General features: G+C 42.8%; 4 protein-coding genes, 1 long non-coding RNA gene and 1 pseudogene across 5 annotated transcripts; 3 read left to right on the top strand and 3 right to left on the bottom strand.

Moving 5' to 3' along the window:
* Nucleotides 1-26212: 26212 nt before the first annotated feature.
* On the bottom strand, nt 26213-30844 carry LOC125085089 (uncharacterized). Its single transcript, XR_007122773.1, has 3 exons — nt 30711-30844; nt 27091-27230; nt 26213-26292 (listed from the first exon to the last, which is right to left on the bottom strand). It is a non-coding gene; the product is annotated as an uncharacterized LOC125085089 (long non-coding RNA).
* A 2351-nt stretch (nt 30845-33195) lies between these two features.
* LOC125085087 (ATP-sensitive inward rectifier potassium channel 12-like) lies at nt 33196-190626 on the top strand. The gene is made up of 3 exons (XM_047703241.1): nt 33196-33243; nt 186816-187100; nt 189199-190626. The coding sequence occupies exons 2-3, from the start codon at nt 186851-186853 to the stop codon at nt 190539-190541; spliced, it is 1593 nt and encodes a 530-aa protein (XP_047559197.1). The 5' UTR covers nt 33196-33243; nt 186816-186850; the 3' UTR covers nt 190542-190626.
* Nucleotides 33842-39552, top strand: LOC125085088 (inward rectifier potassium channel 18-like). Its single transcript, XM_047703243.1, has 2 exons — nt 33842-34464; nt 36648-39552. The coding sequence occupies exons 1-2, from the start codon at nt 34215-34217 to the stop codon at nt 37985-37987; spliced, it is 1590 nt and encodes a 529-aa protein (XP_047559199.1). The 5' UTR covers nt 33842-34214; the 3' UTR covers nt 37988-39552.
* Nucleotides 63755-143666, top strand: LOC125085032 (BSD domain-containing protein 1-like). Its single transcript, XM_047703133.1, is given in 5 exon segments — nt 63755-63847; nt 64274-64826; nt 141370-141801; nt 142614-142814; nt 142817-143666. Coding segments are annotated over 5 exon segments (1896 nt in total). The 3' UTR covers nt 143434-143666.
* A 5329-nt stretch (nt 190627-195955) lies between the features above and the next one.
* Nucleotides 195956-196269, bottom strand: LOC125084536 (keratin-associated protein 19-6-like; annotated as a pseudogene).
* A 35028-nt stretch (nt 196270-231297) lies between these two features.
* Nucleotides 231298-231450, bottom strand: LOC125084486 (keratin-associated protein 20-2-like). Its single transcript, XM_047701806.1, has one exon. The coding sequence runs from the start codon at nt 231448-231450 to the stop codon at nt 231298-231300; it is 153 nt and encodes a 50-aa protein (XP_047557762.1).
* Between the last annotated feature and the right edge of the window lie 56908 nt (nt 231451-288358).

Consider the following 288358-nt stretch of genomic DNA (forward strand, 5'->3'; position numbering starts at 1 on the left):
TGTTACTCTTTCTTCTTTTCATGAACCATCTTGATCTCCAGATTCACAAAACACCAGATGTATTATCTATGGTTACCTCATTATTGGTAACTGTGGAGTGGGTACTCTAACACACGTGTCCATAAAATGATTAAAACTTTCCATGTGGGAGTCACAGTAAAATTTATATATGAAGTGATGAAAACGATAAAAAGCTTTTAGTTTCTCTTTTGACTTTTATCTATTTTCCTCCTATTTTTCTGATAGATTATTTAATGCACCCATTTTTAGCACACATGATTATATCCTATGAAGTTAAGATACTATTCAACATTTCAAATTTTCAAGAAATATCAGGAACTGCACTTGCATTTATTGACCTCTTCTTTAACAATATAGCACATTCCAATTATAAGTGAGGAAAAAACATTTTTTATTTTGTTGGGAGGGAAATGGACACACACTTTCATTATCTGTAGCCATTTTTGTTGCTATTTTAAAGAAATATGACATTTGTATTTCATTCTCAATTCCACGAAGATTGATTGGTTGATTGAAGAACCAATGGTTTAAGACAGGACTGATATTGGAAGTAATACCCTGGCAAAGGCAGTTTCCCTGGAAGGTCAAGTGTCCTTCTACTCTGTGGTATTTAATGGAAAGATTGCCGCATCTCTTGAAAAAAAAAAAAAAAAAAAAAAAAAAAGCTAAAGCACTTTACCAAAGAAACTGAAAGGAGGTGTGGCAGATTTAAGGAATGAATAAGGTTTTCTTTCTGTTTTGGGAGGAGGATTAATCCAAAACTTAGTTTTCCAATTGTATGCTTTGAGACACACTAGCCTAGAACACAGAAAATAAAAGGTCAAATTTTAATATACTCCCACAGAACTGATCCTGCTTCCAGAGTTTCAGTAACTGTCGGTGACAGAAGGGTATCTTCTTATGTGAGGAACAATTGTTTAGCCCACAGCACATTCTATATGAAATATGACTGAACACTCTCCTTATCCTTTTTCCAATTCTGTGCTTATGGGGAAATTTTTATTAGTATTTTAGGAATGCTGTTATTGAGAAGGTGTTACTTCAGGTGAATTATGGCTAATGGTTTTAATACATGTCCTGTCCATGAACACATTAGCAGAGTTAGCGGAGTGGCTTGTAAGGTTTGATCTCTTGCGAATTTGAGCCACATGAATCAGCCTCTTCCAGGCTTTAAGGCATCTATCACCTTCGAGACACCAATACGATTGAGGGGACTTATTAATAAGCAACTAGGCAGTGTTTTGGCTACCTCTCCTTGCTTCCCATCTTCTACCTAATGGCCCTTTACTCAATCCTCTGTAGTAAGTTAACAATCTCTGACCTAAGAAAATATTTAGCCGAGGTTTGAAATGTGTATGTGGCCGTTTTCAACTATGGTTTATTTTGTTCTACTTAACAAAGAAAAAAATATTTTATGAATTATTCTAAGAAGTGTATTTCCCAGGAAAGTAGAAATTGTATGAGCCGTTCTTGCTGTTTAGATAGATGAAATCATATTTATGCTTTTAGAATGTGTATTATTTTCCCAGATGTCCAAAAAATATATGTTTTAAAGACACTTGATTAACGTTATTTCTTTGGTCAACTCACTAGGGGGAAAGGGACGGAATTTTTGAGATAAAAATAATGTACTAAAGAAATATATTTCTTTGAATAAGACCTGTAGTGCAATGCTTCAACAGAACATAGATTTTTATTTTCTTTTTAATGGTTGAGTTATACTCTTGGAAAAGGAATTTATACTGGAAATGCTGACACAACTGTAGCTCCTGTATGGTAGTGTGAACTCACAGCTATAATAATTAAGCAATTAGGCATGACAGAGCGTGTGAATTTCCTGAGATAATCACACCTCTGGGGCATTGCAAGTCATGATCCAAAAATAAGTGTTTTTCATCTCCCAAGGGTGTGATTATCTGATGATAAACCACACCCTTGGAGAAGACTTAAGACACATAAAAATCTTTACTATGAGAAAAAAATGATTATGCTGTTGTATGCAGATGAAGCTGGCCACGGAGACTGCTATGTGTTTGCCACAAATTAATTAAGACTTGCAAATGTACACCACTTTAACGGTATAGGGCATCAATCCCGGGAACTGGTTTGTTTTCTAATTATTGTTGAAATATAGAAATGAGAGAAGCATTCTCCACTTCTCCACTTCAGAAAGAGATGAGTGATTGATTAAGTAAACCATAAAGATATTACCAAGCCTTTTTATTGATTAGTTCTTATAGGTCATATCCTAAGATATGTATCCTAAGACAGAGTCTCTTATTACCTAAATTATTCACTTTGAAGTAATTTGGTCACTTTAGAATAATCAATGACTTCATATAAGAGCATTTTGTATCTTAGCATCCATTCATCATGTATTCATTTATTTCATTCCAATACTTAATAAGTACACATGAAGCAACTATGCTGTAGATAAAAAGGAGCTAAAAACCCATGTCCTGATAATGGAATACAGACAGATAAATAATTGTACTACAGAGAAAAAAATGCCATCATGATGGTGTCAAAAATATGCTAAGAGAGGAAAAGGAAAGTGAGTAATCTCATCTGGGAGTGTAAGAAGGCTCTGTATGAAGAAAATACTTATTCTGGATAAAAAATATAGTAACTACTACTTGCTGGGCATTTACTGTGTGTTGGGCATTATGCTTAGCATTTTTTTAATCTCTTATTTTAATCCTTACAACAGCTCTGTTGAGGTGAATGGTATTTTTATTGTGTTACAGATACAGAAACCAATACTCAAAGTGGTTATATGCCAAACTCAAGGTCAGATAGCTAGTCAAAGACATGCTGGAACTAGAATAATAGGGTTGTCTTCAGAACATGTACTCTTTACCAGTAGACTCTATGGCCAAATATAGCTGCATCTCTGTTGGAGTCCCACATGAGGCAAAGCATTCCAGGAAGAGGGAAGTTAGCACTGAAAGTAGGGAGACTGATAAGAGCACAACATTCCTTGGTCACTCTCTGCAGGTGGAGTTAATGGTGCATGGGTGTTCAGAGTGATAGAAAAAGAGGCTGGAAACTTTGCATTAAATTTGGCCCAAGTTGCAGAGGTTTCAGTGCTTTGCTAAGCAGTTTGCAAGATTGTCCTGAAGGAATCTGCCTCATTGATTTCAAGGTCAGGCAAACTAGTCCGCAAACTGAGGATTCCTTCTCACTCTCATCTACCAAGGTCAGAAGCACTTCTAGGAATCCGTATGATGGTAACTATCATTACAAAAGAGACATGAGTCAGACAGGTCCAGTATTTGCCCTCTTTAGATATAATTGCATACTGTAATCCTGCAGAGCTCGTGTTGGGCATCTTCAAATTTTTCAAAGGAGGTAAAGACAATGGAAAACAAAATTAATTTTGATTTAAAAACTAACCACAAGTTGAATTGTGCATTCAGGATGTAATAGTGGCTGCTCTAGAACCCAATTATAATGGAAACTCTGTGAGAGGTGGGCTCATAGCCAGCCAAATACTACAGAAAAAAGCATAGGAAGAATGTATAAATAAGAAATGTATAAATGTATAAACAAGAATGTATAAATAAGAAATACCCGGTGTTTAGAAAGTAGCAAAGTCTTTGAGAGATAGAAAGCATTACAGCACAAGGGATCTGCCTTTGAGGAGTTTGAAATCTGAGTGGGAGACAAAACATGAACAGTTTTCTGCCAAAATGTCAGGAAAATTAGAATTGAATATTATTAACTATTCCCTGGAGTTTAGATGGAAAACTATGGGCTATTTTTTTGGAGTAGGGAAAATTTAATAGTAAATGCAAGAAGAATCTTTTATTTGATGTCTAAAATGGATCTTCAATTACTATAACTAGGATATAGCATGATATGTTGAGTGTGTCCAGCATGCTTTTTGAATTCTGCAAATCTTACCCATGTAATTTTCTGCCATTACTTTGAGTCTTGAATTTCATTGTCCATCTTGTAAAATATAGGCAATAGTTGCCAAATCACAAAGTGTCTGAGAGTGTATGAAATGGTGTGTATACCCCAGCTTCGTAGCCAGCACCAGAGAAACCACCATTAAATCATAGCTATTCTGATGAGGGTCACGACACTATGTGAAAGTTACTATGCTAGACACTGGGGATTCAGAGATGAATGAAGAATACGTCAGTCCTTTGAATTTGCTGATAGTTGCTAGTTCTTGGGTGCTTTAACAGTCTTTCTTGTTCTGTGTATGTCTCTGTAAACCATCTCTTTGGTAATTGTTTCAATACTTTAGATTAATTCTTCCATTCCATGGTAGGACTCTGGTGGCATTTATCGTTTAATATAAAAATGCCCTTAAAATTATATAAAATATTGTTCTCAATAGCTTATGTTTGGTTAAATCCCCACTTTAGGATGCTATGTGATACTTATCCTAGAGAGTTTTTCCCCCTGTAGACATATGTGGACCTCAGTGGATTCACCATTCCCCTGTCAGATTACACAGAGGACCCTCGTGAGATGAATTTGTGGTTCTGCCAGGGGAGCTTCAAAGACTGCCTTCATCTTTGTTTGTTTGTTTGTTTGTCTGGTGTTTTGGTGGGGGGAGTTAAGAGAGCATGAGACGCGGGGGAGTTGTGGGGGTAGAAGTTGGGGCAGAAGGAGAGGGAAAGAGAGAATCTTAAGCTCCCTGACTCAGGGCTCCATCTCAACCCCCTGAGAGCATGACCTGAGGTCAAATCAAGAGTCAGACACTTATTAACCCACTGTACCACCCAGGTTCCTCAAAGACTACCTTCATCTTAATAGAAGCAACCTCTGGGACATGTTTTGTTTTTTCATGGAGCCCATCTTCTCCATCTGTGGAAACAAAGATAAAATTTTGAAGGAGGGAACTTTCATTCAGTTCTTAACAACCCTACCACTGCCCTCATGACAGATTCCTGAAAACATCAGCACTTACTCTGATGAATTCTGCTCACGATATTCTCTATTCTTTGTATGTTTGCTACGCATATTTCTTTAATACTGTCATTAAGCTTCCCTGAAAGGAAGATATGGCAAAGCCAAATAACAAAGTTAGAACCTGAGATTCCTGAAGAGTAACATTCCAGAAGCTCCAGAAAACTTACTTATTTGGGCTTCTGGAATTCTCATGTAGTCACTGGTATCATTTTAAGAAGCAAATTTTTGGAAAGAAAATGTAAAGCATTTGAAAACCATGAGCAGGTTAATTAGCCAGTCTGAAATATGGCTTGTTCGTGTGTAAAATGAAAATACCACTTAATTTACAGGGTTGCTGAGAAAGTAGAAACAAAATCAGGTAAAGGATATATTCACATGCTGGCACAGACCTGTTCAGCAGTTTCTTACTGTTATGACCATGATTACAATTTCTTAACCTTTCCTGGGGGCTCTGCTTGGATGTATTCCAAACTGGAGCTGTCTCAATAATGCATTTGATGAGGGGAGGAAGGATTGTTTCAATTAATACCAGCTGCCAACCTTACATGAGCCCATAGAATATATCACTCACTATTTTAAGCCCTTATTTTTATTGTCTCATCTACTGATAAAAAGTTTTTGAGTTAGGTTATGTTATTCCCATGTTAGATATAAGGAAACAGGCACAAAGTGGTTAAGTGACTTCCTGTGTTCACATGGCTAGTAAGAATAGGGGTAGGATCTGAGTCCAAGCAGTCTGACTCCAGAGACTGAGTTCCTCACCAGGTGGCTTCTCACTTCCCAAGAATGTGGAGGTCCTCTGGAAGCTGGAGTTGATAATATTGCCTAAGAACAGTAGATCCTGAAGTCAAAATTACTAACTTCAAAATTATGGCTACTTAAAATGATTTCTGGAATAAGACAAATTAAAATATTAATTATACTTAATATATTTACTTGGGTAAACACACATCATTAAGTTATAGGTTTTTTTAAATATTTGTTTATTGATTTGAGAGACACACAGAGAATGAAAGAGAGAGCAGGAGCAGGCGGAGGGGCAGAGGGAGAGAGAGTGGATCTCAAGCAGACTCCCTAATGAGTTCAGAGCACTAGTGGAACTCCATCTCTAGACCCTAAGATAAGGACCTGAGCCAAAACCAGGAGTCAGACACTTAATGGACTGTGCCGCCCAGGCACCCCTAAGTTGTATTTCTTAAGTGCATCTTCAGTGCAAAACCCATGATAGGAAAAACTGTTTCTTTTTTCAGATATGATTTTAGGAAGACCTTGAGGAAAAGTATATATTCAAAAGAATTTAAATTTTCTTCAAATTGTTTAATTAAAGATGAAAATTTTCTTACTTATTTTAGGTCAAGGAATTGTGTGATTAGAAGCTGTATAGGACAAATGATTCTGGGGAAGATTATGGAACCTGACTTTGCATAATCTTTCAATCTATTGCCTTTTTTATTTGCCTAGATCCAGATAAAATATAAGTGTAGTATTATGTAAGCTCTCAGACTCAGAAATAAAGTAATAGTTTAAAAGAGAATTAAGAGATTCTGAAAATCTTACAGAGTTAAATGTCTTGTAGCTATTTTCTCTCAATAGCTATAAGGACTCAAGTACATTTTGTTTTGTTTTTACTTTAAAAGTCAGTGTATAAAAGTAGACAATGTTAAACATTGAATATAGGTTAAGTGAATAAAAGTTAATCTTGTAAAGGGAATACTTTTAGGACATTTAAACAGTATAAATTATTTGAATATAAATTAGTAATTTCCTGGAGCTAAGGGGAAAGGATTCTGGGAAGTAACTGCTAATGGGAATAGGATTTCTTTTTGGAGTAATGAAAATGTTCTGGAATTAGATAATTCTTGGTGACTGTTGGACAACGTTTTGATACCTAAAAAAATAAAAAATAAAAAAAAATAAACAACAACAACAACAACAACAAAAAATCACTGAATTGTACACTTCAAAAGGGTAAATACTATGTAAAGATTTGTGAATTATATCTCAACTTTTAAATAATGCTAAAAAAGTCAATTATCATAGAATCCTCAGATGTGAAATGTAGGCCAGGTCACAGGAATAGAATTTTGGAGCTGGAATCAATAAAGGAAACTTACCACACACACACACAAAGTTCATGAAGCTTAATAAACTGGAAGAACACAATTAATCTGGGGTTACTCATGATTCAAGGGCAATCTATTCAGAATGACCACATTTTCCAAAACAACAACAAAAAATACTCCAGGGGATGAAACAAAGCCCTGACAACACCCACTCGTGGTTAAAAACCCGCAGCGAACTAGAAATAGTGGGGAACTCTCTTGACTTGATAAAGACTAGCTACCACTATGCTAACATCATACTTAATGATGAGAAACTGTAAGCTTTCCCACTAAGATCAGATAAAAGGCAAAATCGGACTTTTAAAAGTCTGTTCCACTGAGGGACATCGCTCCAGAGACTTAACCGGGGTGAAGCCCACGCAGGGTTAGCGTGGCCTCAGGTCCTGCAAGGTCCCAGAAGGATCGGGGGTGTCTGAGTGTCGCAGAGCTTACAGGTATCAGAACGGGGAAGCCGGCTACAGAGACAGAGCCGAGGAGTGAATCTCAGCTCGGGGTTGCCTTGAACCGGTCACAGGCTCGGTCAGCTTGGAGCGCGGCCGGAGGCCAGGGTGATGGGAGTAAATGGGCGCTGTTCTCTGAGGGTGCACTGAGGAGTGAGGCCCCGGGCTCTCGGCTCCTCTGGGCCGGAGACCGGGAGGCCACCATCTTCATTCCCGTCCTCCGGAACTCTACGGAAAGCGCTCAGGGAACAAATGCTCCCGAAAGCGAAACCGAGCAGATTACTCAGCCCGGCCCTGGGTAAGGGCAGTGCAACTCCACCTGGGGCAAAGATGCTTGAGAATCACTACAACAGGCCCAGCCCCCAGAAGATCAACAAGAAATCCAGCCAGGACCAAGTTCACCTACCAAGGAGTGCAGTTTCAATACCAAGGAGAGCAGCGGAATTCCAGAGAAGGGAAAGCAAAGCATGGAATTCGTGGCTTTCTCCCCATGATTCTTTAGCCTTGCAGTTAATTTAATTTTTTTTAAATTTTTTTTCTGTTCTTCTGCCAATCTTTTTTTAACTTTTACCCTTTTCTTTTCTTAACATTTTTAACTAGTTAATCTAATATACATATATATTTTTTTCTTTTTTGTATTTTTTCTTTATTCATTTTCTTTTTTTAAGTGTTTCTTTTTTTTTTCTTCTGAACAATTTTTTTATCCCCTTTCTCACCCTCACGAGTTGGGATCTCTTCTGATTTGGTTAAAGCATATTTTCCTGGGGTCTTTGCCACCCTTTTAGTATTTAACTTGCTCCTTCACATGCTCTTATCTGGACAAAATGACAAGGCGGAAAAATTCACCACAAAAAAAAGAACAAGAGGCAGTACCAAAGGCTAGGAACCTAATCAATACAGACATTGGTAAAATGTCAGACCTAGAGTTCAGAATGACGATTCTCAAGGATCTAGCCGGGCTCGAAAAAGGCATGGAAGGTAGTAGAGAAATGCACTCAGGAGATATAAAAGCCCTTTCTGGAGAAATAAAAAAACTAAAATCTAACCAAGTTGAAATTAAAAAAGCTATTAATGAGGTGCAATAAAAAATGGAGGCTCTCACTGCTAGGATAAATGAGGCAGAAGAAAGAATTAGCGATATAGAAGACCAAAATGACAGAGAATAAAGAAGCTGAGCAAAAGAGGGACAAACAGCTACTGGACCACGAGGGGAGAATTCGAGAGATAAGTGACACCATAAGACAAAACAACATTAGAATACTTGGGATTCCAGAAGAAGAAGAAAAGAGAGGGGAGCAGAAGGTATATTGGAGAGAATTATTGGAGAGAATTTCCCCAATATGGCAAAGGGAACAAGCATCAAAATCCAGGAGGTTCAGAGAACCCCCCTCAAAATCAATAAGAATAGGTCCACGCCCCGTCACCTAATAGTAAAATTGACAAGGCTCAGTGACAAAGAGAAAATCCTGAGCAGCCCGGGAAAAGAAGTCTGTATACAATGGTAAAATATTAGATTGGCAGCAGACTCATCCACAGAGACCTGGCAGGCCAGAAAGAGCTGGCATGATACATTCAGAGCACTAAACGAGAAAAACATGCAGCCAAGAATACTATATCCAGCTAGACTATCATTGAAAATAGAAGGAGAGATTAAAAGCTTCCAGGACAAACAAAAACTGAAAGAATTTGCAAATACCAAACCAGCTCTACAGGAAATATTGAAAGGGGTCCTCTAAGCAAAGAGAGACCCTCAAAGTAGTAGATCAGAAAGGAACAGAGACAATATACAATAACAGTCATCTTACAGGCAATACAATGGCACTAAATTCATATCTCTCAATAGTTACCCTGAATGTTAATGGGCTAAATGCCCCAATCAAAGGACACAGGGTATCAGAATGGATAAAAAAACAAAACCCATCTATATCTTGCCTACAAGATACTCATCTTAAACCCGAAGACACCTCCTGATTTAAAGTGAGGGGGTGGAAAAGAATTTACCATGCTAATGGACATCGAAAGAAAGCAGGAGTGGCAATCCTTATATCAGATCAATTAGATTTTAAGCCAAAGACTATAATAAGAGATGAGGAAGGACACTATATCATACTCAAAGAAACTGCCCAACAAGAAGATCTAAAATTTTAAATATCTATGCCCCTAAACTATATAAACCAATTAATAACAAAATCAAAGAAACACATCAACAATAATACAATAACAGTAGGGGACTTTAACACTCCCATCACTGAAATGGACAGATCATCCAAGCAAAAGATCAACAAGGAAATCAAGGCCTTAAATGACACACTGGACCAGATGGACATCACAGATATATTCAGAACATTTCATCCCAAAACAACAGAATACACATTGTTCTCTAGTGCACATGGAACATTCTCCAGAAAAAATCACATCCTCGGTTCTAAATCAGGTCTCAACCGGTATCAAAAGATTGGGATCATTCCCTGCATATTTTCAGACCACAATGCTCTGAAGCTAGAACTCAATCACAAGAGGAAATTGGGAAAGAACCCAAATACATTGAGACTAAACAGCATCCTTCTAAAGAATGAATGGGTCAACCAGGAAATTAAAGAAGAATTGAAAAAATTCATGGAAACAAATGATAATGAAAACACAACCGTTCAAAATCTGTGGGACACAACAAAGGCTGTCCTGAGAGGAAAATATATAGTGGTACAAGCCTTTCTCAAGACATAATAAAGGTCTCAGGTACACAACCTAACTCTACACCTAAAAGGAGCTGGAGAAAGAAAAGGAAAGAAACCCTAAACCCAGCAGGACAAGAGAAATCATAAAGATCAGAGCAGAAACCAATGAAATAAAAAAAAAATAAACAAAACAAAAAAACCAATAGAACAAATCAATGAAACTAGGAGCTGGTTCTTTGAAAGAATTAATAAGATTGAGAAACCCCTGGCCAGACTTATCAAAAAGAAAAGAGAAAGGACCCAAATAAATAAAATCATGAATGAAAGAGGAGAGATCAAACTAACACCAAAGAAATACAGAAAATTATAAGAACATACTATGAGCAACTCTATTTGACAATCTGGAAGAAATGGATTCATTCCTAGCGACATATAAACTACCACAACTGAACCAGGAAGAAACCCAGGAACAGACCCATAACCAGTAAGGAGATTGAAACAGTCATCAAAAATCTCCAAACAAACAAAAGCCCAGGGCCAGATGGCTTCCCGGGGGAATTCTACCAAATATTTAAAGAAGAACTATTTCCTGTTCTCCTGAAACTGTTCCAAACAATAGAAATGGAAGGAAAACTTCCAAACTCATTTTACGAGGCCAGCATCACATTGATCCCAAAACCAGACAAGGATCCCATCAAAAAACAGAACTCCAGACCAATATCCTTGATGAACACATATGCAAAAATTCTCGCCAAAATACTAGCCAATAGGATTCAACAGTACATTAAAAGGATTATTCACCATGACCAAGTGGGATTTATTCCAGGGCTGCAAGTTTGGTTCAACATCCGCAAATCAATCAATGTGATACAACACATTAATAAAAGAAAGAACAGAACTATATGATACTCTCAATAGATGCTGAAAAAGCATTTGACAAAGTACAGCATCCCTTCCTGATCAAAACTTTTCAAAGTGTAGGGATAGAGGGCACATACATCAATATTATCAAAGCCATCTATGAAAAACCCACCGCAAATATCATTCTCAATGGAGAAAAACTGAAAGCTTTTCAGGTCAGGAACATGGCAGGGATGTCCATTATCACCACTGCTATTCAACATAGTACTAGAAGTCCTAGCCTCAGCAATCAGACAACAAAAGGAAATTAAAGGCATCCAAATCGGCAAAGAAGAAGTCAAACTATCACTCTTAGCAGATGATATGATACTATATGTGGAAAACCCAAAAGACTCCACTCCCAAACTGCTAGAACTTGTACAGGAATTCAGTAAAGGGTCAGGATATAAAATCAATGCACAGAAATCAGTTGCATTTCTCTACACCAACAACAAGACAGAAGAAAGAGAAATTAAGGAGTCAATCCCATTTACAATTGCACCCGAAACTATAAGATACCTAGGAATAAACCTAACCAAAGAGGCTAAGAATCTATACACAGAAAACAATAAAGTACTCATGAAAGAAATTGAGGAAGACACAAAGAAATGGAAAAATGTTCCATGCTCCTAGATTGGAAGAATAAATATTATGAAAATGTCTATGCTACCTAAAGCAATCTACTCATTTAATGCAATTCCTATCAAAGTACCATCCATTTTTTTCAAAGAAATGGAACAAATAATCCTAAGATTTATATGGAACCAGAAAAGACCTGGAATAGCCAAAAGAATATTAAAAAAGAAAGCCATTGTTGGTGGCATCACAATTCCGGACTTCAAGCTCTATTAAAAGGTGTCATCATCAAGACAGCATGTTACTGGCACAAGAACAGACACATAGATCAATGGAACAGAATAGAGAGCCCAGAAATAGACCCTCAACTCTATGGTCAACTCATCTTCGACAAAGCAGGAAAGAATGTCCAATGGAAAAATGACAGCCTCTTCAATAAATGGTGTTGGGAAAATTGGACAGCCACATGCAGAAAAATGAAATTGGATCATTTCCTTACACCACACACGAAAATAGACTCAAAATGGATGAAGGACCTCAATGTGAGAAAGGAATCCATTAAAATCCTTGAGGAGAACACAGGCAGCAACCTCTTCAACCTCAGCTGCAGCAACATCTTCCTAGGAACATCGCCAAAGGCAAGGGAAGCAAGGGCAAAAATGAACTATTGGGATTTTATCAAGATCAAAAGCTTTTGAACAGCAAAGGAAACAGTGAACAAAACCAAAAGACAACTGACAGAATGGGAGAAGATATTTGCAAATGACATATCAGATAAAGGGCCAGTGTCCAAAATCTATAAAGAACTTAGCAAACTCAACACCCAAGGAACAAATAATCCAATCAAGAAATGGGCAGAAGACATGAACAGACATTTCTGCAAAGAAGACATCCAGATGGCCAACAGACACATGAAAAAGTGCTCCACATCACTCGCCATCAGGGAAATACAAATCAAAAGCACAATGAGCTATCACCTCACACCAGTCAGAATGGCTAAAATTAACAAGTCAGGAAATGCAGATGCTGGCGAGGATGCAGAGAAAGGGGAACCCTCCTACACTGTTGGTGGGAATGCAAGCTAGTGCAACCACTCTGGAAAACAGCATGGAGGTTCCTCAAAGTGTTGAAAATTGAACTACCCTATGACCCAGCAACTGCACTACTGGGTATTAACCCTAAAGATACAAACGTAGTGATCCGAAGGGGCACGTGCACCCGGCAGCAATATCTACAATAGCCAAACTATGGAAAGAACCTAGATGTCCATCTACAGACGAATGGATAAAGAAGATGTGGTATATATACACAATGGAACACTATGCAGCCATCAAAAGAAATGAAATCTTGCCATTTGCAATGACATGGATGGAACTAGAGGGTATCATGCTTAGTGAAATAAGTCAGTCGGAGAAAGACAACTATCATATGATCTTCCTGATATGAGGGAGAGGAGATGCAACATGGGAGGTTAAGGGGGTAGGAGAAGAGTAAATGAAACAAGATGGGATTGGGAGGGAGACAAACCGTAAGTGACTCTTAATCTCACAAAACAAACTGAGGGTTGATGGGGGAAGGGGGGTTGGGAAAGGGGGGGTGGGGTTATGGACATTGGGGAGGGTATGTGCTATGGTGAGTGCTGTGAAGTGTGTAAACCTGGTGATTCACAGACCTGTACCCCTGGGGATAAAAATATATTATATGTTTGTAAAACAAAACAAACAAACAAACAAACAAAAATGTATGCTCTGGGAAAGACGGTCAAGAGAATTAGAAGACAAGCCATGGGTTGGGAATATATATTTGCAATAGACACATTTGATAAAGGGCTCTTATCCAAAATATATAAAGAAGTCTTAGAACTCAACAATAGGAAACAAATAATCTAACTAAAAAATGGGCCAAAGACCTGAATGGACACTTCAGTAAAGAAGCCATACAGAGGGTAAGTAGACATAGGAGAAGACATCGCACATCGTATGTCATCAGGGAAATGCAAACTACAATGACGAGATGCCACCACACACCGGTGAGACTGGCCCCTGGTCCAGGGCACTGACCACAGCAGAGGCAGGCGAGGAGAAGGAGAAACAGGATTGTTCATTTCTGGGTTGAATATAAAATGGCACAGCCACTTTGGAAGGGTTTGCTGGTTTCTTAAAAACAAGACATTTCTTGGTCTACCCACCAAAGTGGAAGGCTTACATCCACACAGAATCCTATGTGCAGATACCTACGGCGGCTGTATTCGTGACGATTGCCAAAACTTGGAAGCAACAGAGATGTGCTTCAGTAGGTGAATAGAAAAATAAAGTCTGGCCCATCCGGACAATGGGATATTATTCAGCAATAAAAAGAAACGAGCTCTTAAGCCATGAAAAGACATAGAGAATCCTTAAGTGCCAATGACTGAGTGGAAGAAGGCAGTTGGAAAAAGCCACATGCTGTATGGTCCTAGCCATAGAACATTCTGGAAGAGGCAAGTGGTTGCCTTCTCCGGGGTAGAGAAGGGGAGAGGAATAGATAGGGCACAGGGGATTTCCGGGCCAGTGAAGCTGTTCCATATGCTACCACAATGCTGGACACAGTCATGACACATCTGTTCCAACTGGTAAACAGCACAGCAGCAAGAGTCAGCCCAAAGAGAGGCCGTGCGCTTTGGAGGATTGTGCTGCAAGTGTAAGTTTGTCTGTTGTAACAAAAGTCCCAGCCTGGAGAGTGATGTTGATAACGGGGAGGCCGTGCATGGGTGGGTACAGGGGCTAGATGGGAAATCTCCATACCTTCCCCTCAATTTTGTTGCAAACCTAAAACTTCTCTAAAAACTAGTCTTGGAAAACAGTCTGGGATGCTGAATCCCTGCCCTCCAGTGTCAATGGGCATCTGAGAGAGGCAAAGGTGGCAGGTGCTTACTGGGTTCAAGGACCCAGATGGAGAGTGAGGAGGGTCCTGGAGGCCATGCAGGATTGTGGTGTGTTTCTTTCTATCCTACTCCCTGGGCTGTGGCCGTGGCCCTGCAGAGTGGGTGCAAGCACCTGGATGTACATCAGTCGGGCTGGAGGTGGGTTCAAATCTCTTTCATATGACTTCTCAAAAAAAAAATTTTCTTTGAGGCAAAATTCACGCAACAGAAAATGAACTGTTTAAAGCAAACCATTCAGTGGCATCTAGAACATTCTCAGTCTTGCGCAACTAGTCCCTCATCTTGTTCCAAAACTTTTCCATTGCGAGAGGAAGCCCCGTGCCCGTTGAGGAGTCATTCTGCACTCTGCGAGCCCCACTCTCCACACCACGGGCCCTGGAGGCCACACATCTACTTTCTGTCTGTTTACTGACTCTGGATGTTCATGTCAGGCTTCTCCCACTTAGCGAAGTGTTTCTGAGGTTCAGCCACGTTGTCATGGGGTCAGTACCTGGTTAATTTTATGGCTGAGTGTTGTGCCACTGATGAATGTCCACAGTCCTTGTGTCCTTTAGCGGCTGATGAGCGTTCAGGCTGTTTCTGCCTGTGGCTGTCATGAGTCGCGCTGCTGTAAACAGGTATTTTGTGCGGGGGCTGATTTCAGTCCCCTTGTGTGTACACGTAGGGGAGGAAGGGCTGGGTCAGATGACAACCCTGTGTTTAGGCTTCTGAGGTTATATTATCTTCCCACATTGGAACATCATCTCTGCCCCCCGTCCCAAGCTTCTGCTCATTTCCTTGCTCTCTGCAAACACAGAACTCCTCACGGGATATGTCCCCAGTTGCTTTCCCCAATTTCGCATCTTGGGCTTCGTCCCTGATCTTTATATCTATGACGGCAGTGAAAACTGCTTAGGTCCAGGTCACCTGTGTCCCGCACGGTCACCTCCAGCATTCGTCCCATTCACCGTCAGCACCATCTGGGTCCGCAGCCCTCGCTCCCTGTAGGAAGTCCTGTGTGGCTCCACAGCCGACCCAGTTCCTCGAAGTGTGCTTGCTGGGGTGCCCTCTCCTCCCACACATGGCCTCAGCCATCCCCTCAGCCAGCTCCTGGTTTTGTCTCTAGTCCAGGCCTGCTTTCCCCTTCTAGGCTCAGCCTCCTGCCTGCCCAGCAGCATCTCCCCTGCGTGTCCGTGGGCTCCTTCAAACCTCCATGGCCAGAACTGTGCTCCTACCTTTTACTGACCCTCTGCCCCCTCCTCGGCCTCTCCCCAGGCTGCGGGTGCCCCCCCCCATGCCTCCTAGCGGGGCTGGTGGTGGCCAGCAGGTGGGAGGACCAGCCATGACTCCGACTTCTGGCACAACTGCTTCAGGGCTCAGCCTGCACTCTGGGCTCCTCACTGAGCAGCAGGTGCCCACATATCAGTCTCCGCCTCCTCGGACTATCCTTATGGTAAACCAGGGCAATCTGTGGGGAGTGCCAGGCGTGTGGCGGGTGCCAGGGCATCTCGAAGCAGCTTCCCTCCCCTTTTCCTGAGCTGCAGCAACTTCTGCAGGAAGCACTCCAGGCATGCCACAGAGCTTTTCTGAACCTCAGTTTCCCTGTGTGTAAAATGGGGATAAAAAGCTAACCACTACAGGTCCTAGCAGGGTCTTGGGTCCAAGAGTTCCCACAGGCCCGGCACCTGTCTGGGACTCCGCCTCTGTGTGTGTGGAGATCATGGACATGTGTGTGCTCAGCAGGGCCCTGTCCTGCAGACAGGGCTCCCCAGGGAAGGAGAGTGGGCATGAAAGGCGGGCGGGAGATACAGGCCACCTCCCAACAGGAGCCCCCTCCTTTGGCCTCCCCTCCCCCCAGGCTGCAGCTGCTGAGGTGGGAGGGAGAGGCCCAGCTGATCCCCCACCCCCTAATCAGCCTGTCAGCACTGAGGATCCGGCAGAAGTTCCCCACTAGGGCTGTGTCTGGAGGCTGGGTTTGGAGAGAGTCCCAGCCACCTGGTTCCCCTTGGCCTGGGGATGCTGGTACTGTTGGGATGGGGGTTTTGTGGACCCCTCCCCTCCTCTCTGCTTTCCCTCCCCACAACCCAGTGACCTCAGGAGGCGGAGCCCAGGCTAGTGAGTTCAGACTCTGGGGCCTGGGACCAGGCATGGAGACAGGGTCAGACTGTCCAAATGGCAGACGGTATCGATGGTTTGTGGCCCAAGGTGATGGGGCCGGTTTGGGGGCAGGATAGACAGACAAGGACTGTAGAGATGGGTGGAAGCCTGAAGGTGCATGTGGGCATTGGAGAGGGGCCACGGCCGAGTTTTGTAAGCAGGGGGTAGAGATGTGCGCTGTGACCAGTGAGGAGGGCATGACCTGACGGTGTCGGTGGCAGTGTAGGCAGGTATAGCATACCTGGGCTGGGCCCCCACTTCTCCAGGCTCTGACCCTCAGTAACTGCTGCCCCTCTGGCCCAGAACCCCCACTCTCTGGGGAGGGGCTGAGACCACTCCCAGGCCAGGGATGGGGTTTTAAGCCACCTGCCTTTTATTACCTCCACCGTTCCTCTGCCACTGCTCCCTGTACCGTGGTGCCTGCATTACCCCAACACCCAGGATCTCTGGCTCACCTGTCGCCCCAGGTGGAGGGAAAATGCAGGTTCCTGGGTCTCCAGAAAGGGCATTTACTGGAAGCTTTTGCTGCCTCAGAGCTTTGTGAGTGCTCACACATTGCTCTCACACAATAATCCTGGAAGATGCCTTCCCTTGGTCATGCCCATTTACAGAAGAGGACATGAGGCTCAGGGAGGCTGAAGGGACTTTCTGGGCCTCCAGAGGCTCGTGTGAACCCCCGTCCTGGGGTCTGGCTCTGGCTGATAGATCAGCCCTCAGAAGCCCACAGAAGTCTGGATCTGGGCTGTGGCCCACAGTCTCCAGGGTTCTCAGGCCTTCAATCCAGGCCTCAGTTTCTCCTCTGTCAAATAGTACCTACGTCATAAGATACTCAGGTGGCTTAAATGAAAGAATGTTGTCCTTGGGGCCAAGGTTTGGTGTATAGTATATGCTCAATAAACACAAACTCGCATCATAGATCGTTGTTTTTCTGGACACAGACCCGGAGCCCTTGCTCTGTCCCTGGCCCCGTGCTGCGTGGTTCCGGAGATGGATCAGCTTGAGGCTGAGGGTGGTCAGGGTTGTCTCAGAGAGAAACCAGGGAGAGACCCCAAACCCAGCCTGGGAGCCTGAAGGAGAAGCCAGAGGTGAGTCAGGAGGTGGGCACCTGAAAGTCCCTGAGGACCCCTGGAGTTGGCAAGCCTGGAGAGAGCCCATGAACACACAGTGTGGTTGGTGCTAGGCTCTGTGGGTCTCTTCCCTCCGTACCCCCAGTGTCCAGCACAGAAATGATGCTGCTGTGAATCAGTGGTAGTGAGGAGAATATTTCTCTATGCCAGGCATGGTTCTGAGTGTTCAAAAACTCATTCATCATCACGGCAATCACCTCTTTGTTCCCCTGATGGAGAAACTGCGGTCCAGAGTGTTAAAGCCAGCTGCCCAAGTCTCAAAACGTCTGCAGGCCAAAGCTCCAGTTTGAACGTGGGCAGTGCTCAGTCTGAGACTGTGCACAAGTCCAGGGAGAGGGGCAGCGCAGTCTGGCTTCGGGTGAGGCAGGGTGAGTGGGCCGGGCTCTCCTGGCTGGTCCAGCACCCCTGCACTGTCCTGTGTGTGGTTCCCGCGCAGCCTGACCTCTCTGGGTCCTGGATCTCTGCTGCCAGCGGGGACTCCTGCTCCCCAGATGGGCCACAGTCTTGCTGTCCTTAGGTCCCTGGCGGGCCTGGTGTGGTGGCCTCTCAGGGTCCCCAGCAGGAGATACTGGCCGGGGTTACTCAGAGGTGCCCTGATGTTTGAGTTGAAATGGAAGTGAGGGGCTGGTTGGCTCTCAAGTGCTTGCTGAGGTCAGAGATGAGTCGTGGAACACCTGGATGGCCCTTGTTACCCCAGTCCCATGGGGCAGGAGTGCCATCCTCAGCTCACACAGGGAAATTGAGGCTCAGAGATGGGCAGCCAGGTGCCCAAGACATGCAGCCAGGGAGTCACAGAGCTGGAATCAGAACCCAGAGCAGGTCCACTTCAAAGCTTGTGCAGTCTGGATTCAAGCAGGTGCTCTACCTCGGGCTTTACAAGTAACACAAATGCACAGAGGTGCCTTGCAGACCTCGTGCTGTTGACCAAGTCTTCACATGCCCACCCCAGGCCCTGGAGGCACTGTCAGGGCCCATCTTACAAATGAGGACACTGAGCCCCAAAGAGGGGGCCAGTCTGTTTGTCAGGATTTAGGGTTCTAGGCAGTTCTCTTCCCAAGTGGTCTCAGGAAAAGCCGGAGGTTATGGGATGCCCTGGGAGTGGGCATGGGTTTCCAGACCAATCAACCCAGCCTGATTTTGTTGAGGCCTGGCCTGCCCGGCTGTCCAAGGGGCCCCTTCTCTGTGAGGACGATGACAAGAGGGTAGCGCTATGATTTGAGGGCCCTTCCCATTAGTGCTGTCAACCAGGGCATGGACTTGAGCACATAATTGGTCAAGGTCACCTGCCTGGCTTCCATTCCCAGCTATGTGACCCAGAGTAAGTCACTTCATTTCTCTGAGCCCTGGTGTCCTTATCTGTATAACAGGGATCAAGAGAGTGCCTACTTCAGAGGGCCACACTTGGACTCTGGAGGCCAGATGTGGGGGCTCTGGGGCTGCCCGCCACCGGTAGGTCCCCCTCTGTCTCTGACAGACAGTGTAGCCTTAGGTAAGTGCCTTTGCTTCTCAGTTTCCTCCTCTGTCAATTGAGGCTAATAGCAGAATCTGTCCTGTAGGGCCAGGTCAGGACACAGTTAGGCAGTCAGTGTAAAGCCCCGTGATGTGAGCAGAGGTCCTGCTGCAGTCTCTCAGGCCTGGGCCACCCTGGAAGAGGGAAGGGAACTTCAGATGTCTCCAGCCGCAGGGCCAGAGGTCACTTCCTGGAGGCCACCCCCGTGGGGGGTCCAGCTCCCAGCGGCCTGCGGGGAGCAGATCACTAGCTGTTTCATCCTTTGCTCTCGGTCTGATGAAATATTTATAGCAGGCAGTGTTTTAGAGCAAGTCTAGGCAAGCGTCTGTCGGTCGACCCTCTCAGCATAGGCCATGAGGCTGATGAGCAGGCAGTGGGGATGAGAAGGAGATAGGCGCTCGAGAATAAATCATCGCAGGATCTGGGCTAATGGCCTGGCCGTGGGGCAGCGCGTGCAATTAGTGCACTAATTGTCCAGAGAGGGTGACTTCTGTGTGGGCAGGGCCCAGGGTCTGTCCCCTGGTTTGCAGAGTGCCTGGTGTCAGGGGCGCCCTCTGCTGGAGCTCAGTGGTTCTGAATGTGGGCTCTCCCCATATCTGGAGGTCAGGGCCTGTGATGCCCACCTCATCCCTACTTGCTGTCCTCTGAGGGGGGCTCCCAGGCTTCTGAAGGGGTCTTACACTGGGGATACTCAGCAAGCTGGGCCACATATGGACCTTGGACCAGCGTCTTGGCTCCTGGCAGCACTTGGCTAGCTCAGGGGCTGGGTGGGGGTAGCTGTGAGCAGAACCTGGGGGCTCGGGGGGCTGCGCTTTGCCCCCTTCCAGCCCCCCAGCTCCTTTCTTTTCCCAGCCTTTGTGTTCAGTGGTTTGTTTTTTTTTCCCCCTTTGAACGAAGGCTGTCCCAGCTTAGCCAGCTCCTGCCCTGTTGCCAAGGTGACCAGACCATCTCTGCCATCCCATGGCCACTGCCAACCAGCACTGGGCGAGGGACTATAGTGCATGCACGTGCACCTGCCCCGAGCACACACGCATGTGTGTGCCACACCTCATAAAGCTTGAACATGTATATAACACGTGTGCAAGAGCAGACACGCAGAGACCTATGGCCATGGTGTCCAACCCCTGCACAAACGTCGGCACTCATCGTCCCTGGGAAGGCGCAGGCCCATGTCTGTGTGCACACTGCACATGCAGTAGACCCCACAGGCATCCCTGTGTTCCCACCAAGGAGCAGGGGTGCACCACCCTGTGGGAAACCCCAGCGTGTGGGGCTGTCCACTTCATCCCTCGCACTTCTGCCCACAGCCTAACTCTCCTCTGGTCCCCGGAGCTGTCTGCAGGGGCACTCCTGGGGACGAACACCTCCTAAACCCCTCCTCCCCGGCCCTGCACCCCTTTGCGGGGTGGACAGCCCTTGGGCCACTGCAGCTCCTGCTTCCCGGGAGCACCACAGACCACTTCAGGGACTTCCTTACCCTTTGGGGGGATAACCAAGATTCGAGCTCTAGGCACCAGCAGGCTGGAGCCTAGGTGTCCCAGGAGGGACTCGCTCAGCAGCACCCCTGTGACTTGCTGCCATCCTTCTCCTGCTTTTCCCGCATGCCCAGGATCACCTCCTAAATAAACTTCCTGCTCCTAAATCCCTCCCTCAAGATCTGTTTCTGTGGGGTCGGGTGCCTTCAGATCACTGACACCTCTAGACAAGCATGCACCCAAACCCCGGACCTGATGTCCACACAAAGCTGTGCCCACACACAAGCACCTTCTGTGTGCCGGACTCCGGTCGGAGCACTCGGCACACACTACCTCGGTTAAGTCCCCAGCAGCTGCACCAGGCAGGCTGTAGAATTAGGCCTGTCTGACCGGTGTGGAAATGGAGGCAAGGATTAATCCCACGACTGTATGTCTTCCAGGTGGAGGCAGGGCAAGCTGGAGCAGGCAGGGCCATGACCAGTGTGGGGGGGATCTCCAGACCCCCAGCATCTCCCTCTGGCTGGCAGATGCTGGTCTGAGAATGGGAAGAGAAAGCAGCCTTGTTCCTCCTCCCAGCTGTGGGCGATGCAGCCTGACCTCTGGGCCCATGTGACCTCTCCAGAACACCTCACCCAAGGAGGACGCGGCCCTTCAGCGCTGACTGGCCCATGACTTTGGCATGCTGGGGCTCTCTCGGACCCTGGTTCTTCTTCTAGGGCAATACATGTGTGCAGTGGCTCCTGGTGGTGTGGACAGGCACACACATGGGGTATTACCTAAAAGCTTCAGGCATGGGAAAGCTTTTCCAGGGGTTCTCTCTCAGGCCAGAGACCCACTGGGCACACCTCCCTGCTCCAGGATAGATGCCCCCAAACCTACCTCATCCTCTTGGATGCAGGATCAGAGAGGCCAGTGGCTCAGGGTCACACAGCAGGAGGCAAACAGGGTTCAGACACCAGTGAGCTCCCCACAGCACCAGTCAGCTCTGAGGGAGGGGCAGACAGTGGCTCACAGCCAGGGAAGGCTCACTGTAGGAGGTGGTCCCGAGGCACCTGGAGAAATTGGGGTTTGTCCTAGAAACATTAGGGCCAGGCTCGTGTGGTCAAGTCCAGGGTCTGTGTTTCCATGGCCCTGGAAGGCCTGGGTTCTCATGCCCTCTGTTGTGGACACCAGCCATGTGACCCTGGGCAGGGTGCTCACCCTCTCTGAGTTCATCTCCAGCCTCTCTCAAGAGGCATGATACCATGAACTGAAGCAGCCTAGGTCACAGTGTTGGGCGTGCCTGAAGCATGGTGGGGGTGCCTTTCCTATGTGCTGGGGTTGGAAAAGCATGTGTGAGGATGAAGTTGGGGTACGGCAGCTGTGGGGGCAGCTTTGGGTCCCTTCCTACCCCCAGCTTCAGTCTCATTGTAACACTGGCCCAGGAAGAGCCTGCACCTCACCCAGGACTAGAAGAGGGAAGAAGATGCTGTCAGTACTCTTCTCTGTGTTCCCGAGAATTCCTCAGGTGCATGCTCCTGGGCTGGGCCCCAGAAGGAGTCCCGGGTAACTCTGGGTTTGATCTGGGACATCATAGTTGGATCATAGGCTGAGGCCCCGCCCAGGCTGTCTCAGGCCTCATCTTGGGCCCCCCTTGCTGACCCTCCTCCCTCGGACTGTAGCTCCTTCTTGCCTCCGGCCTGTGCATTTGCTGTTCCCCATGAAGGCCTGGCTTTCTCCCTGCATCCAGACCACACTTCCCCCAGTGACTGGACAGCCTCGGTGCAGCCCGAATCGTCATTTGTTCCTTTCTTTCTGAAATGTCTGTTATGAACCCCGGGAGGGGGCAGGGGCTTTTCACCCCGTTCACAGGACACCCTGTATAGGGCATCTCTGGAGGTGGTGCTCACTGCAGACAGGTCTGGGGAACAGACACATGACTGAGGGAGCGCGATGGCCCAGGCAATGTCACCATGTCACACAGGAGGCCCCTGGCCTGAGCTGGCTGGCTGTGGACGGCTTTGAGGTCTACTTGCTTGGGATAATATTCCTGAATGCACGAGGGAACCCACAGAGGACCACAAAGGGAAGCAGCCATGGGAATTGTTTATCAGCACGGGTGGCCCGGTCATCAGCACGCGGTGGCTTCAGGATGCCTTCAACAGCGAGGGCTGGCGGGGGCCCAGGAGCGACTGCACTTGGCACCGTTTAGCCGACCTTCACTGCCTCCACTTGTCACCGAGGGAGCGGTACATTTTGCAGAGAGAAAAGGGGAAGTTCATGAGTTTTTCCCATCAAGTTCAGAGAACCCTGGATTTCATTTTTATGTCCCAGGGTAGGACCTGCTGGAATGTGCTATGGTGTGGCAGGGACCACATAGCCCTGCACCCCCTTTTCCACACCGCAGTGTCTGACAGACCCCTTGGCTCCCCACTACCCCCTGCCAGGCTCCTTTTTTGGCTTCTGGTGTCGCTGAGCAGCCCTCCTGAGGGCTTAGGGACCAACCGGGGTGTCCTGCACAGTGGCCTCTGCTTCTGTTTTGTGGCCAAAAACAGGGGGAGCAGCGGGGGATCAGGCTTCACTGCAGCCTCAGTGCCGCCTGCCTGGCTGCTCTGGGGAGGAGGGTGTGTGGCTGTGTCCTAGCAGGTGGGAGGATCCCCCGACACCCTGAGGCTTGTCCCGGGGCCTCCCTGCTGCCAGGGCAGAAAGCTGATGTTTCCGGGTCCGTGGGCTTCCCAGAGTTCAGAGTGGGCTGTGATGATGGCAGCCTGGTCCCTGCTCCCTGCGGGCCCCTGCTCCCTGTGGGGCCGTGCTGCTGTGAGAAGTCAGTAGGGGAAGGAGGTGGGAGACTCCCGTTCAGGCCACAGCCTTCTCCCTGAGACGGGATGAACAAGACCCAGAAGAACTTCTCATTGGGCTGATAGGGAAACTGAGGCCCAGACAGGGCAAGGTCCCATGATGAATTGAGACTGAAGGGGTCTTGGGGCGGACCGCCGCCATGCCTGCAGTCTTGTGGTGCGGGCCTTAAGGGTCCTCCTGGGTCACAGTGGCCGATTCGGGAGGGGCCCTCTGAGGCTTAGTCCGTATTGCCCTCCTTAGTCTTCCAGAACCCGACCCCTGTGCTCAGGGCAGTCAGACCCAGGATCTGGCTTCAGGGGGCCCCTGGCCTGGTGGGGAAGACTGGGAGGGACAGGTAGCTGCCACTCAGGATGGTCTGATCAAGGACAGAGGGAAGCACAAGGGGTGGGGGCTTGGAAGTGGGTGTTGAAGGATGCATAGGAGTTTGTGGGAGAATGAGGAAGAGATGGCACTGGGCAGAGGGTCTGGTGTGTGGCAAGGCAAGGAAGTGGAAGCATTTCCTCTGAGCACCACTACTGGGACATGGGTTATTACTGCCACTGGCTGATGAGGAAGAAGAGGCCCCGGGTGCCCCCATCTATCCCACTGCCTGTGTGTCCCCAGCCAAGTCCTCTCTCTTTCTGAGCTGTCCCTGTCCCCTCTCGCTTCCTCTCTTCTCTCTGACACACTCAGCTCCAGCCCTCCCAACCTCCCTCCAGTTCCTTGAACACATAGAGCAACAGTCCAGCCTCAGGGCCTTCTTTCTTGCTGTTCCCACTTCCAGGAACACTGTTCCCACAATCTCTCCTTGTGCCGCTCTCAAGTCAAATGTCACAATTTCCTGGAAGACCTGTAGAATAGTGCCCACCTTGCCTCTGGAATTACTTGCTCCCTCCAACATGTTTTTTGCCTGTCTTGCTCCACTGAGTGTCGGCCCCATGGACCCCGTCCACACACAGTGGAGGCTCGGTAGATGCCTGCTGAGTGAGTAAGTGTTAGGTGTGATTCTTGTGAGGAGGTGAAGGCCCAGGGCCTTGGCAGTGCTCCCAGGCCTGAGCTAGGGTGAAGGGACAGTCCTTCTAGAAAGCCCCCTCTGCTTTCCTGGATACCTGATCATAGAGCTCAGCCTTCCATCTATGCCAGGCCCCTCAGAGGTCTGTCAGGCCGTCCCAGGGCATTTTCTTTTCCCCAAATAAGCCTAATTTGCCAAAAGGGGAGGCAAAAAAGGGGAAGGGGAACAGATGTATCTGTGTCCCCCCAGCAGAGCATTGGAGTCACAGGGGGACTGGGGCCAGGGCTCAGGCTCTGATTCTGCCCAGCCTTATCTAGACAGACCCCGCGTAGTGCCCAGCCTGTTATGAAGAAATGCAGCTCCCAAGGTGGGGCCTTTTCCCTCATGGGGGGAAGGCAGGTCTGGAGGGTTCATTGGGGAGGTGGTGGCTGGAGCAGACAGACACCTGGCTCTGAGACTCAGCTCACAGATGGGTAACTCTGGACATGACCATGCTCCTCTCTGTGCCCTATATACTCCTCTGTCAAAAATGCTTGTGGAACATTCTCTGATGCAATGACAGGTACTCAGCCAAAGCTGGGCACTGGGTTCCAGGGCCCAAGACATGGGAGGACTTGGCAAAGAGCAACAGGGGACCCGGAGAAATCTTGGAAGGTTTTATAGAGGAGGTATCCTTCGTGCTTGAATGCTACACTGAGTTCTGGAAGGCAGCTCAACGCATTCCCCTGGGAGGGGCCCCCTCATGCTGAGGCTCTGAGGCATGGACATTCTTGAGTCATCAGTTGCTGGGGGTCACACGATCTTCAGTGGAGAGCCTACCTCTAGCGCTGTGTTCATTCCTATCCTGTCTTTTTCTGTTGTTGATTTATAAGAACTCTTTGTATATTCAGTGCATCAGTCTTCTTTATAGTAAACATTTTCATTTGCCTTTTTTGCTTATGATGGGTTTTGATAAACAACATTGTAAATATTTTTATGTTGGTAAATTTTCCTGCCTTATCTTTCATGGTCTTCCTTGTGCCAGCCTGTTCTTGTCCCTTTATCTCAGGTCTTTGCTCTCCTGTGAACATGCTGGGTGCTTGGGAAATGTCTGAGACTCCAATTAAGTTGAAGCTTGGAAAGTTACAGCTTTAAGAAAAATAGAGGCCACGGTAACTTTGCTCACTGTGTACCTCCCCCTGGGGTTCCTTCCCATTCTTTCTATCTGTTCCTTCCTTCCTGCCTGGAGTGAGGTCCAGCCCAGGTCCTCCAGCGGCCCATGTCCCCTCTCTAGAGTGAGTTGGAGCTCAGGTATGTGGTGATGGGAGGCAGTGGGGAACAAGGAAATTTTCAGCTGGGCAACCTCCATGTATTAACTTGATGAAACCCCATGAGATGATACCACTACTAATCTCATTTTACAAGTCAGAAGATGGGCTCAGAGAGGGTATATGACTGATCCAAGGTCACACAGGAAGGGACAGAAATAGGATTTGAACCCAGGCCATATTGCCCCAACACATTCTTTCAAGTTTCCTTCTGACACTCCACTGCCCTAGGGATCAAGTCCAAGGTCATTAGTATGGTATCTGGCGCCTCTCAGGTCCTCAGTTTCTTCATCTGTCGGTGTCACGCCTTGGCTCCAGCGCCTACGCACACAGGACTTCTCTGTTAGTAGGATGATGACGCCCCTGTCTGTCTCTCTAAATCCTCTTCAGCCCCAAATCCTTTAGGATTCTGGAATGTTGGGCTTGGAAGGGCCAGCCCCTGGGGGTGTAGATAGGAACAGGGAGGCTCAGAGGTGGGGAGATCCTTGCCCAAGGCCCAGTGTGTGAGGAGCAGAGCCCCATGTGCACCGTGGCCTGTGAGATTCTAGGTGCTACTGAAAGCACTGCGGTCCGTCTCGGGCTGGGCTTTCTCCTGTTGCTCCCTCCAGGAAGCCCCCCTGCCCCCCAACTGGGTTAGCCATCTGTCCTGGGCACTGAGGACTCTGACTGTGGCTCTGAGCCAGCCTTGTTGTGACTGCTGGTCTATTCACTATCTCCCTTGCTTGGCAAGGCAACCCACGAGGGCAGGCATTTGCTGTTCCATCCAAGTCACTGGTGCCCAGCTGAGCCCAGCCTGAGCAGGCCCTCAGGAAGGGCTGACTGTAAGAGGGAGGCTCAGAGAGGGACAGACACCTGCCCCGAGACCCTTTAGGTCCCACATGCTCCTGGGATGGGAGATTCGGGACAGGTCTCTAATGGGCACTCTAGCAGAGAGCTCCCAGGGTCCTCTGTCCTCGGCTACACCTAGAGGCCTGGGGCCAAGGACACCCTGTCTCCCTCCCGTCCCTACCTGCTGTAGAAGGATGTTCTCAAGATAAAAATACCCTCCAAAACATTCCCCAGTGTCTGGCATGACCTGTCGTCCATCCTGGGGGCCAGAGGCTCCTGCTCTGGTTTCACCTTGGGGCTCAGAAGGCAGATGTCCACTTCTGCTGGCCATTTGGCCCAGCTTGTCCCTGGATCAGAGTGTGTAGCCCTGTCACCAGGCCGTGGAGCAGGAGTGGCCTGAGGGTTGCCTGCAGTGGTGGCAGCAGCATCTGCTGGGCACAGAGGAGGGAGGTAGCCAGGCTCCAGACTCTGCCAGCTCCTGGTTCTCCTGCTTCCGGGCTCTTGGGGTGCATCTTGAGAGGGTCACACGGGACTGCGTGGGAGGGCGAGGGATACATATGCCACCTTTCCATCCTCTCGGGAATCTCCATGTCTGCTCTCAGAGCCTGCAAGAGAACCTTCCAGAGAACCCTGGAGGGGATGGCCCTTACCCCAGGTCTGCACCGGGACAGGGCCTCCCTTTGCTCCCCTGACTGTCTGGAGGTAGGTGGGCTGTATCTCTTTTGCAAACAGAGGAGGTTGAGGCCCAGGAAGGGCCCTCTTGAGCTGGGGTCATCCAGGCCTTGGCTTAGGGAATCAGGGCTCACTGACACCCTCGCCCCCTGCCACCCCAGGGAGGACTGAGATCAGGGGTGGTGACAGTTGCCTCCTGCAGGGCCCTGCTATTCCAGGCCCTGTGCCCAGAGCTCACCTCCCTTACCACACTGAATTGCATGGGCACATCCGCTGGGCCGGTGTCATCAGCCCATTTTGTGGAGGATGAAGCTGGGCCTCAGGGATGGGAAATGCCTCGCCTTGTCCCCAGGCAGTTTTAGCCCTGGCCTTGGCTGAGAGACTGGCACTGGCAGGGGGAAGTGGGGAAGCTTCAGGGTCCATCCAGGCCCTGCCCTCGCTGCCTGGCAGTCTGAGGGCCAGTCTGTCCAGTCTGGGCTCGGGTTGCTCCTATGTTATGTGCAAGCCCCATCCCACCCCCAACCGATCCAATCTGGGACCATGCCCATGACTCAGGAAAGCATTTGGTGAACTTCAGAGGTTTGAATTCACATCATGGGCTGCTGTGGTCGTCTCAGGGTAGCAGGTGGAGCACTGGAGAGGGTGTCCAGAGACCTGAGTTCCTATCTCCAAAATGCCACTCACTCAGTGGCTTTGTGATCTTGGGCCAGTCACTTCTCTGATTGGAGCCTCTGTTTCCCTGGAGAATGGGACTAATTTGCCTTCCTCACATGTGAGAACACATGTGATTGGGTTTGTGGGTCTGGGGAAAAGCCCTTTTAGGAACTAGGGCATCAGAAACAAGACTGAGAGAGCCTGGGGCTGGCCAGAGGACCAAACAGGCCCACAGAAAGTGGGGCAGGATGGACTGTCTCACATCTTTCCCCCTAAAAGATTGCCCTGTGACAGCTCATCTTTTGGAGTTCCAGCTCCAGGCGACCCAGGGCAAGTGACTTAGCCTTTGGGAGCCCCAATTTACCTGTCTGTGCAGCCGGGACAAGAAGCCCTCCCTCAAGGTGATACTAAAAATCGGAGTAACTGAAGACAGGAATGGGCCCTCAGGCCAGGCACAGTGTCGGCCCATTCAAGGGGAAGGGCAAAGATCAGGGATTTGGGCACAAGTCTTTGCCATGGAGATTCCCAGTGTGATGTGGGTCTATGATAGAGCCTTCCTGGGCCTCAGTTTCCCCATCACTTCCAGGGTGTTGGGGCTAAGAGAGGAGCCCTGCAGATCCATAGCCGCTGCTCAGGGAATGGTGAGGGATGGGGCAGCAGGGGGCTGAGGACAGGGAGTCTTGAGATCAGAGCCTGGATGGTGAAAAGGAACCAGAAGGACATTCCCTTATGGAGTGAGCAGAGGCCCAGAAGGGGGAAGTGAGTCACGCAAGGTCACACGGCTTGTGACGGGCAGAGGACTTGAACCCAGGTCTGTGTTCCTCTAAACCCATCGCTGTCACCTGCCCCAGGAGGCTTATGATATGGGGGTGACTCACCCAGAGTGCCCTTGATCCCAGCCAGAAAAGCCAGTGCGACAGTGGACGGCAGCCAGCTCAGCTGTGAAGGGGTGGGGCTCTGTGGCCTCGGCGGTGGCTGGGAGGTGGGGGAAGGCGAGTGGGCCTGCCTCTGGAGGCTCACGGAGGGCCCTCCCGCCACCCTGTCCTCCCGTCCACACAGCACAGTGGAGAGAAAAGCAGCGACCCTGTGACAGTGGGACAAGTGAGGCTTCTGGGTTGCTGGGACGACATAGGGTGTGTGTACTCCCTAGGCAAGTGTCTGACAGGTTACCAACATGCACCGATCCGTAGAGACATTTATGCACCCATGCACTCATCTGTAAAGTCATCTGTCCCACTCACCACGCCACTGCATCCACCCACCCACCCACCCATGCGTTCACCTGCTCCTCTCCTCACCTACTCATCCGTCTGTCTAGCATCCGCCATCCACACGCCCGCCCATCTGTCCATCTGTAATCCACCACACACCCACACATGCACCCATAATCCACCCACCCATCCATCCGTCCATAATCCAGCCACAGACACACCCACCTACCTATGCATCATCCATCCATCTATCCATGATCCATCCATCCGTCTGTCCTTCTGTCCGTCCGTGCTTGAACCCTGTGGTTAGCCCTGGGAAGGCTCTGCAGGTGGAGGCTAGGAGCACAGGTTAGGGACCTGAGATCCTCTGTGACCTTGGGGAAATGACCGCATTGCCCACCTCTCTGGAATGAGAACAAGGATGGTTCCAACCCTGTGGCATTGTTGTGAGGATAACATGAGCTAATGTCCCTGTGACACCTACCACAGTGTCTGGCAATCAGTGGGCACTCCGTAATTACCAGCTGTAATTTTCCCCCGGGACCCATCCTGTTCTGCCCTCCACTGGTTCGGAACAGTTTCATAGACAGACTTGCAAGCTGTGAAGGTGTGAGTGTCAGAGGTGTGGGCCAGAGGCCTCTCCCACCTCCCACGGGACCCCGAGGGAAGCAGCAGAAATGTGGGTTTAGGTGGAAATCTCAGACTTTGGAGCCATTGTGGGGAGAGCAGCACCATCTATAGTAATTCGGCTTTGCTCTGTTAACTTCAGGGTCCTGTAGCGACTGATTCCTCTCCAGCTGGGGCCTGGGAAATGGCAGCTGCTGCTGACACAGCCTTGAAGACAGCCACTTGCCTGCTCAGCACTGTTACTTAGAAGATAGGAATCAAGAGGTAAATGGAGGTCACTGATGGGCATCGATCCATCTAGCCATCTGGCAAGCAGACACTCATCTGTCTACTTACCTGTCCCTCTCCCCTCCAGCATCTCCTTAACCCGTTGTCAGCCTAGCTCCACACACCTCCCATCCATCTACCATCCACCCACCTGTGCACTCACCTACCCAGCACATCCAGCTGTCTTTCCTTCCATGTATTCACCCATTTCCCGGCCAGTCACCCACCATCCCAGCCACTCATCCGTGCACCCAAATACCACTGTGTCCTTCCATCCACCACCCATCCATCTGGCCGTCCATCTGTCTGCTCATCTGCCTGCCCACCTACCCATCCATTTCTTCATCCAGCCACTAAGCCATCCACCCAAGTCATTGAATTATTTTCTGTCCGCTGAACCTATTCATCTTCCTGGCTACCACCCATCCCCCCATGCACCCATCAGTCCCCTGACCGCCCATCTGGGCACCTGTCTTTCACCTCATACAACGGCCCATTGTGTTCCTCATCCATCTGCTTCTCTGCGGTATGTTCTCTCCTCCCTTTGTCTGGTCGGTGGGTGTTTCCTCTGAGCCAGGCCTGCTCCAGCCTCTCCCGGCCTCTGAGGTTGGCAACTCTCACACCAGGTAGAAGGTGGCTTCAGGCGTAACAGGAAGAGCCTGGGGCCAGAGGATCCAAAAGGTTCTGTGGTTCCGCTGACCCCTGACAGACGGGAGGAGTCTGAAGAATCCCTTTAGCTGTGATCTGGGGGTCGGAGAACGTGCGGCAGAGGGGCACCACAGCATAACCCATTAGAGGCCTGCTGGTGTGTCCAGACAGGAGTGGCCCAGACTGGAGGGAGGATGTAGGTGATTAGATGGCGGACAGCTTTGAGAAATCAGGAGTCAAACCACACAGGACCTGCTGAGGGAGTGGGTATGGAGGCTGGAGGAGAGAGGAGACCAGGCTTCTGGCTCAGACAACTGGGGAAGTGATCAGGTTGCCAAATGACCCTGGGAGGAGGGACAGGAGAAGGGGGAGGGGGAGAAGGAGGTAGGAGGAGCAGGAGAAAGGGGGAGAGTAAGGATGACAAGGGGCAGGAGGAAGGGGAGGGGAGGAGGGCAAAGGAAGAAAGGAGGAGGGGGCGGGGAGTGGAAGGGAAGGGGGAAGAAGGGGAGAATGAGGGGGAGGAGGAGGGGAACAGGAGGAAGGAAGAGGTTTGGGAGAAGAGGAGGAGCCCCATTGGCCTGTGGTGCTGGGGGACATCTGGGAGAAGAGGCTTGGGTCTGGGGAGGCAGTGTAGACCAGGCACCCAGAGTACGCTTGTCGGGGGCAGGGAGCTGCCCCCTCCAGGAAGTCTGCTCTGGGAGCGCTCGTTCCCTAGCCCTTCTGACATGGGAGCCAAGAGTGGGCCTGCGGCCAGAGAGAGCTTTTGGGTGAAAAGCCTAGTGTCAGTGGTTGGAAATGGAGCAGGCAGGCCCTGAGGTGGTGAGGGCCCGGGGCGCAGGGGGACGAGTGACCATCTCCACTGTCCTACTAGTCTGGCTATTTCTCTCCTTGCACCCAGCATGGGCTTGGCCCAGAAAACCTGCACTGTGTGGGCTCTGAATGTGTGTAGGCCGTGGTGTGCACTGCAGACAAAGGCGGTCTGTGCTCTGGGGAGGGGAGGGGAGGTTGGCCTGGAAGGGGCCAAGGAGATGGTCGTCTTCTACCCCAGTGTGAGAATGGAAACGGTGCTCCCAACCCTCCAGCTCCCATTCACACCATCCCTGGCCTCCTCTAGGACCCCTGGGTGCTCCCCTCGCTCCCTGGCGCCCACCCCCCCACCACCACCAGCAGGCACTAGGCCCTGGCTGGCATTCTCTGCCCCTGCCTGGCCCCGGCTCTCAATTCCGGTGTGACAGAGTCCCAGAGCCCTACTCAGACCCTCAGTCTCCTTGCCTGCAACTTGAAGATTGGATTCATCAAGCTCTCTTGCTAAAGATGTCGGTGGTTCCTTGAGTAGGAGAGTTGCGGAGGCTGTCCTGGGACACGGGAGAGGTGGTGGCAGCTGCCTGCAGGCCAGGCGCTGGCTGTCCCGGAACCATGGGGTCTCCGAGGAGTTTTTTCCCCATCGTAGGCTTTGATCAGGAGGTAGTGAGTGCCCCATTCCATGACATTCCGAACAAGGGCCCTGGGTCAGGGGCGCCTGTGAGGGGCTCACCTCTGCTTTCAGTGTCGAGATTCGGGGCTGTCTGTCTGTCTTACTGGCACACGGTTCGGGGCCTGAAGGACTGAGATTGGAACTCATTGTCAGGCTTGCGGTCGGACCCTGGGGCCTGGGGGCAATGGGGGTCGGTTTCTCTCCCACCTTCTAGACTGGGAACTTGCTGCTTAGGGGCCATGTGGTCCTAGGCAAGTGATTCAGTTTGAGCTACTGTTTCCTCATCTGGAAAATGGGGATAATAGTCATAAGGTTGTTGCAGGGATTAAGTGAAGTCACTGGGGCTCCTCGAACCAGGCTGGACATGCAGAGAGCACACTGCGGGCACTGATCAGTGTGCTCCTCCCTCCAAAGAGCTCTGGCCAGCAGAAAGTCTTGGTGGGGGGGAGCAGCTTCAGCTCCTCCCACTCTTGTAGCTAGTGCTCTCTTGACATCTGAGACTGGGCCCCCACCTTGCCCTCTTTCCCTGCCGGATGTTGCCAAAACCTGAGGTGCCCAGAGCCTCAGGGGACAGGCCATGGGGTGTCCTGCTCCATCCGGAGGCACCTCCCGGTGACTTCTGGGCCCCACCTTTGGGTCATGTGGTTGCTGCCTCTCTAAAAGCTCCCAGCCCAGGCCCTGTTGAGCTCCAAATGCCCTGGTGGCTGGGAGTCTGTCTGTGTCCACAGAGCTGTGGCCGGCAGAGAAGTGGGCTCAAGAGACAGCAGGGCTGGGGACAGCTTCTCCATCTCCCGGAGGTGTCTGGGTCTGCGCACTGCACTTCCCCTTCTCTGCCCGCTGGACTTGCCTCTCTACCCACCTTCAGTGTCGAAGTCACCTCGTCTAGCTCAGGTAGCTCACCCCAGGGCCTCCCTCCCGCTTCCCTCCAGTCAATGCCTCAGGTCCCCACTGGCTGACCTGGGCATCTACCAACAGTGATCCTAACCCTTGCCTTTACTGTCTCATCCAAGCCCACGAATTGCTTTGTGAGTTGAGACAAGTTTCAGCCTTAATTCTCGAATCGATGAAATGGGGAGCCAGTCTCCTTACTTGCTGAGGCCTCTTGTAGCAAAACAAATCTAATAACATTTCTTTTCTGATTTAACTGTATGCATCCACTGAACAGGAATGTAGGCAATAGGCCTGAGTATCCCTGGTTGGGGATGTTGTCCCACATTTCTGAAATCGAGTCTTTAAAGAGCTCAAGGCTGCATGACCTTGCCACACCTGTGTTTGTCTATGTGGAGTGTCCTTGGGATGTTTGTCAAGTTTGTGTTTCTAGGGTTTCTACTCATGGGTCCTCTTCCAGTTCTTTCTTTGTGGAGCAGCATTCACCAAGAGCCTGGGAGGGGCTCCCCACACCCCTAGCATCACATGCAAACACACACACACACACATATGACAGGATGGGGCCATGGAAAGTTGAGGACTGGACCGATACCTGGAGCTCCAACTCTATCTCTAAACCTTAGTTTCTGGGTGACTTTGGACAGTGACTCTGCTCATAGTCTCAGTTGCTAGCTGAGAAACAGGGGGGCAAGTGTCAATGTGAACTTGTTGATTTTCTGTGTGGTTTGAGGAGAACAACAACAGAAGAAGGGTTTCCCAAGCTTGTGTGACACAGTCTGGGTGGGTCCCAGGTGCCCAGGCCAGGGAGAAACACCAGGAGTCACTGCAGTTCCCTCCCTGGCCTGGGAGCTGGCCAGGTGTGGGTCTCCCCAGCTGATGGGAGCAGCGTGCCAGGCTGGGCTCTCTGACCTTTGATTCTTCCGATTCTGTCCCTTGCAGGCCTCGAGCTGCTCAGAGCCCCAGTCGGAGCAGCCATGATGCACTGGATGTCCCTCAAGACATCCAGGTCACATAAACCTGCCCCCTGTGGTCCAGTGGCCTGCCACCAGCATCTAAGTACCTGGGCCCTGGTCTCCTTTGCCTGGAGGGCCCAGGAATCTGGTGCTGAGCCATCTTCTCGGTACAGTACCCGGGGTCCCCACCACCCCCGGCTCCCTGTCTCTTGGCCCAGGCAGAAGCAGCATCCACCATCACAGCCCCAGGCCTCAGTTCCTCAGACCTATGGTGAGGTGGCCAGCTGGAGTAGCTGCGGGGGTCGGTGGCAGTGTGAGAAGAGGCCCCTGAAGAGCCTGACATGCCCACGACAGGAGACCTTGCATTAGCTAGATTGGTTCGAATTTCAGCTCTCTTGCTTATTGGCTGTGTGACTTTGGGGAAGTCACTTAACCTCTCTGAATCTCCATTCATGGTAGAAGTAGTGATGGCAGCCACCTTCTTAGGGTTTTGCAAGGAGAATCTAAGACCATTTGCTAATGTGTCTGGCCTGCTTTCTCTGCAGTTTGAGGAGTGGGCAGTAAGGGCCGTGAGTGTTACATACGAGCCTGCTCTGGGGATTCAGAAGCATCTGGCAACGGAGACAGACCCTAGGAGGGATGTGCAGCTGGCTGCTCATGTGGACTTCTCCCTCACCTGTCTCCCAGGTGTTCGAAGCGGAGGTCAGATGTTGTGCTCCCTCCGAGGCCCTGGCTGCACCTGGTCACACAGACGGGGGCTAAATCCCAGTGTTGCCTCCCCCTGGCTGTGTCGCTTCCTGTTTCTGGGTTTCTGGTGGGTGCTCGGCCACCTGGCTCTGCTTCTGGACCACCTTCCCTGGGACCTTCTTATCTGGGGCCTCATTGTCTTCTGGGCACTTGAGGGCTCCCAGCCTCATCTTAACACTGGCCTCCCGGTGTGATCAGGTGGGGATTTGGGGTGGATGGGGTCCCCAGTGGTGGAGAGGAGTATGTCTGACTCAGCGTCCTGGCCAGGCCAGACGGCTAGTGTTCTCCCCCTCCTTCCAGCTCAGCCCTGCTGAGCCAGGCTGAGGGCCTGAGTGCCTGCAGCCCTGACGCTAAGGGCTAGATGGCCTCAGTGACCACAGCTCCAGGCAGCACCATGGCCTCTGGCCTGCAGGTGCCTCGGCCTGGCACCAACAGGCCAGCCCGGAGCCGGTGAGGCCCTGGGGGAGGGGCCGCTGCCAGCCCGTCTGGGGGCTGAACATGGGGTATGAGCCTGAAAGCAGTGTGTCCAGCTGCAGGTGTTATGCTATGGGACATGCCTGAGAGAGCTTGGTGTGCGTACGTGTGTGTGTGTGTGTGTGTGTGTGCGTTTGCGACAAGCCCACCAAGTGCTCCCCTGAATGGGCCAAGGACAGTGGCGCTCTGAGTGTTTCCCTACATGCTGTCATTTAGAGCTGAGAAAGGCAGTGATGGGAAGGCCACTGGGATGGGGTCAGTCATTGACCTCTCTGGGCACTGACCCGTGGACTCTCTCCTAGTTATGGATGGAGGCTGTGGTATATGGGCGCTGAGAGTGGGTGTCGTTGGTCACAGGGCTTGAGCATCAGGAGGGCATCCTCGGGGCCAGGCTCTGCTCGAGGCCTGGGGGGTGAGACAGCAGTGAACCACACAGCAAACTCACGATGCTCGGGAGGCCAGTAGTCTCATGGTGGGATCGGTGGGTGAGTGCGACCCCAGGCCTGTCCTTCCCGTTACTGTTACTACTGTTACAGTGTCAAAAGTCAGTGCTTTCGGGTTACCGTGAGGACCTGGGTGAGGGGTTACAGTCCCCCATGGGTTCAGGAAGCTGCTCCTGGGCACGGAGGCCAGGGACTGAGGGAGGTGAGGCAGCGGGAGGGTGTCTGGGCCGAGAGTGTGAGGGCCAGTCCTGAGGAGCAGCACACAGGCTTGGAGCTGCGGCGGGTGAGAGGAGGTGCCTGGACCTGAGATCTGAGGGGTCCCGGACTCCATTCATGCAGGCCTCGCAGGTGCCAGCAGAGACTGGCTTTGAGCAGAGGACAGCCAGGCTCCCCCGCTGCCTCTGGACCGGAGTGGGGGCTGGAGCACAAAGGCTGGCGAGGCGGCCGCCGTGCTGGTCCAGGTGGGTGATGACAGGGACTCAGGCCACAGCTGTGGGAGAAGAGGTAGGATCGTAAATACACTTTGGAAGAGGAGCCTTTGGTAGGGGGGCGCTCAGATGGGCTGAGGATGAAGCCAAGGCTTTTGGCCAGAGCTTCTGGGAAGCTCCAGGTCTGTTTTCCAAGCCGAGAAGGAGGGTGGGTGGGTGGCTGAGGAGGGGAGATGGAGAGCTCCATGGGGGGTGAGTTAGGGTGCAGACGGTCACCCGCCACGGCCTAGGGCCCCGGGTGGGGGCAGAAGTCTGGGCCAGGGTGGCCTGTTCCGCCAGCCCCTCTGTCTTCTCTGTTGCAGGAGCCGCCCCCCATGGAACCGGCCCGGGGACAAGCCAGGCACCCCCCATCCCCGGGATAACCTCGGCCGGCAAGGCCAACCCCTACAGCATCGTGTCATTGGAGGACGGGCTGCACCTGGTCACCATGTCAGGGGCCAACGGCTTCGGCAACAGCAAGGTGCACACGTGGCACCGGTGCTGGAACCGCTTTGTCAAGAAGAACGGCCAGTGCTACATCGAGTTCGCCAACATGGATGAGAAGTCGCAGCCCTACTTGGCCAACATGTTCACCATCTGCGTGGACATCTGCTGGAGCTACATGCTGCTCATCTTCTCACTGGCCTTCCTCGCCTCCTGGCTCCTGTTCGGTGACATCTTTTGGGTCATCGCCATGGCACATGGCAACCTGGAGCTGGCCAAGGACCATGGCTGCACGTCCTGCGTGATGCAGGTGCACGGCTTCATGGCTGCCTTCCTCTTCTCCATCAAGGCGCAGACCACCATCAGCTACAGGCTGTGCTATGTGATGGAGGACTGCCTGATGGCTGTGTTCATGGTGGTGGCGCAGTCCATCGTGGGCTGCATCATCGACTCCTTCATGATCGGCGCCATCATGGTCAAGATGGCTCGGCCCAAGAAGCAGGCGCAGACGCTGCTGTTCAGCCACAATGAGGTGGTGGCCCTGCGCGATGGCAAGCTCTGCCTCATGTGGCACGTAGGCAACCTGAGCAAGAGCCACATCGTGGAGGCACACGCGCAGGCCCAGCTCATCAAGCCGCGGGTCACCAAGGAAGGCGAGTACATCCCGCTGTACCAGATCGACATTGACCTCGGCTTCGACAAGGGCCTCGACCGCATCTTCCTTGTGTCCCCCATCACCATCCTGCATAAGATTGACGAGGCCAGCCTGTTGTTTGGCATCAGCCGGCAGGACTTGGAGATGGATGACTTCGAGATTGTGGTCATCCTGGAGGGCATGGTGGAGGCCACAGCCATGACCACGCAGGCCCCCAGCTCCTATCTGGCCAATGAGATCCTGTGGGGCCACCGCTTCAAGCCTGTCCTCTTTGATGAGAAGAACCAGTATAGGATCGACTACTCCCACTTCCATAAGACCTACGAGGTGCCCTCCACACCCCGCTGCAGCACCAAGGACCTGGGGGAGAACAAATTCCTGCTGCCCAGTGCCAACTCCTTCTGTTCCGAGAACGAGCTGGCTTTCCTGAGCCGCAATGAGGAGGACAAGGCAGATGGAGACCAGGATGGGTGCAGCCCCCAGGCCCGGCATGACTTTGACAAACCTCAGGCTGGTGGTGGCAGCCTCAAGCAGTGGCCTTACAGACAGGAGTCAGAGATCTGAGCCACCATGGGCCAATTGCAGCATCCACCCCACCAGGGAAAGGCCCGGTGTCCCTTGAGGGCCCTGGGTTTGAGCAGAACGGGCCAGGTGCCCTGGTTGCAGACTCAGTAGCACTTTAGATGCTTTATGTTTCTTCACAGTGGCCTGGGAAGGTTGGCGGGAGAAGGCAGGACAAAAGCGGGCCGCCGCTGGCCTCAGAGACTGGAGCAGGTGCAGGGAGGTAACCTCTTGGGGTCCGGGCCAGGAGCCAGGGGCTTCTGTCTGAGGCTAGAACTTCTGCCTGCTCAGAGGTGGCTCAGTGGCCATCCGGCCTCTGTGGGTGAAGGCTGGCAGGCTGCAGGGCACCTTGCTAGTTTTTAACTTGGGGAGAAACACTGGTTTTGGCTTTCTCAACCATAGCTTGAGTAAAACTGTTTACAAAAAAAAAATAAAAAATTAACACATGATTGACCAAAAAAAAAAAAATTAATTTCTGGGGATTACAAAAATGGTCAGTGAGAATTCCACTGGTCTGCCGAGATGCGGGTTTTAGATGGGGGCTCCACGAGGTTCCCTGAGGCTGGACAGGCCTCTCCTCCATGAAGGCCGAGTGTGTGCCCGGAGGCGCCGTCCACACAAGCACAAGAGAGGGGCTCATCTGTGGTTCCTTCTGCTCACGGGCAGATTAGATGATGTTTGTCATGGAAAAACCAAGACCATGTTAATGATCATAATAAAAGCTTTCCAGAGTCACAGAGGTAGGGGTAGGGGCTAGGAAAAAACTAGTTTGAGCTTTTTGGAGTTTAACTTTTGTACCTTAGAGGTGCGTCTCAGGGCTGGATATGGGACCTGCCTGCCATGGAGGGCCCGCTCTCCTACTCCCACCAGATTTTCCTGTTTTATTTCTCTCCTTTTCTGCCCGATAGCCTCCACCCTTTCCGCAGTGAGGGGCGCTTGGAAAATGTTGGAGTAGATGGCTCCGTGGGAAGGGAGGGCAGGTTCCCAGATGCCCAGGAAGCAGATTGACCCTATTCCCACAGGACCCCAGTGTAAGTCGTGCCTTAGAGATCCCAAGGGCCAGCCCCGGTTGTTTCTGTTTTACTTGGACCCACCTGTCCTCCCAGCTGCCCCCGATTCCACCACGAAGCCCACACCAGCCTGTGTGTCTTGGCCTGCTGTCTGTACCTGGGGCAGCCTAGGTGAGTGCAGGGGCGTCCCAGCCAGGCTGTCCCCGCTGAAGGGAGGAGGAATGATCTTAGAAGAGGTGTGCAGTTGTCAGCCAAGATGACTGGAAGTGGCGCTTGCATCCTGGCAGCCTCATCAGGAAGAAGTTTGCAGCTATTGGCTCTGCTGGCCTAGAATCAGGCCTCTGGGCCACGGGCTGCCCAGCGTGGGCTTGTTCTTGGTAGAGGACACAGCTGGCGGGGATGGAGCAGGCCAGGCCCTTCCCAGGACAGCTAAGAATTTTGTCCTCTCGAATGACCAGGCCTGTAAGGAAGTCCTTAATTAGAAAGCCCATATGTGTCTCCCCAGCCTGCCAACCTCGGCCTCCCCAACCCATGCCCTCCAAGACAGCTAGGCACCTAGGACCCTGGCCCAAGTGAGGAAACTGAGGCAGACTTCAAGGTCATGCAGTCGGTGGGTGGGTCTTGGGAGGCCGGGAGAGGCCAGGGGCCTGGGGTGAGCGTTCTTGCCTCTCACCTCCTCTTCTACCCAACCCCAGGGCAGCTGGAGACCTGGCCTGAGGTCTGAGGCCTTGGAAGATCTGGGCATGAGCTATCGGTTCCCACCCATAGACACCCCAGGTCCGTGCCCTGAGGGATGCCTGACTCCCAGCATCCTGCTCTAATCTCAGGTCCCAGCTTCATTTCCCGCTGGGGTGCTTCAGGCCGCGGAGGTAGCTCTTTCCTCTCAGGATCTGCTGGAGGGTCCTCAGCTCCTTCCCAGCCAGGGCATTGCTTCCAGCCCTGAGCCTGGCTGGCTTTCTCCATTTCAGCTCTGGGGGGCAAGGGCTCACCTGCCTGCCCCCTCCCAGACTGTCAGGCTGAACGGGGGAGGGATGAGATGGCCTCAGCCACTTGTGGCTGGCACAGGGGCCTGTGTTCTGCTCTGCCTGGCTGCAGGAGAGCCTTAAAGCGCTGGGTGGGGCAGGCTTCCACTGCTACCATCTGGAGCAGAGCCCAGAGCCTCTGGGTCCCCCAAGGCTCCTGCCACCTCAGTGGCTGGGTGCACCTCCTCTCAGGCCTGTCACCCTCCCAGGCCCACACTGGACGGTTCAGCCCCAGACCCTGGGGGAGAGCAGCCCTGAGCTGCCTTTCATCTCTCACCAAAGGCAGATGCTGCGTTTTCAAACTTTTCTGCCCTCTTTTTTTTCCTTCCCTGTATTTATTTATTTATTTATTGCTTGTGCTAAAGACCAAAATAGTCTCCCTCTTTAGTGCACTTGAAACAGGAGGGTGGATGGGAGGAGCCGTGTGTGTCCAGAGCAAGGATTCCGTTGTCCCTGGGGAGTGTGTGCTGGAGGGTGTGTGTGTGTGCCCTTGTATGTGTGAGTGTGTGTGTGTGTATGCATGGGTGTGTGTACATGTGTGTGTGTGGAGAGCACCAACCCTCTGAGTGTGTCACATGCCATGTGTGGTACGTGTGCCAAGCACAGGTGAGTGGGGAGCATTTCTGCACCTGAGTGTGTGTGTTGGGTGTGCGTGTGCATGTGTGTGTGAGTGTACATGGTGTCTGGTCTGTGTGCTGTGCAGGTGTGTGTAGCCATATACTCCCACCCTCACCCTCCCAGGCACTGGGATTTCCAAGAAGGTTCTCGACAGCCAGAACCAGGAAGTGTGGAGGTGGGAGTGGGCCAAGAACATGGCTTCTGGTGCCCTCCTCCCTGACACACTGAGCTGCTTACATGGGAAAGGGGCTGTGCAGGCGTGTGTGTGTGTGTGTGTGTGTGTGTGTGTGTGTGTGTGTGAGAGAGAGAGAGCACCAAGTGTGTGGCATCACATGTGCCATCATCTCATCTCTGTACAAGCATATGTGTGCAATTACAGCTTTGCCTGAGTGCAGGAGCGTGTGGACCCACAGTTCGTGGGAGTGCCATGCAGGTGTGTGCCCATGAGGATCTCCCTGTGTGTGTGAGTCTGGGCTGACGACATGTACGCGGTATGTATGTGTGTATAGGTACACACACGCATAGTTCTCTGTGTATTTGCCCAAAGGGGCATGTGTGTGAGTGTGTGTTTTATATGTGGGTTTGGTGTACTGTTTGCCAAGCTATGGGGCCAGGCACACAGGGTGCAGGACGGACACCAGCTGTGACCATGGGCACAGCTGAACCCAGCAGTCCCGCTGGCCCTGTGCCCTGATTATGTCCACACGGGAATGTGTGGAATGTGTGTGCCGCCATGAGGCTTTTGTGCAACTGGACACGAGGTTCTATCTGCTTATGTGGGTGAGTGCTGTGTACATACGTGTGTGTGTCCCCGTGAACACACAGGTGCACGTGGTGCATTTGGGTGGCGGTGGCGCCCGGCTCCGTGCACAAGCCTGGTGCCTGCCTGTTGGAGGCTGTACGCATGGCACATGGGAGAGCGTGCGGGTCCCAGGAGTGTGTGCATATGAACGTCTGTGGAAGCGATGTATCCACGTGCACTCCTGCACGTGATGCTTGGGACATGGTGGCCACCCCCCTTGCCCTGCTGGTGCTGTGCTCCCCTGTCCCTGACTGCCCGAGGGTCCCGGCGGAGTCCAGGGGGCGGGAGCGGGGGCCTGATGGGACGAAGGCCCCTGCATGGGGTGTCTGCCCTGCTTGAGGTCATAGAATGTCAAATCTATTTGAAATGGTGAAACTGGAGAATTTACATGTTATTTTCAATACATAGTGGTATCTAAAGACATAGACCATGAGACTAGACCACATTAAATGCATTTTGATCTCTTTGAGTGCCGCCGTGTGGAGATGTGAGTTTGAAAATCCCTGCCTGGCATTCTTGGGCTGGGTCAGCCCACTGTGACCCTGGACCTGGGGGGCCAGGATGGGGGTGGGTCCGGCGGGAAAGCTGAGAGAGAGGACAGAGTTCCGCCCACTTGCAGACTCCAGCAAATTCTTCCAGCTGGGACACGCCCCCACGGGCCCCTGTGACCGCACACCCTCTCCCGCACAGGCCCTGGAGTGCGCCCTCCCATCTCCTCATGCTGGATGTGATACTTCCCCAGCTGTGTGACCTTGGGCCACTTCCCTGTCCTCCCTGGGCCCACATGCCCCCCCTTTTACTTCCTTCTGCTGAGATTCAGGGCACGTGTCCACATGCGGCTGCCTGCTGCGTGTGAGAGAATGGTTGCTCTTTCCGAGGACTCCATCGTGGGCGAACCCTGCCAGCAGCCCTGGTTCTCACCACAGTGAAAGGATAGAAAGCAGCGGTGGGCAGGCAGAGGGCCCGAGGACCCTCACTCCAGCCTGGCACAGTGACAGGGAGGAATTGGAGTGGTGTTCTCCCTGGTGAGGCTGGGGTGAGGAGGGCCACAGGGCAAACAGGGGCCACCGGTAGGGACCAGACGACACACAGGGAGGAAGACATGCGAGGCCCATCTAGGGGAAAGGAGGATTTTATCTGTACCAAGCGCTCAGTCTCTAGGGTGTCAGTGGCCTTCTGGCAGAGTCCCAGAGGGAGAAAATTCTTTCCTTTGCCCCAGCTCATTCCCTCACTTGAGAACTTCTCTGCATCAGTGAAGGACCCCAGGGAAGCTTCCTTCTGTGGGATTCAGGGGATGATTCAGTATAAGGAGCTCAGGCAGAGGTGCCATGCAGAGATGAAGGACAGGGGGTCGGGAGGGGCTGGGGGCAGGTCACAATGGCTTCTTGGAGGTTGTTCCTTCAGGTTGAACCTGGAGACAGGAAGACCCTAAAGGTGGTTGGCTTGATCTGGGGGTGGAGGTGGAGATCCCTGCTCCTAGTCCCAGAGCCCTCCTAGATACCCCAGTACTGGAGTTAAGCCAGTTGGGGCCAATGAGCTATGGCTTCACCAGTCCCCCAAGCACTAGCTCCTGCAGACAGGTGTGGGGCCCCAGTCAACACAGAATAAATGTCTATGACTCCAATCAGGCGGCACTGGAGTTCAGCAGTCTTGAGGTACCCGTTGTCCTGCCTGTGACCCTCAGTCAGACCCCAGGTCACTCTCTTGCTTGGTGACCTGTACTGAATTTCTTTTCCCCTGTGCTCTCAGTCTCCCTGTCTATAAAAAAGGGGGGGGGGCGATATTCATAAGATATGCTAGCTCGCACCCTTGTGGAAAGAACAAGAAGGAGCAAGAAAGGACTCAGCAGCCACCTAGCACATACTGGGCCGGAGCCCTAGAGGTTAGGTGGGCGCCCATGAAGGCGGCTCCTGGTTGCAACACCAGCGTTGGTGCAGTGAGCCCATAGTTTACCCTGCGCTTTCCTGCCTCCCTGAGTATGAGATGATTCCAACTCGCAATCTGCTTTAAAAAAGGTAGAAAGGGGGTAGGGGTGGAGAACTTGGTGATGAGCATTTGTCGAGCACTCCCTGAGTTCACATGGGAGATCCCCGAAGGACTGGGTGAAACTGTTTTAGAGGAAATCAGCCGAGGGATACTAAGGGACTTTCCAGGGAGGTGAGTTATCGGATCTGGGATCCGATCCAGGCATGGGTCCCCAAGCGCTCCTTCATTTGATGCCACTGCCCTCCCAGGCACTGAACTGCTCTGGGCCCTCTTCTGTCCCCCAGCGGCCAGTGTTGGGCTTAGCTTCTCAGCCAGTGGAGGGATGATAGCCCTGCTAGAGGGCCTGCCCTGGACTCGGTTTATCCTTCCAAAAGTTCATCTCCTGCAGTGGAGGGACTCAATGACTCGGAAGGGAATCTGGGTTTCCCCTCAGTGTGGAGGTGCCAAGATCAGAGCTGTCTGCAACCCAGGAATAGTGGGAGGCTTCAAAGGGTATACCCCATCATACTACGGCCCACCATCCCCCCAGCACCAGGGTGGTCTTAAAGTCAGAATCAGGCCATGTAACCCCACTGCCTGCCGCCTTCCCTGGCTTTCTGCTCCACTGAAAATAAACCCGACTGCTTTTCCAGCCCCTGAAGTCCTTTTCCATCTTGGTCTGACCTCACCCAGCTAATCCTCTTCTCCCTTTCCCCCTGCCCCTCTCCTCTAGGGTCCTCACCTCCTTATAGTGCTTTGAGAACACTACACTTTCTTCTTCACCCCAGGACCTTTGCATATGTTATTCCTCTGCCCAGAGCATGTCCCCTTCAGTTCTACCTCCTCCTTGTTCCAGCCTAAGCCTTCCCTGTCCCAGGGTAAGGTAATCCATGAAGGCAGGGATTGTCATCTCTTTCACTTGCTGCTGGGTCTCCAGTGCAGGCTGTGGTATGTGCTTCATGTGTATTTGCCTCATGGATGGTTGGGAGGACGGAGTACAGGTCCACTGGGCCTCCTCTGCAGAGGAGTCTGCGGGTCTCACCAACCTACAGCCCTTACTTCTTCCCACTGACCCAGCTTGGGCAGGGCCGACTGTGCCAAGCAATGGCAGTATGGAGCAATCCCTGAGTGGTAAAAGGACACATGCAGGGTGCCACGGGAGGGAAAGCAGGGGAGGCCTGATTAGGGGAACCAAGGTGGGTTCCCCAAGGAAGTGACATTTCTTCTGAGATCTAAGGGATGAGTCATACTTTTCCAAATTTGTGAGGAGTTCCCAGGGAAAGGGGCTGACACAAGCCAAGGCCCTGGGGTGGGAGGGAGCACAAGAAGGAAAAGGAAACAGCTTGCTGGGGGTGGGTTGTGGGGAGGGGCAGGGAAGACCATGGTGGGGCCCAGCCCCCTTTGCTGGTACTCAGCGGCTCTCGGCCTGTGTCACAGCCTCACTGCATCTCCCTCCTGGAATGTCAGCCTCTAGAGAGCAAGCACCATTGTTCTCCCTGGTTCATGGCTGTGCCCAGCGCCCAGAACGTCAAGATCAGGCACCCAGTAGGCGCTCAGTCAGTCGAGTAGTGCTCAATCAACCTGTGGCTCTCCCGAGCTGTGAAAGGACCCATAGGTCAGCAGTCAGCAGGGCTGCTGTCAGCCGTATCCCTGCATGTGGGAGGCTGCAATAAGGCTTGAGACGAGGACTAAACCAGGCCCTGACTTACGCCTCCTTTAAAGTCTGAATAACCTAACAAAATGTTTAGGACGGGAAAACTTGAGTAGCACTGGGAAAGGGTTGGTGCTATGTGTTGTGCGCTCGCCTACGTGACTTCCCACATGCTTGCTAAACAAATGAGAACAATTCGGTTGGGGTCAAAAGTTAGTTGCTGGTCCTTGCTGCCCTAATACTGCTCATAAATTACTTTCAGGTTTGCTGTATCAATACAGAACAATTGTACTAGCATCAGCCGTTTGGTGTCACGAGGTCTGCTTATAGTTAAATGTGAAACTTATTATGGGAACTCGTGGTTGTTTAACTAGACACAGGTGTATTGCTTCTCCTATCACTATATATATGGCCTTAATGCTTTGAATAAACTTAGTACTGTTGGACATCCTCCTCAGTGCTCCTCCTGCCCCCATATCCTTGTCTCTTAATTTCTTTTCACCATCCTCTTACCCTAACGTTCCTGGTCGATTTGTCATGCCGGCCATGACACCTGCAGCAGCAGATCTCCAGCCTTGGGGTGTAAGGACCTGCAGCACCCAGGCTTTTATAGTCTTCTGTGCTATAAAAACAAATTTTATCAAGTAAAATTTTGAAATGCACAAGATAAAACACATAAGGTTGCATTGGAAACCCATTTCCTTGACAGTCATCACCGTATGAGTGAATACATACGTAGTCTGCTAGCAGCTGTTTCTTCCCCAACCGCCCCTGACCGAGAGCATCCCCACCCATGCCCAGGTGGCTTCCCTGCTGCCATCTTCCCTGGGGGATGAGCTCCCAGCAGTACCGAGGGGCGGGGCAATGCGCCCCATTCGGAGGGTGGTGCAATGGCCGCCCTTGGTTGCCTCCATCATAAAAGGAAGGGAAGGCTAACTTTCTCTCAGAGGTCAAGCAACGTGCAAATGTAAAGTCTTCACATTCAAGTGCATGCAGCCTTCATTTAATTCACAGGCCCCAGCTCAGGGCCCTGCAGTTTCCGTTTGGGGACTGGCTTGCTGCTGGGAGGCAGGGAAGGCAAACTCTGTCTGCAAAGGATGTGCGAGTAAATATTTCAGAAATGTGCAGGCTGTGAGGTCTCTGTCGAAGCTGCTGGTGCTGTGGCCATGGGACAAAAGCTGCCGGAGATGGCCTATACATTAATGGCTTCCAATAAAATCCATTAGCTATTGGGAGTGTGTTCCAACAAAACCTCATTTATGGACACTGACATTTGAATTTTATAGTATTTTCCCATGACATGAAATACGACTCCTCTTTTGATTCCTTCCTCCATCGTTAAGAAATGCAGTAACCAGTCTCAGCTGGAGGGCCCACCGATGGCAGGCAGTGGGCTGAGAGCGGCAGGTGCATCAGAAGCCTCACCTTCTGCCACAGCAGGCCTGGGACAGGCCAAACATGTCTCCAACAAGTTCCCAGCTGGGGCTCTGCTGCTGTGGGGACCCCACTCTGAGAATGGCTCTTCCTTATCTGAGGAGATCCCTGTAGTGACAGGGAGATGGAGACCCAGAGGTCTGGGAGTGAAATCCCTACCCTGGGCTGTCATCCCCCTTCCAGGTGGGGATTTGTGAGCCTGGGGTTCCCTACAGAGGTGCCCGTCGGTGATGCAGGAGAGGAAAGAAACGTCTTCTTCCTTCTGTCCTCTTAGGTTCTCTACATGCTGCTCTGCAGGTGAGATGGACAAGAGATGAGTACAGAAAGCAAAGCAGACAGGAGTTTATTAACCCACGTGTTGGACGCACACGGGCAAGTCAGGGTCGAGGAGGTCAAAAGGACACTGACACGGCACCCCAGAAATGTGGTGCAGATAAGGAACTGAGTTCAAGGAGCAGAGGAGTGAGCCAGCAACCTGTCTTGTGGCTCAAGCCAGATTTTTGATGCCCCTTTTCCTCTCCTCATGCCCTGCTCTAGCATCACACTCTTACCTTTTTCATCTCTACAACTTGTTTAGTCCAAATCTGTTTCTCTGTCCCGCTGCTACTGCCTGCTCCAGGCCTCCATCATTGTTTCTTGGATGACTGCTGGTGTCCTCTCTGGCCTCCAGGCCCCTCCTGCTCTTCTTTGCCTGGGCAAGGTGTTTGAGTCCCCCAGCTCTGGGTCTGGGGGCACTGGGCTCCCTGAGCCCCATGGGTCCCCTGAGGCACGTGGGTAGGAGGTTCCGGCAGGTGGAGAGTTTGGCTGGACAAAAAGGAACAGATCAGTGACCTGGCGCCTGGTTCCATCCTCCCCTGACCCTGCCAGCTGTAGCCCCTCCTTGGGACCTGTCTGCAGTCTCACCTCAAGCAGCGATGCTTTCATATGTTGCAGAGAGTTGGGCCGGCCCAGGGGCTGGAGAGCTCTTTCTTTGCCTTCCTGGATCAATGCTGAGATCATTGCTAAGGCCTGGGGCCATTCTCGCTCCTGGCTGAGGCTTGGTACCGAGGTTGGGCTGGAACTCCCAGAGGGCAGCTCTGGGCTGGGGCCAGCCCCCAGGCCAGCTTCTGCAACAGTGCAGTTGCACAAGTGGTACACGACACAAATCCAGTGCTGCCACTCCCAACCGAGACAGCTGCGCAGTCTGAGGCCTGTGGCCTCTCCTTGCTGCCTCGGAGCTCCAGAGGGAGCTGCCCACGGACTCAATGGGGCGAGATCCGCAGCACACGCAGACCATACGCAGTACAGGATGGTGGGGGATGGGGGGCCCAATGGGGCTGATTCTGCAGGTGCCAACAATTTGTGAACTCAGTGATGAGCTAGAACATATTTGAAAGGTGGTACAACCTCCTACCAACACACAGACACACAGATGTGTGCACACACTAGGCACACACACACGCACACATATAAGTGTGATGGAATATTACACAGCCATGAACAAGAACAGCCTCCTGATGCATGGAACAGCGTGGACAAGCCTCAGTTACAATGTCGAATGAAAGGATTCAGACGCAAAAGGACAGATGTTGTTGAAGTCCATCTATATGAAATTCTAGACTAGGCAGTAATCTGTAGTGCTAGACATTAGGACCCTGGTTGCCTGCGGGAGCAGGTGGGCCACTGACTGACTTTCCTGTTGGAGCAGGTGGCTGGAGCTGGACTCGGGGGATAGGCAGTTCCTGCATCGGGAGGAAGGGTCTGACAAGGGGAGGTTCCATGTCCATGTGTCCTGCTCAGCAGAGGGTGGGTTTCACAGTTAAAGTTTGGGGTGAATGATTTGCTGAAGGTCACACTGTCCTGCCCTTGTTGCTTGTCACTGCTGGCAGCTGTCACCCTGGGGGCCGAGCCTGCAAGGGGCAGGCAGAGAGAGGCCAGGAGGCTGGTGGATGGGCTGGGGCTGTGCTGGCTTCTGGTGGAGGACGGGGAGCTGGTGGTCAGAAGGGTGAGTCTGGAGTGACCTGGTGTGGTGAGCCCCTCACTGAGGCGGGTGTGAGGGAAGGGACATATGACACTCAAGACCCTCACTGTTCAGAGACATGGACAGTCTGCTTACCATGAGTTCTGGCCCTCCCAGGAATGACTCAGCACAAACAGCTACTCCCACCCCACCCCCGACCCCTCAGAACGAGGCCCACTTGCCCTGTCCCCATGGAAAAACAGCTGGGCTCAGCCACTGGTACCTGATGGGCAGGTGATGAAAGGTGCATTAGTGAACTCTGCTAAACAGTCTTGTTAGGGGTTGGGGGGGTGGCGGTCCATGAGCCCAGCTCCTCCCTATGAGAGGACCCCAGGGTCCCAGTTCTGAGACACGTGCTCCAAATGGCCATGAGGCCCCAGCCCATGCAGTTCCAGCCACAGAGGTTGAACTGGGCTGGGGTCATTTCTTGAAACTTCTGTTACCCCGCCCCCTGTCCGCCCAGCCAGGAGGCTCCATGGAGCATGGGAAAGTTCAGGTGGCTTGAACCAGGACCCGCTCAGAGGCAGGGACTTTCAGTGTGGCTTTTGTTCATTCATCGGATGGAGCTCCTTCCGCCTCTGGCCCAGGCGGTGATAAATGCCCAAAGGAGGCTGTAAACCAAGTGCGTGGCAGAGGTGAAGTGCAGATGACAGCACCCTCAGCCCTTGGAGAGGTGACCTTCACACCAGCCCTGAAAGCACCCAGATAGTGTGAATGGGCTCTAAAGTCCAACTCCCAGGGTGTGAACCTGGCTTTACCCCTCCCTCTCAGTGTCTCCAGCCCAGGAGCTCATTTCTCTGTGCCTCAGTTTTCTCCTCTGTAAAATGGGGCTGATAATCACAAAGCCATATGAGGATGAAGTAAGTAAGTAAAGCCAGCAGCCCGCAGAGGGGCCGCGTAAGTCTGGGCGCACTCTGTCACTCTCATCGCCTTTATCTGGTGACGAGCACCCATTGTGGGAGTGGCCTGGGGCTGGTGCTCCTGGGCTCGAGGAGCAGAAGGAAGGCAAGGGTGGCTGCAACAGTTAGCTATAGGGACAGAGTTTGACCAGGAGGAAGGATGGGCTGGGATGGGTTCCGCTGATGGGATCCAGTTATGGTGCGAACAAGAAAGGCCCATGAAATGGCTTCTTCTCCAGGAGGTCGCTCCACCTGCCAAGGAGGAAGTGACACAGAGAGGCCAGGGCGGTGGACTCTGGGAGGAGCAAGGAGGGGACTTGGGCCCAGGCTTAGGAGGCTGCATGGTGGTTGGGCGGAGGGGACCCATGGGGACACTGAGGCAACGGCTGACCCTGTAGGTTTTGGTGTGAGCCTCCATCTGGATGGGGAGGAGCAGGCTTGGGCTGGAGGGATGGCATCTCTGGACATTTTGAGATGCCAACAAAGGGCACGGGGACTTTGGAAGGCAGTTTGGCACTTTCTTATAAAGCTAAACCTATATTTAGTATAAGATCGAGCCATTCCTCTTGTACATGCAGCCCGAGAGATATGAAGACTCATTTTCACACAAAAACCTGTAAGTGGACGATTATAAGAGCTTTATTCGTGATTGTCCAAACCAGGAAGACACCCGGATGCCTCTCTCACCTGCATGTGAGTGACCACACCGTGGCCTGTCCCTGTGGTGGAACCATCCTGAGCAGCAAGAAGGAACAGCTGTTTCTCCCTGGTGTGACCTGAGGCTTCCCAAGTGCGTGCTGCTGAGAGACAGAAGCCAGACTCAGAAGATCCTGTGTGTCTGGCATTCTGGAAAAGCCCCAACTACAGGCATGGAAGAAACATCAGTGGTTGCCAGGGCCATGGGGGTGGCGGACCGAGTCCAGGAGGCAGGGCTCCAGTGGGATGGGAGATGATTTTGAGGGGTGACGAAATGCTATATGTCACGATTGTCGATGGACATAGATGTGCGCAATTACTCAAGACCCGCGGGAGTCCACACAATGAGGAGTAAATATAGGTCACTTATACCTTATTAAAAAAATAAATAAAGGGGAAGAAAAAGCAGTTGCCAACCCCACTTGCACACAGAGACATCAATGTGTCAGATTTCGGAGAAGAGATCAGGTCAGGAGATCAAGCCTGGGGACTTGCTGGCGTGTGGATGGGACCGAGTGACCATGAGATGGCAGAGACACGGACGATGCACAGGATGTGCCGGGAGGGAGGGAGGTGCTGAGCATGACCGGGGCCTCCAGTGCACAGCGGGGCCTCCGAGGTGAGTCTTCAAGAGCAAAATGTGTCCCTAGTCACCTCTGCCAGCGCCAGGACCCTCCAGGATGCCTGGGCTTCTGGAAAGAGAGGCCAAGGATCAGGGGCTTCACTTCAGCCTAAGGTCCCCTGGGATATTTAGAAAGCAACTGAAAGTCAAGGGTGACCTACAACTTATTGTCCAAGTCCAAAACCTTTGACAAAGGGAAGGAGGCATGATTACTAATAACTACACGGGGCACATAGGAGTAAAACGGGTGGTTTTGGGCAGAGCAGGGGTGTTGTACACAGAGGTTGTCAAGGCAGGCTGGGGCATCCTCAGTCTTACCCCTGCTCCCGCCATGCCATCCCCTGGGGTGCACAGCCACCCCCCCCCCCCAAGGGACCTGGATATAAGCACGAAGGGAGAAGAGATTCCTATTGCCCCAGCTCAGAGGTCCATCCAGCCTCGGTGGTCCATCTAGAGAGGGGTGCACTGGATCAAAGAGCTTTCAGACCTCCACAGGCTGGAGATTTCTACAGGAAGGCTTTCTCATGGTGCCGTCCCCTACAGGCCATGTGTCCGGGCAAGGTGCTCACTCACAGCATCTCAGAAACTCGCTCTATGAATGGTCTCCCCACTGCACCACTGAACACGGTGCCACTTGCATGTCCCTGAGCACAGCTCACCACACTCACAGAGCAGCTCAGCTCTGCCTTGCTGTGCCTCACACACACACTGACTCCAGCTAACACTGTGTCTCAGGCAAACACGTCACAAAACACAGCTCCTCACGGACACAGCATTAAAGTGGTACACAGAGAAACTGGCAGAGAGACAGATACACACATATACGTAAGACAGACAGAGAGATATTCAGTTAGAGACAAAAAGACAAACAGACTTTATGCCTATGTATACACAGAGATATACGGAAGAAAAATATATAGACAGAGAGACAGAAAAACAGATAATGAGATAAGATAAAGTGACAGGTGGACCTAAGACATAGATAGCCTGGTAGATGGACAGATAGATCTAATCAGAAAGACAGACATGTTAACAGACAGATGGGCAGTACATAGACAGGAACGTGAGTAGGGAGGCACATGTAGACTGACAACTGTAGAGACAGACACACAAAATAGGTAGACATGCAAATACGGACATGTACGTAGAGTCAGACAGACAGAGAAAATAGACAGAGGCCCAGCCATTTGAAGAGATAGATGTTTGTCTATCCATTCTGTCTGTCATCTCTATATGGACTGAGGGAGAAAGATAGCCATACGGATATACGGATGGAAAGACAAGTAGACATGCGGACAAAGACACAGATGGACAGATAAAAAGACAGCCTGGGAGTCATAGAGCTAGGCAGGTAGGCAGCGGTAGATAGAGTTATGGGAAGAGTCAGATTCACAGACTCACAGACTGGTAGGTGGGCAGATACGGATGAAGTCAGAAATACAGATGGAAAGACAGACAGACTGAAAGACAGACAGACAGGGTGAAAAATAGATAAGCAGGCAGAGGGATGGATGGATGGACAGATGGACAGAGAGATAGTCAGAAAGATGGACAGATAGACAAACGGACAGGTAGACAGATGGGCTGAGAGTGGGACAGACGGACAACATGTAGACAAATAGACAAAAAGAGAGAGATTGAAAGGTGGACATACAGACAAATCCATATAGAAAGATCAGCAGATAGAGAGTGAGATAGACAGAAAGACGCATCTACAGACAGGTGAGTAGATAGAAAGGAATAGACTGACAGAAAATGGACAGTCCTATATACAGAAATAAGTAGGCAGGCATACAGACAGAGGAACAGACAGATCCACAGACATACAGATAAACAGATGTACTGATGAAGAGATAGGAAGGAAGACAGACATGAGGGCAGAAATGCAAATAGACATAAAATATCTATAAAGGTAAGTAGTTATACAGACAGACACATAGACAGGTAAAAGGACAGACAGGCAGATGTATATATAGATACAGAAAAACACAGAGAGACAGACAGACGGAAGGCTGGTAGAGAGACAAGTAGATATACAACAGAGATAGATCAATGGGAAGACAGACAAATGGATATTCTACAGGCAGACAGACAGGCAGAGAGATGGACAAATAGACAAGCAGACAGAAAGATTGGCAAAGAGATGACCAGCAATACAGAAAGATAGGCAGATAAATGATCAGAAGGACAGAAAGGCAGGCAGACAGGCAGGCAGACAGAGAAATACTGAGAGACAGAATGACCTATTGACAGATATGCAGACAGAGAGACAAACAGAAACTAACTGAGCGACGGTAGATGGACAGAAAGAACTAAAGATTGAAAGGCAGATAAATAGAGAGCAAGACAGACCGGTCGTCAGGCAGACATAGAGGCAGGCAGGATGCACAGAAGCACCTCGGGACTTGCTCTCCAGCCTCCTCACAATCCCAGATCTGCCTGGGCCCCTCCTGGGATTGACTTGTCTGCTCTTCAGAGGCCGAGCGGACACCTCAGAGGATCCCTCCCATTCACAGCCTGCTCCGAACTCACCTGTACTTGCTCCCGCAGCTTCTGATCACCTTTCAGCTGAACTCTCTCCTGGACTGGGTCCGGCCAGCAGGGTAGGCCGGTGGGCCCCATGCCCCGGGCAGGACCCTACCGCCCAAGGGCAAAGAACCCTGAGTCCCTTTCCCTGAGCTGGAGAAGGGACCTTCTAGGTGAGTGTGGATACAAACAAAACAAACCCAGAGGGACTCTGGAAATCCGGTCTGGCATCAGCATCTGGAGTGCAGGGGCGGGGCTGCAAGTCAGAGCAGAGCGGGTGATGCAAGAAAAGCATACACTTCAAGCTTCATAGAAGGAAGAAAATGTGCATGGATTATGAATTAAGGTTTCTATTGACTATATTTCCATTAAAATGCATAATTATTGAAAAATTTAACTGGCAGGACTTCTGACTTAAAGGACATTTTGATTTCTGCTTCTTAAACTTTATCCTTGAGTTAGAGAAAGTGACCTTGTCATGGTAATGACTCCCCTCCTGGTCCTCTCGACAAGTTCTAGAAGCTGTTGATTGGTTCTTGGCTGAAATGGCTCAAGGGTGACAATCTCTATGTCTGTACTCGTGGGCTTTGGGGAGATGGACCAGAAAAGAGATGGGTGCACTCTTACAGACGGGAAGTAATTTGTTGCATTTAAACAACAGATCAGGGCTTGGGCCATAGGCCTCCGTGTCTTTCAGCAGCTCTGTATCCACTCTGTTCTCTCCACTCTCTGCTTTGGTGGTGCCTGGACAATGAGGACGTGCTCTGGGTCCTCACATCTACATAGAGCCACCCTCACCCAATGGGGAAATGCCCAGTGCAGGAGAATATCCTGCCGAGAGAGAGAGAGAGAGAGAGAGAAAGCAACACAGAGTCAATGCCACTTTGATCGTTCAGGTGGAAACAAGTAACTATTCGGGTCATGAGTGTGTTCTGGGACAGTGTGGGCTGCCTGGTCCAGCAGCTTCTGTGTCATCCTGGCTGTGTTTCTATTTGTGTGTTCTTGTGTGTGTCCCCTCTGTGCGTGTGCTTTTGCCTGAACCAGGTGGACATTCTCTGGTTCCGGGGCTGAAAATCTCTGTGCCTACACAGACAAGATCATGTGACAAGCATTTAGAATATGAAGACTTTGTCAGTTTGAATTGTGTTTGGACGTGCCCCATGTTGCATGCTTTCTTCCTTTGCGACTAGGAGGGCTTGTCACTGAGGCAATCTGTTCAAATGGTCAGGAGAAGCCGCTCCCCCAAGAGGAGTCACTACTGAACTCCGCTATTAACTGAGAATCTTACATTCTGGATGAAATGTTGCAGAGTTTTGATCAAGTTCAAGTGGCATGAAGAGCAGAACAGTGTAGATCTGAAATCTTCTATGGGATCAGAATACTTTCTGTTTTTTAAATATTTGACGAAGTGCATATACAGCAAACGTTTCATATTTTTATTTATTTTATTTTTGCTGATTTTGTGGGTTGGGAGATTTTGACAAAAATTGTATCCTAAAGCCGCGTTCTTGGAATGTGTCCAAACAAGGGCTCCCAACGCAAACCAGAAGAGGACAGCAAAACACTAGTCACTAGACTGTGTTCCTTGATCTGGGACTGGAAATCAGCAGCAGGCTTTCCTGCCTCTTTGGTTCTTGTGCATTTGCTTGATTAACATAACTCCAGGACCTGCAGCAGGTCCACACATCTTTAAGGAACATACCAAGCCTTTTGTTTTTACCATGATATTTCTCAGCAATGGGATATCAGAGGATATGGCTAAGTTATTCAAACCAGGGTGGAAAAAATAACAAAAACCCACTCCAAATTAATTTTACTAAAGATCCAGTGGAGCCAGAATGAATCATATAAATACAGAATGAATATCTTACTGAAATTACCAATTTTAAGCTTATTTTCTCCATGTATATTGCATTATTTGCTAAGTTCTGCATTCACAAAAATACATGTAGTGTTCAGAGAGAATGATATTTGAAAGGGAAATGATCAAAGTGTGTCTCAACTAGTTATCACAATTGACAATTGTCACCAGGACCATGGCTTCTTTACCCAAATGCGGGCAACAAATGTATATGTATTAATTAACATTTAATGTGCAAAAATAGAGCTGTTATCTCAAATGTAATGTGAGATAGTTATGAACACATTTAAAAAAATTTAAGACTCCTGAATAGGAAGGAATAGACTGACCCATAGGAAAAATGTCATTCGTGTTTCTCTTTCTTTTCTTTTCTTTTCTTCTTCTTCTTTTTTTTTAGATTTTATTTATTTGAGGGAGAAAGATTGAGAGCGCACGCATGAGAAGGGCGGAGGTGTACAGGGAGACAGAGAGGCATACTCCCCGCCAAGCAGGGAGCCTGATGACTGGGGATCGAGCCCAGGACACTGAGATCATGACCTGAGCCCAAGTCAGGTGTTTAAAAGACTGAGCCACTCAGGATCCCGTGTCTCTTTAAACGGAGAAATTACAAAGAAGTGTTTCCTTTAAAACTAGCTAAGGGGCAATAACGTCTGTTTCCACCAATGTTATTTGCTATTGTGCCAGAATGTAGCTGAATGCAAAGTTAGGAAACAAACAGGAGGAATCAAAGCTACAACAGTGATGCAAAAACACGTTAGGTCCTTCTTTATTTCCGGTTTGTTCACTCAAGGTCATGCCTGTGAAATGTAGCAATAGCTCATTTCCTCATTACTCTGCACTGTGCTAATATGTCAAATGATGATAATATGTCCTCTATTACTGATACAAAATTGCTTTGTGTGTGCCTTTTCTAGCTTTTAACTACTTGCACAACTTTCAGCGGACATGAGCTGTAATCTCTGTTGGTCTGTATCATAGGAGGCGTGCTGTGTATGTTTAGACTTCAAGATCCTGCCTTTTCCACTTGTGTGAGGTTTCAGAAGTACTGAAATATTGGTAAGGAAAATCCTAGATTTCAGTACCAGGAACTGTAGATTACCCTGCTCACACAAGGGATCAGAGCTATCACTTTGCAAGGACCCTACAAAGTATCCACAGATGGTGGATGAGTTTCCAGTCCTCCCACAGGACCGCGCGAGGTGTGGACAGCATGTGGCCCACAGAGGAGCCTCAGGCCAAGCGCACAGCTGCCACAGGTGGACCTCAGTAGCTCGGCGGGCTCCGTCCTGCTGTGTCTGGCCTCAGCTGGGGAGTCCATGCAAGGACCGCCTGCCTTGGAAGGGTGGGCTCATGGCAACATGGAAGCCCCAGATAGAAGGCAGGGACACTGGAGGATTTCTGAAACACAAGAAACATACATCTACTGCTCTAGGAGAATGCTTGCCTGTCTTCAGGAGAATTCCAAGTTTGCACAGAAATGAATGGAACTTTTGGGAAATGATAGAAGGAATGACTGCATAGTTAGCTTTGAGGTCCACACCTGATACGACATTTCTTATTGTGCTGCTGGGCTCCATGGGGCCTCCTGCGATCAGGGTAGCCAGGAGACAAGATAGGAAGAAAGAATGTTTTCAAAAAAATGTTTCCCTCATGAAAGTTTATAGTCTGGGGGCGCCTGGCTGGCTCAGCAGAGGAACCTGTGACTTGGTCTCAGAGTTGTAAGTCTGAGCCCCACATTGGGCTCAATGCCTTGAGATATGCCGTGATGGGACAATGGAAACCCACATTTAAATTTTAATTTAAAATTAAAATTTAATTTTAGGGGGAGGAGTCAAGATGGCGGAGAAGTAGCAGCTGAGATGACTTCAGGTAGCGAGAGATCAGCTAGATAGCTTATCTAAAGATTGCAAACACCTACAAAACCAATGGGAGATCAAAGAGAAGAACAGCGACTCTAGAAACAGAAAATCAACCACATTCTGAAAGGTAGGACTGGCGGAGAAGTGAATCCAAAGCGATGGGAAGATAGACCGCGGGGGGAGGGGCTGGCTCCCGGCGAGCAGTGGAGCAACGGAGCACAAAATTGGGACTTTTAAAAGTCTGTTCCGCTGAGGGACATCGCTCCAGAGGCTTAACCGGGGTGAAGCCCACGCGGGGTCCAAGAAGGATCGGGGGTGTCTGAGTGTCGCAGAGCTTACAGGTATTAGAACGGGGAAGCCGGCTACAAAGACAGAGCCAAGGAGTGACTCTCAGCTCGGGGTTACCTTGAACCGGTCGCAGGCTCAGTCAGCTCGGAGTGCGGCCGGAGGCCAGGGCGACGGGAGTCATTGGGCGCTGTTCTCTGAGGGCGCACTGAGGAGTGGGGCCCTGGGCTCGCGGCTCCTCCGGGCCGGAGACCGGGAGGCCGCCATCTTCATTCCCACCCTCCGGACTCTACCGAAAGCGCTCAGGGAACAAAAGCCCCGAAAGCAAACCCGAGCGGGTTACTCAGCCCGGCACCCCGGGTAAGGGCGGTGCAACTCCGCCTGGGGCAAAGACGCTTGAGAATCACTACAACAGGCCCCTCCCCCAGAAGATCAACAAGAAACCCAGCCAGGACCAAGTTCGCCTACCAAGGAGTGCAGGTTCAATACCAAGGAGAGCGGCGGAATTCCAGAAAGGAGAAAGCAAAGCCCGGAACTCATGGCTTTCTCCCCATGATTCTTTAGCCTTGCAGTTAATTTAATTTTTTTTCTCTTCTTCTGCTAAATTTTTTAAACTTTTACCCTTTTCTTTTTTAACGTTTTTTAACTAGTTTATCTAATATATATATATATATATATATATATATATATATATATATTTCCTTTTTATATTTTTTCTTTATTGGTTTTTTTTTAATTGTTTCTTTTTTTTTTTCCTGAACCTCTTTTTATCCCCTTTCTCCCCCCCTCACGATTTGGGATCTCTTCTGATTTGGCTAAAGCATATTTTCCTGGGGTTGTTGCCACCCTTTTAGTATTTTACTTGCTCCTTCATATACTCTTATCTGGACAAAATGACAAGGCGGAAAAATTCACCACAAAAAAAAAGAACAAGAGGCAGTACCAAAGGCTAGGAACCTAATCAATACAGACATTAGTAATATGTCAGACGTAGAGTTCAGAATGACGATTCTCAAGGTTCTAGCTGGACTCGAAAAAGGCATGGAAGATATTAGAGAAACCCTCTCGGGAGATATAAAAGCCCTTTCTGGAGAAATAAAAGAACTAAAATCTAACCAAGTTAAAATCAAAAAAGCTATTAATGAGGTGCAATAAAAAATAGAGGCTCTCACTGCTAGAATAAATGAGGCAGAAGAAAGAATTAGCGATATAGAAGACCAAATGACAGAGAATAAAGCAGCTGAGCAAAAGAGGGACAAATAGCTACTGGACCACGAGGGGAGAATTCGAGAGATAAGTGACACCATAAGACGAAACAACATTAGAATAATTGGGATTCCAGAAGAAGAGGAAACAGAGGGGAGCAGAAGGTATATTGGAGAGAATTATTGGAGAGAATTTCCCCAATATGGCAAAGGGAACAAGCATCAAAATCCAGGAGGTTCAGAAAACCCCCCTCAAAATCAATAAGAATAGGTCCACACCCCGTCACCTAATAGTAAAATTTGCAAGTCTTAGTGACAAAGAGAAGATCCTGAAAGCAGCCCGGGAAAAGAAGTCTGTAACGTACAATGGTAAAAATATTAGATTGGCAGCAGACTTATCCACAGAGACCTGGCAGGCCAGAAAGAGCTGGCATGATATATTCAGAGTACTAAATGAGAAAAACATGCAGCCAAGAATACTATATCCAGCTAGGCTATCATTGAAAATAGAAGGAGAGATTAAAAGCTTCCAGGACAAACAAAAACTGAAAGAATTTGCAAATACCAAACCAGCTCTACAGGAAATATTGAAAGAGGTCCTCTAAGCAAAGAGAGACCCTCAAAGTAGTAGATCAGAAAGGAACAGAGACAATATACAATAACAGTCATCTTACAGGCAATACAATGGCACTAAATTATATCTCTCAATAGTTACCCTGAATGTTAATGGGCTAAATGCCCCAATCAAAAGACACAGGGTATCAGAATGGATAAAAAAACAAAACCCATCTATATGTTGCCTACAAGAAACTCATCTTAAACCCGAAGACACCTCCAGGTTTAAAGTGAGGGGGTGGAAAAGAATTTACCATGCTAATGGTAAGAAGAAAGCAGGAGTGGCAATCCTTATATCAGATCAATTAGACTTTATGCCAAAGACTATAATAAGAGATGAGGAAGGACACTATATCATACTCAAAGGAACTGTCCAACAAGAAGATCTAACAATTTTAAATATCTATGCCCCTAACGTGGGAGCAGCCAACTATATAAACCCATTAATAACAAAATCAAAGAAACACATCAACAATAATACAATAACAGTAGGGGACTTTAACACTCCCATCACTGAAATGGACAGATCATCCAAGCAAAAGATCAACAAGGAAATCAAGGCCTTAAATGACACACTGGACCAGATGGACATCACAGATATATTCAGAACATTTCATCCCAAAGCAACAGAATACACATTCTTCTCTAGTGCACATGGAACATTCTCCAGAATAGATCACATTCTTGGTCCTAAATCAGGTCTCAACCGGTATCAAAAGATTGGAATCATTCCCTGCATATTTTCAGACCACAATGCTCTGAAGCTAGAACTCAATCACAAGAGGAAATTGGGAAAGAACCCAAATACATGGAGACTAAACAGCATCCTTCTAAAGAATGAATGGGTCAACCAGGAAATTAAAGAAGAATTGAAAAAAATTCATGGAAACAAATGATAATGAAAACACAACGGTTCAAAATCTGTGTGACACAACAAAGGCAGTCCTGAGAGGAAAATATATAGCGGTACAAGCCTTTCTCAAGAAACAAGAAAGGTCTCAGGTACACAACCTAACCCTACACCTAAAAGAGATGGAGAAAGAACAAGAAAGAAAGCCTAAACCCAGCAGGAGAAGAGAAATCATAAAGATCAGAGCAGAAATCAATGAAATAGAGACCAAAAAAAACAATAGAACAAATCAACGAAACTATGAGCTGGTTCTTTGAAAGAATTAATAAGATCGATAAACCCCTGGCCAGACTTATCAAAAAGAAAAGAGAAAGGACCCAAATAAATAAAATCATGAATGAAAGAGGAGAGATCACAACGAACACCAAAGAAATACAGACAATTATAAGAACATACTATGAGCAACTCTACGCCAACAAATTTGACAATCTGGAAGAAATGGATGCATTCCTAGGGACATATAAACTACCACAACTGAACCAGGAAGAAATAGAAAGCCTGAACAGACCCATAACCAGTAAGGAGATTGAAACAGTCATCAAAAATCTCCAAACAAACAAAAGCCCAGGGCCAGATGGCTTCCCGGGGGAATTCTACCAAACATTTAAAGAAGAACTAATTCCTATTCTCCTGAAACTGTTCCAAAAAATAGCAATAGAAGGAAAACTTCCAAACTCATTTTATGAGGCCAGCATCACCTTGATCCCAAAACCAGACAAGGATCCCATCAAAAAAGAGAACTCCAGACCAATATCCTTGATGAACACATATGCAAAAATTCTCACCAAAATACTAGCCAATAGGATTCAACAGTACATTAAAAGGATTATTCACCACGACCAAGTGGGATTTATTCCAGGGCTACAAGTTTGGTTCAACATCTGCAAATTAATCAATGTGATACAACACATTAATAAAAAAAGAACAGAACCATATGATACTCTCCATAGATGCTGAAAAAGCATTTGACAAAGTACAGCATCCCTTCCTGATCAAAACTCTTCAAAGTGTAGGGATAGAGGGCACATACCTCAATATTATCAAAGCCATCTATGAAAAACCCACCGCAAATATCATTCTCAATGGAGAAAAACTGAAAGCTTTTCCGCTAAGGTCAGGAACATGGCAGGGATGTCCATTATCACCACTGCTATTCAACATAGTACTAGAAGTCCTAGCCTCAGCAATCAGACAACAAAAGGAAATTAAAGGCATCCATATCGGCAAAGAAGAAGTCAAACTATCACTCTTCGCAGATGATATGATACTCTATGTGGAAAACCCAAAAGACTCCACTCCCAAACTGCTAGAACTTGTACAGGAATTCAGTAAAGTGTCAGGATATAAAATCAATGCACAGAAATCAGTTGCATTTCTCTACACCAACAACAAGACAGAAGAAAGAGAAATTAAGGAGTCAATCCCATTTACAATTGCACCCAAGGCTATAAGATACCTAGGAATAAACCTAACCAAAGAGGCTAAGAATCTATACACAGAAAACTATAAAGTACTCGTGAAAGAAATTGAGGAAGACACAAAGAAATGGAAAAATGTTCCATGCTCCTAGATTGGAAGAATAAATATTGTGAAAATGTCTATGCTACCTAAAGCAATCTACACATTTAATCCAATTCCTATCAAAGTACCATCCATTTTTTTCAAAGAAATGGAACAAATAATCCTAAAATTTATATGGAACCAGAAAAGACCTGGAATAGCCAAAGGAATATTGAAAAAGAAAGCCAAAGTTGGTGGAATCACAATTCCGGACTTCAAGCTCTATTACAAAGCTGTCATCATCAAGACAGCATGTTACTGGCACAAAAACAGACACATAGATCAATGGAACAGAATAGAGAGCCCAGAAATAGACCCTCAACTCTATGGTCAACTCATCTTCGACAAAGCAGGAAAGAATGTCCAATGGAAAAAAGACAGCCTCTTCAATAAATGGTGTTGGGAAAATTGGACAGCCACATGCAGAAAAATGAAATTGGATCATTTCCTTACACCACACACGAAAATAGACTCAAAATGGATGAAGGACCTCAATGTGAGAAAGGAATCCATCAAAATCCTTGAGGAGAACACAGACAGCAACCTCTTCGAGCTCAGCCACAGCAACATCTTCCTAGGAACATCGCCAAAGGCAAGGGAAGCAAGGGCAAAAATGAACTATTGGGATTTTTTCAAGATCAAAAGCTTTTGCACAGCAGGGGAAACAGTGAACAAAACCAAAAGACAACTGACAGAATGGGAGAAGATATTTGCAAATGACATATCAGATAAAGGGCTAGTGTCCAAAATCTATAAAGAACTTAGCAAACTCAACACCCAAAGAACAAATAATCCAATCAAGAAATGGGCAGAGGACATGAACAGACATTTCTGCAAAGAAGACATCCAGATGGCCAACAGACACATGAAAAAGTGCTCCACATCACTCGCCATCAGGGAAATACAAATCAAAAGCACAATGAGCTATCACCTCACACCAGTCAGAATGGCTAAAATTAACAAGTCAGGAAATGACAGATGCTGGCGAGGATGCGGAGAAAGGGGAACCCTCCTACACTGTTGGTGGGAATGCAAGCTAGGTGCAACCACTCTGGAAAACAGCATGGAGGTTCCTCAAAATGTTGAAAATAGAACTACCCTATGACCCAGCAATTGCACTGCTGGGTATTTACCCTAAAGATACAAACGTAGTGATCCGAAGGGGCACGTGCACCCTGAATGTTTATAGCAGCAATGTCTACAATAGCCAAACTATGGAAAGAACCTAGATGTCCATCAACAGACGAATGGCTAAAGAAGATGTGGTATATATACACAATGGGATACTATGCAGCCATCAAAAGAAATGAAATCTTGCCTTTTGCGACGACATGGATGGAAATAGAGGGTATCATGCTTAGCGAAATAAGTCAGTCAGAGAAAGACAACTATCATATGATCTCCCTGATATGAGGGAGAGGAGATGCAACATGGGGGGTTAAGGGGGTAGGAGAAAAAACAAGATGGGATTGGGAAGGAGACAAACCATAAGTGACTCTTAATCTCACAAAACAAACTGAGGGTTGATGGTGGATGGGGGGTTGGGAGAGTGGGGGTGGGATTATGGACATTGGGGAGGGTATGTGCTATGGTGAGTGCTGTACAGTGTGTAAACCTGGCAATTCACAGACCTGTACCCCTGGGGATAAAAATGTATTATATGTATATAAAAAAATAAAATTAAAAAAATTAAAATTTAATTTTAAAATTAAATCTTAAAAACAAAATATGGTCTAGAGGATGTACAATGAAAAGTAAAGTCTCCCTTGTTCCCACCCAGAGGTAGCCAGGGGAGATGGCTGGCACACACTGTGCCCCCATTCCTCTTCCTCAGTTCAGCCTTCAAGCCCAAGAGATCTGTGAACCCCCGAGGGTGGAGAACGAGGGAGTCAACCCCTCCACAGCAGCTCTGCAGTCCTGATTCATGCACTGGGCGGTGGCCCAACAGAAGCTGTGCGCGTGCACAGGGGTTCCTGCACGCGCGCTCATTCCTCAGGTTCTAAGTTCCAAAGCTGTGTCCTGGCAACAGGCCGTCCTCCAATTACCCCTCAAGTTGGCAACCTCGCTCATTCCTAGCAGCTTGCAGAAGGTACTCTGTGATCCTGGAGACCCCTCGCTTTCTTCTGGGGCTCCTCATATCCATCTGCAGGTGGGGCTGCCGGGTGAAGGTGATGTTGTTGGCCTCCGGATCATAGCTGTCCTGCCGCTGCCGCTGAGAGTCCATCGTGGACATGGTCATGCCCTGTGTGCTGCAGAAGCGGGTTGTCACTGGGCTGCTGCCCTCAGCACGCAGTAATGTCTATGATATCTCCACAGGGGAGAGGGTGTGAAGAGACCCAAGAAAGAGCAGCAAAGGGATGGCCCAGCTGAAGGGAGACCCTGCACTTACAGAGGGGCAAGAGACTCACAGAAAGGACCCTAAAGGTGCTGGGGCCCCACAGGGGGCATTTAGGCCCTTGGGGGTCCAGGGAGGCCTCTCTTCCTTTGTGCCCAGGCCTGGGCCTCTGTAGAGAGCCGTCCCCTGGAAGAGAGCTCCAAAGACCCATGCAGTAAGAAGTCCCAAGCTTCCATAGGAGCTCCTGCCGCATCGAAATGCCATCACGAGTTCCTACAGTTCCACCAGGGGCTGCCACCTGGTGCAGAGGAGGAGGGGTCTGGCCACAAGTCAGGCCTCGCGGCCCCTGAGGGCCCCCAAAAAAGTCATCCAAGAGAGCCCTTTGTGTCCTGCCAGAGTGCCTGCACTTTGCCAGAAGAAGAACCAGCTGGAAAAGGATGCCAATACCACCATCAGGCAGAAGACAACGCAGAGGAACTGCTCATCCCCAGCTAACTGTTCCGGGCCCCGAAAATGCAAGGTTTGTCTGCTGCCACACAGGCGAGGGGAGCCTCTGAGGCTGAAGTCACCCCATGAGCTGGGGTTTCGAGTGACTGCTGAGGACCTGGACTGGGAAAAGAGAGCTGCTTTCCAGTGCATCCAAGATGCTCTTCGAGGGGACACAGAGGCCACCTGCAGCTGTGGCCCAACTTGGCCATCCAGTGCCTTGGTCCTGTCTGCTGCAGTGGCTACTCCCCTGCCAGCCTCTGACACCCAGGTCACCTCCATGGACTGCTCCCCTTCTTCCCAGCCTCTCCTCTTGTGGTCTCACCCTGGCTGCAGTGGGAGCAACTTTGCATCTACCCAGGCCCTCTCGATGCTGTCCAGGGGCAGCATGGCCTCACTCACAGTCCCCCCAGGGCTGCCTGTGCTGCCCGGGGATAGTGGAAACCCGGGATCCACTGCACAGGCCCCATTCGGGGCTGTTGGTGTGCAGTGGCCCAGAGCCACCGCCCTTCACAGCTCTCCCCCACATGGACAGCCGGTAGCTCAGGCTTCAGACCCACTCCAGGCCCTGAGCACAGCTCTAGCCCAGCTATCCTTGGGCAGCAGCACCCAGGCAGGTTATGTGGTTCCCTTACCTGTATCTGCCTCCCGGGGCACCTGTGCCAGTTCCTAGCCAGATTCGATTACCTCCCCTGCTGTACTCGCCCCTGGTGCAGCCGCTACCCCTGCCTTGACAGCTGTACCCCAGATGCCTGGCACTGTGTCCCATGCTGGGCCCAACAGCCAGCAGCCCCGCCCTCCAGGTGGCAGCACAATGCCAGCCCCCATCAGCATGGGGCTTTCGGCAGCACCCCCATGTTTGGGGAGAGGAGATGATGTTGCAGATCTGTGCTCCAGTTTTGGGGCTCTCAGCATCACAGCAGGAATGAGCAGGTCCCCAAGTGGCCTGCAGGGCTCCAGGACAAGCCTGGGCCCGAACATAGGGGGCTGCCCATGCCAGAACACCCTGTCGGGGACCGCTGGAGCTAGCACGATGAACCACCCTGTGTCAGGAGCCCCGAGTGCCCCTCCCTTCAGTCACATTCCCAGGCACCTGACCAAGCAGAGGTCCAGCTCAGATGGCGGCAGCACTGCCAGCAAGGCCGCCTGTGGGGCGGGGGTGTCCTGGCCTCTTCTCCTAGCGGCTCTGCCTTGCTGGTCAGCACGGCCCAGAGCAGCCTTGCCACCAAGACCCCCTCATCCCCTGCCCAGCGCTTGATTAGACGTAAAAGAGCTGCACCGTGCAAGAAGTCATCTTCCTCCACATCACAGCCCAAGAGGAAGAGACTCAGCTGAGCCAATAGCTTCCTGGAGAAGTAGCCGGTGTTGCACTTCCTTCCAGGTGACACCAGTGCAAGACTAGTGTGGAATGGGAGACACAAAGCAAGCCCAGTCCAGCAAAACTGGGCTCTCAGCCTGCCAGCCAACATTGGGGAAACTTCCCAATCCCTGACCCACCATTTGAAGGAAGGTGGGGGCTTGAGGCCTCGTCTGTGATCCCAGGGCCATGGGCCTTGGGGACAGTACACGGAGATCCATGTCCCTTTGGCCTCCAGTCCCACAGCTCCCGGGACTCCTGCCGCTGCCCACAGGTTTCCCCTCCCCTCTCCCCATGTTCTTCCCAGAACCTTTAGGTAGTGTTCATTTCATTAAAGCCTTGTTCTAGTTTCTCTGCATAGCTCTCCTGAGTCTCTTCTGTGGGTCAAGTGTGCAAAAGTTGGGAGTCGAATGGGTGCTGGCATGGGAAGCCAGACGCCATCGTTTCCAGGTTCCCGTGGCCCAGCAGAGCGGGCAGGGCTCGAAGAACGGACCCTTGAAGAGTGAGAGTAGGTTTTCAGTTTCAGGGATGGGCCTGGGAGAACACTGGCCTGGGGAGGGCAAAGTGGGGAGACTCACCCTTGCCTATTGGAAGCGCTGCTTCTCTCCCACTGGGGACGCCACAGAATCTTTTTGCTTCACAGCCCTAGGGCAACGTAAAGACACTCCTGGCCTAGAGTATGGGTCTAACATCAAAGATTGTGGCTCAGGGCACCTGGGTGGCTCCATGGTTTAAGCCATTGCCTTCGGCTCGAGTCATGATCTCAGGGTCCTGGGATCAAGTCCCACATCGGGCTCTTGGCTCAGCAGGGAGCCTGCTTCGCTCTCCCTCTCTCTCTCCCTCCCTCCCTCTATCTCTCTACCTACTTGTCTACCTCTCTGTCTGTCAAATAAATAAATAAAATCTTTTAAAAAAATCTTTGTAAAAAAAAATATTGTGGCTCAGAGCAAAGGAGGACAGTTTTGCCTTGAGGCTGTGACAGCTCACTGAGCGCTGAGTGACATCCCACTTCACACAAGCACCAGGCCTCCCTCAATGCATCTCTTCCCTCTGCCAGGCATTCGGGGTGCTGCTTCCTGATGGCACTGGGGAGAAGAATGAGGAACAAACAAGTCACCTGGGAGAGGGAGGGATGACAGCTGAAAGGACTGTCACACCAAAAAAACTCCTCAGTCCCGTATTTATTAGATACAAGATCACAACCAACAAAGGAGGAGGTTATACATTAGTCATGGGTCTTGTAGGTCAACCAGAAGGCATGGGAGTCCTGTGTCAACCATAGTCTTTTAGGTAAACAGAGTAGGGTGTGCCTGGCCCAGCAGCATGGAATTTATAGTTGAGCAAGCACACATAAAGGGATTATTCTACCAGCAGGCTGTCATGAGGCAGGGGAGACAACGGAAAAGGGAAACAGGCAATGTTCCACTCTGAGTGCCCAAGGCATGCCCAGCTGCTGGACTTCAAGGACGTGTATACTCCTCTCCATTGGAGGCCTGCTGCTAGTACAGGTTTTCTCAAAGTCATCTTCAAGCATGCTTGCATGACCAGTACAATTTCTCATTAGAAATTGTAAGCAGCCTATCATTCTGAGGGATGGTTACATTTCACCCTTTTTGTTAATGCAGAAGCAGCAAAATCCATTTTGCAAGTTCTTGAACCATTAGTCGTCAGAAGGATTTACATGAGCATCTGAGGACTAAGCGTCAAAAGACTATAGCAATAAAAAGTGTCATCATTCCACCTATAATGCCAAGACCAGTTTTTTGATCCAAGCAAAGGGGTTTACATCAGACAGAATATCATTAATCCTTTGTGTGAAACTCACTCTTGGAACTGATTGTAAGGATCGCAAGGAATGCCCCAAATAGTATCTTGAAGCTGTTTAATATCCACAGTTAAATTACCGCCATAATGACTAGTAATATGGTGAAATCTTGTTCCACGGTATTTCTGATTCATTATAGGTGTAGGGAGTAACACAGAAGGAAGAAACATTCTAATCACACAGAAGGTGAAGGCTTATATTTGGAAGATCCTCTCTCCTATATATATTAAGACTTCTTCTAAGTCAGAGACTCTTTCATGAAATCTTTGATCTAGGACAGTTTGTTGATTCCAAGCCTTGCTAGCATTCTCGTGCCATTTTTGCACAAATTGTGTGGTTCGTACAGTCTGATGCAAGGCCATTCTCGCAATGGTAGCCATAACAGTAATGGCTATAATTCCTGACACCTTTATTGCTCTCCTCATTGTAAATTACAGAGGCTTTGTGCCTGAAATGGAGACACAGAACAAATGGTTTTGTTATATTCTGTTATATTTCTATTTCACAGAAATAGAAAACAAAGGAATAACCCAAAGAAAGTAAAAAATACCCTAGATCAGTGAATAAATTTGATGATGTGTTTTTCTAATTTTTCAATAGCTTTCTTTTTATAGCATGCTTAAAACATATTGTAAACATAAATATAATCTTATTTGTTTATCAGTGATATTTCAAACATAGGGATATTAAGACAATATTAGATTAAATATTGTCTTAACTCTCCAGTTATTTTAGTCCATGAACATCCATTTTTAATCATATATGTTGCTTTGGAAATTTAACAACTGAACTAAGAAAAAAACTATGAGTTTTTTCAAAAAAGTGAATATTTTGTTGGAAAAAGAACACTAGAAAAGTTGTATAGTATTATATACTAAAATCTTATCTCACAAAACGTACCAACTTAAAAATTTTTTAAAATTTAAAAGATTTAAAAAAAATTAAAAATGCGCCTGGGTGGCATTAAAAGTCTCTGCCTTCGGCTCGGGTCGTGATCGCAGGGTCCTGGGATCAAGCCCCACATTGGGTTCTCTGCTCTGCGAGGAGCCTGCTTCCTCCTCTCTCTCTGCCTGCCTCTCTGCCTTCTTGTGATCTGTGTCTGTCAAATAAATAAATAAAATCTTTAAAAAATTTAAAAGATTTCTTTGATACTTTTATTTGTAGCTTCTTTTTATGAAAAATTAATTAAAAGTTACAGGGAGGGTTTTTTCACATGTACTTTTAAAAATAACAGAGACCCCAGAAAATAATTTTGAGATCTCCTATTCAAAGATATTTAAAGATTTCAAATTTCCTGGGACCAAATAAGAGAAGACAGCAAGATTCTTATATTTCTTAAAACCAGATCAATCAACCATCATTCCATGATGTGTAAATCACAAGTTCCAGAGTGCTAGATTAAGAAATGGATCCTTCTACCCTGAATTTTCTCTCTAATAGATATAGATCATAATTTCTTTGTCTACATCATAGTCTTCCAGCATCATGTATATGTTTAGAGGTTACTGTTACTCAATAACTCTATCTTCAGCATATAGAACTAAAGCATCAGAGCTCTTGATAGATGAAAACTAAAGATCAATGTTAAAACCATTGATATTTCACTTTGCAAAACTTGTCCGTGGGAGGGAGTGAAATATTTTTTTCCTTAAAAAAAAAAAAAACTTATTAACATATAATGTATTGTTTCAGGAGTGCAAGTCTGTGATTCATCAGTCTTACACAATTCACGGCACTCACCACGACACATACCCTCCCCAGTGTCCATCACCCATCCACCCCATTCCTCCCATCCCACTACCCTCCTGCAACCCTGAGATTTTCTGTTTTCTGAGAGTATGAGTGTCTTATGGTTTGTCTGCCTCTCTGGTTTCCTCTTGTTTCATTTTTTCCCTCCCTTCCCTTATGATCCTCTGTCTTGTTTCTCAAATTCCTCATATCAGTGAGACCATATGATAATTGTCTTTCTCTGATTGACTTACTTCTGTTAGCGTAATACCTTCTAGTTCCATCCACGTCATTTCAAATGGCAAGATTTTGAGGGTTTTGATGGCTGCATAGTATTCCATTGTGTATATATATATATATATATATATATATATATATATATATATATATATATATATATATACCACATCTTTATCCATTCATCTGTGGATGGACATGTAGGCTCTTTCCATAGGTTGACTATTATGGAAATTGATGCTATATACGTTTGGGTGCACATGCCCCTTCGGATCACTACAACTGTATCTTTAGGGTAAATACCCAATAGTGTGATTGCGGGGTTGTAGAGTAGCTCTATTTTCAACTTTTTGAGGAACCTCCATGGTGATCTCCAGAGTGGCTGCAGCAGCTTGCATTCCCACCAACAGTGTAGGAAGATTCCCCTTTCTCTGCATCCTCGTGAACATCTGTCATTTCTTAACTTGTTAATTTTAGCCATTCTGACTGGTTTGAGGTGGTATCTCACTGTGGTTTTGATTTGTATTTCCTTGATGCTGAGTGATGTGGAGTGCTTTCTCATGTATCTATTGGCCTTCTGGATGTCCTCTTTGTAGAAATGTCTATTCAGGTCCTCTGACCATTTCTCTTTTTTAATTTTTTTACTAACATGTAATGTATTATTAGCCCCAGGGGTACAGGTCTGTGAATCACCAGGGTTATACATTTTACAGCAGAGAGTTAAACATTTTACCAGGGAAGAACCTGGACATTCTTGACTTGGGAAAATGCTTCTACTAAAATAACAGCTTGTGGTCTGAGAGTGCTTTGGGGAAAGCAGCATACAATTTACTTTTATTTACTTATTTATTCATCTTAATTTTAAGAATATTATATTTATTTATTTGAGAGACAGAGAGAGAGCATACAAGCTGGGGAAGTGGTAGAGAGAGAGGGAGAAGCAGACTCCCCTCGGAGCAGGGATCCCAATGTGCGACTTGATCCCAGGACCTCAGGATCATGACCTGAGCCTAAGGCAGAGGTTTAGCCCACTGCACCACCCAGGTCCCCCCACAGTTTACTTTTTGATAACCAACCAATAACAAATAAAACCTTGAGAGGACTTTGGTACATGGAGAATTACCTTATGAGTCTTTAAATTGGAGTTTAAAATTTCCAGGGAAGTATTATTTTACAAATAGGTTAAATATCTCTCTCATACTGACTACTCAATAGGCAACTTAAAGTTTAGTGAACTGTATGGCCGATCTATTAATGGAAGACTCACCAGGAAGAGTAGGACCAGAGTAAGATACACAAGATTCTGTAATGAAAGAGAAAGCGGAAAGAGGTCATGAGCAGAACAATGGGCATTGGTGACAAGGGAGAAACACAAAACACAAAACTGAAAGCATTTTCTATGCTGATACTATACTAGGAACTAGGTACATCATCTAATCCTACATAGGTTCTATAAGAAATGGATGGTAAACTCATTTTAAAACTGAGGAAATTGATACTCAATAAGATTATATAATTTGTTCATGATTTTCCAACCAGCGCTGACTCAAAATCTTCATATTTTCAATTGTTCCAAGGGAGGAAACTGGTATATTGAACAGGGGAATATCTGGTTTTGTGTTGTGTTATGCTGTTTTCCTGTTATTGAGCTGTAGTGTTAGGGCTGCCATGATTCAGAACTCCAGCTAGTGACTCCAGGAGACTGCAAATTCACCAGACTTTGTTCCCCACTTTTCATGACAATGGTTTTATGCCCATGAGTTTCTCATGCTCATTGTCTCCCACGTCTTTATATTTTTCTTCTCTTCCTATGCCAGTTTTCTACATTTTCATAGTAATGACAATAATCTGTCTTAAATATGTATCCTACTAGCAACCTCCAAAGTATGTTAATACATATGGCCTTTGATCCATGTGAATAGGACAGCCATTTTCCCCCCATTTTGCAAAGGGAGAAAATGAAACTCAGAAAGATTAAGCAACTTGCCTAAAGCCACCCAAGTAGGAAGTGGCAAACCATGGTTGATCCCCCTCCCCCACTTTTTAAAAATTCCTATTCTATACCACTGCCTTTTTTTGTACCTCAGGCTCATGTCAGTCCTTTCAGAGTTTCTTAATCCCACAGAATACATTTAAGACCTTGGAAGTGACCAAAACATCCTGAAGCATCTGAGCCAACTTTATATACCTAGTGGGGTTAAATGCAAAACAAACAACAACATCAAAAAAATCATACCTCTTTTTAGCTGTGTGTAATAGCCAGATGGAAATCTGAATTCTGTTGAGCAGATATGAAGAGCACTCTTGACCAGAGCCATTTTAAACTCTGTCCATCTCACATTGGGTCACTTTGGTAAGCAGAAAGGTACTGAGGGGGAAAAATTCTGTTTAAAGAGAATTTTGTTTTGAAAGCATTTAAAATAATTTGGTAAATCGTTTAGTGTGGCTATGACATTATGACCCAATCGGAATCTCTGAGCATATTTCTTTCCTAACATATGATAGAAGCCAATTCTTGAGTACCCTCCTAGGTTCAAAGTGGCTTGTAAAACTGAATATCAATAATGAAGTTATAAATTCAGTATTCCAAACCCTAACAAAAGCCAGCCACAGTAATTATAGAACAGAACTAAATTATATACATATGCAAATTATACACATATATAATTAACATATAATAATTAATAACATATATAATATAATTAAAGAGTCTGAAGAGTTCTCAAAATGACATGGAAGCTGGGAATAGAAAGATGACCTATGAAGAATAAGAGGACACATGTTCCAAGCACAGGAAAAATCTAAAAAAAAAAATACAAAACCAAAAAAACCACTTAAACCTCCCTCAAACATACAGCTTTCAACATACCCACTATGAAATTCTGTTCTGCTCTGATTCCCTTAGGTGATGCCTGCTTTGAAGGTCTTACTGACAATGAAGGCAAATGGGTCCCCCTTTTCGCATTGACAGGTAGCCCGATAGCCCGATACCATATGTTAACAAGCACTACCAACCTCTGTGCTGTTCTACTGCTCCAAACCCCTCTGGGTGCCACACTGTGTTGGGGCAGAGATGAGTCTAAAGAGAAAGTCATCACACCCAAATCATGATGTTGTCAGGATCTTCTCACTGTACTCTGGAAAACACTACATTAAGCTGCTGATAGCAACGTAAAATTCAGCAGGGTTAAAGGATCTATATTCTGATTGTCCTCTGGCTCTATGAAAATAGCTCATATGATACTTTGTACATGAGTCTCTTTTTCATATGTAAATATCAGGAGAGAGAGAATCCAATAAATAAACCTTAAAATATTTGAATTACTTGGACTGTAAAGCTAGACAAGTTTACATTCTGAAGCAGCATGAGTTTATATTCCGATACTATTTGTTTTTACAGATAATATTGATATTGGGTTTTCATATCAATATTATAGCGCAGAGGAGTGCAGTGTCATATATGAGCACATAATTGTCTATTTAAAGAAGTATGCATTTGCATTTACTAATACCTTGTATGCCATATGCTTGATTCTTTTTAAAAGAAAAACTCTAAATAGCAGAGGCTCTTATTTTTTCAATAATTCTTGAAAATAATACTTCTAGGCTGATAAATTTGATCAACACCAAACAGTACAGCATGAAACTTACACACAATCTAACGCTTGTGTTTCTAAAAGATACTGTTCAATTTATGGCATGTTCCATATGAGGGCCAGGATACACAGAGCCTCCTAAAACAGTCTCTGAGATTTAAAGCTCATACTATTTCTTATGGACTTGGTTTGCCTGGCATTTATAATTTCCATTTATTGCTTCCTTAATAGCCTGGGCATGACCTTATAATTTGTAACCTTTTCCTTTTCCTATTTAGGGCTTTAAATGATTTGCACATAACATCTTTAATTGACACCTCAGTGTGACATCAGCAAAATAGAGAGGATGGATAGCACAATTCACAAAACATTATCCTTGCAACTACATTTCTAATACTTTGAAAAACAAATGAGCAGAACACACTTGCTTTTAAGCTTTTCTTGACAATCTTTTCTAGAAGGCTGATCCTAGTACTCAAATTCCAGTATTCAAATCTTGTGCACCAAAACTATAAACAAAGACTTTTCACTTCAACCCCAAATTCAGCAAATTTGGGGAATAGGAATACTTTTCTTCAAGTAAGTTGAGAGTACAGTTTTGAGACTAAGAGGCAAGAGTAGAGTTGAGAAAGTATAATCCATCTTTACTTGGAATTAATGAGATGGAAGGCAGATATTATCATCATATGCTTCTAGAGCTCCTAGGAAACTTAGAGACCACAAGACCAGTCCTCTCAATACTGAGGACACTGAAGCCTGATAGCTTTCTTAGCATCAGAGAGTTTCTAATGGTAGTTGGGACCACTCAGGCATTCCAACTGCAGGTCTTATGTGTTTTCTACTACATCAAGCTCTTTTCTTACAGAACCTGATCTAAAATAATCAAAGCAGATGTAAAAAATATATATCAACAAATATAAAGATCAGTGGGGGGAAATGGCACAACGTGAGAGAGGAGTAGTGAATGATTAAGATGTTTTATTTTATGAAAGTGAGGAAGAAGAGGAGGCAGTTCCAGTGATGAGCAGTAACAGATATTAAAGACAACTTATATCATTTAGGTCCCTCATCCTTTATTTTCTTTTCTTCTGATACTTAAATCCCCTCAATAAATCCTATCAATATCATTCCATTATATCATTAATATGTAGTCACCCAAATCATACCTGAATCCATTTGGTGATGGAGAATATACTGTTTCAGAGGCATGCATTTCATCTGACTTAACCCAAACCAATTTCCTTTCAAGTTCTTTCCTTGAAGAAAAAATACTTCTAGATTGGGGAGGGAAGTGATGATAACCACTTGATGTTTGGATTAATTTACTCTTCCTATAATGGAAAAAAATGTATCTGAATCTAATATAAACACAAAGAATTTGCTATCCTTTAGGATGAAACATGCAAATCCAAAAAGTGAATTAAAATGATCTTTTTCAACTTTTCCACTGTAAAGTATGGCACTTGTATTAGGTACTTTATCAGTTTCCATGATAGCCTTGAAATATATGATTATATATATATATATTATATATATAATATATATATATATATATTATATATATATATAATCAAATGATTTAAAGAAGTTAATGGCATCAGTAGAAATTTGGGGCTATAGCTAAGGTTCTTTCCTTGCATTACAATGTCACAAACCTTTAGTATCTTTGAACCAAATAATTCTTCAATCTAAAAAAAATTCAAGAGTCTTATTTACCTTCTAGTAAAGCAGTCATTTAGCATGAACTGTTCAATGGTAAAATAAGATATTCTATAGAAAGTACAGATGGATGAATGATAAGTACTAGCATGAATGAAAAACATCTCAAGGCAAAAATGCAGAAGCCATACATAATAGAAAAAGATGTTTATGGAACACAATCAATGACCTTGTCTTGAATTCTGTGTCTGAAAGAGAAATGTTCTTAGTAGACGCTTCAATTAGAGACCGTATTTTGTCTACCATCACTGCTAAACTTTCCATGGAGTCAGATTTAAATTTGAGTAAGTCAGATTTCACCTTTTAGTTAATTTTGATCCATGCAGTATCATAAATGCAAAGCCTTCAAGTTATAATAATACTCTTTGAACTATTATTGTTTAATTTTAACTATCCCAAGTTTATTGTTTTCGGTGTCTCAATATGACCACATGCATGTAGATCAGAGATGCCCTTTCCATGTATATATATGCACATATGTATATGTTATCATACATAACACGTATCATTAATTTACTATACTGTGCAATGTACTACAATGGTTCTTGCTTTAAGGAATAGCAAAGTAACCCAGCATACCTCAAAAGAAGAAATAGAAAGAAAGAAAGAAAGAAAGAAAGAAAGAAAGCTAAACAGCAATCCCCACCTTGAAAAATAAAAAGATTAAGCAATGTACTGTGTATTTGGAAAAACAAAGGCAATTTAGGAGTATTTTTTACACCTCAAAACTACAGATAGAGCAAAACCACTCATGATTAACTCCTTTAGCCTACTGGAGCCAACTCAGCTTATGGGAGATGATCAATAAATTCTCAGAAATTTGGGGAGCAGGTTATTAAATATAGCCATTATTAAAAAAGTAAATTGAAGCTCACAGTTGAATAAGGTATCAAAAACAAAAGTGATAGAAACTAAAAATTCATAATTTCCTAATTATTTTGCTACCTTTTACTACTATCAATGTACTTGGCGTGGTTTAATTTTTTTAATTTTTAAATTTATTTTCAGTGTAACAGTATTCATTGTTTTTGCACCACACCCAGTGCTCCATGCAGTCCGTGCCCTCTCCAATACCCACCACCTTGTTCCCCCAACCTCCCACCCCTCGCCCCTTTAAAACCCTCAGATTGTTTTTCAGAGTCCATCATCTCATGGTTCACCTCCCCTTCCAATTTCCCTCAACTCCCTTCTCTCCATCTCCCCTTGTCCTCCATGCTATTTGTTATGCTCCACAAATCAGTGAAACCATATGATGATTGACTCTCTCTGCTTGACTTATTTCACTCAGCATAATTGCTTCCAGTCCCGTCCATGTTGCTACAAAAGTTGGGTATTCGTCCTTTCTGATGGAGGCATAATACCCCATAGTGTATATGGACCACATCTTCCTTACCCATTCGTCCGTTGAAGGGCATCTTGGTTCTTTCCACAGTTTGGTGACTGTGCCCATTGCTGCTATAAACATTGGGATACAGATGGCCCTTCTTTTCACTGCATCTGTATCTTTGGTGAACAGACACCTTTCCAATGAAGACATACAAATGGCTATCAGACACATGAAAAAATGTTCATCATCACTAGCCATCAGAGAGATTCAAATTAAAACCACATGGAGATACCACCTTACACCAGTTAGAATGGCCAAAATTAGCAAGACAGGAAACAATATGTGTTGGAGGGCATGTGGAGAAAGGGGAACCCTCTCACACTGTTGGTGGGAATGAAAGTTGGTGCAGCCACTTTGGAGAACAGTGTGGAGATTCCTCAAGAAATTAAAAATAGAGCTTCCCTATGACCCTGCAATTGCACTACTGGGTGTGGTTTAATTAGATTATTATACCAGCCCCAGGGAAACACCATACAATCATGTGACACTGAACATCTCTTTCTGACACCTCTTTCATTGCTTTTATTTGGTGCCTTAAAAGCGACCATGGTGGGGATTCTTACAGCACAGAAACCAACCTAAGCTGCAATGCAAGGTGTTTTATCCCCCTCCATCCCAAAGGCAGCTGTTGCTAAACATTTAAAAGCACACCACTGATATTCTGAACAGGGATGAATGTAGCTTAGTGGCTCACAACACAGCCTCTGAATCTGATCTTGTCCATTAATATCTCTGTGCTCTTGCACAATTTTCTTAAATAAGTAGTGGCCTAGTCTCTTCATCTGTAAAATGGTTTATAAATCTTTTGAAGCACTTAACACTGTGTCTGGATTGGAACTTTAATTGACCAGTAAATGCTAACTGTAATCACTATCAACAACAAGATGGAGCAATGAACTACAGAATGGGCCAGTGGATTTAATCTTATGTTCAAGAGAACTAGTAAAATAGACAAATTAGTTTTTTTCATAATTTACTTAGTTCTTTATATAGAATTGTATGCCTTAGGAGCCAGCGTATAGGGAGAAATCAATTGCATTCTCTGAAAAACCTACAAAGAAGAGGGTTTTTATACTTGTATAAAAACATATATGCTTTCCTAATATTTATTTTTTTTATTTATAGGGGTAATCAGGAAGTGATTAGTTCAAGCAGTGGAACATAAGATGGTAACGTTTAAGGCTTGAGAAAATAACATAAGTTAAAAAAAAAACCAACCCAGTAAGGTGGAATAAGTTTTAAATTTGTAGATGGACATCTTCCAAGATGTAAATTTATTACAACTTGAGACTAGAATTATCACATCATGAACTTTCTCTGATTATACTCTTCTCTTTTTTACCAAGAGATTCCATTTCTGTATTTTAATTTCAGAGTCAGAATGACTGTCATATGTGAACTACACTTTTAGAGTGTTCTGAATTCCATTTGTTACAAAAAGGTAAAAAAAGAAAAATTGAGCAACAGGATATATATGCTGCAGGCCCTCCAATCTGGACAAAAGATAGGACCCTTGAATTCCCTGTAACATGGCTTTGTGATGATGCCAGTGAGGTCACCCAGTTCTCTTTGCCTGAAAACCTCAAATGCAGTCAACCCAGCTTCCCAGTTCTGTAGTTTTTCCTTGACAGTGTGAATCCTACTTCTGAATTCAAATTGGGGAAGTGGGTTAGTAAGTATAAAGTATAAATTCCTCAGTGTAAGTTTAGAGCTAGAAGGGGTTTTCTGCAAGTGATTGTAGGAGGGACTGTCTGTAAGGAGATAAAATCAGTCAAGAAGTTCAAATCATAAATGGGGAAGGCACCAATGCACATCAAATTTGAAAAACAAAGTATGGCTTTAAAAGGAGAAAATAGTGGAAGAATTTGTGGGTAAGACATGAGAGACTAGAAGACTTGCAGAGTATAGGAGTTTTGATGGTTGAGAAACTTGTCCATAAACTTAAAGTTTATCTGCTTCCCAACAGTGGTGGGAAGGTGGACAGTATTGCTTAAATGATCTGGGCCAAATGTTCTTATTCTCTTTCCTCCTTTTAAGGTCTGTTTCTAAGCAATAAAACTTGGAAGAATTTTTCGATCTATTTCCATGATGCTGACTGTCTCACCTGGTGTCTGGAATATAAGAGTTATCCATTAGATGAGTATTAAGTGAATTTTCACTAAAGTATAAATGATTCATAACCAAATTCCATAGGAATTTATAAAACTAAAGGGAGTGAGAGGTGTTGGAGAGGGTTTAAAGGTCTAAAATCACATGCAGCCTCCTACTACCGTGGTGGAATCTCAGGTATTCAGAAGCAGAAGGCCAGCATACATTTTGAAATGAAAGATCATGAATTCACCTATTTAGCCAAGAGATTAATGATAAGTTGCTGCACCCTAACTTCATCAAGCCAATATCATTGCTCTCCAGAAAATAACACAATAACGACTATGTCAAACATAGAGATTCTGAGGATACCTGTGTGGCCCAGGAGGTTAAGTGTCTGACTCTTGATTTCAGCTCAGGTCTTGATCTCAGGATGCTGAGTTCACGCCCATGCATTGGAGCAGAAAGGAAGGAAGGAAGGAAGGAAGGAAGGAAGGGAGAATAGAAGATAGGGAGGGAGTTAGGGAGGGAGGGGGGTGAAAGAGAAAGAAAGAGAAAGAGAGAAAGAAAAATAAAGGAAGGAAAAGAGGGAGGGAGAGGGACAGAAAGAAAGGACATAGGGATTCTGGACCCATTTGACTGCTTGTCATCTCTAGATTGGTCTTATAATCTCTATTTTAAAAGATAAATAACGAAATTTTAAAAAAAGATAAATGATTAAATTATGAGCAGCATTCAAATTTATAGGTATATGCCTTCATGCTCCTTCCACTACACCATGTTACTCGTACACTATCAAGAAATAGAAAGGAGAAACTATATGGAGTATTTTTGCCATAAGCCATGCAGTTTCTGTTAACATTCTGAGAGTGATCTATATTGAACACCATTAACGTGTACCTGGATCCCATTAATGTGATTTCAAAGACTTAACTCAGAAGAAAAAAAAAAGCACATTTAACAATTCATGCCAAAAAGTGACAGATCAGTGAATAAAGACTCAGCTAAATGGAAAGGACATGTGAGGACAATATCTCTAAGGCTCTGTGATATGATGACAGAAACTCACTTGAGTTTGTTTTTGGCCATGAGTGATCAATGTAGTTTTATCAATACATTTCCTCTGGGCAAATTTAAAACTATTTCTCAGACATCTATGTGTTCATGCATGTACATATTTGTCTATGGACACATATGTGCATAATTGTACCTATTTATCTATCCCCATAGTATGTAAAGATATATGTTTGTATGCCTGATGTGTTGTTAATGAATATTGGCCAAATTAACATTCTGACTCTTAGAGCAGTAGTTCTTAAGTATTTTTTGTGGATTTTAAGTTTTGAGATACATGTGATTTAACCAAAGTGCCCTTTTAAAAGCAGGTATTACTGGGGGAGGAGTCAAGATGGCAGAGAAGTAGCAGCTGAGACTACTTCGGGTAGCGGGAGATCAGCTAAATAGCTTATCTAAAGATTGTAAACACCTACAAATCCAACGGGAGATTGAAGAGAAGAAGAACAGCAATTCTAGAAACAGAAAATCAACCACTATCTGAAAGGTAGGACTGGCAGAGAAGTGAATCCAAAGCGAAGGGAAGATAGACCGCGGGGGGAGGGGCCGGCTTCTGGCGAGCGGCGGAGCAACGGAGCAAAATCAGGACTTTTAAAAGTCTGTTCCGCTGAGGGATATCGCTCCAGAGGCTTAACTGGGGTGAAGCCCAGGCGGGGTCAGCGCGGCCTCAGGTCCCGCAGGGTCGCAGAAGGATCGGGGGTGTCTGAGTGTCACAGAGCTTACCGGTATTGGAGCGGGGAAGCCGGCTACAGAGACAGAGCCGAGGAGTGACTCTCAGCTCAGGGTTGCCTTGAGCCGATCGCAGTCTCGGTCAGCTCGGAGCGCGGCCGGAGGCCAGGGTGATGGGAGTCATTGGGCGCTGTTCTCTGAGGGCGCACTGAGGATTGGGGCCCCGGGCTCTCGGCTCCTCCAGGCCGGAGACTGGGAGGCCGCCATCTTCACTCCCGTCCTCCGGACTCTACGGAAAGCGCTCAGGGAACAAAAGCTCCCGAAAGCAAACCCGAGCGGATTACTCAGCTACTCAGCACGGCCCGGGTAAGGGCGGTGCAACTCCGCCTGGGGCAAAGACGCTTGAGAATCACTACAACAGGCCCCTCCCCCCAGAAGATCAATGGGAAACCCAGCCAGGACCAAGTTCACCTACCGAGGAGTGTAGTTTCAACACCAAGGAGCGCGGCGGAATTCCAGAGGAGAAGAAAGCAAAGCACGGAACTCATGGCTTTCTCCCCATGATTTTTTAGCCTTGCAGTTAATTTAATTTTTTTTCTTTTTCAATTTTTTTTCTTTTTCTTTTTCTCTTCTTCTGCTAAATTTTTTTAACTTTTACCGTTTTCTTTTTTAACGTTTTTTAAATAGTTTATCTAATATATATATATATATATATTTCCTCTTTTTATATTTTTTCCTTATCAGCTTTCTTTTTTAAATAGTTTTTTTTTTCTTTTTGAACCCCTTTTTATCCCCTTTATCCCCCCTCACAATTTGGGATCTCTTCTGATTTGGCTAAAGCATATTTTCCTGGGGTTGTTGCCACCCTTTTAGTATTTTACTTGCTCCTTCATAAACTCTTACCTGGACAAAATGACAAGGCGGAAAAATTCACAACAAAAAAAAGAACAAGAAGCAGTACCAAAGGCTAGGGACCTAATCAATACAGACATTGGTAATATGTCAGATATAGAGTTCAGAATGACGATTCTCAAGGTTCTAGCCGGGCTTGAAAAAGGCATGGAAGAGGGGCACCTGGGTGGCTCAGTGGGTTAAAGCCTCTGCATTCGGCTCAGGTCATGTTCCCAGTGTCCTGGGATCGAGCCCCACATCGGGCTCTGCTCTGCAGGGAGCCTGCTTCCTCCTCTCTCTCTATCTGCCTGCATCTCTGCCTACTTGTGATCTCTGTCTGTCAAATAAATAAATAAAATCTTTAAAAAAGAAAAAGAAAAAGAAAAAGGCATGGAAGATATGAAAGCAACCCTCTTGGGAGATATAAAAGCCCTTTCTGGAGAAATAAAAGAACTAAAATCTAACCAAGTTGAAATCAAAAAAGCTATTAATGAGGTGCAATCAAAAATGGAGGCTCTCATTGCTAGGATAAAAGAGGCAGAAGAAAGAATTAGCGATATAGAAGACCAAATGACAGAGAATAAAGAAGCTGAGCAAAAGAGGGACAAACAGCTACTGGACCACAAGGGGAGAATTCGAGAGATAAGTGACACCATAAGACGAAACAACATTAGAATAATTGGGATTCCAGAAGAAGAGGAAACAGAGAGGGGAGCAGAAGGTATATTGGAGAGAATTATTGGAGAGAATTTCCCCAATATGGCAAAGGGAACAAGCATCAAAATTCAGGAGGTTCAGAGAACCCCCCTCAAAACCAATAAGAATAGGTCCACACCCCGTCACCTAATAGTAAAATTTACAAGTCTTAGTGACAAAGAAAATATCCTGAAGGCAGCCCGGGAATAGATGTCTGTAACATACAATGGTAAAAATATTAGATTGGCAGCAGACTTATCCACAGAGACCTGGCAGGCCAGAAAGAGCTGGCATGATATATTCAGAGTACTAAATGAGAAAAACATGCAGCCAAGAATACTATATCCAGCTAGGCTATCATTGAAAATAGAAGGAGAGATTAAAAGCTTCCAGGACAAACAAAAACTGAAAGAATTTGCAAATACCAAACTAGCTCTACAGGAAATATTGAAAGGGGTCCTCTAAGCAAAGAGAGACCCTCAAAGTAGTAGATCAGAAAGGAACAGAGACAATATACAATAACAGTCACCTTACAGGCAATACAATGGCACTAAATTCATATCTCTCAACACTTACCCTGAATGTTAATGGGCTAAATGCCCCAATCAAAAGACACAGGGTATCAGAATGGATAAAAAAACAAAACCCATCTATATGTTGCCTACAAGAAACTCATCTTAAACCCGAAGACACCTCCAGGTTTAAAGTGAGGGGGTGGAAAAGAATTTACCATGCTAATGGACATCAGAAGAAAGCAGGAGTGGCAATCCTTATATCAGATCAATTAGATTTTAAGCCAAAGACTATACTAAGAGATGAGGAAGGACACTATATCATACTCAAAGGAACTGTCCAACAAGAAGATCTAACAATTTTAAATATCTATGCCCCTAACGTGGGAGCAGCCAACTATATAAACCAATTAATAACAAAATCAAAGAAACACATCGACAAGAATACAATAATAGTAGGGGATTTTAACACTCCCCTCACTGAAATGGACAGATCATCCAAGCAAAAGATCAACAAGGAAATCAAGGCCTTAAATGACACACTGGACCAGATGGACATCACAGATATATTCAGAACATTTCACCCGAAAGCAACAGAATACACATTCTTCTCTAGTGCACATGGAACATTCTCCAGAATAGATCACATTCTTGGTCCTAAATCAAGTCTCAACCGGTATCAAAAGATTGGAATCATTCCCTGCATATTTTCAGACCACAATCCTCTGAAGCTAGAACTCAATCACAAGAGGAAATTTGGAAAGAACCCAAATACATGGAGACTAAACAGCATCCTTCTAAAGAATGAATGGGTCAACCAGGAAATTAAAGAAGAATTGAAAAAATTCATGGAAACAAATGATAATGAAAACACAACGGTTCAGAATCTGTGGGACACAACAAAGGCAGTCCTGAGAGGAAAATCTATAGTGGTACAAGCCTTTCTCAAGAAACAAGAAAGGTCTCAGGTACACAACATAACACTACACCTAAAGGAGCTGGAGAAAGAACAAGAAAGAAACCCTAAACCCAGCAGGAGAAGAGAAATCATAAAGTTTAGAGCAGAAATCAATGAAATAGAAACCAAAAAAACAATAGAACAAATCAATGAAACTAGTAGCTGGTTCTTTGAAAGAATTAATAAGATTGATAAACCCCTGGCCAGACTTATCAAAAAGAAAAGAGAAAGGACCCAAATAAATAAAATCATGAATGAAAGAGGAGAGATCACAACGAACACCAAAGAAATACAGACAATTATAAAAACATATTATGACCAACACTACGCCAACAAATTTGACAATCTGGAAGAAATAGATGCATTCCTAGAGACATATAAACTACCACAACTGAACCAGGAAGAAATAGAAAGCCTGAACAGACCCATAACCAGTAAGGAGATTGAAACAGTCATCAAAAATCTCCAAACAAACAAAAGCCCAGGGCCAGACGGCTTCCCGGGGGAATTCTACCAAACATTTAAAGAAGAACTAATTCCTATTCTCCTGAAACTGTTCCAAAAAATAGAAATGGAAGGAAAGCTTCCAAACTCATTTTACGAGGCCAGCATCACCTTGATCCCAAAACCAGACAAGGATCCCATCAAAAAAGAGAACACCAGACCAATATCCTTGATGAACACATATGCAAAAATTCTCGCCAAAATACTAGCCAATAGGATTCAACAGTACATTAAAAGGATTATTCACCACGACCAAGTGGGATTTATTCCAGGGCTGCAAGGCTGGTTCAACATCCGCAAATCAATCAATGTGATACAACACATTAATAAAAGAAAGAACAAGAACCATATGATACTCTCCATAGATGCTGAAAAAGCATTTGACAAAGTACAGCATCCCTTCCTAATCAAAACTCTTCAAAGTGTAGGGATAGAGGGCACATACCTCAATATTATCAAAGCCATCTATGAAAAACCCACCGCAAATATCATTCTCAATGGAGAAAAACTGAAAGCTTTTCCGCTAAGGTCAGGAACACGGCAGGGATGTCCGTTATCACCACTGCTATTCAACATATTACTAGAAGTCCTAGCCTCGGCAATCAGACAACAAAAGGAAATTAAAGGCATCCAAATCGGCAAAGAAGAAGTCAAACTATCACTCTTTGCAGATGATATGATACTCTATGTGGAAAACCCAAAAGACTCCACTCCAAAACTGCTAGAACTTGTACAGGAATTCAGTAAAGTGTCAGGATATAATATCAATGCACAGAAATCAGTTGCATTTCTCTACACCAACAACAAGACAGAAGAAAGAGAAATTAAGGAGTCCATCCCATTTACAATTGCACCCAAAACTGTAAGATACCTAGGAATAAACCTAACCAAAGAGACTAAGAATCTATACACAGAAAACTATAAAGTACTCATGAAAGAAATTGGAGGAAGACACAAAGAAATGGAAAAATGTTCCATGCTCCTGGATTGGAAGAATAAATATTGTGAAAATGTCTATGCTACCTAAAGCAATCTACACATTTAATGCAATTCCTATCAAAGTACCATCCATTTTTTTCAAAGAAATGGAACAAATAATCCTAAAATTCATATGGAACCAGAAAAGACCTCGAATAGCCAAAGGAATATTGAAAAAGAAAGCCAAAGTTGGTGGCATCACAATTCCGGACTTCAAGCTCTTTTACAAAGCTGTCATCATCAAGACAGCATGTTACTGGCACAAAAACAGACACATAGATCAATGGAACAGAATAGAGAGCCCAGAAATGGACCCTCAACTCTATGGTCAACTCATCTTCGACAAAGCAGGAAAGAATGTCCAATGGAAAAAAGACAGCCTCTTCAATAAATGGTGTTGGGAAAATTGGACAGCCACATGCAGAAAAATGAAATTGGATCATTTCCTTACACCATACACGAAAATAGACTCAAAATGGATGAAGGATCTCAATGTGAGAAAGGAATCCATCAAAATCCTCGAGGAGAACACAGGCAGCAACCTCTTCGACGTCAGCCGCAGCAACATCTTCCTAGGAACATCACCAAAGGCAAGGGAAGCAAGGGCAAAAATGAACTATTGGGATTTTATCAAGATAAAAAGATTTTGCACAGCAAAGGAAACAGTGAACAAAACCAAAAGACAACTGACAGAATGGGAGAAGATATTTGCAAATGACATATCAGATAAAGGGCTAGTGTCCAAAATCTATAAAGAACTTAGCAAACTCAACACCCAAAGAACAAATAATCCAATCAAGAAATGGGCAGAGGACATGAAAAGACATTTCTGCAAAGAAGACATCCAGATGGCCAAGAGGTACCTGAAAAAGTGCTCCACGTCACTCGGCATCAGGGAAATACAAATCAAAACTACAATGAGATAGCACCTCACCCCAGTCAGAATGACTAAAATTAACAAGTCAGGAAATGACGGATGCTGGCGAGGATGCGGAGAAAGGGAAACCCTCCTACACTGTTGGTGGGAATGCAAGCTGGTGCAACCACTCTGGAAAACAGCATGGAGGTTCCTCAAAAAGTTGAAATTAGAGCTACCCTACAACCCAGCAATTGCACTACTGGGTATTTACTCTAAAGATACAAACATAGTGAACCAAAGGGGCACGTGCACCTGAAGATTTATAGCAGGAATGTCTACAATAGCCAAACTATGGAAAGAACCTAGATGTCCATCAACAGACGAATGGCTAAAGAAGATGTGGTATATATACACAATGGGATACTATGCAGCCATCAAAAGAAATGAAATCTTGCCTTTTGCGACGACGTGGATGGAACTAGAGGGTATCATGCTTAGCGAAATAAGTCAATCGGAGAAAGACAACTATCATATGATCTCCCTGATATGAGGGAGAGGAGATGCAACATGGGGGGTTGAGGGGGTAGGAGAAGAGTAAATGAAACAAGATGGGATTGGGAGAGAGACAAACCATAAGTGACTCTTAATCTCACAAAACAAACTGAGGGTTGATGGGGCGAGGGGGTTGGGAGAGGGGGTGGGGTTATGGATATTGGGGAGGGTATGTGCTATGGTGAGTGTTGTGAAGTGTGTAAACCTGGCGTTTCGCAGATCTGTACCCCTGGGGATAAAAAGCAGAGAGAGTCAATTATCATATGGTTTCACTTATTTGTGGAGCATAACAAATAGCATGGAGGACAAGGGGAGATGGAGAGGAGAAGGGAGTTGAGGGAAATTGGAAGGGGAGGTGAACCATGAGAGACTATGGACTCTGAAAAACGATCTGAGAATTTTGAAGGGGTGGGGGGTGGGAGGTTGGGGGCACCAGGTGGTGGGTATTGTAGAGGGCACGGATTGAATGGAGCACTGGGTGTGGTGCAAAAATAATGAATATTGTTATGCTGAAAAAATAAAAAAAATTATTAAAAAAAAAAAGAAAGATCATTGTTGTGCTAAATAATTTTTTGTGGTTGGCAGCCTTAAAGGTTGGGATTGCTGGCTGCATATTGGATATTATATCATAAGTATGGATGAATTTCAGTACAAACAATTGAAAACCTTCAGTATGCTTTGTCCAATAAAAGAATAACCATCCAAGTTATGAAGAGATACATCTCAAGTATTCTGACTTTCACAGATTTTTTTTTTTTTGGTCTTTTCTCTCCAGTTATAATTTTTCATGGTGTTGTAGCTTGCCAGTGTCAATAAATTTGTGCTTTTTGGTGGGATAATTGAGTTGAGATTTTTCTCCTCTGACATGAAGTCAGAGCATTAAGTTACAGACTTATCGGTTAGATCTTTGTAGTAGGAAAGCCAGGTCCTCCCTGAAGTCACACCTGGCATAATTTAGATACAAGAAGACTGATGCCTTTTGGGATAAAGAGTAAATTTCCTATGATTCAGGAGCTGACCCTGCAACTTGTATGTAATTCAGACCTTTAGCCTTTCCTTTTCTTAGGTTTTGGTGCCAACTCTTAACTGTTTAACCACCCTTGTGTATCCTTATATTTAGATTATCTAAGCAGGAAGAAGAAATCGATTATTTAAATTTGGAAATTTCAGCTAATGTTTGTTTTAGAACATTTATGAAATATGCAACTGTATATATATCTGGGTATGAAAACAATTCAGTATATTGTGGAACATCAGGAAAGGTCATCATCCAGAAATGTTAATTTATCCATGTCACTTAGAATGAATATTGATGAAAGCTACTATTTGTTGAGCACTTAGTATAAGCTAGACATTTCACATTGAAAATCCTTAAAGGAATCTTAGAAGACTGGTTTTATTATTTTTTTTTCAGTTGGGGAAGTTAAGATCCAGAGAGGTATGTAATTTATCAGAGTTCATATGATGGTCAAATAGGAGAGCTAGAGTTTGAACCTAAGTCTACATAATCTCTGGACAGTGGGCTTATCTTGTTTTGTATTTCAAAGAACTGGCAGTGATGTGGACTTTTTGTCCATCTTCTCTTTTGTTGAATGGTTAGCCTGTCTTTGGCTGTATGAAGGATGATTGCATTAGTTTAGGTGGAAGCATTATGTCATTGTCTTTATTTGGAAGTTAAAGATTGTTATAACAGTAGGATGGTGTACTGAGTTGATAAGTTAACAAGGGTATTGTATGGACTGTGTTTGGTTGGTTGGTACCATCACCAACAGCCCCTGCTGAGGTAGAGAAATCTGATATTAAGGGGAATTGAAGTGATAGTTAAAAGGTGGAGGTGAAGAGGAAGCTGTTGCCTTGAGAAGACCCTGATGGTAAGAAGCAGCTGGCATCTAGACCTATCTACAAGCTCCTGCTTCGTGGTTCTGGCACTTCCTTGGACTTCCCTAGACGGTGATTTCTCTAGGTCGTGGCAGAGGAAGTAGTTTCCAGATCTCTCCACAGGGCCCCATTTCATGGTTTGGCAGCTTCTTAAGCTTCCCAGGAATAAATGGCTTTTCCCTTTTAAGTTAAAAGATGCTCCAGGAACGAACTCCTGAAACCTTCACTGCTGTATCCTCTCATATTTGTACTCTTAGTTTCTACATTCCACCCATTTCCCCCTTATTGCTGATAGCAAATTTGCTTTTCTGACCAAACCCAGACTAGTGTATGAGATGTGACTTTGCATACATTTAAGTAGAATGTAATTATGCACTAATTTTCCATTTTGGTTTAGGGGTGGGAGCTAAGATAGGATAAACACAAATGAGAAACTGGCAGCAATCAAAAGCTTAGAAAAATATAAAGTTAAAAATTTTTTTACACTAATTGTAATTATTCCTTATTCAAAAGTACATATTTCATAACATGGATATAGTATTCGATTTTATGTTAGTCAGGGAGCATTCGTTGAGTATCTGCTATGTAAAGCCCTGAGCTGGGCATGCTGCAAAATCCATAAAGAAAAAAAAATGCTAATTGAGAGCTTTTGATGAGTCAGATGCTTAAATCTTGCATGCACAAGGCAACCCAGTCAGGTAGATATTATTATCCTTATCTTACAGATGGGATGGGAAATTCAGGCTTATATTGAATAGGAAACCTGGCAGAGTTCACAGAATTGTTTAAATACTTGAGCTGCTATTCGGATGGGTCTGATTTCAAATCTTCACTCTTCTATCCACTGGTCTGAGCTGCTTCCTGGCCCCAAAGAGTTTTTAATTCAACTGATATGGATTTGGAAAAGAAAACATAGCTCCTCCCATGCTTGATGAATTCAAATGGATTATTTAAAAAAACTACTTAGGGTCAAATTCTCTTTTTTTCTTATTTATAGCAAATTTTTATGCATTTACACACTTTTATGTTTACAAGAAATTTCGTCTAACCAAATAGTTTTCATTCATTCATTTTCTCCCTAGGCTGGTTTGTCAAAAACAAATTCCAAATCAAGAACTTATTGTACTCATTGAAACTGGTGGAAAATGGAAGAGACAAATGGAGGAAGGCAAGAAACTTGAGTGTTCCCTAACATGGAACATCTGACATAATATTTCAGTGGAAAAATAAAGATATTTCTAAGATATATTAGGTACAAGATGTGCCCTAATTTTTCTATAGTACCTGTCTAACGATCTAAAATTTGGGGGCACACGTTTGAATGCAGATTGAATTAGCTTCTAGTTGAGTTCAATAAACTTTAAAGATGGATATTTAGTTAGCATGGAGTGAGTGATGGAAGTAAAAGATGAAGTTTTCACAAGTACATATCTTTTACATTCCTGGACAAAATAAATACCCAAGTAAGTAGTTGTCAGTTGGCTTTTATATTCAGTACTTCTTATTCTTGGCATAAGGGATTCTATGCAGCCACATTTGCTTTCAGAGACCTACATAATCCCTTTCTAAAGAACAACTAGCCTAACATATTAACCTAACATGCAGAACCACGTCTGTAAAACTGGGGAATTTATACTAAAAGTGTGAATTGCAAGCAGATTTCATTTACTTGTTCCAAGTCTGAACCTATAACCAGGTTTTGGTTTGGGCAACACTGGGATTCTAGGAAGATGGGAGGTGAAGAGAAGTATGTTAACATGTGTATGTTATATTCCTTCTAAATAGATGGTTGGTCCTGGCCAAGCTCTACTTGAGAAAGCACCTGCTCAGAAGTATTTCTTATGTTTTTGTTGGCTTGGGTTGGAAAAAATAGCTGAATGGATCTCTCAGTTTTTTGTGTATTCTACAAACGAAAAGATTCTCATTTGCCTGAGGCTAATCTTCAGTCTCCTTCCCTTCTGAGATGAATAACTAAGCAGAGAAAGAAAATGCTGGAGATAAGCATGGAAGCATTTAGTGGAAACACATACTTTTTTGAGGGTGTTTGGGCAGAGATTATACCTACTTGCACGAAGTGTCTGGTTCTTTAAAAAATTACTAAATTGATGACTTATAAGACCATGGATCATGATAGGTAGCTAAGTTAGTACTCTCTCATTACAAGGACTTACTCTGATTGCCTTATAACCAGAGGGCAGTGTGACCACTGCAAACTTCTATGACTCAAACCTACATCTTTTTTCAGAATTTCATCTGAACTTCCTCTTCATGGTTGCTCTGCTTTCTGCTCTCTTAATAATTGCTCTGTTTTTCAAATACCTTTCTTTGGTCATCAACAATTTCAGTTGGTTAAACACAGTTTCAATGCTGGTCAATGTCTAGACCTGTTTTATTTCACTGTTTTTTCTGACATAGTTATGACTCTAAGGGACAAGATGGTTTTAACTGTTTTTTGTTTGTTTGTTTGTTTTTTTGTTTTGCTAATCACAGAACTAGATATATATATATATATATATATATATATATATATTTTTTTTTTTTAATTTTTTTATTTTTTCAGCATAACAGTATTCATTATTTTTGCACCACACCCAGTGCTCCATGCAATCCATGCCCTCTACAATACCTACCACCTGGTGCCCCCAACCTCCCACCCCCCACCCCTTCAAAATTCTCAGATCGTTTTTCAGAGTCCATAGTCTCTCATGGTTCACCTCCCCTTCCAATTTTTATGATCATTTGGGATTGCTCAGGTTTTCGACGATATCTGATTTTGTTGCTGGTATATATGAATTAGATTTGGTTCAAGTAACATGTGGGACTTCAGGCCTCATTATTGTATGACTGAACTACACACAAAAAAGTGCATTTACCAAGGGCCTGAGGCATCTTCAAAAACAGGGATGTTTTCATTTATTCACAGGCAAGAAAATGGTAAGAAGGGTTATTGGATGGTAAGAAGGGTTATGCAAGGGATACATGGTTGACTGAGGAGGCATTTTAGCTTGCATGATTGAGGGAGGTCTCTGTGAGGATGTTTCATTTAAAATAAGATCTGAATTAAAAGAACACATTAGTTGTGATAGGACTGGGGGATGAACCTTCCATGAGGGGTGCAAAACCAGGGAAAAAACCCTTAACTTGGGTATAAGGGTGATGTGTCCAAGGAACAGAACAGAGTCTTGTGTAGCTGGAGCCTCGTGAGTGAGGGAGAGAGTGGTCAGACATGGGTCCAAAGAGTATGAAGGTACAAGGATCATGTAGGGCTTTGTAAGCCAGGTTTCGGGGTTTAGGTTTTATTCTGAGTGTGATAGAAGATATGAGAAGATGTTAAATAAGTGATCTGATCTGTTTATGTTTTAGGAAGATCACTCTGGCTTCTGTGGGAAATATAAATTTTAGATATGGCAGCAGTAGAAGCAGTTAGAAGATAATTATAGGTGAGGTGAGGGTTAACAGATTCAGGTGAGGGATAATTATGGTGACTTGGATTATGGTGATACCTGTGGCAAAATTGAGGGATTTGGGATGCTTATAAAGGTTGAATCCCATTGATTGTGAGACTCCAACTATGCAGACAGTGCCATAAGGAAATCACATATCTTGCAGGACTATGATGTGCCGTTGGTATGTTAGGTCCTGGAAGTTCTTGTTCTAATCTAGTTAGATTGTATTTGGCAATTTGTCCTTAGTGTGCCTGTGGTTTTCAAATGGATTAGAAATAAGACACTCAACGGGGTGCTTGGGTGGCTCAGTGGGTTAAGGCCTCTGCCTTCGGCTCAGGTCATGATCCCAGCGTTCTGGGATCAAGCCCGGAATCAGGCTCTCTGCTCAGCAGGGAGCCTGCTTCCCCCTCTCTCTCTGCCTGCTGCTTTGCCTACTTGTGATCTCTGTCAAATAAATAAATAAAATCATTTAAAAAAAAGAAATAAGCCACTCAACTTTTGAGGAAAGAATGAAGGAAATATGCTATTTTTAAAAATTTAGGTAAATTTACTGTATCACTTAAGATACTTTTGGGTATACAAAGCAGAAAATCCCAAGTCAAATGGAGTTAAATAAAAGGGACATTTATTTTTTTTCCATTTCTGGTAGTCCAGGGGGTTAAGTGGGCTCCAGGTGTTATGCAAAATGCATCAATGGAGGCTTTGAAAACTCAGGTTCTTTCCCTAATTCTGCTATGTCATTCTCAAACTTATGACTTGTTCTTTTCAAGGGAGCAAGATGGTTTTCTGTGGTAACTGGAATTTCATGTTCCTTGTGCATGTCTAACAGGAGAAAGATGGGGTATAGCCTTCCTCTCCAATCTAATTGGGCCAATTTGAGTCATAAGCTCATCCCGGGACCAATATCAGTTTTCCAAGCACCGATATACCCAATATTGGCTTAGGCTAATCAGAATATTCCCAGTGAAGGGGATGGGATGAATGGCTGAATACAATCAGGATTCTGAAAAAAAGAAGGAATAGTTGTTGGGTAGACAATCAACAGTATCTATGATAATTACTTAGCATTCATTTCAATGTTTTAATAAAATCAGTAAACACTATTGCATTTTAAGATCTTAGAGGACTAAAAATAGAGTGTGAATAATTCCTGAAATAATAAGTTTACCTTAATAGGAAAATATGTAGTGAAGCAAACTCAGGAACAAATTAAATACAAAGACCTTAAATCAAAGAAATGTGATCATTTAATTTTCTATACCAAACTAAAGGAAAATTTATGAGACCGGTATAATGTGGTATGTTGTTGACTATTGGAATCCAAATAAGTTGTCTTACTTGATTTTCACATTCTGAGATGTTTTTCTTCCCATTCCCTCCCACCCCTTTTCTGTGAATTTATATTGGATTTTTCTTTTTTACAAAATAATGGCACATGAATAACATGGCAGACTTAATATTGTATTTCTCCGTAATGACGTTAGCAGAGATCTTCTGAAGTGATTGACATTGAGAAATAGTACAAGGAAAATGATGTGTTTGAAAGAGCATGGCCTGACCTTCGTGAAAATGCTCTACATGAGATATTATATCAATTTAGTAATTATTCAGTGCAGACAGAGATGAAATATATTGTTTTGATAGGTATTGATTTTGATCGGGGTTGGACTGCAACTTGCAATTAAAAATTCATAGGTGATAATCCATCTAAGTGATAATGGTTAAAAGCTAAATAATAATACTTTATATCAATTATATGCAGAGGATATGCATGTCACTGTCCACTTTGTTCAAAGTACCCTATTTTTATAAACTACTATTTCATTTATATCCCTAAAAGTCTTAACTCATTTAACATAAGCAAAATACTTTCAATAGTTTTACTTTTAAGTCCCCCTCTGGTAGATTCCTATTATAGCTAAGTTCAAAATGACAGTGATTTATTAAATTGCTACATTCTTTATTCATGATTTGCATGAAATCAGGGGGCAGGGAAGAGGGAAAGAAATACCTCTAACTGTGAAATAGGTTTTTATTAGGTTTAAAATGACTGGCATTTGACAGCTGGCAAAGCTTAAATTGTAGCAAAAAGCTATGCACTTTTGCACAATTATATTTATTTCCAGAAGTGATGCATCCCTATCCTCTAGAATAGAATTTACTCAATCCACAGAAACTTAACCATACAAGTCCAACTAGGATCAAGTCTCCTCTTGACAGTATTTTTTACTTTCTTGACTCCCTTCTCTCATCAAATCACTTTAATATCCTCTTTGGATTGCCCTTTTATCACTCTGAACCTCTGTTTAGTACCTTTTGCTGTCTTCTTTACCCCTTTCATCTTTACCCCTTTCTTCTCAAAACAAGACCTCCTGTGCCCATACCTGACCAAACAGCTCTCCTTGGCTACTCCACAGATATATGACCCTCTAGATATGACCTAAACTGAATGTACCTCATAAAATTCCTCTTCCATATGTTAGCTATTGGTTCCCTTTCCACCTCTGTACATCCTGCCCAATTTGGAATCATAGTTTTCCAATTCCTCCCCTCTCTGAACACTTATATCTGATTGCTCTTTAGCATATTATGGTTCCACCCCTGAAATGTCTGTTAATTTCCTTTCCTTCCCATGACCAAGGCTGCTGTACTTATTCTGCCTCTCTGTGTTAACTGGACCAGGGCTATCAGTATCTCTTTTTTTTAAGATTTTATTTATTTATTTGACAGAGAGAAATCACAAGTATGCAGAGAGGCAGGCAGAGAGAGAGAGGAGGAAGCAGGCTCCCCACCAAGCAGAGAGCCTGATGCGGGACTTGATTCCAGGACCCTGAGATCATGACCTGAGCCTAAGTCAGAGGCTTAATCCACCCACCCACGTGCCCGGCATTCAGTACCTTTTATATGGACTCCTGTCTCTAGTCTCTTCGTGCATCAGTCTGTTCTTTATGTTCATCCATTCCTATACCATCCCTTTATTTCCCACTATCTGAAGAAGAAAGTCTAGATTTTCAAATGTTCTTTCCAACATCCCAGCCTTACTTTTTTAGTCTCATTCCTATTTATACTATAGTTCAGTTATGTCAGAATTCCTTGTTTCCAAACATACTGTGTACTTTCATATTTAAAAATTTGTTATTTCTATTATTATTATTATTATTATTACTGTCATTTTGCTCTTCCTCGAGCTGTTTCCTCTGCTTTGATTTTTTTCTTCACTTTCCTCAAACTCATTCTGCATCCAAAGCTTTGTATTTACTATTTCCTAGGCCTAGAATAGTACTTCCTAATGCTTAGTGTGGCAAGATTCTTCACATTGTTAGATCCCAGATGGAATGCCATCTCCTCAGAGACGTTGTCTTGACCATTCACTTCAAAGGAAACTCTCCCCCTGCAATGTATCTCCCATATCCCAGCATCATGTTTATAGTATCTTATATTACTCATTTTCTCGGAAATTCTCTTGTTTATATATTTGTTTATTTCTGCCTCTCCGACTAGACTATGCTACTTGAAGGACTTTGTCATATTAGTCACTGTTCTTCAGTGCCTTAAACAGTGTCTGTCACATAATAGCTGCTCAATAAATATTGTTGAATAAATAATTTTTTTTCCCACTAAGGTGATATGTTTTTGTTCTTTGGAAAACACTGTACTTGTTGCTGAATCAGGTCAGAAAAGAGCCCCCTCTCTGTCCTCCTTTATTCCTTCTAAATGGGTTTAATTTTGGTGGAAACTATGTTCTATTTATGAACCTTTCCTTTTAACTCAGTTAAGTTATATGACTTTGAGGGGAGAGGAGAAAAGGAAGGAAATATTGTTGCTACTAGCACTGTGGCAGGCTGCAACCGTCATATGAATGAGGTCATTCTAGATAATCCAGCTGCTAGACAACCTACCAGCTGACCCCAGAGACATAAGAGAACCAAGTAGAATCAGCTGAGCTGGCTTTACCAGAAGAACTTCCTTCATGATTATGAGCTAAACAGTCATTATTTTAAATCTCTAAGTCCTGGGGTAATTTGTTATATAGGACAAGCTACCTGACACACCATTAAAATTATAAAAAGAAAAAAGAAAATCTTTATAGATATATAAGATTAATGAGGTTGAATCAGTTATCAAATCCCTCGTAACAAAGGAAAGCTCAGGACTAGATGAGCATTACCTTGGTTTCAAAGCCAGAAAGACATTTTAAGAAAAGAAAATTACAGGCCAATGTCCTGAAGAACATATGTATAAAAATCTTCAATAAAATACAGCAAACTGAATTCAGCTATTCAATTAAAAAGATTATATACACCATGACAAAGTGGGATTTTTCACCGGAGTGCAAGGTTGGATAAACATATGCAAATCAATAAATGTGACACACCACATTAACAGACTGAAGGACAAAACCACATGATCATCTTAACAGATACAGAAAAAGGACTTGAAAAAACAATTTTGAGAAATCAGATCTTTCTTCTTTCTTTCTTTTCTTTTCTTTTTCTTGTTTAAAACAGTAAAATGCTAGGCATCTGGGTGGCTCAGTCGGTTAAGCATCCGCCTTCCACTCAAGTCACGATCCCAGGGTCCTGGGATTGAGCCCTAAATCAGGCTCCCTGCTCACAGAGAATCTGCTTCTCTCCCCTCCTCTGGTCATGCTCTCTGTCTCTCTCTTGCTCGCTCTCTCAAATAAATAAAACTTTGAAAAAAAAAAAAACCTAAAAAAACAAAAGTGATCCAACCAACCAACCAACCAACCAACCAAACAAACAAACAAACAAAAACAGTAAAATGCTTTCTATCACCTGCTGTAAATAAGGCTCTTAGGATGTGGTTCCTTCTGACCTCTCTCTGGTTAACTCTCATGAATTTGCACTTCACTTCAATGTGACTCCATTCACTTCAATGTGACTAATAATGTGAAATACTTTAATTCTTCTTATTCACCGTGCTCCTCCTTCTTGGCCCTTTGTTCCTTTGCACCTCCATTTTACATACCTACCTCCTATTTGTCCTTGAAATCGTAGATCAGATTCCACCTCTTCCAGGAAGCCTGATTGCTTTGATGCTTCTCTTTGTGCTCTTCCTATCATATCCCTGCACTTAAAACTTTCTCTTAAGAAAGTCCAATAGGCTAGACTATGAGCTTCTTAGGGGCAAAGTTTGTATCTTATTCTTCTTGTATTTCTGCTACCTAGCAGGTTGTCTAATTATGGAATAAATGCATGTCTCAGTTTTCAGGAATGTAAAAATGAGTTAGACGTAGCAGAAAATAGCCCTTACAATTTGTGGTACTTTCCTTTCTTAATCTTCTGGAGATCAATAATAAATATCCATTTTAATATATTCATTTCTATTTCTCTGATTTCTATTCTCTCCTACCCAAAGAATTGCTTTCTAATTGATATGAACTTTATTGATGTAAACCAAATTGGAAGCAAGAACACAGAAAATTTTTTTTCCATTCACAGCAGTTGGAAATTATCATACTCACATTAAAATACTTCAAAATGAAAGACTTAGGGGTAAACTGGTGTCTTTCTTTTTTTAAAAATTCTCAACTTACAACTGATTTCACCTCCTTTGCTTTTTGGTCAAATTCTAAAATTAGTTTTAAAGTTTACTCTTACGCACCCATAAAAACCCATCCAGCAAGGAGACTTGTCAGCTTTTGACATTTGTGACCCGTGAATGCCAGTTTTGACTGGGAGTCTTTGCTATCTTCAGACAGAGGAGAATTTATATGGTAAAAGAACAGATCTACGGCAGCCAGATTAAAAAGATTACCTCTGTAATGGTGTGATTCTCAGGTCTCTTGAGAGCAACACACTGAACTTCATTTTTTAAATTAAAAAAATTTTTTTTTTCCTTTCTGGTAAGAGCTAAGACAAGTGCCCTCTATTATAACTATTTGCATATCAAAATTATCTGTTAATCCCTTTGAATCACAGTGTTCCTACAATCACACAAATGATAACCTATGAGTACATTAATAGGAATGAAGGTGGGAGAGAAGAGAGAATCCAATGAAAACAAGAGAAATTAAAATTTTTCAAGATCACCACCCTAACGTCATAAAAAAAAATCAGCAAGATAAACACACAACACATGTACCCATCTTGCTTACAAAATTGTGGCAAAGCTGACTCAGTGTACATACAGAAAGAAGATATGAATATTCTGCTTGGAAATCCTTGTCTAAAAACAAAGAGAGGAAATGACTTAGCAGGAGGTTTGCACATGAGCTCCTCCTTGGACTGCGTAGGCTGCCTTGCCCACAGATGCCACGAACTTCCCTTTTAAAAATCAACTGGATAATCACCATGCCCTATATTGAAAATTTGTTTAGGATTTCAAGTTTGTGGGGCTTCTGTCACATGGCTTCCAAGAAAAATTATTCCAGTAGTGATTTTGTAAATGAGGTTTCAAAAACATCGATTATGAGTGATGCTGTCCTAAGGATTTGGGTGAAAGTAACAGAGGCCCTACTCTTCGTCCTGCTTACAAATGGGACAGTGCTGGTTTACACACAGCACAGACAATGAATAACATGATGGAGCCAGAATGAAACTAGGCAGCTAGATTCACGGATTATCATTCAAATGAAATTGTTTTCTCCATTGCAAAATAGATTTAACTTAGGAGACAAGTGTGATCTTTTTTTGGATTTCTTTTCTTTTTCTTTTTTTTTTCTTCATATCTCTGAACTTGTCTCATACTTACCAAATTATAGCCATGGGAAAAGGGGTATAGGTGGAGGAAAGGATGACTGACTATTTGCAATCAGACAGGCCTGCTCTGGGAAATTAATTTTATAAAGTACAAGTAAAAGCAAAAGCATAGTTTGGACAACAAGCTTCGTGGTGTTACATAAAAAGTGTCACAATGTCTCTCTCTGCCCGTATTCAGTTCAGATGGTAATTGGAAAGTTGGTAGTTCTGCAAAAGATAGCAAAACAGAACTCCTGCCTTACCTAGAAAAATATGGGATGGGCAGGGGCAGAAAACTGTCCACATGGGGCCAATGGCTAAAGAATAGTATCTGGTATTGAACAAGTACAACAAGAACTCCTTCTCAGAGCAAGTGATAAAAAGTCAAACAATGAGCCGCTACTAGTGGAATACTTTGGAGGAAAAGTCTCTGATTTCTGTATCAGAAAAGGCCATTAAAAAAAAAAAAAGAAAATAGTAATAAAATCCTAAGTGAAGGACCTTCAAGCAGTGTAGACAAAAGTTGGCCAATAACAATTTAGATTAGAATATTTACTAGTTTCCATAGTGGGACTAGCCCTTTAGTAAAGAAATACAATATGGTAGCCTAGGATGTGCTGTCCAATAGCCACTGGCCACATGTGGCTATTTAAAATGAATTTAAATTAATTGAAATTAGATCAAATAAAAAAATTCTCTCCTTTAGGCACATTCACCACATCTAACCTCAGTTGCTACATGTGCCCAGAAGCCACCATATTGGATGACACAGACTGATGGTGAAATTACTGTGGAAAGTTCCACTGGGCAGCACTGGAAGAGCATTGTCTTGGGAGCCTGGGATGGAGTCCTGGGTTCTACAATTTGGTAAAGATGTGGCCTGCTTCTTCATATTTAAAGTAGTGTGAGGCATCTGCCTCCTGAGGTTGTTAATGAGGACTGAATAAGGGAACTCTTTTCTTATGGCACATAGTATGTGCAACAACAATGGTTTTTAAATGAATGGATGTCTACTTCCTATATTGTATAGTTTGTATACATGTATATATTAATTTTTAGTTATAATGATGGCTAACATTAACTGCACACTACTCCTTGTAGGCTAAGGGCTTTATCTGCGAGGTGTGGACTTAAGTGGCAGTAAGATTCCAGAAGGAAGAAATCTATTATTATCCCCTGCTAACTGCAGACACAGCTACAAAGTGGCTCAGCTAAGGCATGATTTTTGAGCTCAGCAGGCTTTGACCTGCTGCAGCATTTTCCACTGTGATGAACTACCAGACTCTGGAGTCTATGCTGTATTGCCTTTTGTCCTGTACACTAAAGACAATGTGTTTCTTCTGGCTTTAACTCTTGAGTTACAGAAATGTTTCAGTGATAACTTATATAATAATAATCATAGCTAACTTTCACACAGTATTTAATGTATGCTGCACACTGATCTAGGAAGTTTACATGTACTGTATTTATTGATTTAATCCTCACAACAATCCTAAAATAGGTACCATTTTCACACCATTTTATAGCTGAATAAATTGAGGCTCAAAGAGGTTCAGTTGTATTGCTAATGTTCACACAGCTAGTAAGTCTCATGACTAAGCCATTGTACTCAAAACCTACTTTTATTTTTACTATTTTATTTAATTTTAGGGGAGACTCATCCTACTTTTTATGTCTGTTTTCCTGACTTCATAGGGTTTCCGCATAGAGTACAAGGAGACAAAGATGGTTGGCCTCAGAGGATGCTGCCTGACCAGTGCAGAATAGAGTCTTGTGCCCACAATGGACACAACCAAGTAACTTCACTTAATAGCTGCTGAGCTACTTAAACAAGGATATTTCAGTCCTTCATGCTGTGTGTGTATATCCTGACTCGCCCTTTCCTTGGGGAAAATAAGGAGAAAAGTATGTATGTGGAAATGTACTATTAGCTGCTGCACCAAATTTGGCAATGGTAGTGGAGCTCAGATTCTCTGAGAGGAGCACCTCGCTGTCTGAAGAGGGGCACTTCTCTCAAGATGAGATCCACAGGATCCCATTCACCTCTCCCCTTCCGCTTCCCAGTTTCCCTCTGCAGCAGCTTGGATCCCTGTGAGAAAAGGAAAAGTGATGTTATTTGGGAAGTCAGATCTAAGCAAAGACCAACTATCTGCTTGCAGTCCTTAAAATAATTTTCAGTGAAATAAAGCCTTCTGAGTCAGAGGATAGGACGTCCTCATTTGCATGATTCAGAATGGCAGTGACGCCACAGGCAGTCATTGAGAGCACTTCCCGAATGTGAAAATCCCAAACAATCAAACGGTACTGTAGCTGGCACCAAATGAATAATCTTATATAACTGAAGTCCGTTCCATTGACCCCAGCACAGGAAGCTGGTGGCTTTAGTAGGGGCGCTGACAGCAGATAGTTTTCTGAATGGGACAGAAGTTGCTGGGCTTCTTACCCAGAGTTTACAATATTTAGTACATACAGAACTTTTTTTTTTGAAAGGCTCAGATAATATCCATATTTTATTAGAATGTCAATTTGTTTCTTGGTAGCCATATGGAAGAAGAAAATATTTAGGGCATCTTAGGAATCCTGGAAGTTGTAAGCAGAAGGTTGTTTTGTGTCTTGGGAAAGTGGCTCACAGATGGCCATCATAGTCTTAAGGGGTCTCTGGCATCTAAAATATTAGAACCATGTTTCTGATACAGTTAAGAGATCACAAAGAAATTTGTGTGGCATGCTCTCGTGAAGTAGAATTTTAAAAGCTGGACCACTGATTAAAAGTAGCAGGATTTGGGACACCTGGGTGGCTCAGAGGGTTAAAGCCTCTGCCTTCCACTCAGGTCATGATCCCAGGGTCCTGGGATCAAGACCCACATCGGGCTCTCTCCTTAGCAGGGAGCCTGCTTCCTCCTCTCTCTCTGCCTGCCTCTCTGCCTACTTATGATCACTCTCTGTCAAATAAATAAACAAAATCTTTAAAAAAAAAGTAGCAGGATCTGTTGCAAGCAGCATCTTCCTCTCTCAATGTAAAGTCTCAAAGTTCTCATGTGTGGTTATATATTTTTTAAAAGATTTATTTGTTTATTTGAGAGAGAGAGAGAAGGAGAGAAAGAGAAAGAGAGGGAGGGACAGAGGGAGAGGGAATATCCAGCAGACTCCTCAGTGAGCACAGAGCTTGACAATGTGGGGCTCGATCTCTGAGATCATGCATGACCTGAGCCAAAATCGAGAGTCAGTCATTTAACTGAACTGAGCCACCCAGGAGCCTCCCATGTGTGGATATTTTTAAAACACATGGGAATGTGGGCATGGAAGTCATGCTCCACTTAACCAGCAGCAGCCCATTTCCTGTTCTGTCTCTTCTGTTCCCTGAAGAGCTTGCTGGGATTCTGAAGAGAATTGCTTTGTGCTTTTCCAGTAACATTTTCCACTAAGTAGGAGTCAAAAGTCCAGATGTGGATTCTCAATAGTGAATGATGTCCATGAAAGATGAGGCATTGAGTGCCCTGGCTTATAGGCTGCTGGCAGGGTTCCATACCCTGGTGCTAGAAGGATTTTTGACAATCAAGAGCTGGCTCTCCTCACTCCGGTAGAGACCAGACTTTCTCTCCCTGTAGTCGATTCACACTTGTTTCTTGTTTTGTTTGTTTGTTTGTTTGTTTGTTTTTAGGCCAGGTGGAATAAATGCTTCTTGATAACAATATCCATCACCATAATCCCATCCTGTATGTGAGTGCATCATTGCTATAGTTTGGTGGTGGATGTTGGAATAATGCTGTGGGCTGCCAAAGATGGCTCAAATCAAGTATCAGTCGTGGTAGGAGCCACATCAATGAAAGAAAATGGGACTCTGATTAAAAATTTCTTTTGTGACCCACTGACAATTGAAATAAACCACCACAGCAAGAGAAAACCTGTTAGAGCTGCTTCTACTTTTCTTCCTTATTCCTCTGTCAGACTTCCCTGCTGTCTTTCCTATGATGATTCATTAAGGAGATATTTGCTGCTAAGAAATCACTGATTTTGGCTTTGTGTTAGCTACTGTTCACTGTCTTAGCCCAAATTTCACAGCTAGTGTTGGAAGAGAGAATTAGAAGAAGGTATCCTGATGAATTTTCTATAAGTATAATTACCTTCCCTGTAAGCCCAAACCTACAAGAGCAAATAGTTCAATTTTTATTTTGCTATGGGTACAGAAAAAGGGAATTGTTGACATCAGTAGAAAGTGAAAAGGCCTTCTGGTCCTCACCCTAAAATTTCTTTCTACAAGACAGAAACTTTAGTCCCCAGAACAGTTGGGAAAAAATCAAAAGATCTTATACCATGACTGAGAATGATGGGGTAATAAACTCTTCTGTTTTAAAGAAATTATTTAATGTTTTCAATAACTTTATAAAATGGGAGAGTAAGAATATCCATTTTCATCTGAAAATTGAAATTCAGTGCTGCAACACTGAAGCTTCAGTTTTTGCTGTTCATCAAGAACTTATGGGATGCCTGAGTGGCTCAGGTGATTAAGTGCCTGCCTTTGGCTCAGCTCATGATCCCAGGACCCTGGGATCCAGTCCTGCATTGGGCTCCTTGCTCAGCTGGGAACCTGCTTCTCCCTCTCCCTGACACTCCCCCTGCTTGTGGTCTCTCTCTCTCTCTTTCTCACTCTCTCTGACAAATTAAATCAAATCTTTAAATGAAAAAAAGAACTTCAAGTGACATAAAAGGCTCTCATTTAGAGCTTCCCAACCTAGATTGTAAACAAGCTAGCAGCTTGTTAGAAATCCAGATTCATGGGTTCTCCTCCAGATAAACTGAACCAGAATCTGCATTTTAACAGGACTCTCAGGGGATTTGTATGCACATTCAAGTCCAAAAAGACCCAGTTTAGGGTAATAGTTCCCAGGTTTAGATCATCATCTTAATCACCCATGTGTGGAGCTCTTAAGAAATATGGTAGAGATTCTGCTAATTAGCCTTTATTCAACACACTCTCTGGTTTACCAAACTTTTTCCTTGCTCACAAGACATATGTGATCAATGTCCACAGCAAGCTGACTGATCTTGGCTTGTAGTCCATTCTTTTGTATTAAACAGCACTTCTGCACAATCTGCTTGATGTATATGCTGTGCTTGTTCCTAAATTTACTAATGATCCAGTGTAAATAATGCAAACTGATACAATGAGTGCAAAGAAAATAATACTGTTTGTTTATTTTTATTTTTATTTTTTTGTTTGTTTATTTTTGTATGGAGACAAGGAAACTGTGATGGAAAAATTATAAAAATCAAAGAGTTCAGATTTCCTTACAAATGCCTTCAAGTCCTTCTTCTCTTTCAAAGAAACTAAACCTGAAAGTTGCATACCTGTACTGTGGATATGAAAATACAAGAAAGATGCCTTTATGGTTCAATAAGTAGACCTATATGAAAAAAATGTCTTTACATTAAAAGTGTGTCAAATGGGTATACTTATATATTTTAGTTTCACATAAACTGTTGTGCCTTAGAAGTGCACATATACCATTTTTTCTCCTGATTTTTTTGCTTTCCATAAATTTTGTGTGGAACGATTCAAATATCAGTTGTAATTTTGTCAGGTAAGAGGGTTTTTAGTCCACATATTTCTGGATCTCATCCCACTGAATTAGGGTGAGGCTTGGAATGTGTACTTTTAAAAAGATCTGGTTATTAGCTATGTTAGGAAATTATTTAATTAGAGAATTCTGACTGACTACCCAACAGTTACAGAAGGAGGAAGAATTCAGCAGGTTCAGATATTTAAAAAATATTACTAACATATTTATTTACTAGAGAATTTCCAGGAATTTTATAATGAAAAAGGCTCAGCTGACTCCACAGATAATATTTTAGATATTGTCTACATTTCCCAGTATGATGTTTTTGACGTTTTCCTTGGATTTGACCAGCTGGCCCCTCTGAAAGAGTCCATCTGTAAACCAGGAAGAGGGGGAGTTTGAATTGATGTCAATTTCAGAATATTTAAATCTCCTTGTGCACTCTGACCCCACTGACGTTGTCAGAGTGGCACACATATTTTCTTTACGGAGAATTACTACTTTCTAGTGATTTCCTGCTTTCTAAGTCACTGGTAAATTGACATAGGAAACTGAGAACAGGGGATTTTGAGGAGACTAGGCACGGGGCTGAGGGACTAAGTTTGTCCTTTGATACTCCCCCCAACCACCCTCCCCATCTGGTTTATCGGCTCACTACAAACCTTTTAGACTCCTGAGGAAACCTGAAAGCTGATAGGTCACTGATTTACAGAAAGATAAACAACCTTCAAATGATAGAAGGACTAGAAAATGAGATTATCACCTGCCTCTTAATTAGAAATGATGGCTATGGTTATTCTGGATCAGATGTGAGTCTTGTCTTTCAGGCTTCAAGAATGTAGGTTTAAAAAATGTGTGTGTGTTTTTTTTTTAATTTTTTTTAGTGAATGAGAAAAACATTTATTCCCCCTTGGTAAAAAATGTTGTTTTAAATGAGCCGTCTTTGGACCTGTCACCCAGCCTGCAGGGGACTCTCATGGCTGCTCTGCATAGCTCAAATATTTGACTATCAGATACATACCCAATGTCCACCAGCACATTTGCTTTCATTGAGACCCTTGTTTGGAAATTCACATTCTGGGTATTTTGGATGAGAAATGCTATAATTTGTTTTGATTTTCAGGACCCAGGTTGAAATATCTGCCTGACAAAAAGGTGATTACTTGATGGACAATACCACGGTGACTTCACCCTTGGCCTCAAATTTGGGTGCTGGTTGTAATTTACCACTTAGCTTTTACCCTCTAATTATCAGCGAGACTTCAGAGAAAGAGTCAGACCAAATCTGAATACATTAAAATGTGCCAGATCTCTCTGAGAAGTGATCTATTTGCCTGAGATGTTGAAGTAAATTCTATGGTTTCTCACATTAGGCCAGGGTTTCCCAGACTGGCCTCATCCTGAACGTCATCATGTACTTGGAGTATAAGGACCCTGGGACTTTCCAGTGATTTCCAATCACTAGGTCTTTGGGGTGGGGGCAAGAGATGCTTATGAACAGGCAAGTGCAGGGATCACAGCTTTAATGTTGGAGAATTTATTTCATTCTGCTATCTCGTGGATAATGCATGTTCAGTGAATGATGGCTAGGTGATGGTGGTGAGCACACTTGACACTGAAGTACAGGGGTGAAGTGTGCTCAGTGTTCCTTGTGATCCTGAAAACGTCAGTATGACACAAGATACAGGATGCTCACTTGTTCTGGGCAGCAGGGCTGTTCAAGACTGTTCTGCAGAAACTAGGATCCCATCTGGGCTCATAAGAATACTAAAGAAACCAAAACTGTTCTTGTTTATAACAACACAGTAACAAGAAACATTCTTAACTCACAAGGATTGCAAATATTAATATATCTGCCTTGCAACCATGAAATTAAAAAGCCTATATTCTGAGTATTTTTGAATATAGGTACCACCAAGTCAGCCTATCAGAGAAAAAGGTGATTAGCTTTTTGTATTCTGTATACAGGTATTCATATTTGTATATGTACATGTACATGCAGATGTGTTTCTTCATACATGCTACATATGTACATGTGTATGCATATGTCTGTACTTGTATAGGAACCAAAATGACATCAGGTCCAGGAAGTTTATTAATTGTACTTAAGTTAACTTTAGCATTTGAAACTGTCCAAAACTAAATGGAAGCGAGCTTACAAATCATTGACTGCAAATGCTTTGTTTTACTCATCAGGACATGGACACTTGAGAAGACTAAAATGATAGCTATTGTAGGAGCGTGAATAAGAACCACTATTAAAAATGCCTTATTCAGATCACATTTTAGTTTTCTTTAAAATCAACCCACTTTATCAAAGTATAACTTACATGTATAATGCACACACACTCATTGAGTTTTGACAAATGTATGCACTTGTGTAACCACCATCTTAATCAAAATACATAACATTTCCCATACCCCTGGAAATTTTCCTCCTGTCTCTTTGTAGTCCAATCCACTACATCCCCAGCCCCAGACAACAGCTACTCAGATTTCTGTCATTATAGATGCCCATTTTAGAATCTCTTATGAATGGAATCATACAATACATGCTCTTTTGTGCTTGACTTCTTTTGTTGATCATAATGTTACTGAGATTGATTGTGTTGCTGCACATTTTGGGATTTGGCTTCTTTTTATTGTTGAGCAGTATTTTATGAAATGAATCTACCACAATTGACTTATCCATTCACCTCTTAATGTACATTTGACTTGTTTGTAGTTTCTAGCTAATATGAATAAAGATGCTATTGACATTCATATACAAGTGTTTCTGTGAATTACATATTTTCATTGATTAAGTGCTTCACAGTAGAATTGTTGGATCCCATATTATGTATAAGAGTGGGTTTGAAGTGGTATATCATAGTGCTTTTTTAAATTGAGATATACCTGACAATTAAGAACTGCATATAATTAAAGTGTACAATTTGATGTACATATATATTGTCAAGTAATCATCACATTCAAGCTAGTTCACATATCCATCACCTCAATTATCACTGCCTTTTTTCCCTGATAAATAATGATCTTGAGCTTCTTTCACTTGCCTGTTGGACATTTGTATTTCTTCTTTTGTTTGTTCAAATCTTTAGCCTATTTTTATTGCATTATTTATGGTTATTAAGCTTGCAAGTGTCCTTTTATTATGATATAACTCTTTTGTTTGAATATGAGTATTACAAATATTTGTAATATTTGTATTACAAATCTATGGCTTCCTTACTATTCTCTTAACAGTGAATTATCAATTTTTTTTTTAGTATCTAATTTATTTATACCATTGGCTTTTTAGCTGTATTTCTTTTTGTTAAATTTTAGTAGTTGCTTTAGGGTTCACATGTAACAGTTTATTTAGAATCAGTGTTAGGCTACTTTACACTTCATGGATCCCAGTTAACACTTACCTCTTCTCAGTGCAATAAACTTAGAATAATTCTATTTCCACCATCTTTTGTACCATTTTGTGGTACCTTTTACTTCTAAAGTAAAAACTCCACCTTTAAATGCCAGTATTTTTGTTTTAAATGAGCAGTTGTCTTTTTAAAGAAGTTATGAAAACAAAATGTTTTTGTATTTACATACTTATTTACCATCTGTTGTTTTTCGATTCTTGGAGAGTTGAGTTTCTGTCTGATGGCACACTTTCTCCCCGCAGCTTGAAGAGTATCCTTTAACTTTTCTCTTAGTGCAGATTTGATACTGACAAATTTTTTCAGCTTTTATCTTAAAATGCAGTTATGGACCATTGCTCTTAAAATATATGTGCAATGGATATATTTACACTTGTAGTTACACTTCTGGTCTTCATTTCTCCATATGTTCATCTGGTATCATTTTCTATATACCTGAAGAACTCCTCTTAACATTTCTTTTAGTGTGGGTCTCCTGGTGAGGAATTACTCAAACTTCTGTATGTCAAAATAAATCTTTCTTTAGTCATCATTTTTGAAAGATATTTTTGCTAGGTATAAAATTGTAGTTTACATTTTTTTCTTTCAGTACTGTGAAGGTGATTTGCTTCACTCTTTTTACATCTGAAGAGAAATATGCCATCATTCTTATTCTGGTTCTTCTATATGGAAGAAATATGTAGTATTTCTTTTTCTCTGGTTACTCTTCAAAAAAAAATTTTTTTTGTATCTCTGGTTTTGAGTAATGTGATTACGACATGCCTTATGTAGTTTTCTTTGTGTTTCTTGTGGTTGAGGTTTGTTTAGCATCTGTCAGCTTATACATTTTGCAAATTTGGGGGAAAATTGGCTATTTATTCTTTAAATATTTTTTTCTCTTCTCCCTTTACTTTATTTTTGACGGTCAAATTTCACATATATTTGGCTGCTTGAAGCTCATTGATGCTCATTGTTAATTTTTCTTTTCTTTGTTTTTTTTTTTATATAAGGTTTTATTGATTTGACACAGAGATAGAGAGCACAAGTAGGCAGAGCAGCAGGCAGAGGGAGAGGGAGAAGCAGGCTTCCTGCTGAGCAGGGGGCCCAGTGTGGGGTTTAATCACAGGACCCCGGCCAGGATCATGACCTGAGTCTAAGGCAGCCGCTTAATGACTGAGCCACCCAGGGGGCCCCATTTTTATTTTCTTAGGATTCTTTCCTTCTTTCTTTCTTTCTTTCTTTCTTTCTTTCTTTCTTTCTTTCTTTCTTTCTTTCATTCTTCCTTTCTCTCTCTCTCTCTCTCCCTCTCTCTTTCTTTCTTTTTTTAAAATATTTATTTGTTTATTTTAGAGAGAGAGAGAGAGAACATGAGCAGGAGCAGCAGAGGGAGAATCTCAAGCAGACTCTGCACTGAGCACAGAGCTTGATACAGGGCCTGATCTCATGATCCTGAGATCATGACCTGAACCAAAATCAAGAACTGGATGCTCAACCGACTGTGCTACCTAGATCCCCTGAAGATTCCTTTATTCTGTATTTTACATTAGATAGTTTCTATTGATATGGCTTTAATTGTACCATTTTTTGCATCCATAATATCTAGTTAAATGTTGTTAATTGCCCCTAGTACCTTGCCCTGTGAACTAGCTGCTTTGGTCTTCTGAGACTCTTAGCTGTGTCCTCAACCCAGGGAATTGGTGGTCTTTGCATATGTTCCAGCTTGCTGAACTTTGATCTAGAAAATTTTCTCAAGGCAGCAATCTGGACAATTGTTTTTTATCTCTCATTTCCTATTGCCTGATATCTAGTTCTTAAAAACTTCACTTTTTTTTTTCTGTTTTTGGTTGTTTCAGGTGAGAGTAGATTGGTTCCTATTATTCTATCTTGCCTGGAAGTGGAAATCTTTTAATTGTTTTTTCATGTTGCTCTTTCAGTTTGAAAACTCTTAAGCTATTTGTAGGTTTATTTCTAATTATAAGGAGTAATAATAATAATAATAATACCTTATATTTGTATAGCATTTTAAAATTTATGTGATATTTTCAGAGGTGTCTGGGTGGCTCAGTTGGTTAAGCCTCTGACTCTTGATTGCAGCTTAGATCAAGATCTCAGGGTCCTGAGATCAAGCCCCACATTGGTGGGCTGTGCCCTTAGCGGGGAGTCTGCTTCTTTCCTTCTCTGACTCCTTCTTCCCCTCCCCCAACTTGTGCTGCACTCTCTTTCTCAATTAAATAAATAAATCTTTGAAAAATAAGCTTTATATGATATTTTTAGTTTTTTAAAAAATTAATAATTATAGTATAATTATATTTGACAAATAAGGTCATAGAAAAAAACCTTTGAACCTCAGTTTTCTCTTAAGCAAAACAAGTGAATCAGACTAGATCAGACTAGAATAATTTTAGGGTTTCTACATGTTAATAATATATTCAAAAATTTTCCAAAAAGTATGTTTTTATTGCTGAGCTTGTTTTAATATGAGTCCCACAAGTATCTGTTAAGAGCCACTCTCTTCTGGAATTGCCAACTCAACTGGAATTGCCAACTAAGAATGATTCTTTTCCTGAAATAAGCCTTATTCTCAAAACAAGATAGCTCTGCAAAAGAACATGCTTTCCAATCAAACTTCTCTCACCATTTTCAACTGATGCATAGTCAGAGCTCAGTGGTGATGTCACTCTTTTTCAGCTGATTTCAGTAAAGTAAGTGAATGACTTAGTAAGTGGATTTGTAAAAAGCTAAGGGCCATTTTAATAATAAACCAAAATATGGTAAATACAATCTATCCACTTACCAGACAGAACTGGTTAGACTCTGCTTTTCCTCTCCAGTTAAGCTGGGCCCTGGCATCTATGAGTTTGTTCTGCTTAATACAAGAGAAGCCCAGACCAACCACAGTGTGTGGTCTATAACTGGCCTCTTTGGTGCTTGATGTAGTCATATTGAATCATGGGTCAGTCTGAGTGCTCCAGGTGCAGACAGCCCATATGGCACCATGTTTGTTCAATTGACATGTCTGACTTTCTGCCCCAGGTTCCTGGTAAGTGTTGTTAGTCCTCTCTTCCAGATTCTAGCCCACTGAGCCATGGACTTGATAGTCTCCTCAGCTCTTTCTGGAGTCGTTTTCTGGAGTCTATAGATCTCAAATAGTCAAACTACTCTCTTAACCTTGTTAGGAGACTGATACAAAATAGACCACTGACTTGGAATGGTAATGACGCTGGCACCAGACCCTGACTGTGAGTAAGATTACTGCTGGGAAACCACTACAGCCGCCTTCCTCTTATTAGATTGTATTTCCCTTGGATGTCAGCAGCAAACAGTTCCCACATCTCTTTTTTTTTTTTTTAATTTGACGGAGAGAGAGATCACAAGTAGGCAGAGAGGCAGGCAGAGAGAGAGGAAGGGAAGCAGACTCCCTGCTGAGCAGATAGCCCGATGTGGGGCTCGATCCCAGGACTCCGGGATCATGACCTGAGCTGAAGGCAGAGGCTTTAACCCACTGAGCCACCCAGGCGCCCCCCCCCACATCTCTTTTTTTGTTCTTGTTCTCATACCATCTATTTTAGATAGGAATGGAAGCATGTGGTTATGTTTTATGGAGAGAAGTGATTCTTTAGAATTGTGTTAAATAGCAAATTTTATGCTCTCTCTAAGAGGATGGGATATTTGATGGACAGAAGGAGCTCCTTCACCATGGCATTCAAAATTCCTGTAGTTTACTTTCTCCTGGGTAAAAATCCTAATGTAACTTTATGTTCATACTTTAGGTTTCACAAAGACTAAGAATAAACATTTCTTGTTTCCTTTTGGAAGAACGATCATAAATTTTAGTCAATGCTATTAACAAATATAAATTAAAATAGTATCCTGATAAAGATAATGACTTCTCCTGAGTTTCACAGACTTCTCATTTTTCTCTGCTTATGAGTCTGAAGCTGCTAGCATTTGCTTGGCACTGCAAGTTGGCATTAGAATTTTAAGACATTTCCTTAGATTTACTGAGTCATATGGTGTTTATCTCAGATTATGGCTTGTGGAATTGTAGTTCTTTAATGTTCTATTGATTTTGTGTTATCCTTAGTCCTTAGCAACCCAAACCAGAATTAAAACCATATTACTGTAATAGGAACATTAATTATTGCTGACAATGAAAAAGAAATGAAAGCACCAAATCAATAGTTCTGCTCAGCCTTTTTGCAGTGAAGATGGTCTGTTCATGCAGTGTTTTAAAGGACTCCAAGAGAAGGTGTAATAAAAAGAGAGCAGGGGTAAAATTAATATTTTAATGGTTACTGATACATAGGAAAGACTAAGAGCTTTTTAGTAGTCTATGCTAGTACCTTTGGGAGAGATACCAATCTGAGGTAAAATGATATATCCCAAGTATCAGTGTCATGTGATTTGGTGAAAGTAAATTCAGTATACAGAATAGTAGGAAATTTGCTTTAGGTTTGATTTTTTTTTAACTTTAAAAAAAAGATTTTATTTATTTATTTGACAGACAGAGATCACAAGTAGGCAGAGAAGCAGGCAGAGGGAGAGGAGGAAGCAGGCTCCCTGCTGAGCAGAGAGCCCAATGTGGGGCTCGATCCCAGGAATCCGGGATCATGGCCCAAGCCGAAGGCAAATGCTTTAACCCACTGAGCCACCCAGGTGCCCCAATTTCAGTTTCTTTATGTCACCTTATGATATTTGCTTTATGTACTCTTAAAGATATGTAGCCAGAAAATGACTTTCATAAAACATAAAATTATATGAGCTATAATTCTTATCTGAAATCTGTGTGTTAGTCCTTTGGGCTGCTATCATGAGGCATCACAGACTGGGTGGCTTAAACAACAGAAATATATTTTCTCACTGTACTGAATGCTATGAGTCTGAAATCAAGGTGTTGAAAAGGTTGGTTCCTTTTGAGGGCTGTTAGAGAAGGATCTGTTCCAGGCTTCTCCTCCTTGACTTGTAGATGGCCATATACTCCCTGAATCTTTGCATCATCCCCCTCTGTTGATGTCTGTGTCCAAATAACCTCTTCTTATGAGGACATCAGTCATAGTGGATTAAGGCTCATCTTAATGACTTTATTTTAACTTCATCACTTCTGTAAAGCCGCTGTTTCTAAATACAGTCACACTCAAAGGTACTGGGAGCTAGGAATTTACATGAATCTTTTTGGGGAGACACAATTCAGCTCACAACAAGCAATGCAGATTGAATACCCCACAAAAGAGTTAGTGTATGAGGATGTATAAACTTTAGGTCAGAAATTTTAAGAACCAAAGTCTAATACCACATTGTTATACTGGTTAGTGTTAAAAACAGTCATTAGACTTGCATAAGATGTGTGCCAATAAATGGCCAAAAAGTAAAAGTACTTTCTTGAGGGGAAGTGTTCTCATGTAAGTGCAGGGGTGAGTTATGGGACAGTGTTTATAGAATCATTGACAGATTAAAAACTAGATTTTTCCCCAAAAATATCAGTTTGCATAATAATTATAGGGAAAAAGGATATCAATCCAAAATATAGAGTTCAAGGAGGTTCATCTGTGATTCACCAGTTTTTAACCAGTGAAGCTAGCTTTGTTCTAATAATCACTTCAAAATAAGATTTTAAGCTGTCTTGACACAAATCCTTTATTTAGAGTAGGTAATGATTTAGAAGTATAAAACAAACTATGAAATTATGTGTCAACATATAAATCATTAATCAAAGAATAAGTGCTCAGTAATTACAAGAAAATAGGCCAGCAAATTCCTTTGTGAGAAGTTCAAGCAAAAAAACATTTTTGTTTTTGTGGCTACAGGACTGCAAGTCGTGAAAACTTGAGCATTTTATTTCTAAAAGTGAGGTGGTTGAGAGAGACTTATGAGGGATTTGAAATTCTCAAGTGACATTTCAAACAAAACTCATTTTAGTATGCTTATTGTACCACTCATACCATAAAATTTAAATTCCTATCCTAATTTTGATACCACTTGGTTTTATTGTTTCCTGTTATTCTTTTTGTATTTAAGACACTAAAGAATGCCAAATAACAGAATATTAGATATTGTTTAGACTTTTTTATTTTGCCACTTCCAGGAAGAGCCCATAATTTTAATTGAAGACCTTTAGAGATATTATTTTGTCCAGGCATTGAATAAGACAATGCCATGTGATGGCCTGCTAGGTTGTCAGGAATCAACAGATTTTTTGGATCATGAAGGAATAACTTGCCTGCCTCCATGTGGCAATGGTCAAATACTTTGTAGAGAAGAGAAAAATATTATAACTAGAGATGGCATATCCTGGGACTTATATCAGTGGTTGGCTGATTAGAAACCCAGCAATAAATAGTTATGGAATGTGAATTGGAGGAAGTGAGAGATCTGATAGTATTTGACGTCTTTAAGGATCTTTAGTATGTAATAAGCAAAAAATTACATATTCTTAGCATGTCATGCAAGGTCCTTCATTGTTTGTCCCTCTTTGCTTCTCCAACTTTATTTTGTTCTGTTCTCTCTCCTTCCCTCTACTCCAGCCCTGCTCAATTTGCTTCAGTTCTTCAATGTTAAACCATTTCCTCCAGGTCTTTCCATAAGCTGTGCCTCTGCCTGGCAAGTTCCTTTTTTCCAATTTTAGCATATATCTAACCTTCCCCAGCAACGCTATTCTGAATCACCTATTTCAAATTGGCCACTAGGTTACTAATCTCTTTCCTATCTCCATATTGTACTTCACTGTCTGGCTCTTATGTCCATGTCACATTTCTTGTTTGTTTGTTTCATTATTTATTGCTAGCTAATTGTCTGTGGTAACCTCATTGGAGTCTAAGCTCTATGAGAGCAGGAGTTTATCCATCTTTTTATCAGTGTACCTCCCGTGTCTTGAAAAGTGCTTGGCACATAGTAGTTTCATATTTAATATTTATGGAATGAATATATGAGAAAGAAAGAAAATTATTTTACTGTTACATTGGTTAGATATCATCCAAGGATATCTATGTGAGTTCTTAGAATGAGAGAGGGACAAAATGAAATCCATCCAGAGATGAAAAACAAAGAGCAAAGTGTGTAAAAAAAGAAAACAAACAAACAAACAAACAAACAAAAATCCAAAACAAGAAACAAGGTTATAGGAGGAACTGGAAAATATCTGAATGACTGGGAAATAGAAAAAGAAGTTGTAAGGACATAGCAATCAACTTGTTAAAAGAATTTTCCAAAAATTTTGAGCTGTCTCACAAAGGGGATGCCCAATATAGCAAATTTTCATATAAAAAATGCATGGCAGGGTGGGTTAGTAAGTTAAGTGGCTGCCTTCAGCTCAGGTCATGATCTTGGAGTCCTGGGATCCAACTCTGTGTGTGTCAGGCTCCCTGTTTAGTGGGGAGTCAGTTTCTATCTCTCCCTTTGCCCCTTTCCCTGTTCGTGTGCTCTCTCTCTTTCTCAATAAATAAAATCTTTAAAAAAATGCATTGTTGTGTATCATGGAAGTTTTAGAGAGAATTTAGTAGGTGATATAATTCTAAAACCTCTAGTGTTTATTACAAGTTTATTACTATTATTATTATAAAATAACCACTCACAGGAAAAAAAAACCTCAATTTCTTCTCAAATCTAAAAGATGAAGGGAGAGCTTTATTTTATATAAAACAACACAGAATAGAAACTCAACTGGATGAGATGAGGTCAACAATATTTTTTAAAGCCTTGCTAATTGTGATGGTGCCCTTCTTATTTTCTTTAGTGAATACATTTAAGGCAAGGTTCATTCCAGATACTGGTGAATGTGCATCCTTATTTCAAATGACTTCTAAAAATAGTTATAAGGATTGGAGATCAAAGATCGTAATGGAATAAGTGGACCCTAGGCTTCTCATCCTGTGAACACAGCTAGATTAACTATCAAGTCATCCTAAATACCCCAGGAACTGGCCTGAAGACTGACAACAAATTTCACACTAAAGGAAGAGAAGGAGCCACATTAAAGGAGTTTGAAAATGCAGAAATGTAGTTTAGGGGAGAAATGGAGCTGGGTGCTGTGGAGGGGAGGGAGCCATGGTCTTGAGGAAGGTGGAGGGGGGAACCCATAGGGGAATACACAAGGAGAATGTTTCCTAAAAGTCATTGGCATGGAAAATGAGAGGGGCTGAATTTCGTGAGTCCTTGCAACCAGTGGGGCTTAAAGTCTGGAGTTTTAAAGGTCAGTGGGCTTAGCTAAGATAGAGCCATGACAGCATTGCCCTGCTCCAGGAGAAAAAGCAGACAAACAACCTAGGGGCAGATAGCATGGGGACAATGATTTGAAGAATGCCTGGGGTACACAAGGCAAAGATTATTCTCTCTTCTGGGAGAGTATCCCTGGGAGGCAGCATTCATATAGAAGCCTCTCTGGGAACAGGAGACCTGGCCTGCACCATTTTCCTCCCCTGCCCCTCGGCACAAACACAGAGCTATTGGCAGAAGGCAACATAATGCTAACACTGGCTGCCTAATTTGCTTATACCAAGACCCACCACCCTGTGTCCTGGCAGGACTGCTCTTCTGAGTCAAGCTTGCCTCAGCCCCAGTATGGGGACAAAAGAGACTTAGACAAAATGCCAAGGTGGTGGAATTTATCCCAAATGAAAGAATAAGATAAAGTCACAACCAGAGATCTAAGCAAAACAGATATGAGTAACGTGCCTGATGGAGAATTTAAAGAAACATTCATAAGGATACTCACTGGGCTTGATACTCAGTGACACTCTTACAACTGAGGTAAAAGATTTAAGAAGGAATCAAGTAGAGATGAAGAATTCAATAAAGAATATTGGGAACTGGCTCCATGCAATAAACAGCAGACTGGAAGAAGCAGAAGAACAAATTAGTGACCTAGACGACAGAATAATGGAAAATAATGAAGCAGAACAAAAGAGAGAAAGAAGAGTTATGTAACATGAGAATAGAGAACTTAGGGAACTCAGTGATTCCATCAAAGGCACTTTTTCATATTATAGGAATCCAGGAAGAGGAAGAGAGAAGAAAGGGGGAAGAAACTTAATTTAAAGAAATAATAGCAGAAAACTGTTCTAATTTGGGGAAGGAAAGAGATCTCCAGATGCAGAAAACACAGAGAACAAAAGAAGGCCAACAGCAAGATATAGTGTAATTAAATTTGCAAAATACAGTTATAAAGGAAAAATCTTAAAAGCAAGAAGACAAAAGAAGTCCTTAGTTTATAAGGGAAAACCCATAAGGCTAGCTGGAGATTTCTCAATAGAAACTTGGCAAGCTAGAAAGAAGTGGCATAGTATATTCAGAGTGCTGAATGGGGAAAATCTGCAGCCAAGAATATTCTATCCAGCAAGGCTATCATTCAGAAAAGGAGAGATAAAGAGTTTCCTAGACAAACAAAAACTAAAGGAGTTTGTGACCACTAAACTAGCCCTGCAAGAAATATTAAAGGGGACTCTTTGAGTGCAAAGGAGAGACCAAAAGTGACAAAGACAAGAAAGGATCAGAGAAACTTTCCAGGAACAATGACAAAACAAGTAATAAAATGGCAATAAATAAATACATATGTAACTATCAATAATTATTTTAAATGTAAATGGACTAAATGCTCTAATCAAGAGACATAGGGCATCAGAATGGATTAAAAACTGCTGCCTACAAGAGATTCATGTTACACTTAAAGACACCCTCAGATTAAAAGTGAGGGGGTGAAAAACAAGGGGATGTCAAAAGAAAGAGAATGAATACTTGGACAAACTAAACTTATGTTCTCGTGCTGTTTTTATCCTGCTTTGGTATCAGGGTGGTACTAGCTTCATGGAAGGATTTTGAGTGATTTCTCTCAATTCCATTATTTGTAAGATTTTGATAAGGACTATCATTATTATTTTTTTTAATGTTTGGTAAAATTCACCAGTGAAATCATGTGGTCTTGGGCTTTTCTGTGCTAGGAGATTTTTGATTCCTAATTCAACTTTCAATCTTGCTACTGGTCTAAGATTTCCTATTTCTTGGATTCAACATTCATGATTCAGCCATGGTAACGTGTGCATTACTAGGAATTATCTCTCCCCCCTGCCCAAGTTATATGATTTCTTAGTATATAATAGTTTGTTATAATCTGTTATCACATTACATATTTTTGTGGTTATCTGTTTGTTTTCTCTTCCATTTTAATTTTCGTTTTTAAGTCTTCTCTTCTTTTTCTTAGTTAATATAGCTGAAACATTGCTACTGGCTTTTTTTTTTTTTTTTGAAAAATTTGTAATTACTTCAATGTTATGCTATTTATTCTGGTCTCTATTTTATTTATTTCTGATTTTTCTTTGTTATTTCCTTCTTCTAGTATATTTCAGCTAATTTCTTCTTTTTCTAGTTCCTTGTGATGTAATGTTAAATTGTTTATTTGAAACTTTATCTTAATACAAGCACTTATAGCATAAATTTCACTCTAACATCTACTTTTGCTGTATACCATTTGTTTTGGGATATTGTGTTTTCTTTTTCTTCTGTTTTGAGACACATTTTGATTTGTCATTTGATTTCTTATTTGGCCCATTGTGCAGTAATGTGTGTTTAATATTTACATCTGAAATATTTGATATTTACATTGTAGTTTTTCAGCTTTGTTTTATTGTTGATCTTTAGTTTTGTACCATTGTGGTTGGAAAATATACTTGGTATGATTTCACTCTTCTTAAACTTGTAATACTTGTTATGTCTCCTTTTATAGATTTAACCAAGGGATTCTTCTATGTGTACCTGAGGAAAATGTGTATTCTATTTTTTCTTGGAAGGAATGTTTTATGTATATCTTTTGGAATCATGTATTCTAAAATTGTTTCAAGTAAAAAATGTTCTTGTTAAAAAAAAACAGTAACTTTAACTGAGGGTACTCATTTAAATTAAAGCATATCAGAGCGGACATGGGTGGGCTTGGGTAAAATAGGTGAAGGGGATCAAGAGTACACTTATGATGAGCACTGAGTAATGATGTATAGAATTGTTGAGCCACTATATTTCACACCTGAAACTAATATAACACTGTATTTTAATTATACTGGAATTAAAACAAAAAATTAATAATAAAAAATTAAAATAGTTTCAATTGCAGGGCTTTTTGTCATATCTGATGGAAATTGACATTTTTAAAAAATCTCATGATGTGACTGAGAAACAGTTTGCCCCCAAATTAGAAGAGGAGTTAGCTCTGCCATTTCCTTGTTACTTGTGTTATTAGTACTGTCTTCAATTCCTAAGAAGCTTTTAAAGCTATGTTCCTGCTCTGTGAGGATTAGAACAATTTTGCTTAAATTGATCCACTTGATCATAAGTTGAAAGTGATCATATGAATGAAGCTTTCACTGCCAACTCCTGTTTGCTTATTATGATGAAATGCCCTTCTGAAGATCTCATATATTTAATGTGATGAGTGGTACCTGATATATGGGTCTAGTGAATATATCATTATCTGTATTTTAAATATTAGTTGAAATTGATTTTTCCTTCTTAATATAAAACTAACTTCTTACATGTCCTCATATCTCAATATCTCATACCTTGTACTTCCTGTTATTTATGTGCCCTGTTTTGGAGACCATTGTTCCAGCTCCTAAAAAGCATGTACTATTAAAAATATAAGAATAATTGATAAGTCCTTTCACTTAAACCTAATTATAATGTATTAATGAATAAGATCTCAGCTTTACAGAAGGTAGATGAATATGAGATCCCATATTAGATGATTTATTATTCTAGTGACTGATTCATTCTGGGCTTTCTAGTACCAACCTCAAACAAGGGAGCAATTAAAAGTGCTGCTGCTCCTGGTTTTGAAATAACCACAAGGCAAATAAAATCTCTTGCACTTTTTTGGGGGGGGGCATTTGTTGAAATAAGCAGAGTTTTAGAGCTCAGTCTGCTCCTCTTCTGCTGACTCTTTAGTACGGATGCTGTAGTGCTCATGGTCCACAGAGCCCAACATCCCCCTTCACTGGTCCTGCATTCTCATTGTTTGAGGGAGAGAGAGAAAGAGAGGAAGAGAGTGACAGGGAGAAAGAGGAGAAGAGGAGGAGGAGAGGGAAGGAGAGTGGAGGGGAAGAAAGAAAAGGTGGAGGACAAGAGAGGGGAGGAAGGAGAGGAAGATGATTCTAATAAAATCCTGAAGAATGTGCTTTTCATCCATTTCTCCCACGCAGCATCTTCCTGCTCCATTCTGGTCATGAACTACAGATTTTTCTAAGAATCACCTAAATGCAATCACTCTGTGCAGGAATTTAAGCAGACAGATAGGGCTGTTTTGAAAGAAGAGGCTGAGGCTCCTTTATCACCCTTGAATCTCATCCTGTTAGGGCATGCTGACTCCACATTTAAGAAGGTCTCTCCTCATGGACAAGAAAAGGCTTTTTGAACTGGGTATTCTTGAGAAACATTGAAAGTCAGGAAAAAAATAAGAAAAGGTTGCTTATGTTGTGCTCCCAAATGGAATTCTGTTTAGGATGGGAAAGACCTCACTGAGAAAGAAATGCTTACTGGATTGAAATGTGTCACTCATTGTCCAGAAGTGTTTTTGAAGCTCAAAGAAGAGCCATGTTTGATGGATGTTGACTACACTTATAGGCATGAGAATTTCACAAAATATACAAATATTGAATAATTATATTGTTCACCTGGAACTAATGAATACTATGTCAATTATATTTTAATTAAAACAAATTAAAGAGAGGGAGCAAGAGAGAACCACTTCTGGGTTGTCCTCAGAGGCTGTTGTATTAGCTAATTCTCTAGGTGAGGTTGTGCCATGTGCCAAGTAGAGGCATTTGAGCTACTTCCGATAACAAACTTCTTTGATGGGATTGAAGTCAGATGTCATCCATTAAATTCCATATTCTAGTGGTTCATGTTTCACTGAAATTTCACTGTAATCTAATTTATCTAAGGACATTTTCTTCCAAAAAATATGTCATTTAGTTTTACAAATTGCCTATCATGTTTTTCTCAATAGCCTCAGAACCCAAGAAAATGATGAAGTCTCAAGTTGAAATCTTGGCTTTGGCTTAAGCCATTCGATCATATTTTTCACTGAAAACTTCTGGAAAACTTTTCATTTTAAGGTTTTTGTTAAATTGCAAAATGTTTGATGGGCGTTTCAGTGTTTTGTTTTTTTTTTTTCTGTGTGCAAAAACCAGAAAAGTGAATTATAAGCAACAATACTAACCAAAAATTTACTCCTTCACCAAAAGTTGAAAAAAAAAGTACTGACAAAAATTTTTAAAAATTTAAATTGTAAGAATATAGCCTAAAGGATATATGCATTTATATTTCATAGATAAGACTAGACATCTTAAATTGTTTTGATTTCCTAAATTGTACATGATTTATTTTTTTTTTTTAGAGTCAATTATGTAACTTGCCTAGAAAATTGTGGACATAGCACCATGATTCTGGATTCAGTTTTTGGAGAGACAGAGAAAAATAGATAAAGAAATAAAGAGATATGAATTTTATTTCCATTAATATGCATTGTCTCAAAAAGGCCTCATAATATATATGTGTAAGAAATAGGTATTTATTTGCTGGTTTTTCATGGAAATGCTCCCACTATGAAGAAAACACTACATTTACTTGATGCCTGGAGGGAGTCAGGCATATCTTCCTCTCTGAAGAAAGTGCAATTTTACAGTGATTTTTCCAGGGAAATGTTAATACTGATCAGCAGTCTTTATTAGTGTAGGAGCACAGCAACTTGGATTTGAGGACATTATCTTTATTTCCAAGTGTTTCTTTTAATTAAAAATAAGTACCATATTAGCCTTGAAGCTATTAGGAATTTTTACTTTATTTGCATACATGGATTGGCCAGTGCAGTTGATACCTACCTTAAAGTGAATTTTTAATAATCAGAGAATGAGCACATTATTTATTTTTAATTTAATTTATTTTTTTGAGAGAGTGAGAGAGAGAGCACAAGACGGGGTAGAGTCAGAGGAAGAAGCAGACTCCCCACTGAGCAGGGAGCCCCATGAGGGACTCAATCACAAGACCCCAGAATCATGACCTCAGCCGAAGGCAGTTGCTTAACCAACTGAGCCACCCAGATGCCCAAATGAGCACATTATTAAACTGAACCGATTTTCACTTGAAAGTTTCTCATGATTTTTCATCACCCAAAGACTACAAATTTATATGTCTAAACCCATCCTTTCACTTAAGTGTTCCGTATGTTCAACTGAATACTGAACATCTACATTTCAATGTTCTTTTTTTTTTTTAATTCTACCTGGCCACAATTGAATTTATTATATCCTTTAAAGCAGTTGCTGTAATTCAATTCTTGGATTTTGTTAATGGTGTTAACATATTTTGGCTATATAAGATTGGAAGAAGACGGGTGCCCGATGGTGCAGTTTGTTATGTGACACTTGGTTTCTGCTGGGCCATCATCTCAGAGACATGGGATCCAGCCCCACATCAGGGCTTTGAGCTGGGTATGGAATCTGCTCAGTTATCTCTCTCCCTCTGTTCTATACCCCACCATTTCTCTCTCTCTCTCAAAATAAATAAATAAATAAATAAAATATAAATTTTAATTTCGGAAGAAGAGCTCAAAATCATTAACTATTTTTTTTAAGATTTTATTTATTTATTTTGACAGAGAGAAATCACAAGTAGGCAGAGAGGCAGGCAGAGAGAGAGGAGGAAGCAGGCTCCCTGCTGAGCAGAAAGCCCGATGTGGGGCTCGAACCCAGGACCTGGGATCATGACCTGAGCCGAAGGCAGCGGCCCAACCCACTGAGCCACCCAGGCGCCCCTCATTAACTATTTTTGAAAGCACTATGGAAATTCTCAAATTCTATCCAGATGCAAACTGTTAATATTTTATCTCAGCCTCCCCCCTCACATCTTTTGTATAAAATCATGAAGATCTAATTTTCAATGTTTATAGTATCTTTCTGTGTTTTCATATATACAATTGTAGTTCAAGTCTTCATTATCTCATGGATCTGTATTCAGTAATAGCTTCATTCATTTGTAAGTTCACTTATTCAAAGCTATATATTGGGAAGCTACTGTGTACCTCTCCTATATCCTGCTTTCATTAAATTTACAGTCTAATGACAAAGGTAGATAGAAGAAGTGTAAGCATGATAAATGTGATGAAGAAAGCAGAATGCTATGTTCACACGCATCAGGTGAACCTAACATAGTCTTGGGTGTTAGAAAACCTTCTAGCTAGTCTCTTTTTGGCCTTGATGATGACATCAGTTTTCCTCCAGCTCCATCTATACCATATCATATACCATAGTCATGCCTAAAATTAACTAAACCTCAATCCCCAGTCCAGTCTTTGAATTTAATACTTCATAAGTTGGTCCCATCTTACACATTGACATATGTTTCTCAGGACACTGAATTCTAGTCAGGAAAATTTCTTCACAGTTCCATAGACATGTCATACTTTTCCAGTCTCTATGCCTTCCTTTATAACACCATCACCTTGTCTTTGATAGCCACACAGTTTTTTCCAATCCTTAAAAGTCCTGGTCAAAATGAATTTTCAGTGTTTTGGGATTGAGTGGCTAACTGTGTTGTAATGCTAACTCTTGGGTATCTCTTACAACTACAAGCTTGCCTTCAACATTTGCAATTTTTTTTGATGTTCCAATTGGCACTTCCAATACTCCTTTCAAAGGTGATAAGCAATTTCTTTTTTCTTATCCTGGAACAAGTTGTGTGAGTATGAATGTGTATGTGTTTCTATGAGATTTTTGCTTTAGCCTAGTTGGCCAAAGATAATATATTACACTTGAAAATTCATTAATGCGTCAAGATGGGAATTTTCACTTTCCAAAATACTGTAAATACCTTTAATGGTATTTACAATACAGTTATTATAATTTTATTTCTTTTCTATTTTGGCATTGCCATAAAAAACATGTTAGTTGGGATAGTTACTAATAAAGTATTTAGGACTTACCGTGTAAAATTGGCTTTGAGATTAACATTTCCCATACTTGGTATTGATATACACATACATAAGCATACACATTAACTCACACTGATACACGTATATATACACTATCTATTTACATATATGTGTGTGTGTGTGTGTTAAAATATTTAAACATGGGGAATTTGCATTGGCCATTCATGAGGATGGAAAAATGTGGTTTTCATAATGGAACAAAAGCTTCCAGATGCATTCAATTGTGTTTAAAGAGCTAAAAAATTGGCCTAGCTAAAAAAAAAATCCCAACTTACTGTGGCCTTTATTCTTAATTAGAACAAGTGTCTTTGACATATTTGAAGACGTTTGACTTAAAAATAGCCAACTTGAAAGTATTCAAGAGTGAAACATGAGCACCATTCTTGACTGCACTCTGCACTCTATATCTGTTGCAGGCATCCATCTCCTTGATTTCAAAGAGAGTTCCCTGGAATGAAACACTACACAGGGGCACCTGGGTGGCTCAGTGGGTTAAGCCTCTGCTTTCGGCTCAGGTCATGATCCCAGGGTCCTGGGATTGAGCCCCACATCGGGCTCTCTGCCCAGCGGGGAGCCTGCTTCTCCCTCTCTGCCTGCCTCTCTGCCTACTTCTGCCTACTTGTGATTTCTCTCTCTGTCAAATAAATAAATAAATCTTAAAAAAAAACCACTACACAGCAAAACAATCTGTCCATCTTCTACTTCCACTGTATTAGAAACTCAGCATCAGTATCTATGTACAATTGAGCTCAGTGAATCTTGACTCTGACAAAACTTCCAGTACTCTACCACATGCCAATGCAGTTCCTTTGCAAGGCTCCCGGTTCCCAAATGGAAATCCTGTCTTGGCTCTGTGGAGGTACTGAGGAGCAATAGGCAGACCAAGGCCTGGGTGTGCTTTTTGTTGACATAAGTGCATTGACTTGTGGGTCAATTTTGCATAGTCCTTGCCTGAAATCATGGTGAAGGCAGTGTTTGAGGACATATCCTACCAGAAATACGATTTAGGACAGCCTTTTCCACTTAAAACCTTTAGATACACAGACCTGTATCAGAAAAATTCATGATCGAGAGCAACAGTCCTGAGTCCTCGTCCCATCACATCAAAAAATTATTCAACTTTGATATACCACAGCACTACCAAGATAGGAGAGTGGACAAAGGCATTTTGAGATCTTTGCAAAGCTGGAAAGAAAGTGGTGTGAGGCTTTGGGGAGGTGGGGTGGTATGTAGAATTCAGGCTTTGAAAGCAAACAGACTGGGTTTCAATCCTGGAGATCTTCTTTATTATGCACTCTTGGGTTAAGTCCTTAAAACTTACATAGTTCTTTCTTGGGAGGGAGAGAAACCATAAGTGACTCTTAATCTCACAAAACAAACTGAGGGTTAATGGGGGGAGGGGGGTTGGGAGAGGGGGGGTGGGGTTATGGATATTGGGGAGGGTATGTGCTATGGTGAGTGCTGTGAAGTGTGTAAACCTGGCGATTCGCAGACCTGTACCCCTGGGGATAAAAATATATGTTTATAAAATAAAAATAAATAAAAATAAATAAAAAACTTACATAGTCTGTTTTCTCATGTGAAAAATGAGGAGAAAAATATGGCTCCCATTGCTTTGTTGTGATAACAATAATGCCTTGTACAGAGTAGATGCTTTCATTAGGATTCTCCAGAGAGAAACAATAGTAGAGTATATGTATAGAAATATAACAAAATATATAGAATATATTTACCTGTCACCTGCAAGCTGGGGACCCAGGAGAACTCATGGTGTAGTTCCAATCTAAAGGCTGGCAGGCTTGACACCCAGACAGAGCCAATGTTTCAGTTTGGGTCTGAGAGCAGGAAAAACAGATATACAAGAGTTCAAGGTAGTCAGACAGGAGGAATTCTTTATTTGAGAAAGTGGCAGCCTTTTGGTTCTACTCAGACCTTCAACTGATTACATAGGGCTCACCCACATTAAAAAAGGCAGTTTACTTAGTCTACCAATTCAATTTTTTTTTAATTTATCTATTTGACAGACAGCGATCACAAATAGGCAGAGAGGCAGACAGAGAGAGAGGAAAAAGCAGACTGCCCGCCGAGCAGAGAGCCCCATGCGGGGCTCAATCCCAGCACCCTGGGATCATGACCCGAGCTGAAGGCAGAGGCTTTAACCCACTGAGCCACCCAGGCGCCCCTACCAATTCAAATTTTAAGCTCATCTAAAATACTCTCAGAGAAACACCCGGAATAACATTTGTACAAATATCTGGGCATCCCATGGCTCAGTCAAATTGACACATAAAATTAACCATCCTGTGCTTTGTAAATGATAACTTTTATTAATATAAATGGAATAGGAATGAATGCAGTTTATTTCCTTTCCTGAACTTTGCTTTTACGTAAAGTTATACTTAAATTTAAACTTCCTATTTCAATTTCAACTCAATGCATTTAAATGAAAAATAAATATTCATTAGTTATTTTAAAACACCAATTCCTTCAATGCAAGAAGTAAAAACAAAATGAGGACGCATAGGGTCCTAATGAACGACAAGACTCTTGAGGGTTGTTTTATTATTATTTTCTGAAGATTTTCTTTCTTCCTTTGACAGACAGAGATGAGAAGTAAGTAGAGAGAGGCAGGCAGAGGGAGAGGGGGAAACGGGCTCCCTGCTAAGCCAAGAGCCAGATGCAGGGCTGGGTCCGCAGGCCGGTGCCTGGCCACGTCCACCGTGAAGCCCTGCAGCAGCTCCGACAGTCCCCTGGGGATCTCCCTGCACATCCTGCCTGCCCCTCCCGCACAGGGGGGCGCCTGGGCGCTGCCCTCGCCTCCTCCGTGGACCGATCTGCGGCCCCGCCCCCCCAAGGGAGAGCTCTCAGAGGGCGCCTGAGGCACTGGCTACTCCTGGCTAGCGCTGGGGCTCTCTGTGCTCAGCTGTGCCCAGCGGGGCGGCGGCGGCGCTGCGGCAGCTGAGGGAGCGCGGCCCTGGGAGGGCGGACAGCATTCTCGGGCTCCTCCCCCTCGACCTGGGGGCCTGTCGCTTCTCTCCCCACCCCTCCCACTCTCAACCCTTGTTCATTTCTGTGGAGGGTTTTCCTTGTTTGTTTTCGGGAAAGAGCACCCGGGAGTGGGGGAGGTGGGAAGGGCAGGACCAAGAGAGAGTCCTAGTGGACTCTGCCCTGAGCCCAGAGCTTGCCTCGGGGCTCAATCTCAAGAGCCTGAGATCACCACCTGAGCCAGAACCAAGAGGTGGGCACTTCACTGAGGGTGCCGCCCAGGTGCCCCTCAGCTGTTGTGGACCACTTTCTGGAGATGGGCGCCTGCGTGGCTCCGTTGGTTGAGCGACTGCCTTGGGCTCAGGTCATGACCCAGGACTTGCAGGATCTCGTCCCGCCTCGGGCTCCCAGCTCCTTGGGGAGTCTGCTTCTCCCTCTGACCTTCTCCTCTCTCGTGCTCTCTCTCACTCGTTCTCTCTCAAATCAAGAACGAACATCTTTCCAAGACATTTCTTGAGCCTTGTTTCATGGGCTTGAGTGTGGTGGAGCTCATTGATGACTTTTCTCCTCGGATGCAGACACCTTGAGCATGGCCATGTCTTTCTAAATGGATCCTTTGTGGTTCTGAAATGTCTTCTTGCTCTGTTCCTCCTTCGGGTGTCCTTCTATTGTCTCTTGTCAAGGCCTAGGAAAATCAGCCTTTGAGGACTCCTTTGGGGACAGTCTAGCCCTTTGCATCATTTCTCTTGTCCCAAAATCTAGACTCTCCTCGGCATCCTTCTATGGAGAGTCTCTTTTTCCCTGACATATTGAGGACTTTTCTTTCCATAGAATTTTAGTCGTTCCTTCTGAAGGTCATTGTTGAAATGTGGAAGTTGAAGTCTACTCCCTCGCTAGTCATGTTCTCTTTTTCCCGTCTCTTCCTTCTTCCCTTTTGAACTGCCTTGCTTTCGATGACCTGAGTCATTTGGAGGCTGCTCTCTGCCTTCTATTCTTGGCTGTCACACGGGCAGTGAGAGATTAGTAGGTAATTCAGACTCTTTCTCAAATTGTACTCCCACTTGTTGAGGGAATCTGTAGAGGAAGCTTTCTTTGAGGGACCATTGCATCCCGCTCCTAACTCATGATCCTTACCCGGTCTGTCCTGAATATTCTGACTTCGCCAAAAAAACTCCTCCCTCTGGCTGCTTGGAACTCCAGTGACCTCTCGCCTGGTATGAGTCTTGGCAACCATCAGGTTCAGTTACCTTGACTCTTTATTAGAACCTGGGGCATTTCCTTAGACACACACTGCTTCCTACGGAGCAAGAACTCAAGAGGACTCCAGTGTGTATTTCCAAGAGCTTGTTGTCTACTCGACTTTCTTCTTTCTGGAGCCCATGGCCTTTTCATCACTCTAGCCTTCCTGAATTCCAATCTCTCTTGCCTCACAGCCGTGAGACTGCCATCTTTTCCTTGGAATCTCCTCTCTACCCCCAGCATCCAGAACTCCTCCAGGTGAAGAGCCGAGTGAATCCTGGGGCTCAGTTTTTTGTGTTTGCTTGTTTTCCTTTTCACAGGGTTCACAAATGTGCGTTCCTTTTCAATGTTTTAAAGAGTTAGATATATATATATATATATATATATACCCATACATATCTATATTTAGATAAAGATATCTATATATATTGATAGATTTTTTTTTCTTTTCCAATTCCCCATGGGCTTCTGGTTGGTTTCATTTCCTCTAAGAAGGTTTGTATTTGTTTTCTAGGGGTGCTATTACAAGGTACCACAAGCCTAGTGGCTGATACAAGAGAAGTGGACAGTGTCACAGGTCTAGAGGCTACAGTGTTGGTAGGCAATGCTCCTTTTGTAGGTATTAGAATAGGTTCTTTTCCAGGCCCCTCTCCCAGCTTGAAGGATTGCCCTGGCTTTGGACTTCTTCACATGGCCTTCTCCCTCAGTGCCTATCTGTGTATCCCCAGTTTCCCCTCTTAGAAGGACACAAGTCCTCCTGAATTAGGGGCCCAGTCTATTCAAATATGAGCTTATCCTGGCTAGTTACATCTCCAGGGACCCTATTTCCAAATAAGGTCATGCTCCCAGGTGCTGGGCTTTAGGACTGGGATACTTTTTATGCACACACACACACACACACACACACACACACACACACATATAAATATATATATAGATATATATAAATATATCTATATATATATATTCTTCTTTTATTTATTTTTTGCCTAATAAAACATTTTTGTTCAGAATCTCAGTCTTCCTTCTTTTCATTACAAGGTTATTCTCATGCTTTTGGTGCCTCCTGAACAATTCGACCAACTCTACCTCCTCAGTCTCCATGAAAGTGATTGTTACCTAATGTTGTCTGCCATTTTTTTAAAAATGGTTGGCATCTTTTTGGAGTTTACGTTTTTTTTTGGTATTGAGTATCTGTTCCTAGGCTGATGAAGTTGACTTTCATCCTACTGTTTCCTTCTGAATTTGTTTCTTTTTGGGAAAGTCAATTCTCTAGTCTTTCCATAGAAGGACCTATACAAGCTAAATGGTTCCTACTTGTATGTCTACATTCCTTTTTCACATGTTGTGTGTATGTAAAGTGCCCAGAGATTTGGGGGCGGACAGCATTTATCAGCATTTAAAAGAAAAACCTTTACATTAAATTTAAATTAATTTAATTTAAATATATTTAATTTAAATTTCAAATTTAAAATTTATATTAAATACATTGTTGAAAAAATGTGTTTTTGAAAAGGGATCCAAAAACAAATGAAGCCAACAAATTGCAAGACAACGGACAAAAATGGAGGAGCTCTGTCTTTTCGTGAAATGTCAGTGGTGTCTATACTCTAATGGAAAGATTAAATGGGTTAGATTGCCTCAATACCCACATACACACATAATGATGTGCTGCTTCTACGAGATCCAGAATCAGCTCACCAAGGCAGAAGCAAGATTCGGTCGTATTGAACACCTAAATTGGAACAACTCTTCTGCCAACCTAGAATGGGATGTCCTAGCGAGTCTCAGAAGGGATGGAGGAAACACTGAAGGTAGAAGAACTGGAAAAAATGAGCGAAATGTGTATAGAAAGATATTCTAAGAGAGTGTACAAAGTATTAGAATCAGGAAGTGAATTCCTCAAAGTCATTGGAGATAAGTCAAAAATTCAGAAACATTCCTTGGAATTCTGTGACATAGGAACAAAGGTTGAAAATCCTATGGATGAGAGTGGAAGGACCTATTTAGAACCTGTCCATGCTCCCCTCCCCCCTGGGGATTTACTTGGAGACAAGTCCCAGAAACCAGCTTCAGGTAACAAAGCCCAGATACAAAGACGGGTCAGGCCAGGTGGAGACATCTGCTCAGTGGGGGGATGCATACTGTCTTCCTGGTTACCAAGGAGGATGAGCCCAGTATGTGTTGTATTAGTTTCATGACCAAGGTATTTTGACATTCTATGATTCTTGTTTTTACTGTTGCTACTGAACAGAGTTTTTTTTTTTTTTAATGTATTTTAAAAATTAAATTAAATTAAATTTTTTGGTGTATGTGTTCCAAAATTTATTGTTTATGCATCTGACCCAGTGCCCTTTGCAATGTGTGCCCTTAATTCCCACCAGAGTTTCTTTTTGAATACTAACATTTTATTTAGAAAATAAATCCAAAAACCTTTAAAATTAGATATGTCTTTTTTGTTTAAGACAACTGGCTAAGAATTTTTATAACTACTACTACAAATTATTACCCAATACATGTTTTTTGTGTTTTTTAATTTTAGCATAACAGAATTTACTGAAATGTTGATTGCCTGACTTACTTGGCTGTCTGATTATCTGTTAGGTAGCCTGTAATATCTTAAGGAAAATGCTACATCTTTCAAGCAAATATATGTTTCCAGTTTCTCCTAAGTGCAATGCTACAAAAAAAATAAGTACCCCTTAGTCCTTACTGAAGAATCTAGTGAGTATGTAAATTGATGCTTTGAAATAAATTGTGTTAACTATCTTTATTTTCAAGACATTTTCTTTCACTTCATAAATTGTTATTTACTGCTAAAAATAAAATAAGAACATAAGCATTTTGGTAAGTTTGAGTTATGGTGCTCAGCACTTAGGCTGGCTTTAACTTTAATCACCTGAGATCAATTCATTTGGATTTAATTTAAAAAATCTACTATTTAAAGCTGAATAATTTGCAACAATATGGATGAACCTGAGGACATCATGTTATGTGAAATAAGCCAGATGCGGAAAGAAATCCTGCATGATATCACCTCTATGTGGAACTTAAGAACATCAATATAATAATAACAGATAATAAAATGGTGGTTCCCGGGGGCTGGAATTGGGGGAAATGGGGAGACATTGGTCAAAGGTTATAAACTTTCAGTTAAAAGATGGAAGTTATGGAGACCTATTGCACAGCATGGTGATTATAGTTAATAATAATGTATTGCATACTTGTAATTTGCTAAGTGAATAAATAGCAAGGATTCTCCTTACCAAAAAAAAAAAAAAAAAAAAAAAAAAAAAGAATAACAATGGGAGGCAACGGATATGTTGGTTGGGTTGATTAGGGTAATCATTTCACAATGTAGATATAGTTTAAGCATTATGTTGTCTATCTTAAGCATGTACAATGTTTATTTTTTCATTATACCTCAATAAAGCTGGGAAAAAACCCTACTATCTAAATATACAATTTTACACTAAACATTTCATCCTCATCATACATATATGGCAGGGAAGTGGAAACCAGAAGGCCCCTCTGCTTATAAAACACATGAATAGTTTTTATCCCCTTCATAACAAGGCAACAGTTGCCAAAATGCTCTTGGGTTCAGCAACTTTCTTTTATTTGTCTGATTCCTTTCTTCATTATACCTTCTTTACATCACTTTATCTTATCACCTTGGTCTGAATTTCTTTTTTCCTCTAAACATTTACATTAAGCATTCTCTTTCCTGAAACAGACAGAAAAGTATTCCTTTCCAACATATTTGCCTCCATGCAGTGTTCGTTCCTTTGCTTCAGGGGTAGGATTTCATGATTCCTCACCTGCACAGAACACCCAGAGCTCATCACAAGGAGTGCCCTCCCTAAGAGCCATCACCCATTGAATCCTTCCCCTCCACACCCCTGCTCTCTACCTGCCCTCGGTTGGTGCTGTATGTTTGAGTCTCTTTCCTCATTGACCTTTCTCCCCTCACTATGTTCATGTTTTCTTTCTGAAATTACATAGAATTACAGGCTATTGGTCATTTCTTACTGATATGGCTTAGCTAAATCCACTCTATATCCATCCACATACTTGCAAATGGTAAGATTTCATTCTTTTTGAACCTGGCTCCTATTCCATTGAGAATATGTGGGAGATTAGTTATCTACATTCATATATATATATATATATATATATATATATATATATATATATCGCTCATCCGGGAATGGACATTGGGACCCCCTCCATTGTTTCACTATGGTTGATAATGCTGGTGTCCATATCATGGTGCTTGTACCCCATTGAATGTGCAGTTTTGTGCCCTTGAGGGAAATTCTTAGGAGGGCAACTGCTGTATCCTAGGGTTGTTCAGTTTTGAGCATTCCGAGGAACCACCATGCTCTTTTCCAGAGCGGCTGCAACAACCCGCATGCCCACCGACAGTGCACGAGGGTTCCTCTGGATGCAGAACCTTCCCTGCCAGCAATTTTCTAAGGAGGAAAGAGAAAACCTGGGGGATAACATGACTCATCCGGCAAGCAGCCCCAGAAATTCACCCCAGGGTGAATCCTGACGCCATGCCCTGGGAAGCCATCACAATGCCTCTATCCAGTGGAATTCCCAAAGACTCTCCTTCTGACTTCACCACCCATGGAACAGCAGAGAAAGGATGCCATGGCCAACTCTCTAGAGGGTCCACTGAGTTAAACTAGAAAGTCAAGCTTCCCTTTTCAATCGTCCAAGGCTCCTTGGAATCCTTTTGAATGTTCCGTCTGCCCTCATCGGAACTCTTTGGATAAAAAAGACAAATCCATTAGGATCCATCCCCTTGGACAAAGGAGAAGCCATCCTCCAAGCCTCTATCTGACCAAAAACAGCCACGTCACTCTAGATGCCTGCCATTCCACCACAGCCTAGGACCCATGGAATCAACAGCGTTCAATGAAGGAACGCATTCTACGTCCCAAACACACACCGAGTCCATCTCATCTTCCTTTTTGAATCCAAGGGATTGCCTAGGAAAGAGATGTTCCAAATACCTCTGTGAGCTAGAAAGAAGCAGAGAAAATGAGATCCCCTGCCAGGTGCTCCCTGCAAGGAAACTCAGGTACCCTAGCACCCACGCTCCATGGCTGACAGCTGCGTTCGTGTGACTTTTTGGCTCCACTGGAGATAAGAGAAAACCCAGGATGTTTGGGGTGAAAGGGAAGTTTTACCTCCCATGCTGGCATGGATGTGTCACTGTGCCCCATGGGCCTGCTGTTTTCTCTGAAATCCGACATCCTGGAACAAGCTGCATGATGGATTCAGATGCTGATTTCCAAACTTCAGGTCTCGTGGAGCCAGAGTGAAGAAGCTTTGTCAGGTGCGGATATGGAGGCACCTCCCACATAAAGCCTACACACCTGCTCCGATTCCTGGGAGAAGGAGAGACACATGCTTGTTTCCTAAGTGGTCATCCACTTCCTTCTCAAGCTGGCCAATGCCCTTGTCCTTTTTGGAGAAGCAAATAGACTCTTCCAAACAGACACTCAACTCCTCGGTTCCAAAGGCACCATGGGTTGAATCTGGTTCCCCCGGCTCCAGACCCCACCGGGAGGACCCTCCTGAACCATCCTGACAGCACATTCCCATCAACCTGGGGCAGCAGGTCACAGTGCTGACTGAGTGGGGGCCTGACTCCAGCAATTCTTACCACCATTCTTGAGCCTGGGGAAACAGAGTCTTCAGCTCAACACTCTGTCCTGGAAAAACAAGCTGCAGGACCTCACGTTTCCTGCAGCCCCTCACCACTGTTCTCAGAACCAGCAGGCTGCACAGTGGTGGCAAGAAGCATTGCACCCTACCCTGCTCTCGGGCACCACAGCTCGCCACGCCCTCCAGTGGCATGAATCGGTACTGCCGAGCATTCCACAGACTCCTAAGGCAGCTCCCAAAACCCTCTGTAGTTCTAAAGCCACACTGATCCTGTGCCTCCACATTGGGACTTCTAGGCCAACCTGAGGAGTCCACAGTCCTCCCAAGTGGAAGCGGTGCCTTCAGGAGCTGCGTAAAAGCCTCAGAACGAGAGACACCTTCATGACACATCTGAGGCCACATCCAAATATCGGCGCCCCAGCGGTCCAAAAATTGGAGACAGATGACCGGCCCCATCGTCCCTGAAATCTGCTATGGAAAAGCTCCCCTGCGCTGGGGCCCCCGGGTGGGCCGCATCGTCACAGCGCGTTTTCAGGGTGGCTGCGACATGCCCCGAGTTTGAAAGTGCCCTCGGCCACGGGGAAGAGGGCGGACCGCAGGGCCGCCCCATGCCGGCCAATTCTCTAGAGCGTTCTGCCCAAACCAGTCCCGGTTTGGGCAGAACGCTCGTGAGAATTTGCCAGAAACCGCCCGACGAACTCGCTTCGGATGCCACACCTCTGCAGGGCAACCCCCTGGTCCTGGCCAGGGATCCCGAGCGGTCACGTCTGAACCCTGCCAGAAAGCCCTCCGGGAGGCAGGCTCCAGCAAGACCGATGCCCCCTGCTCCTCAGCCTCTGGGGGTCCCCTCCCTGGGGCTGTCCGCTGGGGCCGACCTGCCCAGAGGCCCGGGACGAACCATCGCCTGCTTCCCCGGCCTTGAGTTTCCAGGGTCCTGTCCCTAGGGGCCTCCAAATGAGGATCCCTGAGTCCCGCGCCATGACTCCCCCTCCCACCCTGGCCCAAATGGTGGCTTTCGGCCCTTCAGACAAGGCTTGGAGCGAGAAAAACCTTCGTGTCCTCTGAGGTCAGCACCATCCTTGGGCGCCCCAGCCCCCCCGGAAAGTTGGAGGCAGACGCCGGGCCACAACCCGTTTCTCAACTCTGCTCTGGGAACGCCCCCCTGCGCCGTGTCCCCTGGGTGGGCCGCATCGTCTCGGGGCATTTTCCGGGTGGCCGCGACATGCCCCGAGTGAGAAAGGGCCCTCAGCCACAGGGAGCAGGGCGGTCTGCAGGGCTGCCCAATGCCGGCCAATTCTCACGAGCATTCTTCCCAAACCGATCCCGGTTTTGGCAGAACGCTCGTGAGAATTAGCCGGAAAACGCCCGGCGAACTCGCTTCGGGCGCCCCAAATCTGCAGGGCCGCCCCCTGGGCCTGACCTGGCATCTCGAGAGGTCGAGTCCGAACCCCGCCAGAAAGCCTCCGGGAGTCAGGCTCCAGCGAGACTGATGCCTCCTGCTTCTCAGCCTCTGGGTGTCCGCGACCTGGCACTGTCCGATGGGTCCTGGCCTGCCCCAAGGCCCGGCACGAACCCTCGCCCACTTCCCCAGCCTTCCGTTTATAGGGTCCTGTCTCTCAGGGCCTCCACCTGGGGAACCCCGAATCCCGCGCCATGACTCCACCTCCCACTCCAGCGCAAACGGTGCCTATCGGTGCTTCAGACAAGCCTCAGAGTGAGAGAAACCCTCGTGCCCCCACTGAGGTCAGTCCCAGTCTTGGGCGCCCCAGCTGCCGGATAAGTCGGACACCCAGCTGCAACCCGTCCCTCAACTCTGCTCCGGGAACACTCCCCTGTGCCGTGTCCCCCGGGTGGACCGCGTCATCTCGACGCTTTTTCTGGGTGGCCGCGACATGCCCTGAGTGAGAAAGGGCCCTGGACCTCAGGGAGCAGGGCGGTCCCGCAGGGCTGCCAATTCTCACCAGCATTCTGCTTAAACCGATCCTGGAGCCTGTTTCCCCCTCTCTCTCTGCCTGCCTCTCTGCCTACTTCTGATCTCTTTCTGTCAAATAAATGAATAGAATCTTTAAAAAAAAAACAACTGGGGGGAGGGGAGTTGGGGGGGTGGGGTTATGGACATTGGGGAGGGTATTGCTATGGTGAGTGCTGTGAAGTGTGTAAACCTGGCGATTCGAAGACCTGTACCCCTGGGGATAAAAATATATGTTTATAAAAAAAATAAAATAAAATAAAAAAACAACTAAATATTATTGTTGTTCATTAGTACCACATGTGTCTCCGTTTTATTTTTATTTATTTATTTTAAATACTTTATTTACTTATTTAGTTTACAGAAAGAGACAGTGAGAGAGGGAGGACAAGCAGAGAGGGAGCACAAGCAGGGGAAGTGGGAGAGGGAGAAGCAGGCTTCCTACTGAGCAGGGAGCCCATCCAGGGCTTAATCCCAAGACCCTAGCATCAGGACCCCAGGAGAAAGCAGATTCTTAAGAATGGAGCCAGCCAGGTGCCCCACTACGTTACCTATTAAATAAGTTTTATTAATCAACACTTTTTTGGTCTGTCTTATGTGTGTTAACACTAACACGTTGTCTTTTAATTTGCTCTTTTGTGATCACTGAGGATGTTATGAATCTTTTCATGTGTTTATTGGCTGATTTTTTTTTCTGTTTGGGATATTTCTGTTCAAGTATTTTCATTGTTTTTAAGTTACCTATCTTTCTTTATTGATTCATAGTCATCATATATATTTTTGTATACACTTACTTCATTGGTATATCGTTATAGCCTTTCATAGTTTTACTCTTGCCATTTGGTGGTCAAGAATTTTTTTTTTTTTTTTTTAGATTTTACTAAGTAGAGTACAACTTGCCAATCTTTCTTATGCTTAATGTTTTGGTGTCTTGTTCCACTAATCTTTGCCACATCCCCGGATCATAAAAATATTTTCCTATTTTACCTTCTAGAAAATTTGTGATGTCATCTTTTGTATTTAGTCTAATCAATCTGGAATTGACTTTTATGCTATTTTGTTCCATGTGGATATTCAACTAATTTAGCACTGCTTTGTAAAAGACTGCCCTTTTTGTTTGTTTTCTCTGGGCATTTCAATAATCTTTTTGTAATAAATCCAATCCCACTAGATTCTCCTCTCACTCTCTTTCTCCCTCACTCTTGCTCTCGCTTTATTCTTCAAATTTCCTCGGTAATTACTAGTCTTTTTCATTTTCATGGAAATATAAGAATTGGCTTATAAATGTATATAGGCATTTCCTAGAAATTAAACTGGGATTGCATTGAATCTCTAAATCATGTTGGGGAAAATTGAAAGTTTACAATACTGATTATCAAATCTATAATAATTTATAATATTTATAATATAATATATTATAATATATTATATTATAATAATATAATATAATTTATAATAACATATTTAACAAATTAACATATTTGACATCTATTTACGTCACGACATTTATTTACATCATAAATTCCCCTTAGTAATATTTTATGGTTTTCTCTGTGGAGACTTTCTGTGTAGAGACTGTATAAAATCTTTTGATAGATTTATTCCTAGTTTTGATGCTCTCACAAACATTATTTTCAATGCTGGTTTGTATTTCACAATATTCCAATGAATTTTTCTTAATTTTTAACTTATATCCTATGACCTTGGTTAATTCACTTACTGATTCTAATACTTTGTACATTCTTTTACATTATCTTTCGATACAAATTTTACTCATTTTATCCAGTTGTTATAACTTTAATATTTCCTCCATAACTTATTATACTGGCTAGGACAGCCACTTCTAGGTTTATAGATTAATTATTCAATTTTAGGTGTTCAATATTACAAAATTTTATTTCTGTCTTGGTAAGCTTATTATGTTTCTCTTAGAAGCAGCACATCATTATGTGTGTATGTGTGTATTGATGCAATCTAACAAATTTAATCTTTTAATTAGAGTATGTAACCCATTTACATTTCATGAACTTTCTGAGCCCCTAAATTTTTGTCTGTTGTCTTGCAATTTTTTTGTTTCATACTTTTTATGTCCCTTTTTAAAAGTACATTTTTCCTTTATATCTTTAAAATGATGATAAATGCTGCCAGCCTCAAAATCTCTGGTCACTTAAAGTACATTCAAAATGAAAAAAAAAAAAGAACACTTACAAAGAATAACCATTTAGCTTTTATAGATCCTTCTTGTAAAACACTAGAGAATTTTCTTAAACAAAAAGAAACAAATTCAGAAGGAAGGAGTGGGACGAAAGTAATCTTAATCAGCACATAAACATATATTAAATGTCAAAAACCTGTAAACTCCAAAAAGATGCGAACTATTTTTAAAAAGATAGCATACGACTTTAGGTAATCATAACTTTCATGGAGATTTATGAGGTCATAGTGGTAGAATTGTTCAGTAGGTACCAGAAGCATGTGAATAACCTTGTAATGAAAGGAAGGAAGACTGAGATTCTAAACAAAAATGTTTTATTAGCAAAAAAATATATATTTTATAATACATAAAAACTAACCCAGTCCTAAGTCCCAGCACCTGGTAGCATGACCTTATTTGGAATTATTGTCACTGTAGATGTAACTAGCTAGAATAGGGTCATATTTGAGTAGGGTGGTCCCCTAATTCAATATGACTTGTGTCCTTGTAAGAAGGGAAACTTTGGATACACAGATATGCACTGAGGGAAAATGCCCTGTGAAGAAACCCAAAGCCATGGAAGTACTTAAATCTGGGAGAGTGGCCTGGAACAGATCCTTCCTTAATGTCTCCTAAAGGAGCATGGCCTATCAACATTGTAACCTCTAGAACTTTGAGACTGTCAATTTCTGTTGTTTAAGCCACTGGGTTTGTGGTATCTTGTTATAGCAGCCCTAGAAAACTAATACAAACCTTGCTAGAAGAAAAGAAACCAACCATAAGCACATGGGGAATTGGGGAAAAAAGTATATATATATCAAACTGTTTAAAACATTGAAAATGACACATATTTCTGAACCCTGTGAAAAGGAAAACAAGCAAACAGACAAACTGAGCCCCAGGATTAACTCAGCTTTTCCCCTGGAGGAGTTCTGGATGTTGGGGGTATGGAGGAGATTCCAAGGAAAAGATGGGAGTCTCACTGCTGTGAGGAAAGAGAGATTGGAATTCAGGAAAGCTGGAGTGATGAAAAGGCCATGGATTCCCGAAAGAAGGAAGTCAAGTAGAAAATAAATTCCTAGAAACAGACACTGCAGTCCTCTTGAGTCCTTCCTAAATATTAAGCAGTTTGTGTCTAAGAAAATGCCCCAGGTTCTAACAAAGAGTAAATGGAACTCAACTAGATGGTTCCCAAGACTAATACAAAGCTAGGAGTCATTTGAGTTCCAATCAACCAGAGTGAAGAGTTCTTTTTCATAAGTCAGAATATTCAATAGAGACCCAGTAAGGATCATGAATTAGTAGTGGGACTAAATTATCACTAAAATAAAGGTAAGTCAACAGATTCCCTAAACAAGTTGAAAACTAATTTTAGAAAGAGTCAGAATTATCTACTAATATCTCACTGCCCATGTGACACCCAATAATAGAAGATAGCATCCTACAAATTAATCAGTTCATCTAAAGGAAGGCAGTAAAAAGGGAAGAAGGAACAGATGGGAAAAATAAAATACAACTAACAAGGTAGTAGACTTAAACATATCAACAATTACCTTAAAAATTAACTATTAATATTCTATTTAAATAAAACACCTAACTATGTCAGTGAAAAATAAACTTTTAACATAAGGTTGCAGATGATAATGTAGATTTTGTTAAAAGAAAAATTATGAAAAGGGCTATATCGTATACATACTAATCATAAAAGGCTGAATTTAATATGTATTGACAATAGACAATATAAAGACAACAAATATAATAGAGAAAGAATATCATTCATAATAATGAAAGGATCAATTTATAAAGACATGGCAATCATACAGGTGTCTGCATCTGATTAGAAACCTTCAAAATACATGAAGCAAAAACATCCTAAAAAGAAGAAATTGACAAATCCACAATTCAGTTAGGAGAATTCAACACTCATCTGTCAATAATTAATAGAACAAGCAGATAGAAAATGGGAAGTATGTAGACCTAAAAATCCATTCAACCTACTTGATCTGTTTGGCACTCGAACACAATGTCCAACAAATGCAGAATACACAAGTCCATAGGAAATACTCATTGAGATAAACCACATTCAAGACCATAAAACAAGTCTCAAAATTTTTTATTTTTTTTTATTTTTTAAAGATTTTATTTATCTTTTTGTCAGAGAGATATCACAAGTAGACAGAGAGGCAGGTAGAGAGAGGGAGGGAAGCAGGCTCCCTGCTGAGCAGAAAGCCCGATGTGGGACTCGATCCCAGGACCCTGAGATCACGACCTGAGCTGAAGGCAGCGGCTTAACCCACTGAGCCACCCAGGTGCCCTCAAAATTAAAAAAAAAAAAAAAGCATAGGGTCACCTGGGTGGCACCGTCAGTGAAGTGCCCAACTCTTGGTTCTGGCTCAGGTCATGATCTCAGGGTCTTGCGATTGAGCCCTGAGTCAAGCTCTGTGCTCAGTGCAGAGTCAACTAGGACTCTCTCTTTCCCCTTCCCTTCCCACCTCCCCCTCTCACGTGTGCTCTTTCTCTATAACAAACAAATCTTTTTAAAAAAAATGGTTGAAAGTATTTTCTTTGACTGAAACAGAAACTAGGAATTGGTAATAGGAAAATATATGGAAAAGTTCTTTAAATGTAAACCATGAGTAAATTTTAAATAAACCATGAGTAACAAAAAAATTATAGGGAAAATTAGAAACTATTTTGAATTGGATATAAAGGAAAGTATGACACTTAAATGTATGATTTGGGAAGGATTATGTCATGGAAATGGTGGAACAGGATGCTCTAAGAAGGATTTCATCACTGAAACAACCATTAAATTGGCAAAAAATTACAAAGTTAGCTTTTTGGCACTCTAGAATCCCATAAAAACTTACAGCAACAAATTCTAGGATTCAAAATCACTATGTAAAAATCAGTTGTGTTTCTATACACTGATGATGAAATATCTGAAAAAGAAATAGGAAAATAAGCCCTATATACAATAGCATTAAAAAGAATAAAGTATTGGGGCACCTGGGTGGCTCAGTGTGTTAAGCCTCTGCCTTCGGCTCAGGTCATGATCTCAGGGTCCTGGGATCGAGTCCCGCATCGGGCTCTCTGCTTGGTGGGGAGCCTGCTTCCTCCTCTCTCTCTCTGCCTGCCTCTCTGCCTACTTGTGATCTCACTCTGTCAAATAAATAAATAAAATCTTTAAAAAAAACAATAAAGTATTTATGAGTAAACTTAACTAGGGAGGCAAAAGGCTTCTATGCTGAAAATTGCAAAACATTGATGAAATGGAAAGATGTTTTGTGTTCATGGATTAAAAGGCTTAATATTCTTGCAATACCCAAAGTGAATCTACATGTTTAACACAATGCCTATCAATACCCCAGTTGCCTTTTTTTTTTTAACAGAAACAGGGGAAAAAAATTCCATTATTTTTATGGAACCATAAAAGGCCAAATCAATCCTGAGAAAAACAAAGCTGAAGGGATCACAGTTTGTAATTTCAAAATGTATTACAAAACTATGGTATACAAAGCACTATATTACTGGTGTAAAGACAAATAGTTTATGTAGCACCGGTTCTTATTTTATTTATTTTCTGGTTTTATTCCTTCTTCTGATTTCTGATTTTATTTATTTGAGTCCTCTCTTTGTTCTCAGTCTCATTGTGTTTCTCAATTTTATCTCAATAGAGAGAAACAACAAAAACAAAGATTACATCTTTGAAAACATCAACAAAATTCACAAACTCGTATCTACACTAGCCAAGAAAAAAGAGAAGACTTAAATTGCTAAAATCAAAATGAAAGTTATGACATTACTATAGACCTTACAGAAATAAAGGTATATAGAAGAATACTATGAACAATTAGATGACCCAGATGAAATGAATAATTTTCTAGAAACACACAAATTACCTAAACTGACACAGGATAAAATAGTAAATCTGAACATAAATATAACACAGAAAGAGATAAATCAGTGATAAAACAATCTCCAAACAGAAGAAAAATGAGGACCAGCTTCAAAGGTGAATTGAAAGATTCAATATTTTTTAGATGTCAATTTTATTCACAATTTGTCTATAGACTCAAAGCAATTTTAATCAAATTCCAACAGGAATTTTTTTTGGAGAGTTATGAGATGACTCAGAAATTTATATGAAAATTAGTTTTTGACCAGTTTTATTGAGATATAATTAATACATAACATTGTGTAAGTATAAGATGTTGATTTGATACACAAAGTGTTACAAAGTGATTACCACCACAGACCTCCTTGAAATGATGTGATTAGTGTTTATTTTTTTTTCTCTCTTTCCTTTTTGTGGTGAAAACATTGAAGCTCTACTCTTCTCAACTTTCAAGGATATAAGACGTTGGGTGATGTCATGCAGGCAAGAAGGCGGAAGGGGAGGACGTGGGCTGGTGGCGGAGCTGGCTGCAACAGACCTACTGGGCAGTCAAGGAGAAGTCCTCCAAAGCCTTGCAGTTCATGAAGCGAGACCTGACAGAGTTCACCCAGGTGGTGCAGCATGACACAGCCTGCACCATTGCGGCCACAGTTAGCGTGGTCAAGGAGAAGCTAGCTACTGAAGGCTCCTCAGGGGCAACAGCAAGAAGGAAGAAGAGTTTGTCTGACTTCCTAGGGGTGATCTCCAACACCTTTGCTCCCTCACTGGACAAAACTATAGACTGCAATTTCATCACCCTGATGGGCACGCCGTCTGGCACAGCTGAGCCCTATGATGGCACGGAGGCGCACCTCTATAGCCTGCAGTCAGATCCAGCAGCCTACTGCAATGAACCAGATGGGCCCCCGAATTGTTTGATGTGTGGGAGGCTACAGTAAGGCTTGAGATGAGAACCAAACCAGGCCCTGACTTGTGCTTCCTTTAAAGGCTGAATAGCTGAACAAAAAGCTTAGGTCAATAAAGACAAGTAGCACTGAGAAAGGGTCTGTGCTATGTGTTGCGCGCTTGCCTACGTGACTACCCACACATTTGCTAGTCAGATAGAGATGATTTGGCGGGGGTCAGAAATTCTTGGCTGGTGGCACCTGGGTGGCTCAGTGGATTAAGCCGCTGCCCTCGGCTCAGGTCATGATCTCAGGGTCCTGGGATCGAGTCCTGCATCGGGCTCTCTGCCAGCAGGGTGCCTGCTTCCCTCTCTCTCTCTCTCTGCCTGCCTCTCCGTCTACTTGTGATCTCTCTCTGTCAAATAAATAAATAAAATCTTAAAAAAAAAAAGAAATTCTTGGCTGGTCCTTGCTGTCCTTGCACGGGCTATAGACTACACCACTGTAAGACTGTGCTGTGCTTACATAAACTATGTCTTGAGTGGCCTTGAAGTCAGTACATCTGGCGTGAGAGGGTCTGCTATTGGTGCTTGGGAAATAGATAATGGGAAAGCTTGAAGGATTTTCTATGCATGTTGCAAACTCTTTAGTAATCAGCTAAAATAGATACTTTCTTATGATTGTTTCTGTTAGCTATATAATGCCTTGCTGCCTTGAATAAAATTGGCACTATTGGACATCCTCCTTGGTGCTCCTCCTGCCCTCATCTCTTTCTCTCTTAATTTCTTTTCAGCATCCTCTTACCCTCTCGAACCTGGCCAATTTGTTGTGCCAGCCGCGACATTGATGCCTGGCTTTCCCAGTTCTGCCTGAAGGAGAAGGGGGAGATGTCAGAGCTCCTTGTCCCAGCAGCTGTTTCCCATTCAGAATTCTGGCATTGGTATTTCTATAAAGTCCGTCAACTAGAGCAGGAGCAGGCCCGGAGGGATGCCCTGAAGCAAAGGGCAGAACAGAGCATGTCTGAAGAGCCTGGCTGGGAGGAGGAAGAGAGGAGCTTGTGAGCATTTCAGCCACATCTCCAAAAGAGGCAAAGATTCCTGTGGCCAAAACTTCCACATCCCCTGAAGGAGAACCTGGCCCCCTGAGTCCCTGTGAGAATCCTGTGACTCCAGCCGAGCCTCCTACAGAGGTAACCCCGTCAGAGAGCAGCGAGAGTGTCTCCCTGGTAACACAGTTCGACAAACCTGCCACTGCAGCCGAGGCACCAGGGTTGCCCAAGAACCTGTCCCAAAAGCTTCTGGAGACATCTTTGGAGGACCAGGGTCAGACGGTGGATGTGGGTGAGACTGGGCCCCCACCCCCCGCTCCGTTGAAGCCCCACATCCCTGCTAGATGCCTCAGGGGCCCAGAGCCCAGGCCTCCAGGCAGAGTAGAGACTCTGAGGGAGGAGGAGCTCACAGACTTATGGGTTTTTGAGCTGAACTCCATCAGTGGGACGTCTACACCCTCTAACAATGGAAAGAAAGGCTGAAGCACAGACATCAGCGAGGACTGGGAAAAGGACTTTGACTTGGACATAGCCAACGAAGAAGTGCAGATGGCACTCTCCAAAGTGGATGCCTCTGGGGAGGTGGAAGATGTAGAGTGGGAGGACTGGGAATGAGGGGAGCTGAGCGTGAAGCTCCCCCACCCACAGAACCTCCCAGTCCCTTTCTCATCTTATTCCAGCCCTGGAAGACACTGACTGAGAATGTCTCCCCAGTGGCCTCTGTCAACCAGAACTCTGGGCACAGATTCTGGGTGGCTCCTTGCTGGTCCTTTGGGCCTCTGCTCACATCTGGGAAGGGGCTCACTAAATCCAAACCAGGAACTCTGACTTGTGCCAACCATAGGATGACTCAAAGGGGAGGAGACTTACCCCCCTCACCAGAAGAGCCTACATTTCTCTGCTGAACACCCACTGCTCTTAGGGACTCTTGCTGGGAAGTCCCAATGGATAATTCTAGCCCTTCTACCTGTGTAGATGGAAGCTAAGCACCAGTCTCCTGGAGGAAGTGGATATAACACTCTGTCCACCCATAAGCAGGCAAGGAAGGCCATCCCACTGTCCTTGGCTAGACCGGGATGGCCAGCACATTCTCCTTCCTAGCCGAGTGAGTAAGAGGCATTCCTCTCTGGGAAACTTGCCTCTTTTGGGAAATCTCCCCCTCCCATGCATTTTCCATTCCCAGAAAAGTTCCTCATGGTTCCAAATCTAGAGACCAAACCCTGAGTTCCCACCTCCTTCCTCTTGTCTGGCCCAGGCTGGTTTGTCCCCATGCCTCTCCCAGGGCTTCTTCATGTTGGATTCACCCAAGTCCTTAGCCCAGCTGTGCCACCAGTAGGAGTCTGCTCTTGCATTTCTTCCCCTCCCCGAGAAGGAAAGGGGTTACTTCAGGCCCTTCTGTGCATTGCCTGGAGGGATACCTTGTCCAACCAGCTACCAACCTCCACCCACCTGTAGCTTAGGACACAAGCCAGCTACCAGCAGTACAGAGCAGCGATCAAAGACAAGTACTTCCGACTCTGGTAAGCCCAGCTTCTCCCCCTCAATATCAAATAATATTGATATATTAATATTGATAATAATATGATGTATATTATCACTTATACAACATATATTGTGACATATATTGATAAATTATCACCCATATTTCTATATTCTCCATTCATCCATTGATGGCCACTTATGTTTGTACATATCTTGGCTATTGTGAACATGGGAGTGTAGGTAACTATTCACAATCCTGTTTTCATTTTCACTGGGTATACATCTGGAAGTGGGATTGTGGATCATAAGGTAGTTCTACTTTATTTTCTTGAGGAACCTTCTGCTTCTTGAAGGGATATGCTGGGGGTGAACTTCTTGAGACTCTCATCATGCTTCTGCAAAAGCTCTTCTTCCTGAAGACTGACCCAGTCTTTGTGGCTCTCAACCTCCACTCTGGTAAAGCTGTTCCTCTCTTGGGGGAATGAGGGGCTGCAGGAATTCCTGGAGACCCTGGTGCTTCATGATGCTGCTTGGTGATTCTTGTACAGTCTGGTGTATTCACCAGTGATTTAAAGGGATTGTGGTCGGGTGTGCTAAGAGAGTGGTGGTCACTTCCACTTCAGACCTTCAGTGAGGGGGTGGGATGGAAAGAATGTTGAATCTTTTTTTTTTTTTTTGATGGGATGGGGTTTTTCTCTTTGTAATTATTTCTTTAGTTTAATTAAGCTTTTGGTTGTTCATGCAATATTATATATTTTAAATTATACAAAAAGAATATAACATATTATTATTAAATATAATCACCATGCTGTACATTAGGTCCCCAGAACTTATTTGTCTTACAACTGGACGTTTATACCCTTCCACAGACACCTCCCAGTTTCTTTCATATCTAGCCCCTGGTAACTACATTCCACTCTCTGTTTCTATGAATTCAGCTTTTTGTAAATTCCGCATATAAGGAGTATCATATAGTAATTGTCTTTCTCTGCCTGACTTATTTCACTTAGCATAGTATCCTCAAGGTCCATCCATGTTGTTGCAAATGGCAACTGGCATTTTTTTCATGGCTGAATAATATTGACATATTAATATTGATAATAATATGATGTATATTATCACTTATACAACATATATTGTGACATATATTGATAAATTATCACCCATATTTCTATATTCTCCATTCATCCATTGATGGCCACTTATGTTTGTACATATCTTGGCTATTGTGAACATGGGAGTGTAGGTAACTATTCACAATCTTGTTTTCATTTTCACTGGGTATACATCTGGAAGTGGGATTGTGGATCATAAGGTAGTTCTACTTTATTTTCTTGAGGAACCTACTGCTTTTCATAGTGGCTGTACCAGTTTATCTTCCTACTAAAAACATACAGGTTTTTCTTCACATTTTCACCAACTCTTATAATAATAATTTTGTAATGATGGTCATTCTAACAGGTATGAGGTGATATTGCATTGTGGTTTTGTTTTGCATTTCCATGATGATTAATGATATTGATTACCTTCTTGTGTAATTTGTGTACTTGTTGACAAAAACTTACCTCCTCCCCCTCCTCCTCCTTCTTGTCCTGCTCCTTCCTCCTCCTTCTCCTCATCCTCCTTTTTTAAAAGATCATATTTATTTATTTATTTATTTAATTATTTGTTTAGAGAGTGTGTGTGTGTGTGTGTGTGTGTGTGTGTGTGTGTGAGTGGATTGGGGGAGGGCATAGGGAGAGGGAGAGAGAGAATACCGAGCAGACGCCACACTGTGCATGGAGCCTGGTGCAGGACTTGATCCCATGATCCTGAGATGGTGACTCCAGCCAAAATCAAGAGTCAAACACTCAATCAACTGAACCACCCAGACGACCCCCCATTTTCTTCTAAGAGGGTCATGGTTTCACATTTTATGTCTTTAATCTATTTTATGTCAATCTTTGTGCATGTTGTACAGTTTGGTTCTGCACATGGTTATCCAGTTTTCACCCCATTTATAAGAAGAGATTGTCCTTTCCCCATTCAGTATTCTTGGCACCCCTTGTCAAATGTTAATTGACCATATATGTGAGAGATTATTTCAGGACTTTCTTTTCTGTTCCATTAGTCTATGTGTTTATGCCAGTATGGTACTGTTTTGATAACTATAGCTTTGCAGTATAGTTTGACATAAGAAAGTATAGTATATACTGTGTGTATATATATATATATATATATATATATATATATATATATATATATACATATATTATATATATATATATATAATAGTTTGACATACCTCCAGCTTTGTTCTTGCTCAGTATTTCTTTAGCTACTTATGGTCTTTTGTGTTTCCATAAAATTTTAGGATTTTTTTTCTGTATCTGTAAAAAATGCAATTGGACTTTTTATAGAGATTGCATCACATCTGTAGACTGTTTTCAGTAGTGTGGACATTTTAACAATGTTGGTTCTTCCAATCCACGAACATGGAATTACTTTCCATTTGTGTCTTCTTTAATTTCTTTCATCAAAGTTGTGTAGTTTTCTGTGTATAGATCTTTGATCTCCTTCATTAAATTCATATGGAAATTTAAAACAATTTGAAAAAGGAAATTGTTCCAGAACAAATCATCTGACTTTGTGATATATTATAAGCCTATACTATACTAAACAAGTGTAACATTTGCAAAGTCAGACATATAGGTCAGGGGCAGAGGTTACAGAGTCTAGATGTGGATTTGTGTATATTTTGCAAACTGACTTTTGCAAAAGGAAGCAAGGCAATTCAAAGAGAAAAGATTGTTTTTTCTGCAAATTGAATTGAAGTAACTAACTTTTCATAAGGAGCAAAATGAGCCTCAACCTTTACCTTACATCACACACACACACACACACACAGACATGCACACACATACCCCCATGGGAACCATGAGTTGGACGCTCAGTTAGGCAAAAATTTTCTGGAGGGATATAAAGAGTATATAAATAAAGGGAAAATGATAATACGTAATTGTATTAACAAGACATAATTAAGAATATCCTTCAAGATTTGCCATTAGGAATATGAAAAGGCAAGTCCCAAATGAGCCAAAAAATTGTATATAGATGATATAGAAACAGAGATCTCCCAGAATGTTTTCCCAGTATATATAAAGAACTCTACAATCTCAAAAATAAGACATACAATCCAGCCTTTAAAATGGGTGAACTATTTGAACAGGTACTTTACATAAAATAATATGTAAGTGGCCACTAAGCCCAAGATGCTCAACATCATTAGTCATCAGGGGAACACAAAGTTACAGTACACATACACTTCAGTTTTTAATTTGGGTTATTAGAATTTGAAAGACTGACAATAACAAGGATTGTCATGCATGTGGACTGAAATGATCATGTATTGCTGGTGGGAATGTAAAATGGCACATCCACGGTGAGAACATTTTGGCAGTGTCTCTTAAATTTTAGTCTATGTTTGGGTAAGGATTGCCTGCAAAGGTGAAGTAGGAAATATTTTGGGTTTATGGAGATGTTTGATATGCTTGTGGTGGTGGTCGAATAGCTATTTACATTAGTCAAAACTCAAATAGGTGTTGTCTTCCTAAAGCAATTTTTGGGGTAATTTTACCTACATTTGTCATTGGTAATAATTATCTATTATATACATTTTCTGTGCATTTGAGGTTTTTTTTATGGTAGGAATACTTTCTCCTCCTTCTTTTTTTAAAAATCATTTTTAAAAATTTATTTTCAGCATAACAGTATTCATTGTTTTTGTACCACACTCAGTGCTCCATTCAATCGGTGCCCTCTCTAATACCCATCACCTGGTTTGCCCAAGCTCTCACCCCCCCACCTCTTCAAACCCTTCAGATTGTTTTTCAGAGTCCATAGTCTCTCATGGTTCACCTCCCTTTCCAATTTCCTTCAACTCCCTTCTCCTAACTCCCCATGTCCTCCATGCTATTTGTTATGCTCCACAAATAAGTGAAACCATATGATAATTGACTCTCTCTGCTTGACTTATTTCATTCAGCATAATCTCTTCCAGTCCCGTCCATGTTGCTACAAAAGTTGGGTATTCATGCTTTCTGATGGAGGCATAATACTCCATAGTGTATATGGACCACATCTTCCTTATCCATTCGTCTGTTGAAGGGCATCTTGGTTCTTTCCACAGTTTTGCAACTGCAGCCATTGCTGCTATAAACATTGGGGTACAGATGGCTCTTCTTTTCACTACATCTGTATCTTTGGGGTCAATACCCAGTAGTGCAATTGCGGGGTCATAGGGAAGTTCTATTTTTAATTTATTGAGGAATCTCCACACTGTTCTCCAAAGAGGCTGCACCAACTTGCATTCCCACCAACAGTGTAAGAGGGTTCCCCTTTCTCCACATCCCCTCCAGCACATGTTGTTTCCTGTCTTGCTAATTTTGGCCATTCTAACTGGTGTAAGGTGATATCTCAATGTGGTTTTAATTTGAATCTCCCTGATGGCTAGTGATGATGAACATTTTTTCATGTGTCTGATAGCCATTTGTATGTCTTCATTGGAGAAGTGTCTGTTCATATCTTCTGCCCATTTTTTGATATGATTATCTGTTTAGTGTGTGTTTAGTTTGAGGAGTTCTTTATAGATCCTGGATATCAATCTTTTGTCTGTACTGTCATTTGCAAATATCTTCTTCTCCCATTCTGTGGGTTGCCTCTTTGTTTTTTTTTTTTTAAGATTTTTATTTATTTATTTGACAGAGAGAAATCACAAGTAAGCAGAGAGGCAGGTAGAGAGAGGAGGAAGCAGGCTCCCTGCTGAGCAGAAAGCCCGATGTGGGGCTCGAACCCAGGACCTGGGATCATGACCTGAGCCGAAGGCAGCGGCTTAACCCACTGAGCCACCCAGGCGCCCCGCCTCCTTGTTTTGTTGACTGTTTCCTTTGCTGTGCAGAAGCTTTTGATTTTGATGAAGTCCCAAAAGTTTATTTTGGCTTTTGTTTCCTTTGCCTTTGGAGACATATCTTGAAAGAAGTTGCTGTGGCTGATATCGAAGAGATTACTACCTATGTTCTCCTCTAGGATTCTGATGGATTCCTGTCTCACGTTGAGGTTTATCTTTGTGTACGGTGTGAGAGAATGGTCGAGTTTCATTCTTCTACATATAGCTGCCCAGTTTTCCCAACACCATTTATTGAAGAGACTGTCTTTTTTCTACTGTATATTTTTTCCTGTTTTGTCGAAGATTAACTGACCATAGAGTAGAGGGTCCATATCTGGGCTCTCTCCTCTGTTCCACTGGTCTATGTGTCTGTTTTTATGCCAGTACCATGCTGTCTTGGTGATCACAGCTTTGTAGTAAAGCTTGAAATCAGGTAATGTCATGCCCCCAGTTTTACTTTTGTTTTTCAACATTTCCTTAGCGATTCGGAGTCTCTTCTGGTTCCATATGAATTTTTGGATTATTTGCTCCAGCTCTTTGAAGAATACCGGTGGAATTTTGATCGGAATGGCATTAAAAGTATAGATTGCTCTAGGCACTATAGACATCTTAACAATGTTTATTCTTCTGATCCAAGAGCACGGAATGGTCTTCCATCTTTTTGTGTCTTTCTCAATTTCTTTCATGAGTGTTCTTTAGTTCCTCAAGTACAGATCCTTTACCTCTTTGGTTAGGTTTAATTCCAGATATCTTATGGTTCTTGGTGCTATAGTAAATGGAATCGATTCTCTAATTTCCCCTTCTGTATTTTCATTGTTAGTGTATAAGAAAGCCACTGATTTGTGTACATTGACTTTGTATCCTGCCACGTTACTGAATTGCTGTATGAGTTCTAGTAGTTTGGGGGTGGAGTCTTGGGTTTTCCATATAAAGAATCATGTCATCTGTGAAGAGAGAGAGTTTGACTTCCTCATTGCCAATTTGGATACCTTTTATTTCTCTTTGTTGTCTGATTGCTGTTGCTAGCACTTCTAATACTATGTTGAACAAGAGTGGTGAGAGTGGGCATCCTTGTCGTGTTCCTGATCTCAATAGGAAGGCTGCAAGCTTTTTCCCATTGAGGATGATATTTGCTGTGGTTCTTTCATAGATAGATTTTATGAAGTTCAGGAATGTTCCCTCTATCCCTATACTTTGAAGCATTTTAATCAGGAATGGATGCTGGATTTTGTCAAATGCTTTTTCTGCATCAATTCAGAGGACTATGTGGTTCTTCTCTCTTTTCTTATTAATTTGTTCTATCACATTGATTGATTTGTGATTGTTGAACCATCCTTGTAGCCCAGGAATGAATCCCACCTGGTCATGGTGGGTAATCTTTTTAATGTGCTGTTGGATCCTGTTTGCTAGGATCTTGTTGAGAATCTTAGCATCCGTATTCATCAGTGATATTGGTCTGAAATTATCCTTTTTGGTAGGGTCTTTGCATGGTTTGGGGATCAGAGTAATGCTGGCTTCATAGAAAGAGTCTGGAAGTTTTCCTTCTGCTTCAATTTTTTGAAACAGCTTCAGGAGAATAGGTGTTATTTCTTCTTTGAAAGTTTGGTAGAATTCTCCAGGGAATCTTTCAGGTCCTGGGCTCTTGTTTTTTGGGAGGTTTTTGATCACTGCTTCAATCTCATTACTAGATATCGGTCTATTTAGGTTGTCGATTTCTTCCTGGTTCAGTTTTGGGAGTTTATAGTTTTCTAGGAATGCATCCATTTCATCTAGGTTGCTTAGCTTATTGGCATATAACTGTTGATAATAACTTCTGATGATTGTTTCCACTTCCTTGGTGTTAGTTGTGATCTCTCCCTTTTCATTCATAATTTTATTAATTTGGGCTTTCTCTCTTTTCTTTTGGATTAGTGTGGCCAACGGTTTATCAATCTTATTGATTCTTAAAAAAAAAAAACAGCTTCTAGTTTCATTGATACGTTCTACTGTATCTCTGGTTTCTACCTCATTGATCTCAGCTCTAATCTTGATTATTTCCCCTCTTATGTGTGGAGTTGATTTGATTTGTTGTTGATTCTCCAGTTCTTTAAGGTGTATAGACAGCTGTTGTGTTCTGGATTTTTCAATTTTTTTGAGGGAGGCTTGGATGGCTATGTGTTTCCCCCTTAGGGCCGTCTTTGCTGTATCCCACAGGTTTTGGACCAAAGTGTCTTCATTCTCATTGGTTTCCATGAATTGTTTAAGTTCTTTGATCTCCTGGTTGATCCAAGCATTCTTAAGCAAGGTGGTCTTTAGCTTCCAGGTGTTTGAGTTCCTTCTGAACTTTCCCTTGTGTTTGAGCTCCAGTTTCAAAGCATTGTGATCTGAGAATATGCAGGGAATAATCTCAGTCTTTTGGTATCGGTTGAGTCCTGATTTGTGACCTAGTATGTGGTCTATTCTTGAGAAGGTTCCATGTGCACTTGAGAAGAATCAGTATTCTGTTGTTTTAGGGTGGAATGTTCTGTATATATCTATGAGGTCCATCTGGTCCAATGTGTCATTCAATGCTCTTGTTTCTTTATTGATTTTCTGCTTGGATGAACTGTCTACTTCTGAGAGAGGCGTGTTAATATCTCCTACTATTAATGTATTCATATCAATATGACTCTTTCTCTTGATTAACAGTTTTCTTATGTAATTGGCTGCTCCCATATTGGGGGCATAGATATTTACAATTGTTAGATCATCTTGGTGGATAGTCCCTTTAAGAATTATGTAGTGTCCTTCTGTATCTCTGACTACAGTCTTTAAAATCTAATTTATCTGATATGAGAATCGCTACCCCAGCCTTCTTTTGAGGCCCATTGGCATGAAAGATGCTTCTCCATCCCTTATCCAAAGATAAGTGTTTTTAATCTCCCAAGGGTGTGATTATCTGATGATAACCACACCCTTGGAAAAGACTTAAGACACATAAAAATCTTTACTATAAGAAAAAAATGATTATGCTGCTGTATGCAGGTGAAGCTGGCCATGGAGACTGCTATGTGTTTGCCACAAATTAATTAAGACTTGCAAAATGTACACCACTTTAACAGTGTACATCAATCCCGGGAACTGGTTTGTTTTCTAATTATTGTTGAAGTATATAAATGAGCGAAGCGCTCTCCACTTCTCCACTTCAGAAAGAGATGAGTGATTGATAAAGTGAATCATAAAGATATTACCAAGGCTTTTTATTCATTAGTTCTTATAGGGCATATCCTAAGATATGTATCCTAAGACAGAGTCTCTTATTACCTAAATTATTCACTTTGAAGTAATTTGGTCACTTTTGAATAATCAATAGCATCATATAAGAGCATTTTGTATCTTAGCGTCCATTCATCATGTATTCATTTATTTCATTCCAATACTTAATAAGTACACATGAAGAAACTATGCTGTAGATAAAAAGGAGCTAAAAACCCATGTCCTGATAATGGAATACAGACAGATACATAATTGTACTACAGAGAAAAAAATGCCATCATGATGATGTCAAAAATATGCTAAGAGAGGAAAAGGAAAGTGAGTAATCTCATCTGGGAGTGTAAGAAGGCTCCCTACAAAGAAAATACTTATTCTGGATAAAAAATATAGTAACTACTACTTGCTGGGCATTTACTGTGTGTTGCGCATTATGCTTAGCATTTTTTTAATCTCTTATTTTAATCCTTACAACCGGTCTGTTGAGGTGAATGGTAATTTTATTGTGTTACAGAAACCAATACTCAAAGTGGTTATTGCCAAACTCAAGGTCAGATAGCTAGTCAAAGACATGCTAGAACTAGAATAACAGGGTTGTCTTCAGAACATGTACTCTTTACCAGTAGACTCTATGGCCAAATATAGCTGCATCTCTGTTGGAGTCCCACATGAGGCGAAGCATTCCAGGAAGAGGGAAGTCAGCACTGAAAGTGGGGAGACTGATAAGAGCACAACATTCCTTGGTCACTCTCTGCAGGTGGAGTTAATGGTGCATGGGTGTTCAGAGTGATAGGAAAAGAGGCTGGAAACTTTGCATTAAATTTGGCCCAAATTGCAGAGGTTTCAGTGCTTTGCTAAGCAGTATGCAAGATTGTCCTGAAGGAATCTGCCTCATTGATTTCAAGGTCAGGCAAACTAGTCCGCAAACTGAGGATTCCTTCTCACTTTCATCTACCAAGGTCAGAAGCACTTCTAGGAATCTGTATGATGGTAACTATCATTACAAAAGAGACATGAGTCAGACAGGTCCAGTATTTGCCCTCTTTAGAAATAATTGCTAACCGTAATCTTGCAGAGCTCGTGTTGGGCATCTTCAAATTTTTAAAGGAGGTAAAGACAATGGGAAACAAAATTAATTTTGATTTAAAAACTAAACATAAGTTGATGGGGGAGGAGTCAAGATTGCGGAGAATTAGCAGGCTGAGACTACTTCGGGTAGCGGGAGATCAGCTAAATAGCTTATCTAAAGATTGCAAACACTTACAAATCCAACGGGAGATTGAAGAGAAGAAGAACAGCAATTCCAGAAACAGAAAATCAACCACTTTCTGCAAGGTAGGACTGGTGGAGAAGTGAATCCAAAGCGATGGGAAGATAGACCGCGGGGGGAGGGGCCGGCTCCCGGCGAGCGGCAGAGCAACGGAGCAAAATCAGGACTTTTAAGTCTGTTCCACTGAGGGACATCGCTCCAGAGGCTTAACTGGGGTGAAGCCCAGGCGGGGTCAGCACGGCCTCAGGTCCCGCAGGGTCGCAGAAGGATCGGGGGTGTCTCAGTGTCGCAGAGCTTACCGGTATTAGAACGGGGAAGCCGGCTACAGAGACAGAGCCGAGGAGTGACTCTCAGCTCGGGGTTGCCTTGAACTGGTCGCAGGCTCGGTCAGCTCGGAGTGCGGCCGGAGGCCAGGGTGACGGGAGTCATTGGGCGCTGTTCTCTGAGGGCGCACTGAGGAGTGGGGCCCCGGGCTCTCGGCTCCTCCGGGCCGGAGACCGGGAGGCCGCCATCTTCATTCCCGTCCTCCGGAACTCTACGGAAAGCGCTCAGGGAACAAAAGCTCCCGAAAGCGAAACCGAGCTGATTACTCAGCGCAGCCCCAGGTAAGGGCGGTGCAACTCCGCCTGGGGCAAAGACGCTTGAGAATCACTACAACAGGCCCCTCCCCCAGAATATCAACGGGAAACCCAGCCAGGACCAAGTTCACCTACCAAGGACTGCAGTTTCAATACCAAGGAGAGCGGCGGAATTCCAGAGGAGAAGAAAGAAAAGCACGGAACTCACGGCTTTCTCCCCATGATTTTTTAGCCTTGCAGTTAATTTAATTTTTTTTTCTTTTTCAATTTTTTTTTCTTTTTCTCTTCTTCTGCTAAATTTTTTTAACTTTTACCGTTTTCTTTTTTAACGTTTTTTAAATAGTTTATCTAATATATATATATTTTTCCTCTTTTTATATTTTCTCTTTATCGGCTTTCTTTTTTTAAATAGTTTCTTTTTTTTTTTTCTTTCTGAACACCTTTTTATCCCCTTTCTCCCCCCTCACGATTTGGGATCTCTTCTGATTTGGCTAAAGCATATTTTCCTGGGGTTGTTGCCACACTTTTAGTATTTTACTTGCTCCTTCATAAACTCTTATTTGGACAAAATGACAAGGCTGAAAATTTCACAACAAAAAAAAGAACAAGAGGCAGTACCAAAGGCTAGGGACCTAATCAATACAGACATTGGTAATATGTCAGATATAGAGTTCAGAATGACGATTCTCAAGGTTCTAGCCGGGCTTGAAAAAGGCATGGAAGATATTAAAGCAACCCTCTCGGGAGATATAAAAGCCCTTTCTGGAGAAATAAAAGAACTAAAATCTAACCAAGTTGAAATCAAAAAAGCTATTAATGAGGTGCAATCAAAAATGGAGGCTCTCACTGCTAGGATAAATGAGGCAGAAGAAAGAATTAGCGATATAGAAGACCAAATGACAGAGAATAAAGAAGCTGAGCAAAAGAGGGACAAACAGCTACTGGACCACGAGGGGAGAATTCGAGAGATAAGTGACACCATAAGACGAAACAACATTAGAATAATTGGGATTCCAGAAGAAGAGGAAACAGAGAGGGGAGCAGAAGGTATATTGGAGAGAATTATTGGAGAGAATTTCCCCAATATGGCAAAGGGAACAAGCATCAAAATTCAAGAGGTTCAGAGAACCCCCCTCAAAATCAATAAGAATAGGTCTACACCCCGTCACCTAATAGTAAAATTGACAAGTCTTAGTGACAAAGAAAAGATCCTGAAAGCAGCCCGGGAAAAGAAGTCTGTAACGTACAATGGTAAAAATATCAGATTGGCAGCAGACTTATCCACAGAGACCTGGCAGGCCAGAAAGACTGACATGATATATTCAGAGTACTAAATGAGAAAAACATGCAGCCAAGAATACTATATCCAGCTAGGCTATCATTGAAAATAGAAGGAGAGATTAAAAGCTTCCAGGACAAACAAAAACTGAAAGAATTTGCAAATACCAAACCAGCTCTACAGGAAATATTGAAAGGGGTCCTCTAAGCAAAGAGAGACCCTAAAAGTAGTAGATCAGAAAGAAAGAGAGACAATATACAATAACAGTCATCTTACAGGCAATACAATGGCACTAAATTCATATCTCTCAATACTTACCCTCAATGTTAATGGGCTAAATGCCCCAATCAAAAGACACCGGGTATCAGAATGGATAAAAAAACAAAACCCATCTATATCTTGCCTACAAGAAACTCATCTTAAACCCGAAGACACCTCCCGTTTTAAAGTAAGGGGGTGGAAAAGAACTTACCATGCTAATAGCATCAGAAGAAAGCAGGACTGGCAATCCTTATATCAGATCAATTAGATTTTAAGCCAAAGACTATAATAAGAGATGAGGAAGGACACTATATCATACTCAAAGGAACTGTCCAACAAGAAGATCTAAGAATTTTAAATATCTATGCCCCTAACATGGGAGCAGCCAACTATATAAACCAATTAATAACAAAATCAAAGAAACACATCAACAATAATACAATAACAGTAGGGGACTTTAACACTCCCCTCACTGAAATGGACAGATCATCCAAGCAAAAGATCAACAAGGAAATCAAGGCCTTAAATGACACACTGGACCAGAGGACATCACAGATATATTCAGAACATTTCATCCCAAAGCAACAGAATACACATTCTTCTCTAGTGCACATGGAACATTCTCCAGAATAGATCACATTCTTGGTCCTAAATCAAGTCTCAACCGGTATCAAAAGATTGGGATCATTCCCTGCATATTTTCAGACCACAACGCTCTGAAGCTAGAACTCAATCACAAGTGGAAATTTGGAAAGAACCCAAATACATGGAGATTAAACAGCATCCTTCTAAAGAATGAATGGGTCAACCAGGAAATTAAAGGAGAATTGAAAAAATTCATGGAAACAAATGATAATGAAAACACAACGGTTCAGAATCTGTGGGACACAACAAAGGCAGTCCTGAGAGGAAAATATATAGCGGTACAAGCCTTTCTCAAGAAACAAAAAAGGTCTCAGGTACACAATCTAACTCTACACCTAAAGGAGCTGGAGAAAGAACAAGAAAGAAACCCTAAACCCAGCAGGAGAAGAGAAATCATAAAGATTAGAGCAGAAATCAATGAAATAGAAACCAAAAAAACAATAGAACAAATCAACGAAACTAGGAGCTGGTTCTTTGAAAGAATTAATAAGATTGATAAACCCCTGGCCAGACTTATCAAAAAGAAAAGAGAAAGGACCCAAATCAATAAAATCATGAATGAAAGAGGAGAGATCACAACGAACACCAAAGAAATACAGACAATTATAAGAACATACTATGAGCAACTCTACGCCAACAAATTTGACAATCTGGAAGAAATGGATGCATTCCTAGAGACATATAAACTACCACAACCGAACCAGGAAGAAATAGAAAGCCTGAACAGACCCATAACCAGTAAGGAGATTGAAACAGTCATCAAAAATCTCCAAACAAACAAAAGCCCAGGGCCAGACGGCTTCCCGGGGGAATTCTACCAAACATTTAAAGAACTAATTCCTATTCTCCTGAAACTGTTCCAAAAAATAGAAATGGAAGGAAAGCTTCCAAACTCATTTTATGAGGCCAGCATCACCTTGATCCCAAAACCAGACAAGGATCCCATCACAAAAGAAAACTACAGACCAATATCTTTGATGAACACATATGCAAAAATTCTCGCCAAAATACTAGCCAATAGGATTCAACAGTACATTAAAAGGATTATTCACCACGACCAAGTGGGATTTATTCCAGGGCTGCAAGGTTGGTTCAACATCCACAAATCAATCAATGTGATACAACACATTAATAAAAGAAAGAACAAGAACCATATGATACTCTCCATAGATGCTGAAAAAGCATTTGACAAAGTACAGCATCCCTTCCTGATCAAAACTCTTCAAAGTGTAGGGATAGACGGCACATACCTCAATATTATCAAAGCCATCTATGAAAAACCCACCGCAAATATCATTCTCAATGGAGAAAAACTGAAAGCTTTTCCACTAAGGTCAGGAACAGAGCAGGGATGTCCGTTATCACCACTGCTATTCAACATAGTACTAGAAGTCCTAGCCTCAGCAATCAGACAACAAAAGGAAATTAAAGGCATCCAAATCGGCAAAGAAGAAATCAAACTATCACTCTTTGCAGATGATATGATACTCTATGGGGAAAACCCAAAAGACTCCACTCCAAAACTGCTAGAACTTGTATAGGAATTCAGTAAAGTGTCAGGATATAAAATCAATGCACAGAAATCAGTTGCATTTCTCTACACCCACAACAAGACAGAAGAAAGAGAAATTAAGGAGTCCTTCCCATTTACAATTGCACCCAAAACTATAAGATACCTAGGAATAAACCTAACCAAAGAGACTAAGAATCTATACTCAGAAAACTATAAAGTACTCATGAAATAAATTGAGGAAGACAAAAAGAAATGGGAAAATGTTCCATGCTCCTGGATTGGAAGAATAAATATTGTGAAAATGTCTATGCTACCTAAAGCAATCTACACATTTAATGCAATTCCTATCAAAGTACCATCCATTTTTTTCAAAGAAATGGAACAAATAATCCTAAAATTTACATGGAACCAGAAAAGACCTCGAATAGCCAAAGGAATATTGAAAAAGAAAGCCAAAGTTGGTGGCATCACAATTCCGGACTTCAAGCTCTATTACAAAGCTGTCATCATCAAGACAGCATGGTACTGGCACAAAAACAGACACATAGATCAATGGAACAGAATAGAGAGCCCAGAAATGGACCCTCAACTCTATGGTCAACTCATCTTCGACAAAGCAGGAAAGAATGTCCAATGGAACAAAGACAGCCTCTTCAATAAATGGTGTTGGGAAAATTGGACAGCCACATGCAGAAAAATGAATTTGGATCATTTCCTTACACCAGACACGAAAATAGACTCAAAATGGATGTAGGATCTCAATGTGAGAAAGGAATCCATCAAAATCCTCGAGGAGAACACAGGCAGCAACCTCTTCGACCTCAGCCGCAGCAACATCTTCCTAAGAACATCACCAAAGGCAAGGGAAGCAAGGGCAAAAATGAACTTTTGGGATTTTATCAAGATCAAAAGCTTTTGCACAGCAAAGGAAACAGTGAACAAAACCAAAAGACAACTGACAGAATGGGAGAAGATATTTGCAAATGACATATCAGATAAAGGGCTAGTGTCCAAAATCTATAAAGAACTTAGCAAACTCAACACCCAAAGAACAAATAATCCAATCAAGAAATGGGCAGAGGACATGAACAGACATTTCTGCAAAGAAGACATCCAGATGGCCAACAGACACATGAAAAAGTGCTCCACATCACTCGGCATCAGGGAAATACAAATCAAAACCACCATGAGATATCACCTTACACCAGTCAGAATGGCTAAAATTAACAAGTCAGGAAATGACAGATGCTGGCGAGGATGTGGAGAAAGGGGAACCCTCCTACACTGTTGGTGGGAATGCAAGCTGGTGCAACCACTCTGGAAAACAGCATGGAGGTTCCTCAAAATGTTGAAAATAGAACTACCCTATGACCCTGCAATTGCACTGCTGGGTATTTACCCTAAAGACACAAACGTAGTGATCCGAAGGGGCACGTGCACCCGAATGTTTATAGCAGCAATGTCTACAATAGCCAAACTATGGAAAGAACCTAGATGTCCATCTACAGACGAATGGATAAAGAAGATGTGGTATATATACACAATGGAATACTATGCAGCCATCAAAAGAAATGAAATCTTGCCATTTGCGACGACGTGGATGGAACTAGAGGGTATCATGCTTAGCGAAATAAGTCAATCGGAGAAAGACAACTATCATATGATCTCCCTGATATGAGGGAAAGGAGATGCAACATGGGGGGTCGAGGGGGTAGGAGAAGAGTAAATGAAACAAGATGGGATTGGGAGGGAGACAAACCATAAGTGACTCTTAATCTCACAAAACAAACTGAGGGTTGATGGGGGGAGGGGGTTGGGAGAGGGGGGTGAGGTTATGGATATTGGGGAGGGTATGTGCTATGGTGAGTGCTGTGAAGTGTGTAAACCTGGCGATTCGCAGACCTGTACCCCTGGGGATAAAATATATGTTTATAAATCTGTAAAAAAAAAGAAAAAAAGAAAAAAGAAAGGATGAATACCCAAGTTTTGTAGCAACATGGACGGGACTGGAAGATATTATGCTGAGTGAAATAACTCAAGCAGAGAGAGTCAATTATCATATGGTTTCACTTATTTGTGGAGCATAACAAATAGCATGGAGGACAAGGGGAGATGGAGAGGAGAAAGGAGTTGAGGGAAATTGGAAGGGGAGGTGAACCATGAGAGACTATGGACTCTGAAAAAGGATCTGAGAATTTTGAAGGGGTGGGGATGGGAGGTTGGGGGCACCAGGTGGTGGGTATTGTAGAGGGCACGGATTGCATGGAGCACTGGGTGTGGTGAAAAAATAATGAATACTGTTATGCTAAAAAAAATAAAAATTAAAAAAAAAACTAAACATAAGTTGAATTGAGCATTCAGGATGTAATAGTGGCTGCTCTAGAACCCAATTATAATAGAAACTCTGTGAGAGGTGGGCTCATAGCCATGCCAAATACTACAGAAAAAAGCATAGGAAGAATGTATAAATAAGAAATGTATAAATGTATAAACAAGAATCTATAAATAAGAAATACCTGGTGTTTAGAACGTAGCAAAGTCTCTGAGAGCTAGAAAGCAGTACAGCACAAGGGATCTGCCTTTGAGGAGTTTGAAATCTGAGTGGGAGACAAAACATGAACAGTTTTCTGCCAAAATGTCAGGAAAATTAGAATTGAATATTATTAACTATTCCCTGGAGTTTAGATGGAAAACTATGGGCTATTTTTTTGGAGTAGGGAAAATTTAATAGTAAATGCAAGAAGAATCTTTTATTTGATGTCTAAAATGGGTCTTCACTTACTATAACTAGGATATAGCATGATATGTTGAGTGTGTCCAGCATGCTTTTTGAATTCTGCAAATCTTACCCATGTAATTTTCTGCCATTTCTTTGAGTCTTGAATTTCATTGTCTGTCTTGTAAAATATAGGCAATAGTTGCCAAATCACAAAGTGTCTGAGAGTGTATGAAATGGTGTGTATACCCCAGCTTCGTAGCCAGCACCAGAGAAACCACCATTAAATCATAGCTATTGTGATGATGGTCACGACACATGTGACAGTTACTATGCTAGACACTGGGGATTCAAAGATGAATGAAGAATACGTCAGTCCTTTGAATTTGCTGATAGTTGCTGATTGTTGCTAGTTCTTGGGTGCTTTAACAGTCTTTCTTGTTCTGCATATGTCTCTGTAAACCATCTCTTTGGTAATTGTTTCAATACTTTAGATTAATTCTTCCATTCCATGGTGGGACTCTGGTGGCATTTATCGTTTAATATAAAAATGTCCCTTAAAAATTATATAAAATATTGTTCTCAATAGCTTATGTTTGGTTAAATCCCCACTACAGGATGCTAAGTGATACTTATCCTAGAGAGTTTTTCCCCGTGTAGACATATGTGGACCTCAGTGGATTCACCATTCCCCTAACTGTCAGATTACACAGGAGGACCCACGTGAGATGAATTTATGTGGTTCTCCCAGGGGAGCTTCAAAGACTGCCTTCATTTTTGTTTTTGTTTGTTTGTTTGTTTGTTTGGTGTTTTTTTGGGGGGGCTTTAAGAGAGCATGAGAGGCAGGGGTGTTGTGGGGGTAGAAGATGGGGCAGAAGGAGAGGGAAAGAGAGAATCTTAAGCTCCCTGACTCAGGGCTCCATCTCAACCCCCTGAGAACATGACCTGAGGTCAAATCAAGAGTCAGACACTTATTAACCCACTGTACCACCCAGGTTCCTCAAAGACTACCTTCATCTTAATAGAAGCAACCTCTGGGACATGTTTTCGTTTTTCATGGAGCCCATCTTCTCCATCTGTGGAAACAAAGTTAAAATTTTGAAGGAGGGGTCTTTCATTCAGTTCTTAACAACCCTACCACTGCCCTCATGACAGATTCCTGAAAACATCAGCACTTACTCTGATGAATTCTGCTCACGATTATTCTCTCTCTATTCTTTGTATGTTTGCTACGCATATTTCTTTAATACTGTCATTAAGCTTCCCTGAAAGGAAGATATGGCAAAGCCAAATAACAAAGTTAGAACCTGAGATTCCTGAAGAGTAACATTCCAGAAGCTCCAGAAAACTTACTTATTGGGGCTTCTGGAATTCTCATGTAGTAACTGGGTATCATTTTAAGAAGCAAATTTTTGGAAAGAAAATGTAAAGCATTTGAAAACCATGAGCAGGTTAATTAGCCAGTCTGAAATATGGCTTGTTCGTGTGTAAAATGAAAATACCACTTAATTTACAGGGTTGCTGAGAAAGTAGAAACAAAATCATTAAAGGATATATTCACATGCTGGCACAGTCCTGTTCAGCAGTTTCTTACTGTTATGACCATGATTACAATTTCTTAACCTTTCCTGGGGGCTCTGCTTGGATGTATTCCAAACTGGAGCTGTCTCAATAATGCATTTGGTGAGGGGAGGAAGGATTGTTTCAATTAATACCAGCTGCCAACCTTACATGAGCCCATGGAATATATCACTCACTATTTTAAGCCCTTATTTTTATTGTCTCATTTACTGATAAAAAGTTTTTGAGCTAGGTTATGTTGTTCCCATGTTAGGTATAAGGAAACAGGCATAAAGTGGTTAAGTGACTTCCTGTGTTCACATGGCTAGTAAGAATAGGGGTAGGATATGAGTCCAAGCAGTCTGACTCCAGAGCCTGAGTTCTTCACCAGGTGGCTTCTCACTTCCCAAGAATGTGGAGGTCCTCTGGAAGCTGGAGTTGATAATATTGCCTAAGAACAGTAGATCCTGAAGTCAAAATTACTAACTTCAAAAATATAGCTACTTAAAATAATTTCTGGAATAAGACAAATTAAAATATTAATTATAACTTAATATATTTACTTGGGTAAACACACATCATTAAGTTATAGTTGTTTTTTTAAATATTGGTTTATTGATTTGAGAGACAGAGAGAGAGAGAGAGAGCAGGAGCAGGGAGAGGGGCAGAGGGAGAGAGAGAGGATCTCAAGCAGACTCCCTAATGAGTTCAGAGCACTAGTGGAACTCCATCTCTAGACCCTAAGATTAGGACCTGAGCCAAAACCAGGAGTCAGACACTTAACGGACTGTGCTGCCCAGGCAGCCCTAAGTTGTATTTCTTAAGTGCATCTTCAGTGCAAAACCCATGATAGGAAAAACTGTTTATTTTTTCAGATATGATTTTAGGAAGACCTTGAGGAAAAGTATATATTCAAAAGGATTTAAATTTTCTTCAAATTGTTTAATTAAATATGAGATTTTTCTTACTTATTTTAGGTCGGGGAATTGTGTGATTAGAAGCTGTAAAGGACAAATGATTCTGGGGAAGATTATGGAATCTGACTTTGCATAATCTTTCAATCTATTGCCTTTTTTATTTGCCTAGATCCAGATAAAATATAAGTGTAATATTATGTAAGCTCTCAGACTCAGAAATAAAGTAATAGTTTAAAAGAGAATTAAGATATTCTGAAAAACTTACAGAGTTAAATGTCTTTAGCTATTTTCTCTCGATAGCTATAAGGACACAAGTACATTTTGTTTTGTTTTTACTTTAAAAGTCAGTGTATAAAAGTAGACAATGTTAAACATTGAATATAGGTTAAGTGAATAAAAGTTAATCTTGTAAAGGGAATACTTTTAAGACATTTAAACAGTATAAATTATTTGAATATAAATTAGTAGTTCCCTGGAGCTAAGGGGAAAGGATTTTGGGAAGTAACTGCTAATGGGAATAGGATTTCTTTTTGGAGTAATGAAAATGTTCTGGAATTAAATAATTCATGGTGACTGCTGGACAACCTTTTGATACCTAAAAAAAAAAAACAAAAAGTAAAAGAAAACACTGAATTATACACTTCGAAAGGGTAAATACTATGTAAAGACTTATGAATTATAACTCAACTTTTAAATAATACTAAAAAAATCAATTATCATAGAATCCTCAGATGTGAAAGGTAGGCCAGGTCAAAGGAATAGAATTTTGGAGCTGGAATCAATAAAGGAAACTTACCACACACACACACACAAAGTTCATGAAGGTCAATAAACTGGAAGAACACAATTAATCTGGGGTTACTCATGATTCAAGGGCAATCTATTCAGAATGACCACATTTTCCAAAACAACAACAAAAAATACTCCAGGGGATGAAACAAAGCCCTGACAACACCCACTCATGGTAAAATCCTGCAGCAAACTAGAAATAGTGGGGAACTTTCTTGACTTGATAAAGACTAGCTACCACTATGCTAACATCATACTTAACGATGAGAAACTGTAAGCTTTCCCACTAAGATCGGACAAAAGGCAAGGAGGCCCCCTTTCACCACTCCTTGTTACCATCACACTGGAAGTCCTTGCAAATGCAATTCAGTGAGAAAAGGAAATAAAAGATACACAAATTGGGAAGAAAGATAAAACTGTGTTTGTTCACAGATGACATGGTTGTCTATTTGGAAAATCTGAAAGAACAGAAAAAAAAAACTGGAACTTATAAATAAGCAGTTTTAACAATGTTGTAGGATACAAGGTTAATATACAAAAGTCAATTGCTTTCTTCTATACCAGCAATGACCAAGTGAAATTTGAGATTAAAAACAGTACCATAGGGGTGCCTGGGTGGCTCAGTGGCTTAACTGTCTGATTTGATCTCAGTTCAGGTCTTGATCTCAGGGTTGTGAGTTCAAGCCCCACACTGGGCTCCATGGTGGGTGTGGAGCCTACCTAATAAGAAAAAATAAAAAGCTACAACAACCCCCTCATACCATTTATATTAGTCCTCCCCAGAATGAACTACATAGATACAAGCCTAACAAGAGATATAGAGAATTTTAAGAGGGACACTACAACACTTTGGTGAAGGAAACCAAAGAAGAACAAAATAAATGGAGAGATAGTCCATGTCTCAATATTGTCAGGATCCTGGTTCTCCCCATCTGATCTGTAGAATCAGCGGCATCCCAATCAGAATACCCATTTAATTTATGGATATCAACAAATGCATTAAAGTTATGGGGAGAGGCAAAAGACCCGGATGGGGCAACATAATATCGAAAACAGAGTTGGAGGGCTGACACTGCGTGGCTTCAGGACTTGCTGTAAAGCTACAGTATCGAGACTGTGGTATGGACTCAGGAGTAGACAAATGGGTCAGTGGAACAGAATAGGGAACCCAGACACAGACCCCCCCATCAGTATTGTCAGCCTATCTCTGACTAAGGAGCAAAAGCAATAGAACGGAGCAAAGATTGTCTTTTTAATAAGTGGTGGTGAGACAACTGGGCATCTAGAAGCAACAAAAATATGAATTTAGACACAGACCTTACAGCCTTCACAAAAATTAACTCAAATTGGACCAAAAATTTAAATGCAAATGCAAAACTATTAAACTCCTTGTAGGTAACAGAAGAGAAAACCTATATAACCCTGGGTCTGGTGATGCCTTTTAGGATATACTGTCCATGACGCGATCCACAAAAGAAATGATTGACAAGCTGGAATTGATTCCAAGTAAAACTTATGCTCTGGGAAAGACGGTCAAGAGAATTAGAAGACAAGCCATGGGTTGGGAAAATATATTTGCAAAAAACACATTTGATAAGGGGCTCTTATCCAAAATATACAAAGAAGTCTTAGAACTCAACAATAGGAAACAAATAACCTAACTAAAAAATGGGCCAAAGACCTGGATGGATACTTCAGTAAAGAAGCCATATGGAGGGTAAGTAGACATAGGAGAAGACACCGCACATCGTATGTCATCAGGGAAATGCAAACTACAATGAGGAGATGCCACCACACACCGGTGAGACTGGCCCCCGGTCCAGGGCACTGACCACAGCAGAGACAAGTGAAGCGAAGGAGAAACAGGATTGTTCATTTCTGGGGTGAATACAAAATGGCGCAGCCACTTTGGAAGAGTTTGCTTGTTTCTTAAAAACAAGACATGCTATTACCATACTTCTTTGTCTACCCACCAAAGTGGAAGGATTACATCCACACAGAATCCTATGTGCAGATACCTATGGTGGCTGTATTCGTGATTGCCAAAACTTGGACGCAACAGAGATGTGCTTCAGTAGGTGAATAGAAAAATAAAGTCTGGCCCATCCGGACAATGGAATATTATTCAGCAATAAAAAGAAACGAGCTCTTAAGCCATGAAAAGACGTAGAGAATCTTTAAGTGCCAATGACTGAGTGGAAGAAGCCAGTTGGAAAAAGCCACGTGCTGTATGGTCTCAGCCATAGAACATTCTGGAAGAGGCAAGTGGTTGCCTTCTCCGGTGTAGAGAAGGGGAGAGGAATAGATAGGGCACAGGGGATTTCCGGGCCAGTGAAGCTGTTCCGTATGCTACCACAATGCTGGACACAGTCATGTCACATCTGTTCCAACCGGTAAACAGCACAGCAGCAAGAGTCAGCCCAAAGAGAGGCCGTGCGCTTTGGAGGATTGTGCTGCAAGTGTAAGTTTGTCTGTTGTAACAAAAGTCCCAGCCTGGAGAGTGATGTTGATAACGGGGAGGCCGTGCATGGGTGGGTACAGGGGCTAGATGGGAAATCTCCATACCTTCCCCTCAATTTTGTCACAAACCTAAACCTTCTCTAAAAAATAGTCTTGGAAAACGGTCTGGGATGCTGAATCCCTGCCCTCCAATGTCAATGGGCAGCTGAGCATGGACCGTGGAACATACGAGAGGGAAGGGGACGTGTGACCAGAGAGCTTCCTGGAGGCGGGAGGAGACAGGAGGAGATCTGAGGGAAGGGGGCACCGAGAGAGGCCAAAGGTGGCTGGTGCTTACTGGGTTCAAGGACCCAGATGGAGAGTGAGGAGGGGCCTGGAGGCCATACTGGATTGTGGTGTGTTTCTTTCTATCCCGCTCCCTGGGCTGTGGCCGTGGCCCTGCAGAGTGGGTGCAAGCACCTGGATGTACGTCTGTCGGGCTGGAGGTGGGTTCAAATCTCTTTCATGTGACTTCTCAAAAAAACATTTTTTTTTGAGGGAAAATTCACACGACGGAAAGTGAACTGTTTAAAGCAAACCATTCAGTGGCATCTAGAACATTCTCAGTGTTGCTCAACAAGTCCCTCATCTTGTTCCAAAACTTTTCCATTGCGAGAGGAAGCCCCGTGCCCGTTGAGGAGTCATTCTGCACTCTGCGAGCCCCACTCTCCACCCCACGGGCCCTGGAGGCCACACGTCTACCTTCTGTCTGTTTACTGACTCTGGATGTTTGTAAACATGGGATCGCACAAGTCCTCGTGTCAGGCTTCTCCCACTTAGCGAAGTGTTTCTGAGGTTCAGCCACGTTGTCATGGGGTCAGTACCTGGTTAATTTTATGGCTGAGTGTTGTGCCACTGATGAATGTCCACAGTCCTTGTGTCCTTTAGCGGCTGATGAGCGTTCGGGCTGTTTCTGCCTGTGGCTGTCATGAGTCGCGCTGCTGTAAATAGGTGTTTTGTACGGGCGCTGATTTCAGTCCCCTTGTGTGTACACGTAGGGGAGGAAGGGCTGGGTCAGATGACAACCCTGTGTTTAGGCTTCTGAGGTTATATTATCTTCCCACATTGGAACATCATCTCTGCCCCCCGTCCCAAGATTCTGCTCATTTCCTTGCTCTCTGCAAGGACAGAACTCCTCACAGGGTATGTCCCCAGTTGCTTTCCCCAATTTCGCATCTTGGGCTTCATCCCTGATCTTTATACCTATGACAGCAGTGAAAATTGCTCAGGTCCAGGTCACCTGTGTCCCCCACGGTCACCTCCAGCATTTGTCCCACTCACCGTCAGCACTGTCTGGGTCCGTGGTCCTCGCTCCCTGCAGGAAGGCCTGTGTGGCTCCACAGCCTCCCCAGTGCCTCGAAGTGTGCTTGCTGGGGTGCCCTCTCCTCCCACACATGGCCTCAGCCATCCCCTCAGCCAGCTCCCGGTTTTGTCTCTAGTCCAGGCCTGCTTTCCCCTTCTAGGCTCAGCCTCCTGCCTGCCCGGTGGCATCTCCCCTGCGTGTCCATGGGCCCCTTCAAACCTCCATGGCCAGAACTGTGCTCCTACCTTTTACTGACCCTCTGCCCCCTCCTCGGCCTCTCCCAGGCTGCGGGTGCCCCCCCATGCCTCCCAGTGGGGCTGGTGGTGGCCGGCAGGTGGGAGGACCAGCCATGACTCCGACTTCTGGCACAACTGCTTCAGGGCTCAACCTGCACTCTGGGCTCCTCACTGAGCGGCAGGTGCCCGCATCTCAGTCTCTGCCTCCTCAGACTATCCTTATGGTAAACCAGGGCAATCTGTGGGGAGTGCCAGGCGTGTGGCGGGTGCCAGGGCATCTCGAAGAGCTTCCCTCCCCTTTTCCTGAGCTGCAGCAACTTCTGCAGGAAGCACTCCAGGCATGCCACAGAGCTTTTCTGAACCTCAGTTTCCTTGTGTGTAAAATGGGGATAAAAAGCTACCCACTACAGGTCCTAGCAGGGTCTTGGGTCCAAGAGTTCCCACAGGCCCGGCACCTGTCTGGGACTCCGCCTCTGTCTGTGTGGAGGTCATGGACATGTGTGTGCTCAGCAGGGCCCTGTCCTGCAGACAGGGCTCCCCAGGGAAGGAGAGTGGGCATGGAAAGGTGGGCAGGAGATACAGGCCACCTCCCAACAGGAGCCCCCTCCTTTGGCCTCCCCTCCCCCCGGGCTGCAGCTGCTGAGGTGGGAGGCAGAGGCCCAGCTGATCCCCCACCCCCTAATCAGCCTGACAGCACTGAGGATCCGGCAGAAGTCCCCCACTAGGGCTGTGTCTGGAGGCTGGGTTTGGAGGGAGTCCCAGCCACCTGGTTCCCCTTGGCCTGGGGATGCTGGTACTGTTGGGATGGGGGTTTTGTGGACCCCTCCCCTCCTCTCTGCTTTCCCTCCCCACAACCCAGTGACCTCAGGAGGCGGAGGCCAGGCCAGTGAGTTCAGACTCTGGGGCCTGGGACCAGGCGTGGAGACAGGGTCAGACTGTCCAAATGGCAGACGGTATCGATGGGTTGTGGCCCATGATGAGGGGGCCGGTTTGGGGGCAGGACAGACAGACAAGGAGTAGAGATGGGAGGAAAGCCTGAAGGTGAGTGTGGGCATTGGAGGGGGCGGCGCACGGCTGAGTTTTGTTAAGCAGGTGGGAAAGATGTGTGCTGCAACCAGTGAGGAGGGCATGACCTGATGGCATCGGGGGCAGTGTGGGCAGGTGTGGGTAGCATACCTGGGCTGGGCCCCCACTCGCCCAGGCTCTGACCCTCAGTAACTGCTGCCCCTCTGGCCCAGCCCTCCACTCTCTGGGGAGGGGCTGAGACCACTCCCAGGCCAGGGATGGGGTTTTAAGTCATGTGTCTCTTATTACCTCCACCATCCCTCTGCCACTGCTCCCCGTGCCATGGTGCCTGCAGAGCCCCCACACCCATGTTCTCTGGCTCACCTGTCGCCCAACCTCTACCCCAGGTGGAGGGAAAGTGCAGGCTCCTGGGTCTCTGGGAAGCGTGTTTCCTGGAACCTTCTGCTGCCTCAGAGCTTTGTGAGTGCTCACACATTGCTCTCACACAATAATCCTGGAAGATGCCTTCCCTTGGTCATGCCCATTTACAGATGAGGACATGAGGCTCTGGGAGGTTGAAGGGAATTTCTGGGCCCCCAGATGCTATGGTGAGCCCCAGTCCCAGGGTCGGGCTCTGGCTGACAGAGCAGCCCTCAGAAGGCCACAGAAGTCTGGATCTGGGCTGTGGCTCACAGTCTCCAGGGTTCTCAGGCCATCGCCCCAAGCCTCAGTTTCTCCTCTGTAAAATAATAGTACCTATGTCATAAGATACTCAGGTGGCTTAAATGAAAGAATGTTGTCCTTGGGGCCAAAGTCTGGTGTATAGTATATGCTCAATAAACACAAACTCACATTATAGATCATTGTTGTTCTGCACGCAGACCCTGAGCTCTTGCTCTGTTCCTGGCCCCATGCTTGGTGGTTCCGGAGATGGATCAGGGACTAGAAGGTCAGCTTGAGGCTGAGGATGGTCAGAGCTGTCTCAGAGAGAAACCCAGGGGAGAGCCCAAACCCAGCCTGGGAGCCTGAAGGGGAAGCCAGAGGTCAGCCAGGTGTTGGGCAACCTGGGGGTTAGGGGCATAGCCGGGACAAAAGCATATGGAGATGGGACCAGCTGGGAGTTCAGTGTGGCCAGAGATAAACTGTCAGGAAATGTCCCGTCATTTTCTTTGCAGAAACTCTTTCCTGGCCCTCTTGGGGCCACAGAAAAAGGGTACCTGAAAGTGCTTGAGGACCCCTGGAGCTGGCAGGCCTGGAGAGAACCCACAAACACACAGTGTGGTCGGTGCTGGGCTCTGTGGGTCTCTTCCCTCCATACCCCAGTGCCCGGCACAGAAATGCTGCTGCTGTGAATCATAGTGATAGTGATGAGAATATTTCTCTATGCCAGGCATGGTTCTGAGTGTTCACAAACTCGTTTATCATCACGGCAATCACCTCTTAGTATCCCTGATGGAGAAACTGAGGTCCAGAGTGCTATAGGTAGCTGCCCAAGTCTCAAAACGTCTGCGGGCCAGAGCTACAGTTTGAACATGGCTGGTGCTGTCAGGGACCGTGGACAGGTCCAGAGAGAGGGGCAGGGCAGTCTGGCTTCGTGTGAGGCAGGGTGCATGGGCCAGGCTCTCTGGGCTGGTCCAGCACCCCTGCACTGTCCTGTGTGTGGCTCCTGCTCAGCCTGCCCTCTCTGGGTCTTGGACCTCTGCAGCCTGCCTGGGACTCCTGCTCCCCAGTTGGGCCACAGTCTTACTGTCCTTAGGTCTCTGGCAGGCCTGGTGTGGTGGCCTCTCAGGGTTCCCAGTAGGGAGATACTGGATGGGGTTGCTCAGAGGTGCCCTGACGTTGGAGTTGAAATGGAAGTGAGGGGCTGGTTGGCTCTCAAGTGCTAGCTGAGGTCAGAGATGAGTCGTGGAACACCTGGATGGCCCTCGTTCCCCCAGTCCCATGGGGCAGAAGTGACATCCTCAGCTGACAGGTAGGGAAACTGGGGCTCAGAGACGGCAGCCAGGTGCCCAAGACACACACCCAGGGAGTCACAGAGCTGGAATCTGAACCCAGAGCAGGTCCACTTCAAAGCTCGTGCCATCTGGATTCAAGCAGGTGCTCTACCTCGGGCTTTGCAAGTAACACGAATGCACAGAGCCGCCTTGCTGGGTGGTCACAGCCTGCGGGCCTCCTGCTGTCAACCAAGTCTTCACGTGCCCACCCCCGGCCCTGGAGGCACTGTCAGGGCCATCTTACAAATGAGGACACTGAGGCCCAAAGAGGGGGCCAGTCTGTTTGTCAGGATTTAGGGTTCTAGGCAGTTCTGTTCCCAGGGGTCTCAGGGAAAGCTGGAGGTTATGGGATGCCGTGGGAGTGGGCACGGGGTTTCCAGAATCCCCCAGCCTGATTTTGTTGAGGCCTGGCCTGTCTGGCTATACAAGGGGCCCCTTCTCTGTGAGAGGGATGGCAAGAGGGTAGCGCTATGATCTGAGGGCCCTTCCCATTGGTGCAGTCAACCAGGGCATGGACTTGAGCACATTATTGGTCAAGGTCACCTGCCTGGCTTCCATTCCAAGCTATGTGGCCCTGAGCAAGTCACTTCATTTCTCTGAGCCCTGGTGTCCTTATCTGTATAACAGGGATCACAAGAGTGCCTGCTTCACAGGGCTGTGCTGGGACTCTAGGAGGTGAGATTCGGGGGCTCTGGGGCTGCCCGCCACGGGTAGGTCCCACTCTGTCTCTGACAGGCAGTGTGGCCTTAGGTAAGTGCCTTCATCTCTCAGTTTCCTCTGTCAAATGAGGCTAATAGCAGACTCTGTCCCATAGGGCCCAGTCAGGACACAGTAAGGCAGTCAGGGTAAAGCCCCGTGATGTGAGCAGAGGTCCTGCCACAGGCTCTCAGGCCTGGGCCACCCTGGAAGAGGGAAGGGAACGTCGGACGTCGCCAGCCGCAGGGCCGGAGGTCACTTCCTGGAGACCACCCCTGGGGGGGGCGGGTCCAGCTCCCGGCGGCCTGCGGGGAGTGGATCACCAGCGGTTTCATCCCTTGCGTTTGGTCTGATGAAATATTTACAGTATGCCGTGTTTTTGAGCAAGGCTAGGCAAGCGTCTGTGGGTCGTCCCTCCCAGCATAGGCCATGAGGCTGATGAGCAGGCCGTGGGGATGAGAAGGAGATAGGAGCTCGTGAATAAATCATCGCAGGATCTGGGCTAATGGCCTGGCCATGGCGCAGCGTGTGCAATTAGTGTGCTAATTGTCCGGAGAGGGTGACTTCTTTTTTTTTTTTTTTAAGATTTTATTTATTTGACAGACAGAGATCACAAGCAGGCAGAGAGGCAGACAGAGGAGGTGGGGGAAGCAGGCTCCCTGCTGAGCAGAGAGCCCGATGCGGGGCTCGATCCCGAGACCCTGAGATATGACCCAAGCCAAAGGCAGAGGCTTAAACCACTGAGCCACCCAGGTGCCCCAGGAGAGGGTGACTTCTGCGTGGGCAGGGCCCCAGAAGCCCTGGTTTGCAGAGTGCCTGGTGTCAGGGAGCCCTCTGCTGGAGCTCAGTGGTTCTGAATGTGGGCTCTCCCCATATCCAGCAGTCAGGGCCCGGGGCGCCCACCTCATCCCTACTTGCTGTCCTCTAAGGGGGGCTCCCAGGCTTCAGAAGTGGTCTTACACTGGGGATACTCAGCAGGCTGGGACACATATGGACCTTGGACCAGCGTCTCGGCTCCTGGCAGTGCTTTGCTAGCTCAGGGGCTTGGTGGGGTAGCTGAGAGCAGAACCTGGGGGCTCGAGGGGCTGCGTTTTGCCCCCTCCCAGCCCCCAGCTCCTTTTCTTTTCCCACCCTTTGTGTTCAGTGGTTTTTTTTTTTTTTTCCTTTGAACGAAGGCTGTCCCAGCTTAGCCAGCTCCTACCCTGTTGCCAAGGTGACCAGACCATCTCTGCCATCCCATGGCCACTGCCAACCAGTGCTGGGCGAGGGACTGTAGTGCAAGCACGTGCACCTGCCCCGTGCACACATGCACGTTTGTGCCATGCCTCGTAAAGCTTGAACATGTATATAACACGTATGCAAGAGCAGACACGCAGAGACCCACGGCCATGGTGTCCAACCCCTGTACAAACGTCAGCACACATTGTCCCTGGGAAGGCGCAGGCCCATGTCTGTGCACACACTGCACATGCAGTAGACCCCACAGGCACCCCTGTGTTCCTGCGAAGGAGCAGGGGTGCACCACCATGCAGGTGACCCCAGCAGGCGGGGCTGTCCACTTCATCCCTTGCACTTCTGCCCAGAGCCTAACTCTCCTCCGGTCCCCGGAGCTGTCTGCAGGGGCACTCCTGGGGACGAACACCTCCTAAACTGCACCTCCCCGGCCCTGTACCCCTTGGCGGGGTGGAGAGCCTCGGGCCACAGCAGCCCCTGCCTCCCGGGAGCACCACAGACCACTTCGGGGACTTCCTTGCCCTTTGGGGGGATAACCAAGATTCGAGCTCTAGGCACCAGCAGGCTGGAGCCTAAGTATCCCAGGAGGGACTCGCTCATGCTGCCATCCTTCTCCTGCTTTTCCAGGATCACCTCCTAAATAAACTTCCTGTTCCTAAATCCTTCCCTCAAAATCTGTTTCTGGGGGTCGGGTGCCTACAGATCACTGACATTTCTAGACAAGCATGCACCCAAACCCCGGACCTGATATCCACACAAGGCTGTGCCCACATACAAGCACCTTCTGTGTGCCAGACTCCGGTCGGAGCACTCGGCACACACTACCTTGGTTAAGTCCCCAGCAGCTGCGCCAGGCAGGCTGTAGAAATAGGCCTGTCTGACTGGTGTGGAAATGGAGGCAAGGATTAATCCCATGACTGTATGTCTTCCAGATGGAGGCAGGGCAAGCTGGAGCAGGCAGGGCCGTGACCAGTGTGGGGGTATCTCCAGGCCCCCCAGCATCTCCCTCTGGCTGGCAGATGCTGGTCTGAGAATGGGAGTAGGAAGCAGCCTTGTTCCTCCTCCCAGCTGTGGGCCACCAGCCTGGCCCCTAGGCCCATGTGACCTCTCCAGAATACGTCACCCAAGGAGGAGGCGGCCCTCTGGCGCTGACTGGCACATGGCTTTGGCGTGCTGGGGTCTCTCTAGGACCCTGGTTCTTCTTCTAGTGCAGGACATGTGGGCAGTGGCTCTCAGCAGTATGGACAGGCACACACATGGGGTATTACCTAAAAGCTTCAGGCGTGGGAAAGCTTTTCCTGGGGTTCTCTCTCAGGCCAGAGACCTGCTGGGCATGCCCCCTGTTCTAGGATAGATGCCCCCAAACGTACCTTATTCTCTTCCAGGCACCTGGAGAGACTGAGATTTGTTCTAGAGACATTAGGGCCAGGCTCTTGTGGTCAAGTCCAGGGTCTGTGTTTCCATGACCCTGGAAGGCCGGGGTTCCTGTGCCCTCTGTTGTGGACACCAGCCATGTGACCCTGGGCAGGGTGCTCACCCTCTCTGAGTTCATCTCCAGCCTCTATCAAGAGGCATGATACCATGAACTGAAGCAGCCTAGGTCACAGTGTTGGGCGTGCCTGAAGCACGGTGGGGGTGCCTTTCCTATGTGCTGGGGTTGGAAAAGCATGTGTGAGGATGAAGCTGGGGTACGGCAGCTGTGGGGGCAGCTCTGGGTCCCTTCCTACCCCCAGCTTCAGTCTTATTGTGACACTGGCCCAAGAAGAGCCTGCACCTCACCCAGGACTAGACGAGGGAAGAAGATGCTGTCAGTGCTCTTCTCTGTGTTCCTGAGAATTCCTCAGGTGCGTGTTCCTGGGCTGGGCCCCAGAAGGAGTCCCTGGTAACTCTGGGTTGGACCTGGGACATCATATTGGGTCATAGGCTGAGGCCCCGCCCAGGCCGTCTCAGGTCTCACCTTGGCTCCCAATTGCTCCCTCCTCCCTCGGACTGTAGCTCCTTGCCTCAGGCCTGTGCATTTGCTGTTCCTCGTGGAAGCCTGGCTTTCTCCACGCAGCTAGAATGGAAATTGATGTTTCCATTCCCCAGCGGCTGGACAGCCTCGGTGCGGCCTGAATCATCATTTGTTCCTTTTTTTCTGAAATGTCTGTTATGAACCCTGGGAGGGGGCAGGGGCTTTTCACCCCGTTCACAGGACACCCTGTATAGGGCATCTCTGGAGGTGGTGCTTGCTGCAGACAGGCCTGGGGAACAGATGCATGACTGAGGGAGCGCGATGGCCCAGGCGATGTCACCATGTCACACAGGAGGCCCCAGGACTGAGCCAGCTGGCTGGGGACGGGTTTGAGATCCACTTGCTTGGGATAATATTCCTGAACGCATCAGTGAACGCACAGAGGACCACAAAGGAAAGCAGACGTGGGAATTGTTTATCAGCACGTGTGTCCCGGTCATTGGCACGCGGTGGCTTTGGGACACGTTCGACAGCGAGAGCAGGCAGGGGCCCCAGGACTTACCCCACTGGGTGCATGCTGCCAGCCTTCACTGTCTCCACTTGTCACCGAGGGAGCGGTACATTTTGCAGAGAGAAAAGGGGAAGTTCATGGGTTTTTCCCATCAAGTTCAGAGAACCCTGGATTTCATTTTTGGATCCCAGGGTAGGACCTGCTGGAACGTGCTACGGTGTGGCAGGAACCACACAACCCTGCACCCCCCTTCCCACTCCGCAGTGTCCTCCAGACCCCTCGGCCCCTGGCTACCCTCTGCCAGTCTCCTTTGTTTGGCTTCAGGTGTCCCTGAGCAGCCCTCCTGAGGGCTTAGGGACCAACCGAGGTGTCCTGCGCAGTGGCCTCTGCTTCCATTTCGTGGCCATAGCTAGGGGGGAGCCGGCTTCGCTGTACCCTCAGTGCCACCTGCCTGGCTGCTCTGGGGAGGCGGGTGGGGGGCTGTGTCCCAGCAGGTGGGAGGATCCCCCAACACCCTGAGGCTTGTCCCGGGGCCTCCCTGCTGCCAGGGCAGAAAGCTGATGTTTCCGGGTCCGTGGGCTTCCCAGAGTTCAGAGTGGGCTGTGATGATGGCAGCCTGGTCCCTGCTCCCTGCGGGCCCCTGCTCCCTGTGGGGCCGTGCCGCTGTGAGAAGTCAGTAGGGGAAGGAGGTGGGAGACTCCCGTTCAGGCCATAGCCTTCTCCCTGAGACGGGATGAACAAGACCCAGAAGAACTTCTCATTGGGCTGATGGGGAAACTGACGCCCAGACAGGGCAAGGTCCCATGATGAGCTGAGACTGAAGGGGTCTTGGGGTGGACCGCCGCCATGCCTGCAGTCTTGTGGTGCGGGCCAGGGTCACAGTGGCCTATTCGGGAGGGGCCTTCTGAGGCTTAGTCCGTATTGCCCTCCTTAGTCTCTTCCAGAACCCGACCCCCATGCTCAGGGCAGTCAGGGCCAGGCTCTGGCCTCAGGGGGCCCCTGGCCTGGTGGGGAATCCTTGGAGGGACAGGTAGCTGCTACTCAGGATGGTCTGATCAAGGACAGAGGGAACCACAAGGGTGGGGGCTTGGAAGTGGGTGTTGAAGGATACATTGGAGTTTGTGGGAGAATGAGGAAGAGAGGGCACTGGGCAGGGGGTCTGGTGGGGGGCAAGGCAAGGAGGTTGGAAGCATTTCTTTGAGCACCACTACTGGGACATGGGTTATTACTGCCACTGGCTGATGAGCAAGAAGAGGCCCAGGTGCCCCCATCTGTGTGTCCCCAGCCAATCCTCTCTTTCTGAGCTGGTCCTGTCCCCTCTCGCTTCCTCTCTTCTCTATGACACACTCAGCTCCAGCAACCTCCCTCCGGTTCCTTGAACACATAGAGCAACAGTCCAGCCTCAGGGCCTTCTTTCTTGCTGTTCCCACTTCCAGGAACACTGTTCCCACAATCTTTCCTCATGCCGCTCTCAAGTCAAATGTCACAATTTCCTGGAAGACCTGTAGAATAGTGCCCACCTTGCCTCTGGAATTACTTGCTCCCCCCAACATCTTTTTTGCCTGTCTTGCTCCACGTGAGTGTCGGCCCCATGGACCCCGTCTGCACACAGTGGAGGCTCGGTAGATGCCTGCTGAGTGAGTAAGTGTTAGGTGTGATTCTTGTGAGGAGGTGAAGGCCCAGGGCTTTGGCAGTGCTCCCAGGCCTGAGCTAGGGTGAAGGGACGGTCCTTCTAGAAAGTCTCCTCTGCTTTCCTGGACTCCTGATCATAGAGCTCAGCCTTCCATCTATGCCAGGCCCCTCAGAGGTCTGTCAGGCCATCCCAGGGCATTTTCGGTTCCCCAAATAAGCCGAATGTACCAAAAGGGGAGGCAAAAAAGGTGGAAGAGGAACAGCTGTCTCTGTGTTCCCCCAGCAGAGCGTTGGAGTCACAGGGGGACTGGGGCCAGCGCTCAGGCTCTGAACCTGCCCAGCCTTATCTAGACAGACCCTGCGTGGTGCCCAGCCTGTGATGAAGACATGCAGCTCCCAAGGTGGGGCCTTTTCCCTCATGGGGGAAGGCAGGTCTGGAGGGTTCATTGGGGAGGTGGTGGCTAGAGCAGACAAACACCTGGCTCTGAGACTCAGCTCACAGATGGGTAACCCTGGACATGACCATGCTCCTCTCTGTGCCCTATTTACTCCTCTGTCAAAGATGCTTGTGGAACATTCTCTGATGCAATGACAGGTGCTCAGCCAAAGCTGCGCACTGTGTTCCAGGGCCCAAGACATGGGAGGACTTGGCAAAGAGCAACAGGGGACCCGGAGAAATCTTGGAAGGCTTTATAGAGGAGGTATCCTTCGTGCTTGAATGCTACACTGAGTTCTGGAAGGTAGCTCAACGCATTCCCCTGGGAGGGGCCCCCTCATGCTGAGGCTCTGAGGCATGGACATTCTTGAGTCATCAGTTGCTGGGGGTCACACGATCTTCAGTGGAGAGCCTACCTCTAGAGCTGTGTTCATTCCTATCGTGTCCTTTTCTGTTGTTGATTTATAAGAACTCTTTGTATATTCAGTGCATCAGTCTTCTTTATAGTAAATGTTTTCATTTGCCTTTTTTGCTTATGATGGGTTTTGATAAACAACATCATAAATAATTTTTTTCTTTTTTTAAAAAGATTTTATTTATTTATTTGACAGACGGAGATCACAAGTAGGCAGAGAAGCAGGCAGAGAGAGAGGAGGAAGCAGGCTCCATGCTGAGCAAAGAGCCTGATGTGGGGCTCGATCCCAGGACTCTGAGATCATGACCTGAGTTGAAGGCAGAGGCTTTAAACCACTGAGCCACCCAGGTGCCCCAACATTGTAAATATTTTTATGTTGGTAAGTTTTCCTGCCTTATCTTTCATGGTCTTCCTTGTGCCAGCCTGTTCTTGTCCCTTTATCTCAGGTCTTTGCTCTCCTGTGAACATGCTGGGTGCTTGGGAAATGTCTGAGACTCCAATTAAGTTGAAGCTTGAAAAATTACAGCTTTAAGAAAAATAGAGGCCACGGTGACTTTGCTCACTGTGTACCTCCCCCTGAGGTTCCTTCCCATTCTTTCTATCTGTTCCTTCCTTCCTGCCTGGAGTGAGGTCCAGCCCAGGCCCTCCAGGGGCCCATGCCCCCTCTCTAGTGTGAATTGGGGCTCAGGTATGTGGTGATGGGAGGCAGTGGGGAGCCAGGAAATTTCCAGTTGGGCAACCTCCATGTATTAACTTGATGAAACCCCATGAGATGATATCACTATTAATCCAAATTTACAAGTCAGAAGATGGGCTCAGAGAGGGTATATGATTTGCCAAGGTCACACAGGAAGGGACAGAGATAGGATTTGAACCCAGGCCATTTTGCCCCAACTCATACTTTCAAGTTTCCTTCTGACACTTCATTGCCCTTGGGATCAAGTCCAATGTCATCAGTATGGTATCTGGCGCCTCTCAGGTCCTCAGTTTCTTCATCTGTCAGTGTCATGCCTTGGCCGCAGTGCCTACGCACACAGGACTTCTCTGTTAGTAGGGTGATGACGTCCCTGTCTGTCTCTCTACACCCTCTTCAGCCCCAAATCCTTTAGGATTCTGGAATGTTGGGCTTGGAAGGGCCAGCCCCTGGGGTTGTAGACAGGAACAGGGAGGCTCAGAGGAGGGAAGAGCCTTGCCCAAGGCCTAGTGTGTGAGGAGCAGAGTCCCATGTGCACCGTAGCCCATGGAATTCTAGGTGCTACTGACAGCACTGCGGTCCGTCTCGGGCTGGGCTTTCTCCTGTTGCTCCCTCCAGGAATCCCCCCTGCACCCTGACTGGGTTAGCCGTCTGTCCTGGACGCTGAGGGCTCTGACTGTGGCTCTGAGCCAGCCTTGTTGTGACTGCTGATTTACTCACTATCTCCCTTGCTTGGCAGGGCACCCCACGAGGACAGGCATTTGCTGTTCCATCCAAGTCACTGGTGCCCAGCTGAGCCCAGCCTGAGCAGGCCCTCAGGAAGGGCTGACTGTAAGAGGGAGGCTCAGAGAGGGACAGACACCTGCCCCGAGACCCTTTAGGTCCCACATGCTCCTGGGATGGGAGATTCGGGACAGGTCTCTAATGGGCACTCTAGCAGAGAGCTCCCAGGGTCCTCTGTCCTCGGCTACACCCAGAGGCCTGGGGCCAAGGACACCCTGTCTCCCTCCCGTCCCTACCTGCTGTAGAAGGATGTTCTCAAGATAAAAATACCCTCCAAAACATTCCCCAGTGTCTGGCATGACCTGTCGTCCATCCTGGGGGCCAGAGGCTCCTGCCCTGGTTTCACCTTGGGGCTCAGAAGGCAGATGTCCACTTCTGCTGGCCATTTGGCCCAGCTTGTCCCTGGATCAGAGTGTGTAGCCCTGTCACCAGGCCGTGGAGCAGGAGTGGCCTGAGGGTTGCCTGCGGTGGTGGCAGCAGCATCTGCTGGGCACAGAGGAGGGAGGTAGCCAGGCTCCAGACTCTGCCAGCTCCTGGTTCTCCTGCTTCCGGGGCTCTTGGGGTGCATCTTGAGAGGGTCACACGGGACTGCGTGGGAGGGCGAGGGATACATATGCCACCTTTCCATCCTCTCGGGAATCTCCATGTCTGCTCTCAGAGCCTGCAAGAGAACCTTCCAGAGAACCCTGGAGGGGATGGCCCTTACTCCAGGTCTGCACCGGGACAGGGCCTCCCTTTGCTCCCCTGACTGTCTGGAGGTAGGTGGGCTGTACCTCTTTTGCAAATGGAGGAGGTTGAGGTCCAGGAAGGGCCCTTCTTGAGCTGGGGTCATCCAGGCCTTGGCTTAGGGAATAAGGGCTCACTGACACCCTCACCCCCCGCCACCCCAGGGAGGACTGAGATCAGGGGTGGTGACAGCTGCCTCCTGCAGGGCCCTGCTATTCCAGGCCCTGTGCCCAGAGCTCACCTCCCTTACCACACTGAATTGCATGGGCACATCCGCTGGGCCGGTGTCATCAGCCCATTTTGTGGAGGACGAAGCTGGGCCTCAGGGAGGGGAAATGCCTCGCCCTGTCCCCAGGCAGTTTTAGCCCTGGCCTTGGCTGAGAGACTGGCACTGGCAGGGGGAAGTGGGGAAGCTTCAGGGTCCATCCAGGCCCTGCCCTCGCGTGCCTGGCAGTCTGAGGGCCAGTCTGGCCAGTCTGGGCTCGGGTTGCTCCCATGTTATGTGCAAACCCCATCCCACCCCCAACCGATCCAATCTGGGACCATGCCCATGACTCAGGAAAGCATTTGGTGAACTTCAGAGGTTTGAATTCACATCATGGGCTGCTGTGGTCATCTCAGGGTAGCAGGTGGAGCACTGGAGAGGGTGTCCAGAGACCTGAGTTCCTATCTCCAAAATGCCACTCACTCAGTGGCTTTGTGATCTTGGGCCAGTCACTTCTCTGCTTGGAGCCTCTGTTTCCCTGGAGAATGGGACTAATTTGCCCTCCTCACATGTGAGAACACATGTGATTGGGTTTGTGGGTCTGGGGAAAGCCCTTTTAGGAACTAGGGCATCAGAAACAAGACTGAGAGAGCCTGGGGCTGGCCAGAGGACCAAACAGGCCCACAGAAAGTGGGGCGGGATGGATCGTCTCACATCTTTCCCCCTAAAAGATTGCCCTGTGACAGCTCATCTTTTGGAGTTCCAGCTCCTGGTGACCCAGGGCAAGTGACTTAGCCTCTGGGAGCCCCAATTTACCTGTCTGTGCAGCCGGGACAAGAAGCCCTCCCTCAAGGTGATACTAAAAGTCGGAGTAACTGAAGACAGGAATGGGCCCTCAGGCCAGGCACAGTGTCGGCCCATTCAAGGGGAAGGGCAAAGATCAGGGATTTGGGCACAAGTCTTTGCCATGGAGATTCCCAGTGTGATGTGGGTCTATGATAGAGCCTTCCTGGGTCTCAGTTTCCCCATCACTTCCAGGGTGTTGGGGCTAAGAGAGGAGCCCTGCAGACCCACAGCCGCTGCTCAGGGAATGGTGAGGGATGGGGCAGCAGGGGGCTGAGGACAGGGAGTCTTGAGATCAGAGCCTAGATGGTGAAAAGGAACCAGAAGGACATTCCCTTATGGAGTGAGCAGAGGTCCAGAAGGGGGAAGTGAGTCACCCAAGGTCACACGGCTTGTGACGGGCAGAGGACTTGAACCCAAGTCTGTGTTCCTCTAAACCCATCGCTGTCACCTGCCCCAGGAGGCTTATGATGTGGGGGTGACTCACCCAGAGTGCCCTTGATCCCAGCCAGAAAAGCCAGTGCGACAGTGGACGGCAGCCAGCTCAGCTGTGAAGGGGTGGGGCTCTGTGGCCTCGGTGGCTGGGAGGTGGGGGAAGGCGAGTGGGCCTGCCTCTGGAGGCTCACGGAGGGCCCTCCCGCCACCCTGTCCTCCCGTCCACACAGCACAGTGGGGAGAAAAGCAGCGGCCCCTGTGACAGTGGGACAAGTGAGGCTTCTGGGTTGCTGGGACGACATAGGGTGTGTGTATGCCCTAGGCAAGTGTCTGACAGGTTACCAACATGCACCGATCCATAGAGACATTTATGCACCCATGCACTCATCTGTAAAGTCATCTGTCCCGCTCACCACGCCACTGCATCCACCCACCCGCCCACCCATGCGTTCACCTGCTCCTCTCCTCACCTACTCATCCGTCTGTCTAGCATCTGCCATCCACACGCCCACCCATCTGTCCATCTGTAATCCACCACACACCCACACACGCACCCATAATCCACCCACCCACCCATCCGTCCATAATCCAGCCACAGACACACCCACCTACCTATGCATCATCCATCCATCTATCCATGATCCATCCATCCGTCTGTCCTTCTGTCCGTCCGTGCCTGAACCCTGTGGTTAGCCCTGGGAAGGCTCTGCAGGTGGAGGCTAGGAGCACAGGTTAGGGACCTGAGATCCTCTGTGACCTTGGGGAAATGACCGCATTGCCCACCTCTCTGGAATGAGAACAGGGATGGTTCCAACCCTGTGGCATTGTTGTGAGGATAACGTGAGCTAATGTCCCTGTGACACCTACCACAGTGTCTGGCAATCAGTGGGCACTCCGTAATTACCAGCTGTAATTTTCCCCCGGGACCCATCCTGTCCTGCCCTCCGCTGGTTCGGAACAGTTTCATAGACAGACTCGCAAGCTGCGAAGGTGTGGGTGTCAGAGGTGTGGGCCAGAGGCCTCTCCCACCTCCCATGGGACCCCGAGGGAAGCAGCAGAAATGGGGGTTTAGGTGGAAATCTCAGGCTTTGGAGCCATTGTGAGGAGAGCAGCACCAGCTATAGTAATTCAGCTTTGCTCTGTTAACTTCAGGGTCCTGTAGCGACGGATTCTTCTCCAACTGGGGCCTGGGAAATGGCAGCTGCTGCTGACACAACCTTGAAGACAGCAACTTGCCTGTTCAGCACCGTTACTTAGAAGATAGGAATCAAGAGGTAAATGGACGTCACCGATGGGCATTGATCCATCTAGCCATCCGGCAAGCAGACACTCATCTGTCTACTTACCTGTCCCTCTCCCCTCCAGCCTCTCCTTAACCCTCTGTCAGCCTAGCTCCACACACCCACCTGTGCACTCACCTACCCAGTGCATCCAGCCGTCTTTCCTTCCACATATTCACCCATTTCCTGACCAGTCACCCACCATCCCAGCCACTCACCCGTGCACCCAAGTACCACTGTGTCCTTCCATCCACCACCCATCCCTCTGGCCGTCCATCTGTCTGCTCATCTGCCTGCCCGCCCACCCATCCATCTCTTCATCCAGCCACTAAGCCATCCATCCAAGTCATTGAATTATTTTCTGTCCGCTAAACCCATCCATCTTTCTGGCTACAACCCATCAGCCCATCCACCCATCAGTCCCATGTATTCATCATGTCCCTGAACGCCCACCTGTGCACCTGTCTTTCACCTCATACAATGGTCCATCGCATTCCTCATCCATCTGCTTCTCCGCTGTGCATTTCCTCCTCCTTTCGTCCTGTTGGTGAGTGTTTCCTCTGAACCAGGCCTGCTCCAGCCTCTCTGGGCCTCTGAGGTTGGCCAGCCATGCGGCCTGGGCCAGGGCAACTCTCACACTAGGTAGAGGGTGGCTTCTGGCCGTAACAGGAAGAGCCTGGGGCCGGAGGATCTGAAAAGGTTCTGCGGTTCCGCTGACCCCTGACAGATGCGAGGAGTCTGAAGATTCCCTTTAGCTGTGATCTGGGGGTCGGAGAATGTGGGGCAGAGGGACACCACAGCATAACCCATTAGAGGCCTGCTGGTGTGTCCAGACAGGAGTGGCCTGGACTGGAGGGAGGATGTAGGTGATTAGATGGCGGACAGCTTTGAGAAATCAGGAGTCAAACCACACAGGACCTGCTGAGGGAGTAGGTATGGAGGCTGGAGGAGAGAGGAGACCAGGTTTCCGGCTCAGACAACTGGGGAAGTGATCAGGTTGCCAAATGACCCTAGGAGGAGGGACAGGAGAAGGGGGAGGGGGAAAGGAGGTAGGAGGAACAGGAGAAAGGGGGAGAGTAAGTATAAGAAGGGGCAGGAGGAAGGGGAGGGGAGGAGGGCAAAGGAAGAAAGGAGGAGGAGGTGGAAGGGGAGAATGAGGGGGAGGAGGAGGGGAACAGGAGGAAGGAAGAGGTTTGGGAGAAGAGGAGGAGCCCCACTGGCCAGTGGTGCTGGGGGACTTCTGAGAGAGGAGGCTTGGGTCTGGGGAGGCAGTGTAGACCAGGCACCCAGAGTATGCTTGTTGGGGGCAGGGAGCTGCCTCCTCCAGGAAGCCTGCTCTGGGAGCGCTCCTTCCCTAGCCCTTCTGATGTGGGAGCCCAGTGCAGGCCAGCGGCCAGAGAGAGCTTTCGGGCTAAAAGCCTAGTATCAGTGGTTGGAAATGGAGCAGGCAGGCCCTGAGGTGGTGAGGGCCCGGGGCGCAGGGGGACGAGTGACCATCTCCACTGTCCTACTAGTCTGGCTATTTCTCTCCTTGCACCCAGCATGGGCTTGGCCCAGAAAACCTGCACTGTGTAGGCTCTGAACGTGTGTAGGCTGTGGTGTGCACTGCAGGCCAAGGCGGTCTGTGCCCTGGGGAGGGGAAGGGAATTTGGCCTGGAAGGGGCCAAGGAGATGGTCGTCTTCTTCCCCAGTGTGAGAATGGAAACAGTCCTCCCAGCATTCTGGCTCCCCTCCACGCCAACCCTGGCCTCCTCAAGGGCCCCTGGGTAGCCCCCTCACTCCCTGGTGCCGGCCCCCCACCACAACCAGCAGGCACTAGGGCATTCCCTGCCCCTGCCTGGCCCTAGCTCTCACTTCCGGTGTGAGAGAGTCCCAGAGCCCTGCTCAAGCCTCAGTCTCCTTGCCTGCAACTTGAAGATTGGATTCATCAAGCTCTCTCGCTAAAGATGCCGGCAGTTCCTAGAGTAGGAGAGTTGCAGAGGCTGTCCCGGGACACGGGGGAGGTGGTGGCAGCTGCCCGCAGGCCACGCACTGGCTGTCCCGGAACCACGGGGTCTCGGAGGAGTTTTTTTCCCACTGTAGGCTTTGATCACGAGGTAGTGAGTGCCCCATCCCATGACGTTCCAAGCATGGGCCCTGGGTCAGGGGTGCCTGTGAGGGGCTCACCTCTGCTTTCAGTGCCGAGATTCAGGGCTGTCTGTCTGTCTTACTGGCACACGGTTCGGGGCCTGAAGGACTGAGACGGGAACTCAGTGTCAGGCTTGCGGTCTGACCCTGGGGCCTGAGGGCGACGGGGGTCGGTTTCTCTTCCACCTTCTAGACTGGGAACTTGCTGCTTAGGGGCCATGTGACCCCGGGCAAGTGACTCAGTCTGAGCTTCAGTTTCTTCATCTGGAAAATGGGGATAATAGTCATAAGGTTGTTGCAGGGATTAAGTGAGGTCACTGGGGCTCCTCAAACCAGGCTGGGCATGCAGAGCGCGCACAGCAGCCACTGGTCAGTGCACTCCTGCCTCTGAAGCACTCCGGCCAGCTGAAAGGCTTAGGGCGGGGGGGGGGGGCTTCAGCTCCTCCCGCTCTTGTAGCTAGTGCTTTCTTGACATCTGAGACTGGGCCCCCACCTTGCCCTCTTTCCCTGACGGATGTTTCCGAAACCTGAGGTGCCCAGAGCCTCAGGGGACAGGCCATGGCATGTCCTGCTCCATCCAGAGGCACTTCCCGGTGACTTCTGGGCCCCACCTTTGGGTCATGTGGTTGCTGCCTCTCTAAAAGCTCCCAGCCCAGGCCCTGTTGTGCTTCAAATGCCCCAGTGGCTGGGAGTCTGTCTGTTTCCACAGAGCTGTGGCCAGCAGAGAAGTGGGCTCAAGAGACAGCAGGGCTGGGAACAGCTTCTAACCTCTCCCGGAGGTGTCTGGGTCTGCGCACTGCACTTCCCCTTCTCTGCCTGCTGGACTTGCCTCACTACCCACTTTCAGTGTTGAAGTCACCTCATCTATCTCAGATAGCTCACCCAGGGGCCTCTCTTCCGCTTCCCTCCAGACAACACCTCCCCACTGGCTGACCTGGGCGTCTACCAACAGTGATCCTAACCCTTGCCTTTACTGTCTCATCCAAGCCCATGAACTGCTTTGTGACCTGAGACAAGTCTCAGCCTCAGTTCTCGAATCTATGAAATGGGGAGCTGGTCTCCTTACTTGCTGAGGGCTCTTGTAGCAAAACAAATCTAATAACATTTCTTTTCTGATCTAACTGTATGCATCCACTGAGCAAAAGTGTAGGCAACTGGCCTACATATCCCTGGTTGGGGATGTTGTCCCACATTTCTTCAATCGAGTCTCTAAAGATCTCAAGGCTGTATGACCTTCTTGCCCCACCTGTGTTTGTCTATGTGGAGTGTCCTTGGGACGATTGTCAAGTTTGTGGTGCTGGGGTTTTTACTCATGGGTCCTCTTCCGGATCTTTCTTTGTGGAGCAGCATTCACCAAGAGCCTGGGAGGGACTCCCCACACCCCTAGCATCACATGCACACACCCATGCACACACACACGCATACATATACACACATGGCAGGATGGGGCCATGGAAAGCTTAGGACTGGACCAATACCTGGAGCTCCAACTCTGTCTCTAAACCTTAGTTTCTGGGTGACTTTGAACAGTGACTCTGCTCATAGTCTCAGTTGCTAGCTGAGAAGCAAGGGAGCAAGTGTGAACGTGAACCTGTTGATTTTCTGTGTGGTTTGAAGAGAACAACAACAGGAGAAGGGTTTCCCAAGCTTGTGTGACACAGTCTGGGTGGGTCCCAGGTGCCCAGCCCCGGGAGAAATACCAGGAGTCACCGCAGTTCCCATCCCAGCCTGGGAGCTGTCCAGGTGCGGGGCTCCGCAGCTGATGGGAGCAGAGAGCCAGGGTGGGCTCTCTGGTCTTTGATTCTTCTGATTCTGTCCCTTATAGGACTCGAGCTGCTCAGAGCCCCAGTTGGAGCAGCCATGACCCGCTGGACGTCCCTCCAGGCATCCAGGCCACATAAACCTGCCCCCTGCGGTCCAGTGGCCTGCCGCCAGCATCTAAGTACCCAGGCCCTGGCCTCCTCTGCCTGGAGGGCCCAGGAATCTGGGGTTGAGCCATCTTCTTGGTGCAGTAGCCGGGGTCCTCACCACCCCCGGATCCCTGCCTCCTGGCCCAGGCAGAAGCAGCATCCACCATCACAGCCCCAGGCCTCAGCTCCTCAGACCTATGGTGAGGTGGCCAGCTAGAGTAGCTGCGGGGGGCGGTGGCAGCGTGAGAAGAGGCCCCCGCAGAGCCTGCTGTGCCCACGACAGGAGACCTCGCATTAGCTAGACTGGTTCAAATTTCGGCTCTCCTGCTTATTGGCTGTGTGACTTTGGGGAAGTCACTTAACCTCTCTGAATCTCCATTCATGGTAGAAGCAATGATGGCAGCCAGCTTCTTGGGGTTTTGCAAGGAGAATCTAAGACCATTTGCTAATGTGTCTGGCCTGCTTTCTCTGCAGTTTGAGAAGTGGGCAGTAAGGGCCGTGAGTGTTACATACGAGCCTGCTCTGGGGATTCAGAAGCATCTGGCAACGGAGACAGACCCTAGGAGGGATGTGCAGCTGGCTGCTCATGTGGAATTCTCCCTCACCTGTCTCCCAGGTGTTCAAAGCGGAGGTCAGATGTTGTGCTCCCTCTGAGGCCCTGACTGCACCTGGTCACACAGATGGGGGCTAAATCCCAGTGTTGCCTCCCCCTGGCTGTGTCGCTTCCTGTTTCTGGGTTTCTGGTGGGTGCTCGGCCACCTGGCTCTGCTTCTGGACCAGCTGCCCTGGGACCTTCTTATCTGGGGCCTCATTGTCTTCTGGGCACTTGAGGGCTCCCAGCCTTGTCTAACACTGGCCTCCCAGTGTGATCAGGTGGGGATTTGGGGTGGATGGGGTCCCCAGTGTTGGAGAGTATTATGCCCGACTCAGCATCCTGGCCAGGCCAGATGGCCAGTGTTCTCCCCCTCCTTCCAGCTCAGCCCTGCTGAGCCAGGCTGAGGGCCTAAGCACCTGCAGCCCTGATGCTAAGGGCTAGATGGCCTCAGTGCCCACAGGTCCAGGCGGCACCATGGCCTCTGGCCTGCAGGTGCCTCGGCCTGGCACCAACAGGCCAGCCGGGAGCCAGTGAGGCCCTGGGGGAGGGGCCCGTCTGGGTGCTGAATGTGGGGTATGGGCCTGAAAGCAGTGTGTCCGGTTGCAGGTGTCATGCCGTGGGACATGCTTGAGACAGCTTGGTGTGTGTACGTGTGTGTGTGTGTGTCTGCGCGCGTTTACGACAAACCCACCAATGTTCCCCTGAATGGGCCAAGGACAGTGGCGCTCTGAGTGTTTCCCTACATGTTGTCATTTAGAGCTGAGAAAGGCAGTGATGGGAAGGCCACTGGAATGGGGTCAGTCATTGACCCCTCTGGGCACTGACCCGTGGACCCCCTCCTAGTTACGGATGGAGGCTGTGGTATATGGGCACTGAGAGTGGGAGCCGTGGAGCACAGGGCTCGAGCATCACGAGGGCATTCTCGGGGCCAGGCTCTGCTCAAGGCCCGGGGGATGAGACAGCAGTGAACCACACGGCAAACTCACGATGCTCGGGAGGCCAGTGGTCTCACAGTGGGATCGGTGGGTGAGTGCGACCCCAGGCCTGTCCTTCCCGTTACTGTTACTACTGTTACGGTGTCAGAGGTTGGTGCTTTGGGGTTACCGTGAGGACCTGGGTGAGGGGTTACAGTCTCCCATGGGTTCAGGAAGCTGCTCCTGGGCACGGAGGCCAGGGACTGAGGAAGGTAAGGCAGCGGGAGGGTGTCTGGGCTGAGAGTGTGAGGGCCCATCCTGAGGAGCAGCGCACAGGCTGGGAGCTGTAGCGGGTGAGAGGAGGCGCCTGGGCCTGAGAGCTGAGGGGCCCCGGACTCCATTCACGCTGGCCTCGCAGGTGCCAGCAGAGACCGGCTTTGAGCAGAGGACAGCCAGGCTCCCCCTCTGCCTCTGGACCGGGGGGGGGGGGGGCTGGAACACAAAGGCTAGCGAGGCGGCCGCCGTGCTGGTCCAGGTGGGTGATGACGGGGATTTAGACCACAGCGGTGGGAGAAGAGGTAAGATCGTAAATACACTTTGGAAGCGGAGCCTTTGGTAGGGGGGCGCTCAGATGGGCTGAGGATGAAGCCAAGGCTTTTGGCCAGAGCTCCTGGGAGGCTCCAGGTCTGTTTTCCAAGCCGAGAAGGAGGGTGAGGGGCTGGCTAAGGAAGGAAGATGGAGAGCTCAGTGGGGGGTGAGTTAGGGTGCCTTCTGTCTTCTCTGTTGCAGGAGCCGCCCCCCATGGAGCCAGCCCAGGGGCAAGCCAGGGCCCCCCCATCCCCGGAATGACCTCAGTCGGCAGGGCCAACCCCTACAGTATTGTGTCATCGGAGGAGGACGGGCTGCACCTGGTCACCATGTCGGGGGCCAACGGCTTCGGCAACGGCAAGGTGCACACGCAGCACCGATGCCAGAACCGCTTCGTCAAGAAGAATGGCCAGTGCAACATCGAGTTCGCCAACATGGATGAGAAGTCGCAGCGCTACCTGGACGACATGTTCACCACCTGCGTGGACATCCGCTGGCGCTACATGCTGCTCATCTTCTCGCTGGCCTTCCTCGCCTCCTGGTTCCTGTTCGGCGTCATCTTTTGGGTCATCGCCGTGGTGCACGGTGACCTGGAGCCGGCCGAGGGGCGTGGCTGCACGCCTTGCGAGATGCAGGTGCATGGCTTCATGGCGGCTTTCCTCTTTTCCATCGAGACGCAGACCACCATCAGCTACGGGCTGCGCTGTGTGACGGAGGAGTGCCCGGTGGCCGTGGTCATGGTGGTGGCGCAGTCCATCATGGGCTGCATCATCGACTCCTTCATGATCGGCGCCATCATGGCCAAGAAGGCTCGGCCCAAGGAGCGGGCACAGACGCTGCTGTTCAGCCACAACGCTGTGGTGGCCCCGCGCGACGGCAAGCTCTGCCTCATGTGGCGCGTGGGCAACCTGCGCAAGAGCCACATCGTGGAGGTGCACGTGCGGGCCCGGCTCATCAAGCCGCGGGTCACCAAGGAGGGCAAGTACATCCCGCTGGACCAGATCGACATCGACATCGGCTTTGACAAGGGCCTCGACCGCATCTTCCTTGTGTCCCGCATCACCATCCTGCATGAGATCGACGAGGCCAGCCCATTGTTTGGCATCAGCCAGCAGGACTTGGAGACGGATGACTTCGAGGTCGTGGTCATCCTGGAGGGCATGGTGGAGGCCACGGCCATGACCACGCAGGCCCCCAGCTCCTACCTGGCCAACGAGATCCTGTGGGGCCACCGCTTTGAGCCTGTCCTCTTGGAGGAGAAGAACCAGTACAAGATATACTACTCCCACTTCCATAAGACCTACGAAGTGCCCTCCACACCACACTGCAGGGCCAAGGACCTGGTGGAGAACAAATTCCTGCTGCCCAGTGCCAACTCCTTCTGTTCCGAGAACGAGCTGGCTTTCCTGAGCCGCAATGAGGAGGATGAGGCAGATGGAGACCAGGATGGCCGCAGCCCGCAGGCCCGGCATGACTTTGACAGACCTCAGGCCAGTGGTGGCGGCCTCGAGCAGCGGCCTTACAGACGGGACTCAGAGATCTGAGCCACCATAGGCCAAGGTGCAGCATCCGCCCCACCAGGGAAAGGCCCGGTGTCCCTCGAGGGCCCTGGGTTTGAGCACAACGGGCCAGGTGCCCTGGTTTCAGACTCAGTAGTGTTTTAGATGTTTTATGTTTCTTCACAGTGGACTGGGAAGGTTGGCGGGAGAATGGGTGACCAAAGCGGGCCGCCACTGGCCTCAGAGGCCGGAGCAGGTGCAGGGAGGTAGCCTCTTGGGGTCCGGGCCAGGATCCAGGGGCTTCTGCCTGAGGCTACAACTGCGGCCTGCCCAGAGTTGGCTCAGTGGCCATCCAGCCTCTGTGGGTGAAGGCTGGCAGGCTGCAGGGCACCTCGCTGGTTTTTAACTTGGGGAGAAACACTGGTTTTGGCTTTCTCAACCATAGCTTGAGTAAGACTGTTTACAAAAAAAAAAAAAAATTAACATGTGATTGACAAAAAAAAATTTAATTTCTGGGGATTATAAAAATGGACAGTGAGAATTCCATTGGTCTGCCGAGATGCAGGCATCAGATGGGAGCTCCATGAGGTTCCCTGAGGCTGGATAGGCCTCTCCTCCATGAAGGCCGAGTGTGTGCCCGGAGGTGCTGTCCACACAAGCACAAGTGAGGGGCTCATCTGTGGTTCCTTCTGCTCACGGGCAGATTAGATGATGTTTGTCATGGAAAAACCAAGACCATGTTAATGATCATAATAAAAGTTTTCCAGAGTCACAGAGATGGGGGTAGGGGCTGGGAAAAAAACTAGTTTGAGCTTTTTGAGTTTGAGTTTTGTACCTTAGAGGTGCGTCTCAGGGCTGGATATGGGACCTGCCTGCCATGGAGGGCCTGCTCTCCCCACCTCCACCAGATTTTCCTGTTTTACTTCTCTCCTTTTCTTCCCGATAGCCTCCACCCTTTCCGCAGTGAGGGACGCTTGGAATATGTTGGAGTAGATGGCTCCATGGGAAGGGAGGGCGGGTTCCCAGATGCCCAGGAAGCAGATTGACCCTATTCCCACAGGACCCCAGTGTAAGTCATGCCTTAGAGACCCCAAGGGCCAGCCCCAGTTGTTTCTGTTTTTCTCAGACTCACCGGTCCTCCCAGCTGCCCCCGATTCCACCACGAAGTCCGCACCAGCCTGTGTGTCTTGGCCAGCTCTCCGCACCTGGGCCAGCCTAGGTGAGTGCAGGGGCGTCCCAGCCAGGCTGTCCCCGCTGAAGGGCGGAGGAATGATCTTAGAAGAGGTGTGCAGTTGTCAGCCAAGATGACTGGAAGTGGCGCTTGCATCCTGGTAGCCTCATGAGGAAGAAGTTTGCAGCTATTGGCTCTGCTGGCCAGGAAGCAGGCCCCTGGGCCACGGGCTGCCCAGCGTGGGCTTGTTCTTGGTAGAGGACACAGCTGGCGGGGATGGAGCAGGCCAGGCCCTTCCCAGGACAACTAAGAATTTTGTCCTCTCGAATGACCAGGCCTGTTAGGAAGTCCTTAATTAGAAAGCCCGTATGTGTCTCCCTAGCCTGTCAGCCTCAGCCACCCCAAGCCATGCCCTCCAAGACAGCTAGGCACCCAGGACCCTGGCCCAAGTGAGGAAACTGAGGCAGACTGCAAGGTCACGCAGTCGGTGGGTGGGACTTGGGAGGCCTGGAGAGGCCAGGGGCCTGGGGTGAGTGTTCTTGCCTCTCCTCTCCTCTTCTACCCATCCCCAGGGCAGCTGGAGACCTGGCCTGAGGTCTGAGGCCTTGGAAGGTCTGGGCATGAGCTATCGGTTCCAACCCATAGACACCCCGGGTCCGTGCCCTGAGGGATGCCTGACTCCCAGCATCCTGCCCTAGCCTTAGGCCCCAGCCTCATTTCCCACTGGGGTGCTTCAGGCTGTAGAGGGTAGCTCTTTCCTCTTAGGATCTGCTGGAGGGGACTCAGCTCCTTCCCAGCCCAGGGCCTGGCTTCTAGCCCTGAGCCTGGCTGGCTTTCTCCATTTCAGCTCTGGGGGGCAAGGGTAGAGTTGATATGGGAGGGCTCACCTGCCCGCCCCCTCCCAGACTGTCTGGCTGAACGGGGGAGGGATGAGATGGCCTCAGCCACTTGGGGCTGGCACAAGGGCCTGTGTTCTGCTCTGCCTGGCCGCAGGAGAGCCTTACAGGGCTGGGTGGGGCAGGCTTCCACTGCTACCATCTGGAGCAGAGCCCAGAGCCTCTGGGTCCCCCAAGGCTCCTGCCACCTCAGTGGCTGGGTGCACCTCCTCTCAGGCCTGTCACCCTCCCAGGCCCACGCTGGACGGTTCAGCCCCAGACCCTGGGGGAGAGCAGCCCTGAGCTGCCTTTCATCTCTCACCAAAGGCAGATGCTGCGTTTTCAAACTCTTCTGCCCTCTTTTTTTTTCCCTTCCCTGTATTTATTTATTTATTTATTTATTTATTTATTTATTTATTACCTGTGCTAAAGACCAAAATAGTCTCCCTCTTTAGTGCACTTGAAACGGGAGGGTGGATGGGAGGAGCCGTGTGTGTCCAGAGCAAGGATTCCGTTGTCCCTGGGGAGTGTGTGCTGGAGGGTGTGTGTGTGTGCCCTTGTATGTGTGAGTGTGTGTGTGTGTATGCATGTGTGTGTGTACATGTGTGTGTGTGGAGAGCACCAACCCTCTGAGTGTGTCACATGCCATGTGTGGTGCGTGTGCCAAGCACAGGTGAGTGGGAAGCATTTGTGCACCTGGGTGTGTGTGTTGGGTGTGCGTGTGAGTGTACATGGTGTCTGGTCTGTGTGCTGTGCAGGTGTGTGTAGCCATATACTCCCACCCTCACCCTCCCAGGCAGTGGGATTTCCAAGAAATTTCTCGATAGCCAGAACCAGGAGGTGTGGAGGTTGGAGTGAGCCAAGAACGGGGCCTCTGATGCCCTCCTCCCTGACACACTGAGCTGCTTACGTGGGAAAGGGGCTGTGCTGGCCGTATGTGTGTGTGTGTGTGTGTGTGTGTGAGCACCGAGTGTGTGGCATCACATGTGCCATCATCTCATCTCTGTACAAGCATATGTGTGCAATTACAGCTTTGCCTGAGTGCAGGAGTGTGTGGACCCACAGTTCATGGGAGTGCTGTACAGGTGTGTGCCCATGAGGATCTCCCTGTGTGTGTGAGTCTGGGCTGATGACATATATGCAGTATGTATGTGTGTATAGTACACACACGCATAGCTCTCTGTGTATTTGCCCAAAGGCGCATGTGTTTGAGTGTGTGTTTTATATGCAGGCTTGGTGTAGTGTTCACCAGGCTATGGGGCCAGGCACACAGCGCGCAGGACGGACACCAGCTGTGACCATGGGCACGGCTGAACCCAGCAGTCTCGCTGGCCCTGTGCCCTGATTATGTCCACACGGGAATGTGTGGAATGTGTGTGCTGCCATGAGGCTTTTGTTCACATGGACACGAGGTCCTATCTGCGTGTGTGGGTGAGTGCTGCGTATGGACGGTGTCTGCATGTGTGTGTGTGTCCCCGTGAACACGCAGGTGCACGTGGTGCATTTGGTTCACAGAGCTGGTGCCTGCCTGCTGGGGGCTGTAGGCATGGGCACATGGGAGCACGTGCGGGTCCCAGGAGTGTGTGCACTTGAACATCTGTGGAAGTGGCGTGTCCGCGTGCATGCCTGTGCGTGCTGCTTGGGACATGGTGGCCGCCCCCCGTGACCTGCTGGTGCTATGCCCCCTGGTCCCTGCCTGCCCGAGGGTCCTTGCGGGGTCCTGGGGCCAAGAGCAGGGGCCTGATGGGAAGGAGGCCCCTGCACAGGGGTGTCTGCTCTGCGTGAGGTCATAGAATGTCAAATCTATTTTAAATGGTGAAACTGGAGAATTTTCATGTTATTTTCAATACATAGCGGTATCTAAAGACAAAGGCCACAAGACTAGACCACATTAAATGCATTTTGATCTCTTTGAGTGCAACCGTGTGGAGATGTGTGTTTGAAAATCCCTGCCTGGCATTCTTGGGCTCGGTCAGCCCCCTGTGACCCAGAGCCTGGGGGGCCAGGGTTGGGTTGGGTCCAGTGGGAGCCCTGGGAGAGAGGACAGAGCCCCGCCCGCTTACAGACCCCAGCAAGTTCTTCCAGCTGGGACATGCCCCCACGGGCCCCTGTGACCTCGCACCCTCTCCTGCACAGGCCCTGGAGTGCGCCCTCCCACCTCCTCATGCTGGATTTGATACCTCCCCAGCTGTGTGACCTCGGGCCACTTCCCTGTCCTCCCTGGGCCCACACGCCCCCCTTTTACTTCCTTCTGCTGAGATTCAGGGTATGCATCCACATGCGGCTGTGTGCTGCGTGTGGGAGAACGGCCGCTCTTTCTGAGGACTCCATCGTGGGAGACCCACGCCAGCCCTGGTTCTCACCACAGTGACAGGACAGAGAGCCACGGTGGGCAGGCAGAGGGCCTGCGGACCCCTCCTCCATCCTGGCACGGTGACAGGGAGGAATTGGAGTGGTGTTCTCCCTGGCGAGGCCGGGATGAGGAGGGCCACAGGGCAGATAGGGCTGCCGGCAGGGACAAGAGGACACGCAGGGAGGAAGACATGCGAGGCCCATCTAGGGGAAAGGAGAATTTTTTCTGTACCAAGCGCTCAGTCTCTGGGGTGTCAGTGGCCTTCTGGCAGAGGCTCACAGGGAGAAAATTCTTTCCTTTGCCCCAGCTCGTTCCCTCACTGGAGAACTTCTCTGCATCAGTGAAGGACCCCAGGGACACTTCATTCTGTACTATTCAGGGGATGATTCAGAATAAGGAGCTCAGGCAGAGGTGCTATGCAGGGATGAAGGACAGGAGGTCGGGAGGGGCTGGGGACGGGTCACAAAGGCTTCTTGGAGGCTGTTCGTCTGGGTTGAACCTGGAGACAGGAAGACCCTGAAGGTAGTTGGCTTGATCTGGGGGTGGCAGTGGGGTTGGGGATCCCCGCTCCTAGTCCCAGAGCCCTCCTAGATACCCCAATACTGGAGTCTAAGCCAGTTGGGGCCAATGAGCCATGGCCTCCCCAGTCCCCCGAGCACTAGTTCCCGCAGACAGGTGTGGGGCCCCAGTCAGCACTGGATAAATGTCTATGACTCCAATCAGGCGGCACTGGAGTTCAGCAGTCTTGAGGTACCTGTTGTCTTCCCTTCAGTCAGACCCCAGGTCACTCTCTTGCTTGGTGACCTGTACTGAATTCCTTTTCCCCTGTGCTCTCAGTCTCCCTGTCTATAAAAAAAGCGGCGGGGGTGGGGGTATTATAAGATATGTTAGCTCATATCCTTGTGGAAAGAATGAGAAGGAGAAAGAAAGGGACTCAGCAGCCACCTAGCACATACTAAATGCCACAAGCGACAATCTGTAAAATTCCCAATGAATTCATGGAATGAGGTGGTGGTGGTGGTCAGTTTCAGGGCTTCAGTGTGAGTTCTGGTTCTTTTCACTGTACATAGAGCCAGATGGTCAGAGCAGCATCTGAATTTCATTGGACATAGAAAAACTTGAAAGAATTAGCTGTAGGGTGGTATTAGAATTCTGAAGTCCCAAAGCACCAGTCTTTTTCATTTTCAATAAAAGCCAGAAAATCCGTATCCTCCATAGCATGATGGGTGGCAGCAGCCATATCTGTGGCCTCCCCAGCCCCACCCTAGGCCTCTGAAGCCACCATAACCAGAGCCATAGCCTAGGCCATAGCCACAGCCCAGGCTTCCCCATCGACAGCAGGCCACCATAGTAGTTGCCATAGTAGTAGCTCATAGTGTCAGGAGCTGGGGATTTTGTTCGATATGGATATGTGTTTCCCAAGTGTGAATGTTGCCATCGGCCCTGGGACTCTTACGCATTTCCAAAAAGGGTGTGGCAATAAAAACAGACTTGCATAATCTTCATTCCATGGCCGCAATGACATGAAAAACAGACTCATTATTTGTTTTCTGCTTTAGGACAGCTTACAGATTCCAGTGAAATATGCCTGGCTGTGTTAACAATGATCAAGGTATATCTAAAGACCACACGTACAATGACTGCCATCCCTAAAATCCTCTAGCCAGACATCATATCATCTCATCTCTGTTCAAAATGATGGAGACATTCTTTACTGAATGAAGTCAGTATCCTGGGAAATTATAGCTAATTTTTCAATGAGGCTGAAAAAATGTTGGTGATCCCTGTTCAAAATCCCCAAATATGTCATTTTTCTAGTTCTAATATGTCAAATATGTCACTTTTCTATTCCATTAAGATCTTGAACAATTTACTTTTTTCTTAAAAAAATTGAATTGCTTAAAAGTTTGGCTGTCATCAGTTTTCTATTCTTTTTGTAATATAAATTGTGAGATTTCTTTTTTCACAATACACTCAAAAAAATAATTCCTAAATCACTGTCAGTGAATTTGGTATTGAATGTCAATTCGCTGCTCCTGACTGGTCAGAGCCATGAGAATCCAGCATATCTTTTTCTTTCAGCACTTGATCTTGAATTTCCAAAATCATCAGCAGAGAAAAATCATAAAAAACTCTCACCTAGGGGCGCCTGGGTGGCTCAGTGGGTTAAGCCGCTGCCTTCGGCTCGGGTCATGATCTCAGGGTCCTGGGATCGAGTCCCGCATCGGGCTCTCTGCTCAGCAAGAAGCCTGCTTCCCTCTCTCTCTCTCTCTCTGCCTTCCTCTCCATCTACTTGTGATCTCTCTCTGTCAAATAAATAAATAAAGTCTTTAAAAAAAAAAAAACCTCTCACCTACATAGGACTCTAGTTTTCATTCTTTAGGAAAATATAACAAAATGCTATGTCCATTTTCCTTTATGTGCTACTTGTCTAGAACCTGTTGGATTTATTTGAGCCAAAAAAAAAAAAAAAGATAAATGAAAATGATCCAACGTCAGTAAGAATAGTTAGACTTCCTCTGTTAATTGTGTCCAGATAGGATCACATCTCCAAGATTCATTTTATAATAAAAGCATCTATAAGACAAGAAGCTAAGTTATTTAATGGATATTAATCATAAACACTAAAAAGATAACAGCAAACAGCATTGTCAGTGGGTCAACAGGAAACATTTTTACATTCAAACCACTAACTGTGAATTTAAATTATGCACCGATTATTTCATAAATGAAATAAATATTCATTATTCATTATATGAAAGAGGTGTCAGTATTTTAAAGCTCCATATATCTAAGAGATCTGTGAGCAAGTCCTCAAGCAACTTAGACCTTTTGAGCCTCTAATGTGAAATGTCCTAAAAAGACACTAATTATATCACTTCCTGCAGGAACTCTAGACACAGGATTGACCCAAGGTGAAATGCACATGTGATAGAGAGCCAATCTCTTTGACCTACCAGGAAATAGAAAGATCAGAATTTGCATTGTTAAAGGTAACAAAATTTCATTTGGAAGATATACTAAGTACAAGTTTGGATTTTGTTGTTGTTATTGCTTTTAAAGATTTTATGTATTTATTTGACAGAGAGAGATCACAAGTAGGCAGAGAGGCAGGCAGAGAGAGAGAGAGAGAGGAAGGAGGCAGGCTCCCTGCTGAGCAGAAACCCCCAATATGGGGCTCCATCCCAGGACCCTGGGATCATGACCTGAGCCAAAGGCAGAGTCTTTAACCCACTGAGCCACCCAGGCACCCCTGGATTTGTTTTTTATTTTATTTTTTTTAACAGCTGTGTATTTTTTCTGAATAAGCTACACCAAAAAGACTTGCAAAATAATTTATTTACATGAAATTAGCAATTTGAAAACACTTTCATGTACATAGTTTCCTCTGGTCCTATTCACAACTTGCTGAGTTTGGGCAGGAAAATGTTATTTTCTTCATTCTTCATGTTTTCTTCATTTGCATTTGGAAATAGAATTATACACCTTAATGATCATTTTTCAGAGACTAGGAGATTTTCTTTAAGTTATATAAGCAAATAAATGAGAATTTATAGTGTGATTCATCTCACTTCACTCCTGCTTTAGATTACTTGGAAGGAATGCATCAAACATTAACTTTTAAAAATCAAAATATAATAGTTAAAATACAATTTGGTTTCTAAAGAGGATTTAGAAATCAACGTTAGTGCCTTGTCCAATTTTTAGCTAATACTTTAATTCTGTCATTGGAGGTCCTAATCAGTCCTAATCAATAACCTCTTTGGGTCACAAAATTCTATTATATTAATGACATTTTTTTCTTTTAACAAATATTCACTGAGCATCTGTCTGTGTTGGGCAATGTATCAATACAAGGGAAACAAAGAGAGCCTGACCTCAAAGCATGTACAATGAAAGAGACACTATTTGTAAATACCATCAATCCACAACCACTATGTATGATGGGCACTAACAAGTCTGTTCCATATTTCTCCATTCCAGCAAATAAACATGGGATGGCTCATTTTAGATCCAAATTAATTGTCTCAGTGAAAAGTGTCAATTTTATCTCACAACAATTTAACAAACTTCATTATTACAAACACACCTCATTTTATTGTGCTTCACTTTTTTGAACTTTTGCAGATATTGCATTTTTTTTTTTTTTTGCAAATTGAAGGTTTGTGGCAACCCTATATCAAATGAGTCTACTAGAGGCATTTTTTTTCCCAACAGCATTTGCTCACTTCATGTCTCTGTGTCATAATCCTTGCAATATTTCAATTTTTGTTCATTACTATTATATTTGTCATGGTGATCTGTGATCAGTGATTATGACTCATTGAAAGCTCAGATGATGGTTAACATTTTTGAACAAAAAAGGTTTTTTTTTTCATGAAGGTATGTCTTTTTTTAGACATAATGCAATTTTACACTTAATTGTATTATGTAAACATAACTTTTACATGTACTAGAAAACAAAAAATTCATTTGCCTTACTTTGTTGCGATATTTGCTTTATTGTGGTGGTTTGGAACCAAACCACAGTATCTCTGAGGTATGCCTGTAATTTAAAAACAAAAGCAAAAACAAAAGCGGCCTACATTCTCCAACATCTGAAGTTTTAGAAAGAGTGCTTGCTTTTTTTTATTATTATTTAAGGTAATTTCCTTATCTTAGACTTTAAAGAAAATAACCAGCAGTAACATGAAATCTGTCTGATGAATGATAAAATTTTTGTCAGTTTTATTTTCAATCCTATAAACTAAAATTTTTAAGACTAAATAATTTACAAGTTTCCTGGAACCCAATGTCCCCAGCAGGAGTGAATATGTGAAAATTAAATATCAGGCAGATGCCGCTAAGAAGGTTATCAAATGACCATCATGTAGGAAAAGGCAGCTAAACAATAAACCATATCATATAAACCAAACAGTACCATTGTTTGATGTAAACGCAGCATGAACTATCCAGAGGAACATGGTATAATTTCAGTTTATTATTTCATCTTTTGATGTGATTGCCATATCAGATCTTTCCCAGATCAGAAAATCTTCCAAGTTACAGAATTCTTGCACTAATTTCCAGATGGTGTGGCCTGGAGAGTGCAAAGTGTCTGAAAGCTACCACGAAAACATTGTTCTCTGAAGACAGGTAGAAATGGCCACCAAACATTGCTGTAACACAGTTGGGTGCCATCTAGAGCAGTGGTTTTCCAGGGAAATTTTTGAGTAATGAAAAGAGTGGGGACCTATAACAAACCAATTAAAAAAACATATTATCTAAGAACATACCCCAAGAAACTAAGTTGGTCACACACTCCCAGTATTTTTAATTCACACTTACTTTGAGAAACAATACACTTTGAGAAGCAAGACCCTCATTCTATAGGTGAGAAACAGAAAGCTCAATTAAGTATATAAACTTGTCAAGGAAACAGAATATACTTTCATATAGATATATATATAGATATAGGTATATCTATATCTATCTATATATATATAGATATATAATTTTACATGTTTATTTTAAGAAATAAAACTGACCTGATTATATATAAAGAACATTAGAAATTTCAAAATTCAGCAATAGCATGGAGGACATGGGGAGTTAAGAGAAGGGAGTTGGGGGAAATTGGAAGGGGAGGTGAACAATGAGAGACTATGGAGTCTGAAAAACAATCTGAAGGGTTTGAAGAGGTGGGGGGGTGGGAGGTTGGGGGATCCAGGTGGTGGGTATTAGAGAGGGCACGGATTCCATGGAGAACTGGGTGTGGTACAAAAACAATGAATACTGTTATGCTGAAAATAAATTAAAAAATGATTAAAAAATGATTAAAAAATTCAGGAGTCGGGAGTCAAGATGGCGGAGAAGTAGCAGGCTGAGACTACTTCGGGTAGCGGGAGATCAGCTAAATAGCTTATCTAAAGATTGCAAACACCTACAAATCCAACGGGAGATTGAAGAGAAGAAGAACAGCAATTCCAGAAACAGAAAATCAACCACTTTCTGCAAGGTAGGACTGGCGGAGAAGTGAATCCAAAGCGACGGGAAGATAGACCGCGGGGGGAGGGGCCGGCTCCCGGCGAGCGGCGGAGCAACGGAGCAAAATCAGGACTTTTAAAAGTCTGTTCCGCTGAGGGACATCGCTCCAGAGGCTTAACTGGGGTGAAGCCCAGGCGGGGTAAGTGCGGCCTCAGGTCCCGCAGGGTCGCAGAAGGATCGGGGGTGTCTCAGTGTCGCAGAGCTTACCGGTATTAGAACGGGGAAGCCGGCTGCAGAGACAGAGCCGAGGAGTGACTCTCAGCTCAGGGTTGCCTTGAACCAGTCCCAGGCTCGGTCAGCTCGGAGCGCGGCCGGAGGCCAGGGTGACGGGAGTCATTGGGCGCTGTTCTCTGAGGGCGCACTGAGGAGTGGGGCCCCGGGCTCTCGGCTCCTCCGGGCCGGAGACCGGGAGGCCGCCATCTTTATTCCCGTCCTCCGGACTCTACGGAAAGCGCTCAGGGAACAAAAGCTCCCGAAAGCAAACCCGAGCGGATGACTCAGCGCGGCCCCGGGTAAGGGCGGTGCAACTCCGCCTGGGGCAAAGACGCTTGAGAATCACTACAATGGGCCCCTCCCCCAGAAGATCTACGGGAAACCCAGCCAGGACCAAGTTCACCTACCAAGGAGAACGGCGGAATTCCAGAGGAGAAGAAAGCAAAGCACGGAACTCATAGCTTTCTCCCCATGATTTTTTAGCCTTGCAGTTAATTTAATTTTTTTTTCTTTTTCAATTTTTTTTCTTTTTCTCTTCTTCTGCTAAATTTTTTTTAACTTTTACCATTTTCTTTTTTTTAACGTTTTTTAAATAGTTTATCTAATATATATATATTTTTTCCTCTTTTTATATTTTTTCTTTATCGGCTTTCTTTTTTTTAATAGTTTTTTTTTTCTTTCTTTCTGAACCCCTTTTTATCCCCTTTCTCCCCCCTCACAATTCAGGATCTCTTCTGATTTGGCTAAAGCATATTTTCCTGGGGTTGTTGCCACCCTTTTAGTATTTTACTTGCTCCTTCATAAACTCTTATCTGGACAAAATGACAAGGCGGAAAAATTCACAACAAAAAAAAGAACAAGAGGCAATACCAAAGGCTAGGGACCTAATCAATACAGACATTGGTAATATGTCAGATATAGAGTTCAGAATGATGATTCTCAAGGTTCTAGCCGGGCTTGAAAAAGGCATGGAAGATATTAAAGCAACCCTCTCGGGAGATATAAAAGCCCTTTCTGGAGAAATAAAAGAACTAAAATCTAACCAAGTTGAAATCAAAAAAGCTATTAATGAGGTGCAATCAAAAATGGAGGCTCTCACTGCTAGGATAAATGAGGCAGAAGAAAGAATTAGCGATATAGAAGACCAAATGACAGAGAATAAAGAAGCTGAGCAAAAGAGGGACAAACAGCTACTGGACCACGAGGGGAGAATTCGAGAGATAAGTGACACCATAAGACGAAACAACATTAGAATAATTGGGATTCCAGAAGAAGAGGAAACAGAGAGGGGAGCAGAAGGTATATTGGAGAGAATTATTGGAGAGAATTTCCCCAATATGGCAAAGGGAACAAGCATCAAAATCCAGGAGGTTCAGAGAACCCCCCTCAAAATCAATAAGAATAGGTCTACACCCCGTCACCTAATAGTAAAATTGACAAGTCTTAGTGACAAAGAAAAGATCCTGAAAGCAGCCCGGGAAAAGAAGTCTGTAACGTACAATGGTAAAAATATTAGATTGGCAGCAGACTTATCCACAGAGACCTGGCAGGCCAGAAAGAGCTGGCATGATATATTCAGAGTACTAAATGAGAAAAACATGCAGCCAAGAATACTATATCCAGCTAGGCTATCATTGAAAATAGACGGAGAGATTAAAAGCTTCCAGGACAAACAAAAACTGAAAGAATTTGCAAATACCAAACCAGCTCTACAGGAAATATTGAAAGGGGTCCTCTAAGCAAAGAGAGACCCTCAAAGTAGTAGATCAGAAAGAAACAGAGACAATATACAATAACAGTCACCTTACAGGCAATACAATGGCACTAAATTCATATCTCTCAATACTTACCCTGAATGTTAATGGGCTAAATGCCCCAATCAAAAGACACAGGGTATCAGAATGGATAAAAAAACAAAAACCATCTATATGTTGCCTACAAGAAATTCATCTTACACCCGAAGACACCTCCAGGTTTAAAGTGAGGGGGTGGAAAAGAATTTACCATGCTAATGGACATCAGAAGAAAGCAGGAGTGGCAATCCTTATATCAGATCAATTAGATTTTAAGCCAAAGATTATAATAAGAGATGAGGAAGGACACTATATCATACTCAAAGGAACTGTCCAACAAGAAGATCTAACAATTTTAAATATCTATGCCCCTAACGTGGGAGCAGCCAACTATATAAACCAATTAATAACAAAATCAAAGAAACACATCGACAAGAATACAATAATAGTAGGGGATTTTAACACTCCCCTCACTGAAATGGACAGATCATCCAAGCAAAAGATCAACAAGGAAATCAAGGCCTTAAATGACACACTGGACCAGATGGACATCACAGATATATTCAGAACATTTCATCCCAAAGCAACAGAATACACATTCTTCTCTAGTGCACATGGAACGTTCTCCAGAATAGATCACATTCTTGGTCCTAAATCAAGTCTCAACCGGTATCAAAAGATTGGGATCATTCCCTGCATATTTTCAGACCACAATGCTCTAAAGCTAGAACTCAATAACAAGAGGAAATTTGGAAAGAAGCCAAATACATGGAGACTAAACAGCATCCTTCTAAAGAATGAATGGGTCAACCAGGAAATCAAAGAAGAATTGAAAAAATTTATGGAAACAAATGATAATGAAAACACAACAGTTCAGAATCTGTGGGACACAACAAAGGCAGTCCTGAGAGGAAAATATATAGCGGTACAAGCCTTTCTCAAGAAACAAGAAAGGTCTCAGGTACACAACCTAACCCTACACCTAAAGGAGCTGGAGAAAGAACAAGAAAGAAACCCTAAACCCAGCAGGAGAAGAGAAATCATAAAGATCAGAGCAGAAATCAATGAAATAGAAACCAAAAAAACAATAGAACAAATCAACGAAACTAGGAGCTGGTTCTTTGAAAGAATTAATAAGATTGATAAACCCCTGGCCAGACTTATCAAAAAGAAAAGAGAGAGGACCCAAATAAATAAAATCATGAATGAAAGAGGAGAGATCACAACGAACACCAAAGAAATACAGACAATTATAAGAACATACTATGAGCAACTCTACGCCAACAAATTTGACAATCTGGAAGAAATGGATGCATTCCTAGAGACATATAAACTACCACAACTGAACCAGGAAGAAATAGAAAGCCTGAACAGACCCATAACCAGTAAGGAGATTGAAACAGTCATCAAAAATCTCCAAACAAACAAAAGCCCAGGGCCAGACGGCTTCCCGGGGGAATTCTACCAAACATTTAAAGAAGAACTAATTCCTATTCTCCTGAAACTTTTCCAAAAAATAGAAATAGAAGGAAAACTTCCAAACTCATTTTATGAGGCCAGCATCACCTTGATCCCAAAACCAGTCAAGGATCCCAACAAAAAAGAGAACTACAGACCAATATCCTTGATGAACACAGATGCAAAAATTCTCGCCAAAATACTAGCCAATAGGATTCAACAGTACGTTAAAAGGATTATTCACCACGACCAAGTGGGATTTATTCCAGGGCTGCAAGGCTGGTTTAACATCCGCAAATCAATCAATGTGATACAACACATTAATAAAAGAAAGAACAAGAACCATATGATACTCTCCATAGATGCTGAAAAAGCATTTGACAAAGTACAGCATCCCTTCCTGATCAAAACTCTTCAAAGTGTAGGGATAGACGGCACATACCTCAATATTATCAAAGCCATCTATGAAAAACCCACCGCAAATATCATTCTCAATGGAGAAAAACTGAAAGCTTTTCCGCTAAGGTCAGGAACACGGCAGGGATGTCCGTTATCACCACTGCTATTCAACATAGTACTAGAAGTCCTAGCCTCAGCAATCAGACAACAAAAGGAAATTAAAGGCATCCAAATCGGCAAAGAAGAAGTCAAACTATCACTCTTCGCAGATGATATGATACTCTATGTGGAAAACCCAAAAGACTCCACTCCCAAACTGCTAGAACATGTACAGGAATTCAGTAAAGTGTCAGGATATAAAATCAATGCACAGAAATCAGTTGCATTTCTCTACACCAACAACAAGACAGAAGAAAGAGAAATTAAGGAGTCCATCCCATTTACAATTGCACCCAAAACTATAAGATACCTAGGAATAAACCTAACCAAAGAGACTAAGAATCTATACTCAGAAAACTATAAAGTACTCATGAAAGAAATTGAGGAAGACACAAAGAAATGGAAAAATGTTCCATGCTCCTGGATTGGAAGAATAAATATTGTGAAAATGTCTATGCTACCTAAAGCAATCTACACATTTAATGCAATTCCTATCAAAGTACCATCCATTTTTTTCAAAGAAATGGAACAAATAATCCTAAAATTTATATGGAACCAGAAAAGACCTCGAATAGCCGAAGCAATATTGAAAAAGAAAGCCAAAGTTGGTGGCATCACAATTCCGGACTTCAAGCTCTATTACAAAGCTGTCATCATCAAGACAGCATGGTACTGGCACAAAAACAGACACATAGATCAATGGAACAGAATAGAGAGCCCAGAAATGGACCCTCAACTCTATGGTCAACTCATCTTTGACAAAGCAGGAAAGAATGTCCAATGGAACAAAGACAGCCTCTTCAATAAATGGTGTTGGGAAAATTGGACAGCCACATGCAGAAAAATGAAATTGGATCATTTCCTTACACCACACACGAAAATAGACTCAAAATGGATGAAGGATCTCAATGTGAGAAAGGAATCCATCAAAATCCTCGAGGAGAACACAGGCAGCAACCTCTTCGACCTCAGCCACAGCAACATCTTCCTAGGAACATCACCAAAGGCAAGGGAAGCAAGGGCAAAAATGAACTTTTGGGATTTCATCAAGATCAAAAGCTTTTGCACAGCAAAGGAAACAGTGAACAAAACCAAAAGACAACTGACAGAATGGGAGAAGATATTTGCAAATGACATATCAGATAAAGGGCTAGTGTCCAAAATCTATAAAGAACTTAGCAAACTCAACACCCAAAGAACAAATAATCCAATCAAGAAATGGGCAGAGGACATGAACAGACATTTCTGCAAAGAAGACATCCAGATGGCCAACAGACACATGAAAAAGTGCTCCATATCACTCGGCATCAGGGAAATACAAATCAAAACCACCATGAGATATCACCTCACACCAGTCAGAATGGCTAAAATTAACAAGTCAGGAAATGACAGATGCTGGCGAGGATGCGGAGAAAGGGGAACCCTCCTACACTGTTGGTGGGAATGCAAGCTGGTGCAACCACTCTGGAAAACAGCATGGAGGTTCCTCAAAATGTTGAAAATAGAACTACCCTATGACCCTGCAATTGCACTACTGGGTATTTACCCTAAAGATTAACATAGTGATCCGAAGGGGCACATGCACCCGAATGTTTATAGCAGCAATGTCTACAATAGCCAAACTATGGAAAGAACCTAGATGTCCATGTACAGACGAATGGATAAAGAAGATGTGGTATTATATACACAATGGAATACTATGCAGCCATCAAAAGAAATGAAATCTTGCCATTTGCGATGATGTGGATGGAACTAGAGGGTATCATGCTTAGCGAAATAAGTCAATCGGAGAAAGACAACTATCATATGATCTCCCTGATATGAGGGAGAGGAGATGCAACATGGGGGGTCGAGGGGGTAGGAGAAGAGTAAATGAAACAAGATGGGATTGGGAGGGAGACAAACCATAAGTGACTCTTAATCTCACAAAACAAACTGAGGGTTGATGGGGGGAGGGGGTTGGGAGAGGGGGTGGGGTTATGGATATCGGGGAGGGTATGTGCTATGGTGAGTGTTGTGAAGTGTGTAAACCTGGCGATTCGCAGACCTGTACCCCTGGGGATAAAAATATATGTTTATAAAGCTGTAAAAAAAAAAAAGAAAGAAAGGATGAATCCCCAAGTTTTGTAGCAACATGGACGGGACTGGAAGAGATTATGCTGAGTGAAATAAGTCAAGCAGAGAGAGTCAATTATCATATGGTTTCACTTATTTGTGGAGCATAACAAATAGCATGGAGGACAAGGGGAGATGGAGAGGAGAAGGGAGTTGACGGAAATTGGAAGGGGAGGTGAACCATGAGAGACTATGGACTCTGAAAAACGATCTGAGAATTTTGAAGGGGTGGGGGGTGGGAGGTTGGGGGCACCAGGTGGTGGGTATTGTAGAGGGCACGGATTGCATGGAGCACTGGGTGTGGTGCAAAAATAATGAATACTGTTATGCTGAAAAAAATAAAAAAAATTTAAAAAAAATGTTAAAACATTAAAAAAAATAATAAATAAAAGAAAAAAAAATTCAGCATTTGGTACAGGGTTGTTTTATTTTTTTTAAGATTTTATTTATTTATTTGACAGACAGAGATCACAAGTAGGCAGAGAGACAGGCAGAGAGAGAGGAGGAAGCAGGCTCCATGCTGAGCAGAGAGCCCGATGCAGGGCTTGATCCCAGGACCCTGGGATCATGATCCAAGCTGAAGGCAGAGGCTTTAACCCACTGAGCCACCCAGGTGCTCCGGTACAGGGTTTTTTAAATAGTATTTTTTGTTACTTACATATTATTATACATTTTATCTTATATCAGCTCGATGTTTAAAAATACTTTCTTTGATCACCATAGATTTATGGTCCCATAATAAGTCTCAGAGTACAAACCATGTTATTGAAATAAAGTCTGCAATTTATTTTCTTTTAAGTCATAAAAGGAGAAGTTCACAGTATGTTTTTTTTAATGAAATCATGTAGAAAAACCACTGAAAACAAAGGAAAGGTAGGCTATATGAAAGCACATACAGGTTTTGTGCATCCTGTCCTCCCATGTCCTCAAGACCTCATACATTACCCAATGCACTGTGACAAGCAGTGAAGCTTTGTTGGATCAACTCCATTACTGAATCAAAACATGGTTGAATCAAAACACCAATTCAGAAGAAAGAGGAGTAACATTCTGATTGAAATCCCATTAACCATTTATAAATGTACAGAAATGAAGTTTTTAAGCCCCACTCCCAATGCCAGTTAAATATGTTTATTTAAAATATTTAAAAAAAAACAGATTACATGAGATTGCACCAGATATTAGTGACTAAACACTAGTGGGTGGAATCCTGATCCAATGGAAAGATTCCAGATTCTTCTAGAGAAAGGAATGACTAGTACCCTCAGAAACATGCAATGTGCTTGGTTGGTCACCAAATGAACCACATAATTTTTTCCCTTATAATATTACTTGTAAGTACACCTATTGTTTATAATTATTTAATTTAGTCCTCTGTCACTTTATACTGGATTCATGGAAGAGCCTCCCCCATGGTCACACTGCCCCAGGAAAGGACCCTCATCTGATCTGTTCTTCATACTGCATCCAAATGAATGTTCCAAAAAAACAAATCTAATCATTTCATTTTTCAGCCATTATATCTTTAAGTCACTAAAGAAAAGATTAAATTCTTAAATTCACAAACAAGGTTTTTTATCACCAAACTTATTTTTCCCAACTCATTCACTCACACTTGACCTTTTATTTCCCTTTACGCCATAGTTAACAAAGACGTTGTTCTACTACATGCTTTGGAGACTACAGGAGCTGATCCTTCATCTGGAGTTCTCCTTTGTACTTCTTCATCTGCCTTATCCCAACTAATCCTTCAAAATGTAAGTCAAGTGTAACCTTATTCAAGAACACTTCAAAGATGTCACGAGTTATTTATAACTCTTTTTGATTTAAAAGATGCATCAGAGTGCTGCCCAATACCCTGAACAAAACTCTATCTTTGCATTTCATCAGATTTTACTATACTAATTAATTTGTTCACTGTCCTTTCCATTATACTCTCTACCCCTTCAAGGCAAGAAAGTTTATTATAATCACATTTTATAACTTTTGTGGATGGAAGAGAGTAGGTAATATATTAGTAGTTGAGTGAATAAATTATGAAATGAGCAGATCCACAGAAGACAAATTCTGTACAACCTCTGCTTTTTTGAATCTTACGGGTTTTCCTTTCCTTGGTGGTCAATACCCCTGAACACCAAAAAGTTTACTTCAACTTGTTAATAGTCTTCTGCTCTATTAAGTGAAATACATTGAAATTAAAAGATAATTCCAGAAATGTTGTTTCTGGAATTTTATCATTGTTTATCTTGTTTATCATTGGCATCTTAGATTTCCTGGGTAGGTGAAGTGGCAGCTCCACAGGTCTGAGTCTCCCAATACACCTCCTGACAAATATACAGACCTACTAAAAGAAAATTATAAAACCACACAAATTTTATCCTTTCAACATAACTACAAGATGAAGGCTCTATAAAGTACAAATTACAAAAAGAAGTAGCAGAAAAAGCATTCACTTCCAGTGGATGTATTTCTTGAAATTTTCCCCTAATTCTTTGTAAGAACAAAACAACTTGGGGAGCCTGGTTGGCTCAGTTGGTTAAGAGGGTTTGTTTGTTTGTTTGTTTGTTTTGTTTTGTTTTTTTACAGATGGGGGAAGAATGTTGCTGATGATCCAACAGATGCAAAGGAAGTATGTATGAAGAACAAGGTATGGAAATTTGTATCAAAAGAGGTGAAGAATGGGATCGGGGAGGGCCCAGGTCCTAAGGGGCCATGCCAGAGGTCTTCTAAGTTTATCCTGAGGGTAGTGGGGAGCCACTGACAATTCCTGAGCAGTGACAGGGTCACTTTGGCTTTCCTGGTGCAGTTTAGGCCTTCCTACAGGAAGGACTTACTGAGCTCAGAGGTGCTGGAGTAGCTACATGAAGGATAGGCAAGCCTGCCTTGGGGAAGAGAATGTGAGGCTACCTCCACAGGAGTCTTCTGGACCACAGCTGCTGACCTGCCCTTACCCTATCCTACCATCAGGGTCTGCCACGGTCTTATCAAAGACCTACAGGACACAATGATGGTTAGTCAGCTTGCTCAGTGTTTTATTCAACCAAGGTCAGAACAGATGAGTTAGAAGATCCTTCAAGCACAGCCCTCCACACGTCCTGAGGTCTGTCTCTGGCTCAGGTCATGATCCCAGAGTCCCAAGATGGAGCTCCACATAGGGCTCCCTGCTCAGTGGAGAGTCTGCTTCTCCCTCTGCCCTTCACCCCGCTCTCTCTCTCTCCCTAAAACAAAACAAAACAAAACAAACAAACAAAAATCAACAGAGAAGTAGAGTGCCAAAGAAAACAACAACAACAAAAATCCCTCAAGAAAGAGAAAACCCAGGGCGCCTGGGTGGCTCAGCGGGTTAAGGCCTCTGCCTTCGGCTTGGGTCATGATCCCAGGGTCCTGGGATCGAGCCCCACATCGGGTTCTCTGCTCGGCAGGGAGCCTGCCTCACCCTCTCTCTGTGCCTGCCTCTCTGCCTACTTGTGATTTCTGTCTGCCAAATAAATAAATAAAAATCTTAAAAAAAAAAAAAAAGAGAAAACCTTCTCCCTAAGGGAAAATAATGTTTTTAAAAACAAAAATTATACTAAGCAAAATAAGTCAGCCAGAAAAATACAAATACTGGGATGCCTGGGTGGCTCAGTCGGTTAAGCGGCTGCCTTCGGCTCAGGTCACAATCCCAGCATCGAGTCCCACATTGGGCTCCTTGCTCCGCGGGAGCCTGCTTCTCCCTCTGCCTCTGCCTCTGCCTGCCACTCTGCCTGCCTGTACTCTCTCTTATCTCTCTGACAAATAAATAAATAAAATCTAAAAAAAAAATCTTAAAAACAAATACAAATACTATATGATTTCACTCATATGTGAAATTTAAGAAATAAATAAGCAGAGAGGAAAAAAGAGAGAGAGGTAAACCAAGAAACAGATTCTTAGCTATAGAAAACAAACTGATGGTTACCAGAGGAGAGGTGGGTAAGGGGGTGAGAAATAAGTGATGGCGATTAAGGAGTGTACCTGTTGTAATGAGCACAGGTGACGTATGGAAGTATGAAGCCACTAAATTGTGTATCTGGAACTAATATACTAATTAGCGTACTAATTTAGTAATTAATTTGCTAATTACTAATTGTACACCTGAAACTAAGATAACATGATGTGTTAACTAACTGGAATTTAAATACAAACTGAAAAAAAAAATTAGTAGATAAAGTCAAACTGCAAGGAAGTGTTTAAGGGAATGCAGAGAGAGTGATGCCTGGGCGGCTCGGTCTGTTAAGCTCCTGCCTTCGGCTCAGGTCATGATCCCAGGGTCCTGGGATCGAGTCCCACATTAGACTCATTGCTCAGCAGGGAGCCTGCTTCTCCCTCTCCCTCTGCTGCTCCCCCTGCTTGTGCTCTGTCTCTCTTTCTATCTCTCTGACAAATAAATAAATAAAATCAATCCTAAAACAATATAAAATAAAACAAAACAAAAAACACCCAAGCTCAATAAAGAGAGCACACCCACGCAAAAGAAAAGTATAGCCCAAGAATGTATGAAAAATGCTAAATAAGATATTAGCCCATCAAATCTGAAACCATAATAAAAAATAATGCATCATGAGGAGGTGGCATTTAAGTATATAACTGATCTCAATATAAGGACACTTGTTAATATAATGCATCATGTTAACAAATTCAAGAAAAATCACATCACTATTTCCATAAATGCTGATTAACTTCTGACAAATTTCAACACTCATTCGTAATAAAAGTACTCAAGAAAATAGGAATTGATGTATGATTTCTCAGCCTAATAAGATTGTCTTAAAGTCAGCATTTTTGTTAAATGTGGAACCTGAGAGGCATTTCACCGAGGTCAGGAAAAAAGCAAAGATGCTCATAGTAGACAAATAGTAGACAAATTACCCTTGTTATCCAGGTGGGTACAATCTTAACACGTTAGTTCTAAAAAACAGAACCTTTCCCTGATGTAGAGAACCAGAGGAATAGCAGCATGAGGAGGGCTCCAAGTCCTATTGTGGGCCTTGAAGACGGAGGAAGGGGACTTGGGCCACAAAATGCAGTCAGTCTATAGAAGTTGGAGAAGGCAAGGGGATCTATTCTCCTGGACAGCCCGCAGAAAGGAATGCAGTCCTACCAAGTCTGTGCTGGCTGGCTGACTTCTAGAACTCTAAGATAATGAATATGGAATGTTTTAGCCACCAAGATTGTAGTAATTTATTACAGCAGCAATAGAAAACTAGTATCTAGAAGAAATTGGCAATGACTACAAATGCACAAATTTGTGACTCTGCAATTCCTCTGCAGCAATTTACCCTGAAGATATACCTCCAGCAATACAAATGTAATGTGTACAAGGTTATTCATTACACTGTTGTGTGTAATTACAAGTAATGATGAAACCCAGGTGTCAGGATAGATTCAGGATGACTGAATCTATCTAGAAAATGGAGTATTACACAACTTGAAACATTAAAAACTTTAAAGAAAGAACATATCTTAAAACTGATACAGAATGACGTCCAGGAAACATTAAGTGAGAAGAAAAGGAAGTGCAATAAAGGATCTACAGGATCTTTTGTGTAAAAAATATAAAGAGAGGTGAGAAAATAGACATTTATCACATTATTTGAGACCTATCTAGAAAAACGTTGCCATGACCAATGTCAGAAAAATCAAGGATTTTATGGTTTCAGGTCTCACATTTAGGACTTTAATCCATTTTGAGTTCATTTTTGTGTTAGAAAGCAGTCTAGTTTCATTCTTTTACAGTAAGTATTGAAAAGGCTCAATTACTGAAAAATTCGAAGTTCTTAATGAAAGTGAGTATCTTTAAGTAACACTGACAAAAAATCCATACAGGATTTGTAAAGGCCAAAGTCAGTGTTGTTACACTGTTAAGCCTGGAGGGGAGCTGGTACCTGATAGTGTTACAAGACCCTCCTATGCATGAGCTCTTATACCCACAAAAAGAGGAAGGTTTCCATACTGAAATTTAAGACCTCATATACTCAAGAATCTCCATAACTTCTAGCCAACATATTTTCTTTTTAGGAATGAAGAAAAATTCTCCCATTTTAAAGCCACTTTTATGTCAATTCTGTAAAACTGCAAGTAAATTCATGTTTTTAAAAGATAGAATTTTATAAATATTTAATACTCTTCTAATTGGATTTTGAATTGTAAGTGTCAAGTATGATATTTGGGGTTTCTATGTTTTTTTTTAAAGATTTTATTTATTTATTTGACAGAGAGAAATCACAAGTAGGCAGAGAGGCAGGCAGAGAGAGAGGAGGAAGCAGGCTCCCCGCTGAGCAGAAAGCTCGATGTGGGGCTTGAACCCAGGACCTGGGATCATGACCTGAGCCGAAGGCAGCGGCTTAACCCACTGAGCCACCCAGGCGCCCCACGGGGTTTCTATGTTTTTAGAGTTCGTTAAGAAGGGAAAATCGTGCATTTTAAAATTGTTTATATGGTAAACTTAAGATACCGAAAATAAAAACATAAAAAATGAATAAATATATATGATTTCAGCTTTAATAGATATGGCCAGTTTCCTAAAATGCTTGTGCTAATTTATCTTCTCCATGGTAATATGTAAAAGTTCTCCTTGCTTTGCAATCCTACCTATATAAAAAGACCCTTCATTTTTTTTGCCTTTCTGATGTGTACATAGTGCTATCTCTCATTCTGGTTTTGAAGTATATTTATCTGAAAACTAACAATGTTGAACACCTTTTTATGTGTGTGAAATTGTAATTCATAATAAGAAATATACCTTTCTAGCACAGAGCTTTCAAACGCTTAGAATTTCCTAACTGGTAAGAAAGAGAAAATATATCTTTTTCATGTTAATGAGGTGACTTTCGGGATGCCCCTAGGGCACCTAAGGAGGGTCTGATTACCAGGGAAACCAATCCCCAATTGGAGGATTGGAACTTTCAGTCTTTTTGTTCTACCTCCAGGGAGGGGAGAGGGGCAGAAGATTGATTCAATTGTCAAGGGGCAATGATCTAATCAATCATAACTATGTAATGAAGCTTACATAAAAATCGAAAAGCACAGATTTTGGAGCATTTCCTGTTGGTAATATGTGGAGATTTGGGGAAAGTCCAGCACCCTTTCCCCATACCTTGCCCTATACATCTCTTCTTATCTGACTTGCTGAGTTATATCCTTTTATATTAAATTGATGATCTAGTAAGTAAAATGTTTCTTTGAGTTCTGTGAGCCACTCTAGCAAATTAATGGAACACAAGGAGGTAGTCATTGGAGTCTCCAATCTATAGCTGCTCCGTCAGAAGTACAGATGTTAACCTGGACTTATGATGGGTGTTTGAAGTGCTAGATAGCAGCCTTATGAGACTGATCCCTTAATTAGTGGGAATAACACTTAGGTCCATATAGATGGTGTCAGAATCTATTTAAATTGTAAAATATCCAGCCCGTGTTGGAGAATTGCCTGAGGATGTGGGGAGGGTCCTCTCTACACACACATCCATATGTCAGAATTAGTGACCACAATCTTCAGTGTGCCAATTAGACATTGGGATATCTTTTGTGAAATGATCGCTCAAGCCTTTCCACATTTAAAAAAAATTATCAGTTTTTTTTAAATTTTAAAAATATTAATTTTTTTAAATTCAAAATTTCTATTTAAAAATTTAAAAATTTAAAATTTCTAAGCTACCTAATGTATGCCAATACCACATAAATGCACATCAAATATTTTTTCCCAGTCTATGACAGATCTTTTCAATTTTTTATGGTGCCTTTTCAAAAACAGAAGTTTAGGAATTTCTAACATTTTTCTTTCTCAAGAATTTTCTTTGTTATTTCAGGCATTCTACATGTCTACATAAATTTTAGAAACACCTTTTTTTAAAATTTAAAATATTTTATTTATTTATTTGAGAGAGAGAGAGAGACAGTGAGAGAGAGCATGAGCGAGGTGAGGGTCAGAGGGAGAAGCAGACTCCCCGTGGAGCTGGGAGCCTGATGCGGGACTCGATCCCGGGACTCCAGGATCATGACCTGAGCCAAAGGCAGTCGCTTAACCAACTGAGCCACCCAGGCGCCCTAGAAACACCTTTTAATGTCTACAAAATTTCTGCTTAGATATTTTGTTATAATTGCACTGAATCTATACATCAAATTTGGCAGAATTGTCAATAATGAGGATTCTTTAAGTCCACAATTGTGATATATATTGTTCCTTACATTTAAACCTTCTTTATTCACTACGTAATGTTTCAAAGGTTACAAGGAATTGGATATTTTTGTTAGATTTATTAATATATGTGCAATCACAAAGGTTTGAATTGTCAGATTATCATGATACACAAGTTTGACTCAGAGTCAGCCTTACTAAGGAAGAACAAAGGATAAAAAATAGTAGTAAAACTCCTAAAAAAAATAAAACTACTAATACAGTTTTCAGAATGCCCTTTTCCACAACACACCTATTTTTTCTTTCCAAATGAAGAAAACTAATGGAATAAAGATTCAGTTAACACAGGCTAAACAAGATTTAGGGTATGTCAGACCTCAGCATTGCTACACGCATAGCCTTCATCTGGCTACATAACTAACTTCCAGTCTTTAACAGAGCAGTAGTACATTCAGGGTTTATTTATAATAAACTATCTAGGTAAACCAGATACATATTGCTAAAAGCATTCCTTGAACAGTCAATTGTTGGACAGAATAATCCTCCCAAAACCTTCGTTCATTCATTTTCCCATCCAAGTACTAACCAGGCCCGACCCTGCTTAGCTTCCGAGATCAGACGAGATCAGGCGCGTTCAGGGTGGTTTGGGCATAGACTCGTTCATTCATTTTCATTTTCAGCCACTAAACTCCATTAATCACTAGAGGTCATGCCATGGGTACCTCTTAGGAGAGGAAGATGTGAGAGATTTCCCATTAATCCTTTTTTCCCCATTATGTATTGTTTTATGTAAATGTTTTGATGCTGCTATAAATTATATTGATTTTTAAGTTTGTTTTCTAATTCTTCATAAGTAGCAATGCAATGAATTTTTATAAATTAAATATACTGAGGAAACAGTAAATGTATGATAAATTAAGCAGATAATTTCCAATTATTAATTATTACCATTATTATCACTACTACTATCATTATTTTTTTTTTTTGCCTATTGGTAGCCACTAGGAACCACAGGACAATAATGAACAGAAGTGTTGGAAGAAGAAGTCTATGTCTTCTCAAGCTCAGGAAGAAATCATTTATTATTTAACCAAGAAGTAGCATATTAATTGTAAGTTTTATCTTTGTTTTGTGTTTTAGATGCCCTTTATCTATTTCTGGTTTCTGTTGCAACATGAAAAGCACTGGAAGTCATCACTCCCATCCTTCTAACAAAAAAGCAAGGGTGAACAAACTGAAAATTAACGACTTCCATTGGACCCACAAGGTAACTGAAGTTCAAAGTAAATTACCACCTTGAGTCTGGACAGACAGTGAGTGATTCTAGGGTTACAGCCTCAATCTGCTTACCTGGAACAGAAACCACTGGCACGATAGATTGAAAGGAGCCCTTGGATGATAATTTTTTAAAAAGATTTTATTTATTTATTTGACAGACAGAAATCACAAGTAGGCAGAGAAGCAGGCAGAGAGAGGGGGGAAGCAGACTCCCTGCTGAGCAGAGAGCCTGATGCGGGGCTCGATTCCCGGACCCCAGGATCATGACCTGAACCAGAGGCAGAGGCTTTAACCCACTGAGCCACCCAGGCACCCCTCTTGGATGATAATTATGATAACTTGCTGATCATGTGAGGATGACAAATTCCTGGAGCCAAGGAATCAAGTTGTTAAGGGGATCGCTACATTACTGGGCTTTACTTCTAATAATTTCATTAGGTTCTCATGATGAAGACCCAAGAAAGATCCCATCATGGCTCTGGCAGGAGAAGGAAAAAGTGATCAATGTAAAATGCATCCAGAAACTTCTCCATAACAGAGACCAACTCAGCAAGGCAAAAGATCCACCTGGGAAAAGGGAATCCTACTCCAGGCCTTTTCAGCCTCTCTGTCTCACCTAAAAGAGGAGAAAAACCCAGAGTCTACTGGGCTCAGGACTTCAATTAAATACACAGAGAGCCCTACCCTACAGCCAAGAAGACAGTAAGGGCTGTACCAACTGAAGAAACATTGTGAATACCAGCCTTGAGACACAATCCACAAGAGACTGAAATTTAATTGTAAAATTATAGAAGGACTCCTGTGCCTAAACTTTACCATGACGCCAATGGTGCTCCAGTGTAAGAGTGGATTAGAGCAGAAAGAGCTGCAAGACACAGACTCTTTTGAAGAAAAGTATTTAGGAAAGCCTGAGGTCAAAAAGCCAACCTCTGGCTCCTACAGCTACAACAAACTTTTAACAGAGCCCCACTCCCAACCACATTAACATAAATGAAAGGCTTCATTGCTTCCATTCCAAGTACCTAATAAAACACAACTGACTTTCAACAACAACAAAAAAGTACAAGGCACATAAAAAGGCAAGGGAAAACACATTCTGAAGAGAAAATAAATCATCGGCCCTAGACTCAGATATAACAAGGATGTTGCAATTAACAGGCTGGGAGTTTAAAATAATCTATGGGTATGACATATTTCCCATTTACTCTGTTAATACATTGGCTTATGTTTATAATTTTCAAATGATAAGCTTTTCTTGCAGTCTTCAAATAATACTCATTTGACCATGACATATTGTCTATTTCATATAGTGCTGAATTAAATTTGCTTATATGTTCTTAAGAATTTTACATATATGTTAGTAAGAAATACTGGCCTGTAATTCTCCTTCCTAATGATATTATATTTTTATTTTGAAATATTGCTAACTTCAAGAAAAGTGTAGAAGTGTTCTCTCTTTTCATATTCTTGGAAGAGAAAGTATTTAGAATTTGCCACTGAAACCATCTGGCCCTAAGGTAATATTTTTGGTAAAATTTTTAACAATGAATTCAATTTCTACACAAGATATAGAAGTATTCAGATTTTTTTTTTCTCCTTGGGTTACTTTTCCTAAATTTAATTTAAAATGTAATGTATATTTGAGGCCATGGTAAGTGGTTTTTGCTTTTATTTTATGAAATATTCTAAACACAACCAGAAGAAATACTACAGCAAATAAATATTACAAATATCATATACCCATCTTCTAGACTTACCTATTATTGATACATTGATATAATTCCTTTATGTTTATTTTCTCAAGTGTTCTCAAATAATTTACTTGTAAACTGAAGTTTTTCCTTATTATTTTCTTTTGGAATTAACAAGGTCATTTCCAAGGAAAAATGAATTTCAAAAATGAAACAGGTTTGATTATTATCACAGAAAGTCTTTAACCCTTAGACATAGGATTCTTATGTTCTGGTGGGGAAGAATAAGTAGATATTGCTGATGATGAGAAGGAAGATAAGATGAAGGAGAAGAAGAGGTAATCATGAAACAAAATACATTGATAAATTTATTTGTTTATTAAATAAATTAATAAATATCAATAAATACAATTCATTATATGTAATAATAAACAAGCATTTATTATTAATAATAAATTAATATTAAATATTGATAAATTAATGAATTAATCTAATTATTAAATTAGATGTAAGAAGAAAATGTTGCCATAGTTTATGGCAATTATGTTAGTGCATCACAGTAAATTTATTGTGATAAATAAAGTTGAAATTCAAAAACATTTACTATGTCAAAAAAGTTTATTATAAATATCCAATATAGAAAGGCAAAGTCTGGCTAGGGTGTCATGATGTTTCATCCTGTACAGGAGGGGAATCCCTGAAGAACATTACCAATGAAACGTCAACATCTAGCTTATCAGGTTTTCATCACAGTATTGTCAGAAACCAGGTCATCCCAATAACAATTTAAGTATCAAGAAAAGGTAAACAAAGCAGAAGGTTATGGAATAACATGTTATTGATTAATCAAAGCCTCACAGGAGACAAGTCCATGAACTGTAAATTTTCAAGTATTCAGTAGAAGCCAGAAGATCAGTATCTTCCACAGTTACAGGGACAATAGCAGCCATATCTGTGGCCTTCCCAGCCCCAGCCATAGCCTCATCTGTGGAAGTTGCCACATCCCCAGCCACAGCCACAGCCCAGGTCTCCATAGTAGCTGCTGTAGTAGCCCATGGTGTCAGGGTGGCGAGTGTGTTTTGGTATTGTGGGCCAATTTTTTTGTGACTGTGATTGCACAAGGACATTTATATCCACTGAGGGGCATAAAGGGCCACACCTCTCAGTGTCCTCTGATAGAAAACATTAGTTGGAAACTATGTCAACCATCTTGTTCCCTAACATTGAACCATGTCCTCTGCTTGTTTATGTCACTAGTTATTTAAAAGTTATGCAACAGGTCTGATTTTCTGCTTCATTTGAATGCCTAGAAAAATGCTTTACTGCTAATAAGATGCCATTGTGTTTATAACCCCCATACTGTTTGGGCTTCATAGTTTCAGCTCCATAAGCAAATCTCTATAGCTTCAGGCATTTTTCATGCATCACATAAGATTGAAATTGCTCTCTAATTCTAATTGTACCTTGTCCTTTGCCATTCCATGGCTGTGGACTCTTTTCTAAGCCAAGGGTGTCCTCTTTCTCTCCCAAGAATTCACATAAAGTGAATCAGAATTGTTCCCTGAAATATTAGTCCTATGACAATGGCCATCAGCTGTGACATCCATCTACATACGATGTGCTCTTGGCATCAGCTGAGAACTGTGTTTGCTGGTGCAAGGATGATATTTAATTTTTAAAAGAGCCACCAACTGAAGTCAAGGAATTTCTCAGGCATCATGTCTCATGTTAGAGTAAGCCTGCTTGGTAGGTCCCACTGAAGACTGCAGAAAAAGAGTTCCTACCGACTATTATGAATAGCTCCATGCCCATGCATATATTCCTATTTCAGAGTCTGAATTCCATATTATCATAGGACCATAGGATTGCAGAATTCAAAGAGACCAGGGACATCGTTTATTTATTTATTTTTTTAACCAGTGAGAAAACTACAATTCAGACAACAGAATTACATGGAGCTTTTTCTTTTATTAACTGAAGCATAGTTGACTCATAATGTGACATTAGTTTCAGATGTACATTATAATGATTCTACAACTCTGTACACTCTGCTGTGATCATCGAAAGTGTAGGTAAGGTCTATCCCCACACAACTCTGTTACAATACACTGATAATTTCTCGATGTTGAGCCTGCCATCCCCATGCCTGATTCATTCTATAACTGGAAACCTGTGTCTCCCACTCCCTTTCTCCCATTTTCCCATCCCCCACCACCTCCCCCATGGCAACCACCACTTTGTTCTCTGTATTTATGTGTCAGTTTCTGCTTTTTTGTTTGTTTGTTCATTTGTTTTGTTTTGTTTTATTTTTTAGAGTCCACATATGGGTGAAATCTTAGAGTATTTGTCTTTCTCTGTCTGACTTCTTTCACTGAGCATAATACCTCCAAGTCCATCCACATTGTTGCAGATGGCAAGCTCTCATTATTTTTTATGACTGAGTAATATTCATTATATGTATATAACACACCTCTCTACTGACAGACAAGGACTAAAACCTAAGTGCTCTAATTCAGCCTTAATTTAACAGATACATGTGAAATTGAGGCTAAGCTTGCAGGTGAGGGAGTTTATTCTCCCAGAGTGTGCTGCTGCCTTTTATTTTTGTTTTATTGTTTATTCCTACTATCACTAGAAATAAGTGCAAGTGACACAAAACCAAATAACACATTTATTTAGGTAGTTTGCTCTAAACAATTGAATGCTCAATACAGTTGAATATCAGGAAGCATATGAGGGTTGCTTGAGTGGCTCAATTTGTTAAGAGTCTAATTTTTGGTTTTAGGTCAGGTCTTAATCTCAGGGTTGTGGGATTGAGCCCCACATCAGCTCCATGCTGGGTGTGTAGACTGCTTAGGATTCTTTCCCTCTCCCACTGCCTCTCCCAGCCCAGGCTTTCTCTCTCACCCTTCTTCACTATTAAAAAAAAAGGTATATTGATTATTTTGAACTTCATTTACACTTACTGTGCTTGCTTTCCCTACTAGTTTATTAATAGTACAATGTAATTAAATGCTTATAATTTCCATGTGGATGGAACATTGCAATAAAAAACAACTGAAAATAATTGTTAATGGTAAGGAACTGCTGTATTAGATTCTGTTCCACTAGAAGAAATTGGTTCAACAAAATTTAAGGTAAATTAAAAAAAAAAACCCTATTATCTTGAATCCTTGTCATAACCTGGATAAAGCCAGGTATTTTGCCTTATAAAGGACATCAATAATAGAAGATATCATAAGATTTAACCTAGGAATTACTTCCTCTGTTCTGCTTTATTGAGTCCCAAAGGAGAAGCCAACTTACAGGCTTAAGCTTTATATGTATATGAAATTCCAAGTAATCTGATTTTTCTTTGCATTCAGCCTACACTGCCTCCCACGAAGCACAGAAAGGACCAGATTCCCCCAGCCACCTAAGGACTCATGCTGGTTGTTGAAGAAAAGAAACTTTGTCCCATCTTTTATTTTTACAAGGTATCTCTGTGTTCTCATTTCAAGATTTGGCCAAATATCAGTGTTATAGGCTTCTTTTCTTTCTTATAAGAATTCTTCACTTTCTCTTTAATCAAGGTATATTTTTAAAATGTATTCACTTAAAAGTCAGCCTTATTCTGTGGTTTTGAATCAACTGTGGAAAAATCGAGCACTCAAACAAAAACTGCAAGGGGAATGAGGAAAATCCAATTCCTTCAAAATGTGTTTCAACTCAGTAGACTCTGGATATCAGCAAATTTTTAAAGGTAATCATATATAAGCCTTACTTCACTCTACTTCCAAGAACTGCAAAACCAGGACTTATACATGATTTAAAAATCAGCAGAGTGTTTTCATTGGCAATCCAGAAGAAGGATTTTTTTTTGGATGTGGAGAGTACAGATGTAAACAACACATTGATTGGAAAAGAACTAGAGAAGATACAGATCCCATGTATAAAATTGTTATTTTTTTTAGAAAGATTTATTTATCTATTTTAGAGAGAGAGTGCACACATCTGCACACACACAGGGGGAGGGGCAGAGGGAGAGCAAAACATTAGCAGACTCCTCGCTGAGTGCAGAGCCTGACACTGGGCTCCTTCCCACAACTCTGAGATCACAACCTGCGCCAAAACCAAGAGTTGGATGCTTAACTGATTAGGCTACCCAGGCGTCCCAAAGTTTTATTTTAAAGTAAACAATCATAGTACATATATTTACCAAGAGATTAACATGGGCCAGGCACAATTTGAAGTCCTTTATATGAATTAGCTTAGATTCATAATAATCCTGTGTTGTACTATTACCACCTGGCACCATTGCCTACACAGGGTCACACAGCTAATGGGTGGCTAACTCAAGTTTCAAAACCAGTTTTCTGGTTAACGAGCCTTTACTTTTACTCACTACACAATACTATCTCTACTATTACTATTAGGTAAGGATAAAGTCTTTTGGCCTTCACAAAGAATATGACTTCAGATAAAAGTATTTAACTTTCAAACAAGAAATACTTTAACTATTTAAGAAAAAATATCATGACTTTTTAAAGGAACTTAAAATAAATGTTTTAAGTATCTTTTTAAATTTACTATAGTTGACTTAATAAAATAAAACAAGCTAGTCCTAAGTGAACCTTTCTTAATTCTTGAGCAACCCCATGAGAAGTATTGATCAGTGTAATACTATCATTTAGAAATATCTATGGGAGGGGGCGCCTGGGTGGCTCAGTGGGTTAAGCCTCTGCCTTCGGCTCAGATCATGGTCTCAGGGTCCTGGGATTGAGTCCCGCATCGGGCGCTCTGCTCAGCAGGGAGCCTGCTTTCTCCTCTCTGCCTGCCTCTCTGCCTACTTGTGATGTCTGTCTGTCAAATAAATAAATAAAATCTTAAAAAAATATATCTATGGGAGGTATTAGATTGCTGAAGGCAGCCTACACAACCTTTTGGTGGATAATCCATTCAACAAACACTTACCTAATGATTACTGTATTTCAGGTAATAATAAATTCAGTATAAAAAAGAAAAGCCAGCCCATGAACATTATGGAGACTGCATTATTGTATAGGAGATATATATTAAAGCATTAATTAAACAAGAAGCAATATATAACTAATGAATTGTGAAAAAAATAAATTGAAAAGAAAATGAGCAAAGAGGTCTGTTTAGAGGTCTGGGCAGCTATCTGACCTATTGTATAGTCTGTAACATAATCATTGAATATTGACTCAGAGATTGGTTGTCCTTTAGCTTAATAACTACAGGGCACTGTGTGCTTCTGGATTTCTGTTCCCTCTCTCTCTTCCCTCAAGACCATCGGGCTTTTCCATAGTCCCTTCTTGATACTTTCAAATGATCTGACACAAACAAAATAATTTGCTTTAAAAGATCAGAAACTTCTCTCACTGCCTCATCCTTCTGCTTCTGAAAACTAGTTTATCCTTATTTCCCCCCTTTTAATTATTTTCCTTCCTTTTCCTTCTTTATTGCTCTTTCTTTTCAAAATGTTAGTGGGGCTTAGATGTGCCAGCTCTAGACAGTCAAAAAACACACTTCTCATTTTAGGTTTATATTAAATCTGATCAAATTATAAGTTGTTCCTCTAGAAACATTTCCTGAGTTGCCTAATATGGTCCACACATGCGACTGTGTAATTTTCCAAATGTTATCTCTTTGGTGATTCATTTTCCCTTCATACAGTCCACAGTATTTGTATGCATTTTCCCCACCAATGCCTAGATTTAACATTAGAGGAAATCTTAGCACTAATCACAAAAAAAAAGAAAGAAAGAAAAGAAAAAAAAGTTTCACTAACATACAGGCTTTACATTTAAAGAAAAAGTCATATTAGCGAATCTAAGTGGTGAAGTATATTAGCAAGTTAATTATAACCGATCTATTCTGCATAGCCAAAAAAGGGGGGGGGAGGCATAAAACTGACGACTGAACATAACACAAATTTGTTTGCATCCCGTCCCAACTAACCATTCACCATTGCCTGGAAATCCATCTTTGTGCCCAAGTTCATTTCTTCCCTGGTTCTCCTGTCATGTCAAATGCCTATCTGATGTCTTTCAAATCACTTACTCTGTCTCCCATTCTCTTGCTCTCTGACCCAGCTGCACAGGGTCGAGCAGACAGTCCATATCAGGCAACAACTCTTTCAACTTTCCACTTCTGTCTCCTCTGTACATTTACTTGCTTTGAAATTTATTTCAGATTCAACATGTGAAAAATGTATGTAAAAAAAAAAAATTCAAACCAAATAATGCTGACCATCTTACCTTTTACTTCCCACACACCCAACTTTTTTTTTCTCTTCTCCATGGTTCCTATCTTGACAAAGAGCTTCAGAAATTACCAGTTATCCAACTAGAAACCTGGACTCATGCCTGAACAAAGCTTTTTTTCTCTCACCTCCTCCAAAGCAATTCCCATTCATTCACTCAACAAATAAATGAGAACATTTACCTATTCCTCCTGAAGCTAAAGTAGTAGAAAGAAAAACAAATCCCCTGTCTCCAGGGGACTAACATTTTAGTGGGGGAGGCAGATCATAAACAAAAGATACTTATTGTATTCTTTCAACAAATATTTACTCAGTGGCTACTTTGTGTTCAACTTATTTCCAGGCACTGGGAAGCAGATTTTGAGGCAGTAAACAAAGCAGACAAAAGCCCTGTCTTCCTGAAGGTTGCATTGCAGTGGGAGATGAGGACAATCAATCAATTCATCCATCAAAAGAGTGTGTTTCGGGTGCCTGGGTGGCTCAGTGGGTTAAGCCGCTGCCTTCGGCTCAGGTCATGATCTCAGGGTCCTGGGATCAAGTCCCACATCGGGCTCTCTGCTCAGCGGGGAGCCTGCTTCCTCCTCTCTCTCTCTCTCTGCCTGCCTCTCCGTCTACTTGTGATCTCTCTCTGTCAAATAAATAAATAAAATCTTAAAAAAAAAAAAGAGTGTGTTTCATAGTCATAATCGGAACTGCTAAGAACACAATACAAAGCAGAGGTGGGCATCTGCAATGACCATTGGGGGTACTGAAATTATTGATGGGTAGGGAAGGCTCATCCCAAATAAGTGACTTTTCTTGAGTCATGTAGCTGTCTGGGAAACAGCTTGCCCCACAGAGGGAACCCAACACTCAGGGGTCATGAGCACGGGGTCATGCCAGGCTCCCTGAGAGGCAGATTGCCTGAAGTAGAACAAACTAGAGGGAGAAGAGAGGACAATTACATGAGAGATGTGAGATCACCTAGGTCTGTGCAGTTACACTCTTAGCAGCACATTTTTAAAAAGGATTTCACACATAAACATAGGAAAGGCTTTGCATTTACTCTGAATGAGGTAGGATGTGGTTGTTCAGCATAGCCAGAGAACATGTCACTTGGTTAGGCAGCACATTATGATGGCCCCCAAAATCTACTCCTTCCTGGTATACTGTTCCTGCCTTATTTCAGCCCTGTGAATGTAAAGGGTTAGAGTATAATGATTAGGCTATTTCATACATGGCGCAGCTGGCTTTAAAAAGGGAATAATATCTGGGTGGGCCTGACCTAATTACAGGAGCCCTATAAGAATGGAATTTTCTCTGGCTAGTAGCAGACTCAGAGTGAGGAGGGTTTGACATGTATTTGCTGGCTTGAAGGAGGAGGGGTCCATGTGCCAAGGAGGGGGGTAGCCTTTAGATGCTGACAGTAGCCCCCTGCTGGCAGCCAGTGTAGAAATGGGAATTCAGTCCAACATCCACAGGAACTGGATTCTGTCAACAAGCAGCAGGAGCTTGAGAGCAGATTCTTCCTTAGAGCCTTCAGGTAAGAATTCAGCCCAACTTTGGGATACACTGAACAGAGAACCCAATAACACCTTGCCTGACTTCTGACCTACAGGGGAGGGGAGGCATGAGGAAATGAGTACAGTTTTAAACTGACAAATATGGGGGTGCTGGGGTAGCTTAGTTGGCTAATCTTCAGCCTCTTGGTTTTGACTCAGGTCATGATCTCCAGGTGGTAGGACTGAGCCCATGTCAAGCCCCCTTCTGAGTGGAGCCTGCTTTGGATTCTCTCTCTCTCTCTCCCCCACTGCCCCTTATCCCACTCATGTGTTCTCTCTCTAAAATAAATAAAGAAATGAAGGGACGCCTGGGTGGCTCAGTCGTTGGGCATCTGCCTTCGGCTCAGGTCATGATCCCAGGGTCTTGGGATTGAGCCCCACACCAGACTGCCTGCTTGGCAGGAAGCCTGCTTCTCCCTCTCCCACTCTCCTGTTTGTGTTTCCTCTCTAGCCCTCTCTCTCTCTTTCTCTCAGTTGAATAAATAAATAAAATCTTTAAAAAGAAATTTTAAAATATATATATAATGAAATAAGTGAATACATATTAAAATCTTTTAAAAAATAAAGTAAACTGATAAATATGCATTATTTGCTAAGTAGCTATAGAAAACTAACAATCTCTTAACCTTTCAATCCCGAATATTTTTAACTCAATTCCTAAAATCATTGCTAATATTCCTGAACTTCATCATATAAGTTTTGTTGCACATTTATGATTCAGAAGGGGTTCAAGGCAAATTGGGAAAATAGTATCGTGTTAAATATAGACTATTATGTGTATTATCATACATGTCAAAAGTAAATATATTATAGGTTGACCTAAGAAACTGCTTTGCGACTATTTTGCATGGAGAGGAGATGGATACTACTTTAAAGCCACATTCCATGTGTCAAACTTCAAGAAAGCATGCTGTTCTTTGCCTAAAGAAAGTTTTCTTCTCCTTACAGATCAATAAACTAAAGTGAAAATTTAGAATTTTTCTGACTCAAGACACACAAAACAGAAAATCATGTCAAAAAATGGGCAGAAGACATGAACAGATACTTCCCCAATGAAAACATACAAATGGCTATCAGACACATGAAAGTGTTCATCACTAGCCATCAGGGAGATTCAAATTAAAACCACATGGAGATATCACCTTACACCAGTTAGAATGGCCAAAATTAGCAAGACAGGAAACAACATGTGTTGGAGAGGATGTGGAGAAAGGGGAACCCTCTTACACTGTTGGTGGGAATGCAAGTTGGTGCAGCCACTTTGGAGAACAGTGTGGAGATTCCTCAAGAAATTAAAAATAGAGCTTCCCTATGACCCTGCAATTGCACTCCTGGGTATTTACCCCAAAGATACAGATGTAGTGAAAAGAAGGGCCATCTGTACCCCAATGTTTATAGCAGCAATGGCCATGGTCGCCAAACTGTGGAAAGAACCAAGATGCCCTTCAACGGACGAATGGATACGGAAGATGTGGTCCATATACACTATGGAGTATGATGCCTCCATCAGAAAGGATGAATCCCCAACTTCTGTAGCAACATGGATGGGACTGGAAGAGATGATGCTGAGTGAAATAAGTCAAGCAGAGAGAGTCAATTATCATATGGTTTCGCTTATTTGTGGAGCATAACAAATAGCATGGAGGACAAGGGGAGTTAGAGAGGAGAAGGGAGTTGAGGGAAATTGGAAGGGGAGGTGAACCATGAGAGACTATGGACTCTGAAAAACAACCTGAGGTGATTGAAGCGGCGGTGGGTGGGAGGTTGTGGGAACCAGGTGGTGGGTATTGGAGAGGCCACAGACTGCATGGAGCACAGGGTGTGGTGCAAAAACAATGAATACTGTTATGCTGAAAATAAATAAATAAATAACTGTTGCAAATATTAAAGAAGAAAATATAATACAGGAAAAGTGCTTTGAAAATGGAAAAAAAATAATATAATATAATATTATTACCAAATAACAATAGCCTTAAGTAAAGTTACCTACAGAAAATTTAATGAAAGCCTTCAGCAAAATATTTCTGATTAAAACCTATGACAACAAAATACAGGTATCCCTCCTTTCCAAAATTAGTGTCACACCCCTTCACTTTTATGAAATATGTACATTTGTGCCTGTTTTTGCTAACCCAAGGACATCTGAAGAGAATTTTCCTTAAAAAAAAAAATACCCAAGAGAACAAAAACAAAACAAAACAAAACAAAAACCCACACAGACAAAAAGTAAAAATAGCATTAACATTGGTTTTGCAGTATGTCATTATAGAGGCAGCGGGCACCCCAAGGAGCAAGACCGGCATCCCCCAGCTCCTTCCCCAGGAACTACACTCAGCATGTCCACACCAGCCAGTAGCATTCTGACTTGTGATTCTGAGTGTCTGTGCTATATGTGTATTGATTTTGCAAGATGTGTCCCAAGGAATTAGAGAAGACTGAAAGAGGTTACTTTTGGGGTGTAGGAATGCTCAATGTTTTTTCCATATAAATTAATGGTCCCACTTCCTCTGATGAAAGTTTTCCTAAGAGCGCTCTCCTTACAGATAGGGGAGAGGGGGAATAGTAATGTCTTCCTGCTACAATTGGTTCTACAAGTTTTATCTTCTTTAGACTTGCCATGATTACAAAACAGGGCACCGATTCTTCTAAATTATCTGTTTTCAATTTCATACCTCTACTCACAGCAATTCCTATAAAATGGCTACCATTATTTTTTATGGGGGGGTGGAAGGGCTTTCCAGGCAATATAACTCCACCTTCTAATTTCTACTTTCTAAATGAATTTCTACTGAAAACATTGAACAAGTACATGTCTACTAGACATGTATTAGTAGACATTCTAGTTAGTGGTTATGGCAAAATGGGCTGCCCAGAGGACATGTGCTAGTAGACATTCTAGTTAGTGGTTATGGCAAAATGGGCTGCCCAGAGTATACAGCTGGCACAAACTCTATACTCCAACACATTCCAAATCCTCTCTTCTTGTACTTTCCTTTAATTCTAAGTTCAGAAAGCAGATTTTGTGAAAATTTTGACTACACAAGTCTTCATTAGAGGCCTCTCCTATGAGATCCCATTGCTCCAATACATAAATCTTTCTTAAAAGTTGTAATGGTGGGGTGCCTGGGTGGCTCAGTGGGTTAAACCTCTGCCTTCAGCTCAGATCATGATCTCAGGATCCTGGTATCGAGCCCCACATTGGGCTCTCTGCACTGTGGGGAGTCTGCTTCCTCCTCTCTCTGCCTGCCTCTCTGCCTACTTGTGATCTTTGTCAAATTAAAAAAAAAGTTGTAATGGTATATTTGTCATTGAGTTTCCTTCTGACCTGTGAGCTCATCAAGATCCCAGGAAACTTTTTGTGTCTCTCTACCGCTGGCACTTAGTGCAGATTGGGTACAATGTGGTGGTACATTACCCCTAGGCAGATGACTGAGCTCATCATGGGAGTCATCAGCCACCATCATGTCCCCAACCACAGCAAAACTGAATAAACTGATGCTGTTGTTGACAGAGTGAGCACAGCTACATGTCATAGATGCCCAAGCCCAGCACAATGAAAAATATGTGTTTTTTGAAATGTGCATTAATGTATAATCATTTTATAAAGTTCATAAAAATGTTGGTATTGGACTGAACTTGAACTTGTGCTGCATGTGACCTGCTGTAACTTATGTCTTCTATTTGTTACTGATGTCTGTTCCTACTGTTTTATGGCTCAACATTTAGGGTTACTCATTATCAATATTTTCAGTAATACAGGCAGAGATACTATTCTGTTTGGATGATCACCCTATTTTCTTGAAAGAAATTAAATATGACATTTTTCAGAGCTTTATCCCTTCCCTTTTTTTCCAGATCTCATGCTTTTTCATGTTTGATTATTCTGGTGTATAGAATCCAGAGTGAAGAATGCCACTGTTAAAAATTAAAATATAAGTAGGTTAAGTGTTGACCAATCTTGTGTTTGTGGCCTGAATGCAATTGATTTCAAAGGCTGTCATTCATTTTGAGACATTTTAAGAGACCTTTGATCTTCACAACTGAAAAAAAAAAAGTTCCTCAGAAAGACAGTAGAATTTCATACAAGTGCCATTTTTGCAGGGTTTTATCTTCAGTGAAACCAGTCTTGTTAAAAAAAAAAAAAAGTTGAATAGAAGTTGAATATGCCAACTGGAAGTACAAACAATAGGTAAACAGAAGAACAAGGACAATGCAGGTACTTCTGGAAGCCTAGAAATAGAAGTGAGGTTCCAACACACACACATCATAGACTGGGACTTTTGGCCCTTCAGATAGAATCACCCACTACGATACATAAGTATCATTGGTCTGATTAACAAGGGGGTAAAATTCATCAAGATAGGACATTTGAAGGAGCAAACATCTACAGCAGGACAAACACCTGTTTGGACTCCCAAATGTAGGACTTACAGAGCTACCTATCCAGCTATAAAGCAGAGCTTTGGGCACCCAGAAACTAGTATGGCACCTTAGCTAACCAATTGCTATGTACTATGTACTTCTGAAGGCTGTTCGAACTTCTTCAATTGTTGTTTAAGTGAGGCCCAAAAAGCCACTGCAGGAGACAAAATCCATAAAGAACACAGATTCCAATAACACAACAGAGTCCTATCCTGCTTGGAAACAGTAAAAGACAGCAGGGCTTTGAGTACAACAGTGGAAAATGGTGTTATAATGTTGTGTAACAACCCCACTGTGAAACTGAGACTGGGTAAGAGCAGCGGCAGCTGTGTTGATATGCGTTGAGTAAAAAGTGTGAAAAGAACTGCTGGACAGTCTCTCTCCCCTCATGCTTATGCAGGATTACAGGTAAGACTCCATGGTCAGGAGCTTTTGCAAAGCACAGGGACACAGACAGCAGACATGAGCCTAAACTCACACTCAGTGCTTGTACGTGTAGAACACCTCCCTATGATGGATGGAAGAGACACTATGACCATTTAAAATGGCAGGCAGGGCAAGTTTCATGTAAAGTGAATTTTCATGTATCTCCCATGCACAGTTTGGAATGAAAGCTCTGCACAAAAAATGTATACAAAAGGATACTCATTACCTAAGTCTCTCCCTCCTCCCCCAAATTAGAATTGCAAATGCAGATGATTCTTAGCAGGTCGGTCTTAGCAAGATGAATTTGAAATTTTATCACATTAACCTAGGTTTGGCTCCTCAGTTACTTTACAGAAGAGAGGCACCAATGGAATGGAACGAAATATCTAGAAGGTAGAGTCAGCAAGAGTACAATGAGCTGGAAGTCCTTCGTCATGTGCAAGACTGTGTACAAGGCTTCTCAGTAGCAGCCAGAGAACCAACATCTTCCATAGCAACGTGGGTGGTAGCAGCCATATCCATAGCCTCCATAGCCAGCACCATAACCCCAACCATAGCCACAGCCATAGCAACGGCCCAGGCCACCATAGTAGTTGCTGTAGTAATAGCTCATGGCATCAAGAGCATTTGAGGATTTAGGCAAGAGCAGAGCATCTGCTTACAGAATATGAACTTTTCTGTTTCCATGGGGTCCTTTTATATGCCCTCCATAGTGGGTGTGACAAACCACAAGTGATCATCCTGTGCACTTTATCTACTAATTTGTATCGAAACCATGTCATTAACATTGTGTTAATTTGGAGGAGAAGCCCTTACACCCATTGATTTCAGAATTCCTTTGCTGCTGCTTCCAAATTCTTTAAAGTACATTATATACATTTAATAATGAAAAAATTTTACTGCCTTATTTACTCTCTATACCAAGCTTCATGAGTTTGCATAGCTTGAAAACCACACGTAACAAAGAAACTTGCCATGAGATAATAACATCATCCCTCTTCAGTCTTAAAGCACAAATGCTTTATTAATGTGCATAATCCCCAGGTAGCAATGAGCAAGATTTAGACCAACATCATCTGGATTTTTGTTTTAGGAGAGAGTCCTAATGTCCAGAGAAATACTTGTTGTTGTTGTTGTTTTGGTTTGTCTGTTTGTTTTTTGTTTTAGTTTTTTTTTTTCTATTTTATTTATTTATTTGACAGACAGAGATCACAAGTAGGTAGAGAGGCAGGCAGAGAGAGAGGAGGAAGCAGGCTCCCCACTGAGTAGAGAGCCCGATGTGGGGCTCGATCCCAGGACACTGGGATCATGACCTGAGCTGCAGGCAGAGGCTTTAACCCACTGAGCCACCCAGGCGCCCCTGTTTTATTTTAGTTTTTTGACAAGGTTGATTTTGATATTTGATCACAAATTATATTTTAGCTTAATTCATAGTACTGTAATTCTCACTGGTTTGTATGTTTTTATGTGGTTATATGGTGTTTGGTTTTATATGCATCAACATTTCTTAAGCATGACATATCGGGGCACCTGGTTGGCTCAGTCAGTTAAACATCAGACTTAATTTCGGCTCAGGGTTGGGAGATCAAACCTTGCGTTAAGCTCCATGCTGGGCATGGAACCTGCTTAAGATTCTCTCTCTCTCTCTCTCTCCCTCTCCCCTCCTTCTCTGTCCCTCTCCCCCAACCCTGGCCCATGCACACTCTCTCTCTTAAAAAGAAAAAGTCTATGATTAAAAACAGTACTATTTTTCAATAGAACCAATTGTTTTTCATTTCACCTATATCTATTTTTTCTAAACATAATCTCTCCTAAATTTGTAGTTCTGTGATATCTAACACCAGTTTTTTTTTTTAAGTTTGCTTATTTTTAATATTTTCCTTCCTTTTATTTCAAGCTGTCTTGTTTGGCTCACAGTTGACAATAGCTGTTATAACTTTATTAGCAATTCCACTCTTATCAATGTGTAATAATATATTTGGATTATGTGATGTTTCTAATTTATACTTCATTTCATAAAACTTTTGCTACACTTGCTTTCATTCTGTGTGGCCTTTTATATTCTTGGCTGTCTTTTTATTTTTATTTATTTTTATTTTTTGTTTAAGTTTTTATTTAAATTCCAGTTAGTTAACATACAATGTAATATTAGTTTCAGGTGTATAGTATAGTGATTCAACACTTAAAACACCCTGTGCACATCATAACAAGTGTACTCCTTAATCCCCATCAGCTACTTCCCCCATCCTCCTCCCACATCCCCTCTGATAACTGTCAGTTTGCTGTCTAGAGTTAACAGTGTATTCCTTGGTTTGCCTCTCATTCTCTTTTTTTCGTGATGTTCATGTTTGGTTTCTTAAATTCCCCATATGACTGAAATCCTGTCTGTCTTTCTCTGACTGACTTACTTTGCTTAGTATAATACTCTCTAGTTCCATCCACATCATTACACATGGTAAGATTTCATTTGTTTTATGGCTAAGTAATATTCCACCATGCATATATACATACATATACATGTAGATACACATATATGTACATATATACCACATCTTCATTTATTCATTCAATGGACATTTGGGCTCTTTCTATAATTTGGCTATTGTTGATAATGCTTCTATAAACATTGGGGTACATGTATCCCTTTGAATCTGTATTTCTGTACACTTTGGGTAAACACCAGAAGTGCAATTGCTGGGTCATAAGGTGGTTCTATTTATAACTTTCTGAGGAAACTCCATATTGTTTTCCAGAGCCGCTGCACCTGTTTGCATTCCCATTAACAGAACAAGAGGGTTCCCCTTTCTCCACATCCTCACCAGCGTCTGTTGTCTCCTGTGTTGTTGATTTTAGCCATTCTGACTAGTGTGAGGTGGTATCTCACTGTGGCTTTGATTTGTATTTCCCTGATGATGAATGATGTTGAGCATCTTTTCATGTGTCTGTTGGCCATCTGTATGTCTTCTTGGGAGAAATATGTCTATTCATGTCTTCTGCCTGTTTTTAAATTGGATTGTTCATTTTTGGGGTGTTGGGTTTGATAAGTTCTTTATATATTTTGGATACTAACCCTTTATCAAATATGTCATTTGCATATGTTTTCTCCCATTCCATAGGTTAACTTTAAATTTTGGTGATTGTTTCCTGCACTGTGCAGAAGCTTCTATCTTGATCAAGTCCCAGTAGTTTATTTTTTGCTATTCTTTCTCTTGACTCAGGAGACCTATCTAATAAGAAGTCATAACAGTCAATGTCAAAGAGGTTACTGACTGTGTTCTCCTCTTTGATTTTGATGGTTTCCTGCCTCTTACTTAGGTCTTTAATCCATTTTGAATTTATTTTTGTGCATGATGTAAGATCGTGGTCCAGTTTCATTCTTTTGCATGTCGCCTTCCAGTTTTCCCAACACCATTTGTTGAAGAGCGGTCTTTTTTCCATTGGATATTCTATCCTGTTTTGTCAAAGATTAATTGACCCCATAGTTTTGTGTTCCTTTCTGGATTTTCTACCCTGTTCTATTGATCTATGTGTCTATTTCTGTGTCAGTACTATACTGTTTTGATCCCTATAGCTTGTAATAGTACTTGAAGTGCAGAACTGTGATGCCTCCAGCTTTGCTTTTCTTTTTCAAGATTGCTTTGTCTATTCAGGTCTTTGTGGCTCCATAAATGTTTTAGGTTTGTTTTTTTCTAGTTCTGTGAAAAATGGTGCCTTGATAGAGATTACATTAAAAATGTAGATTGCTTTGGATAGTATAGATATTTTATCAGTATTTGTTCTTCCAATCCATGAGTATGGGATGTCTTTTCATTTCTTTGTGTCCTCTTCAAATTCTTCCATCAGTTTTCAGAGTACAAGTCTTTCACCTCTTTGGTTAGGTTCATTCCTAGGTATCTTAGGATGTTTGGTGCAATTGTAAACTGGATTGATTCCTTAATTTCCCTTTCTGCTGCTTCAATATTGGTGTATAGAGATGCAAGAGATTTCTGTATATTGATTCTGTATCATGGAAATTTACTGAATTCATGTATGAGTTCTAGCAATTTGGGGGGGGTATCTTCTGGGTTTTCCATATAGAGTATTGTGCCATGGGTAAATAGTGAAATTTTGACTTCTTCTTTGCCAATTTGGATGCCTTTTATTTCTTTTTGTTGTCCACTTGCTATAGCTAGGATTTCCAATATTGTGTTAACAGTGGTGAGAATGGACATCCCTGTCTTGTTCTTGACGTAGTGAAAAGCTCTCACTTTTTCCCCATTGAAGATGGTATTAGCTGTAGGTTTTTTGTATATGGTGCTTATTATGTTGAGGTATGTTCACTCTACTCTTACTTTTTTGAGGACTTTGATCATGAATGGATGTTGTACAAAGTCAAATGCTTTTTCTGCATTTATTGAAAGCCTCATATGGTTCTTACACTATTATTAATGTGTATGACATGTTGATTGATTTGCAAATATTGAGTACTCTTGCAAACCAGGAATAGATCCCACTTGATCAGGGTGAATGACTCTGTTAATGTATTGTTGGATTCAGTTTGGTAGTATTTTATTTAGAAGTTTTACATTCATGGTTCATTAGAGATGTTAACCTGTACTTCTCTTTTTTAATGGGACCTTTATCTGGTTTCAGTGTCAGGGTAATTCTTGCCTCATAGAATGAATTTGGAAGTTTTCCTTCTTCTTCTACTTTTTGTAATAGTTTGAGAAGACTAGGTATTAACTCTTCTTTAAATGTTTGATAGAATTCATTTGGCTATCTTTTAAAAATATATGTTCACCTTTTTTTATGTTTGAAATTGATGACCACTACCAATACCTTGTGGCAATATACTCCAAATGTTTGAAGTGATTATATTTTTTTTTTTGCTAGGAGTATTACCTATTAGATAAATAGCACATTTGGAGCAATGAAGTAATGGTGTCTCAGGCAGTGTCACAAAGTCCTGAAGGTCATGTATCATCAATATAACAAAGTAATTGAAAACTGTGCATATCATTTTTACAAAGAAAAATATACACAACATTTTAAATATGATCTAAAAGGGGGCATCTGGGGCACCTGGGTGGCCCAGTGGGCTAAGCCTCTGCCTTTGGCTTGGGTCATGATCTTGGGGTCCTGGGATTGAGTCCCACATTGTGCTCTCTGCTTGGCAGGGAGCCTGCTTCCTCCTCTCTCTATCTCTCTCTGCCTCTCTCTCTGCCTACTTGTGATCTTTGTCAGTCAAATAAATAAATAAATCTTTAAAGAGGGGCATCTGGGTAGTTCCATTGGTTAAGCGTCTGTTTCTTACTTTCAGCTCAGGTCATGATCTCAGTAAGGGTCCTGAGATTGAGCCCTGTATAGGGTTCCACACTGAGTAGGGTGTCTTCTTCACCACCCCACCCTTCCCCCTGACTAATGCACTCTTTCCTTTTCCCAATAAATATGATCTGGAGAGATGTATGGACAGCCAGTAGTTCAAGGCACACGAATTTAGATGATTTCATAAGCCAGGCACCTTGGATACTAGTGCAGGGCACTCAAATTAGTACTGAGATATTGAAGTATTGAAGTATATTGAAGTATTGAGATACTGCAGTATTTCTTTTTAAATGACAAAAAGCATTAATCTTACTATTTCTAATTTCCCTTCACTCATAGACCTAGGAAGATAGTCATTATCCTACATATTTGTTACAAATTTTTGAATTATGTAATTACTTTCAGAAAGGGCTAACTAGATTAACCACTTGAAAACCAAAGTTATGGTTTTAGAAGGGAAATTTATCTCATTTTTTGAAGAAGTTAGTCCTAGAGTCGTACTCTAGTAATAACTACAGTCAATGAGGAAAATGTTGACTGGAAAATAGACAGAGAATAGAAACAGTTCATCTAGCAGAGTCCAATCACTCACTGAGAAAAGAGCTATCAAGGCTTTAGGGAGGTTCTTTGGGATGCTGGGGTTATGATGAGGGAAGAATACAAGTATTCTTCAGGGCAAAAGTGACCTTAATATAAGACTTCAAGTACATCTAGTCACATTAGCATGATCAAATACATTGTGTAATGATTTTATTAAGTTACCCTAGTGTGATATCATTAAACATTCAGTTTATGTAACTCCCTATGTCCTAATCCTTGGCCCAGAGCACAACTTTTTGATTATTATCAGTCCTGCCATTCCTTTCGGGAAGAAAGTAAGCTGACTGTATTGGGTTTAAGTCTTTTGGCCATTCTGACAGCAATTTCTCAGGGTACATTAATAAATTGGCCTCTGATTATGATTTCATCCCCCAAATAAAATAGAGATGATACGGTGATAAAATGGGCTTTGAGTATTTCCATTTACCTCTAACAGTAATTTGTCTCATAAATTAATAAAATGATCTAATTATAATTTGGATTACCATGTAGGTTTGCTATAAGGAGAATTCACAAATCAAAGAAACTAAAGTATTACAGTTCCTGCAACAATTATTTCTTATTGTATATTAATGAGTTGGCATTATGTTTTATAGATGAATCACTTGAACTTGTTAATGTTAGTCAGCCCCTGAGAAATGGATGTGTTCTCAGGGTACTAACTGAACCAAACCCTGTAACTGAGCCTAGAAGCTGAAGAGCTAGGATTTAGAAATGTATTAACTGGGGCACCTGGGTGGCTCAGTCGTTAAGCGTCTGCCTTCAGCTCAGGTCATGATCCCAGGGTTCTGGGATCAAGCTCGCATCAGGCTCCCAGCTTGGTGGGAAGCCTGCTTCTCCCTCTCTCACTCCCCCTACTTGTGTTCCCCCTCTCGCTGTGTCTCTCTGTCAAATAAATAAATACAATATTACAAGAAAAAAAAAGAAACGTATTAACTTATCAGGGCAATTAATGTTTTCCTAGGGACTTCTGAAGATTTGATTTTTTTCTTTCCTCTCCTCAGGAGATTCTGGATTCTTCTTTCTGTCTTCTGTGAACTAAGAAGTATGTATTATGCAATGAAATTATTTTTGTCAACATGTAGCTGGGGCTAAACCCTATACCCATTGTATTCCATGGTATATATTTACCCAACCCATTTCTTTAAAACATTTATTAAGTGATATTCTGGAATACCCTAGATGGACGAGCACAAAGACATGATATGACCAGTTCCTGCCATGGCCCTTCTGTATGCCTCGGTGATGTGCTCAACCACTTGCCTTTCTATGGCAACCACAGATTGCTTTTTCTCCTGTTGTCACAGGCCTCTTCCTTGGTGTATGAGTAGGTTAAATATTGTATTCCCTTTACATTAGATGTCTTTGCTTAACTCATGAGTTCATTATATCTCCCTTTGCCATTTTTTAACCCCATAAACTAACCATCAGGACTACCTGACCTTTTGTTTTATATGTTTGCAATTTCTTCCTTGTATTACTCAGATGCCTTTTACACTGTAAGACCATTACTCCTATGTCTGTATCTTAGCAGCTTAAACCTAACTGTTCAGCAAATATTGAAATGGTTCACATATAAACAATAATGTAAAGTAAAACACAAAATACATCAACAATGGGGGGCAGTTGTTATTTTTGAGCTTCCTTTAACTCTTTCCTCTGAGACCAAAAAACAGATTGAAGCAAATTCCACAGTATTGTAGTATCATAAACATAATCCTCATATTCTTAAAACAAACAAACAAAACCTATGACAGAGAGAGTGACCTTTGTAAAATTCTGGTTAACATAGTTAATTGTTGAAGCATAAACTTCCCACTTCAGCACAATGTAGAATTTCTGAATCCCTGGTACTTCTCCAGAAATTTAACCTAAAATTTGGTGGGATGAGATAGTTGTCTGAACTCAGTGAGGCAAACAAAATTTATACAGGATTCTTAAATATTATGCTCACAATTTTTTATGCAGAGTTTTCTAAAATATACCCAAAGATATATTCAAAGTGGCAGAGTTAAACATCTGGACGATGACATTTTTCTCCAGCCACAATAAGATTAAATGTATCAATTTGTTCTTTGTAGTTATGCCATCTGTTATTGTTGAGCACTCCAATAAGAACAAATTTTCTGAAGTTTATTCCTGTAATGACAAGAAAAATAAGACTTGACTTCAAGGAGTGTGGCTCCTCACATGACATTCTACCCACTGTATAAATATCACATTCTACATTATGTAGTATGAAGTATGAACACTCGTAGAAGTATGCTCTCTCAATTCTCAGGACCAGGCCTAGTATCATCTGAGAAGCCGATTACTTTTATCCTATGGGCACTACATCCTATAACTAATTTCTGTGCTACCTACCCATATTTTCTGAGCCAAAGACAAGGATCATTCCTAGAAAAAAAAAACCAAAACAGAAAAGACTTCAAAGTATAAAATACACATCATGATCATGATAATTCACCCTAAGGCTAAGACACAAAACAACAGTAAAAGTAAATGCACAAAGATGTCCATTTCAGAGTTTTACAATGATAGTTTTTATACTAAGAAAAACAGGGACACCTGGCTGGTTCAGTTAGTAGAGAATGTGATCCTTGATATTGGGGGCTATAAGACTGAGCCCCCTGTTGGGTGTAGAGACTAATGGAAGAGATAAAATAAAATCTTTCAACAACAACAACAAAAAGAACAAAAATGGGAAATAATCTACATGTACAAAAATAGAAGAATAGTAAAATAAAGTACATTGACAACATTGAATACTTTGTTATGATTAAAATCATGGCTTATAAGGCATTTTAATACCATGGGAATTCCCTACTGGTATAATGCTAATTAACAAAAGCCGTACACAAAAATCACTACATGGTTTTAATGATCTGAGTTACATAAAATCTCAAATAAGAATATGGGGATGCGGTTAATGATGTAACTTGCAGGACTATTGTGAAAACAAAAAGAATATGAGAGTAGAGAAGTTTGTGTGGTAGTTCTTACAACATAAGCACTCATTAAGTGTTGGCTTTTATTATTGTACAAAATGTAAACAAATGTTCTTACTAAAACATATAGAACACAGACATCATCAGTAAGGTAGGTGTATATGGAGAACATTTACCTAAAAGTCTTAATTGACAGAGGAAAAAAAAAAGCATTCATTTACAGAGTAAGGGTAATGTTCTTCAGGACAATCCTGTCAGCTGGATGCATACACAGTATGAGAGGATGCTACTTAAGCAGCTGGCAAGAGGAGTTGAAATAGAACATTTACTTAAAAGAATTCAAAAATAGATCAAAGGCACATAACTGAAGTCAGAAACTACCAGCATTCTGGGTTAGCAGGAAACCTAACTGAGCAGACCAGGGAGTTGCAGCAGACATGAAGGTGTCAAAATTCTTCTGAGGAGACCCTGAAGTCAACTCTCCAACATGAAATAACACAAAATTAGTAAGTCATGATAGCTTTAAATTCATTCATTCTCGTGTTTATTCACTCAAAAAAATATATGTTGTACATGTATTGTAAGGTCCTTTTTGAAGCTTTGGGGGATATTCTAATGAAAAAAAAAATCAAAACACAAAAGCCCCAGTCCTTATGAGGTACACATCCATCTAGGTGAGAATAAATATATCAGATGGTGTTCAATTATATGGAGGAAAACGGGGTACATAAGGGAGTTAGGAAGTGCAACAAAGGAGTTGACATTTTCAGCAGAGTGGTCAGGGAAGGCTCACAGAGAAGGACATTTTGAGACAATTGCTGGAGAAAATGGGGGAGGACACTGTGTTGATGTTTGGAAGAAAGGCACTAGATTAAAGGGGCTTTGAGCACTAGGGCACTAATGGAAAGTGTGACTGGCATATTCAGAGAGCACCACAGTGGGGGAATCCGCTGGAGGGCAGGGAGAGGTGCCTTTAGAGGCCACTGGAGGATTATGGCTTTTATTCTGAATGGGGTGAGCAGCTAGTGGAGTATTTAGAAAGGAATACCATGTTCTTACATGATTTATATCCCTTCCTCCATTTTCCTTTCTCAAGACTGCCTATAGGGGTAAGAAGAGTGCATAACTTTCCAGGCAGGTCCCTCTTCCTGAGGGAAGGCAGCAGTAGGTTCCAGCAGCCTCTAACGAAGAGACTGTGGAGAGGTAGAAGCAATCAATGAGGCATTGTGCACAGCAAATGGCAAAGGGATCCGGGGATCCGGAGATATGTGTGGAACACTAGAAGCATCCACTCTGTGTAGTTTGGACGACGACTCTGGTTATAGCGGTGGAGGTGGCCAGACATGGTTCGATCCTGCATAGGTTATAAAGTAGCATTGATATAACTTTTTGAGAGATTCTATGTAGACTTCAAGAGAAAGAGAACAATTAGGGAACTCCAAAACTTTTGGTCTGAAAATATGAATATGCCATTAACATATATGGGAAAGTTACATCAAATTTTCTTTGGAGTGAAGGAAGATGAAAACTATTTTTAGACATGCTCAACTTAAGATACCTGTGAGATATGTAAAATTCATATAAATAGTCAGCTGTATGAGTCTTGCTTTTAAGTGAGGGATCTGGGCTGGAAAGAAAAGAAAGATGTCATGGCTATGTAGATGATGTTTAGCTCTCTTAAGGTAAATAAGATCACTGCAATAGGATGCTTTGAAAAATCAGTGAGATGATACAGATTAAAAAGTTCCCCAAAGGAGAGGAAGTGAATTCTGTTTGATGAGATTAAGGAAAACTTGTTCTGATGGGTTTATGAAAATTAAAAGAAAGTCTTAACTCCTGCTTTTCCTCTCAGACCTGCTTTTGCTCAGGCTCCTGGGGACACTTACCTAATAACTTCTCTGTAATGGCAGCCCATGGTCTTTCTTTCCAATTCTATTCCTTCAACTTAGTAAAGAATTAGAAATCTTGTAGTTCTCCAGGATTTGGTGAAGAAAGAGAAGGAGGAATTTCTAGCTAACTTGTCATGTAAAACAACCTTTCCCACTAATAACCTTTTGATTTATTACATTGGTTTCCTCGTGTCTATTTATCTATCAGTAAGTAATTTATATTTGACTTTCTGAGGTGAGTGACGATTATATGCCCCAAGATCCCCATAATGAACGATTAAACTATTTACAGTAAAAACCAAGTTTATTTTTGCAAAAGAAAACAACAACAACATCATTTAAACTACCTTCTTTGAATGCCTGAGTGTCTCAGCTGTTAAGATTTGGACCCTTGTTTTCTGCTCATGTCATGATCTCAGGGTTGTGAGATCAATACCCACATTGTCAGGCTCCCTGATCAGCAGAGAATCTGATTGAAAGATTTTCTCCCACTGCCCCTCTCCTCACACGTGCTCTATATCTCTCTCTCAAATAAATAAATCAATCTTAAAAAAAAAAACATCTTCTTCATGTATGCCTCTTACAATTAAGAGAAAATTTTCACTCATATAATCACACAACCACAGATGTAAATAAATATCAATGAGATTAATAAACAAACGTAAAGTATTATCTTGATGCCCAAATCAGATGACATTTAATGAAATATAAGACTAATTTTTTTCTAAATTAGACATTGAAATACAATTATTTCAATGTATGACAGTTACATAAGAGTAAAATGTTGAATTCTAAATAAAATGGAAGCTACCTATTTTTCCAATTTTCAAAAAATAATTTGCTCAATCTGAGGGATGAGGTTGAAATCCTAAAGTTTTTTGTGTTTAAGTGAGGATTTATTACCAAAATGAACATAAATCAAAAGGCATAAAACAACATAGAAGTATAATCATAGGTTTGGAGATAAATGAATCCAGAGGTTTAAACTACACTAAAAGATTTTAAGTAGAATCCATAGGACCAGCATGGTCTATATAGCATGGCTGTCAGCAGGGGCTCCTATACCCACCACAGCTGAAGTCACATCTACATCCAGAGCCACACCTCAGGCCACCATAGCAGCATATGTGTCCCCTGAGAACCACCTACACAAGTCCTCTTATCATTGCTCGTAGAGGGGATATAAAGCAAGCACTCTTCACAGTCTAGAGACTAATTGTATGGGGGATGGAAATGTCATTAATATATTTCTTCAGACAAAATAAGGCTTGCATGCTCATTAGAATCAAGGTTACTTTGCTCTCATATCAGATACTTTTATTTGAAAAATGATTACGTTGCTGCAAAGCTTTCACTTTCTCCCTACCCCAGTTCATAACAAGACACCTCTCATTCATCAATACCAAATATATAACCCTTTTTCACGTGCCAGACACTGTGCTAAGGATTAGGGCAAGATAGAGTTCCTGACAAGTTGTCTTCAAATCCAGTTACCTCATGTATATAATAAAAGCTGTACCCTGCCTAGGTATGTCCTGAAAATAGTAGTTTGCATCTCACTAGGAGATTCAAAGACAGAAGAACATCAAAAATAGAGTCAACTCTTGGTTGACCCAAATTATTTCAGTGAAGGTTACTTTAATAACATTTTTTAAATCACTACCCTCACTTGACCTCCAAAATAACTACATGTGACATAGTCCAGGTGTATTTAAATATCTGTTTGAACTTGGTTTCTCTTAAATCTTTTGTCATATTGTTCTTGTTTTAACGTGGGCTTGCTATGAGACTCCCTTGTATCTAAACTTTCACAGTCTTGGAAACAGAACTATAAATCTATTTCTAGTTTTAATCCTCAGGGAAACTGTGAATCTTTGTGACTCCAGATTATTTTACTCTTTTTCTTACTTCCACATATTACCTTCTGTTTCCTCCTTCGCCTGCATAATTCTCAAGGACAAAACAATATACAGTGGATGGAGTGGCAGGCATAAAACATTATATAATCCTTATTATTTGACCCCATGCACAACAAAACTTAAGGCTGTTAACATTAAAACTTCAGTCACTTTTACAAAATAGCTAAAAACATTGTAATCAAAGCAACCTACTTCCTGACAAATTTACTGGATACGAGGTAGAGCTTTGATAACTAGTTGGTTGGTTATGAGGGTAATATGCTTCATTTTTACTTCTGCTCATAGGCCAAGGTCAAAAAACAAAAACAACCTAATTTACCATTGATGGCACCATTGGAAATTTCATAGAAGAAACAGTCATTGGTGACCTCTAACATTACTGCTGCCTAAATCCTCTCCTATACTCTTCCTGTGTTCAGGAGCTGAGATATTACACAAATAGATAAATAATATGAATGACAAAATTGACATCTGTTACACAGGAAATACAAGGAAACAAAAATGCTTTCTTACAAGCTCCCAGGTAATAAAATACCTTAACACCTGCCACATTGCTGAATTGTTGAATGTGTTCAAGTAGTTTGGGGGTGGAGTCTTTTGGGTTTTCCATATAAAGAATCATGTCACCTGTGAAGAGAGAGAGTTTGACTTCTTCATTGCCAATTTGGATACCTTTTATTTCTCTTTGTTGTCTGATTGCTGTTGCTAGCACTTCTAATACTATGTTGAACAAGAGTGGTGAGAGTGGGCATCCTTGTCGTGTTCCTGATCTCAACGGGAAGGCTGCAAGCTTTTTCCCATTGAGGATGATATTTGCTGTGGGTCTTTCGTAGATATATTTTATGAAGTTCAGGAATGTTCCCTCTATCCCTATACTTTGAAGCGTTTTAATCAGGAATGGATGCTGGATTTTGTCAAATGCTTTTTCTGCATCAATTCAGAGGACCATGTGGTTCTTCTCTCTTTTCTTATTAATTTGTTCTATCACATTGATTGATTTGTGATTGTTGAACCATCCTTGTAGCCCAGGAATGAATCCCACCTGGTCATGGTGGATAATCTTTTTAAAGTGCTGTTGGATCCTGTTTGCTAGGATCTTGTTGAGAATCTTAGCATCCATATTCATCAGTGATATTGGTCTGAAATTCTCCTTTTTGGTGGGGTCTTTGCCTGGTTTGGGGATCAAGGTAATGCTGGCTTCAAAGAAAGAGTCTGGAAATTTTCCTTCTGCTTCAATTTTTTGAAACAGCTTCAGGAGAATAGGTGTTATTTCTTCTTTGAAAGTTTGGTAGAATTCCCCAGAGATTCCATCAGGTCCTGGGCTCTTGTTTTTTGGGAGGTTTTTGATCACTGCTTCAATCTCGTTACTAGATATCGGTCTATTCAGGTTGTCAATTTCTTCCTGGTTCAATTTTGGGAGTTTATAATTTTCCAGGAATGCATCCATTTCATCTAGGTTGCTTAGCTTATTGGCATATAACTGTTGATAATAACTTCTGATGATTGTTTCCACTTCCTTGGTGTTAGTTGTGATCTCTCCCTTTTCATTCATAATTTTATTAATTTGGGCTTTCTCTCTTTTCTTTTGGATTAGTGTGGCCAATGGTTTATTGATGTTATTGATTCTTTCAAAAAACCAGCTTTCTAGTTTCATTGATACATTCTACTGTATCTCTGGTTTCTACCTCATTGGTCTCAGCTCTAATCTTGATTATTTCCCTTCTTATGTGTGGAGTTGGTTTGATTTGTCAATGTACAGAAATCAGTGGCTTTGTTATACACTAACAATGAAAATACAGAAAGGGAAATTAGAGAATCGATTCCATTTACTATAGCACCAAGAACCATAAGATACCTGGGAATAAACCTAACCAAAAAGGTAAAGGATCTGTACTTGAGGAACTACAGAACACTCATGAAAGAAATTGAAGAAGACACAAAAAGATGGAAGACCATTCCATGCTCTTGGATCGGAAGAACAAACATTGTTAAGATGTCTATAGTGCCTAGAGCAATCTATACTTTTAATGCCATTCCGATCAAAATTCCACCAGTATTCTTCAAAGAGCTGGAGCAAATAATCCAAAAATTTGTATGGAATCAGAGGAGACCCCGAATCACTAAGGAAATGTTGAAAAACAAAAATAAAACTGGGGGCATGACGTTACCTGATTTCAAGCTTTACTAAAAGCTGTGATCACCAAGACAGCCAGACACATTTAAAAACAAACAAACAAACAAAACAGACACATAGACCAGTGGAACAGAGTAGAGAGCCCAGATAGGGACCCTCAACTCTATGGTCAAATAATCTTCGACAAAACAGGAAAAAATATACAGTGGAAAAAAACCAGTCTCTTCAATAAATGGTGCTGGGAGAACTGGACAGCTATATATCGAAGAATGAAACTCGACCATTCTCTTACACCATACACAAATATAAACTTAAAATGGATAAAAGACCTCAACGTGAGACAGGAATCCATCAGAATCCTAGAGGAGAATATAGGCAGTAACCTCTTCGATATCCGCCACAGCAACTTCTTTCAAGATATGTCTCCAAAGGCAAAGGAAACAAAAGCAAAAATGAACTTTTGGGACTTCATCAAAATCAAAAGCTTCTGCACAGCAAAAGAAACAGTCAAGAAAACAAAGAGGCAACCCACGGAATGGGAGAAGCTATTTGCAAATGACAGTACAGACAAAAGGTTGATATCCAAGATCTATAAAGAACTTCTCAAACTCAACACAAACAAAACAGACAATCAAAAATTGGGCAGAAGATATGAACAGACACTTCTCCAATGAAGACATGCAAATGGCTATCAGACACATGAAAAAATGTTCATCATCACTAGCCAACAGGGAGATTCAAATTAAAACTACATTGAACTTTTAAAATCTTAAATCATTCAAGATATTTATGTATTTTTAGATTGTACATTATTGTATACAAATATAATGCAAAAATCTGAAAAATAAAAAGATGAATATAAAATCTCAAAAATAACTATAAATATCATGCCTGGCATGGGTTGCTTAGGAGATGATCCCTGGCACTGTTGTTGGGATTTCAAACCCTATTTAAGTAATTCACTCAAAAATTTCTTCTTGAGGCCCCATTATACTGAAACAGTATTATTTTAGAGTTGGTGATATAGCAAAAATTACATAAGCACGTTGTTATCATGAATCTTATATACTCTGTCCTTAGAAACTCCCTTGTGAAAAAGTTTGAAAAGCTATGGGTGAGGGGCAAGATGGGCTTTAGAAAATATTCTGTAGAGAGGGAACAGGAGTAATGTGAAAGATAGACAAGGTCTATGGCAATCATCCATGTGGGAAATAATGCCTTTGGGGACTAAGAACATGACAGTGAAGATAGAGATACTTTTAAGATAGATTTTCAAAATACAGTCAATAAATATTGACTTTGGATTCAATTTAGGGGTCAGAAAAACATGTCTTTAACAAACTCCTGGGTTGGGCATGATAAATTTGGAGGATATAGTTCCACTTTCTGAGATCTAAAATATTGGAGGAAGATTAAAGATATTAGATTAGGATTATGTTTGAAATGTGTAAATGTAGTTTTGATAAGGTGGTAATTAGATATGCAAGTCCTGTTGAGAGGTCTGGACTAGCAACTAACAAGGGGAATGGGTCCCATATAGTCCATATGTAAAGTATTGAGGGTGGCTAAGATTACTTAATGGAGAAGATGCTGCTGGTGCATGAGCCAGTCCCCCCCCTTACCAGTTGGGGAAAACTTCGATGATCACTGTGTTGGATACTGAAGGTCCATAGCTGTCCTCTTTTTTTTTTTTTTTCAAAGATCTTATTTATTTATTTGACAGAGAGAGAACACAAGTAGACGGAGAGGCAGGCAGAGAGAGAGAGAGAGAGAGGGAAGCAGGCTCCCTGCTGAGCAGAGAGCCCGATGCGGGACTCGATCCCAGGACCCTGAGATCATGACCTGAGCTGAAGGCAGCGGCTCAACCCACTGAGCCACCCAGGCGCCCCATAGCTGTCCTCTTCCTCAGAGAATTGCTCTCAGCTCATAAGAGCTACTCCTCCCTGACATGCATCCATTCCTCAACAAAGAGTAGCCCATTGCCAGTGGCTAATTGATATAGGAGTACAAAGCCCAGCCCTCATGCCTCAAAGGAAGACAATTCTGGGTTACCCCCTCATATTTTATCAATTCCTGTGGTTTCAGGCACAGGCTATACTCCAACTTCAAGAACATATTTGCTTAGCTTCTTCCATATGCTATCCTGTTTCCTTGGGTCATAGAGAATGTCTGTCCTAGAGAATTCTCCTTAGAGAGAACCCCAATAAAGCATTTGTCTACGAATCCTATTCTCAAGTTCCACTTTGGCAGAACCTATTCTAAGACAACTACGAAGAAAGTACAAAGGAGAGACGCAGGAAAATATCCATAGGGACCCAGTAAATCATACAGATGAGTGAAGGGACCGGTAGGTGAATTAAATTTTGCATCATTTAGGGATGTTTCAGTGGTGGTTGGGACAAAGGAAAAGGAAGACTAGAATGAACTGATCTGGGTAGATAGAATTGGCAACAATATGTGCACATGATTATTTTGAGAAATTTGCCTCTGATAGAAAGTAAAGAAATGAGACTCTAGGAAACGCGGTATCCATAGTAGGTATTACTTATTCTTTTCTTTTGGGATTTTGTTACGTCATAATTTTGTGTTTATTTATTATTGGTGTGTTTATATGTTACATACTCTACATATTACATTTTCCGGATAACATTTGAATTACAGGAGGAAACAGAAGGTAGAGAATATGAAGGCACTGGAAATTTAATATTAAAGCCATAAGAATAGCAAAGTTCATAGTGAGGTAAAAAGTGATGGTGGGAAGATTAGGTTCTAGTAAGTTTAAGAAGGTATCCTCTTTGGAAAAGCGGTAAGTATAAAAGACCTACAAGACTATGAGAATCCTGTTAGATGAGACAGTCCATTATTCAGTTTTCCTGAGGTTCAGTGCAATTCCTGACAGAGAGCTCATACTCAATAAAATTTTGACAAATTAATAGCAGAACTAATTAAATATGACCATAAAAAAAGATGTCCTATTCCGTGGCAGTAGCATTCACCCCAAAGTGAGTCTGGGAAGTCGATGATTTAATCTATTCACCTGTGGTTAATAGTTGTAGCCCTGTTTGCAGCAAGAGTGATGTTTGTATTCACACTCTTGAAAAAAAAAATGGCTGAAAACACATTACAGTTTAGTTTCAAAGTAATTCAAAGATATAAAATATGGTCAGGTCAATATTAAATTTTTCTCTTTCTCTCATTCTCTCTGAGTCTTTTAGAGTCCATTCACATTGAATATCTTCCAGTTATTTTAATTCATGATGTTTTCTGTTTCTCTCCTGTTACCTCCTTCTAGATCCCACAGTCCTCTTGCCAGCATTTCTTTTGCATGCACATGCATACATACACATGCAGAAGACCCACCTTCTTTATCCAACACTCTTCCCACTCACCTACTTAACTTTCTTCTGGGAAGGCTTCAAATTACCCACCATCTATGATCCCTGAATATTTTATGCTATTCTAAGAATTACAAGTATCAAATTGTAATATCATTGCCTAATAGATACCAGTACCTTCCCATGTAGAAGGTACATCCAAGAAAGGAGAGACCATATCCATTTTGTACATCTCTGTATCTATGGGGTCTGGATGATTAGTTGTACACAGCAGGCAACCATTCTGCAAATACCTGTATAATTAAGCCAAATTGATTTGAAATCACCAATAGTATTACTGGTCATGAAAATGCAAAACTGTTGGAAGGGGTGCCTCTGTGGCTCAGGCAGTTAGTTAAGTGTCCAACTCTGGATTTCAGGTCAGGTCATGATCTTAGGATCCTGAGATAGAGCCCTGCATCAGGCTCCATGCTCAGCAGGGAGTAAGGTTTTTCTCTCCCTCTCACTCTGGCCCTCCCCCCACTCTCTCTCTAGAATAAATAAATAAGTTCTTAATAAAAAAAGGGGGGCTCCTGGGTGGTTCATTCCATTAAGCATCTGCCTTCAGCTCAGGTTATGATCCCAGCATCCTGGGATCAAGCCCCACACTGACTCCCCACAGTGAGGAATCTGCTTCTCCCTCTCCATCTGCCCCTCCTCCCAACTCACACTCCCTGTCTGTCTCTCAAATAAATAAAATATCAAAACAAACAAACAAACAAAAAAGCCCCAAACAAACAAAAACCACTGATGTAAGATTATTGCAACAAACAAAAATAAAACCATCCTTGTAAGATCATATAATATTTAATTAATAAAAAGAAGAATTTATCACACAAATAATTTTAATTGGAAATGTGTGGGATTATTAAAATAATGCAATTTCAAAGGAAATGAAAAAACTTACACTTATTGCTCAACCCATATTCTACAAATTTGTTCCAAGGTAATTCAAGTGTAGGTCTAGATTAGTTATTTATCTTTTGATAACATTAATGGAATGATGAACACTAGAAAAAGAGCTAGCGCATCACAGGAAGATGAATCCATTAGGCTGAGCGGTTTTGGAGGCTCCCCAGTAAAATCTGTGTCACCAGCATCTGCCACCACAAGAAGGGTGGCAGCATTTATAAAAATACCCCCCAGATTCATATAAGCAGCCCCCTTAGCCATGACAGATACAGCCAAACCTATAGTAGCTGCTTTAATAACACATGGTATCAAAAGCAGAGGGTTAACTCAAAGAACAAAGTCTCCAGAGTTTGAGTGTTCTTATCTACACATGACCTTTTATCTGCACTGATACTCCTGGTTTCCTAATGGTATGGCCTGAATGACCCATCATTTCTAAATTTGTCTGTTTCCCTTCTTCAACTAGTTCAGCAGGTCCACATTGCATCATCTTGACACCCTAGAATGACAACTCTATTATGCCTCTTTGCTTATATTCTTGTCTCACATAAGAAACTATGGGCTTCTTCAGGACACAGACCCTGCGTTACCCACCCCTAAACAAAAAATATCTGGCATATAGTAGGTACTTCAATATTTGTTGAATGAATTAATGAATGGATGGATGGATGGATGAAATTCCATGAGAAATGCTTTAGTTGCTCTGAATATTGTTAGAGAAAGAAAATTCTTTATATGAGTTAACTCATATTAACTACTTTTTATAGTAAAATTTGCCAATTAAATTGTTTGCCCACAATGAGATTCGCCCCTCGGTTAAATCCATCACAAATTCTCAAAGCATCACTTGTATCCTGCTCACCCCATTTTGAGTGGTTTCTTAATAATATCTGAGATTACAGAATCAGTTTACAGCTTACAACACCTATTTTATTGGAGGTACGAGGAGAAGCATGTAAGGCATAGTCTGACAAACCATTTTATTGTCATAGGACCAAAATTGCTCTATACCCAAAAGACCATTCTCTCTTCTTATATTTTACCAGATATTGATTAGCTGGCATGAACACCACCTATGAGACCTTAATCTTTCCAGACACTTAAGGATTGATTGAGAATTTAGATAGCCAACATCCTTTATGAGATAGGGATATACATATATTTTATATTTAGGAATCAAGGAATGCTGACAACACCATGTCACTCAAAGACATCAATGTTATTGTTATGAGTGTGTTACAGCAATTTTATATCTGGATAATAGCAAATTTAGAGAACAATATGACCTTGTGCTCCTGGATCTTAGTACCAGAAGGAAAGCAAAAGGCAAGTATTTAAAAGCTATAATTAAACAGCTTAGGCACCTCAGTAAGCTTTACATATATTTACATTAAAGTAATTGTCAGAGAAAAATTGTTTAAAAGTTTAAAGTTTTATACAAAATAAGACAAATTCCCTTAAAAAATAGTACCTAAATATGACTAATAAAAAAGGTCCCAGAATCAAGATAAATAGAACTATTGTCACATTTCATCCAATCATTTTATTCTAGTCTACATTCTATTAGTGTCTTAAAGAAATATTCCTTCGGACTCTGAATTCTGATTAGAGCACAGATTCCTTTCCAACTTAGCTACTACATTTACATCTCCAAATTTGGCTAAGAATAGTTCTTTCTGGCAAACAACTTCCCCTCCAGAGGCATTCACACTACAAGGTTTTGCTGGAATTTATTCATAGAGCTGTTATAGTCTGTCATTGTCTTCCACAGTCTCACTGACAAGGCAGCTCCTTCTGGCAAAAAGAAAAATGTTTTAATGTAAGAAGTAGGACGTGTGAGACATCAGACACATATGTGCACTATATTGTTTACAAATATGAAATCTGTAGCATAGTTTCTCATGCATCCCACAAAATTATAGTTCTATCACATTCCCCGATTGGTGAAGTATCAAATCCAAACTCATCTATCAGTTGGCACAGAAGTGATGGCAGTAGAGTTCATATGTCAGGTGCAGTGAATCTCACTCCTCTGCTGGTTTTGAACTATTAAAAAACCTTTCTCGAAAGAAAGAAAGGATGAATCCCCAAGTTTTGTAGCAACATGGACGGGACTGGAAGAGATTATGCTGAGTGAAATAAGTCAAGCAGAGAGAGTCAATTATCATATGGTTTCACTTATTTGTGGAGCATAACAAATAGCATGGAGGACAAGGGGAGATGTTGAGGAGAAGGGAGTTGAGGGAAATTGGAAGGGGAGGTGAACCATGAGAGACTATGGACTCTGAAAAACGATCTGAGAATTTTGAAGGGGTGGGGAGTGGGAGGTTGGGGGCACCAGGTGGTGGGCATTGTAGAGGGCACGGATTGCATGGAGCACTGGGTGTGGTGCAAAAATAATGAATACTGTTATGCTGAAAAAAAAAAAAAAAACAAAAAACAAAAAACAAAACAACAACAAAAAAAACCTTTCTCAATGTCCAGACTATTGGAGAACTAACATTTCTTGGTCACTGCTTTGCATCTTACCTCACTAAATGTCACAGAGTCTTAAGAAATAGGCATAGACATATCCCCAATTTGGCATATCAACAATTGAGGCACCACCAAGAGGTGGACCAATAGTCCAAAAATCATGCAAGTGGCAAATACAAGAGCGATGGACCAAACTCCAATCTGCCCAGCTCCATGATTCTGGCTTTGCTCTCTCTTGTCCTCTTTTTTGTATTCCTACTACCATCAATATCACTTCCTCTTTCTCAGAAGGACTGAGATGAAACATTTGTTTTTTTGTTTTTTGGTTTTTGTTTTCCCATCCACAGCACAGTTCTTTGGACAAGACATGACCATAACACGTCTGGAAACTTATTCCACTCACCAGGTATGAAGACTAAAATTGGAGCAACTTCCAGCTCTTTTTCTAAAGTCATCATGTGGGAGCGCCTGGGTGGCTCAGTCATTAAGCATCTGCCTTCAGCTCAGGTCATGATCTCAGGGTTCTGGGATCACACCCCACATCAGACTCCCTGCTCAGCGGGAAGCCTGGTTCTCCCTCTCTCACTCCCCCTGCTTGTGTTCACTCTCTCACTATGTCTCTCTCTCTGTCAAGTAAATAAATAAATAAATCGTAAAAAATAAAAATAAAGTCATCATGTGAAGGCACACTAAAAGTCACCTTTAAAAAAGGCAGTACCACTCTAAGCATAAGTAAACAAGCAAGCTGACCAGCCATAAAACCATGAGACCCACTGCTTGGTTTTTCAAATCTTCTCCAAATGAGCTGAGGAACAATAGCCAAAGAAATCGAAGTAGAAAATGTAGATTATGGTCATCACAAAGCTCAACATTAAGAAGTGCAGCAGAACTGCAGACTGATAGAAAAGACCCAAAGGCCAAGAACCCAGGAATGAGGGAGAACAGAGCTTCTGTTTTGGACAATAGCATTGGTTTTGCTATGATTAGATGAGATTGAAAGCTCATCATGATTAGAAATAATTAATGTTAATTATTGCAGTGCCGTGCAGAACCTGGTTCTTATAATTTTCATTGATTTGTTAACTCACTTATTCATCTGGAAGTCAAATTTCTGTTACAGAAACTCAGCTGAGTGCTGAGAACACAGAAATCAAGAAGGCAAGACAAATTAAAGAATTTATAGTTACTCTGTATCTCTTGAAAAACTGTTGTTTAGTAAATATATGCCTTTCTATGCTATACCCTCTACCTGGAATAACCTCCTACCTTGTTATCTGATGACCATTACTGTCCTAGAAAACTCAGTCTATGTGTTCCTACTTCTTAGATGGTTCACCTGCCCATCAGTCTAATGTCTCTTTTTTAATGCCCCATGATAACCCTCATGGCTACCTCTCTCCGAGCACTTCCCTGTAGTGCACTCACCTGTCTGTTTCACTCACTTGGCTGTAAGCTCCTAAGGGATTATGTCTTATTTCTCTTTTCATGATAGGTGTTCAGCTTACATTATGTGTGTGAATTAATGAATGAATGAATTTATTAATGAATTAATTAATCCTTTGAAGTAGACCTAAAATAAGCAACTATAATACAAATGTTAAGTTCTGTAGTAAAGGAAGTTTAGGGTTCTGTGGATGATGGCTGAAGAAATTAACTGGGTCTACTGATGTGACTTAAGTTGATTATGGGTGAGGCAGACAAAAAATTCTCAGATGACGTGATGCTCAAGCTGAGACTTACCAGTTGATTCAGATATCTGCTGGCAGACAGATGGGAAGAGGCATTACCCCACATGGCATGTTATCCATAGACAGGAAGGTCTACGAATGCTATCACGATCAGCAAATTCTAAATAGGAAAAACAGGATGAAATAGCTATTGGCATATGAAGGAGTAGCTGGAAACGGCATTAGATACTAAACCAGGGGCTGCAGTGTAATGGAATTTACGTCCTGCTTATGAGATTGCATTTTGTATATTTAGTGATGGAACCATGGCCCAAGAGTAGACCTCCAGCTGACAGAGGAAGAACAGCAAGTAAGTAGATTGATAAGAAATATTATAAAAGCAAGAGAATGAAATTAGAAAAAAAAATAACATTAAATAGAAGCCAAGGAAAGAAGTGGCCATCAGCACCAAATACCACAAAACGAAGAAGACAAACAATGAGATGAGTCAAGGAGATGGAGTACTCAATAGGCTGTTGGTGACCCAAGGGAAAACAATGCTTGGGTTATACAGGGCAGGTGACTGGTGAGAGCAGAGTGAGGATGCAGAGGCATCGGAGGAAACTATTAAAAACCTTGGATAAAAAAGAAGTTGAGGACAAGCTAGCTAGGGGTGATCTGGCATTGAGATGGGCTTTTTACTATCAAAAGACTTGAGCATGTTTATAGACTAAAGAGAAGGTATTAGTGGGGAAAAAAAAGGAGCTGGAAATATAGTAGACAGAGAGGATAATAATCAAGCTTTGCGCTGAAGGAGATGGCATTTAAAGCAAAGTGGAAGAATGATTTTTTGGACAGGAGGGAGGATATGCTTTCCTCTGAGACAAAGATAAAAGGCTAAGAGACAGATGCAAATGTAGATAAGTGTGTGGGAAGAGAGTTGATCGAGGTTTCCCCTGATAGATTCACTTTTCTCCATGAAATATGAACCAAGAGTTACAGACGGAGGAGGGTGGAGGCAGAAGTGAATGTTGAACAAGAGGATTTAAGGATAATGGTGAAGGGCAGAATAGCTACAGGGGAGGAAAGAAAGAAGGAAGCCTGAGAAAAGGTGAAAAGACGATCGAGCAGCACTGCAGACTCAGTCAAAAATAAGAATGCTGTAAAGGCACATGGTGTCACTCCGTGTGGTACTGGGGTTACCTCAAGCAGCAGATGGATGCCCGAGTTTGGAATAGAGAAGACTTGCATTAGTGCACAGATGAAAGTTTACAAGGCAAGGGAACAGAAGGAGCAGAGAGTTTGGTGAAAGAAATGTAATTGATGAAACAAACTGTAGGTAGAAAACCATATGACTTATTCTCCAAACTAGTACACTTGAATATGAAAGACGGCATTATTAATAATAAGCTCAGGATGATAGATGTAAAGCATAGCACATATAAGGCATTATGTGAAAAACATAACATTAAAAAGAGGTGATTCAGGAAAACAATTATACTGATACTGTAGATACAATGTCATAGCCATAAGCCAGGTGTGAAGAATTGGAAAAATAAGAGATTTAGGAATACTGGCCTCATTTCTAGAAAAGGAGCACCTTGAGATATTGACAAGAGGGGATCTGGGAGTGGTTTGCTAGTAGAGTAAATGTGAGAGGGGATCAAGGAATTTTGAGGCAAGAGTGCTTAAGTGGTTGTCTGCATAAACATGTAATTTGATGCATTAAATGTAAGAAAAGAACTCAGTGCCAGGTGCCATGGTCTTCCAAGCTTTTGAGTTAGAGATTGTGATGGTGGTGAATGACACATATCAGAAAGTGTGATAAGACGCTGGATCAAGAAAATTAAGGAGTCAGGGACATAGAAGAGAAGTCTGATGCTACCCAACAGGAGAAATGTCATCTTTATTATCCTCCAGGAGATGCAGGCAGAGATGCCAGCTATAACCATCTGCTAAGCACAGAGAACGCAAAGGCACCCAGACAGATAAAATCGTTCTATCCTCTTACTCTCTTCCTTCCCTACCCTTTGATTCAGTATGGGGAGTGAAAAGGCAGCAGGTACTAAGGGACTGAAGAGGTTAGCTTTAAATACTGTAGAGAGCAAAACCACCATGTTCCATCTCCTTTTCCTACCATGGATTACTCATCTTTTTCAACTGGACTATTGTTTTGTACACTTGCATCTTGGCTTTTTCTTATCTATAAAATGAAAATGACCTTTGAAATTGCTTCATAAGGTTATATAAAGTATGAAATGAATTTATGTACTTCAAACACTTAGAGAGATTTGCATAGCACTAGTGGGGGTTAACATTCATCATCATCATTATCATCACCATGCCATTAGAAGTTGAACGTGGAGTCTAAAAGCCTTTTCCTCTCACTAAACTAAAATTTTGCATCAAAACTCTGCATGCTACTCACATAGGGGATTGTATTCGAATGTGCTGTGAAAACTGAAAGTCAGCGTAGAAAGGGCCAGAAGAGAGGGCAGCCACGGGAGAATACACATGAGAGGGAAAGAAGCACAGAACAGACTGACAAACACTAGGGCTCACCCGACCGGAAGGTTTCTTGGTTAAGCAGACACTAATGAAACTTCTACATAAAGGCTCAGCACACTGCAAATGCTTTTGGACAAAACTTTCACCAGAGCGACATCTGTAACAGCAAAGGTACAGTGTTGTCAACTGTATTACTGTTCCCATAAAAAAAATCTCCCTATTCTTCTTGGTAAAGTGATTATATGCTCTCAATTCCACTAACGATGGGTTTGGCATGTGATACATCTGGTTGAGGACTATGAGCTGCTATGATTTGTATCACATATGAACACACCCTTTCAGAAACATCACAAGTTTTGCCAATAATCCCACTTTTCCTCTTTGCAACAAAAGTGTCCTTAAGGGAGCTGTTCCTTCTGCATAGAACCCAGAATGAGAAAGCATGAGGATCAGACCGGTAGCAATTGATCCAAACTTGTAGCATGAATGAGAAACATTCTGTTTTGGTAATCTGCTGTGAAGAAATTGTCACCACCATGACACTGGCTAAAACAGAACTTGTTCTAAGAAGGGAAATGTTAATGTATGAGGAAAGAATCCACATGTCAGAGTTTTCAGGTTTTGGTTTTGGACAAATGGAAAAGCTCTCAGCAGAAGATGGAAAAACTAGCCCATGTTATGTTGTGCAAAATATTTGGTAAAATTATTATTTGCGGATCACTTGGAAAACAGAAAATAAATCTTTGGCTTCAGATGAAGATGTTGTGAAGCAGAATGCATTATTGTGCCTTATTTTGTTTCTGTTTTTTTTTTTTCAAATTAATCAATTTCTTTTTAATGTGTCAGAGGTAAATATGCTATAACTTTCTAGAAATGCCCTAAGTAAGAATTATTAAGAATCAATTTTTTTAAAAAATTCACATAATTAATTTCATTTTATCTCATCAAATAAAATTTCTTATTTTCTCTATTATTTTCTTATGAAGTAGGGAAGGAAAAAGAATAAATAGAATATATATATTTAGTATCTAAATATTATAGAACTTAAAATTCTAAAGGAACTTGATTTTAAGAAAAATAAATGAGTAAAAGCTGACATCCATTTTGCTCAGGTTGGATTATACAGGGTTAGAAATAGATGCAAGATCAATATTATCTTACTGAGGTAATAAGACCATAGTTCTTCTTTCTTAGATGGACTGTGTTTTATTTTTAGTTCAAATAAACATTTAAGGTTGATTTTCAACTTACTTGTTTTAAATACATAAAGTTTAAAATTAATAAAATACTAGATTTTTTTTAGAAAAATTCTAAACACAAAGGAAGTAAAACCTTTGCACATTTACATCACCTTATAAGAAACAATGCTGGTGTTATGATGTATATCCTCCCTATTTTTTCTATTTTTTAACATTTTTTGGAAATTATTTAACGTATTTTGAAAAATACTACACACATTTTTAGGCTGGCTTTCCACTTGGTAATATTTTTTGATGGCATCAATATTTTCCAAATGTTCATTAATATTTCCAAATGTTCATTTAAATGACTATATAGGATTTCCAAAATATTTCATGATTTTCAGAACAATTCTATATTGTAGATTATCTTTATGTCTCAGACCATAGGGAATATCCCTCTGGAAACAAAGACCTACTGTCATCACACTGTACCATGTTTTTCAGCTTCATTTAAATTGATGAACATCTGTGACAATTTTGTGTTGATTAGCATGCTGCTCCAAGATGGATATGCCCTCCTCCCAGAAGACAGAAAACTTTGGGAGAGAGGACAAAGTTAACACTTGTCAATTAACTGTTTTTTTCTATTAGAGAATATTTAATTTTTTTTTTTTTTTTTAGAATTCCCCATGAAACAAAAGTGTTGAACCTGGATGTCAACAAGGGCACACAACATCTGTTCTGAGAGAAGTTGTAATGAAGAGGGTCTGATAAATGCCCCTCTATAGAAGATGCACTCACTTAACTTACAAAGACTTAGCTACAAGTGGATGATAAATCCTGCTTATGCTCTACACACATTTGGAAAACCCAATCTTCATGCAGAGTTCTGGATATAAAGACAAAACAGGCTGAATATTGATAAGAAATTACATATTAAAGAAAAACTTTTTTTGACTTACCCATTCTTGTTTTATTTAGGAATCACATCTCATTTCCGCTGAAGAAATCAATCATATCATATTTCTGTCTCAATAAATGCCACATTTTACATATTTTTCTTGATAAAAATGGTATCATTGGATATATTACTATTCAATTTGCTTTTTCACTTAAAGCATAATGTGATTTTTTTCAAAAATATTAGAAGTTTATCTCACTCTTTTGAAATGTGCATTGAAGAGAAACAATTACTTTCAGTGATGTCAGAGTAGCTAATACTGCACTTGTACTCCCTTCATGTTAAACTGGACAAAATAAATGAAATAAATAACTGTTTTCGGAAATTGCCCAACAGGGACCTCAGAACTGCAATGCTTTTCCAAAGGGAAACAAACTATTTAAACCCTACTATCACTTTAGCTTTCTGCCTGTAATTCTCTCAGGCCCACATTTCAAGAAGGGGAACCCAAGAAGAGCATGATGTTAATATTGAAGAAAGATCAAATTTCAGGAGTGATTGAATAATCATTGTAAAGAAATGAGAGCTACACAGAGAAAGGAGTCTAGATATTCACATAGGGGCTTCTTCTGCTTGCTCTGTTGAATGCTAAGACACTCAAATGTATGGCTTAATTCCATAAGAAAGGTAAAAAATTAAAAAAAAAAACAACAACACTGCACGTCTATTAGCTAACTATTCCTGAGATCATGCGGAACTGAGAAAGACTTGATATCCATCAACCAGAGCAAAGAGACTTTACTAAAAAGTAGATCCAAAAGAGAGATACCTGAGTACTTGGGCAAACTAGCAGTAGAGGTTGCATTAGATCCAACAAATTGTGCAGAGTTTAAGGGATGTGCAAGTAATTTGGCTATCTGCCAAAACCAAATTCCACACTATTTAGAGAAAGACAACAATATCTACATTGTAAACAACATATTACTAACATTCTCTGGTATCTTTTTAAAGATTACCAGACAAGCAAAGTAGCAGAAAAAAAAATGTCACTACAAAACAAAATCAGTTACAAAATCAGTTTGGTTTACAACAAACCAAAGAATCAAAGATGTAATGAAAACAACACATCAGGATCTTAAAAGAGGTGTTATAAATGTGCTCAAGAATATTTAAAAAAAAATGAAAATGTGAAGGTAAATGAAAGATAAAAAATTGAAAATATACATCTCAAAATACAATGTCTGAAATAAAAAATTCAATAGATGGTATTCACATCAAATATAAGGGACGCCTGGGTGGCTCACTTAGTTAAGTGTCCAACTCTTGATTTTGGCTCCATTCATGATCTCAGGGTCATGAGATTGAGCTCTGCCTCAGGCTCCATACTCAGCTTGGAGTCAGCTTGAAATTCTCTCTCTCTGCCCTTCCTTTCACTACAGCTCCCTCTCTTACTCTTTCTCGAATAAAAAAATAAATAAAGTATTTTTTAAAAAAGTTAAATCTAACAATGAGAATGAGGGGGAAAAGCCATTACTGGGAGGAGATATTTGCAAAAGACATACCTGATGCACTAAATCAGATCTTCTTTGCCTCACCTGACTCTTGCTTCAGCCACCACTACTGTGGCCATTCTACCTGGACTTCATCCAGTCCACCCTCTTGCATTATAACATAAGAAAGCTTCACCTTATGTCCCTGCTGTTTGCTTCCCCCTACCAGCCACGGTGCTTTCTTGTTGACACTGCAACTCCTGGTGCCCACACAGGTGTACCTGATGTACATGAGAATTGTACATGAGAATTAATGCTCCCTGGAGTGAAAACCTAAATTAGGTTTAATTACATCCTATAAGACATGTTCAATGTATAGATTTTGTCTGTTTCCTTATAATTCTCTGGACTAGCTAGAGGAAAATCTTGGACATGGCCACCTGAAAAAAATTGTTGTCCTTAGAATGTTGAGGGTTTTCTGTTTTGTTTTGTTTTAATGAAAATTGCTGTAGTGATGAGACCAGTGAGTCTATGTTGTGTGTTTCACCCACATTGGTAGTATATAAAGGTCTCAGGATGGGACATGACATTCAGACTCCAAAAACCTCTAACTGCTTCACTACTGAAATACTGAACTCCAATTTCTAGGCCCCATATGTTACAACTACAACAGAAACTCATGTGTAGCTGTTGCAATGACTGTGGCTATGGTTCTAGATATGGCTATGGATATGGCTCTGAATACAGTTCTGGATATCACTGTCTTTGTGGTTATGGATATAGGTCTGGCTATGGCTGTCTACTGTGGCTGTCAGCCACTTTTCTATAGAAGATATTATACTCCTGGGTGAAAGAATTTGACCACAGTGCACCATTTCCACTAAAGAGATCATTCGAAGATCATTTCTGTTTCAATGTCTCATAATCACATTAGAGCACACTGAAGAAATAGTAGTCAGAACCAGCATCTTCTTAAAAGTCCCATTTGCTATTGATGGGGCTGGCAGGCAGAAAAACTTATTTCGATCATACTCGAAGTATAAACCCTTTACCCTCTTATTCTGTTTTTCTATGTTGTGACAGTTTCCAAATAACTGTTTTATTGTCCCTAACAAGTTTGTGTGCCTTTTACCACTGACATGTTACTGACTTCAGAAATAGGCAGGGCTACTTCTCAGCTGTTTATTTTAATTGTGTATGTCTGGCTTTCATGTTAATAGACCAATATCCATGCCATATTAATGTTATGTATCTTGAATTTTGTCCCTGAAAAAGAAAAGCTTTTTTTTTGTCTTAAATGTTTGTGTTTTGTGATCCTACATCTATCCATTTCTTTATTTCCATATTAATTAACACTTAGCCACTCATCAACCCATGCACACATATACACACACGCATGAACAAAGGCCACAGAAAAATCTATTTTGGAAAATGCTAATGATGAAAAGCAAGTTGGAAGAAGAGACACAAGGCTCAATAATTGGTATATAAATGACCTAGAGATTGGCTGGATTTGGATGATGGCATAGATAATAAAAGGGAATAGATGAGCATCAGGAACTCTCTGAAGGTAGAACCTATAAGATTTCAAACATCAACAGTGAAAGAGAAGAAAGAAAAGCCTAGAAAAGTTAAGTACTAAAAAAGCATATATTTCTTCTTAGCACTTAGAATTGTGGGGCACTTAGGGTGGTTTACACAGATACATATCTGAAAGACTGGTATTGCAAAATTATTAGAACTATTATTACAGATGTGCTCTGTGTCTTTCTAGAGACACTAAACTGGCTAAGGTGATGATCATGATGATCATGGCATACAAATTTCTTGACACAAGAGGTTTTTCTAATATGTGACACCATCTGAAACAAGAGTGATTTCTCATTAGGAGTTCTATCACTGGACAAGTCTAAACCCAGGCAGGATTAGCCATTATGACAGTTAATTCAGGATAAAATTATAAATTCAGGAAGAGGGATGGAATTAGCTGATCTTACATATCCATTTTCTATCCTCACCCTACTCTAAGATACTATAAGTTAGGAGAGAATTTGAACTTTGAAGACTGATTATGAAAATAGTGATGCTGATACCTGGAAAATACAAAAATAAAACCCTTTATGTCACCATATGTAAAAGGAGAAGCCAATTATAATGCCGTTTGGCTTTACAAATCCTATCTCTATTTGGCATGTTGAAAGATCATCAGAATGGGAGTCTGACACTCATGTTAAGCAAACTCAACCACCCATGTTAATTAAATGCAGTGTTCCTAGTATCCCTTGAAACCTGAAAGAAATTGCAGTCTTAAGCAGAGGAAAGGCCAAAAAATGATGAATGGGTAGATTGCTATTCTTGAAAAAATACAAATCTAAGTGTTGGAATAAGCTTGTCAATATCTATAAATATATTCTGCTGATATATTTATTGAGATTGAGTTAGATCTATACATCAATTTTGAGAGGATGGGAATCCTAACAATACTGGGCCTTCCAATTCATGAACATGGTATATCACTGCATATATTTAGGTCTTGTTTGATTTCTTTTGTGGTGAATGATAATGTAATATTGAACAATAACAATTACCTTTGTACTCACAGAGGGCATATACTAGTAAAATAGACAAAAATTTAAAGAACAACCAGCCATCTAAATGACTGAATAAAATTATTAAATTACAGAAGTATAAATAGTCTTTATAGTGATTAGTAAAATAAATAGTGACTTGCTATAAAAAGTATCATGTGGCCTGCCAAAACTCATACAAGAAGAAATAGACAATCTTAATAGGCCTATATCTATGAAAGAAATTGAGTCAATAATTATCAATCTTTTAAAGAGAAACACTAGACCCAAATGGGTCACTGGAAAATTCTACAAAACATTTAAAGAATGATATATACCAGTTCTCTACAATTACTTCCAGAAGATACAGAGGGAATAGTTGATAACTCATTCTAGGGGCCAATATTATTACCTTAATATCAAAACCAAATAAATACATTATAAGAAAACTACATATCAAATGAACATAGATGCAAAGATTTTCAATGAAATATTAGTTTATGAATCTAGCATTGTATAAAAGGAATTATACCCCATGACCAAGTTGGATTATCTCAATTATGCAAGACAGGTTCAATACTCAAAAATGAATTATTATAACCCATCACATCAACAGCCTAGAGAAGTGAAATCACATGATTATCTCAAAAGATTTAGGAAAAAACACGTGACAAAATCCAATAACCATTCATTTTTAGTAACCAGGGGTAGAGGAGAACTTCCTTGACTTGATAAGGAATATCTGAAAATATATATGTATATGGAATAAGCAAGAAAAGAAGACTTACACTGATAAGGAAAGAAAAAATATGAAACTGTCTTTTCCACAGATGGCATATTTGTTTAGAAATAATGTAGAAAATCTAAATGAAATTATTAAAAAAGAAAAAAATACCTCCTGGAAGTAAGCTTGCAGTATACAAGGTTAACATACAAAAGTCAATTGTTTTTTACAGATCAACAATGAACAAATTAAATTTGAAATTGAAAATGTAATTTTTAATTAGCATTAAAATTATTAATTTTATAAAAAAACTGACATTAGCAGTTTATATATATATATGTACAAAACTCTGATGAAAGAAATCAAGGCACAACTAAATTAAAAGAAGAGATATTCCATGTTCATGGATAAAGTGTTGCCATTGTCAAGATGTCAGTTCTTCCCAACTTGATCTACAGATTCAGTGGAACCTCAGTCAAGATCCCAGCATGTTCTTTTGTGGATATCAACAAACTGATTATAAAGTTTATATGGAGAGGCAAAAGACCCAGAAGAGTCAACACATTACTGAAGGAAAAGAACAAACTTAGAGGACGGACACTCTCTAACTTTGAGGCTTACTATAAAGCTTCATCAAAACAGTGCAGTATTGGTGAAATAATAGACAAATGAAATAGATCAATGAAACAGAATAGAGAGACCATAAATAGGCTCACATAAATATAGTCAACTGATCTTTGAGAAAAGGAACAGAGGAAATAGAATGAAGAAAAGATAGTCTTTTCAACAAGTAATAGTGGAACAACCATCAGATGCCAAAAAAAAAAAAAAATCTAGAAACAGACTTTGTACTCTTCAAAATAATTAACAAAATGGATCATAAAACTAAACATAAAATGCAAGAATATGAAACTTCTAGGGTGCCTGTGTGGCTCAGTTGGTTAAGCAACTGCCTTCAGCTCAGGTCATGATCCCGGAGAACTGGGATCGAGTCCCACATTGGACTCCCAGCTCCATGGGGAGTCTGCTTCTCACTCTGACCTCCTCTTTCATGTTCTCTCACTTTGTCTCTCTCTCTCTCTCTGTCTCTCAAATAAATAAATAAAATCTTAAAAAAAAGAAACTCTTTTAAAAAAGAATATGAAACTTCTAAAAGATAACATAGGAGAAAACCTAGATAAACTTCATATGGTCATGGTTTAGATATAACACCAAAGGAAAAATCCATGAAAGAATTGATAAGCTGGACTACATTAATATTAAGTTAATATTAAAAATTTTTGTTCTATGAAAGACAATGTCAAGAGAATGAGAGGACAAGCTACAAACTGGGAAAACATATGTAAATGACATATCTGATAAAGAACAATTATTCAAAATATAGAAAGATTTCTTAAAATTCAGTGATAAGAAAAACAATAACCCAACTAAAGATGGGCCAAAGATCTTATCAAAAACCTCACTAAAGATGACATATAAATGACAAATTGGCATAGGAAAGATGCTTCAATCATATGTCCTCAGGGAAATGCAAATCAAATAACAATGTGTTATAAACACCTATTAGAATGGCAAAATCTGGAACACTGACAACACCAATGGCTGACAAGGATGTAAGGCAATACAAACACTCATTCATGGCTGGTAGAAATATGAAATGGTACAGCCAGTTGGGGAAGACATTCTTACAAAGCTAAACATACTCTTACATGATTTAAGGTATCCACTTACGTACACACAAAAGGCTGTACAGGGATTTTTACAGCAGCTTTGTTCATAACTGCCAAAACTTAGAAGCAAACAAGATGTATTTTTAGTGAAAGAATGGGTAAATAAACTGTGGTGCATCTAGACAGTGCAATATTATTCCATGATAAAATGAAATAAAATAAAATGTCTTCTATCATGCCACTAGAAGACATGGAGGAACCTTAAACACACATTGCTAAGTGAAAGAAAGCAATCTGTAAAAGTCACATTCTGTATGATTTCAAATATATGACATTCTGAAAAAGGCAAAATTACTAAAACCTAAATACAAAGGAAAAAAAAAGAAGATGAACAGATGCTTTGTTATCTGTGGTACAGTATTGAGTGATCTGATATACATATACATACACATGTAGAAATGCACACAGTCTGGATCCTTCTATATCCAGAGAGGGCTCAGAAGAAGTATTTGAATAATGAACGGATGAAATATTTCTAAATTTGGGGCACCTTGGTAGCTCAGTGGGTTAAAGCCTGTGCCTTTGGCTCTGGTTATGATCTCAGGGTGCTGGGATCGAGCCCCTCATCAGGCTCTCTGCTCAGCAGGGAGCCTGCTTCTTCCCTCTCTCTCTGCCTACCCCTCTGCCTACTTGTTATCTCTCTCTCTCTGTCAAATAAATAAATAATGTATTTTTTTTAAAAGAAATATTTATAAAATTAATTTTTAAGTAAAGATAATTTAAACCAAGACTGAAGAACTCAACAAGCACCAAGTAATAAGAAAATGAGGACAGGTATTATCATAATCAATATTTGGGTAAACTGAAATGTTTTTTTCATTCTTTTTAATGATGATTAACCTTAAAGTAAACATAATAAACATAATCAGTGAGTTTGTGGCATATATAAAATTAAAATTTATAATAACAAAAGGTGGGAGGAAGGAAGTAAACTGCTATAAGGTCAGTATATATGCATAAAATGGTATAATATAACTTTAGCACAGGGCACCTGGGTGACTCAGTTAAGTACCTGCGTTTGGCTCAAGTCATGAACCTAGGGTCCTGGGATCCATTCCAGCACTGGGCTCCCTGCTCAGCAGAGAGTCTGCTTCTCCCTCTTCCCCTCCCCCTGCTACTTGTACTCATCCTCTCCCTCTCTCACTCTCTCTTTCTCTCTCTCTCCCCCTCACATATAAAAACAATTAAATAAAATATTTAAAAAAATATATTACTTCTGGCACAGTGTGGCAAATTAAGATACATACTGTAATCCTTAGAACAGCCATTAAAATCATAAATATATCAAGTAAATCTATGAAGGAATAAAACGGAAGACAAAAAAGTGCAAAAGAAGGCAAGAAAATAAGGTAAGAACAGGAAATAACAGCTATAGCAAGCAGAAAACAAATAACAAGATATAGACTCTTGTACAAATATGATAGCAATTACATTAATTGAAATGGTCTGAACACTGTCATTAAAAATAAGACCCACATCTATGCTTTAAAAGAAACCTACAAGAAATATACAAATGCAGAGGAGTTAAAAAGAAAAGAATAAATAAATAAATATATACTATGCACACAAATTATTAATATATAATAAACACTATTTTAAGAAATGTAGAATGGTGATATTAATATCAAAGTAAGCCTCAAAACAAAAATTAATATGAAAACTAAATTCCTCAATTAAACATAAAATCTCTAAAAAGCCTGACAATAGCATTAAGAATAGGATGAAAGAAAAATGTGTGCTGCTCTCAGTTGAATTTATGTGAAGTGGTATAATATTATTTGAAAAAAACTGATAAATTAAGATTTTAATATTTGTAGCAACCAATAAATAACATTATATCTAATAAGCCAAAAGGGAAGATAAAAAGAAATTAAAAAAAAAATAAAATAAACCAATAAAAAATAAAAATATGGGGGAAAAGGACAGGTTAGGAAATAGAAAACAAATAATGAGATGATATAGAGTTAAATAAAACTGTGTCAAAAGGACATTGAACTTGAAAGTCAAAATACATTAATTATAAATAAGAAGATTTATTTATTGTGGCTTATCCATAGTAAACCTACATTAAATGTAAAGACACAGAAACACTGAATAATAATAAACCTGGAGTGGATATATCACTATCAATCAAGCAAACCTCAGACACGGTGTGTCAGTCACTTGGGAAATGAACAGTTTAGGGGTCAAATTCCTACTACTATTTTTTAAGATTTTATTTATTTATTTGACAGACAGAGATCACACGTAGGCAGAGAGGCAGGCAGAGAGAGAGAAGGGAAGCAGACCCCCTGCTGAGCAGAGAGCCAGATTCGGGGCTCCATCCCAAGATGCCGGGATCACGACCTGAGCCGAAGGTAGAGGCTTCAACCTACTGAGACACCCAGGCACCCCGTAAATATACAATCTAATAAAGGGAAAAGAGTGATACCAATATGTTTTTTGCATTTGAAACTGGAAAGTGGCTCATTAAGAGGAAGGGTGCTCTGCAGTCAGTGTGGGAAAGATTCATCTGACTGAGGGGGTTAGATGCACCTTTATGGAGGATGATTACTTTGAAGTGGGCAGGGTCGTGTTTTAGGGGCAGTGAGGAGAAAGGTGTTGAATATAGAGAAAACAGTATGGCAAAAGCAAAAAGCTTGGAGATGAGAGTTTAATTTCTGTGATTGCCCTAAGAAATGATGAATAAGCCAGCATTCATACAGAGCAGGATTCCTGAAGGTAAATAGAGAATCAGTTGCTTCCACATGAATTAGGGCCATGTTGAGAAAGGCTTCAAATGATTATCTAAAATATTTGGTCCTATTTGGCCACTGGTAATTTTCCTTTGAGGCAAGTGACACTCTCAGTGTTATAATCGGTAAAATTGCTCTGACTGCAATATATAGTATAGGCTGTTGGCATGAAGCTTGGGTTCAAATACATAGGGGAGACGCACTGGTGTAGACATTGTGAATAACAAGGAGGGCCTGAGTGAGGCAGTATCGGTGGGAATGTTCCATAAAAGGAGAGGTATGTTAAAAATTTTGTGATGATTTATCCACACTTGTAGCTAGTTAATATCTGGGAGGAGGTAGAAGGAAAAATTTAAGATGATGCTATGGTTTTTAGCTTGGAAATAGGACAATCAGAAGAGTGCATGGGTCAAGCATGATAATTTGTGTTTTATGTTGTTTGCAATGCTAATATGAAAATTATAAATCTAACAGTTGATGGTTGACTTTAGAGCTCAAGGGAATTCTGTGGCAGAGAAAGACTTAGGGGACTTCCAGATATAAATGATATTTGATACCCTGGGTATGGAAGAAAAGCAGTAATTAAGAACTCATTCTGTCCTGGTCTATTTAAAACTCATGAGACAAGGGACGCCTGGGTGGCTCAGTTGGTTGGACGACTGCCTTCGGCTCGGGTTGTTGTGATCCTGGAGTCCTGGGATCGAGTCCCGCATGGAGTCCCGCATCGAGTCCCGCATCGAGTCCCGCATCAGGCTCCCAGCTCCGTGGGGAGTCTGCTTCTCTCTCTGACCTTCTCCTCGCTCATGCTCTCTCTCACTGTCTCTCTCTCAAATAAATAAATAAAATCTTTAAAAAAAAAAAACTAATGAGACAAGCCTAATATCATAAAACATACTTTTTAATGAGCAGGATTTCTTTTGAAACTAACTTTAAATTTCATAAGGATCACTATAAAATGTCAGGTATATAATCCTGTGTATTAAATATCTCTTGTCCAGTAAACCAATGTGTTTACCTCTGTCTTTGAGTGAAGACTGACTGTTAATAGTCAACCTATCAAGATGTGTTTTGAATGAAAGGAAAAAAATTTTGCAAAAAGTATTACCTTTCCTGTGTTGCAGGTTAAAGCTCGAGCTACTACTAGAGAAGTGATGGCTACTTACACTATTGAGGACATAGTTATTGAACTTATAATACCGCTGCCTTCCAATTACCCCTTGGGTTCAATAACCATGGAGAGTGGGAAAAGAGTAGGTGTGGCTGTTCAGCAGTGGCAGAACTGGATGCTGCAGTTAAGCACTTACCTCACCCATCAGGTAAGTTTCTGTGTGTACATTTGGCTTTCCAGATAGTCCTACTGACCTACTCTTTGAAAGGGCAGTAAGACTTAAAATCAATTAATCACTTCTGATTAAGGTTGAAAGAGATACTGTATTTCCTTGGGTCAACACAGATGTATGCCTGAATGACCTGAACCTACCTACTGAGCTGTTTTCCTTATTAAAGTTCTGCATTTCTTTTTTTGTTTGTTTTTGGTGTTTGAGAGGAGTTGACTTTACTCCACTGACATTGTGGATGGCACAGAACCATACATGGTGTTAAAAGACATTGTTTGAGAGGGAATCTTTTTGTAAGATACTGGATCAATGAATATCTTTGGAGCTGCTTTAGTCTAACATTTCAACTCTCCTTTTGTGATTAGAGAAACCCCAGTACTCTCAAAGATCTTTGACTTTTAAACATACTGTGGTTGTTTGCATGTTAAAACTATAAAACTTGATGTATTGGTGCAAAACCTTTCTTTCAGGTCTTTCTTTAGTGGATAAAAATTGTATCTGGTTTTTAAAACTTGGCAGATCATTTTAAAAACCAACATTCAGAAAACTTAGGAGATGTGAATATAGCCAGGCAGATTCTCTCTTTCTAAATTAAAATTTAGGGGCACCTGAGTGGCTCAGTTGGTTAAGTGTCTGCCTTCAGTTCAAGTAATGATCTCAGGATCCTGGGATCAAGCCCCATGTCATCGGGCTTACTCTCTCTCTCGTGTGCTCACTCTCCCTCTCTCTATCTCAAATAAAGAAATAAAATCTTTTTAAAATTAATTAGTTAATTAAAATTCAACTTTAAAGTTTATGAAATTGAATAAAAATAACTTTGGTCTTCAGAGTATATTTACTCTATTTTTTCCTTTTTGTTAACAGAATGGAAGTATTATGGAAGACTAGCTTTATGGAAAAATAATATAGACAAACGTTTAGAGGGTGTTGAAGATTGCATGATATGTTTCTCAGTAATTCATGGTTTCAACTATTCTCTTCCCAAAAAAAGCCTGTAGAACATGCAAGAAAAAGTTCCATCCAGCCTGCTTGGTAAGCCCAAAGAGAAATTAACTTATTTATATTTTATGTATACTTACATGTATGATATCTAGAAAAGAAAATGATGTTAAACTCATAATTGTAGTTAATAAGAGGCATATTAAAATGATTTTTCAAAATCTGTAAAAAATAGTTATTAATTTACGGAGATTGGTAGCATCAAAGCACTTTAATAAATGGGTGTTTTTATTATAGCCCTCTCAAACAGTAGATGGTCCTGTAAGATCTAGACCATAAAGGAGACTGAAAAAACTAGGGGCCATCTAGCCTGAGAGCTCTTTTACCCTTTTTAAACATCATATTGGGGGCGCCTGGGTGGTTCAGTGGGTTAAAGCCTCTACTTTCAGCTCAGGTCATGATCCCGGGATCCCCACATCAGCCTCTCTGCTCAGCAGGGGGCCCGCTTCCCCCCTCTCTCTCTGCCTGCCTCTCTGCCTACTTGTGATCTCTCTCTGTCAAATAAATAAATAAATAATCTTTAAATAAACATCATATTGAAAAGAAAGCTGCCCGGTATACAGTCTCTTCATAAGGAGATCTTCCTGACATGTCTCAGTGGTTGGGTGGTGTGGGAGCCTAGCGAGAAAGAGTTGTACTATAGCCTTTGGAAGTAATACTGTGCTGTGTTGATTTTGGAGATGAATGGGGGAAGCTAACATTTTGGTATTCTCCCTTTCCCACTTAATCATTGTTAAGCTTACCTTGGATGTATATGTAAAATTACAGCTTTAAAAGGTTCTTTTAACATTTTAAAAAACCATTTTTTCCCAGTACAAATGGTTTACATCTAGCTACAAATCCACTTGTCCATTCTGTTCTGAGAACTTTTTCTGAAATTTTTTCCTTCCATTGGAAGTAATCCCTGAAGAAAATCAAACAAGGACTGTGGATCTGGATCCATCTTAAAGTGTTGATGGGAGGAGGCCAGTGAGCATTACTTTTAAATAGGACCTTCTCTGGAAAATTATTTTGGTTAATGTAATGATCCTAAAATCAGGTTTACTTATCTTTAGATTGCTTTGTAAATCCTTGAAACCTTTTCTTTTACGTAAGAATATTACATATTTGAGAGAAAATATTTATATTAATAGTTTAATCTTTTTGTATATTTAAAAATAAATATGGAAATACCCTAAATTACAGAATTGGAATTTGTGAAAGCACTGTACAACTATATTATACTAAAAAGCCCATTAGGTTTGTTGACCTATGTTCTAGAAGAGTCCAAGTGAGACAAATGAATTGAGAGGGTTAATTTATATCTACAGATATTTTAAGATTTATTTATTAGTCATTACAACAAAATTAATTAGTATTCTGATACTTGTAGATTATTTTAGTGATAAAAATGAGGCTAAGTTATTTATATAGCTTATCATAAGCTATTTGAAGCATGCTCTGAAATCCTATATAAAAGAGTATAAACTGAAATTTAAGGTGTCTCCATTAATCAAGAGTTATGACATTCAGAAAATTAAATTCATGGCACTGTCCTTTTGCTGTGGAAGAGTTTCCATTTGTTAGTGAAATTTGAATTGCAATCTTGTCAGAGAGCTTATTACTCCATTTGAGTGAGTCTCTAGAGGGTATGAAGTTGAGAGAAACAGAATTAGATTATTTCATTCATGAAGCAGAGTGGTAGTTATCCCTCTGTTGAGAGGGAAGAAATAAGTATTTCTGAAACTTAAGACTGGTGGAAAAAACAAAAATTTTAAAATATTGTAGAGGGCTTTCAATTTTCTTAAGCAAATTTTGCTATTCTTACTGGTCAAATTTATGCTAAATTAGAGATTTGGGGGAGCTTATTTTTTCCAGCCTTTAGAAGTACAAGTTAATAATTTTAGTACTGAGTAAAATTTCAGTATAATGGGCTGAAGTGGAATAGGTGAATACGTTCCGTCTGCCACAGCACAGTTACCCTTAAAAAATTGTGCCCAAGTTATAAAAGTATGGAAGTTTGGAACTTGGAATAATTTTATTGCAGTCTTCCATTACATGGGAAATATTAGCATATCTGATAGCAAGTTTACTTGAAAGATCAGCTGATCATTTCTGTTGCAAATGTTTAATTGGCAAAAGAAGTCATGTTAAATAAAATCACTGCTTACCATCACCTGGGTAAAATGGTTATTATTGAAATAGGATGAATGTGTTCAGAGTATCATAGTTGAGAGTGCAGTATTATGTGTGAATATTAGATCTCTTGAGTTGAATACGTAGATGCAGTGTCCTACCCAGTTTTGTCTGTCTCTTGGATTTTTCTCCCTAATGTTATTATCTTATAGCCTTGAGACTCAAGGAGTCAGTGAGGACAGATAGCAAAATTCTACTACCTCTTCTTAACCCCTTTCTTAAAATATTCTCTATGTATCTCTCTGACATAGTCATCCCAAAGGATTGTGTTACTCCTCTGTGAAAGTTGCACACTTTTCCTTTAAAAATGGTTTTATAATAAGAACTTGTTTATAACTTTTCCAATATTGGTACTTCTTGGCTTCTGACCCAAACCTCAAGTATAGCAGAAAAGGGAATAATGGAGCATTGTTTTTCCATGTTAGCATCTAGGGCATCAGGTTCTTGGTGAAACACTATAATTCAGTGGAATACCTACTCTTCATACTTAGGACTCTTAACACATTTCTTTGAGACTTGTAAATATAAGTGTAAAGCTTGTTACTGATTATATGCTTAAGAAAAAGCCTTCCAGAATAAGACTGAAATTCAGAATATCATTGATTAAAGATTTATTTATATAGCTTTAACAACTGCAGAGCATCCCTTAAAATTTTAGCATAAGGACATTAAAAATTGCATGAGATTCAAAGCCCATTAGCAAAATTATTAATTTAAAATCCTAATGTAAATTGCAAATTTTAGAATTTATTTTTAACTCTTATTTATCACATGTTCTAATGCATGTACATAAGTTTCTGTGGCTTAAATAATGTTATTATTTGATAAGTTCTGTGGTGTGGATCATTGTTATTATTTGATTGTTATACCGTATGTGCCCATTAAGATTCTTTTTAATTATAAAATATTTAAAATATAGAGTAATAATAACAATAATATAATTGTCCTTGTACTACTCACAAACTATTTTGTGTATTTGCTTCTGATTTTTAAAGAACTAAAATCTTCCTCTTTTGTACTTTTCCCTGATGCCATCTCCTCTTTCCCTCTCTAGAGCCAACCTAAGGTTCTGAAGTCGGTGTAACTCTTCCCTATTTAAGATTTTATATTTTATCATGTAATTCTATCCATAAATAATATATAACAGTTTAAAAAATTTTATTTGCAATAGCCTATTGTATGTAATCTTTTGTGACTTACCTTTGTACTCAACATAACTGCTGTTAGGTATATTAGTTTACTTGCCAGTTCATTTCAATTATTAGTTTTGTTATTTTGAGAAGTGCTGCAGGTTTACATCCTTGATAACATTTTATCATGCAAATGTCCTAGATATTTTGGACATTTGCCCCCAAATGGATTTTTGGGTAGTTGATATGTATAGTCTGTGATTTTTAGATCTTGTCAAGTTGCTCTCCAAAGTGGTGTGCAAGTTTGCGCTGCCAACAGTAAGGTAAGAGAGTTCTGGTTTTCTTGCCTCATCACCAATATTTAGTCTTCTCAGATTTTTAAGTCTTTCTAGTAAGAACTGTAAGATAATAGCTTTTTGTTTTAATTCATATATCATTGGCTAAAAAGAACATTAGCTTTATTTCATATACTTACTGGTCATTGTGAATTTATTATCTATATGCCTACTTTTCTCTGTTACGTGGCTGCTTTGAGTTTGTGGGTTGACTTTAACGTGGTTTGTGGCTGTCTTTAATTATATAGAATTTTGCAGTTAAATGTAGTCAAATTTATCATCATTTTCCTTTATGGTTGAGCCCTTTTTGTGTTAGGTTTTAAAAATTTATTATTTACCTGAAGTCTAAAATACTCTAGAGAAAATTTTTTTTAGAAAAAAAAATTTTCCTTCAAAAGGTATAAATTTCAAAATATGCCTAATTCACCCCTAATCAAATTTTGCGATTGTTTTAAGGTAGAAATCCTACCCCATATTGATAGCCAGTTCTCATAACATCTTTTATTAAACAATACTGCCCATGCCTCATTAACTTTATAGTGGCTCCTCTCTTATATTACCAAATCTTACACATGCAATTTGGTTTCTGGACTCTGTAATCTGTTCCACTGGCTTACTTACCAGTGTCCATTCTACACAATGTTTTTTAATTTAAAAAAATAGCTTTATAAATAATTTGAAGAGGAGTTAAGTAGACCTCTACTTTTATTGTTCCAAAAATTTCCTTGGATAGCCATATCCTCTGCTATCCAAATACTCCCCTTCCCTTGCTTGTTTATTATCATGGCTAGTTTGTCCTCACTGTACTAAGTTGTTTTATGAAAGAAATTTGGTAAGTGCCCATGTTAAGTTTTATCTGGTGCAAGAGGGTGGCTCTTTTTGCTTTGCCAAATCTTATCCTTAAGGCTTTCCAACCCAATTATTCTCTGTTTGTTTCAAAATTGGAAACAAAAATTTTGTATATTTGTGATGGAATGGTTGAACTTCTCCACGAATTTGTCTTTTTGTTTTATAAAATTCCTTGCAAAAAGACTTTGGGCTCAACAAGGTATTTGGCATGGGGGGTCTGCTAATATAAGAAATTTGGTATTTATTTTTTTAATCTCTGGATTTCATTTTAAGGATAGCCACTTCTTTGGATGGCACCAAAGCACCAAGTAACTTGTATATTTCATATCCAGATTTTATAAGGAGGTTAAGGAACCTCTGTTTCTGTGGCATTCCAAATTGATATGTTATTTCAAAAATATACTGGCTACCTATTTACTCTTTTTAGCAATGTGATGTGTCTTATAAAATACTCTTAAGAAGAAACCTGTAAAAGTCTGCAAGTTTGTCCACTTCAGCCTATTTGGTTTGTTAGGTATAGTACTGGATTCTAAAAGACTCTGGTGTATTGTATGTCCAGGTAATAGTCTTCCTTTTCATTTTTTAAAGATAAAATCCAGGGGCGCCTGGGTGTCTCAGTGGGTTAAAGCCTCTGCCTTTGGCTCAGGTCGTAATCCCAGGGTCCTGCATCAGGCTCTCTGCCCAGTGGGGAGCCTGCTTCCTCCTCTCTCTACCTGCCTCTCTGCCTACTTGTGATCTCTGTCTGTCAAAAAAATAAATAAAATCTTTAAGAAAAAAATAAATAAATAAAGATAAAATCCATTAATAAGCAGTATTTGTAAGAATTTAGTAGTGCAGAGTTCAAAATACCTGTTCTGGGCATAGGTACTTCTTGAACTGCAGAACCATAATCATGGGATTCTTCATCATCTAAAGATAATAGAATTAATGAATTGAGAAGGCTATACCAGTGGATGGTAAAGCGAGAAAGAGAAAGTGATAATATACTTTATGTGGTACCTCAGATTTAATATGCATATTGATCTTGTACCTTCCAACCTTGCTGAACTAATATATTCTGAGAGAGAGAGAGAGAGTGTGTGTGTGTGTGTGTGTGTGTGCGCACGTGTGCAAATTCCTTAAGATTTTCTATTATATACAAGAGCATGTCATTGGCAGATAAGGAGTTTTACTTCTTTCCCAGTCTGGATTTGTTTTATTTCTTTTTCTTTTCTACGTGCTTTGGCTAGAACCTCCAGTGTTGAGTAGAAGTCTTGAGAGTAGATATCCTTGTCCTGTTCTTGATCTTAAGGGGTAAGCTTTAGTCTTTCAGCATTGTGATATTAGCTGGAGTTGATAATATTCAGACTTAAAGGTGAACTTAGTACAAATGTGAAGATGCTTCAACTAAGTATAATTAGTCTAGCCTGCAGTTTCTCTGATGCAAGGGAAAATAAGCTATTGGATCAAAGGATAACCTAATAAGAGATAATGGATTTTTAATGTGTGCCATGTTGTTGAAAACGATTATAGCTGAGTTTCTCAACCTCAGTACTTTTGGCATTTTAAGGTGCATAATTCGTTGTTTAGGGAACTGCCCTATGTATTACAGGACATTTAGCAATATTCCTGGTTTCCGTCTGTTAGATGCCAGTGCAGCATCCCATTTGTGACAACCAAAAATTTCCAGACATTGCTAGATGTTGGCAAAATTGACCCTAGAGAACCATTGCCATAGAGTATGGACTAATAAAACCCTACTGAATAAAAATATAATGTGAGCCACTCATTATTTTAAAATTTGCAAAGTAGCCACACTTTTAAAATGTAGGAAGGAATAGGTAAAATTAATATTAGTAATATGTTAACTTGGTATCCAAAATACTATTTCAATATGTAATCAATATAAAAATTAGATATTTTACATTTTCTATATTCTCTTTGAGATCCAGTGTGTTATTTTAAATTTATAACACACTGCAAATCAGATAGGAGATTTTTATCAGAAATACTTGATCTGTATTTAGAGTTCAGAAAATTTACATTTAAGAAAGTAAATTCACATACCTAAGTTTTCCAAACATACTTAAAAGTTTTCCAATAACTGGATTGCATGGCCATTCCTTTTTTTTTTTTTAAGATTTTTAAAAATTATTTTTTTTATAAACATATAATGTATTTTTATCCCCGGGGCTACAGGTCTGTGAATAGCCAGGTTTACACACTTCACAGAACTCACCATAGCACATACCCTCCCCAATATCCATAACCCTACCCCCTCTCCCGACCCCCCTCCCCCCATCAACCCTCAGTTTGTATTATGAGATTAAGAGTCACTTATGGTTTGTCTCCCTCCTGATCCCATCTTGCTTCATTTATTCCTTTCCTACTCCCCAAACCCCCCATGTTGCATCTCCACTTCCTCATATCAGGGAGATCATATGATAGTTGTCTTTCTCCAATTGACTTATTTCGCTAAGCATGATACCCTCTAGTTCCATACACGTCATCACAAATGGAAGATTTCATTTCTTTTGATGGCTGCATAGTATTCCATTGTGTATATATACCACATCTTCTTTAACCATTCATCTGTTGGGAGACATCTAGGTTCTTTCCATAGTTTGGCTATTGTAGACATTGCTGCTATAAACATTCGGGTACATGTGCCCCTTCGAATCACTATGTTTGTATCTTTAGGGTAAATACCCAGCAGTGCAATTGCTGGGTCATAGGGTAGTTCTATTTTCAACTTTTTGAGGAACCTCCATGCTGTTTTCCAGAGTGGTTGCACCAGCTTGCATTCCCACCAACAGTGTAGGAGGGTTCCCTTTTCTCCGCATCCTCCCCAGCATCTGTCATTTCCTGACTTGTTAATTTTAGCCATTCTGACTGGTGTGAGGGGCTATCTCATTGTGGTTTTGATTTGTATTTCCCTGATGCCGAGTGATGTGGAGCACTTTTTCATGTGTCTGTTGGCCATCTGGATGTCTTCTTTGCAGAAATGTCTGTTCATGTCCTCTGCCCATTTCTTGATTGGATATTTGTTCTTTGGGTGTTGAGTTTGCTAAGTTCTTTATAGATTTTGGACACTAGCCCTTTATCTGATATGTCGTTTGCAAATCAACAAGTATATCTGTCAGTTGTCTTTTGGTTTTGTTAACTGTTTCCTTTGCTGTGCCAAAGCTTTTGATCTTGATGAAACCAATAGTTCATTTGTACCCTTGCTTCCCTTGCCTGTGGCAATGTTCCTAGGAAGAAGTTGCTGCAGCTGAGTTCAAAAAGGTTGCTGCCTGTGTTCTCCTCAAGGATTTTGATGGATTCCTTTCTCACATTGAGGTCCTTCATCTATTTTGAGTGTATTTTCGTGTGTGGTGTAAGGAAATGGTCCAATTTCATTTTTCTGCATGTGGCTGTCCAATTTTCCCAACACCATTTGTTGAAGAGGCTCCCTTTTTTCCATTGGAGATTCTTTTCTGCTTTGTCGATGATTAGTTGACCATAAAGTTGAGGGTCTATTTCTGGGCTCTCTATTCTGTTTCATTGATCTATGTGTCTGTTTTTGTGCCAGTACCATACTGCCTTGATGATGACAGCTTTGTAATAGAGCTTGAAGTCCGGAATTGTGATGCCACCAACTTTGGCTTTCTTTTTCAATATTCCTTTGGCTATTCGAGGTCTTTTCTGATTCCATATAAATTTTAGGATTATTTGTTCCATTTCTTTGAAAAAATGGGTGGGATTTTGATAGGGATTGCATTAAATGTGTAGATTGCTTTAGGTAGCATAGACATTTTTCCCAATATTTGTTCTTCCAATCCAGGAGCATGGAACATTTTTCCATTTCTTTGTGTCTTCCTCAATTTCTTTCAGGAGTACTTTATAGCTTTCTGAGTATAGATTGTTATCCTCTTTGGTTAGGTTTATTCCTAGGGATCTTATACTTTTGGGTGCAATTGTAATTGGGATTGACTCCTTCATTTCTCTTTCTTCTGTCTTGTTGTTGGTGTAGAGAAATGCAACTGATTTCTGTGCATTGATTTTATATCCTGACACTTTACTAAATTCCTGTACAAGTTCTGGCAGTTTTGGAGTGGAGTCTTTTGGGTTTTCCACATATAGTATCATATCATCTGCAAAGAGTGATAGTTTGAATTCTCCTTTGCTGATTTGGATGCATTTAATTTCTTTTTGTTGTCTGATTGCTGAGGCTAGGACTTCTAGTACTATGTTGAATAGCAGTGGTGATAATGGACATCCCTGCCATGTTCCTGACCTCAGTGGAAAAGCTTTCAGTTTTTCTCCATTGAGAATGATATTTGCAGTGGGTTTTTCATAGATGGCTTTGATAATACTGAGGTATCTACCCTCTATCCCTACACTTTGAAGAGTTTTGATCATGAAGGGATGTTGTACTTTGTCAAAAGCTTTTTCAGTATCTATTGAGAGTATCATATGGTTCTTGTTCTTTCTTTTATTAATGTGTTGTATCACATTGACTGATTTGGGGATGTTGAAGCAACCTTGCAGCCCTGGAATAAATCCCACTTGGTCGTGGTGAATAATCCTTTTAATGTACTGTTGAATCCTATTGGCTAGTATTTTGGTGAGAATTTTCACATCTCTGTTCATCAAGGATATTGTTCTGTAATTTTCTTAATGATGGGATTCTTGTCTGCTTTTGGGATCAAGGTGATGCTGGCTTCATAAAATGAGTTTGGAAGTTTTCCTTCCATTTCTATTGTTTGGAACAGTTTCAAGAGTACAAGAATTAATTCTTCTTTAAATGTTTGGTAGAATTCCCCTGGGAAGCGTCTGGCCCTGGGCTCTTGTTTGTTTGGAGATTTTTGATGACCATTTCAATGTCCTTACTGGTTATGGGTCTGTTCAGGTTTACAATTTCTTCCTGGTTCGGTTGTGATAGCTTATATAGTAGTCTCTAGGAATGCATCCATTTCTTCCAGACTGTCAAATTTGTTGGCGTAGAGTTACTCATAATATGTCCTTATAATTGTTTGTATTTCTTTGGTTTTGGTTGTGATCTCTCCTCTTTCACTCATGATTTTATTTATTTGGGTCCTTTCATTTTCTTTTTGATAAGTCTGGACAGGGGTTTATCAATCCTATTAATTCTTTCAAAGAACCAGCTCCTAGTTTTGTTGATTTGTTCTATGGATTTTGGGTTTCTATTTCTTTGATTTCTGCTCTGATCTTTATTATTTCTCTTCTCCCGCTGGGTTTAGGCTTTCTTTCTGGTTCTTTCTCCAGCTCCTTTAGGTGAAGGGTTAGGTTATGTATTTGAGATGTTTCTTGTTTCTTGAGAAAGGCTTGTACCGCTATATATTTTCCTCTCAGGACTGCCTTTGTTGTGTCCCACAGATTTTGAAGTGTTGTGTTTTCATTATCATTTGTTTCCATGAATTTTTTCAATTCTTCTTTAATTTCCTGATTGACCCATTCATTCTTTAGAAGGATGCTGTTTAGTCTCCATGTATTTGGGTTCTTTCCAAATTTCCTCTTGTGATCGAGGTCTAGCTTCAGAGCATTGTGGTCTGAAAATATGCAGGGAATGATCCAAATTTTGATACGGTTGAGACCTGATTTAGGACCCAGGATGTGATTTATTCTGGAGAATGTTCCATGTGCACTAGAGAAGAATGTGTATTCTGTTGCTTTGGGATGAAATGTTCTGAATATATCTGTGATGTCCATCTGGTCCAGTGTGTCATTTAAGGCCTTTTTTTTTCCTTGTTGATCTTTTGCTTGGATGATCTGTCCATTTCAGTGAGGGGAGTGTTAAAGTCCCCTACTATTATTGTATCATTGTCGATGTGTTTCTTTGATTTTGTTATTAATTGGTTTATATAGTTGGCTGCTCCCACGTTCGGGGCATAGATTTTTAAAATTGTTAGATCTTCTTGTTGGACAGTTCCTTTGAGTATGATATAGTGTCCTTCCTAATCTCTTATTATAGTCTTTGGCTTAAAATCTAATTGATCTGATATAAGGATTGCCAGTCCTGCTTTCTTCTGATGTCCATTAGCATGGTAAATTCTTTTCCACCCCTTCACTTTAAATCGGGAGGTGTCTTCGGGTTTAAGATGAGTTTCTTGTAGGCAACATATAGATGGATTTTGTTTTTTTACCCATTCTGATACCATGTGTCTTTTGATTGGGGCATTTAGCCCATTAACATTCAGGGTAAGTATTGAGAGATATGAATTTAGTGCCATTGTATTGCCTATAAGGTGACTGTTATTGTATATTGTCTCTGTTCCTTTCCGATCTACTAGTTTTAGGTTCTCTCTTTGCTTAGAGGACCCCTTTCAATATTTCCTATAGAGCTGGTTTGGTGTTTGCAAATTCTTTTAGTTTTTGTTTGTCCTGGAAGCTTTTAATCTCTCCTTTTATTTTCAATGATAGCCTAGCTGGATATAGTATTCTTCGCTGCATGGTTTTTCTCGTTTAGTGCTCTGAATATATCATGCCAGTTCTTTCTGGCCTGCCAGGTCACTGTGGATAAGTCTGCTGCCAATCTAATATTTTTACCATTGTATGTTACAGACTTCTTTTCCCGGGCTGCTTTCAGGATTTTCTCTTTCTCACTAAGACTTGTAAATTTTACTATTAGGTGATGGGGTGTGAACCTATTCTTATTGATTTTGAGGGGGGTTCTCTGAACCTCCTGGATTTTGATGCTTGTTCCCTTTGCCATATTGGGGAAATTCTCTCCAATAATTCTCTTAATATACCTTCTGCTCCCCTCTCTCTCTCTCTTCTTCTTCTGGAATCCCAATTATTCTAATGTTTTGTCTTATGGTGTCACTTATCTCTCGAATTCTGCCCTTGTGGTCAAGTAGCTGTTTGTACCTCTTTTGGTCAGCTTCTTTATTCTCTGTCATTTAGTCTTCTATATCGCTAATTCTTTCTTCTGCCTCATTTATCCTAGCAGTGAGAGCCTCCATTTTTGATTGCACCTCATTCATAGCTTTTTTGATTTCAACTTGGTTAGATTTTAGTTCTTTTATTTCTCCAGAAAGGGCTTTTATTTCTCCCGAGAGGGTTTCTCTAATATCTTCCATGCCTTTTTCGAGCCCGGCTAGAACCTTGAGAATCGTCATTCTGAACTCTATATCTGACATATTACCAATGTCTGTATTGAATAGGTCCCTAGCCTTCGGTACTGCCTCTTGTTCTTTTATTTATTTTTTTTGTGGTGAGCTTTTCTGCCTTGTCATTTTGTCCAGATAAGAGTATATGAAGGAGCAAATAAAATACTAAAATGGTGGCAAAGACCCCAGGAAAATGCACTTTAACCAAATCAGAAGAGACCCCAAATCGTGGGGGGGAGTGAGAAAGGGGATAAAAAAAAGTTCAGAAAAAAAAATTAGAAAATAAAACAAAGAAAAAAATATAATATATATATATTATATATATAATATATTATATATATAATATATATAATATATATAAATATATAATTTATATAAATATAAATAAATATATGTAAATATATAAAAATATAATTATATAAATATATTATATATAATATATATAATATATATTATATAATATAATATATAAAATATAATATATATATATGTGTATATATATATATATATATATACACATTAGACTGGTGGCTAGAACAGGGTTACCCACTTAATTTTGGGAGTATTTTGGTCTCTTAGAAGAAACTACTTCCCAGAATTTTAAAGAATGGGAAATGTATATAAGGGTAAACAGAATGAAGGGGTGGAATATGCCTATAAAGATGAAAAAAAAATTTTTTTAATTTCTAAAAAAGGAGTTGATAGAGTCAGTTGGTTGGGAGAATAAAGAAAAAGAAAATGGAGAGAATTTGCTTGGGCTGGAGACTAGAACAAGCCCGGAGCTAGATTTAGGGTATACTTTGATCTATTAGAAGTTGTACCCCAAATTTTTAGGAAGAAAAAACCCTATGTGTATACAAAAAATAAAGTTAAATACAATGAAGGATAAAATATGACTGTAATAATGAAGTTGGTTCAAAAAAGATTATTATTATTATTTTATGAAAGGTATTGTTAAGATAAACTCGTTAAGAAATGTTAAAAAAGAAAAGGGTAAAAGTTAAAAAAAAATTTACCAGAAGAAAAAAAATTAAATTAAAAAAAATTAAATTAACTGCAAGACTAAAGAACCATGGGGAGAAAGCCATGAGTTCTGTGCTTTGCTTTCTCCTCCTCTGGAATTCTGCTGCTCTCCTTGGTAAGTGGACTTGATCTTGGCTGGATTTATTGTTGATCTTCTGGGGGAGGGGCCTATTATAGTGATTCTCAAGTGTCTTTGCCCCAGGCAGAATTGCACTGCCCTTACCAGGGGCCGGGCTAAGTAATCCACTTGGGTTGCTTTCAGGAGCTTTTGTCCCCTGAACACTTTCTGTAGATTTCTGGGGCACAGGAATGAAAATGGCGGCCTCACGTCTCTGGCCCGGAGGAGCCGAGAGTTTGGGGTCCCACTCCTCAGTGCGCCCTCAGAGAAAATCGCTCAATCACTCCCGTCTCCCTGGCTTCTGGCCGAGCTCCGAACTCACCCAGCCTGCGACCGGTTTAAGGTAACCCCGAGCTGAGAGCTCACTCCTCAGCTCTGTCTCTATAGCCAGCTTCCCCACTCTAATAACTGCGAGCTCTGTGACATTCAGACACCCCTGATCTTTCTGTGACCCTGTGGGACCTGGGGCCACACTGACCCCGTGTGGCCTTCACCCTGGTTTAGCCTCTGGAACGATGTCCCTCAGTGGAGCATACTTTTAAAAGTCCTGACTTAGTGCTCCATTGTTCCGCTGCTTGCTGGGAGCCAGCCCCTCCCCCTGTGGTCTATCTTCCCGTTGCTTTGGATTCACTTCTCTGCCTGTCCTACCTTTCAGAAAGTGGTCGGTTTTCTGTTTCTAGCATTGCTGTTCTTCTTCTCTTCGATCTCCTGTTGGATTTGTAGGTGTGTGCAATGGTTTGATAAGCTATCTAGCTGATCTCCTGCTACCTGATGTAGTCTCAGCCTGCTACTTCTCCGCCATCTTGACTCCTCCCCCTAAGATTTCTTTTTAAGATTTTATTTATTTGAAAGAGATCACAAGTAGGCAGAGGCAGGCATAGAGAGAGGGAGGCAAGCTCCCCGCTGAGCAGAGAGCCCAATGTGGGGCTCAATCCCAGGTCTCTGGGATCATGACCTGAGCCAAAGGTAGAGGCTTTAACCCACTGAGCCACCCAGGGGCCCCTGCATGTCCATTCTTTACAGAAGAGCTCCAGTTGAGTATTAGAGGTCAATAAGATGTGTGTTTGTGTTCTTTCTTGGAGACTAAGTCCAGATTAGATTGTTTTTATTATGCTGTACTCTTCAGAGTTTGGAGAATAACCCCAAACATGTGTCCTGGCTATGAGAAGGTTGAAGTGCAAAATTTTGCATATTTGTCTAAATAGGACATACAGCTAAATCTTGTGGGTAAGATATCTATACATTTTTGAAGCTTTTTTGTTGAGACTCTTATCATTTGTTCTGTAGGCAAATATTTGTTAGGTGATAATGTTTTGTAGGCCTCTAAATAAGTAGTCTTCAGTTGGGGAAACAAAGATGAGTAAAATTTACTTCCTTCACTCCAGGAGATCAGTCACACTTGGCATATTTCAAATGCTTATTAGCAACCTGTGATTTGAGACTGCTGCATTGGACAGTTGGAGTCCAGGTCTAACTTTACAAATATAAACAAAAAGAAAGGTTTATGATAATCTAGGAAGACTCAGTCTGGACTGTTAAATTCAGCTCTAAAGACTTCACCTATGTCTTGAGAGTCTTTTGCCTGTAAGAATTCTGGGATCATAGCTTATCATTTGATTATTTTTGTAATTGCAAACACAGTGTAGTTATATGTCCAAATCAGCTATACTTTAATCATATATAGAATTTTCTATAACTTTGAAAAAAATCCTGCAGTGTTATCTGGCAGTTTCATTTATTAAGTAGGACATTACCTATTAAATATTTTTGTCATAAAGAAAGAAATATATCCTGATTGGTCCCAGAATAACAGTTAAAGATTTAGACATTTCCATTATTTGAGTGGTTTTATTATTCTGAGGGATCTGATGTTCTGTGGTAGTGGAATTATCAGTGGATAAAGTGACCCATATCTGTTTTATGTTGTCCATCACTATTTATAAACCTGTCTCCCTAGTTCAGAAGGTGGTCAGGGAATTTTTAAGTGTGCTAATGTCGCCTGGAGTGTTATTGGTAAAAAGATTTCACATAGTTGTCCTGTTTTTAGTCATTACAGGACATTAATTTTTCCTAAGGCCCCTTCTGCTTTTGGTATCCTTGTCCTAATTCTTAGAACACAGAAACTTTAATCATATTTTTGATACCACTTGTTTTATCTTGAGGGTTTTGATTTCTAGCTTTTGAAATGTGAAGCAACATCTTCTAAATTGGCATTTTTTTCAGGGATTCTTTTTTTTTTTTAAATTGGCATTTTTGAGTCCCATTTTCATTAAAAAAAAAAATAGTCAAGCCCATCTACCTTTACAAATTAGCTCTTGAGGATACTCCAGAATATTGTTTGAAATTTTTCCTGGGTCAGTTTTCAGTGTCTGCTACTTATTCCTCTTATTTTGTTTATAATTTTTTTTTAGATTTTATTTATTTATTTGACAGAGTGAAATCACAAGTAAGCAGAGAGGCAGGCAGAGAGAGAGGAGGAAGCAGGCTCCCTGCTGAGCAGAAAGCCCGATGTGGGGCTCGAACCCAGGACCTGGGATCATGACCTGAGCCGAAGGCAGCGGCTTAACCCACTGAGCCACCCAGGCGCCCCTTGTTTATAATTTTTAATGTTTGTCCAATCTATCCATGAGGGAAAAGCTTCTGGAATGGCCTTATATAGAACATTTCCTATTTGCTTCCCCTTTCAGGGTCATATCTTGAATTATGAAGAACTGGGTATTTAAACCATCTCCGTTTTTGGATCTTTGTTCTTATTGATTTTGCTGCTTTTAACTATCTTGTTCCCATTTGAGGGGGTAAAAATTAAGTGAACTTGTTGGTACAGACTCCAGGACAATATCTTAACAACATTCTGAATTCTTCAGCAAATTTGTTTTCTGAAGGTTAAGAAAATCCTTGATTATAGCTCTCTACTTGACTCCAGATTAAGGTTAAAATACCAGGTTTCTTTAGACCTGAATTCTTCCGTAATAGTTTTGAAGGGATATGATATGATGTAATTATTTTGTCCTAAGAAAACTTTGAACAAAAGATCACCCTTTTGGAGGTAAAAGAAGGTGCAGAAAGATAGAAGGGGTTTGATACAGATAAAGTTGGGTAGAGGGAAAGGTGTGATGAGGTGGATTTCAGAAGGCTTGAATGGCAGTGAGTTTTCAGTGTTTCAGTTTGCTGTCTCAGCATACCAGTCAAAAGTTGACTGTTGGGGCACCTCGGTGGCTCAGTGAGTTAAGCCTCTGCCTTTGGCTTAGGTCATGATCTCAGGGTCCTGGGATTGAGCTCCACATCGAGCTCTCTGCTTGGTGGGGAGCCTGCTTCGCCCCCTCTCTCTGCCTGCCTCTCTGCCTACTTGTGATCTCTTTCTCTGTCAAATAAATAAATAAAATCTTAATTAAAAATAAAAAATTGACTGTTGAATACTTCAGGCTCCCCCCCCCCGATTTTTCTAGAGCTCCTTTGAATGTATTAATTTGGCATATAAGAAGTTCTTTAAAATGGCTATAAGTAATTCTGAGTCATTTTTTAGCAAAAATTTGCCACTTACCAAGTTAAACACAAGAGTTATGATTATAATGAAAACTGTCAGGAGGAAGTTGTGCCTTTGACATAAGCAAATCAATGAAAAGAAAAAGGCACTACATTTGTCCAAAGTGTGTTTGTTAATGGTAGATGAGGGTCCCCAACAAAGCAGAGGAGAGGAAGGAGCTTCTGATCAATGACCGAAACCACTCATGATCCTGAAATAAGGACTAAACCAAGTGAACTTCTTCTATAAATTGCAAGGCCTTCAGGAGCACTCATGAATACTCATAGAGGACCCAAAGCAAAATTTGACCAATCATTCTAGCAGCCAGTTGTCATCAGTCTAATGGGACATTAGTCTTTAGTGCCAGTTTATATTGATTTGGAGCCTTAGCCCGTTGCCTCTGTCTGTTCCCTATGAAGTACTTCCTTCTACATTCAATACATACAAGACAATAAGGGACAAAACAGGGATATCTAAAACAAGATTTTGTATAAATAGATGACCAAAAATGTGAAAACAAACCAAGCAGTGGGAAAATAGGATAATGGCAAAAATTTTTACCAAATGGTTCACTTCTAAATCAGAAGATAGTGTTATCATATAGACAAGACAAAGTATAAAAAATACACTTATATGGAGATCTGTTTGTTTAGAAGTCTCAGACAAAGTAAATTCAGCAATAAGAACTCAGTGAAACTGCTCAAAGTTAAGATTGTTTTCAAGAGACTCATCTGGCAATAGGTCTGACACCTCCTGGAGTGTGGAGGCTCAAGGAGCCACTGATCTTTCCTGTTGGTACAAGGATCTGCTGGAATACTGTCAAGTGATGTATTCTAAATCTTCTTGTGAGGATCGTCCAAGGAAGAGATGAAGATTACCACTTGATAACTGAAACAAGAAGAAAGGGAGAGTTACACTGGTTAGGCCCATCATTTTGTGTAAACCCAACTGCTATTTTTATGTAAGGTTTTTGAGTCAAGGGAAGGGATTGGTGTCAGACTTTAAAACGTGGTTATTCTGGTAAGACCTAGGGCCAGCTGCTTTCAGCAGATTTATTGCTATGTTTTTATTGATTGGTTGGCCTTCGAATTATGAGACTATCACTGAATGATTGGCTTCCAGAGGCAGGTTGTCATTGATCAGTTAAGATTAAACTGAGGTGGGGCACCTGAGTTTCTCAGTGGATTAAAGCCTCTGCCTTCCGCTCAGGTCACAATCCCAGGGTCCTGGGTTGAGCCCCACATCAGATTCTCTCTGCTCACCAGGGAGCCTGCTTCCTCCTCTCTCTGCCTGCCTCTCTGCCCACTTGTGATCTCTGTCAAATAAATAAAATTTAAAAAAAAGACTAAACTGAGGCAAGTTGTGATTGATCAAATAGGTTTAAATAGATTTAATCAAATAGGTTTAAAATAGTTTCAGATTCACTTGTTACTGGCTGTAGAAAACTCTTTTATTAGGACTTTCACTAGACTATTTTATTCCTAATAGAACCTGTTCCTAATAGGTTTCCTGGTTCATAGTATTTGCTAGATTTACTTTTTTAAAAATGAAGTGAAATTCACATAACTGTTTTTAAATGGAGAGCTGACTGGCATTTAGTACATGTAATAGTTACTTCTTAATCTCCCACCCTACCCCTGGTAACTACCAATCTACTTTCTGTCTCTATGGATTTACCTATACAATATTCTGCTTTCTTTTACTGGGTATGTTTTCAAGGCTTATCCACATTGTGGCATGTATCAGTACGTCATTCCTTTTTATGGCTAAGTAATAGTCCATGCATCTGTATACCATAGTTCATTTAATCTTTACTTGATGGGCATTTGAATTGTTTCTTTTTGCTGCTGTGAACAATGTATCTATGAACATTCATCTACAAG

This window comes from Lutra lutra, chromosome 14, assembly GCF_902655055.1.
Source record: "Lutra lutra chromosome 14, mLutLut1.2, whole genome shotgun sequence".
Taxonomy (NCBI): Eukaryota; Metazoa; Chordata; class Mammalia; order Carnivora; family Mustelidae; genus Lutra; species Lutra lutra.

Bases quoted from the DNA above. Each gene is read 5' to 3' on its own strand.
- LOC125085088 (XM_047703243.1), top strand. From the start codon at position 34,215: ATGATGCACTGGATGTCCCTCAAGACATCCAGGTCACATAAACCTGCC. The intron at 34,465-36,647 runs GTGAGGTGGCCA...TCTCTGTTGCAG, and splicing joins CTCAGTTCCTCAGACCTATG to GAGCCGCCCCCCATGGAACC.
- LOC125085087 (XM_047703241.1), top strand. From the start codon at position 186,851: ATGACCCGCTGGACGTCCCTCCAGGCATCCAGGCCACATAAACCTGCC. The intron at 187,101-189,198 runs GTGAGGTGGCCA...TCTCTGTTGCAG, and splicing joins CTCAGCTCCTCAGACCTATG to GAGCCGCCCCCCATGGAGCC.
- LOC125084486 (XM_047701806.1), bottom strand. From the start codon at position 231,450: ATGAGCTATTACTACAGCAACTACTATGGTGGCCTGGGCCGTTGCTAT.